The following is a 288358-nucleotide window of genomic DNA, read 5'->3' as shown; positions in this document are numbered from 1 at the left end:
TGAAGTGCTTGTAAGAAAAGTGAAAGCTGGAAATACAATCTGGTTCAATATAAGTGGAGCAAAAAACAAAACAAAATTGGAATAAATGAAACTGTCCAGGGAGAAGGCACAGACTGAAAGGAAAAGATGGCCAAATACCAAATCCTGGGCCATGTCAACACTTCAAGTTAGGTAAAGAAGTGGAGTTCACAAAAGCAATTATGAAGGAATAAACAGAAATACTGAGAACCAGAGGGAGTGGTATCACAGATTCCAAGGAAGAAAACAATTTTCATGAATTTTTAAATAACTTGCCAGAAGTGTCAAATATTGAACAAGTAGAAGGCAGGGTGATTTCAGGAAGAGAGATGGAATGGATTGAACCAAACTGAGATGAGGACATTTAACCAGGTTTTGATTACTCTTAAGAAACTTAGAAGAGATAGGAAATAAGAAAGGATGATAGCTGAAGGAGAATACAAGGTTAAGATGTTTCTTTCTGGACAGGCCACAGATATGCTTGAGTTTTTCCTATGGAGAAAGAGCCAAGAGAAGGAAAGCTTGAAGACAGAGGAGCTGTGGGGATGTAAGTGATACCATAAGGTCTTGGGGAGGATCAAGAATGTTTCTTAACCTTAGCTGCACACTGGAATCCCTTGAGGAATTTTAACAAAATAGACGCCTGGTCCACCTCCTAGAGATTCACACTTAATTGGTATTTTAAAAAACCTCCCCAATGTGTATAACTGAGTCACTTTGCTATACAGCAGAAATTAACACAACGTTGTAAATCAACTGTATTTCAATAAAAACAAAACAAAACAAAACACCTCCCTAGGTGACTAATGAGTCAGGGTTGAGAACCAGTGCCCTAGGAAGGATTCGTCTTAAACTGGAGAATGAAGAATGAGAAAGAAGGTGCAAATCTGAAGATAAGTTTGTAGGAGGGGAAATAGAAAAACACTTATAATTATTTTTAATTACTCACTAGAAGTTCTAACACCGATTTTTTTTTTTTTTTTTTTTTTGCGGTACGCGGGCCTCTCACTGCTGTGGCCTCTCCCGTTGCAGAGCACAGGCTCCGGACGCACAGGCTCAGCGGCCATGGCTCACGGGCCCAGCTGCTCCGCGGCATGTGGGATCTTCCCAGACCAGGGCACAAACCCGCATCCCCTGCATCGGCAGGCGGACTCGCAACCACCGCACCACCAGGGAAGCCCCTCTAACACCCATCTTATCACACAAAACACACATCTGTGAGTAACTGACAATTAGAGATGAAAATATTTTCCATGTTTTCAGGTGGTAGATATTTAGGGAAGGCAAATTCCACTAGTATAACTATGTCCTTTAGTATTATTTGTATCCTGTCCATGTAGGGCTGAAAGAACTAGATCATGATCTTTCCTACCACGTTACCTACAACCCCCCCCAAAAAACCAAACCCCCAAAAATACCAACCCACTAAGCATTTATATGCTCCTCAGTTTTGTGTTTGTTTGTTTTGGTGTGTGTGTGTGCATTCACATCTCATTTCATTTTTATGCTTACAATGTTTTTGTGAATTCGGAAGTGAAGGTCCTGGGAGATAAAAATGACTGCCCAAGAATTTAAAGGCAGAAAGCAGAACAAAACACAGGGCTTCTATGTATGGTTGTAAAAGTATGCCCTGCACAAGAACACTTGGCTGAGGGGGTAGGGGCTAAAATCTGTGTTTTAGCAACCAAACTATGAGGCCTTGGGGGCAGTGTCCAACCAGACTAATTCACACTAGGGCACCTGTGAACTACTGGGAGCCATGATAAAGGTTACCACTTTTTCTACTAGACCACACTGGCATAGATTCAATGCACAGTTTTAAAAATTAAGCAAAGGGACCGAAAGATATGGTGCTTCCCTTTTTCATTACCCTTTAAATAAACAAATTTACTTTAAGTATTTTATGACTTTAAATTATTTTTATAAACTTACAATGAACTCTGATACAGGAGTGTAAAACTAGAACACAAGCATACCTAACTTTATACAACAGATGTGTTAATGAAAAGTTATGCAGAGATAAAAACTATGTCATGTATTTCCTCTTCAAGGTTCCAGTCTCAACAGCAACCAACTGACCTTTTTTAAAGTCCAAACCAGCTCAACAACTCAGTTTAGTACTCCTGAGTGCTCAGGTAAATAAACAAAAACATTCCTTTTAAAAATAGAATATTTTTTAATGATAAAGGGAACTATACTGTTTATTTCTATTATTCCGCGATTAAAATCAGATTGATCAGCCACTTCTTTGAGATGAATGTTTGTTGTCTCACTCTTATTTAGTGAGAAACAAATGGAGGAAGGAGAAAACAAAAAAACAGAAATGAAGAGCTCATTCAGATACCCCTGCTAAGTTTTTCCCCAGCTACTATAGTACTGTTCTGTATTATAGCCCTCTTTAAATCTTCCTTCTCCATTATAATAGTTAAATAAATATAGAAAGATTAATTGTGAGTAAATAACTGTTGAAAACATACCAGGGAACTGGGCCATTTAAAGTAATTATGTGGTAAATTTTTTAGGTAAAGAATCATGTCCAGTTTATCAGGTTTCCCACCCAGCCTCATACTCCATTTAAATTTTACAAGTAGAGTTAAAGTAACTATTTTACAAATGGAGTTAATCAGTGTCCAGTACAGGCTCTGACCTCAAAGGCCACTCAAAGTTGAACAGAGGGATTGTGGCTCTTTGTGAATTTTTACCTTATCTGCAAGATTACAGAAAAAAATTATCTGAAGACACTTGACTTTCAGGGACAAGTTGGAGATAATATCCATTAGAACGGGACTAAAATCCAACTTAATTTCATTGAGGTTTCCAAGTCATATTAAGTATCTCAAACATCTATGTAGGTAAAGGAGCAACTTTGACAGGGGAAAGGGTGGAAACAATTACAGGTTATTATTACTTCACCATGAAAGAGGTTAAGGAGATGAAAGAGGGTAAGCATATACCTACCTTTCTCAAACTTAGAAAAGGCAACTGACTTGAGGCTGCACTGATGACCTTTGCATGTTCCAATCAGCTCACCAGCTTTTACATCCCAAAATTTGGCTGTTTGATCACCTGCTGCTGTAACCTTTCAAAAATAAGGTTTCACAGTTTTTTAAAGCAACCCTTTACCAGTGTTTACCCAGATCCCAATAAAATGAAAGTCACTTACAAGCTTAAGTTCACCAGGGACCCAGGCCAGGTCAAAGACAGCATTCCAATGAGCCATCCATTCTAAACAAAGAAAATGGTGAATGTAAACTGTCTAAACTATGTCTTGTGGTAGCCATACTACTAGCAGCTGAAGTGCCTTGAAAGCTGTAGTGAAAAGAGCAGTGGTCAGCACACTAAGGTCCATGGGCCAAAGAGAATTTGTGGACTTGCACACATAGCACATTCCCTTCATTACCCCATAAAACTACCGTTTGATATCAGATTGTTTTCCATTAGGGTATATATTCTCTAAAATGGAATCTTTATGAAATATTCTCAAAAATCTTCATCATGCTCTCTGAATGGAGTTTAAAGTACTTTGGTTTGACATTCAAAATTCTGCTCGCTTGGCCATATCTCTTACTGTTCTCTGTATATCCTATTCCAACCAAACTGGAGTGTTCCTTATATGCTCATTATATCCTATGGTTTCCTATCTCTAGGCCTTTACTAATGGTTTTCCCTCCACCTGGAGTGTCCTATTCCACCTCCACGGGTCTAAATACCACAGTTTGCCTCAAATGTCCCATCCTTCATGAAAAATTTTCCTCACCTTCTTTGATACCTAAGAGCTCTTTGTAACACCTGTGGCGTTTTCTTTGTATTTCCTCTACATCATCTACAGCCTTTGTTTTACCTTAGTTATCTCAACACTTGACTTACTAGTTCCAGATTATTACCTTCTTAAGGTCGGCAGAACTTTGCCTTATGTATGGAAGATGTTTGTTCAATATAAATATTTTAAAGCAACATTTCCCCACGTTAAGTATAATATAACAAATTTTAATTTTTTAAAAGAAAACCTGTTTTTAATCCTAAAATGTATTTTTCTTAACTTTCAATAAAGGCTTTGCTGCTGTTAACAGTTATTGACAGAAAGGCAGTCCACCATTTACTTTCAGCCTGGCCCCTAAACAGGCTTAATCAGAAGTGAGTATCACTGAGAATTTATTCAAATAGTAACTTCCTTGAGGCTTTATGAATTAAAAATGTTCAAACAAATATTTTAGACCCCGACTTACCTTTGATGCACTTCTTTCTACTGGTTTGTGATTCTGTGTTATATAACCTAACGAAGCCTTCTTCATTGGCAACTGCTAGTATATGCTCCATATTGGGAGCTAAATAAGAAATAAAGAATAAAATATATAAAGAGTAACAAAAAAATTTAAAGCTGAGTTTAAATCTATATAAACAACAAAATATAAATTAACTGAATAGCTACAATCTATTTGAAAAGAGGTAAGATGATGCTACCCAAATAGCACCTGCTATGGTAGAGAGGTTTTTCTGAATTAAACATGGCTGAGGGCTTCCCTGGTGGCGCAGTGGTTGAGAGTCCGCCTGCCAATGCAGGGGACACGGGTTTGTGCCCCAGTCTGGGAAGATCCCACATGCCACAGAGAGGCTGGGCCCGTGAGCCATGGCCACTGAGCCTGTGCGTCTGGAGCCTGTGATCCGCAATGGGAGAGGCCACAACAGTGAGAGGCCCACGTACCACAAAAACAAAAAAAAACAAAAAAAACACCAATCCTCAAATAATCTCTTATTTAAAGAAGGGCTGAATCAAGCATGGTAATTAAACAAGACAAAAGTGGTACTGGCCAATAGCAAATAAAAGCATATGATATAGGCATGGCAAATAAAAGCATACGATACAGGCCACCAGCAGGCTGAACCTATTAATTTTATATTCCCTTTTCACAATTTTTTACTTTTCCTTTCTTAAACTTTTAACAGCAGGGACAAGTACTCTACTTCTGTTAATATGTTCCCCAATGCATTGTAGAAAGAGATAGATTCAAACAGGTCAAAAGGGGCAAAAGTTTTCATGATGGCTGAACCTTTGCAACCCTTTCCCGATATCAGTTATAAAAACAAACAAACAAAAAATGGTGCTATAAGAATCTTATCCCTTAGCAGAAATATGTAATTATGCGTAGAGATTAAGAAAAGTCTATTTTATAAATCAGGGGAGAACAGTTATTAGAAAAACTCTATCATCTATCTAATTTTTCTTGAAAGGGAGACACCCCAAGATATTTTCCCTCTGAAGAGTGAAATAGATCATTTCTGACCAAACCTAGCTTATACAGTAGTTCCCTTACCGGAAGAGAAGGTGCATCCAAAAGGAGGAACTGGGGCTCCTGTTTCTCCATAAGAAGTGTGCTCATCATTATAGTTGCACTGATAACCAGTAAGAAGGGACTGTAGAGGGTATTGTGAAGACCATCCTAAGGTAAGACAAAATTGCTTATAGAGTTCCAATATATCACATTTCAGTACTTTTAACAAATGCAGAGGTTATAAAGTCACTTCTAAAAACTTTATATACTTAAGTATAGATCCACTCATTATCCATGGCCCTCTAGAACACAGTTTCAGGTGTTTTCCTAAGGGGTCCTAAGGAAAAAATGAAAGAGTGCTCTCAACTTCTGGTGAGATACAGCTTTGGGCTTATCATCTTAAATGGAGACTCTTGCTAATACATTTAAGACTGCAAGAAACAAGTGGCCTTTGACATTAGAAAAGATCTTACCCCTTCCCACACCCTTTGGTGACAATCACAAAACACAACCACAAAGACTACCACAACCATTAAAACTGCCATTCTCGGGCTTCCCTGGTGGCGCAGTGGTTGAGAGTCCGCTTGCCGATGCAGGGGACACGGGTTCGTGCCCCGGTCCGGGAGGATCCCACATGCCGCGGAGCGGCTGGGCCCGTGAGCCATGGCCGCTGAGCCTGCACGTCTGGAGCCTGTGCTCCACAGCGGGAGAGGCCACAACAGTGAGAGGCCCGCGTACCACAAAAAAAAAAAAAAAAAAAAAAAAAAAAAAAAAAAAACTGCCATTCTCATCAATTAAAATTTTATGTTTTCAGAGTTTCTAAATCATTACTGCAAATTCAAGTTACTAGCAACATCACACATAAGCCAATGGTCAGAGAGTTAAAGGAAATAAGGTATGTCAATGTGCCTACTGTAGCCCCTAGTATACGAGAGAGGAAGAAATTCAGGGTAGAGGGAAAGTTTATTCTGCTTGGGTCAGAAAGCTGATGTGTACTGTGGTCCTAAAATAGTAAACCATCTTGATTTGTTTTATCATTTTGATATGTGGGTCAACGTATTTTAAATATATAAAAGAAACATTCATTCAATATATAGTTACTGAGAACCAAATGTTTAGTAAGCATGGGAGGAAACAATGAAGTTACAATCTAGAGAGCTGTCTAAATAATTAACAAACACTCTCATACTTTAGGGTACTTTCAATTCTCACTTTTCATAAAAAAATACCATTTGGAGAAGACATCTTAGCCTGATATAACCTCAGACAAATCTGGTTTTGCATGTTCATAGAAATAACCTGAAGAAATGCAAACGAGGCAAATAAATTCAATCCAGATTTAGTCATCGTTCCTGGGGGTATTACCTTAAGGCTAGATACGATTGTAAACAAGCCATTAAAGACCACTAAAAGAAGAATATGAATACAATAATTAGTTATGTGGTCGAGTTCACAAATATCCATCTACAGAATGAATTTTAAAACAAAAGCCTCTGTTCTAAAGCAATATAAACATACACTGGTAGTTTGGGATTAAAAAAAACAAAACCAAAAACTAACGATCACAACTCATGAATTCAAAAGGAATCTTGAACAATTTAAGTGGAACTGAAGATGATAAGCTCTGTAGACCTAAATTCTTTACAATTAAACAGTGACCCCTCAACTCTGTCTCACTGCCTACAAACTATATCCAAACACCAACAAATGGCCTAATGTGGCTTAGTAACTGGTCCCTATTTACCCCTCCACCTCTGTGACTGTGACAACATACACTTCATGGACAATCCCTGTAAGCTACTTTTGGATCCTGATTGTTCTATTCTGTTTCCAACATGAGCTTGTAATGCTTTCCCTCACAACACTCATTTGGAAAAGCCTATTATTTCTTCAACGCACAACTTAAGCCCCTGGGTTACATGCAGATTTTTCAAGAATGAGAGCTGTTGGAGAACTAATTTCCAGATACTCAACTTCCATATATATGTGTATTTCTAAAACTGACCTGTCTACAACGTCGAGGTCGAAACTCTCCCCCTTCTTCATCACTACCTTTCTTCCACTTTTCAAAAGAAAGGCATTTCCATGACCCAATCTTACACCTTGCGTTGACTCAAGGTACAAAAACTCCTGGGACCCCATTAAGAGACAATTGGATAACTCCTTTAATAAAGGCATCATAAACACCCAAATCCATCTCTTTAAAACATAGACTTTCAATAAATTTTTATTTTGCTTAATTATTTATTGAAATTAGTAATCCATATTGTTTTGATCAACGACATACTACTAAAAATAGTAATAAGTCAACCCAGAAGAAACTTTTAACACTTAGAGCTTTATAATCACAGAAAACATCAATTTAAACATATTTTTTTACACAGAGAAATAAGATAGCGTGATCAATAAAATGACTTTTCAAGCTTAAAATCAAATCACCTTAGGATAAATTCTGTGGGAGAAATAAAGTGGTAATAAGCTCAAGGGGAAAAAACAACTATGTAGAATATCTAGCAGTTAGAATTAGTTCATACTTTTTAAAAATGATTGATGTGATTATTAAATCACTACAGTATTTACAGTCTATTAGATACATTTTAAAGACTGATGTAGCAGTAGCATTTTTGTTTAAAAAGGTCATCACTCACAGTATGGCCAGAGATGACATCCTTTGCATCTGTTTAAACTTATGATAAAAACTTTCAGATACCAATTTAAAAATACACAGAAGAGTAATCAGTTTCCATTTCAGAAAGATCATTGGCAGCAATGTGGAGGATGAACTGGAAAGAGGGAAACTAAGAGGCCGTTTGGGAGACTTGTTACAGTTCAGACAAGAACGTATTATGGCCCAACCTAGGGAAATAGAATGGTAAGCATAGGACAGATCCAAGATATGGTGAAGAGGCAAAATCAGTGGGGATACCGAGGAGGAAGGATTAGAGATTTTAAGGGGACTTCTCTGAATACGTATCTTGAGGAAAGTGGAGGAATTCTGATTGACTCTCAGGTTTCTGACTGTGAAGACCAGTTTAAAATAATGAGACCATTTCCTAAAATAGATAATATAGCAAGTTTGGGGAAAAAGTGAGTTCGGTTTTGGGTATTTGAGTTTGAGATGCTTACAGGACTGACCATCTGGATGATACAACTCTTATAGGAATGGATGTGAAGTATAGGGAATGGAAGGTTGCAGGTAGTAGAAGAAGAAACCCTGGTTACAGCTATGATCACCATGGGAGTAGGTAGAAATAGAAAAGGGGCCTAGGATGGAACACCCTCATGGAAGGGGAAAGAAGAAGATGGTCCTATAAAGTTCAGTGCATTAAATATAACAATGAATGAATTTCAGTGCCTAACACATATCAACGCATGAGTATTTGGGGGCTCAGGGTGGGCTGTCTCAAAACATGCCACAATGGCATATTGATTATTTTGCATTGAAGTTGCTTGAGAAGCAGCTGATGCAAGAAGGAAACTCTGACCTCCCTGTCTCCCTGAAAAGCAGGAAATAAATCTCTTATGAAAGGTGCACTCCTTGCAACTGGAGGTAGAAGGACACCCTAATACATCAGAGATAGGGAATTCAGAGCCAAGAAGCCTGTGTAAACAAACCTTGTTACTTCTTTTATTTTACTACCTGAAGCCCAAACTCTGTTTAGATTCTTCACTTAGTAAGCATCCCAAATCTAAGTTTCTTTGTCCTGTCAATTCCTCACAAACTTATTGTTGTTGTTTTTTTTGTCTGAAAAGTATAAAAGCTGCCTTGCTTTGGCCATTTCTTAGTCCCATTTCTATGAGAACTCCATGTACATGAATTAAAATTTGTTTTTCTCTTGCTAATCTGTCTTGTGTCAATTTTATTATTAGTCCAGCCATAAATACTCAAGAGGGGTACAGGGGAAAATTTACCCCTCCCTGATAAGTATTTGTGAATTAGAGAGAAAAGGGAAATAGACAGAATGTGGAATTAGGAGAAAATCTGTTACAAAATAAAGGCTACACAGCTTGCTCCAAGTCACACAGATTAAGTAAGGAGTGGAGGTGGAATTAAACCTCAGCAAGTTTAACTCCAAAGAGAGATCATAATTACCATGCTGTACTGACACTCATGACAGAGGATAGAGAAGTATCTTAAGTAAGGTCACAGGAGAGACAGAAAGAGAAGCATTTAGAGTATAATTTAAAGACTGTCTAAGAGGTAAGGATGGTAGGGTTTTAGATTGGAGGCAGGAAGTGGAGGAACTACTCCCCAGTCTCCTTCTCAATATCCTTCTCCTAGACCTATGCCTTAAATACAAAAAGTTCACTTCTCACATAATTTTCTTTCTGTTTTTCACATGGTTTCAAGCGGAAAGACCTAGTCCATCTTTAAATGAATGAGATTTCATTTGCAGCCAAGCTTAGTCTGGATAGTAATTCCCTTATCAGAAACTTACCAGAAAGTTTCAGGTTGATGACACCCAAACCTAAGCTCAAAATTCTTATTGCCAATGTTTTAACCTAAGGAACTTCAAGAACTGGAGAGAATAAATCAGATATCTATACACTAACACGGAAGTATTTCCAAGTTTTACCGTTAAAGAAACAAAACATTTTTATCCCATTTCTGTAAATAACAATACTTATTACCTCTGGCATTGAAGAACATTTGGAATAAAATGCTTCAGTCTATTAATAATGGTCATTTCTGGGAAATGTGCTTATGGACATTTTTCGCTCTATAACTACGAGTTTTTATGTTCATGTATTAATCAGGAGGAAAAAATTCTGACCATGCTAGAAGCAGATGTTCTGTCTTCTCTGCTTGACTGAGTTCCTTAACAGCGGGTCATAGTCACTGGTATATAAGCAAAGAGTAGGGCTCACTAAGGTCCCACAACAAATGAATGAATTAATCAATGAATACGAGTCTTGACGATCTCACATAGCTGTTGAGAAAACCACACATACTCCCATGAACGCGTTTTCCAGTTAATGTGCAAAACAGACATAGCCGTAATGGAGGCCAGTTAACTCAGCGTCCCTCCCTCCGTCAGCCTACACTACAATTGAAAAAATCCCGATTACGACTAAAAGTGTCTCGAGAGCACGAAAGTGCAGCTCTCTTCAGTACTCTTCGCTAACACGAACTCACTCTGCCTGTAGGAGAACTCGGCGGCTGGGAAACAGAACTGTAGTCGGCGTAGGTCCGAGGTGTTGTTCGGGGGGAGGTGAATCCCGCCGGCAACAGGCAGCGGTAAGGGCCGTTACTCACCATTTCTCGGGACGCCAAACTGGGGCTGGCGGAGTACTGAATTGAAGAGCATCTGGGCCGGAGGAAAACTTTCAACTGAGGGAAAAGCCGTGGAAATGCCCCCAGATTCAGCAGAAATCTTATGTGGCGTCCCTTAGAACACGACTAGTTATTGCCTCCAACTCCCGCCACCGTAAGCCCCGGCCACCAAACTCCCCGCCAAACTGACGTCACGCCCTCTGATTGGCTCCCGCCGCGGCGTCCGGGCGCGTCCGAGTCACTTCCCCCTTCGAATCCCCGCCTCCTTTTCTCCCAGCCGCGGGAACCTAGAGTTCCTGAGCTCCCTGAGCGCCTGCGCGGGGGGCCGCAGAGGCGCTGGCGAACGGCGGGGAGACCAGGGCGCATGCGTAACAGGGCTTGACAGAGCGCGGAGGAAAAATCCGCGAGGAGGTGGTGGAAGAAGATGGCGGTTCTGGGGCAGAGTTTGCAATCTTTCTGAATAGGCTTAGTCGAGTAACTATTCGGGTCATGGCGTCAAACTCAACTAAGTCTTTTCTGGCAGATGCCGGCTATGGCGAACAGGAGCTGGATGCTAACTCTGCCCTTATGGAATTAGACAAAGGTATTCGAAAGAGCGGGCTGAGCGGGTGAAACGCATGTGGGGGGAAGTGGCGCCCCCAGGCGGTGGTAGCCTCGGGAGAAGCCGGGAAGGCGCATGCGCCTATCTTCCCTGGGCGGGGGCGGGCGCTGGCGCTGGCGCTGGCGCCTGTGTTTTTGGTGGGTCCAGGGCTTTTGCCGCTTTGCGAGATTGCCGGGAAATTGCATCGTTGCTAGATTGGCCTCGTACAGGTGAAAAAGTAGCGAGTGGGGGCCGTTTTGACCACTTGAGGGCACAGTCTCCTGATTTTCCAAGCAGTTTCTAAAAATGATAAATTGAAATTGTGAAATTATTTTTCAGTATGTTCAGTTGAGCCCAGGTCTTCACCAAGAGTGCTGAATAATAATCTTGCACCAACTTATAACGATTCATTTGATTTCTGTAATTCTTACCTGCCGGTTATTAGTTAGGCAGGTTGAAAATAGGGCCAAGACCATCCGAAAATCAGAGCCCCTGCTTATTCTCTGCAGACGGATTCCACGAGTTCTATTTCCTTACGGGAGTTGGAGTGGTGGGAGCTTGGTGTAGTAGTAGGAGCTTTGGATAGACTGAGTTGAATTCTCATATCGTTCATTTTATGATCCTGGACAGGTCACCTAAGTTAACCTAAGTTAACCTAACCTTGGTTTTTTTTCTGTGCAAAGTGGGTAAAGTACCACTGAGCTAGCAAGATTGTTGTAAATATTGTGATATAATGGTATGCAAAAGAAGCCTTTATTAAATGCAAAAGAGATTTGCCTTCTTTCTTAGATATGGATATGGGAGGCAAGGGCAGATACTTGTTAGTAAAGAACTCAAGTATTAAAATGAAACCTTTGTTTTCAGTGTACTTAAATGATTTTCATTGAATGGGGGAACCATTTTGTCACCTGGTATACAGTTAATTTTTAATTAACTACAACCAGTGTGTAATATATTAAGAACTAGAGGTGAGAAGGATTTTTCTTAAAGTCCACTTTGAGCCACTTCCCAGCTCTCCGACTTGGACACTATCTTATACTTTTTGGGGACTCTTTATTTTGTATGTTTTTTAACCTGTAAACATTTACAGCGGGTTCGTCTAGATAAGAGTTTCTCAGACTTTTTAAAAAAGATTTTAACTCCTTTTGATCAACATAAAAATGCCACAGCACTCCAATGAGATATTCCTTTGGTTGAGTCACAGTATCTTTAGTGCAGGCCCATCAGCCAAGAAAATGATGTTGAGCTTTGATTTCTCAACAAATCTATGGGGACTTTTCCCTCTAAAATATAAGGTCATAACATTAAATGTGTGTTTTATACACTACATAATCTTTTCCTCCCCATTCTGATATTTCCTTCCTTATTACCCTCTTAAGAGTTGCAGGTCTGGGTATCTAATATTCCTACTAATTCTATAAAGACATTTTATACCACTGTGGTCCAGGTGGACTCATCCCATAATGACAGTAGAGCAGTGGTGTGGAACAGAATTGGGTTGGGACTTTGAAGAAATGAGAAATCTATAATTGTTTAATTCCGAAAAACTTGAAGTTGTAGTAAGAAAAAATATAACCCCATTTTTTCTTCTTAAAAATTGAAATAGGAATATTTCAGATCTGTAAGAAATATATAGGTGGCTATTGAATGTAAACCAGGTGTCTGTCCTAGATACTAAGTGATGGTGTTAAATCCTCCCAGCAGTCCCTTGGGTGAGTATTTTACAGGTAGAATTTGATGTGGGGTTACTTGAATGCATGGATGCTCCACAGATACTGAGGGACTACTGTAGTGAGGAGGCAATTGTATCAATAACAATCCAGGGAAAAGAGAATAGTGGCTTGGGCCAGGGTGGTTACAGTGAGGCTGTGTGAAGTGCTGAGATTCTGTATATATTTTGAAGGTAGAGCCAACAAGAGTAGCTAATGAATTGGATGAGAATGTGAGAGTTAAGTGGTCAGGAGAAACTCAGAGGTTTTTGGTCTGAGCTACTGGAAGTATGTATTGCCATTTACTGAGTGGATGAAAATCAGATCAGTTTGAGACTGTTAAATTTGACATGTCTCTTAGACATCCAGATGGAGATGTTGGGTAGGCAGTTAGATATACAGATGTGATACTTGAACTCCATTATAAAGAAATATCTGTAGCACTAGTGTCAAGAAATACACTTGGGAAATGGTGCCATTTATAACCTGTTATATGTTTATAACCATTGCACTTTGTTCTGAGCATTTTGAGCAAGCATGGCAGTAAGCAACTTGTTTCTGATCTCTCTAGGAATAAATGGATGCCCTTTTTTTTTTTTTTTTTTTTTTTTTGCGGTACGCGGGCCTCTCACTGTTGTGGCCTCTCTCGTTGCGGAGCACAGGCTCCGGACGCGCAGGCTCAGCGGCCATGGCTCACGGGCCCAGCCTCTCCGCGGCATGTGGGATCTTCCCGGATCGGGGCACGAACCCGTGTCCCCTGCATCGGCAGGCGGACTCTCAACCACTGCGCCACCAGGGAAGCCCATGAATGCTCTTTTTTTTTTTTTTTTTTTTTTTTTTTAAATTAGCCTGTTTTTTATTAGATGACAAATTTAACTAATGTTTTTTTTTTTTTTTTTTTTTTTTTTTTTAATGTGGTACGCGGGCCTCTCACTCTTGTGGCCTCTCCCATTGCAGAGCACAGGCTCCGGACGCACAGGCTCAGCGTCCATGGCTCACGGGGCCAGCCGCTCCGCGGCATGTGGGATCTTCCCGGACCGGGGCACGAACCCGCATCCCCTGCATCGGCAGGCGGACTCTCAACCACTGCGCCACCAGGGAAGCCCCATGAATGCTCTTTTAAAGCTGACTTAACTCCGTTCATTTAGGATGTAGTTAGTAACACAGGAAAATCATCATTCATATAATAGCCATTAAGTCATTCAACAAATATTTACTGATCATCTGCACTGTGTTAGGCACTCAGACTTGGGGCTATATTCGTGAACAAAACAGCTTTAAGAAGCTCACATGAGGCAGACAGGGCTAGATCAAATATGGCCTTGTTAGGACAAGAAGTTTGGATTTATGCAAAGTGCATTGGGAAGACATTGTAAGTTTTTAAGCAGAGGACTGACATGGATTGGTTTACATTTTTGAAGGTCACTTTAGCTCCTATGTAGAGGTCTTTTTGATTTCCCTTTTTTAAAGTTTTAAGCTGATAACCATGCTGCCCGAGCTGTGAAGACAGAGCAGAGTTAAGTGTCAAATCAAGTATAACTTATGTATATATGACACATTTCATAATCATTTCTATAATATAGGCATTACAAAGGACATATCTCCCATAATTTACTCAATGTAACTTTCACTCATGTAACTTCTACACTGTCAGTCTAAAGATTTTTAAGTCAGCTGATGGGAAGTTGTCCCAGTGATTTAGGAAAACTTACGCAAGATTTCCTTCACCCTGGGTGAAAAGGAGAGTCTACCTTAAATGACATCACTCAGCCTATCTGCTTTCTGTAAGGTTGGCCTTGTTGGGGGGTTGAGATCCAAGATCAATGGGGAAGAGAGTGGTTTCCCTTTCTTGCACCTGGGCAATGAGAAGGGAGGAAATGTAGGAGGTGGAGTTGCTGTCTGAGGTGTTGGTGAACTTAATGTTGCATGGAAAACTTGATGGTATGTTCAGTGAAAAAACTAATTATGACCTAGAAAATTGATGTAAATCAGGACAACTATCTGTTTTCCCTTAGATGCTGTCACTTCACCTATGTTCCAAAACATCTGAATTCTCAGACTGTGGAAGAGACCACAGGTTGCTTTTACTCTGTCCATATTGGCACAGATGTAGTTGGTATTATGATAAACAAATATGAGGCCCTGTGAGTATCCCCATATCCCCTTACTAAAGAGGGAGGTCTCTGCAGCCAAGTTTGTACCAAGTGACTAATTCCAGGCCATAAGTGATTCAGAAGTGGACATGTGACCCACACTGAGTCAATCAAATTATTTCTCTTGAGAATCTGTAGTACCAGACCAAACTTAGTGTGGCAATATTGAGAAGTGGACCTGTAAGATCATGTAGAATTAAGGTCAGACTCTTAACTCAAAGCCACATAAAAACCAGCATTATAAAGTACTGATTCTTAAAGCCTGGCTGGTGATCCCTTGATGGACTATGAACTGATCCAAAAATCCAAGGCCCTTCTTTAGTTCTTACTGAAATCCATAGACTCATTTATACATATGGCTAAAAGCTATTATCTTGTAACTTACAAAGTAAGTTATTAAATATTCCTAAAAGTTGGTATTCATAAAAATAATTTGTTTATGATTCTAAATCAGTATTTGTGCATATTGCACAATATGGCATACATTCTCACCATGTATATTTACAGATTCTAAAGTTTGGGGGAAGGATGCTTTATTATTAATGCATCATCAGCTGAAGTGACTATCCTATTAGTTGTTTTTATTCTTGCTTTTTAAATATAATTTACTGAGATGTTACTGTGATCAGTTTACTAAGCTGTTGTGAGATTGCCTTGGCATAATATGTGGTGCATACTTGTGTTTGTATTTCTCCCCTCCCCACCTCATTTTTAATGAAGACTTTAAGATGTTACGGTTTAAGATGTTAGGGTATTATGATTCCATTTTGAATCATTCTCACCCTTTAGCTAAAGCAAATGTATACAACAAATTCTCCTAAAATGTGCTTGCATAGTAGTGTGTATTAGCAGTCTTCTTTGTAGTGGATGTTAGTCATATTGGTGGTCACTTAGCATCTTGTGGACATTCTATGCTTGAGGAATGGCCCACACCACAAGCACTGTCTCATCAAGGTGGAAGCAAAAGCTCACTTTCCTAGTTTCCCTTTTTTTTTTTTTTTTTTTTTTGCGGTACGCGGGCCTCTCACTGTTGTGGCCTCTCCCGTTGCGGAGCACAGGCTCCGGACGCGCAGGCTCAGCGGCCATGGCTCACGGGCCCAGCCGCTCCGCGGCATATGGGATCCTCCCAGACCGGGGCACGAACCCGTATCCCCTGCATCGGCAGGCGGACTCTCAACCACTGCGCCACCAGGGAGGCCCCCTAGTTTCCCTTTTAAGAGCGCAGGAGAGAATTCCCTGGCTGTCCAGTGGTTAGGACTCCACGCCCTCACTGCCGAGGGCCCAGGTTCAATCCCTGGTTGGGAAACTAAGATCCCCACAAGCGGTGTGGCCAAAAAAAAAGCACAGGATGTGAACTAGGCTCTGCCAATCAGACAAATCTCCAGGCTCTGTGATTTAGTTTAGAGATGCAAGAAGGCAGAGTTGAAGAGTACTTGCAGTTTCCTTGGCAGCAGCAGTGGCTGCAGTGTCCATAGTGTACAGTAGTAGCAGCAATGGCTACTACATTCCTAGATGATAGGAGAGCTAATTCTAGCATCTGGTGCTTCCCAGCAACAATAGTTTACTTCATCTAATCAGTTTGGCAGTGTGGAGTTAGGTGTTCTTAGGAGTTTTGCCTTGAAGCTGCTTATTACTTTAATAAACACTCAATAAAAACTCATTTCCTGCCTTATCAGTCAGAGTTAGCTTCTGTTGCTTGCAGCTAAGAACTCCTGACTGATATCTGCTACCTAGAAATGTATGCTGTTTTGAAAACTTGATTGATGTATCACAAATCCCAAGTTTACCATAATTTATGTTATTTCTCTTCAATTCCTTGGAATTTGTCATCCCTCAGAATTATACCACTCTGAAATCCCATTCACATATCTCTTCTTTAATCTTAACCTCTGTCCTCTAGTTGCTTGCTAGAAATGCATTTTAGCATAATAATAGGACCAGATTGCCAGGATTTGAATTCCATTTCTGCCATTTATTAGCCATTGTTTCTTAGGCAAGTCGCTTAACTATTCTTTACCTGTGTCCTCATCTTTAAAATGGGAATTATTGAATAATACTTAACTTCTGTGAGTATAGTGAGAGCTTAATACATGTAAAATGCTTACTAGAGTATCTGGCACAGAAGAAGCACTTAATATGCATCACCATCATCGTCATGATTAACTGCTACTTTAACCATTCTTTATTTTCATTCAGACCTCAATATACTCACCTCTCTACTTCCCTTACCTCTCAATCCCTTTGTGTTTTTACTTCTTTATCCAGCTTAGATTTTATGGTCCCTCATTTCATTAATTTCATTAAGTTTCTTACCAGTACTTTAAATTCTCATCCAAGGTTCTATTTAGTCATGTGTGCCCAAAGGCAGCCAAAAATTGCTGGAGAAAGTCATACAACTTGGTATGTGGCTATTATCAGAAATGACACAAACCCAAACTGGCCTTCAACACATACCTGCAATACTACAATGCTTCTTTAGTCAGGATTCTCCCACCTTCTTTAGTGACATTTCAGATCTTTATATTTTCAAAGAAAACCCCAAACCCCAGAAATCCTGGGTTTTATGTGGAATCTCATTTCATTTTTAATATTTGACAATGAATTCAAAACCTTTGAAAACACTGTATCATAAAATTACTCTGAGGGCCAGCTTCAGCAGCCTACTAGTTTTCAGTCAAATAAGATTACATGGCAGAGGATAGCTTGAGGATCTACTTGCCTACCTTCTCAAAACAGCTAAATAGATGCCTCGGCCCCCACTGTAGAGATTTGGTAGGTTGGAGAGGAACCCTAGCATAGACATTTTTGAAAAATTTCACAAATGTTTCTGATGCAGAACCAGAACTGATAAACCACTAGCATAGCAAAATGTTCTGCACATTTTAAGTGAGAAATACGTTTAGAATAATGAATTTCATTGCTGCCAAATGGATTTTGACTGAATAAGCAATTTATGGACAACTTATTTTAGTTCTTCCTAGTCTACCTGCATGTTGCAACTAAGTTGAGCACTGTTTAACTCCAGGCACTGAAAAGGAAGAGATCTCTGTTTCTTTGGTGGGAGAATAAAAAGTAAAATGTAGAAACAGCAGTCACATCCTTCCACAGTGGGTCTTACGGTGGCATTCTTATGATCATTGGTCTTCTGATCAGGGTATTTTTCCTCAGATTTGCTAGCAACAGAAGTAAAGTGAATAACCTCTTAAACCCCTCTAAGAATAAGATCTCCTTGTGCTGAGCTGCTATTTTCAGGTGCTTGACTTATACTGGAGTTGGAATTGGCCTAGAGCAAGCAAGCTGGGTACCATACTGCCCCAGCCTAGGATTGTTGCTGCATCGCAGGCCTTAATGCACTTCTCTCTTCTCTTGTACCCTAGCTTCTGACCTTCTGAGCCAGCCTAGCTTCTCATTTCCTCTCTAAAAAACTCATATCAGAAAATAAGCGAGACATTTACTATTCTTTAGCTCATGTACCCTGATGGCTCTGTTATAGGAATGAGGGTCTACCTTATCTTAAAGAAATAAAATTTGACCACACTAGAGAAATCAAAACCTTTCTTTGACCAGATGCAAAATTATCTTTGGTACATTTTAAATCAGCATGTTTAAATAAATGATTTGGTCTGTGGTTCTGTTTTTTTTTTTTTTTTTTTTTTTTTTTGCAGTACGCGGGCCTCTCACTGTTGTGGCCTCTCCCATTGCAGAGCACAGGCTCCGGACGTGCAGGCTCAGCAGCCATGGCTCACGGGCCTAGCCGCTCTGCGGCATGTGGGATCTTCCCAGACCGGGGCACGAACCCGTGTCCCCTGCATCAGCAGGCGGACTCTGAACCACTGCGCCACCAGGGAAGCCCTGTGGTTCTGTTTTTAAAGGGAAGGTAAAGTGGATCATATTCTCTTGAGGAGACTCCCTGTACGTAGACCACTTCCTACCTTACCTTTTTCATTCCAACCAAGGTTAATTTATTACAAACAGAACTTTACTATCCTTTGTATCACTCAACTCTTGAGAGAGAGAAGAGAAGGAAACAAGTCCAATTACTGTGGGTTCTCCCAGCATTCCCTTCCCCCAGCACACGTACATAAGCACACATCTCTTCCTTCTCTGTTCTCACACCTCCATCCTCAGACTTGCCTTTCTTTTTCTCCCCTTCCCTTGTGTCCTTCACTGCCCTATCTGTGTGTCCCTTGACCCCTTTTTCAAGGATACAGGAGCCATTGCCAGTAACCTACAGTGTCTCTGTTGGTACTGTGCATTTAGTGGGAAGAAGACTCCTAGAGCTTCTAGTGGCAGTTCTTGTGTGTATGGAAGTTGGTGGGTGAGGGGTGTAGGGAGAAGGGAGCAGACAAAGAAGGGATATGTTCTAAATATCTCAATTAGAAATTAGAGTTAATTTTGAATTAATTTTCCCAGAGGAACTTTTATTGTAAGTGGTTGTTAGATTATGGAGTACTATGAGTACTGATAGGGCTATTTTTTTTCCTATGAGGAAATATTTTCCACGTACCAAATAACTAACATGAGTGTACCTATAGAACTTAACTCATTAGTAAGTTGTAGAAATTGCATGTGCAGATTTACTTTGTGGTTGTCTTATGTATTGGAACAAAGTGGCAACCAGTAAAGAGCCCTCTGTCAACTGGGGGAAAACCGCACAATATAAGAGCTGTGATTTGAGTTTTATTCAGTGTCTTACTGAGGACTATAGCCCTGGAGACAGCCTTCCAGATAGCTCTGAGGAGCTGCTCCAAAGAGGCAGAGGGAGAGGTCAGTATACATGTGATTTTGGCTAAGGAGTATGTGCAATCCAACACGTCTCGGTAGAAGGTTACTGCTAGTCTAAGGAACAGATATCTCGGTTAATGATTTTAGTGCTTTTCTAAGTGTGGGAAGGTGCAAGAATCTGGGTTCATAAAAAAATTTTTTTCCTGAAATATAACTATCTAAGGGCCTGTTTTCCCTAAAGCACAGAGTGCCTCATCTTGTTCTTTGTCCTAAATTCCTTTCAGGGTGTGCTGTAGGTCAGCGACTTAATCTTTGTAGAACTGAATGGCAAGCAACATTCCTTGTTTTACACCTCAGACAAACATTTCCTTTGTCATTTTTTAACAGTGAACAAACTTTACTGAACAGAGATGTTCTAGGGTACTTATTCTTGTGCAGATATAATCAGCATTTTGTAAATGGCAAAATACTAAAAGAAAAATATTTGAAGGTGATACTGTTAATTCCGTATCAAGATACTCATTCTTAATGAATTTTTTTAAGGATTGAATATTAACTCCTTTTATTTGTTGGATTTAAAAAAAAATCAGATTCATTGAGGGAATTCCTTGACGGTCCAGTGGTTAGGACCCGGCACTTTCACTGCTGAGGGCCCAGGTTCAGCCCCTGTTTGGGGAACTAAGATTGCACAAGCTGTGTGCGGTGTGGGGAAAAAAAAAATCAGATTTCATTGAGGTGTAATTTGTATATAATAAAATCCACCAAACGTATGCAGTCATGAAACCACTACCTAGAACAATTCTTTCACCCCCAGAACTTGCCCTGTGCCCCTTTGTGGTCAGTTCTCTTTCTTTAGCCTCTGGCAACCACTTTCTGCTTTCTATTCCCATAGTTTTGCCTTTTCCAGAATGTCATATACAGTAGTCTTTTGGGAATGACTTCTTTCACTTAGCATAATGATTTTGAGATCCACCCATGTTGTTGTATCAGTAATCGGTTTCTTTTTATTGCTGAGTATGAGTCCATTGTGTGGACCACAGTTTGTTTATTCATTCACCAGTTGATAGACTGTGTTGGGCTGTTGCCAGTGAATTAAGCTGCTGTGAATATTTGCATACAGATCTTTGTATGGACAGATGTTTTCAATTCACTTAGGTAAATATTTGGAAGTAAGATTGCTGAGTGTATAGTAAGTGTATATTTACCTTGATCAGAAATGACCAAACTGTATTCCAAAGAACTGTATAGTTTTGCATTTCCACCAGCAATGTATGAGAGTTTTAGTTGCTCCATATCCTCTTAGCACTTGGTATTGTCGGTCTTTTTTGCCATTCTAATGGATGTGTAGTGGTGTCGTACTGTGGTTTTTAATTTACATTTCACGGATGACTGACAGTGACGAGTATCTGTTCATATGCTTATGTTTGCCATCCTTATTTCCTCTTTAGTGAAATTTCTCTTCAAATCTTGCCCATTTAAAAAAATTAAGTTTTCTTTTTATTGATATATAAGAACTATGGATAAAGTCCTTTATCAGGTACATGTTCTATAAATATTTTCTTCCAGTATGTGGCTTGTTTTTTTAATTCTCTTAACAGTATATTTTGAAGAGAAGTTTTTTGTTTTAATAAATTTATTTATTTATTTATTTTTGGCTGCATTGGGTCTTCGTTGCTGCGCACGGGCTTTCTCTAGTTGCAGCAAGTGGGGGCTACTGTTCACTGCGGTGCGCGGGCTTCTCATTGCGGTGGCTTCTCTTGTCGTGGAGCATGGGCTCTAGGTGCGCAGGCTTTAGTAGTTGTGGCACGCGGGCCCAGTAGTTGTGGTTTGCGGGCTCTAGAGCTCAGGCTCAGTAGTTGCGGCACACGGGCTTAGTTGCTCCACAGCATGTAGGATCTTCCCGGACCAGGGCTCGAACCTGTGTCCCCTGCATTGGCAGGCGGATTCTTAACCACTGTGCCACTAGGGCCACCAGGGAAGCCGAAGAGCAGAAGGTTTTAATTTTGATAGAGTTTAACTTATCACTTTTTAATTTTATGATGTTTTTAATCTAAAAACTCCACTTTTTTTGTTTTATCTAAGAATTCTTTGCTTAACCTAAGCTTATAAAGATTTCCTCTGTATTTTCTTCTATATAATTTATAATTTTAGCTCTTACATTTAGGTCTATGGTTCACTTTGAGTTAATTTTTGTATATGGTGCAAATTAAGGATTGAGTTTCTTTTTTTCTTTTCTTTTTTTAAATTTCCCTTCTGATTTCTTCTTTCACCCTTTCACTTCTTTCAGTGATTCATCTTATTGATTATTTATCAGTGTGTTGCTTAATTTCCAAATATTTGGGAATTTTTAGATATTTTTCTCTTACTGATTTTTAATTTAATTCCATTATGGTCAGAGAACATACATAGTATGATTTCAGTCCTTTTAAATTTGTTGAGGTTTACTTATGGCCCCAAATATTTTATCAACTCAATCTTTTTTAAAAAATAGATTCTTTTTCATTATTCTATATCTAAAAGTGACACTTTACCAAATTACTATTTCCTATGCCATTTTTATTTTTGAAAAGGTAATGAGTTACAATTGTACTTTACTTAATTGTTAAGAATGATTATTACTTTACTGTGTAAATAATTTTACTCTGTAATACTGTGTTGATATTTGCCATTTTTGCCTTATTGTAGCCACAAATTTGTAATCTGTTCTTCCCTTTTTATGCTCTTCATAGGTCTAAGATCTGGCAAACTTGGTGAACAGTGTGAAGCAGTTGTCCGCTTTCCCAGGCTCTTTCAGAAGTATCCATTCCCCATTCTCATCAATTCTGCTTTCCTAAAGTTAGCTGATGTTTTCAGAGTTGGGTAAGTCTTTTTAAGGCCTTGGTGTCCTAAAGCACATGGTTCATATTTCTTTGTTTTATATTGTGGTCTGTATTCTTTTTGCCTTTTAGGACTTCCACATGGTTCATTACCATTTTAATGGATGCACATGGCAATTTGCAACAAATTTTGGTGTGAAATTTAATGGCATTTTAAGCAAAAGTGAAGGATATAAGTCAGAGAGTACTTATTTCTTTGGGGGACAGGGTAATTCAAAATTAAGACAACCTTAATACATTATTGTGTATTTCAGAAATATCTGTGGCTTCGTGCAGATAGTTTGGAGAAGTTTCTGATTTAACAGTTTATTTTATAACATGAAATTACATGTTACATGAGATTATGGGTCACTGTGAAGTGCCTGAAACATGTAAGCAAGCACTGAATATACACCTATTTTTTTCCCTCTGCCATTCCCTCTCCCACTTCTTTCCACCCTTCTCCATGCATTCATGTGCTTATACACACACCAAATCAGACTTGGAGAAATGATGTTGTAGAATTAGCTTGAGAGGAAGATGACCATCTTCTTGGTTATAATATGACTGAGGAGATTGAGTTTGGGTCCAGGGCTTCTCTTTATGTTACTACTGTTTTGGTGCCTTGCAGCAGGACTGCAGGCTTTGCTAACAACTGCTTATGCTTAGTATGCATCTCATGTACAGTTGGCCCTCTGCAACTAAGCATTCTGCATCCATGGGTTCTACCAACCATGGGTCAAAAATATTTGGAAAAAAAATTCCAGAAAGTTCCAAAAAGCAAAACTTGAGTTTGCCACACATTGGCAACTATTTACATTGTATTTACATTTATTTATATAGCATTTATATTGTATTAGGTATTGTAAATAGTCTAGAGATGATTTAAAAGTATGTGGGAGGATGTGCAAATACTATGCCATTTTGTATAAGGGATTCAAGCCTCCAAGGGTTTTGGTATGGCAGGGGCTAGTCTGGAACCAGTCCCCTTCCCCACCATGGATATCACAGGATGACTGTACAGACTTTAACTCTTTCAGTGGTAAGACAGAGAATATTAAGATTGAAAAACATGGGCCTATTGCTAAAATTTATTAATATCATTAGTGTTGCTTTGATTCCTAATTAAATATTACTTTATAAAGTGGTCTAATTTATTTTATCTGTGGTTTTTCATAGAAACAATTTCCTGAGGCTATGTGTTCTTAAAGTTACTCAACAAAGTGAGAAGCATTTGGAGAAGATTCTAAATGTGGATGAATTTGTGAAGAGGATTTTCTCTGTGATTCATAGTAATGATCCTGTAGCAAGAGCCATCACACTCCGGTATACTCTGTTATGCTAATGAGTCACCACAAGATTGTTTGAGTTGTGATTATATATCCCCAAAAGGCAATATATTTACTTTTATCATTTTGAATATTAAGAATTTATTTTTTCTACAGACAGTCAATGAGAAAATATGGTAACCATCCTAATCTGTAAATGCCTTGCAGCTAACCGTCTATGATACTGTTTTGGTAACTTACGTTTGAAATATTTCTCTTTGTGGGTGGATGTTCTGATCTGATAACTCTAAGGTGCATGTGGCTTAGCCTCAGCTTATTTTGAACTTTTACCTTCCTGACCTTGTTCTACTGTTTCATGTCAGTTTTCTGTATTCATCCTTGGTTATGTGCTTGTTTCTGTATATGATAATTTATATCTGGACTCCTTGGAGAATGCCAGATCTAACCATCTTAGTTTCTTCAGCCTTTCCTTTTCTTTCTTGGCATTAAAAAAATTTTCTTTTTGAGTTTTTTTAGAATTTCATTTTGTAAGCCTTATATCCAGCTTGAGCCAAAATCCTCATTTTAGGTCTATCATCTATGAAATTATGTGCATAATTTTTGGATTGTTTGAAACTCACTTTGCTAAACTCTTCCTTCCTCAATTCTGATATGAGCCCCAGGGAGCATTCTCCTCTCTTCTCTTGATATTGAGGAGAGATTTGAAAATCATGATACAAGTAATCACTGATGTTGAAGAAAAGACTGGGAAGTCTTACTTTTTACTTTGCGGATCTGCTTAATTAGAAAAGTATTGAACTCTTAATGCTTTGCTAAAAAGGACTTCTTTATACAACATTGGAAAATTGATATTTTGATGCTTTAATAATTTAAAAGTTTCTTTTTCTGGGCTCTCTTTGGTACTTGGCATGTACTTCAAGGTGATTTTTAAAAGTTTTGCTTGTGTTAAATAAGCCATGTTAGTTTTTCTGACATATTGAAGTATGGAAAAGTGTTTAGAATTTGAGTCACTGCTTGATTTCTAAAATTGATACTTTATTAACCTGAGATTTATGGAATGACCTGTAAACTTTAGCTTTGGTAATTTAGCTTTGCCTGTTTCTTCCTTTTCTGACCTTGAGCTTATTGTATTTCCATTCTTCCTGGGTTTCTCTGTTTGTGCAGGATGTTGGGAAGTCTGGCATCAATAATTCCTGAGAGGAAGAATGCTCATCATAGTATTCGTCAGAGTCTGGATTCACATGATAACGTAGAAGTTGAAGCTGCTGTTTTTGCTGCTGCTAACTTCTCTGCACAGTCAAAGTAAGCATAGGCCTTTTATAATTTGGCTTCCCAGGAAGAGGTTTTGAAGGAATAACTCATCTGTGTATGTAAAACACTAAAGGATACAGAAAAATGTAAATGGCAAGGTGTATTTTCCAAGAGGGTTTCCATCATGTTGGGAAAACAGGACTTAAATCCATAAAACAGAAAAGTTAAGTACAGATGTTGGCATTAACTGTAAATGAAATTAGAGTTTCCAGAAGGACAGGATCAGCATGTGATTAGAGTAGTTGGGGAAGGCTTCACTGGGGAGCAGAAGCTTTGTCTACTGAACAGCCTTCGCCAGACATACAGTCCTAATACTAAATTGCTGCTTTCTTACTGTCTTCTCAAGTTTAGCTTTTTGGGAGTAGAACTGTGCACAGTTTGACAGAGACAGTAACTTGAGTTGAAACCAATTTTAATTTCTTTGGGATGTCATAGTCTACTATCTTACAAAGCAGTGTGTGTGTGTGTGTGTGTGTGTGTGTGTGTGTGTGTGTGTGTGTGTGTGTGTGTGTGTGTGTGTGTGTGTGTGTGTGTGTGTGTGTGTGTGTGTGTGTGTGTGTGTGTGTGTGTGTGTGTGTGTGTGTAAATATATATATATATATTTTTTTTGATGAAATGTTGACCGTAGTTTTATTACTGTGTTTGACTTGCTTGATTATCCTCTACATTATTCCCTTTAGTGACTGATGGGGAAGTAGCATTGCTTTCTGGAGGATATTTTGGTAATATGTATTTTGCTTCAAACTTGTACATTCCTTTGACCTAGAAAATCCACTTATAAGAACTTATCCTAAGGAGTCAGCAATGTGTACTGATATTTACTTACAAGGATGCTAGTTATAGGGTTATAGTAACCCAAAAAATTAGCAACAACTTAAATTCCAACCAGTGTGCTAGTAAGATAGATAGGACCGTACAACGAAATACTGTATCAGCTTTTGTAACGCATATATTTTAGAAATATATTTGGAAATAGGTTACATAATAGGTTATATGATATTATAGATTTATTTTAAAAACAAATATTTATATTTATGGAATAGAAAAAAGACTAGAAGGATATATATTGAAATATTGTCTCTGGTTGGTAAGATGGTTATCTTATTTTTGTTTTCTTTTTTATAATTTTCTGTATATCCTGCTAGGAGCAAGTTTTGGTTTTATAATCAGATGACTAATGAATTTTTTTAAATTAAAAGTAGCATTTACATTAAGAGCCTCTGCTAAATTTGGATAAGACTTGAAAGAGTTAATCACCAACAGTCTTCCTTTATATTTTATTAATACATGCACATTCATCTCTTCAGCTGCTCTTATGAAGCCTTCAGAATTCCAGGATTACTCATTGGAAAAGGAGATTAGAGAATAGAAAGCATATAGTCTTTAATTCACTGATCGAAAGTAGTAGGTGTGGCAATAATTGAGGAAGAGAAATATCTGAGTAAAGACAGTTCCTATTTGTGCTTTTGAAAGTTGGCATTTTTTTCTTATTTAATTGATGACCAGTAAACATTTAATAGTTTACGTAGAAGCAGTTTTTCACATACCAGGCTTCAATATGGTATACTTGTGATTTGTGATGTTTAAAAATACCAAATTAGTGCAATAGGAAAGTCTGAAGGACCTATCTAGATGTATCAGAGTGTGAATAAGGAAATACGTCTTTTTCAGATTAGCATTTACCTCTTCCCCCAGAAGTGATGACCTGGCTTGAGATCAAATATCTCAACCAATACTGATGGATTTTTATGTTAGTATCTCCATCAATTTTGGATCTTAAACAAATTAGAGAAACTGGCCAAAAAAGACCTTAAGAATTTATTTAATCCTATTTCCACCTGTCTGCTACCACAACCACATGTGACTTGTTCTGAAAAAGGTTATAATTTTTAAGAGCTAGTCCTAGAGCAGGAGTTGCAAACCCAAATGCCTTCAGGGACCAGGGAGGCATTGTCAATGAGAGAGGTGACTTCACGTGGTGACTGTGGTGAACTGAAGGGTGTACTCACCATCTAAAAGGAGTAGCCCCTTGGTACCAGTAGATGGTAACAGTGCAGGAGTGTATGACCAATGGTGTGACATCGGAATTTGGGGGTGGGGGGTGGTGGGAAGAAGCTGGAGAATCGGATTATTCTGTTTATTTCACCATACAAGACTATATATTCTTAACATATTCTTAATGCTGACATTAAGAATTTAAAAAAATATTATTAGACCAAAAAAAAAGAAAAAAAGAAAAGAAAACTGCAGGCTTCTAACTTGCAGTTTATTGACCCTAGAGGAGTGTAACAGACTTTTAAACTTTGAGTTGTTATAAAAGTTATTATATAGTTAGTGGGACTTCCCTGGTGGTGCAGTGGTTGGGAGACCACCTGCCAACGCAAGGGATACGTGTTCGAGCCCTGGTCTGGGAAGATCCCACATGCCACAGAGCAACTGAGTCCATGCACCACAACTACTGAGCCTGCGCTCTAGAGCCCACGAGCCACAACTACTGAGTCCGCGCACCACGACTACTGAAGCCCGTGCGCCTAGAGCCTGTGCTCCACAGCAAGAGAAGCCACCGCAATGAGGAGCCCGCGCACTGCAACAAAGAGTGGACCCCGCTCGCCACAACTAGAGAAAGCCCGAGCACAGCAGCAAAGACCCAACACAGCCAAAAATTAAAAAAAAAAAAGATACTATTTTTTAAAAAGTTATTATATAGTTAGTGAAGAGTGAATATCCATCATGTCCAGATTCTATTCCAAGCACCAGGAATACAGAAGTGGAAAAGATGAATGACCTGTTGTGATGTAAACACAAAATAGTTTCAGCTGCTCATTAATGTTATGGAAAGATAGAACAGTTTTGTCATTGTGATGATGACCTGAGTGAGCTGCTTAGGTAGAGTGATCAGGGAAGGCCTCACTGAGTGGGTGACATTTCAGCTGAAACTGGTTGCTGAAGAAGAGGCAGCAATCTAGAGGAAGGATATTCCAAGCAGGAGGAATAACAAGTACAAGAGCACTCAGAAACGTGAACAGGTCATCTGTACATACCTAATACACCTTTTGCCTTATACCTGAAAGACATTTACAACTTACTTTTTCTTATCAAATGTGAGGCTGATATCAGAGCAGTAGTTTTGAAACTATTTGGTATCAGAATCCCTTTATACTCTTCAAACATTATTGAAGTCCTCAAAGAGCTTTTTTTGTTTATATGGATTATTATATCAACTGATAGTTACTGTATTAGAATAAAAACGCCTAAATTTTAAAAATATTTATTAGTTCATTTAAAAAGTAACAAATTCTTAATATGTTAACATAATACCTTTATGAAAATAATTATTTTCGAAAACAAAAATCAATTTTGTGGGAAGAGTGGCCTTATTTTACATTTTTACAAATCTCTTTAATGTCTGGCTGGATTCTCATATCTGATTCTGTGTTCACTGTTTCTGTTGCAATGTTATTTTGGTTAAAATATGTGAAAAAAATCCAGCCTCACACAGATATATAGTTGGAAAAGAGAGGAGTGTTTTTAAAGGCTTTATAGGTAATTATGGATGTTTTTCTTTGATACTATACCAAAACTAGAAAAGTGTTGGTTCTTAAACGTTAATTGCCCTGTGAACTCTAAAACCACCAGTGAATATGTACTGTTACATTGAGAGCCATTGGCCTCTCTTACCCGTGTATGGTTTTATAACTTAGATATTGGTCTTCTGGAAAATATTGGTTCACTGTGTTATGCAGGTCTTCCAAATGTTGACCTTTTTCATTGTAAAATATCAAAGGATCACATTTATTACTATCACCACTGATCTCATCGGAAGGTCTTTAAATATTAAGCTGTCAAGCTCATGGTGACAGATACAAGTTTTCTGAAATGCTAATTTTTGCTTAGAAGCTAAGATTGGCAAAAAATTTTCCCAGTTACTTTCCTTAAAGTTACAAGCTTACTTTATTCATCTTTTTAGAAAATATCTGCAAATAGCCAACTCTGAATAATTATGGAATTTCATGAAAAAAAATGGGTAGTTCATCTCGAAACTCAAATGACTGCATGGTACTTTTCCTGCAGACAACCACTCTGTACTTAATGTGTGCTTTCCATTTTGTCAGAGAATATTAAATAGTATCTTAATGGCAGAAAATGTTTTATATAGACATCTGAACTGCAGAGGGGAAGTATTCCATGCCCTGTGTATAATTTATCATGACTAAAAGAGCCAAGTTAGATCATATGATCTGTATCATATTTCCTTACATGTTATATAATGTTTTATCCCAAACATTCATGTTATTAATAACTTTTGCAGCATTCAGTGATACTTCAATTGCAACAGACTCAAAAGCAGCGCCTTGGAAAATACTTTACACATATATAATATTTTTTAAATGCCTACTTTGTTTTTAATTTTTATTTTATTTTTTAAATTGAAGTATAGTTTGTTTACAGTGTTGTGTTAGTTTTAGGTGTATAGCGAAGTGATTCAGTTATGCATATATATATCTATTTTTCAGATTCTTTTCCCATATAGGTTATTACAAAATATTGAGTATAGTTCCCTGTGCTATACAGTAGGTCCTATTTGTTATCTATTTTATATATAGTGGTGTGTATATGTTAACCCCAAACTCCTAATTTATCCCTCCTCCCCCTCTCCCTTGGTAAACACAAGTCTATTTTCCATGTCTGCGGGTCTATTTCTGTTTTGTATATAAGTTCATCTGTTTCATTTTTTTTGATTCCACATTTAAGCTATATCATATTTGTCTTTTTCAATCTGGCTTACTTCACTTAGTATGACAATCTAGGCCCATCCATGTTGCTGCAAATGGCATCTTTCATTCTTTTTTATGGCTGAGTAATGTTCCACTGTATATATATACCACGTCTTCTTTATCTGTTCATCTGTTGATGGACATTTAGGTTGTTTCCATGTCTTAGCTGTTGTAAATAGTGCTGCAGTGAACATTGGGGCGCATGTATCTTTTGAAATTATGGTTTTCTCTGGGTATATGCCCAGTAGTGGGATTGCAGGATCATATGGTAGCCCTATTTTTAGTTTTTTAAGGAGCCTCCATACTGTTCTCCCTAGTAGCTGCACCAATTTACCTTCCCACCAGCAATATAGGAGGGTTCCCTTTTCTCCACACCCTCTCCAGCATTTATTATTTGTAGACTTTTTGATGATGGCCATTCTGACTGGTGTAAGGTGATACCTCATTGTCGTTTTGATTTGTGCTTCTCTAGTAATTAGCGATGTTGAGCATTGTTTCATGTGCCTTTTGGCCATCTGTATGTCTTCTTTCTTCTTTGGAGAAATTTCTATTTAGATCTTCTGCCCATCTTTTGATTGGGTTGTTTGTTTCTTTGATATTGAGCTGTATGAGCTGTTTGTGTATTTTGGAGATTAATCCTTTGTTGCATCGTTTGCAAATATTTTCTCCCATTCTGTAGGTTGTCTTTTTGCTTTGCATATGGTTTCCTCTGCTGTGCAAAAGCTTTTAAGTTTAACTAGGTCCCATTTGTTTATTTTTGTTTTTATTTCCATTACTCTAAGAGATGGATCCAAAAAGATTTATGTCAAAGAGTATTCTGCCTGTTTTCCTCTGCGAGTTTTATAGTATCCAGTCTTACATTTAGGTCTTTAATCTAAAAAAACGGCCACTTTTAAATAATTTGGCTCTTAGTAAGATTCTATCCATATTTCCTACTGCGTTTCTACTACTTCATACTTACTCTGTTTTTCTAAAATTCAGAATATTTGGTATATATTTTATTGTTTACGTAAGTGATCGCTTGTGTGTTGAAAGCTTCTCTTAATTAAAAGTGTGTCCTAAAACATTGTAGACTGAGATAGTGACCTTGAGTCTTTCAGACAGTGTCATTTAGTAATGCAAATTGCAACAGTGCTCATAAATCAGAGCATCTTTCCTTGAAAATCATGTGGGAGCGGTGTTGGCATAAGCCCACTGCTGTTTGGAGTTTTGGTTTCAGTTGCATTTCTTACCCCACCCCTGGCACCTGACCTTAGGAATATTAGTTACGATTTGGAGTATTGCATTTCTCCTGTGCTTACTGTGTTCTGTTTCTTTTAAGTCCTCGGAAAACTGAAGCAAATTTAATTGTTTGGTTTTAAAGATTTTGCTGTTTTCTCTTTCCAAAGGGATTTTGCTGTAGGAATCTGTAACAAAATCAGTGAAATGATTCAAGGTATGTATGCTTCATTTGGTATTATGAAGTAACTTAATGGGATCTATATTAATAATAGCTGCTAACATTTATTAAGTACTTACTGTGTGCTAGTCACTATTCATTCATTTATTCATTCAAATAATGTTTATTAAGTGTCTTCTAAATGCCAGAACTATTCTAGGTTCTTAGGATACAGTAGTACACAAAACAAAGCCCTTGCCCTCATGTAACCTACATTCTAATGGTGGAAGGGTTGGTGGTGGCAACAGATAAGTAAATTTATGATGTATCAGGTGCTGTGGAGAACAAGTGCGGTAAGAAGTATAGAGAGTCCCCAGAGCAGATGGCAGGATAGAAGGGGGGAAGTTACTGTTTTATATATGTTGATCAAGGAAGACTTCTGATAAAGTGATATTTGAGTGAGAAATGCAGATATTTATGGGGAAAACATTCTGACCTGGGGGAGAGCTGTGCTGTTAGGAGCTCTGGGACTCTCTTCACTCTGCTAGTGTCCCTCCAGTATCTTCCAATTGCAACGAAACTCAAATCCAAATTCCTCACTGTAGCCTACAAAGCCTTAGTATTCTAATCTCATCTTCCATACTGTGCTTCACATGTACTACCCCATTTACCCTCATAATATTCATAAAAGGAAGATCTCAGGTTACAGCATTGCACAGCTCTAGAGAACATGACTTTCTTTGTGTATTTCTAGATGGCATATCTTTGAATTGTGCAATTTGGCAGACTTGGATAGGTAATACTACTACCTCTATTTTATGGAAAAGGAAATGGAGCCGCAATAAAATCACTTAATTGAAGACCAAGATACAGTGGTTGAGCTTTGTCCTGTTTCCGTTTATTCCTTTGTCTTTTTTCCCTGCTGCCAGAAAAGGGCTGTCCTGCAAAAAGCTATCATTAGAAGGAAGCATCACTCATTCATTGAGCAGGTTTTTATTGAATGCCTGCTGTATCAGACAAGATCTCAGCAGGAAACAGATGTCACACTTGAGCTGAGATAATTCAAGTAGGGTTTAATGAAGCAACCATTTACAAAGGTGTGGGCAGGGTAAACTATAGGGGATGATGTAGTCCTATACCCCTCTATGGTACAGGAGAGGGAGTGGTTACCAGAACCTGGAGTCACATCAAGAGGGCCACTTTGAAAAACTGACCTTCAGAATGATGTGACCTGATGTGACCCTGCCGAGAAGGAGCCAAGGAATAAATACTCGGTCCTGAGCATTCTTCTGTTCCCCTCTGCTGGGGCTCTCCACCCAGAGAGATGGTAAATAGCAAGGGAGTTGTTGTAAGCTATAGAGGTAAGCCTCCTAGGGTGCTGGAGGATTCTGTATAGCTTGAATGGTGGCTCTATGGATATATTCATATGTAGAAATCCATTAATATGCATACTTAAGATTCATTTTTGTTCCATAAGTTTTATCTGTGAAAAATTAAAGTAGGGACTTCCCTGGTGATGCAGTGGTTAAGAATCCGCCTGCCAGTGCAGGGGACACGGGTTCAAGCCCTGGTCTGGGAAGATCCCACATGCTGCGGAGCAACTAAGCCCATGCACCACAACGACTGAGACTGCACTCTAGAGCCCATGAGCCACAACTACTGAGCCCGCGTGCCACAATTACTGAAGCCTGCGTGCCTAGAGCCCATGCTCTGCAACAAGAGAAGCCACCACAGTGAGAAGCTTGCGCACCACAACGAGGAGTAACCTCTGCTCACTGCAACTAGAGAAAGCCCGCGCACAGCAACGAAGACCCAGTGCAGCCAAAAATAATTAAATAAAAACAAATAAATTTAAAATGAAAGTAAATGAACAGGAATTAGGAGGTAGAAAGAGAGACAGGGAGAAAAACACAGGGGTAGGAATGGGGGCAAGGTGGAGGAAGATTGGAGTTCAAGATACAGAAGTGGTGAGCAAGTTTTAGGAATAAAGTATCCTTAAATTAAATTTTAAGCTGCTTGTGTTTCTGCAAAGTAAAATCTTGAGTCTCCCTAAGCCTTCAGTAAAAATATCTGTAAACACAAAGAGTCCCTCTGACTGCTGGATTGAGAATAGACTTGCAGAGGAGAAGGGGGGGATATGTGACAGGAGTCTGCCATGGGCAAAGGCCTAAGTAGAGACAATACTTAGGACACTTTTGCAATGGTCTAGTCAAGAGATGGTGGTGGAAATGGACCAATGTGATAGCAATGAAGGTGGAAAGACAGTCAGATTTGGGTTATATTTTGAAGATTGTAACCAACAAGATTTGTTGATAAATTTGGATGTGGGTGTGAGAGAAATAAGGGAATCAAGAAAGACTCCAAGTTCTGAGGAGCTGTAATGATGGAGTTGTCATATCCTGAAATGGGAAAAGTTGGAGGGGCAATTTCGTAGCAAAGATCAGAAGTTCTCTTTGGGCTGTATTAAGTATAAAATACATCTGAGACATCCCATTGGAGATGACCAGAGGTAATGGGATATACATATCTGAAGTTCAGGGAGCAGGGAGGCGAGGGGGAGGCAGTCTTTAAAAGCATATAGCTGGTAATAGAAGCCATGGGTTTATATAAGCTCACTCAGGGAAAGTACATAGGGTAAGAAGATAATATATTACCAAGCCCAAGGAATACCAGAAATTAAAGTGTGGATAAAGAGGAGAATACAAAGAGATTGAGAAAGGACAAAACCCAGGAGGAGTGTGAAAAAGCAGAAGCTACTGAGAAAGAGTTTCAAAGATAGACTGGTCATTCAAATGCATTCAGTACCTTAAGGATCAAAACAATAATAACATAAGCCTGATACCATCCTGCAGAGAGAAAACCAGGGAGTAAATGCTCTGACCTCATTCTTCTCCCTCCCATCTCCTGGGACTCTCTGCTTTGGCTAAACTCAAAGAGAGGCCAAATAGTAAGGGACTTAGTTGATGTAAGCCATTGTTGGATGTTGAAATGATACTTACTTATTCCACTACCAGTTACTTCACAGTGGCAAAGCCAGTGATCAGCAGAGATAAATTAGCTTTTGACATATGTGTAGTACTTTATGATTGACAGTTTTTTGTTCACTGTCACCTCAAAGCCGTGCTGTAGAAGAAAAGACTTTTTTGTCTATGTAGCTCCAATGTTGACAGGAAAAGATGCTTTGGAATTAATCCTCATGGAGTTCCAGCTTTGTATGCTGTAAAGAAAGGCATTGCTACAAAAGTTCAGAGAGTTTCAAAACTGCTCCATACACAGTCTGTTCACATCCTGATCATGACTTAAAATTGAAGGAAATAATTAAAATTGTAAATATAATCAAATATTCACCACTGAGTTTGTATATATACATGTGTATATGTATACATGTATGTGTATATCTTTTAGTATCCTTTGGGAAGAAACAGGCAGCAAATATGACTGCTTTCTACTGTGCCTTTTAAGGGCATTTTCTACTATCAGCATGTAGTTTAATAAGCACCCACAACTTAATGTTAGGATACATACTTTTGAAAAAAACCTATTGAACTTGTTGATTAGCTCTAGTATATAATTAGCTTTAATGTTATAACCAGAATGCTAGTATACTACTTGTTTTATTTATTTATTTATTTATTTTGTGGTACGCGGGCCTCTCACTGTTGTGGCCTCTCCCGTTGCGGAGCACAGGCCTCCGGACGCGCAGCCTCAGTGACCATGGCTCACGGGGCCAGCCGCTCCGCGGCATGTGGGATCTTCCCAGACCGGGGCACGAACCCGTGTCCCCTGCATCGGCAGGGGGACTCTCAACCACTGCGCCACCAGGGAAGCCCACTATTTGTTTTTAAATGGTCATTTTGCTAATTGAATCAGACCTTTTAACTGTGAACTATTATCCAGGATGATGATCAGAGATTCTAAGCATTCTTTCTGTATCTAGGTCTAGCCACGCCAGTAGACTTGAAGCTGAAGTTGATCCCTATCCTGCAGCACATGCACCATGATGCAATATTGGCGTCCAGTGCTCGTGAGCTATTACAACAGCTAGTCACATCCTATCCTTCCAACAAAATGGTGATTGTTTCTTTGCACACCTTTACTCTGCTTGCAGCTTCATCTTTGGTTGATACGCCTAAGCAGGTAATGTCAATTTTCTTTAACTGCCTTTTCAATAAACTTGCGTATTAAGTATACACTAAAAAATAAGTAACCCATAAGTTTTGATAACATTAAGATCCCTTTCTCTGATAAAGATCAGAGAAGGTTTCATTTCCTTTTGCTTGCTTTTTTCCTCTGTTCATAGTGCTGATTCTTAGGAGCCTTGAGAGAAATGAAGGGGAGGTGGGGGTACATGGCAGAGCATGGAGTTGGCGGGGAAAAAAAAGGGAAGAATTGAGTGTTTGAGGCCAGGTCTTGTGCTGGAACCTTGCAAGTTAAATGATAGTATATTTCTATACAAGAGGAGAAAGAGGCCCAAACATGGGCACATAGCAAATAGATGACAGGGCTGTAATTCGAAATGAGCCCTGTCTCAAATGTAAGTTTCACTAACTTACACTGCATCCCTAATGATAATTTCAGTGACAGTATCATTCATGGAGTGACTTATTTCCTTTGTAGATTCAGCTTCTATTGCAGTATTTGAAGAATGACCCCAGGAAAGCAGTAAAGAGACTTGCTATTCAAGATCTGAAATTACTTGCCAGTAAAACACCACATACTTGGAGTAGGGAAAACATTCAGGTATGCAGAACTTTGAACATTAATATTTTATATAGAAAAATAATATAGCATTATAATAGAGCATATTGTTTTGCTTTACATTTTTATATTGTGTTGGCCAAAATGTTTGTTTGGTTTTTTCTGTAAGATCGCTCTAGTGGCACTTAGTTGTCTTTAACTTCATTTGAAACAATTTTGTTAGATTGTATGTGACAGCTGTCATATCAGCATACTTTTAATATAAGACTTATCAAAATTGGTGAATTTTTGTGTAGCCATTTTAATATTGAAGACGGAAGAAAAAAGCAACATTTTTGACCTATTATGCTTTATTATTTCAAGAAAGGTAAAAACGCAAAAAAAGATTTGTGCAGTGTATGGAGAAGGTGCTGTCACTAACTGAATGTGTCAAAAGTGGTTTGTGAGGTTTCGTGCTAGAGATTTCTCGCTGGATGTTGCTCCATGGTTGAATACCCCAGTTGAAGTTGATAGCCATCAAATCGAGACATTAATTGAGAACAATCAACATTATACCCCACAGAAGATAGCTGACATACTCAAAATATCCAATCAAGCATTGAAAATCATTTACACCAGCTTGGTTATGTTAATCGCTTTGATGTTTGGGTTCCACATAAGTTATATTTCCACATGCGATTCTCTACTTAAACGTAACAAAAACATTCCATTATTAAAACAAGTTGTGTATACGTATAACTGATTTCACTTTGTTATACAGCAGAAACTAACACAACATTGTAAAGCAATTACACTACAATAAAGAGGTTAAAAAAAAAACAAAACACAGGGCTTCCGTGGTGGCGCAGTGGTTGAGAGTCTGCCTGCCGATGCAGGGGACATGGGTTCGTGCCCCGGTCCGGGAAGATCCCACATGCCGCGGAGTGGCTGGGCCCGTGAGCCATGGCCGCTGAGCCTGCGTGTCCGGAGCCTGTGCTCCGTAATGGTAGAGGCCACAACAGTGAGAGGCCCGCGTACCGAAAAAAAATAAAATTGTGACAGGCGATGAAAAGTGGATACTGTACAATAATGTGGAACGGAAGAGATCATGGGGCAAGTGAAATGAACCACCGCCAACCACACCAAAGGCCGGTCTTCATCCAGAGAAGGTGATGTGTATATGGTGGGATTGGAAGGGAGTCCTCTATTATGAGCACCGTCCGGAAGACCAAAGGATTAATTGCAACAAGTACTATCCCAGTTAGACCAACTGAAAGTAGCACTTGACGAAAAGTGTCTAGAATTAGTCAGTGGACTAATCTTTCATCAGGATAATGCAAGACAGAATGTTTCTTTGATGACCAGGCAAAAACTATTACAGCTTGGCTGGGAAGTTCTGATTCATCCACTGTATTCACCAGACAGTGCACCTTCGGATTTCCATTTATTTTGGTCTTTACAAAATTCTCTTAATGGAAAAAATTTCAATTCCCTGGAAGACTGTAAAAGGCACCTGGAACAGTTCTTTGCTCAAAAAGATAAAAAGTTTTGGGAAGATGGAATTATGAAGTTGCCTAAAAAATGACAAAAGGTAGTGGCACAAAAGGGTGAATATGTTGTTCAGTAAAGTTTTTGGTGGAAATGAAAAAGGTGTCTTTTAGTTTTACTTACAAGCGGAAGACACTTTTTGGCCAACCCAATATTATCTTTGTCTTTTTCTAAGTGTTTCAATCTAAAAAATTTCTAAGAGCATTGTTGATATTGGTGGCAGAAGTTAGAAGTGGCAAAGTAAATATATAAAACTTCTTTCTTTTTTTCCCTTTCTTTTTTTTCCAGTTTTATTGAGATAAAATTGACGGAGCATTATATAAGTTTTAGGTATACAGTGTAATGATTTGACGTACATCATGAAATTATTACACAATAAGTTTAGTGAACATCCATCATCTCACAGATACAAAATTAAAGAATTTTAAAGATATTTTTTTGTGTGATAAGAACTCTTAGGATTTATTTTCTTAACAACTTTCATACATAACCTAACAACAGTGTTAATTATATTTATCATGCTATACATTACATTCCTGGTACTTATTTATCATATAACTGGAAGTTTGTGCCTTTTGCCTGCTTTCATCCAACTACCCCGTGCCTCTGGTAACCACAAATCTGATCTCTTTTTCTATGAGTTTGTTTGTATGTTTGTTTGTTTGTGTGCTTGCTTTTGAAGTATAACTGAGCTACAACACTGTTAGTTCCTGTTATACAACATAGTAATCTTTTTCTATACATTTCAAAATGATCACCATGATAGTCTAGTTATGCTTTGTCACCATTCAAAGATATTACTTAGTTATTGAAAAAGTTGCATCCTTTAATGTTTAGGTTTGTTTTAGTGAATTAGACTTGCCTCTCAGTTTCTTTTTAATTGTCCCATAGCAGCACCAAGGCTAATTGAGAAGCCCAGTTAAATTGTTTATTTTATTCTTGTTTCCTTTACTCAATTTAGGGAGAACAGTTTTGGTGCTGACTGTATTTATTAGAGAAAGGTACTGAATGGGTAACTTAGCGAACTGTATTTCTCCTTTTCACACAGAGGAAAAGGCATTCTTAAGTTTTCTTTTGTAAATACAAGAACAGATCTCAGTCTCTAGACTTTTAATGTGACATCTTTTATAGCATTTCCTAGGTTAAATTAATGTTTTATATTTATTTTTTCTCAAAGTGGAACCCTATTTGTTTACCCATTACTGATGACAGATGCACCGCTTTTAAAAAAATGCTGTTTAGGGGGCTTCCCTGGTGGCGCAGTGGTTGGGAGTCCGCCTGCCAGTGCAGGGGACGCGGGTTCGTGCCCCGGTCTGGGAGGATCCCACATGCCGTGGAGCGGCTGGGCCCGTGAGCCATGGCCGCTGAGCCTGTGCGTCCGGAGCCTGTGCTCCGCAACAGGAGAGGCCACAGCGGTGAGAGGCCTGCATACCGCAAAAAAAAAAAAAAAAAAAGTGCTGTTTAAAGTGAAATGGAAAATTGTCAGAAATAAATCTTACTTTCATAGATTTTATTATCTCTTGGTATGATCATAGCTACAGTGTAACAAAAACCTTTGAATTTCAGATTATGAAAACTGAGCTGCTGTGTTTGTTTGTTTGTTTGCAATTTTCTAAACATGTTTTGGTATATTATGATTGATAGTCACAAATATCCCAAGACATAAGGACAGTAATTAGTATTTGCACTTAATAGATGAGCAAATTAGGGTTCAGAGAGACTTAATATGCTTAAGAGAGCTTCTTAAGAGGACTTAATTAAGAATTAAGAGAGCTCTGTCCTCTGGTGTTTTTTTCTACTAAACATATTATCCAAGAAGAGAATGTGCTCAGTCACTTTAGGGAACCAAACCAAGTGAGAGCATTTTATTATTCTATCTCATTTCTTACCTTATTTTGAAATAAATCACACATACAAAAAAGTATGTACAACGTATATTTAATAGTTTAAATAATAATTGTAAATCAAAACTCATGTACCCACCATCCAGCTAGAAAGAGAACACTGCAAAATCACAGAACCCTGCTTCCTTCTCTCAGATGGTTCTCCCTGATCAAAGCCTTAATACCCACCCAATGGAAACCACTGTTTTGACCTTTGTGATAATCATTTCTTTGCTCTTTATAGTTTTACCACCTATATATATGCCTCCCTAAAAATATTGTTTAGTTTTGTTTGTTTTTACTTCTTTTGCTCAACATTATACTGATGAGACTCATTCATGTGGTTGCATGTTTTTTTCCTTTAATTGCTATACAGTTGTCCCTTGACATCTTTGGGGCGTTGGTTACAGTACCCCCTGCTGAGTACCAAAATCCTCAGATGCTCAAGTTCCTTGTATAAATTGGTATAGTTTTTGCATATAACGTATGTATATCCTCCTATATACTTTAAATCATCTTCAGATTACTTACAGTACCTAATACAATGTAAATATTATGTAAGTAGTTATAAATAAAATGTAAATGCAATGTAAATAGTTGCCCTTTCCATGCTCTGAAATGGTTAAGAGCTATGACATAAGAATTTTCTGTCTTCTGAGGGTATAGCTTTAAAAGTGCCATAAGTCCATCTGAACCTGGAACTTCTTCCAGGAATAGAGTTTTCAGAATATTTCCAATTACTTACATGGTTATTGTCCTATCAAAGTTTTCTACCTCTTGAATCAGTTTTGTTAATTTGTTTTCCATTTAATTTATTTTGCAGATTCATTAGTATCAGTATAAAGAACCTTTATAATTTTTAGTATCTCTGTGTTTAAAATTTTATCTTTATTTTATTCTTACTATTGTGTTTGTGTTTATATTCCCCTTTTCTTGCCAGAAGCATGGCTTTCTTGTGCCTTTCAAGTGGTTGGTACATTTATTTTTATTCTTCTGTTTAATAATGAAAGCAGGGCTTCCCTGGTGGCGCAGTGGTTGAGAATCTGCCTGCTAATGCAGGGGACACGGGTTCGAGCCCTGGTCTGGGAGGATCCCACATGGCGCGGAGCAACTAGGCCCGTGAGCCACAACTACTGAGTCTGCGCGTCTGGAGCCTGTGCTCCGCAACGAGAGGCCGCCATAGTGAGAGGCCCTCGCACCGCGATGAAGAGTGGCCCCCGCTTGCCACAGCTAGAGAAAGCCCTCGCACAGAAATGAAGATGCAACACAGCAAAAATAAATTAATTAATAAACTCCTACCCCCAACATCTTCTTAAAAAAAATAAAATAAAATAAAAAAATAATGAAAGCACTTAAGGCTATTAATTTTTCTCTTAGTGCAGGTTGGCCACATTCCATAAATTGCAACTTTCAGTGTTCCCATTGCCATTAACTTGAAATGCACTTTTTGAGTCAGATTTTGTGGTATAATTTATTTACAGAAACTTTTCTAGGTACACAGTTCTAGATATGCAGTTCAAATTTTGACAGATGTATACAGTTGTGTAACTACCACAACAATTATGATATAGAACATTTTCAAATCACTCCAGAGTTTCTTCAGGCCCCTCTAGTCAGTCTTTCCCCTAACCCCTGACTAGTACTGAACTGATTTCTATCCCTATAATTTTGCCTTTCCAAAATATAAATGGAATCATACAATATGTAGCCTTTTGAGTATGGGTTCTTTTGCTTAACATAATGCTTAGCATAATTCATCCATGTTGTTACATGAAGCAGTCGTTTGTTCCGTTTTACTGCTGAGTAATATCCCAGTATATGGACCATAGTTTATTTATCCGTTGACAGCTTCATGGACATTTGAATTGTTTCCAGTTTTTTGGGTTTTTTTTTTTTGCTATTATAAATAAAGCTTTTATTGTACGGATCTTTGTAGGACATTTCTTGGGTAAATACCTAGGAGTAGAATTGTTGGGTTGTGTGGTAAATGTATGTTTAACTTTGTAAGAAACTGCCAAACTGTTTTCTATAATGGCTGTACCATTTTACATACTCACCGGCAATGTATGAGTTGTTCTTTATCCTTGCTAGCACTTTTTATTGTATGGTTTTGTAATTTTAGCCTTTTGAATAGTTGTGTAGTGGTATCCCATTGTGGTTTTAATTTGCATTTCCCTAATGACAAATGATGTTGAGCATCTTATAGGCTTGTCATCCAGATCTCTTCTTTAGTGAAATGCCTGCTCTAATCTTTTATGCTGCCTTTTTTTTTTTTTAGGTTTTCTTCTTGTTACTGAGCTCCTTATATATTCCAGATACAAATACTTTTATCAGATGTGTATTTTGCAGATATTTTCTGCCAGTATGTGCCTTGAATACAGTATCTTTTGAAGAACAGAAGTTTTTTTGTTTTGATGAAATATAGTTTATCAATTTTTTTTTCCTTTTGGGGTTATATTTTTGTTTTTTATCTAGGAAGTCTTTACCTAACCCAAAGTCTCAAAGATTTTCTCATATATTTTCTTCTAGAAGTTTTATAGTTTTTATATTTAGCTCTATGTAATCCATTTTGAGTTGACTATTGTATATGGTGCAAGGTAAGAATGGAGGTGTGTTTGGATAGCCAGGTGTTCCAGCACCATTTGTTAAAAAGACTATCCTTTCTCTGTGAATTACCTTAGCATCTTTGTTGAAAATGAGTTGACCTTATCTGTATAGGTCTATTTCTGGATTCTGTTCTGTTCCTTTGGTCCGTGTATCTGTTCTTAAGCCAATAGCACACAATTTTGATTTCTGTAGCTTGGAATTCTGTAAATCTTGGCATCAGGTAGTGTGAGTCCCCTACCTTTGTATTTCTTTATTTTGGATGTTCTAGGTCCTTTGCCTTTCCATACAAAATTTCGAACCAATTTGTCAGTTTCTACAAAAAAGTCTGCTAGGATTTTGATTGGTATTTGCATCTATAGATCAATTTGGAAAGAATTGACATCTTAATAGTATTGAGTTTTCTAATCTATGAACATGGCATATCTCTCCATTTATTTAAATCTTCCTCAATTTCTCATCAGTGGTTTTTAGTTTCCAGCATACAAATTTTGCTCATATTCTGTGAGATATTCCTAGGTGTTTCATTGTTTTTGGTTGCAGAATCATCCCTTTGTATCACATCTGCTGATTCAACCAACCACCAATGACTCAAAAAAGTATTCCAAAAAAAATCCCAGGAGGTCCCCAAAAGCAAAACTTGAATTTGTCACCTGCCAGCAATTATTTACATAGCATTTACCTTGTGTTAGGTATTAGAAGTAATCTAGAGATGATTTAAAGTATGTGGGAGGATGTGCGTATGCAATTTATATGCAAATACTACATCTTGAGCATCTGTAGATTTTGGTATCCACAGCAGGGAGTGGGGGGTCCTGGAACCCCTGCGGATACTGAGGGGTGACTGTATTGTAAATGATTTTGTTCTTTTAGTTTCCATGAGAGCAGTTTTGATTTCCTCTTTGACCATGGAATTAGTTTAAATAATGTTTTTATCCCCTTTTTTCTTATTCTTCTTTTATCCCATTTATTAAGATGTAACTGACATACATCACATACATAAGTTTAAGCATAATGGTTTGACTTACAAATATTATGAAATGATTAACACACTAAGTTTAGTTAGCATCCATCATCTCATATAGATAAAAAGAAAAACAAGAAAAAATTTTTTTTGCTTATGATGAGAACTCTTAAGATTTACTGTAACAATTTTCCTATATATCATACAGCAGTGTTAACTACAGTCATCATGTTGTGCATTAGATCCCTAGTACTTATTTTTCTTATAACTGGAAGTTTCTGTTTTTGACGTGATAAGCTTTTTATATTTGTAGATGGAATTTTTGTTGTTGCTAACCTTTTGTTATTAATTCCTAATTTTAAGGTTTCTTTGTGGCGCAGTGTAGGATAATTTTTTGTAAACAGTTCGTAAAACTTGAAAAGACGGTATATTTTCTATATAATATAACATATATTAAGTAATACAGATAAATATATAATATATATATTATGTGTTAATATAGATTTCAGTATAAAACTATATGAAATCTTATTGATACTACTCAAGTATACTATATCTTAAATTAGTTTCTCTTTTTGATCTGTGAAGTTTTGATATTCATTAGCTTCTCATGCCAATTTATATGTAACCATTTTAATTTAAAAATCTTAATGCTATCTTGTTCCACAGATAGAACTTTTATTAATGTAAAAGAATCCTCTCTCTTATTTAAAGCTGTTTTGGCTGCAAGTTCTTTATGTAATATTAATATTGCCTCTTGTTTATTTTTCTTTCCACATATCTATCAGGTCTTTGCCAATTTTGTTATCCTCAACCTTTCTCTGTCATTTAGGTTTGATTCTTATAAATAGCATATAATTAGATTTACCTCTTTAGACTTAATCTGAGTCTTTTTTAGTAGTGTAACTTATTTACATTTATTGATGTAACTGAGTTCTTGTACTTCTTTTATAAACAGTCTTATTTTAGACTGTTTACAATGTGTCCTTTTTTGTTTCCTTTGTTTCATTACTTTGTTATTTTGATCAAGTTTTCACTGTTCCTTTATTCTCTAGTGAACTAAAAAGATTTTAGCATGGTAATTAAACATTATTCTTACTTTACCTACCTCTATATTTAACATATTAATATAAGAACTTGTGTATCTCTATTAAGAATGAAAAGTATGGTGGTTGGAATATTGCAAATTTTAGCAGGCTTAAATTCTCCTCTTTTCTACTCCCCTTCATTCCCTCCTCCCCCTGTATGTTGTTAAAATAATCTGAAATTTAATTACCAGGTTTTTTTTTATACTACGCAGTTATCGTATGAAATTTTTTTAATAATATTTGCACTGAACTTCACAAACACATTAATGGTTACTTAAGTGTTAACTGTTTTGTTGATTTCACAGCTTATGAGTATTTCTTCAATATACCACATCTTCCCTGAAGTTTTTTGTTCTGATTTATCTTTATCTTTCTTGTGGCTTTTTTCTTTAGTTCTTTTTAATTGAAAATACATGTTATTAAATATTTGTCTCTCCCACAAAGAATTTTTTCCCACTGTGCCTGAAATCTGAGCATATTGATTTTAATTAAATGGATGTGGTCAAATAATCATTTTTTCAAAGCCTGGGTGTATTTTTGAAAATATTGAAATAGAGCAGAAGAAAACAGTTCTAATGATTTAACCTTTACAAGGTAATAGCTTGTTGATTTCAAATTTAAATTTTACTCTCAGTCACCAAGAGTAATTATTTTTCTTCAAGGTTTTCCTCCCTCCTTCTTTTCTTTCTGCATTCTTTCCTTCCTTTCTTCCTCTCAGCCAGTCTTATCACTGCTGATTGATTTTTGAGTTTTGGTATTTCAGGTGCAAATTGTGTGCATTCTATTGCTATTTTTACGGGTGTGTTGGTAGGTATTATAATTCCCACCTGTAATCAGATATTCCAGGTTTAAAGCAAATACTTTCATTCCAAATGTCTTAAAAACCTGAAGGAAGGAAGGGCCTAAATCAAGGCCCAAGTATACGTATTATTGTTAAGGTAGTCAAAAATAATTTCATAGGAACAAAAATATTTTTTCATCTGTTTGTATTTCTCTTTGGATTTTTTTATATGTCTTGCTATAATATCCATTTGTGTTGATCAGTATTAATAGTTTACACTATTCTGGTGTTATTGTCTTATCTGAAGAGGTTGATTTATGCAACCTGTCTATTACACAGCAAAAGATTATTTGTTCTGGGTATTCTCAAAGGCATAATTTTATTTTTGACTCGATCTCTCCTAAGATTTCTGATTGTATCTTACCTGATCCTAGGAGGAATGACAAGTTAAACATGAGAATTAGCTCTTTTAATAATCTTTTTTCTTTTTGTAGTTAGTACAATGGAGACAAAATTTAGAGGTATTGTGTCTCTGGCAGAGTACTTTTGTTTATTTCTTTTAATTGAAATATGGTTGACATACAATATTATATTAGTTTCAGGTATATAACATAGTGATTCAATATTTAAATACATTATGAAATGATCACCACAATAAATCTAGTAACCATTTGTCCTCATACAGAGTTTCTACAGTATTATTGACCATGTTTCTTATGCTGTACATCACATGCCATGACTTATTATATGACTGAAAGTTTGTACCTCTTAATCCCCTTCACAGAGTACTTTTAACATGACATTTTTCTTTATTTTGAAGATTATCAACTTTTTGCCATGCTTTTCTGGAACACATCCCTAGTGGCCAGTCCCATTCTAGAGTAGAGGAGAAGCCCCCATTTAGGAGCTGACCCAGAAAACAGTAATTCAGGACAGAGCCTCGGTTGAGCAGTGAGTTAAACCAGCCTGGAGAGAGAAATTCAGACCAAATAGTCAGTGACAGTGACAGTGGTGGTGTGTGAGAAAGGGGGCTCCATTTGAAGAGTTAGATTTTTCCTTTTTGTTCATTTGAAAAATGGTCGTGGTAAGAACAATTTTGTAATAGGTAACATCCTTGAAACAGAAACTTGAACCATATTTCATCGTTGAAATATGACTGATGTGCTATTTCTGGGGAACTTTGATGTGCTCCGTTAAGCTTAGTACATTGAATTAATGGACCTTTAAACCAGTATGTAATTACAGGGAGCATTTTAGGTATCCAATACTGTGCAAAGTGACAGAAATGAGAAGATAACACTGTAGATAATTTTATAGATTTTCTAACTCTTTGTTCAATTATTTAAATGGTAAATCTTTTCTTCTTTAAAATTATTAATATCATCTTATGTAACATGTCTCAACCTTCTTGATTATTCCAAAAAGTTAAATGTCTGTTATACATAGAGCACTTTATAAGACATAATTTTGAATATGTGTAAATACAGGACATAACCTATGGGGCTATTTGGCTAATAATTTTATTCCCAAGTACAAACCAACAGTTACAAGGCAGAACAATGTAGGCAGTAAAAAGTGGATAAATGGAAGTAGCCTACGTATTTAAATAAATAAATTAAAACTGTAATATTACCTAATGGCAATGACTTTTTTTTTCTTTTGTAAAAAAGCTTTCTTTTGAACTTCAAAAATAACATCTATATCTGCTTTTATATCTTCATTCCCTACTCTTTCTTTAACACACTTGCTTATAGGTCTGTTTCCTTATTACTTTGCTTAGTTACTTAAAAGATCACCAGTGTTCTTCTTAATGCTAAATTCAGAGCCTTTTTCTGCCTTTAAATCTTTCCTTTTGATACATGGGACACTGTCAGCCTCCCCCTTCTTTGGTCCTTAACTGTCCTCACTTACTCTTCCCACTCTCTGAACTGCACCTTCTCTGGATTCTTCACTCCCCCTTTTCCTCAGAGTTGAATCTTTGAGTTGAATTCAGTCTAAGCTCTTTCTTCCATTTCTTCTCTGCCACTCTGAGGGCTTCCCTTAATATAAGCACATGCGTCCTCTAACAATCTAGTCCTCTTACCTGAGCTCAGTTGCTCTCCAGCATAGTAACTTGCAGAGGTTGTGAAGTGCTTTGACTCTCAGTAGCTGTTTAATCTTACAGACAATAGATGTCACCGCCCACCTTTTATTTTAAACTTCACTTCCTTTCTTTGCCAATATATTCATGTGTCAAAATTCAAATGCTTCAAAAGGCTATATATTAAAGTATTTCCCACTTTTCTGCCATCCACTCAGCTCCTTTGCCCAGTGGTAACCAGTGTCTAATTTTTTATATGTTTTTCCAGAGGTGTATAAATTCTGTATAAAACTTTACCCCCATTTTACAGACAAAGAAGTTGAGACTCAAAGATTTCAGATCACAGCGATGGTGAGCGTCAAAGCCAGAATTCTAATGAGAGTGTTCCAGTTAAAAATCTGCGACATCTCAGATTCCAAATGCCTGGTGGATATTTCCTCTTGGACTTCATATCTCTTCCTGTTTTCTGTTCTTACTCAAAAATTAGTTTATCCACATAAATTCTCAGTCTTTGTAAATGGAACCAACATTCTCTGGTCATCAGTTTTGAAATTTTATAATAATAATTGAATCCTTCTTGTTCATTCCCTCATATACAGTCTCCTTCAAAATGTCTCTCATATTTATCCTCTACCTCTCCATTCCTGCCACCAAGTTCTAGTTCAGGCCATCACCAATCACCACCTTCCCGGATTACTGCCATAAGCTACAGGATGGCTCCTTACCTCTCAACTTTCTTTGTTAACTTGTTCTGTTTACCATTGCCAGAATAATCTTCCCAACACGTTAGATGACGTTATTCCTCTCCAGTGGCTTCCTTTTTCCTTTCTCATCCTGTTTAAATTACTCTGCCTAACATTCAAGGCCCTCTTTAATCTGGCCTAATCTTCCCTACTCAATATTTCTCTCTCTTAACCTTCATCCCGTTTGGATATATCTCCTCTTACCGCAAATAAACACTTCATATTCTGGCCTTATTGCCCCAGTTCTTGTTTGTATCACATAGACTGTCTTCCCTTCCATTAATTACTAAAAACCTAATTTGTGTTTCAAGTCCATTTCCATGCCTTCCACAGTAATGTTTGCTGCTGCTGCTATTTTTGTTATTAACTAAGTTTTTCTTTCAATTGAAAAAGTATACATGTACGTGATAAAAATTAAAATGAGTTCATAGGTGTGCAGTGAGCAAAATATAAGTGTCTTCCATCTCTTCCCTCAGTTCTCTGTAGAGGTGATCACTATTACTAGTTTCTTAGGTATCCTTCCTGAATTTTTTCATCCACACGCAAGCATGTGTATGTCCCATCTTTTTTCTGTACAAATGCAAATATACTCTATTCATGTTAAGAACTTTTTGTCACTTAAGAGTGCATCTTGGGGGGGCTTCCCTGGTGGCACAGTGGTTAAGATCCCACCTGCCATTGCAGGGGACACAGGTTTGAGCCCTGGTCTCGGAGGATCCCACATGCCACAGAGCAACTAGGCCCCTGCGCCACAACTGCTGAGCCTGCGCTCTAGAGCCCGCGAGCCACAACTACTGAACCCGAGTGCCACAGCTGCTGAGGCTCATGCGCCTAGGGCCCATGCTCCACAGCAAGAGAAGCTGCCACAATGAGAAGCCCGCGCACTGCAATGAAGAGTGGCCCCCGCTCACCGCAACTAGAGAAGAGCCTGCACACAGCAGTGAAGACCCAACGCAGCCAAAAATACAATAAATTTTTTAAAAAAGAATGCATCTTGGGGAACATCTCATATTAGCACATAAATCTACTTCATTCTTTTACCAGCTGTGTGGTACTCTCTCTTTATTCCCAGTCCCCCACTGATGGACGTTAGAGTTGTTTCTAGTATTTTTGTTGTTGCCATTTACATTGCTCCATTGACGAGTTTGTTAAAAAAAGTTGCCTTTGTGAACATAAATTTCTAAAAGAAGAATTTGGGGGCTCAGTGATATATATATATAAAAATTTTTTATATTTATTGCCAATTACCCATCAATGAGATTTATACCCTTTTAGCTTTCTATCAGCAGTGTGTGAGTGCCTATTTCCCCCACTCTGTTTTCAGTGTTATGTATTATTAAACTTCTTCTTGGCCAATCAGATTGGTGAAAGCAACTCATTTTAATTTAAATTTTTCAAATTATGAGTGAGGTTTAACATCTTATATTTTAAAAGCGTTTATATAAATTCTGTGAACTACTGATTTTTCTTTTGGGCTGCTTGCCTATTTATTACTAAGAACTTTTTATATATTAAGATTATTGGGCCTTTGTTGATCTTACATGATATAAATTTTTTTCCCCAGTTTTGGCACTTATCTTCTCACTTTTTCTTTTCCCATGTTAAATCTTAGTACTTTTTACAGTTTTGTTTTTTATTTGCCATAAAAAGGAAACAAGAATCAAGTTTTATTTTATCCAGATGACTGGCCAGTTGCCCTTGAACTGTGTATTGAATAGTCTCTGATTTGAAATGCCATTATCATATATTAAATTCTGTGTGTATTTGAATCTATTTCTGGGACCAGTTCTCTTTTGATTTCTGTCCACAAGTAGGAAAAACTTATTTTATTCCTATAGATTACATTTTAATATTTGGTAAGGCTTGTCTTGTTTGTCCTTATACTTTGTCAAAATTTTCTGCATATTTTCTGATTTGTAAACAGGTTATCTAAGTTCTCCCCTCCCCCCAAGATTCTGTTGATATTTTTATTGGGGTCATATTAAATTTACTATTTAACCCTTTCCGAAATTTTATTTTATTTTATTGAAGACTGTTTTCTTTCTTTTTTTTTTAAATTTCTTATTTTTTTGGCCACACCGTACGGCCTGCGGATCTTAGTTCCCCAACCAGGGATCAGTCGCATGCCCCCTGCAGTGGAAGTGCAAAGTCTTAACCACTGGACCGCCAGGGAAGTCCCTGAAATTTTATTTTTAATTGTTCCCCATGTCTTTCAATTTTGCTCATTTTCTGAAACTTTGTCTTTGTGAGAGAATGGGAGTTGGTTTAATTTAACAGGACAGTTATTTGACCATTTACATTACATGCAATAATGTTATAGAGTCCTAAGAGTAACTATAGAGGATGAGCCAAGACTCACTCTACTAGGAACACATATTCAAGGTTAACTACAGTGAAAAAAAACTAGCATCTTGATTTTGGTAATACTTCAGATTACCTTAGTCAAGAGTAGAGTAAATGACCTGAAATGGAGGAGGATAGATAGATAGCTCACTCACTTATTAGCTAGATAGAATGCTACACTCTCTACTATAAAAAAAAATACATATATATATATATATGTGTATATATATATATATATATATATATACACACACACACACACACACACACACATACATATGAACTAATATCTGTCAGGTAAGCAAAATATATTGGAGGTTCTGCTTGTGAGGACTAAATAGGGCATAATTCATAGTGATCTTAATAAAACGTCATTCATGATGACTTTTTTTTTTAATAAACTTTATTTTTTAGAAGAGGTATAGATCTACAGAAAATTGGAGACTGTAGTACAGAGGACTCCCACATACCCACATCCAGTTTCCCCAACTATTGATATTTTACATGAGTATGGTATATTTGTTACACTCAGTGAACCTATATTGGTACATTATTATTATTAACCAAAGCTCATACTCTGTTCTGATTTCTTTAGTTTTTACCCAGTCTCTTTTTTTTGTTCCAGATCCCATGTAGGATACAACATTATATTTAGCTAATGTGTCTCCTAAGGTTCCTCTTGGCTGTGGCAGTTTGAAGTTTTTTATCATGGAAAAAAAGATATAATTTTTCTAAAAAGCTAGAAAATTTAAAACGAGTAGACAATTTTAAGGTATACTGATGTTTTAACTTCTGTATTCCTTTCTCTTCTGCATTTCAGGCACTCTGTGAATGTGCCCTCCAGACTCCTTATGACAGCTTGAAACTTGGGATGTTGTCTGTTCTTTCCACGCTGTCAGGGACCATCGCCGTCAAACATTACTTCAGCATAGCTTCAGGTAAAGAGAAGAAAGGAGATTTTATATATATATATATATTAATATGATAATATATATAATCATATTATATAATAGCACGCTAATACTTTATTCATGTTGATATTTCAAGTCGTTTCCTCTGTAAAGCTTTAAATCAGGAAAGGTTTCAATTTCATATGGTTATATGTTAGGAATTTCTTTGAAAATGATTTCTTAACTAATTCCTAAGGTAATAAAATCTTGCATCTTTGATCTTAACTCAAGGCTATAGTTTTTCTCGATTTTCCCTTTTTTGCATTATATGTGGATGAAACAATATTTTTGAGGGTGCTTAAAATAGCTGGTTTGCTTTTGTATGTCTCTGACTTAAAATGCCCTTTGGATGTAAGTGTATTTTAAAGGCCAAGCGGTGGTGAATTTTAAAAGCAAATGTCATGTGCTTCCTTTTAGGCATATGTTATCCTTCTGGAAAATGATTAAAATAAAACTTTACCCCAGTTCAGTAATGCTTTCCTAGTTACCTGTTTAATATGATTTAACTCCAAAATCCGTTTGTTAATGCCCTGTGAGGAACTTGCTTACATAACAGACTTAAGGCTAAAGTTTTTTGTTGTTTTATACTCTTGGAATGATGCACAAGAAATATAACATTAGGTGGATGAGGAAGACTTTTCTCTTACTAACTTTCTACCTTTTTCTGCTATTGGTTGAACCTTTTGAACCCTGTGAATTTATCTTAGTAAATTGTTTCTAAGTAAAAAAATTGAAAATAATAATTTTATTCCAAAAACAATTGACATAGAAAAATGCTCACAAATATTATATTTTAAAGGTAGAAATTAGAAGTATCTACTTATCCTGATTATATATGAATTTTTAAATTGTATTGGTGTGCATGGGGGAAAAAGATTTTTTAAAGTATTCCCGAAAGTTAGTAATAAGGTCATGCTGGTTTGTGGGTTTGGGGATGATTTTTGTTTTTTTCTTTGGGTTTTTCTGGTTTTTTCCCCAAGTTTTCTTTAATATCTTGATGAGGAAAAAAAGGAAAAAAGTAAGTTCCAAAACATGTTTGTAAATTTATAGATGAGTCTGCATTGTCCATATCACATGGGCAAGAAAAAGAATGGAGAAAATTACAATTTCCATGGTTTTGTAAAGAGAACTCATAGGTTCATCTTTCAAATGTTTTGCCTATTTAAAAAGCACTGAGGTTTTACCTAAGCTAGTACTTTTATGTCAAGCTGGAAATCAATAAGGTGACCATATGTCCCACACTGCCTGAGATAGTCTTGGTTTATGCCTGTTGTTATTTATAATAGTGTCCTTTTCAAACCTCACAAAATATGATCGCCCTTGGTGTAAAAGATTGCAGTTGATAGGAATCATGGAAAAATCAGCAGGGGAAAGGAAGACAGGAATGAGAGACTCCGCTGAGAAGTTGAATGAGCTTTAATCTCCTGATTCTTCCTGAAGCTCACTCATTTATAACTGAGAGCTTCTCTACTATAAATAAAAACATTCACAACATAAACCTTATGTTACAGAATTTCAGGTGTGACTTTTAAAAGTTACTGCAACTGTAGGATAGAACTTAACATGTAAAGCACAAGGCTAGTGCATAACTAACAGGTTTTATGACCTCCATGGCAAGATGTTTAAAATCTTTAGGCTTCAGTTTCTTCTGTAAAAATAGTTGTTGAATCAGATGATCCCCGTGTCCTTTCTAGCTCTAAAATAATAAATTCTTATAGAAACCTTTTGCAGTATAACTATGTGCCAGCAATTGAAGTGGGAACAGCAAACTTAAAACTTTTGTTTCTCTCATCTCTTGAGTGTAAGGTTTTATTTGACAAGAAGCCTTGTAATGACTCCATTTTAATGAGAGACTATTTGAATGCCCAAGATACAATCTATAGTTGTTTTGGCTTTTGCTGTATCCTTTAGTCAGTTTTTATTAATATTTTTGTGGGAAAGTATATTGATTTTAGATTTTAATCATTACAAAACTGTTAGCATATACTTATTCTAGGTACCTTGACAGGAGAAAAAGAAATGGTGATGTATATTGATCATGGGGTAGAGTTAGAAAATTTTGTTGAAATTTATTGTTAGAGATTTTCTCTTGAAAATGATAAAAATGAACCTATAAAATGAACTGCTTTTGAACTCTATAAATGAATTAAATCTGTACTACTTTTCTCTTCTTGTTTAGGAAATGTGGGTTCTTCCCCTAGATCCTCTGATTTAGTCAAATTAGCCCAAGAGTGCTGTTACCATAATAACAGGGGCATTGCAGCTCATGGAGTGAGAGTCCTAACTAATATTACCGTCTCTTGTCAAGAAAAAGGTAAGTTTGATCAAGACTGATATTACGTATAAACTTTTAGATTGGAGTTTGACCAGAATCCTGTGTGTATTTGTTTTTTTAATCCCTTATTATTTTTAGCCTGTGTGCTTTTATCTATTGGTTGCCTCCTCCTGAATGTTCTTAGGGCAGATTTTCTCAAGACTGCTTAATCCTTTGGGGGAAAAAAAAATGAGGGGGCTTCCCTGGTGGCGCAGTGGTTGAGAATCCGCCTGCCAATGCAGGGGACATGGGTTCAAGCCCTGGTCCGGGAAGATCCCACGTGCCGCGGAGCAACTAAGCCGTGCGCCACAACTACTGAGCCTGTGCTCTAGAGCCCGCAAGCCACAACTACTGAGCCCACGTGCCTAGAGCCCGTGCTCCTCAACGAGAGAAGCCACCGCAATGAGAAGCCTGCACACCGCAACAAAGAGTAGCCCCCGCTCGCCACAATTAGAGAGAGGCCGCGAGCAGCAGTGAAGACCCAACGTGGCCAAAAATAAATAAATAAAATAAATAAATTTATTTTTTAAAAAAATGACTTTAGAATTGGGATTGCGGAATTGAAAGGTTTTATGGAACATTGCCCATTTCCTCCCATTGCTTACCTGTGCTTATAACTATCCAGTGGTATCAGTTTGTTCACCTGTAAAAAAAAACACCTAGAAAATTTAGGGAAAAAAAAAAACATATGAAGTTATCGAGTGGCTTAAATAACAAACAGTTTCACCTAGGGGCAAATGAATTAACAGAGCAATGCAAATTAAATTTTCATGGAGTTTATCTCTAGGTATCTATAGCATTAAATGATTTGCACAATCAATAAGGACGTGCATAGAAAATAATGCATATATTTTATTGTATTCCTAACGTCTTTTGACCTAAACACTTAGAGAAGTTCATGCTGGTGTTCAGAAATAGGAAGTGCATTTTGGATGTTTCATCTGTTTCAGTGCTTATTTTGATCTTTGTTAAGGATCAGCAGTCCCTCTTATCCCCACCAGGCTTCAGCATTGCTTGTTACTAGTGCCTTTGTTTTCCTAGCAATCTGACCTTCACTAGACATTGTTTGCCAAGCCCCTACACTAACTCAGGAGACATTTCTTTAAGTTGTATGTTGATTCTGATTTGAATAACTAATCTTGTTTTATTTTTCCATAGTAATAAGTATTTTCGACCATTTAACACAGCAAATTGCTGTATGTCCTCAAAGCTGACATATTCATTTATTTATTCATTCATTCATTCATTTATTTTTGGCTGGGTTGGGTCTTCATTGCTGTGTGCAGGCCTTCTGTAGTTGCGGCGAGTGGGGGCTACTCGTCGTTGTGGTGCTCGAGCTTTTCATTGCAGTGGCTTCTCTTGTTGTGGAGCACGGGCTCTAGGCATGCAGGCTTCAGTAGTTGTGGCATGCGAGCTCAGTAGTTGTGGCTCATGGGCTCTGAGCACAGGCTCAGTAGTTGTGGCACACAGGCTTAGTTGTTCCGTGGCATGTGGGGTCTTCTCGGACCAGGGCTCAAACCTGTGTCCCTGCATTGGCAGGTGGATTCTTAACCACTGTGTCACCAGGGAAGTCCCAAAGCTGACATACATTAACCTAAATGTGGTTAAGTAATTTATTCAGAACTTTCTAGAAACCTTAGAGAAATTTTAGCCCAAAGGTAGTGAAAAGATGGTATAGTACTGCTATTACATGAGACATCTAAAGGGTTCATTTCTTTATGACCTGACTTAAAACATTTATAAGATTAAGTGGGATCTTGATTATTTCCTGAAAGTAGTTCCGCTTGCGTGAGAAAGTTGCATCCTAGGTGAAAATGGACCTGCATAATTTATGTCTTGTTTGGAAGATTGACACATGCTACATGGTTTGCTAGTTTTTTCCTTAGCTAAGCTGGTGACACTGTTTCAGTTAGGCTTTATTTATACCTTTGTGGCTTTAGATCTTGGTTTAATGTATGTGTGTGTATTTAAAAAAAAATATTAGTTTCAGGTGTACAACCTAATGATTCAATATTTGTATATATTGTGAAATGATCACCACAATAAATGTAGTTAACATTCATCACCATACATTGTCATTGTAAAGTTTTTTTTCTTGTGATGAGAACTTTTAGGATCTACTCTCCTGACAACTTTCAAATATGCAGTACAGTATTATTGACTATAGTCACCATGGTTTACATTACATTCCCATAACTTATTCATTTTATAACTGGAAGTTTGTACCTTTCCACCCCCTTCACCCATTTTGCCCACCCCCAACCTCCTACCCCCCACCTCTGGCAACCACCAGTCTGTTCTCTGTATCTGTGAGCTTGGTGTTTGTTTGTTTGTTCTAGATTCCACATTTAAGTGAGATCATGCAGTATTTGGTTTTCCGTGTCTAATTCATTTCACTTAGCACAATGCCCTCAAGGTCCATCCATGGTCACAAATGACAGGATTTCCTTCTTTTATAAAAAGTGGCTAAATAATATTCCATCATGTGTGTGTGTGTGTGTGTGTGTGTGTGTATGTATGTATATATATATATATATATATATATATATATATATATATATACATACATACATACATACCACGTTTTCTTTATTCATACATCAGTGGACATTTAGGTTGTTTCTATATCTTGGCTAGTGTAAATAATGCTGCAGTAAACATGGGAGTACACATATCTTTTTGAGTTAATGTTTTTGCCTTCTTCAGATGCATACTCAAAAGTGGAATTGCTGGATCATATAATAGTTCTATTTTTAATTTTTTGAGGAACCTTCATACTGTTTTCTGTTGCGGCTGCACCAATTTATATTCCCACCAACAGTGCACAAGGGTTTTCTTTTCTTTACATCCTTGCCAACACTTGTTATTTCCTATCTTTTTTATTTTAAAAGGTGTGAGGTGATCCCTCATTGTAATTTTGATTTGCATTTCCCTAATAATTAGTGATGTTGAGCATCTTTTCCTGTACCTGTTGCCTATCTGTATGTCATCTTTGGAAAGAAGTCTGTTCAGATTCTCTGCCCATTTTTTAGTCAGATTGAGTTATTGTGCTGTTGAGTTGTATGAGTTCTTAATATATTTTAAATATTAACAACCTCTTATCAGATATATGATTTGCAAATATTTTCTCCCATTCAGCAGCTTGCCTTTTCATTTTGTTAATGGTTTTCTTCCCTGTGCAGAAGCTTTTCGGCTTGATACATTGTATATATTTTTATAATCTTCAATAAAGTAGTGGAAATATACAAGTCTAAAGATAGCCTTTGCATTTTAGAAGTAATGCCACATGTACTTTTTCAGGAAGGTTAGCTTTATGCATTGAAGTATTTCCTATAGACTCCTTAATGTTTTCTTCTTCTAAGTGTGTGTGTGTGTGTGTGTGTGTGTGTGCATTTAATCTTCTCTACTTGACCGCTAAAAAAAATTAGTGTTTTTCCTATAGACCTTTTGGCACTGGAACAAGATGCTGTCTTTGGCCTGGAATCCCTTCTGGTACTTTGTAGTGAAGATGATAGCCCAGGTGCTCAAGCCACTTTAAAGGTGAAAACATCAGTTATTTTAATATAATGCCTGTCTTCATTGCCTAAAGTGTGGATTGGCAATCTCTTTGTAAAGGTTCAGATAGTAAATATTTTAAGTTTTGCAGACAGTGCACTCTTTGTCACAACTGCTCAGTTCTACTATTGTAGAAAAAAAGTAGCCATGGACAATGTGTTTTTTTTTTTTTAAAAAAAAAAAAAAAAAAAAAGGAAGGGTGATGGTGTGGCTGTGTTCCAGTAAAATTTTATTTACAAAAACAGGCAGGATTTGGCCCAAGTGCAAGAGTTTGTCAGCTCCTGGCTTAAACAAATATTGGCCCTTGATCTTCACTTTGAAAACTAGCATTTTGACTGTTGTTATTCCAAAATATAGGCGAGGTAAAAATTTGAGCTTTGGCCTATTTTGCCATCAGTTGAAAGTATTTATTAAATTGTAATAGATACATATGATGGTCCTAGATAATGTAGAGTTAAATAGACAGAGCTCCTGCACTTTTGGAAGTTTATAATCTAAGGTAACACTGATAAGTTCACAAAGAACTGATGAAATTACTGCAGTCAAACTCATAAATGCGTAAGTGTGTATTAATTTCTAGCATATAGAAGCCCTAGTTTTAAGGGCTTTTCACTTTCACTTAATTATAGAATCATCTTAGAGATAGTTAAAAAATTTTTTAATGAGACTATTATTGGATTGAAACATAAAATATAATTTTTGGTGGTACAAAATAATTAAGAAAAGTAGAATTAATAGAAGTAAAAGGCCATTAAGTAGACATTGGAGAATGTAAGAACTATAACTTGTCTAAGGTATGGCTTGAGGGAAGTCATGACTTATTTTAGCATGTTAAGAAAAGGTATGATGTCATAATGATGTACAGTAAAGATACTAGTACCATTAAATAAAAGCTGATAATCAAGGGGTGGTGAAGGAAGTAGGCAACATGTGATTGGCAAGTCCACAGAATCCCTTTGGAACCACAATACATTTATTTTAAAAGTTTAAAAAGAAAGAAAGAAAGCAACCCCAAACCTTTCCCACCAATCATAGGTGTCAATAAAACACTGGACTCAGAACAGTGGGACATACATGGATGGTCAAGAAAAGTTCCTTTGTTAGAGGAGCTCTCCATAAGAGGATACTGATATTTATATAAGGGGTTGTAATACCAAGCAGAATGTCGCAAGTTCTCTGGTAGTCTAAACAAAAGTGCAATTCTAATTGAGAGGACAGAGTGGGGAGTGATTAATTTCAACTAAGGATATTAGGGAAGACTTGAACAAGTAGATGTCATATGAATAAGCCTTGAAAGACAGGGTAGAATTTCAGTATTGAGGAAGGATCATTTGAACCTGAAGGACCACTGTGAAAGACAGGAAAGCAGAAATGTACCTGTTATGTTGGAAGAATGATAAGTAGCCCACTGTGGCTGGTTGATGTAAAGGGAGATTAGAAAGTAGTCTGTTGCTCGATCATAGGGGATATCAAATGTCAGGCTGAGGAACTTTGGCTTGATTCTGTAGGTAATGAGATCTTAAAATTTTGAAGTAGTGACCATGCTCTAACTTTTGTTGTAGCTATTATTGTTATTTAAATATGTCTGTTATATACCAAACTTTGTTGAAGGCTTGTATATACATCTTTCACTGTTTACAATAACCCTAACTAGTGAAATTTGTATTCCTCTTATAGTCATGAGGAAATTAAGCCTCAGAGAGATAAAATAACTTGTTCACACACACTTAGTCAGTCAAGGGCAAGCTGACCTTAAACTCTGGGTCTGTCAGACCCTAAAGACATGATTATTCTTCCTAACACACTGAAAGCTACATGGTTGTAGCTTGAAGGATGGATTAATGGGCCCATCTTTTCAAGAGATTGGAATTAGGGAGACATTTATGTTGTAGTAGAGAGAATGAAAGGGAGCTAAATAGATGGGTATTAGAGACTTGACAAAAGTAGAAATGACTAGGTTTAGCAACCTGTTGGCTATGTTAGTTAGAGGACTTCTGGGTTTCTAGTTTTGATGGCTGGGATATTAGGGATGTGATTAACTGGCCTGAATAGAAGCTCTGAGACCAACTGATATTTAGATTTCTGTTGAGAAATAAGAGAAAATTAGAAGCCTCCTCCCCACTTCAGTGTGCTGAAGTCACCTAGGGCACCTTTTTTAAACTGCAAACTTTCAGTAACCCAAACACCAGAAAAAAAAAAAGGTTAATTCATTAAGTTTGGGATGGATAGGGCCCAAGAATCTATATTTTAATTAGCATCCTAGGAGATGCCGTTATGGGTAAGTTTACAAACCACACTTTTGAAGCAGTTCTTGAAAAGTAATGAAAGTGCAGTAATATGACATTTCAGTTTGGCATTTATTTGGCCTTTTCAGCATTATTCCTTATGATGTTCATCTCAAGTCTTAGACTGAATAGTCTTAGATTAAAATGAGTGTTTAATGTACCATCCTGTCTTATTATTTTAGTTTTAAACATGGCACACTTGCAGATCTTAATATGGGATTCAATGTCATGTGTTTCTTATGAAGAAAAATGTCATGCCTACAAAAAACCCTTTTCTTTGATTTTTCCTAGTAACTTGTAGAGAGTTACTTTCTTTAAAGCTTCACTTCATATGAACCTTCAGAATGTAACTGGTCCGTTTTCTATTCAATATGCAGATCGCTCTGAATTGTATGGTGAAGTTGGCCAAGGGTAGGCCCCATCTCAGCCAGTCTGTAGTTGAGACCTTGTTGACTCAGTTGCACAGTGCTCAGGACGCTTCCCAGATCCTGATGTGCCACTGCCTGGCCGCCATTGCCATGCAGCTGCCTGTGCTGGGCGATGGAATGCTCGGTGACCTCATGGAGCTCTACAAGGTGATTGGACGATCAGCCACAGACAAGCAACAAGAACTTCTGGTAAGGAGCCACTTTTTGAACCTGCTGTGGACGAATAGGATCTGGTCTAGTGGGAATTACTTTCAGAATTCCACAGGTTAAAGTAATTAGCTAAGACCAAGAGCATGCTGAAGTCAAAATAGGGTTGGGACCTGGAGCTCTTTACCATTTCCTCTTTTGGTATACAAAGCCCTATTTAGTTCACGTGGAAAACTGCTTTCTTCCTAAGCCCTGTCAAATCAGCTTAGTGTAGCCAAAGCCTTCAATCTGATATTTTTGTTTTATTACAAAGGACAAAATGAAAATGAAGATTTTTCCTTTTTTATACAAAGCAAATAAATAATGAACCAAACCGTGTATTGTACTTCCAAAAATGTAAGTTAAAAACCTAGTGATATCAATGACCATAAATTAACCCAATTCCTCTTTGCCAATCCAGGACCTCTTTAGCTGTTTAGGATCCAGTTTAGGTTTCAGTACAGTCCTGGGGCTGGGAAAGGTACATGCTTAGAAAAAAACAGAAGGTGTGGAAGCTGTACAATAATGTTTAGTTGAAAGTTCTCCTGGGCTGAGAGTAGACTACATTCTAAGTATGCATAACTTATATGTAAGCTTTAAAGTAGCCACTCCATATTGTTTGTGGTCATCTGACTTTATGGCTTGGGAAAAAAACTTAGTGAAATTACTTACTCAAGCCCATTTTATGTTTAATCCTGCAGGGGGCATTGTGTAAAAGATTGCCCCCATTTCATCATTTGCTATCAGGAATGGTTACCCAGATGACTAAGTGGCAGTGGTCATGGGAATCAGGCAGTTATCACAGTATGTATGGATCCTTGTATGTATCAGCTTTGGAATACTGAGAAGCAGTTAGCCAAGTTTAGTTTTCATTGAAGCAGCATTTTCAATTAATGTTTTTTATTGCTTTTTTTCTTAGTACTACTTTAAAGCAGCTTTAAATTATGAAACATAATATTCAAAAACACATAAGGAATAATATGATGAAAGCTTTTGCATCCATCACCTAGGTTAAGAAAAAAAGTGTTACTAGTACACTTGACTTGTACCCCGCTGTGTATCTCTCTGATAGTGTCGTCTTCCTTCCTATCAGGATAGGTAACCACTCTCCCGAATTTGCTTCTTGTCATTCCCATGCATGTTGTTATGTATTTACTACCTTAGTATATATCCTAAGTGATATGCAATATTTTTGGCATATTTTTAACTTTGTGTTCTCATACTGCATGTAATCTTTTGCATTTTGCCTATTTTTGCCTGTTTTGTGTGAATCGTCTATACTGATAAGTGTATTTCTAGTTTATCCACTTCACTGCTCTATAGTATTTCATTGTGTGATTATATCATAGTTTATCCATATTTATGGGCATTGTTTCTAATTATTTGCTATTATACGCAATGCTCTGAGCAAAGGAATAAAGTGGAAATTTTATAAATGTCAAAGGAAGACAAATTTTGTTCTTTTTTGATAGGCTCTAATTAGTTTTTCACCCTTTTGGGTAAAGTTATCTTTGACATTGCATAGAGTTAATGATTTTCTTGACTTTCTTACTTCTTGCTTGATGTTAGGTGAGCTTGGCCACTGTGATTTTTGTAGCCAGTCAGAAAGCACTGTCTGCTGAAGTAAAGGCAGTAATTAAGCAGCAGCTTGAAAGCGTCTCCAATGGATGGACTGTATACCGAATTGCCAGACAGGCATCCCGAATGGTACGTATTATCCTTCTGTGTGAACTGGGTTGGTGAAAATGGCAGATTACGAACCTTAGGTTGTGTGATTGTTACTCCTAGTCAAAACTAAAGATGAAGGTAGAAGTACTTTTTAGTCATGGGATTAAAAGATGATGAAGGAAAGGACCTAATTTTTAACATATACACAGAGAATGGTATATATGTTGTTATGGGGAAGTTCCGTGGGAATTCCAAAAATATGAGCTCTTTCTGGCTGTAGGTTGTTAGCAGCACTTTCATTTTGTCCTGTGCTCCCTCCCACCCACGTTGATATTCTCCCCTTTCAGTACACCATGTCGTTCTTCCCTTTCCCTCTCCAACTTTATCATTCTTATGTGGAAATGGGAAAGTTTCAGTATTCTGTTCCCTCTCAACCATATGGAAATCCTAACGATTTTTATTAATTTTGTTTGAGAGGAAATATAGAGTTTGGATAGTATAGAAATTCTTTGGGGATAAGTCCAGAGAACAAAATTTGAGAAGCATTATTCTAGGTGATTGAAGCACATGTTCACATTTTACAGTGTTTCTCAAATGGGAGAAGAAGCACTATTGACAGGATATTTCTTTATTAAACCCAGCTGTCCCAAGCATCCAAGCACTGCAAGACAGTGAGCATCCCTCGCCCCCAGGCATTAAAAGACATTCACATCCTCCCACAACTACGCTTCCCTCAGTCATTTCCAGAGGGCGCAGTGCTCCTCTTGGTAATCACTTGATGGAACTTAACTGGAGTTCTCCCCACCCCACTAAATAGCTCATACAAAATGACATACAATAAGTATTTATACTTTCTATATTTTGAACTAAAATTCTAGACATGGGTTATAGTTACTTCCATTCATTTTCTCTTTGGAACTGTTTTGGTAAAGAACTTCAGTCATTATGTTACATAAAAGCAGCTCAGCATGTTTTCTCTGAAGAAATACTTAGACTGAGTCTCACAGAGTTATAATGTGAGGAGTGATTGTTAAAACTTATCCAAGGTTTGGGTTTCTCTTTTAGCTGCTACTTCAACTAATTCAAGTGTAAGAACCTCATTATCCTCCCCCCCTTTTTTTTTTCTTAGGGTAATCATGACATGGCCAGAGAGCTTTATCAGAGTTTGCTGACTCAGGTTGCCTCAGAACATTTCTACTTCTGGCTGAATAGTTTGAAAGAGTTCTCACATGCAGAACAGTGTCTCACTGGGTTGCAAGAGGAGAATTATAGTTCAGCACTTTCTTGCATTGCTGAGTCTTTAAAATTCTACCACAAAGGGATTGCTTCCTTAACGGTAAGTCCTCTTAATTCTCCTTTGGTGATGATGACTTGTGTGACAATGGTCTCCCTTTTCTTTTTGGGCTTATCCTCTTTTAACCTTGAAAAACCTGCTGATATATATGTATTTGGCAGTATTAAAGTAATAAATAGGACATGGAAGTAGATCATTATCCCCTGCCCCACTTTTTAACATTCATAGATTGGTGAACGTTTATCATTTTGTTTTTATCAAGTATCAGGTACATATGTGAAGAGGATTGCTGAATCCATGCAGGAAGGATAAAGTGGAGATAGGATCCTCCCTTTCCAGACTCCTGTTAGTAAGACCCCAGCCTGGGTCACTGCTACCGTCAAACATAAACCCTCCACCTCATCTCATACCTGGCAACTACTCACTAAGAAACTAGAGTTTCTTGCTTTGTAAATAAAGAAGAAATTATGAGGGATGCTATTGTCTCACCTTTTATCCCACTGTGATATCCTCCTATTCCAAATTAACAGTCAGCCAGCTATTTCCTTTTTTTTTTTTTTTGCCAAGAAAGAAAGGGTGTGGCAGAGAGAGCAGATCCTTAACATTTCCTTGAAACTAGTTATATTCCTAAGAATCTGTTCCCTAAAATGGGCATTTTCTGTATTAATGCAAGGACTTTTTCCCCTTAAGAGTAAAGAGTTTATGTAATCAGCACTAAACATGTTTAAAGTATTGTCACATAACTTTAAAAATTGTATATATTTAGATAGGGCCATAAAACTTTTGCTACCTGTTTTATATTTATCACATAATCTAAAATATTTTTAATGGTGGGCCATGCAAAGAGAAATGTTTCAAAGTAGAACAAAGAATAAACAGATGTCACAAAAGAGACAGACTATTCAGATTACTGTGGGTACATATCTTTTGAAGAATGATTTATTGATTAACTGCCGTTTTAAAACAGGAATATAGGAATGGCTGCCCTCCATTTTAAGGGGTAGCATTGACTGCTGTGATTCTCTCCTCTTGATTACCCTAGGAAAAGATTGTTGTTGCCTATATCAGGCTAATAAATACCTCAGGAAATGAAAAAGTACAGTTATGGCCTCCAGTCATTAGGGTAATTTCATTTTCTAGTTGATGTGGAACAGAAAACTGTTAATCATGCAGTACAGTAAATGGTAAGAACTGTGAAACAGGCTCACAAAACAGTGAGGCAGATAGAATTAATATTATGAAAAATCCCATTGAATATTTAATAGTCTTTTAATGATTTGTGTGGTATGTGTGTTTAACGAGGCTTGGCAGTAATTAAGGACTGAATTCTGATGTAGGAAGAAAGTACCCATTTGACAGAAGGCCCTTGTCTTAGTCTCTGTTTTGCCATTAACACGGGCAAGGGCAGGTTATTGGGCCTCAAATCATCTTTTGAAATGGAGTTCCTTTATTCAACACTGTAAGCACTTGCTATGTGCCAGACACTGCTTTGAGGATAAAAAGAAATCAGGAAATGATTCTCCACTTGAGAATAGTCTGAAGGGGAAGGCAGTATGATCCATACAATCATTTGGAACTTCTCACATTTCTGATTGTACTATACTATCAGGGTTTTGTTTTGTTTTAAGGTTTTTAGAAAATCTGTTCATTTGACAAGTATGGATTTGACGGTAGCTTTCTGTCTTTTTAACGAAGATGATTTGAGCATTGCCCTTTTACTCTCTGACACATGAATGTTCCAATTTGAGCTTGTCAGCTATGAGGATTATACTTTTTACCTTCTTCAACCAAACTAAAGAGAAGTTAAAAATTCTGTGCTTGTGGGGCCGCTATGATGATGTTGGGTGCCTAATTTCCCAGTGCAGTGATTAATGATAGTTATCTTGCTTCTTAGAAATAAAAATTGTAAGAAGTGTTTGTATTAGTTTTCCATGCTGTGTAACAAATTACCACAAATTTAGTGGCTTAAAACAACACCCATTTATTATTTTACAGTTTCTATGAGTCAGAAGTCCAGGCATGACTTAACTGGGTCCTCTGCTCATGTTGTCACAAAGTTGCAATCAAGGTGTCAGCCAGGGCCAGTCTTGTCTGAGGCCTGGGCTCAGGGTCCTCTTCTAAATTCGTGTAGTTTTTGGCAGGATTTATTTCCTCATAGCTGTAAGACTTGTGGAAGCTTCAGGGCCCACAGGAGAATCTCTTACCTTCAAGACCCTCTTTTAATGGACTCACCTGATGAGGCGAGATCTACCCAGGATAATCTCCCTTTTGATTAATATAAAGTCAGCTCATTAGGGACCTAAATTACATCCTCAAAATCTATTACCTTTGTCATATTCCATTAGACAGAAGCAAGTTACAGGTTCTACCCACACTTTAAGGGAGATTATATAAGGTGTGGAGACTGGGGTGGGGGTGGAAGTGGCGGCATGAGTTAGAGGAACGATTTTAGCAATCTGCCTACAATGGTGGGTTTTAGATTTATTTTTTATTTTATTAAATATTGAATAAGTATGATATCTACATATATATTATGTGAGGTATATAAAAATATCAAATATCCAAGTATACCTAACACTCAGTTTAGGAAATGGGACATTACCATTTCCTTTAAAATTCATGTGTGCCCCTCCATGTTTGTATACCAGTTCCTGCCTCACAAAGGGAACCACCATCCTGAATCTTCTTTTTTATAAGTTTGTTTGTTTATTTATTTATTTTTGGCTGTGTTGGTCTCCATTGCGGTGTGCGGCCTTCTCATTGCCGTGGCTTCTCTTGTTGTGGAGCACAGACTCTAGGCGCGTGGGCTCAGTAGTTGTGGCACGCGGGCTCAGTAGTTGTGGTGCACAGGCTTAGTTGCTCTGCAACATGTGGGATCTTCCCGGACCAGGGCTTGAACCCGTGTGCCCTGCATTGGCAGGCGGACTCTTAACCACTAACCATTGCGCCACCAGGGAAGTCCCCATCCTGAACCTTGTATGTACCATTCCCTTACCTTTCTTTACAATTTTAAGATGCTTTTCTTTAACTCTTAAGGTATTGTTTTATGTTGCTTGTTTTTGAATTTTATATAAAAAGGAATCATGTATTTTTCTTTGACTTGCTTTGGTTATCTAAATTATATTCCTAAGATTCATCCATCTTGTTGCATAAAGCTTTAGGTCAGTTTCACTGCTGTGTACCCATGTATTATATGATTATACGTCCATTTATTTTCCCGTTCTAATGTTGATGGAAATTTTGATTTTTCCAGTTTTTTGTTATTAAAACATTACTGCTGTGAACATTCTTGGACATATTTTGATGCACCTATGTAAAGGTTTCTCTGGGATACTGATTCTCAACTGGGGATGATTCTAGCTCCATTTGGCAATGTCTGGAGACATTTATGGTTATCACAACTCGCCAAGATGTTAGTGGCATTTAGTGGGTAAAGACCAAAGATGCTGCTGAACATCCAGCAATGCACAGGACAACTCCCCTCAACAAAGAATTATTTGGTCCAAAATGTCACTAGTATACTGAGATTGAAAACCCTTCTCTAAGGCAGTACTCAGTCAGAACTATGTATTTGCCCCCTGCTCCAATTTAGAAATGTGTGAGGATGTTTCTGTTTGTCCCAGTGATAGAGGGGTTGGAGGGACTGCTGTTGGCCTAATGGTCAGTGGCTGGAGATGCTTAATCTCCAGAAATGCTGAGGATACTCCTACCCTTATTAAGAGATACTGATCTAAAATACTACCTTGGAGTGGAATTGCATAAGGTATATACATCTTCAATTGACTAGCTAATACCAGGAGTTTTTCCATAGTGGTTTTACAAATTTACAATCCTTCCAGTAGTGTATAAGAGTTCCTGTTACTCTACATTTTCCCCCTCACTTGGTATGTTCTGGAAGTTATGATTGGAGTTTCCCAAATTACTAATACAATTAAACTTTATATATCTATATATTTGAGGTATGATTGATATATAACATATTAGTTTCAGATGTGCAACACGACTCGATATTTGTATATATTGTGAAATCACTACAGTAAGTATGGTGACAGTTAACATCTGTCACATACACACATAGTTAAAAAATTTTTTTTTCTTGTGAAGAGGACTTTTAAGATCTACTCTTTTAGCAACTTTCAAATATTCAATATAGTATTTTTAAAATTTATTTTTTCTTCCAGTTTTACTGAGATATAATTGACATACAGCACTGTATAAATTTAAGGTGTACAACATAATGTGTACATACGTCATGAAATGATTACCATAATGGGGTTAGTGAACATCCATCATCTCATATAAATACAACATTAAAGAGATAGAAAAAACAACTTTTTTTCTTGTGGTGAGAACTCAGGATTTTGCTCTCTTAACAACTTTCATATATATCATACAGCAGTGTTAGTTATCTTTATTGTGTTGTATTTATATCCTTATATTGTTATATCCTTAGGACTTACTTATAACTGGAATTCTGTACCGTTTGACTACCTTCATTCAGTTCTCCCTCCCAACCCCCACCCAGCCTTCCACCTCTGGTAGCCACAAATTTGATCTATTCTTCTATGAATTTGTTTGTTCATTTGTTTATTTACATTTAATGACCTATGAAATTCAGTTCCTAATGCACAGCATACTGATTCAGTATTTGTGTATATTTCAAAATGATACTATGTTAAGTCTAGTTGTCGTCTGTCACCATACAAAGATGTTACATAATTATTGGCTATATTCCCCATATGGTACATTACATACCTGTGGCTCATTTATTTTGTAACTGATAATTTGTACCTCTTAATCTCCCTTAGCAGTTTCCTCTCCCCACCCTCTTCCCCTCTGGCAACCACCTCTTCTATCTGTGACTCTCTGTTTAGTTATGTTTGTTCATTTGTTTTGTTTTTTAGATTCCACATATAAGTTAAATCATACATTATTTGTCTTCATCTGTCTGACTTATTTCACTTAGCCTAATATCCTCTAGGTCCATCAGTGTTGTCACAAATGGCAAGATTTCATTCTTTTTTATGGCTAATATTCCATTGTGTGTGTATATATATATATATGTATATGCGCCACATCTCCTTTATCCATTTGTCTCTTGATGGGGACTTAGGTGCCTTCTGTATCTTGGCTGTTGTAAATAATACTGCAGTGAACATAGGGATGCATATGTCTTTTTTAATTAGTTATTAGTTATTTTCTTTGGGTAAAAACCCAGAAGTGGAATTGTTGGATCCTGTGGTAGTTCTGTTTTTAATTTTTTGAGGAACTTTCATACTGTTTTCCATAGTGGCTGCACCAATTTATATTCCCACCGGAAGTGCACAAGTTTCCCTTTTCTCCACATCCTCTCCAACACTTGTTATTCGTGGTCTTTTTGATGGTAGCCATTCTGACAGGTGTGAGGTGATATCTCATTGTGGTTTTGATTTGCATTTCCCTGGATAAGCATCTTTTAACTGTCTGTATGTCTTCCTTGGAAAAATGTCTGTTTAGGTCCTCTGCCCATTTTTAATTGGATTTTTTGCTTTTTTTTAATGTTGAGTTGTTTGAGTTCTCTGTAAATTTTGTATATTAACCCCTTGTTAGGTATATTGGTTCCAAATATCCCATTCAGTAGGCAGCCTTTTTGTTTTGTTGATAGTTTCCTTTGCTGTGCAAAAGCTTTTTTAGTTTGATGTAGTCCCATTTGTTTATTTTTGCTTTTGTTTCCCTTGCCTGAGGAGGCATAGCCAAAAAAATATTGCTAGGTAAGACAGAGGATACTTAGCTCAATAAGACAGTATTCTGTCAAAGAGTGTACTTCCTATGTTTTCTTCTAGAAATTTTATGGTTTCAGGTCTTACATTTAAGTCTTTAACCCATTTCGAGTTTATTTTTGTATGTAATGTGGAAAAGGAGTCCAATTTGATTCTTTTGCATGTAGCAGTCCAGTTTTTCTAACACTATTTATTGAAGATGCTGTCTTTTCCTCATTGTGTATTATTGCCCCCTTTGTTGTAGATTAATTGACCATATACATGTGGGTTTATTTCAAGGCTCTCTATTCTGTTCCATTCATCTATGTGTCTGTTTTTGTGCCAAAACCATACTGTTTTGATTACTGTAGTTTTGTAGTAGAGTTTTAAATCAGGGAGTGTGTTACGTCCACCTTTGTTCTTCTTCCTCAAGATTGTTTTGGCTATTTGGGGTCCTGTAAGGTTTCCATATGAATTTTAGAATTATGTGTTCTAGTTCTGTGAAAACTGCCATTTGATATTTTGATAGGGATTGCATTGAATTTGTAGATTGCCTTGGGTAGTATAGGCATTTTAACAATATTAATTCTTCCAAGCTATGAGCATAGCATATCTTTGCAGTTTTTGGTGTCATCTTCAGTTTCCTTTATTAATGTCTTACAGTTTTCTGAGTACAGGTCTTTTCCCTCCTTAGATTTATTCCCAGGTATTTTAAATTCTTCTTGATGTGATTATAAATGGTATTGTTTTCTTAATTTCTTTTTCTGATAGTTTGTTTTCTAGTGTATAGAAACAGAACAGATTTCTGTGTATTAATCTTGTATTCTGCAACTTTATTGAATTCATTGATGAGTTCCTGTAGTTTTTTGGTAGTGTCTTTAGGATTTTCTATATATAATATTGTATCATCTGCAAACAGGGACATTTTTACTTCTTCCTCTCCAATTTGGATTCCTTTTATTTCTTTTTCTCGCCTGATTGCTGTGGCTAGGACTTCTAATACTATATTGGATAAAAGTGGTGAGAGTGGGCATCCTTGTCTTATTCCTCATCTTAGAGGAAATGCTTTCAGCTTTCCACCACTGAGTGGAGAACAAGCTGTGGGCTTGTCATATATGACTTTTATTATGCTTAGGTATATTCCCTCTGTACCCACTTTGTGGAGAGTTTTTATCATAAATGGATGTTGAATTATGTCAAAAAGCCTTTTCTGGATCTGTTGAGATGATCATATGGTTTTTATTCTTCAGTTTGTTAATATGGTGTATAACATTGATTTTTGAACCATTCTTGTGTCCCTGGCATAAACCTCACCTGATCATGGTGTATGATCCTCTTAATGTATTGTTGGATTCAGTTTGCTAATATTTTATTGAGGATTTTTGCATCTGTGTTCATCAGTGGTATTGGCCTGTAATTTTCTTTTTTTGTGGTATCTTTGTCTGGTTCTGGTATCAGGTGGTGCCAGCCTCATAGAATGAGTTCAGAAGCATTCCTTCCTCTGCCGTTTGGAATAATTTGAGAAGGATAGGTGTTAATTCTTTTCAAAATGTTTGGTAAAATTCACCTGTGAAGTTATCTGGTGCTGGACTTTTGTTTGTTGGCAGTTTTTTAAATTACTCATTCAGTTGCATTACTGGTAATAGGTCTGTTCTTATTTTCTATTTCTTCCTGATTCAGCCTTGGGCAATTGTACATTTCTAGGAATTTGTCAATTTCTTCTAGGTTGTCCCTTTTATTGTTGTATAATTGTTCATAGGAATCTCGTATGATCCTTTATATTTCTATGGTGTGGGTTGTAACTTCTTTTTCATTTCTTATTTTATTGATTTGGGCCTTTCTTTTTTTTCTTGATGAGTCTGGTGAAAGGTTTGTCAATTTTGTTTATATTTTCAGAGAACCAGCCATTAGTTTCATTGATCTTTTCCATTGTTTTTTTAGTCTCTATTTCATTTATTTCTGCTCTGATCTTTTCCTTCTATGATTTCTTTTGTGTGTGCCTTTTAAGAGTGGAGTCTCTATTTCCCACAGCCCTCTGACTCCCCCCAAAATAAACCCTGCTGGCCTTCAAAGCCAAGCATTCTAGGGGCTCCCGGCTGGGAAGCCCAGTCCCGGCTGGGACTCAAAGCCCTTGCTTTTTGAGGAGAACCTCTGCAGTTTGTAATTAGCCTCCCATTTGTTGGTCACCAACCGGGGATATGGATCTTAACTATACCATATTTCCACCCCTCCTACCCATCTCTCTGTGGTTCCTTCTTTACATCTCTAGCTGTAGAAGTTCTTTTCTGCTAGTCTTCGGGTCACTTTCATTGATATTTGCTCTGTAAATAGTTGTAATTTTGATGTGCCTGTGGGAGATGAGCTCAGGGTCCTTCTACTCTGCTATCTTTGTCTCTCCCTCACAATATAGTCATCATGCTGTGCATTACATCCCCATAACTCATTTATTTTATAACTGTACTTTTTGACCCCATTCACCCATTTCATGCACTTCCCTACCCCCACCTCTGGCAACCATCTGGCTGTTCTCTGTATCTATGAGCTTGGGTTTTGTTTTTGTGTTTAGATTCCACATAAAAGTGAGATCATTCAGTAATTGTCTTTCTCTGTCTGACTTATTTCACTTGCCATAATACCATCTGGATCCATTTGTGTTGTTACAGATGGCAAGATTTTATTCTTTTTTATGGCTGAATAATACTCCATTTTGTGTATATATACCACATTTTCTTTATTTATGTATCAGTGGACATTTAGATTGTTTCCATATCTTGGCTATTGTAAATAGTGCTGCAGTGAATATGGAGGTGCAGGTATCTTCTTGAGTTAGTATTATTGTTTTCTTCAGATAAATACCCAGAAGTGGAATTACAGAACCATATGGTAGTTCTGTTTTTAATTTTTGAGGGACTTGCATACTGTTTTCCATAGTGGCTGCACCAATTTACATTTCTACCAGCAGTGCACCAGGATTCCCTTTTTTCCACATCCTTGCCAACACTTGTTATTTCTTGTTTTTTTGATAATAGCCATTATAACAGGTGTGAGTTGAATTTTGTGCTTGTGGTTTTGATTTGCATTTCCCTGATGATTAGTGATGTTGAGCCTATAGGCCATCTGTATGTCTTTGGAAAAATTCCTATTCAGATCTCTGTCCATTTTTTAATTGGATTATTTGTTGTTGTTGTTTTATTATTGACTTGTATGAGGTTTTTTTTTTTTTTTTTTGCGGTACGTGGGCCTCTCACCGTTGTGGCCTCTCCCGTTGCAGAGCACAGGCTCCGGACGGGAAGGCTCAGCGGCCATGGCTCATGGGCCTAGCCGCTCCGCGGCATGTGGCATCTTCCCAGACCGGGACACGAACCCGTGTCCCCTGCATTGGCAGGTGGACTCTCAACCACTGCGCCACGAGGGAAGCCCCTTATATGAGTTTTTTAATGTATTTTAGATATTAACCCCTTACTAGATACATGATTTTCAAATATTTTCTCCCATTCATTAGGTTGCCTTTTTATTTTGGATGTTCTAGATACCAATCTTTTGTAGGTTATATGAGTTGCAAATATTATCTTCTGATTTGTGGCTTTTTATCACTTTAAGAAATGTTTTCCCTTCAAGTCACTACCTTTACCTTTCTCTGTAGAAGTCACTTTTGATTTCTAAAACTGTAGATTAGTCTTGCCTTGTTTTTCATTATTATTTAAGGAATCATGCAGTATTATGTTTTGATTTTAGCTTCTTTGCTCAGCTTTATATTCGTGTGATATATTCATGCTTTTTGTTGCATATTGCAGTAGTTTGTTCATTTTCATTTCATTGTGATATTCTTTTGGATAACTGTTATAACAATCTGTTTATCCATTTTATTTTTGAGAAACATTTGAGTTATTTCCAGGTTGGGGCTATTTAGAATAATTTGACTATGAACTTTCTTATGCACATCTTTTGATATAGGTGTGCATATCTTCTGGATGGTAGTGCTGTGTTATAGGATATACTAAGTTCGGCTCTAATAAATACTACCAAAAAGTTGCCTGTGGTGGTTTCCAGTTTATACTACTATCAGTATAAATGCCTTTTGGGGTTCATAATACTTCTGGGATATAAGGCTTGATGACTTTGATCAGTTATGGAACATTTGGCCTTTATCTCTTCAGCCAATGCTTCTGTCCCTTTCTTCCTCATTTGGGACATAGTGCACCCATGTTAATTCTTTTTACCATGACTCATATATCTTTTCTGTTCTCTTCTTCATTTTCCACCTTTTTATCTCTCCATACTTAACTCTAAATATTTTCTTCTGACCTATCTTCCATTTCCATAATTCTCACTTACGTTGTGTCTAATCAGCATGTCAAACTCATTCATTAAGTTCTTAATTTCATTTATTGTGTTTTTCCAGTTCCAGAATTTCCATTTTTTTTGTTTGTTTGTTTGTTTTTTTGCGGTACGCAGGCCTCTCACTGCTGTGGCCTCTTCCGCCGCAGAGCACAGGCTCTGGACACTCAGGCCCAGCGGCCATGGCCCATGGGCCCAGCCGCTCCATGGCATGTGGGATCCTCCCGGACCGGGGCACGAACCCGCGTCCCCTGCACCGGCAGGCGTACCCTCAACCACTGCACCACCAGGGAAGCCCCTCCATTTGGTTATTTTATATTCTGTAGTTCTTCTCCAGGACTCTCTATCTTGTCATTTAAGTTCTTTAACATATTGATTGTAGTTATCTTGAAATTCACATATGATAGTCTGTTATCTGGATCTGTTGTGGTTTGTGTCTTTGACCTTTTTTCCCCCTTTTGGTTTGAGGAATTTTGTCTTTGTTGTATACTCAGTTATTTTTTTAGTTAGTTTTGGACAGTGTGTGTGAAAAATTACAGTGATTATGTCATCCTTGCTTTTGGCAGACAGTTAGGCTAAGGGCAGGTTACCCTAATCCAGCCAAGGACTGAACTGATTCAGAGCTAAGCTTCAGTCCTTGGAAGAGCCAGTATATTTTTGGTTCTCCTCACTCCTAGGGTATAGCCCTTTGAAGTTACAGCCAAAAAAGCCTGAAGTGTTTTCCACAGCCCTCTTAGTCTTATGAGACTGCTGAAAGCTCTGCTCAGCTTCTCAGACTCCTAGGAGCAGCTTTCAAATTAGCAAATATCACCAGATGTCAGTCTTATCTTCTTGGATTGCCCATCTCTCCATGATTGTGGCTCCTTGTTGCCTTAGTAGCTCTTCAGTGCTTTTAGATAGATGTTCATAATATTTTACTCAGTTTTCCATTTGTTCTTAGCAGGAGATCTGGTTTTAAACAATTTAGTCTACTATTGCTTTAAGCTTGGCTTATTCTTTCAAAAACTGAGCTTGTATTAAGTGAAATAATCCAGTTACAAGAAGACAAATATTATATGATTCCACTTAAATGAAAGTGGTCAGATTCATAAAAACAGAAAGTAGGGTGGTGGTTACTAGGGGCTTAAAGTCCATTGTTTGCACTGTGGTTCACTCTTGGTTGTCACATGTTCTTTACCACAATATATATAAGTATTTTTAACTGAGTTTATTAAGTAGCTTTCCTTTCAGCCACATTGGTTTTTTTTAGCTGCTCCATATAGAAAATAGAATATGTACCACAAGTTAGAAATTCAGTGAAGTAGCATTATATGTGTGTTTAACACAGATTTACCTCTGTATGTTTAGACTTTTAAAAAAATCAAGAAAGAAAGAACAAGAATGAGGGAAAATAGCTATTTAAATAATGGGGACACAAAATAGCAGTTTAAATAGTGGGGACAGTTCTTCTCAATTAGCTTGTACCCTGGGGCTCTGAGTTTGCTGCTCCTTCACCTATGTTAAATTTACTGGAAGTAGTTCCTTCTTGAGGAATTTTCAGGGATAATTTTGACTATATACAATTTTTGCTTTACCTGCTGACCTTAGAACCCACTTCTGTTTTAAGCTTTAGCCCCCATGTAAAGAAGAGTAAATAATATCCCTTTTATTTCTCATTGGCATTGTTCATAGCACTATAGTCTAAATTTTATTTTTATATGTTTTCTGTCTCTCATGGACGATATTACCTTTTTAAAGTCTTTGATTGACCTTTATCACAAGTTTATCTTTTCTGTGTTCTTTTTGAACATGCATACTATATCTAACATTGTTTTCCTTCAGTATAACATGATTTAAGATGCACAGTCACTTTCAAAGTTACCATCTTATATCATCAAATATTTCTTGTTAGTCAGAAATAAATTCAGAGTAGCAGTAAATCTTTTTCATTATAACTACATCTTGCTTCGCTTTCAGTTTTATAATGCATGTTAGGACAATATTGCAAATGCTTTTTTGTCTGGTAAGATGGTCTACACTGTATATAACTGTATATATATCATATATACCCACTTGTATCCCTGACCCTTCTAAAGTTATTGACAAGCAGTAAATAAAAAATAGCAAGTAGCAGCTTAAGGGGCAGAGGAAGGAGGAATTTATCTTCCTATAAGAGCAAATCAAATCTCCAAGAAATTAAAAACAATTGAAATAGTCTCTTTAATATCCCTAATCTGTGCTGTTTCATGATTAGAACAAAACATCCCAAAAGTTTGAAAACCACAGAATTCAATATATTGATTACAGTTATTACCTCTAGCTTATATAATTTTATATCGGTGTAACTTAGCAATTTGAGAGGGATACTAGAGCGAGTGTATGTTCTTATAAAGGATACAGGAAGTGGCGAACTATTTCCTAGAGTAAAATATGAATTCCACCAAATAATAAAACTATCATTTGACACTTAAAACTAGAGAGAACTACACTAAGGTCAATACTTGGTCAGATGGGTAATATTGTAACTTAATTCTAGAACCTCAAGTCACACACCAGGCTCTCCTACTAAAAGGATAGTGTGAAATACTATCTAAGAACGGCATCAGCATGTTTTAAGCGAGTCATGTCAGGGAAGAAAGTTAATTTCATTACGCCTCCATTTATTGTTAAGTTAGCATATTTTTAGTACGCCTTTTGTTGAAAGCACCATGCTAGGTTCTCCACTAGGACAGTTGATAAATAGTTAAATGTTGTCTTAGTTCTCTGCCCACGCTGGCTTGACTTATATTCTTTGCTCCCTTTACCTAGCTAATGCTACTTTTTGCTATTCAAGACTTATCCCTGACACCGCTCCATTCTCACTGAAACTTACTTGTGTGTTATAACCTATTCCTTGGTGGCCTCTCTGTGCATTCTCAAGTGTCTAATGAGACATTCTTTTTAAAATTACTCTGGGCTAGTTATGGAAGAAAGCAGCCATGAGGCAAAATGCTTTTTTGTTTGTTTGTTCTTGTTATTGTTGTTGAAACTGCCTTTTTACTGCATTTAAAATATAATCCGGGGGGCTTCCCTGGTGGCACAGTGGTTGAGAGTCCGCCTGCCGATGCAGGGGACACGGGTTTGTGCCCTGGTCTGGGAAGATACCACATGCCACGGAGCGGCTAGGCCCGTGAGCCATGGCCGCTGAGCCTGCGCGTCAGGAGCCTGTGCTCCGCAACGGGAGAGGCCACAGCAGTGAGAGGCCCATGTACTGCAAAAATATATATATATATATATATATATATATATATATATATATATATATATATATATATATATATATATATATATATATATATATATAATCCGGAACCTTGCCTCTGGTCTGAAGGCCCCACGTGGTCTGGCTGGCTCTTGCCTCACCTCTGCCAGCACCATGCTTTTTTAACAGTGACGGTCTAACAGTATATTTCTCCTGCCCTCACCTTTCTTTTCTCCCCCTCCTAACTTTTAAAAATTCTGTTTAATGATTCCAGCATGCGAATTTCAGGTTAGGAAGGTAGGAAGGTGGTAAGGGAATTTGGGGGGAATAGTAATGTCTGTGAAGCATCCCTCATATGATATCTTACAAATGACGGTCTAGTTAACCCATGTCTTGTGGGGTCTTTGCAAATGTAGGAAGTAAGGAACCTGAGTGTTGATGGAACATAGTTTTTCAGAGTTGATGCTAATGACAATAAGTTTTTCTTTCTAATATTACATCCTCCCCTAATAATGTAGGTGTTTATCCATCATCATTAGAACTGCTGCTCTTTTGCAGACTCTGACAGATACTTTGTCCTTCAGCATCTTCCTTTTTTGCTTACCTTGTATTAAATATAGCTTGTTTTTATTCCCCAGGCTGCCAGTACACCACTGAATCCTTTAAGTTTTCAGTGTGAATTTGTAAAGCTCAGGATTGACCTTCTCCAAGCCTTCTCTCAACTTATCTGTACTTGTAGTAGCCTCAAGACAAGCCCGCCACCTGCAATTGCCACAACAATTGCCATGACCTTAGGGAATGACCTCCAGCGGTGCGGTCGCATCTCCAATCAGGTATGTCTTAACTTTATTTTCAGTGCAGTTTTTATCTACACTTTAGAGGTTTTTGAGGTTAGTTGTGAGATGAAAAAATCTGAAACTTAAAAATCAGCGGTTTGACTCAGAGGCAACATCAAATACTTCTAAACTCATCTGTCTTGCGGAAAACAGGCTGAAGTTCTTATTAAAATGACAGAGTGATTGATGATATCTCACTAGTTGCTACATATTTATATAAAGAAAAAGGACATACATTTTAAAGAAACTTTGAGATGTTTATAACTATATTATTTATTTTAGTGAAACTTTGAAGAAGCTAAAAATGCAGTGTTTTTTGTTTCTGTACATTATGTGTAAATTATAATCTTGTACACATTTGTAGTTTCATTTGCCATCTTTGTTAATTTTCTTTAATAGGGTTTATAAAAATGAATGAATTGAAAATGAAAAAGAGTTGAAATATTTTTTCATTTTTTTTTGTTTGAGGATTGTTTTCTTATGTTTTGACTTTTGTGTTGTTTATACGACACAAAAGCATATTTGTTTATTTAGCATAATTTATATTTTTCCTTCTTTATAGATGAAACTGTCCATGGAAGAATTCCGAAGCCTTGCTTCCCGATATGGGGATCTTTATCAGGCATCTTTTGATGCTGATTCCGCAACTTTGAGGAATGTAGAACTGTATCCTAAACTTGCCCGATATTTCTTATTCTTTGGAAGTATTCTTTTAAATGTAGAATAAATATTTCAGATACGCTTAACTAAAATATTCATATACATTAGATAAGCCTACAGATTTACCATAAATAATAATTTCTCTTTTGAAACCTAGTATGAGCAGTATAATTTAACTTTTTTACTTCAACCAGGCTTTTTAAAAAGTGGTGACTCAGTGGTGGTCTTTTTCTACCTCTGGGAAGAGCATCCAAAACCCAGGTCCAAGCAGTGTTGAATACTTTGTGCTCGCTTGAGCTACAATGGACAACACAAAATATTTTTCCACCAGAGAACCATTTTCTGTCTTGCTTCACCTATCTTTTATTCACAGCTAACAACCCTAGTTCCCATCACCTTTATTAATGATATATTCAGTCGTTTCAGTCATCACTTATGTTCCCTAAGCCCCCTTTAAGTTCTCCGTATTTTCTTATTAGCAGCTTCAGATCCTTTTTGAAAGGAGGAAAGAGATAAATTGCTTTTAAGTTGCAAGACCTATAAATCAGTAATTCCTGGCATTTTGGTTTAGCGATTGAAAACTTGATGAATGCTATGGACCCTCTCCCCTAAAAAAATGCATATATGCACATATCCCCCAAAATTTGCATACCATTTCAGGAGAGTTAACAGATCCCTTGAGCCCCAGCCTAGGAACCTCCAGGGTAATCACTCTACAGACCCTTCGTGTGGTGGTTGTTTTAAACTTTCATCAGTGAAACCCCTATATCCAACATAGATAAAAAAGTTTCTGTGATTGAATCACAGAGCCTGTTGCTTGGTTCCTTCTTCCAACATTAACCTCTGAAGTACTCTTCCTGGAACTATCACAGACAACATATATCCCTTAAAAAGAAAAAAATAGAGCCACAGACTATTTGAGTCAATAACATGTGGTTAACTTCACTAAGAATATGATTTTCATCTTGCCTTATTTAATATTCAAATAATATGAAGTCTATAGTACATTTCTCTATTATCATGTATAATGTATAACCTTAACATAATGCAGACAGCAGCAGAGCTGTTTACTGATATCTCACGCAATAGAAGCCCTGATTTTGGATCCAGAATCAGCAAGGTATTTAAATAGTTTATATTACAGAACACTTTCAAATATGTTATCTTACCTAATCATCACAACATTGTTTTGGAAGAGGTTTTATAGAGGAAGAAACAAAGAGGAAGAACTTCTCTAGCATTTGCCTAAGGTCATATAGCTAATGACAGTCCTAGATTTTCTGTCTCCATTGTTTACTTACCTCCTGTGTCCTGTTTTCTAAATAATTAGGAAGAAGTTCTTTGAATTTGAACACTTTCTTCTGGTATATTATAACTAAATTTTGGTGTAAAAAATTGAGTTAATAGTATAATTAAGCTTGAACTTGAAATTTTAATTCTTTGTTTTCCCAAACAAAAAGATATTCCTCTTTTTGCTTTATTAAAATTCTTCTCCATTCTCTCATTAACTGATTAATTGTTCAAAATATTTTTATTGAAGAATGGTCCATTATTTTTTCCCACTATAGTATTCTGTTTTAGAACATGCATTTTCAACTGTATAATGTATTTCCAATCTAGTAAGGCCTGTGATTCCAAGATCAGCTTCCTCAAAGAGAACATAATCAACAGAGCATTTTAAATTTCTCTATCCTAAAGCATTGACTCACCATTTTTTTCCACGGCGGTACCAAAATCCTTTCCTTCTGGTTTAAAGTGCTATCTACTCTCAGACTAGGCCACTTAGCTATTTTTTTTTTAACTCATGTGATTCATTTTAATATTTCGATGACATACTAATTTTTACTTATTTTTCCATTTATCCTTCTTTGAACTATGTTCATTTTCCCCTTAGACTTCCAATGTTTTTGTTTTGTTCTGATTTTTTAAGCATCTCCCTTTTAAATTTCAAAATGTTCTCTAACCTCCATATTTTTCACAGTCTTTACCAGTTAATTGATACTTCCAGGCTCACGCCATTTCTGATTATGCCATACTCATTTTACCTCATAGCACACAAATGTCATTGTACTGTTGGTTGACATAAGAGAAATTAGTACTTTTCTTGATTGATTTTTTTAACACATTGTCAGCAGAGATGGGGTGAAGGGAGTTATCTTGCCAGCTCTCAAATCCTACTCTCACTGTCACCCTCTCCACTTCCTACCACCTTTCTTCACTCTTCTCCATCCCGTTTTATCCCCTAAACCCACTCCCCTAGCCTTTGCCCTTCCTAGCAATGAAAAATTGGAAAAGAAAGATTGTACCTTGAAGGAGAGCTCTCTGAGTTTCAGTCATACTGGTGTACAACTGCAAAGAGTAGATTCCTTCTGAAACTTCTCTTCTTGATACTATATATTTTGTGCCTTTCATGTAAAGAAGGACCTGCTGCTAAAAAGAGCCTCAAGAGAGTGAAGCATGACATTGATAAAATTCACTATAGTTTTTACAAAAATCTGTGTATATCTTTCATAGCCTAGAAGGTTTTTGGGGAGAAGAGACCTTGTCTTATCCAACTTCGTATCTCTAGCAGCTAACATTGTGCTTGAGCCAGTATCAGTAAGTGTGGGATATGTTGGGATTTATGTTTATAATTATAAATGTTATTATCTAGCTCATACCAACTTTTTAGGATTATTAAGAAAAAATATTTTGAGATGCTTGTCCTTTACATTTTTCTATTCTAGCTTTGCACTTAACCTTTATTTTTACTGCCTAAAATATAATGGAATGGCTTCTGGTCATGAAGCCATTCAAGTATGGGACTTTTCCTTCTATTGTAAACAACTAGAAACCTGGATAAAATATGCAAGTTTAAATATACGTTTAGCTGTTTTCAGACATTGGACAACAGGGAGACCAGGAATGTAATCCCTCAGGGAAGGGACATAAATAAGGTAAACTTTACACTAGTCCTTGCTTTCCTCTGCCTGGAGGCACTTTTCAGACTGCCTTTCAGGGAGGAGTAACCAAAGTAAAACATGGTGGTCTTGCTTAGTTGAAGAGATAGATATCAGGGTTCAGAGAACAGAGGAAGCTACAATTTGCAGGCCAAGTACAGGGGTGGAGGAAGCTTTCCAGAGGAAGACTGCTATGAATCTTTAGCTGAATGCTAAGCTGTACATATATAAGGTGAAATCCCACAAGGCCAGGCAAAAAACAGCTACTAGGGAGGGAATAATTACCAGGAAGCTGTAAACTGAACAGTTCCCAGAGCTTATGCAGAGCTGAGAAATGTTTGAGTTCCAACCGGCCAAACTGTAGAAACCTAATTGAACACTCAAGGCATTCAGAAGAGACACAAGAAGGGTCACACCACCTTAGTAATCAAGCTAAACTAGCCCTAAAGTGAAGACTAGTCTAGACCTGTCCTAACGAAGCTTAAGTAATCCTTCAAAGAGTCAGGATTATGACAAGTAATGGCTGTCCACCAAAACAAAATCTTAACATTCTTTGAAGACAACAATATCCAAAAACTCAAATGTATAAGGTCCACAATTTTAGCATCCAATCAAAAATTACTGGTCATGAGAAGAAGCTGGAAGATGTGACAAATAACCAAGAGAAAATTCAGCCAATTAGACAAAAGACTCACAAATGACAGATGATGGAATTAACAGACTTGGACTTTAAAATAGTATTTTAGTACTATTAGTATTTTCAAAATTTTAAAGGTAGAAGATAATGAACAAATTTAAAGGTGTAAAAAGAAAATGGAACTTCTAGAGCATAAAAATGAAATATCTTGATTTTGCCTTTATTTTTGAAAGATAGTTTTGATGAACATAGAATTCAAGGTTGATTAGGTTGGGTTTAACAATAGGTTAAATACAGCGAAAGAAAAGATTAGTGAACTTAAAGACATAGCAATAGAAATTACCCGAATTGGACAGTGAAAGAAAAAAGACTGAAAAACTGAACAAAGTTAAAATTGCCAGTGAGACAGTGTCATTTCTACTACTATGCATGTAACTGGAAATCTTAGAAGGAGGGGAACAAGGGACAGAAAAATATTTTAAGTGGCTGAAAAATGTTCATGTTTAATTAAAAATATAAACCCACAAATCCAAGAAGCTTAACGAACCCAGAGTGGCATAAACATAAAGAAAATCACAAGGCACACATTATAATCAAATTGCTGAAAACCAGTAATAAAGAAAAATATAAAGCAGTCAAAGAAAAAAGACTATGTAGAAGGGAATAAAAATAAGAATTTTTTACTAATTCTTATCAGAAATAATGCAAACCAGAAGACAGGTGAAGCAACATCTTTAAAGTCCTGAAAGAAAAAACAAAGTTAACATAGTATTCTATATTCAGTAAAAATACCCTTGAATAATTAAGACTAAATAAAGACATTTTCAGACAAAATCTGAGAAAATTTGTTACCAGCAGACCTAGACCTGTACTATAAGAAATGTTAAAGGAAGTTCTTCAGGCTGAAGAAAAATTATTTGAGATGTAAATTCAGATCTACAAAGAAGAACACTAGGAATGGTAAATATGTGAGTAAATAAAAAAGACTTTCCTCATTTTTTACTTTTTTAAAAAAATATTGCCCATTTAGAAAAAAATAACAATGCATTTGGGAGTTTATTACACGTAGAAGTAAAATGTGTGACGTGAGACAAATGACGGGGGTGGGGGTTGGAATTAATACAGTAGTAAGATTCTTACATTTTACATCAAGTATATATTATTTGAAGATAAGTTGTGGTAATGGAGGGTGAATAAACTCTAGAGCAACCACTAGAAAATAAATAAGCCAATAGAGGAGGTAAAATGGAATACTTTAAAAAAAAAAAACCTCAGTTAATCCAAAAGAAGGCAGGGGAAGAGAAGGGAAAAAAAAAACAGTGAACAGATGAAAAAAGTAGAAAACAAATCACAAAATGGTAGATTTATACCCAGTCATAAGTTATTACAATAAATGTAGATAGTCTTACTCTAAGTAAAGAGATTATCATACAGCTAAAAAAGCAAAACCCAACTATAAGCTTACCACAAGTAACCCACTTTATTATTTATTTATTTATTTATATCTCATCTTAATTCATAGGTTTATTATGAGGTTTTGTGGGCTGCTTATTTTTTAAATTTTTTTTAACATATTTATTGGAGTATAATTGCTTTACAATGTTGTGTTAGTTTCTGCTGTTTAGAAAAATGAATCAGCCATATGTATACATATATCCCCATATCACCTTCCTCTTGTGTCTCCCTCCCACCCTCCCTATCCCACCCCTCCAGGTGGTCACAAAGCACTGAGCTGATCTCCCTACTATACTGCTGCTTCCCACTAGCTATCTGTTTTATATTTGGTAGTGTATATATGTCAATGCTACTCTCTTACCTCCTCCCAGCTTACCCTTCCCCCTCCCCGTGTCCTCAAGTCCATTCTCTTTGTCTGCGTCTTTATTTCTGTCCTGTCCCTAGGTTCATCAGAACCATTTTTTTTTAGACTCCATATATATGTGTTAGCATACGGTATTTGTTTTTCTCTTTCTGACTTATTTCACTCTGTATGACAGCCTCTAGGTCCATCCACCTCACTACAAATAACTCAATTTCGTTTCTTTTTATGGCTGAGTAATATTCCATTGTATATATGTGCCACATCTTCTTTGTCCATTCATCTGTCGATGGACATTTAGGTTGCTTCCAGGTCCTGGCTGTTGTAAATAGTGCTGCAATGAACATTGTAGTACATGTCTCTTTTTGAATTATGGTTTTCTCAGGGTATATGCCCAGTAGTGGGATTGCTGGGTCATATGGTAGTTCTATTTTTAGTTTTTTAGGAACCTCCATGTTGTTCTCCATAGTGGCTCTATCAATTTACATTCCCACCAACAGTGCAAGAGGGTTCCCTTTTCTCCCTACCCTCTCCAGCATTTATTGTTTGTAGATTTTTTGATGATGGCCATTCTGACTGGTGTGCAGTGATACCTCCTTGTGGTTTTTTTTTTTTTAAGTATTAATCATCTGCTTTTTTTATTATTATTTTTATTTATACAGCAGATTCTTATTAGTCATCAATTTTCTACACATCAATGTATACATGTCAACCCCAATCGCCCAATTCAACACATCACCATCCCCACCCCCCGGGGTTTTCCCCCCTTGGTGTCCATACGTTTGTTCTCTACATCTATGTCTCAACTTCTGCCCTTCAAACCGGTTCATCTGTACCATTTTTCTAGGTTCCACATACATGTGTTAATATACGATATTTGTTTTTCTCTTTCTGACTTACTTCACTTTGTATGACAGTCTCTAGATCCATCCATGTCTTAACAAATGACTCAATTTCGTTCCTTTTTATGGGTGAGTAATATTCCATTGTATATATGTACCACAACTTCATTATCCATTCATCTGTCGATGGGTGTTTAGGTTGCTTCCATGACCTGGCTATTGTAAATAGTGCTGCAGTGAACATTGGGGTGCATGTGTCTTTTTGAATTCTGGTTTTCTCTGGGTATATGCCCAGTAGTCCTCCTTGTGGTTTTGATTTGCCTTTCTCTAATGATTAGTGATGTTGAACATCCTTTCATGTGTTTATTGGCAATCTGTGTATCTTCTTTGGAGAATTGTCTATTTAGGTCTTCCGCCCATTTTTGGATTGGGTTGTTTGTTTTTTTGATATTGAGCTGCGGGAGCTGCTTGTATATTTTGGAGATAATCCTTTGTCAGTTGCTTCATTTGCAAATATTTTCTCCCATTCTGAGGGTTGTCTTTTTTGTCTTGTTTATGGTTTCCTTTGCTGTGCAAAAGCTTTTAAGTTTCATTAGGTCTCATTTGGTTTTTTTTTGTTTTTACTCTAGGGGGTGGGTCAAAAAGGATTACTCTAGGGGGTGGGTCAAAAAGGATCTTGCTGTGATTTGTGTCATAGAGTGTTCTGCCTATGTTTTCCTCTAAGAGTTTTATAGTGTCTGGCCTTACGTTTAGGTCTTTAATCCATTTTGAGTTTATTTTTGTGTATGGTGTTAGGAAGTGTTCTAATTTCAGTCTTTTATATGTAGCTGTCCAGTTTTCCCAGCACCACTTACTGAATAGGCTGTCTTTTCTCCATTGTATATTCCTGCCTTCTTTATCAAAGATACGGTGACCATTTGTGTGAACCTACTTTAAATACAAAGATACAAATATATTAAAAGTAAACAAAAGGATGGAAAAGGAACCCTAAAAACTGGCATGACAGTATCATACAAAGTGGACTTCCGGACAAAGACTTGATAAAGAGCTACATTTTACCATAATAGGGGATCAATTCATCAAGAAGACATAATTCTTTTTTTTTTTTTTTTTTTTTTTTGCGGTACACGGGCCTCTCACTGTTGTGGCCTCTCCCGTTGCGGAGCACAGGCTCCGGACGCACAGGCTCAGCAGCCATGGCTCATGGGCCTAGCCGCTCTGCAGCACGTGGGATCTTCCCAGACCGGGGCACGAACCCGTGTCCCCTGCAGCAGGCAGATTCTCAACCACTGCGCCACCAGGGGAGCCCAAGAAGACATAATTCTAAACATTTAAATACTTAGTGACAGATCTTCCAAATATACGAAGCAAAAACTGACAACTGAAAGGAGAAATAAATCCACAAATTATGGTTGGAGTTTCTAACACTCCCCTCTGAATAATTACTAGAACAACTTGCAGAAGATTTCTTAGGATATAGAGGACTTGAATAACACTACCAGCCAACTTGACCTAATTGACCTGTGTGCCCTACCAACAGCAGCATACACATTCTTTCCAAGTGCACTTGGAAAATTTACCAAAATAAACCATATGCTGGGCTACAAAACAATTCTTAGTAAATGTAAAAGCATTGAAACTACATAGAATATGTTATCTGATAGAATTAAATTAGAAAATCATCTCTGGAAAATCCCTAAATGTTTAGGAATTAAACAAGACTTCTAAACATTCCAATTGGTCAAAAAATCACAAGGGAAATTAGAAAGTAAGTTAGACTGAATGAAAATGAGAACACGACATATCAAAACTTGTGTGATGCAGTTAAAACAGAGCTCTTAGAGGGAAATTTATAACTTTAAATGCATACATACACACACAAAAGAAGGTTTAAAAGTAATAACATTAGTTTCTATCGTATTAAAGCAAGAAAAAGAGCAAATTAAACTCAAAGTAATTAGAAGGAAAGAAATAGTAAAGATGAGAATGCTAATCAGTGAATTATAAATAAACAGTAGAGAAAGTCAATGAAACCAAAAGCTGGCTCTTTGAAAAGATCAATAAAGTTGATAAAACTAGCTATTCTGAACAAGGAAATAAGAGAACATAAATTACCAATATTAGAAATGAAATAAGAGTACCATCATAAATCCCATAGATATTAAAAGCATATTAAAGGAATAAATAACTTTTTGCCAATAAATGTGATAGTTGAGGTGAACAGGAAAAATTCAAATATTCTACATAGACTTAAAAATCTTTAACAAGACATGTACAAATTGAACCTAACAAAACTCTAAACAATAATACATTAAAACCAAGTAGGGTTTATTCTGGAAATTCTAGGTTTGATATTAGAAAAACAATCAGTGTAATTCACCATATTGTAATATAAAGGAAAAACTAAAGTCGAGGACTTGCTAAGGATTTCAAGACTTAGTATAAAGCCCCAGTAATTAAGACAATGTGATATGGGCTTGAGGGTAGAATGGAGAGACCAAAATAGCTACATAGGAGTATTACTTGATTTTTTTTTTCCATCAGAGTTTTTTTTTTGGGGGGGGTGGGAGTTATGATTTTTATTTTATTTTATTTTATTTTTATTTTTTTTTAATTACAAATTTAATCAGTTATACATATACATATGTTTCCATATCCCCTCCCTTTTGCGTCTCCCTCCCACCCTCCCTATCCCACCCCTCCAGGCGGTCACAAAGCACCGAGCTGATCTCCCTGTGCTATGCGGCTGCTTCCCACTAGCTATCTACCTTACGTTTGGTAGTGTATATATGTCCATGCCGCTCTTTCACTTTGTCACAGCTTACCCTTCCCCCTCCCCATATCCTCAAGTCCATTCTCTAGTAGGTCTGTGTCTTTATTCCTGTCTTACCCCTACGTTCTTCATGACATTTTTTTTCTTAAATTCCATATATATGTGTTAGCATACAGTATTTGTCTTTCTCTTTCTGACTTACTTCACTCTGTATGACAGACTCTAGGTCTATCCACCTCATTACAAATAGCTCAATTTCATTTCTTTTTATGGCTGAGTAATATTCCATTGTATATATGTGCCACATCTTCTTTACCCATTCATCTGATGATGGACACTTAGGTTGTTTCCATCTCCGGGCTATTGTAAATAGGGCTGCTATGAACATTTTGGTACATGTCTCTTTTTGAATTATGGTTTTCTCAGGGTATATGCCCAGTAGTGGGATTGCTGGGTCATATGGTAGTTCTATTTGTAGTTTTTTAAGGAACCTCCATACCGTTCTCCATAGCGGCTGTACCAATTCACATTCCCACCAGCAGTGCAAGAGTGTTCCCTTTTTTCCACACCCTCTCCAGCATTTATTGTTTCTAGATTTTTTGATGATGGCCATTCTGACTGGTGTGAGATGATATCTCATTGTAGTTTTGATTTGCATTTCTCTAATGAGTAAAGATGTTGAGCATCCTTTCATGTGTTTGTTGGCAGTCTGTATATCTTCTGTGGAGAAATGTCTATTTAGGTCTTCTGCCCATTTTTGGATTGGGTTTTTTTTTTTGTTATTGAGCTGCATGAGCTGCTTATAAATTTTGGAGATTAATCCTTTGTCAGTTGCTTCATTTGCAAATATTTTCTCCCATTCTGAGGGTTGTCTTTTGGTCTTGTTTATGGTTTCCTTTGCTGTGCAAAAGCTTTTAAGTTTCATTAGGTCCCATGTGTTTATTTTTGTCTTTATTTCCATTTCTCTAGGAGGTGGGTCAAAAAGGATCTTGCTGTGATTTATGTCATAGAGTGTTCTGCCTATGTTTTCCTCTAAGAGTTTGATAGTGTCTGGCCTTACATTTAGGTCTATAATCCATTTTGAACTTATTTTTGTGTATGGTGTTAGGGAGTGATCTAATCTCATACTTTTACATGTCCCTATCCAGTTTTCCCAGCACCACTTATTGAAGAGACTGTCCTTTCTCCACTGTACATTCCTGCCTCCTTTATCAAAGATAAGGTGACCATATGTCTGTGGGTTTAACTCTGGGCTTTCTATCCTGTTCCATTGATCTATCTTTCTGTTTTTGTGCCAGTACCATACTGTCTTGATTACTGTAGCTTTGTAGTATAGTCTGAAGTCAGGGAGCCTGATTCCTCCAGCTCCGTTTTTCGTTCTCAAGATTGCTTTGGCTATTCGGGGTCTTTTGTGTTTCCATACAAATTGTGAAATTTTTTGTTCTAGTTCTGTGAAAAATGCCAGTGGTAGTTTGATAGGGATTGCATTGAATCTGTAGATTGCTTTGGGTAGTAGAGTCATTTTCACAATGTTGATTCTTCCAATCCAAGAACATGGTACATCTCTCCATCTATTTGTATCATCTTTAATTTCTTTCATCAGTGTCTTATAATTTTCTGCATACAGGTCTTTTGTCTCCTTAGGTAGGTTTATTCCTAGATATTTTATTCTTTTTGTTGCAATGGTAAATGGGAGTGTTTCCTTGATTTCACTTTCAGAGTTTTTATCATTAGTATATAGGAATGCCAGAGATTTCTGTGCATTAATTTTGTATCCTGCAACTTTACCAAATTCATTGATTAACTCTAGTAGTTTTCTGGTAGCATCTTTAGGATTCTCTATGTATAGTATCATGTCATCTGCAAACAGTGACAGCTTTACTTCTTCTTTTCCAATTTGGATTCCTTTTATTTCCTTTTCTTCTCTGATTGCTGTGGCTAAAACTTCCAAAACTAGGTTGAATAAGAGTGGTGAGAGTGGGCAACCTTGTCTTGTTCCTGATCTTAGTGGAAATGGTTTCAGTTTTTCACCATTGAGGACGATGCTGGCTGTGGGTTTGTCATATATGCCCTTTATTATGTTGAGGAAAGTTCCCTCTATGCCTACTTTCTGCAGGGTTTTTATCATAAATGGGTGTTGAATTTTGTCAAAAGCTTTCTCTGCGTCTATTGAGATGATCATATGGTTTTTCTCCTTCAATTTGTTAATATGGTGTATCACGTTGATTGATTTGCGTATATTGAAGAATCCTTGCATTCCTGGAATAAACCCCACTTGATCATGGTGTATGATCCTTTTAATGTGCTCTTGGATTCTGTTTGCTAGTATTTTGTTGAGGATTTTTGCATCTATGTTCATCAGTGATATTGGCCTGTAGTTTTCTTTCTTTGTGACATCCTTGCCTGGTTTTGGTATCAAGATGATGGTGGCCTCGTAGAATGAGTTTGGGAGTGTTCCTCCCTCTGCTATATTTTGAAAGAGTTTCAGAAGGATAGGTGTTAGCTCTTCTCTAAATGCGTGATAGAATTCGCCTGTGAAGCCATCTGGTCCTGGGCTTTTGTTTGTTGGAAGATTTTTAATCACAGTTTCAATTTCAGTGCTTGTGATTGGTCTGTTCATATTTTCTATTTCTTCCTGGTTCAGTCTCGGCAGGTTGTGCATTTCTAAGAATTTGTCCATTTCTTCCAGGTTGTCCATTTTATTGGCATAGAGTTGCTTATAGTAATCTCTCATGATCTTTTGTATTTCTGCAGTGTCAGTTGTTACTTCTCCTTTTTCATTTCTAATTCTATTGATTTGAGTCTTCTTCCTTTTTTTCTTGATGAGTCTGGCTAATGGTTTATCAATTTTGTTTATCTTCTCAAAGAACCAGCTTTTAGTTTTATTGATCTTTGCTATCGTTTCCTTCATTTCTTTTTCATTTATTTCTGATCTGATTTTTATGATTTCTTTCCTTCTGCTAACTTTGGGATGTTTTTGTTCTTCTTTCTCTAATTGCTTTAGGTGCAAGGTTAGGTTGTTTATTCGAGATGTTTCCTGTTTCATAAGGTGGGATTGTATTGCTATAAACTTCCCTCTTAGGACTGCTTTTGCTGCATCCCATAGGTTTTGGGTCGTCGTGTCTCCATTGTCATTTGTTTCTAGGTATTTTTTGATTTCCTCTTTGATTTCTTCAGTGATCACTTCGTTATTAAGTAGTGTATTGTTTAGCCTCCATGTGTTTGTATTTTTTACAGCTCTTTTCCTGTAATTGATATCTAGTCTCATAGCATTGTGGTCGGAAAAGATACTTGATACAATTTCAATTTTCTTAAATTTACCAAGGCTTGATTTGTGACCCAAGATATGATCTATCCTGGAGAATGTTCCATGAGCACTTGAGAAAAATGTGTATTCTGTTGTTTTGGGATGGAATGTCCTATAAATATCAATTAAGTCCATTTTGTTTAATGTATCATTTAAAGCTTGTGTTTCCTTATTTATTTTCATTTTGGATGATCTGTCCATTGGTGAAAGTGGGGTGTTAAAGTCCCCTACTATGATTGTGTTACTGTCGATTTCTCCTTTTATGGCTGTTAGTATTTGCCTTATGTATTGAGGTGCTCCTATGTTTGGTGCATAAATATTTATAATTGTTATATCTTCTTCTTGGATTGATCCCTTGATCATTATGTAGTGTCCTTCTTTGTCTCTTCTAGTAGTCTTTATTTTAAAGTCTATTTTGTCTGATATGAGAATTGCTACTCCAGCTTTCTTTTGGTTTCCATTTGCATGGAATATCTTTTTCCATCCCCTTACTTTCAGTCTGTATGTGTCTCTAGGTCTGAAGTGGGTCTCTTGTAGACAGCATATATATGGGTCTTGTTTTTGTATCCATTCAGCCAATCTGTGTCTTTTGGTGGGAGCATTTAGTCCATTTACATTTAAGGTAATTATCGATATGTATGTTCCTGTTCCCATTTTCTTAATTGTTTTGGGTTCGTTATTGGAGGTCTTTTACTTCTGTTGTGTTTCTTGCCTAAAGAAGTTCCTTTAGCGTTTGTTGTAAAGCTGGTTTGGTGGTGCTGAACTCTCTCAGCTTTTGCTTGTCTGTAAACGTTTTAATTTCTCCATCAAATCTGAATGAGATCCTTGCTGGGTAGAGTAATCTTGGTTGCAGGTTTTTCTCCTTCATCACTTTAATTATGTCCTGCCACTCCCTTCTGGCTTGTAGAGTTTCTGCTGAGAGATCAGCTGTTATCCTGATGGGGATTCCCTTGTGTGTTATTTGTTGTTTTTGCCTTGCTGCTTTTAATATCATTTCTTTGTGTTTAATTTTTGACAGTTTGATTAATATGTGTCTTGGCATATTTCTCCTTGGATTTATTCTGTATGGGACTCTCTGTGCCTCCTGGACTTGTTTAACTATTTCCTTTCCCATATTAGGGAAGTTTTCAACTATAATCTCTTCAAAAATTTTCTCAGTCCCTTTCTTTTTCTCTTCTTCTTCTGGAACCCCTATAATTCGAATGTTGGTGTGTTTAATGTTGTCCCAGAGGTCTCTGAGACTGTCCTCTGTTCTTTTCATTCTTTTTTCTTTATTTTGCTCTGCAGCAGTTATTTCCACTATTTTATCTTCTACCTCACTTATCCGTTCTTCTGCCTCAGTTATTCTGCTATTGATCCCATCTAGAGTATTTTTTATTTCATGTATTGTGTTTTTAATCGTGCTTGATTCATCTTTAGTTCTTCTAGGTCCTTGTTAACTGTTTCTTGCATTTTGTCTATTCTATTTCCAAGATTTTGGATCTGGGAAATAGAATCTTGGATCATCTTTACCATCATTATTCTGAATTCTTTTTCAGGTAGACTGCCTATTACCTCTTCATTTGTTAGATCTGGTGGGTTTTTATCTTGCTCCTTCTCCTGCTGTGTGTTTTTCTGTCTTCTCATTTTGCTTATGTTACTGTGTTTGGTGTCTCCTTTTTGCAGGCTGCAGGTTCGTAGTTCCCGTTGTTTTTGGTGTCTGTCCCCAGTGGCTAAGGTTGGTTTAGTGGGTTGTGTAAGCTTCCTGGTGGAGGGGACTAGTGCCTGTGTTCTGGTGGATGAGGCTGGATCTTGTCTTTCTGGTGGGCAGGTCCACGTCTGGTGGTGTGTTTTGGGGTGTCTGCAGACTTTTTATGATTTTAGGCCACCTCTCTGCTAATGGGTGGCGTTGTGTTCCTGTCTTGCTAGTTGTTTGGCTTAGGGTGTCCAGCACTGTAACTTGCTGGTCGTTGAGTGAAGCTGGGTGCTGGTGTTGAGCTGGAGATCTCTGGAAGATTTTTGCCGTTTGATATTATGTGGAGCTGGGAGGTCTCTTGTGGACGAGTGTCCTGAAGTTGGCTCTCCCACCTGAGATGCACAGCACTGACTCCGGGCTCCTCAATTTGGGATGATGTGTTGTCTATTCATGTATTCCACAGATGCAGGGTACATCAAGTTGATTGTGGAGCTTTAATCCGCTGCTTCTGAGGCTGCTGGGAGAGGTTTCCCTTTCTCTTCTTTGTTCTCACAGCTCCTGGGTCTCAGCTTTGGATTTGGCCCCGCCTCTGCGTGTAGGTCGCCGGAGGGCGTCTGTTCTTCGCTCAGACAGGACAGGGTTAAAGGAGCAGCCTCTTCGGGGACTCTGGCTCACTCAGGCCGGGCAGGAGGAAGGGGCACGGAGTGCGGGGCGAGCCTGCAGCGGCAGAGGTCGGCGTGACGTTGCACCAGCCCGAGGCGCGCCGTGCGTTCTCCCAGGGAAGCCACCCCTGGATCCCGGGACCCCGGCAGTGGCGGGCTGCACAGGCTCCCGGAAGGGCGGTGTGGGCAGTGACCTGCGCTCGCACACAGGCTTCTTGGCGGCGGCAGCAGCAGCCCCAGCGTCCCACGCCCGTCACTGGGCTCCGCGCTTTCAGTCGCGACTCGCGCCCGTCTGTGGAGCCCCTTTAAGCAGCGCTCTTAATCCCCTCTCCTCGCGCACCAGGAAACCAAGAGGGAAGAAAAAGTCTCTTGCCTCTTCGGCAGCTCCAGAGTTTTCCCGGACTCCCTCCCGGCTAGCTGTGGCACATTAGCCCCCTTCAGGCTGAGTTCTCGCCGCCAGCCCCAGTCCTCTCCCTGCGCTCTGACCGAAGCCCGAGCCTCAGCTTCCAGCGCTGCGCGCCCCGGCGGGCGAGCAGACAAGCCTCTCGGGCTGGTGAGTGCCGCTCGGCACCGATCCTCTGTGTGGGGATCTCTCCGCTTTGCCCTACCCAGGTATGTGGGGGGTTTCTTGCCTTTTGGGAGGTCTGGGGTCTTCTGCCAGCGTTCAGTAGGTGTTCTGTAGGGGTTGTTCCACGTGTAGCTGTATTTCTGGTGTATCCGTGGGGAGGAAGGTGATCTCCGCGTCTTACTCTTACGCCATCTTACCCGGAACTCCTACTTGATTTTTGACAAAGATAACAATCTGTTTTTTCAACAGATTGTGCTGGAACACGCTGTATGGGGGGAAAGAATCTTGACCTTACCTCACACCATACATAAAAATTAATTCCAAGTGTATCACAGATCAAACTGTAAAAGATAAAATTCTAAACTTTCTAGAATGCTACTTGGGAGAAAATCTTCATGACCTTGAGATCAGCAAGGATTTTTTCAGGACACAAACAGCAGTACTGTACAGAATAATTTGTTTAATTGGATTTAAAAATTTAAACTTCTGCTCTTTGAAAGATGCCATTAAGAAAATGAAAAGATTGGTTGCAGGGTGAAATATTCTCAAACATATTCTATCAGAATATTAAGAAAACCATTCAACTCAAGATAACCCAATTTTTAAGAATTGACAAGAGATTTGAACAGACACTTCAACAAAGAAGATATGTTAATTCCAATAAGCACATGAAAAGATGCTTAACATCATTAGGTATCAGAAAAATACAAATTAAAATCACAGTGAGATACAACTAACACCCACTAGAATAGCTAAAGTTAAAAAGCCCTTTAATACCAAATATTAGATGTGGAAAGGCTTGAATTCATACATTTTGGGGACTGCAAAATGATTCAGCCACTTTGGAACACTGTTTGGCAGTTACCATATGACCACCAGTTCTATTTCTACTTACTTAAGAGAAATGAAAACATATTTCCACAGAGACCTGTACACAGATTTTCTTAGCAGCTTTGTTTGTAACAACAAAAACTGGAAAGAGCCAAATGTGTCAACAGGTGAGTGGGTAGGTAAATTGTAGTATGTTCATACAGTGGAATATTACTCAGCAATATAAATGGATGACCTGTTGAAATATGCAAAACACATTAATGACTCAAAAATGTTGTGCTATAAAGGAAACCAGACACAAAATATTATATATAGTATGATTGCTTATATCCAGTATTAGGAAACATCTTATTTACAGTGATAGAAAGCTAATCTGGTTGCTGGGGGCCACAAGTAGGGATTGAGTAGGAAGGGTGCATTTTCACGATTTTGTAACTTATATCTCAATAAAGTTTATTAAAAATAAATAAAGGAATACTCCTTTTGTAGAGGATGGAACAGTATATTCTGATTTTATACCCTTTTATTAGCAGGTCACTTTGTCAGAGACTTTTAAATCTTTATGCTTTATTGTATGGTATAGTTTTCCTCAAAGTCTATCACTAAATGAGGTTCAGTTCTTGTTTTAGTAGAACTTAAAATATAGTACAGAGTAGGGAACAAAGCTTTGGAGCCAGGCAGATACACATGTACATACAGCTAGGAGTACGTATGAATATAGACATGTTCTTTCATCTCCCTGAACCACATATGCATAAACTATAGGTAAGTAATAATGCCTGTCTCTTAGAGTGGTTGTAATGGTTAAATGAAAACCTATGTAAAGTACCCAGCTGAAGTACCTTGCACATAGTAGGTGTTAAAAGGATAATAAGGGAATAATAAAAAGTGTTCACCCAACATAGTTAAGTTACCTATATTGCATTTTCAAATAGCCCTCTTGAAGTTTAGTTAGAATGCAGGAGTTTGCCACCTTTTCCCATTTAGAAATACTTTCAGAAATGTCTTTGGGTTTGAGGCAGTAGAAAAAAAAGAAATCTAGGTAAAACTTTTTCCAGCATGCTCTATATGCTACTTCTCTGCTGAACATTCTTGTGCATTTCACCTGCTTTCTTTAGATTCATGCCATTTCTCCAGTTATGAATGCCCTCCGGACTTTCCATCTCTTCAAATCTTATCCATGCTACTTGTGTAGTGATTTTTCCAAGACCAATCTCTTCTGTGGCATTCCTCAGCTCCCTCTATATTCTGATTACTTGCATATCTTTACTGGTTATTTGGCACTTGTCTGCTGACTTTATTGATAGTTTACCTTTTCAAATGCCTTATGTCTCTTTCACCTCATGGCAGGGACAAGGTTTAATTAAACATTTTTATACTAGCTAACAACCAAAGTGATTAAGACTTGTATAATTTGAAGTCCGGTCTGGATTTGAATTCTAGTTTGTCACTTACTAGTTGTGTGACTGAAGGCGAATTACTTAACATCTCTGAGCCTCAGTTTTCTCATCTGTGAAATGGAAGTAACAGTGCCTACTTCATTATTTCAAAGATTAAATGAGAGTGTGTGGAAAGTACCTGACACATTTTGACATTAAATTAGTTACTATTGGGCTCCCCTGGTGGCTCAGTGGTTGAGAGTCCGCCTGCTGATGCAGGGGACACGGGTTCGTGCCCCGGTCCGGGAAGATGCCACATGCCACGGAGCAGCTAGGCCCATGAGCCATGGCCGCCGAGCCTGCACGTCTGGAGCCTGTGCTCCGCAACGGGAGAGGCCACAACAGTGAGAGGCCCGCGTACCGCAAAAAAAAAAAAAAAAAAAATTAGTTACTATTTTGGTTGATTGATATTATTTTTTGACTTCAGTTTCCAGGAATATGGATCTACAGGAACAGCCCATGCTGATAGTGAATATGAGAGAAGAATGATGTCTGTATATAATCATGTCTTGGAGGAGGTGGAATCACTCAATCGGAAATATACCCCGGTTTCTTATATGGCAAGTCACATTTGTTTTATTGAGTTTTATTATGTGGAAGTGAGTTTTTATCTGTCTCTGGCACTTACTGTGTGTGACTTCAACACATTAACCTCTCTGTGACTGTTTCCTCTGTGCCTGTTTTTGTTTGTTTGTTTGTTTGTTTTCTTTTGCGGTACAGGGGCCTCTCACTGTTGTGGCCTCTCCCGTTGTGGAGCACAGGCTCAGCGACCATGGCCCACGGGCCCAGCCGCTCCACGGCATGTGGGATCCTCCCGCACCGGGGCACGAACCCACGTCCCCTGCATCAGCAGGCGGACTCTCAACCACTGTGCCACCAGGGAAGCCCCCCTCTGTGCCTGTTTTGTAACAGGGTTAGTACAGTACCTACATCATAGTATTGTTGTGAGGATGAAATAAGATAATCCATGAAAGCACTTAGCACATCTGTAGCTGCTACATAGTCACACTAACATGTCAAATCTGCTCTACCAGAACGCAGATAAAACTTTTATTTTTCCTTTTTTAACAATTTAACTAAAGTTGCAATTGTTCTCAACCTTGGCTACACATTAGAATCACTTCGGAAGCTATTTTAAAAAAAAATCAAGGGCTTCCCTGGTGGCGCAGTGGTTGAGAGTCCGCCTGTCGATGCAGGGGACATGGGTTCGTGCCCCGGTCTGGGAATATCCCACATGCCGCGGAGCGGCTGGGCCCGTGAGCCATGGCCGCTGAGCCTTCGCGCCTGGAGCCTGTGCTCCGCAATGGGAGAGGCCACAACAGTGAGACGCCCGCGTACTGCAAAATAAAAAAAATTTAAAAAAAAAATCAATATCCAGGCCCCACCCAGACCAGTTATCTTTGAATCTCTGCGAGGCCCAGACATTAGGTATTTTTAAAAGCTCCCAGGTGATTCTGTCATGCCACCAGGGTTGAAAACTATTGGCCAATTAAAATAGAAAGAACTGGGCTTATTTTCTGACTATCAGTAAATCAGTTCCTGCCAGGTGATGCTACTTCTGTCCTTTAATACTCATGTCCACTTAGCCTACTGAATCTGCTACCTTTGGCACTGTTGAACACCTGCTGTTTATCCCCTGACTTCCCAGTCACAGGACAGACTGACACTCTCACCCAGATTTCCTCCTCTCTGTCTGGCCATTCTCCAGTGTTGTATTGAGCTCAGATTCCTATAACAAAATAGACATAGTGGCTTAAACAACAGACATTTCTTACAATTCTAGAGGCTGGGAAGTCCAGACTCAGGGTGCCATGCCAACCAATTTGTTTTGTGATGTGGGGTCTCTCGCTGGCTTGCCACCTGCTGCTTTCTTCCTGTGTTCTCACATGTTGGAGAGAGAGGGGCTCTCTTCTCTCCTTCTCTTCTTATAAGGGCACTGATCCCATCACAGGGGCCGCACCCTCATGTCCTCATCTAAACTTAATGACCTCCCAAAGACCCTCCTCCAAATATCAACACATTGGGAGTTAGGGCTTCAACATGTGAATTTAGAGACAACAGCACATTCAGTCCATAGCACTGTCTTTGAACTTTATACCCTGGAGAGTTTCTCTTGCCCTGCCTACACATTGGATACTGGTATTTCCTGTAGCTCTCTTCTGCCTCCTGCTGTTCTCATTCTGAACTCACCATTTATCAGGTGTTCTAGAAGAAATTGACAGGATGTGTCATTAAAGAGTTAAATTAGATTTTAAGGTTAGATAATTTCCTTTGCACACTGCTTTCCACGTAAGATTGTCAATACATATTTGCTGAATTGAAATGACACAGGTAGCTATTTGATACTGAGATTGGTTGCTAAGGAAGATTGTAAAGATTATCTTTGTAGGAAGTAGACATATTTATGTGAGACATTGATTAAATTATTTACATGTATTTCCTCTAAGCTCCACCCTAGGAAATTAAATAGATGCCAGATAGTACCTTGAGTTTGATAGAGTTCAATCCACTGCATCTAATGGAAAGAATGAGAATTTTCTGCCCAGTAGGTACGCAATACAGAGGGTCAAATTCTACCTCTGCCACTCAGCAGGCATGATTTTAGACAAATTTCTAATACCCTTTTCTATGATATGGAAAAATATCTACCTCATAGGGTTTTTGTGAAGTTTAAATGGAATAATGCCTAATGCCTGGCACAGTGCCTGGCCTGGCATATAAGGAGTGGTTAATAAATGTTGATTCCCTTTTCCCCCTTTCCAAATTGTATTTTATAGATTTGATACTTTCTGAACCCAAAATTCAGTTTAACAAGTATTTATTGAATCCTGTGAATAGAAAAATGACAAAGAGGCTCTTCCCTCAAGTTGTCCATAGTCTGATAAGAAAGATTTTGTAAACAAATACCATACAATATATGTGCAGTAATAGAGGTCTGCACAAAGTAGAGTTGTAGCACAAAAGAGAAAGTAATTCATGTCAAAGGATAGGGGAAATGGGGTGAGGGTGCACATCAGAGAGAAAAGGTGTTTGCATATGAGTTTTTCAGGCAGATAAGGAGGTGTAGAGAACTTCAGGCAGAGAACATGTTCAAAAGCAGAGGCATGAGGACTTCCCTGGTGGCACAGTGGTTAAGAATCCACCTGCCAAAGCAGGGGACATGGGTTTGAGCCCTGGTCCAGGAAGATCCCACGTGCTGCAGAGCAACTAAGCCCCTGCGCCACAGCTACTGGGCCTGTGCTCTAGAGCCCGCGAGCTACAACTACTGAGCCTACATTCCACAACTACTGAAGCCTACAAACCTAGAGCCAGTGCTCTGCAACAAGAGAAGCCACTTCAATGAGAAGCCCGCGTACTGCAACGAAGAGTAGCCCCCGCTCGCCACAACTAGAGAAAGCCCACGTGCAGCAACGAAGATCCAAAGCAGCCATGAAGATCCAACGCAGCCATAAATAAATAAATAAATTTATTTAAAAAAAAAAAGCGGAGCATGAAATAGCATGATGTCTCCTGGGAACAGTGTGTTATTGCTGCAGCATAATGTGCAGGCTCGGGACTAGAGAGGTCGGTGGAGACCAGATGACAAACGTCTTTTAACACAGTCTTAAGGAGTTTGGACTTTACCCCATAGACAATAGGGGCACTCTTTAGGAATTTTAATTGGGTGTGGGAGAGAAGTGGTTAAGCTAAGACTGTACACTATTATGTAGAAACAGAACACATAATGGCCTGGAAGGCATGAAATTAAAGAAAAGAAGAGTGGTTACAAGACTTCTGCAGTAATCCAAGGTAGGGGCCAAATTGATAAAGTGGGAGCAAGAATGAGAAGAACAGATACATAAGAAAGATTATTCAGGTGAATATTTTCAAGGCTTGGTTTTGGTTTTTTGTTTTCTTTAAATTAGATGTGAGAGGATGGAGACATAACCTCTGGGTTTCCAGCTTAGGTGACCAGGTACACAAATGGTTGATCCTTGACTGAGACAGAATACAGAGGGATAGTGGAAGAAGGTGGTTTCATTTTTAAACATGTTAAACATTGGCAGTTAGATAACAGGTTTGGTGTCAGAAGGAGACAGGCTGGGATACATGTAAAGTTGAGGTGTCATGAGCATATAGATTCTTAAAGTCCTGGGAGTGAAGAAAACTGCCTGTGAAGAACAAATGGACTGAGAAGACAAAAGGACTAAGGAGAGCATCAACACTGAAGGAACATACAAAGGAAGAGAATCTTAGGAAAGAAGATGGAGAAGGGAAGAATCAGAAGTAAGGGCAGGGGCCGTTAAGTGGAATTTCATGGAAAAAGAGCATTATCAGGTGCCACAGAAGTGTCAAAAAATACAAAGGCTGAAAAGTGTTCGGTTTGGCAATGAAGGGAGTATTCATGATGGGATAGTCCTCTTACCGATTTACTAATCATGATATGTGATTTCACATCTCCAGACTGGTACTTTGATAGTAATCTGCAACTAACATATGTGTTGAAGTGTGCCCAAGGGGCTAGTGGTCTCAGAGGCAGTCCTGCTTTCCCAGTGGGGAACTGCAAAATCTGCATCTATTCTTTTAAAAGGGAAAATGGTACCTTTTTGCCTGGGAACAGCCTGAGGTCACTTGTGGTCCTCTAAGTCCATCCTTTAAAGATGTTTCTCTCCTTAAATACTGTTGTGGCATCAAAGGTTCCACCACAAGTAGGATGTCCGGGCAAACGCATCTCAGATCCCTTGTTGCAAGAAGATGAATAGTGCTGTTTTAGCAGTTAAACCTGAGTAGACCCAGTGTCTCTAAATCTGTGTTGTGGTTATCTCAAGTAATAGACCTGGCATTTATATTAGGAGTCTGTCAGGCACAGAATGTTCAGTAATCTGAAACCAATGAGGAATGGATTCTTCTGGCTTTTAGCCTTAATGCCCTACTTTTTAAAAATGTTTATAGCAGGGCTTCCCTGGTGGCGCAGTGGTTGCGAGTCCGCCTACCGATGCGGGGGACACGGGTTCGTGCCCCGGTCCGGGAGGATCCCACATGCCATGGCCGCTGAGCCTGCGCGTCCGGAGCCTGTGCTCCGCAACGGGAGAGGCCACAACAGTGAGAGGCCCACGTAATGCAAAAAAAAAAAAAAAAATGTTTATAGCAGAGGCACTAGGTGATACCCTGCTTGGAAGCAGGAACTTAAAAGGACAGACAGCATTGTATAGTAGAATAGTTTTCAGCCTATGGTATTTTGGGGGCCACTGAGAGAGGAATAGACTGAGGAGGGGATGGTAGACCAAGCAGGAATGGTTCTGGGTCACCCAAAGTTACAGGTGTTCCAGTACTGTAATTTTTTTTCTATTAAGTTTGCAAATCATTGGTGAAATAAAACAAAATCACTGAGTGACCTAGTCAGGTGACCTAGGTTCCAGTCCCAGCTTGTTCCATTAGCTGTCTGGGTGACCTGTGTCATCAGCAAAATTGAGGGTTAGACTGGGTGATCTTTAAAATATATTTGATGGTATCACAGGTGTATACTTGTCTCCAAACTGATTAAGTAGTATGCATTAAATATGTCCAGGTTTTTGCATGTCAGTGGTACCTCAAGAAAGTAGTTAAAATAAAATAAATAAATAAATAAAATCTTTGAATTCTTAAATTTTGGTTCTATGACCCCTTTCACTAAGACTCGAAAGATTCATTAGAGTAGTTCTATTCCTCTGCAGTTAACCTGGGATTTTCAAAACTCAGTTAAATTTGTGAAATAGATTTTAGAAAGAAGGTGTTTTATTTAAGTTTCAGTGATCTATAAAGTTGGACTATATGGTAATCTGTAATCTGAATTCCAGTAAGTTTCCACCGTTGCTCTCTCCCTGGAGACTCATGGCCACATGGACAGGGAGGCCACCTGGTAGAGATGGGATGAAGAATGAGGCAGTTCCAAGCCAAGGTTCCACGGGGATTTGGACTCGAGCCTCAGATGTCAATATTTTGCTCTGATTTTTTACCGTATACATGCTTTTTATCATATTTTGTCACGTGATAGTTACTTTATATTTTAGTATCTAAAATAACTGTATATGTCTAGTAGCTCTAAGCTCTATAGCAACGCAAACTTTGCACATTGCTTGGTCTTGAAGAGTGTGGGTTTTCTCTGTCATTTTTTATTGAATATATTTCAGAATAAAGTAAAAATCTGTAATTGTCCTCCTTGACATGAGTGATTTGATAAATGTATGCAGTTCCTGAGTGTTATGTCTCCTAACCTGATTGGTGTGTACTTTTGTAGTAATTTTATGAGCGTTTGTAGTTTTTACACTTCTTCCTGAAAGTAACTATTTTTGTTGATGAAATTTGGAAATTTATTTTCATTTGATTTTTCTTTTTTTTCCCCAGCATACAGCATGCCTCTGCAATGCCATCATTTCCTTGCTGAAAGTTCCTCTTTCATTTCAGAGATATTTTTTCCAGAAACTGCAGTCTACCAGCATCAAGGTAATACAGGAAGAACAATCAGGTTTAATATAGTTTAATACCTTCTTCTGAAGATTATAGGGGGTATAGCTCTGCTTCAGGATCTTACCTTTGGTTTAGACAGAACTTCTACTCTTCAGTTGTAAGCCTTTCCTCCCTTCAACAAGTGATTTGGGAGTTAAACCCTCTCCTCTCCTTTCTTTCCTCATAGTGCCAAATGCAGTGGGACAGGCATTTGGGTACCTCGAGCTCTGTCCCTGTCTTCAAGAATGAGTTGAGTGCTGTTCATCGTAGTAGCCCACAAGGATCTTGAGCTGAGTCCATGTCTGATCAAACTATTTAAACCCAACTTAGAAGGAATCAGGTCCAGTAAAACATCACCAGCCCTATCTCCAAAGCACTTTTGTCTACAAATAACAAATTTTGAGGAGCTGGGCAATGAGTAGAGTCACTATTTTAAAATATTTAAGCCACTCAAAATTCAAAAGCTATTTTGATTCAAAGAATGAAATTGTTGGGAAAGGGGGGAAATTGTCATTTGTAAGAGATTCCCTGGATTATCCCTATCAGTAAATGTCTTCAGTGCACTTTTGCATCTATTTGAATGTTTTTGATTACAAATAATAGAGCATTCCGTTTCAAAATGACCTGAATAACAAGGAAAATTGATTATATAGATGAGAAGTCCTAAGGTAAGATGTCTTCAGGGTTCAGTGGCTCAACAACATTATCAGAAAGACCCAATTTCTTCCGTAGTTTTATTTAAGCAAGATTTGAGCTTTCTTTAATTAAAGGGTATTTAGGATTCTTAATATGTTTTTAAAGAAAAGCTGAGAGGTTAAAAATGTCATTTGGTTTATTTGCGGAAATTGACTTTTATACCATGCTGACTTGATAGCGTATGTAATCCTAGAATTCTAGATTCATTTACATTTGAATTTAGTTTATTTAAAACTACCTAAGACCATAGAGACAGCAGCTGGACATGAAAATTTATATAGTGCATTTCCATACTAGAGTTGGTTCATTGTCAAAGAAATGCCCCACCTCAGAAACTGGGAGAACAGTGCCCTTGCTATTCTCTAATCCTCTGTTCCCCTCAAACAGAACTGGGGTTAGGGGTTAAAAAAAAAAACAAAAACAGTGGTATTGAAAAGGAGGCATTAGGGATAAGGAACCCTTGACTTTAAAGGTACATCTGTCTGGTTGTCCCAGCACAGTCAGGTCATTGTGGGTGTGTGTGTGTATCTGTGTGTATGTATGTGTGCCTGTGTGTGTACATCTATAGTCAATGATTAGCACAGACATGTTTGTTGGAAGGAAGTTTGCCTTTGGTTGTTAGCATTTATTTTAATGTTGGCTTTCCAGCTTGCCCTGTCACCATCCCCCCGGAACCCTGCTGAACCCATTGCTGTCCAGAATAACCAGCAACTGGCGCTGAAGGTAGAGGGGGTGGTCCAGCACGGATCTAAACCAGGACTCTTCCGCAAAATTCAGTCTGTCTGTCTGAATGTTTCTTCCACACTGCAGAGTAAATCCGGACAAGACTACAAGGTAATTTAGAAAAGAGGCAGAGTTGTGATGCAGGTTTCATCAACTCACTGATGGAAGTTTTCCAGTGTTTTTCATGGTTAAGCAGATTGTAGTTATACCTCCCAAGGGATCAGATGGACATAAGTTAAAAGTACGTGTTGGGGTGTAAGGGGGCTGATAAACAACACTTCTCTTTTCCCTGCCCGAACCAGTTGATAGACAAAGCATCCAGGCAGGCAGAGATCAAAATATGAGTGTCACTACTGTTAGAGCTGGGGAGAAACCTAGCTCAGGTGCCTGGCAGCAAGGACTGCCTAGCCTTGTGGCTCTGAATTGAATTTTCCCACCAGCCTCCTCCACCAGTACACACAAGAGCCTGCCCCTATAAAACTGGGAGGAGCAGTACCTTGAAGCCCAAAGAAGAAGGGAGAGAGAAGGTGCTTAGCTCCCCAGGCCCAGCCCCCACCCCACAACTTACCAATCAGTAGGATGCACCTTCTCCCCTAGAGACCAGTACTGTTCATCTAATGAAAGGTCCTTCCACATGGAGGGAAGCATCAGGAGTGGGGAATAACTTCTCCCTAACCCCCAAAGAACACATCTATTTATTTTTCCTTTGTTTTAAGTAAATGTTAGCATGTTCCAAAAAAGTATACTGTATTGACATACAGTGATCAGATGAAGTAAAATCTTTCATTAAGGGTTTAACCCTAGAAATTTGTTACTTTGAGAAATCATGAGGTAGGTTAACCAAAATCATGCTTGCTTTGTTAGCCAAAACTAAGATTCTGAATCTGTGCCCATGAAACACTAACGTTCCAAATGTAGAATGCTCCTTTCTTTAGACATCTCTTTCTAGTTCCTTGGTGGTTTATTCACAGTAAATGGAACAAGTGAACAAGTGCACAGTTGTATGAACAGAGTTGTTTAAATGTCCAAATTGGTTGTGTCTGGGTTTATTTGTGGGCATCCTTGAACTGAGGTCCAGAGCAAGGAAAGGGGTATCAGTAAAGATATAAAATGAGAGCATTTTATTCTCTTTGGTGGTTTTAGGCTAAAAGGCCAAGGGAAGGTCTGGTTTAAGCCATCACTACTTTCCTTACTTTGGTTACTTTCTCTCTCTCTCCGGGGCTCTGTACCCACTCTGAGAAGGCTCAGCCTTCATTCTCTCCCTCTCTTTTGACTTCGAGGGCACAAAGCATGGCACCTTATGTAGCCACTCAGTAGATATTTGGTGAATAATGAAAAAAATCATTTACTGTATTTAGTACAACTCTCTTATGTTTCAATGATCTCTGTTGTCACAGAAGATCATAAGGAGAACTTACATAGTCAACTTATCCCTGTCTGCAGCTCTGCTCATTTTGAGTTTGAAAGAACAGTAACCATGATTCTCTTTGTTCTAGAAATCACAGTAGTGATTTCTACTGTTTTAAAAAAAAACATTCAAGATGAGAAGTACTACTGGTCTTCTCATTGTTGACTTACCTCTCAAGAGGCACTGGTTAAAGTCAAGAAGCTGACGTAATAAGCCAGGTAGTACATGATTGCTTTGTAATGTTACTTGCAGTGAGTTTGCAACTTAAAATGCATCATGCGTTCAGAGTGATCAGGTTGCCTACTAGGCCTATTTCTGGTCCTTTTAAGGAAGTTCTTGTTTGGTGTGCATATTCTTTAGGGAAATAAAAATCCTACAAAAGTTGAATGTGCAAACAAAAAAGGACTTATAAATAATTTTAAGATCTTGAATTTGTGGTGACTTCATTTCATTAATGTTACAGATCAGTGTCTCTGGAAAACTGACCTCATGATAACTGCTTATTGAGACACGAAGCTTCAGGGCACATTTATATAGTTCATTACACAATAGAAATACACACATAAACATAGAGCAATCTAATCAAATATTCATTCTGATTACCTCTATATGCATTCTTAGAATAAGTGTCTCTCTTGACATACTTCATCTTGGGTACAAGAAGAGATACGCCTGCAGGTGTTACTCTGTTCTTTGAAGGACAGAGGTATGACTATCTAGCTAAATACATAAATGAATTCCTAAATCTGTGTTTCATAATAAGTTGTACTGCCCATCTGAACAAGACACTGATTTTAAAGTAAGCAACATGCAAGTTCTAAAGTTAATTTGTTAAAGGAGGGAAGAATCACTACATTACTTAAGTAATATAAAATCAGAGTAGGTAGGAGGGGAAAAACCATATATTTGCATAGCATTATGTTCTTTTTCAGTCTTTCAGATTTTAAACTCAACTGCAACAGGTGGTTGCATCCAGTTTCTTTAGAATATCTCTTCACAGGTTAAAGAAAGATGGGAATTGGAGTTGGGGTTGGGTGAACAAGGAGAGGGGAGGAGAAATTTCTCTTTTACCCTCTTAGGGTCTCCAGCTAGGCCTAAGATTGAACTGACCTTAAGGCAGATTAACAGGAGAAAAACATGCCAGTTTTATTAGAATTTTACATATATATGGGAGTCTTCACAGGAGGATGAAGACCCGAAGAAGTGACCAGAACAGAATGCTTAGATACCTTTTAGACACACGGATGATAAATTCCTGACAAAACAGCAAGACAGAGGGTTTGGAGCTAGGGACAGTAAGTAAAATGACTAGGAGATCTGTTGGGGCATTGGGGGAGACTAGTCAAAGATACGGGTTATTTTCTTAGGTTGGTTTGTACAGATCCATCTCAACATAGATTCCCAGTCTCTGGTGATAGTCTTCTCTTTTTTGGTGCAGAGAGGTTTACCTTTCTCATGGAAAATTTGATTTATGTTTTAGGTAAAAAGGGGCAGGTCAGAGAGCCCTTTCTGTATCTGTTGTTTTTCAAGTGCCCTTAGCTCAAAATAATTGCTATGCCACAGCAGCGTATTTGGGGTGGCATGTTCTGAACTGCTTCACCAGGCAGAAAGGCCAGCATCGGAAGGGGTTGAGAAAGCTCCTTCTACTCAAGCTCCTTCTAGTGAGGAGGCAGTGTCACCTGATATTAAGAGTGCAGGCTCTGGAGTTAGCCTGCCTGGTTCAGATGCCAACGTCACCACTCATTAGCTGTATGACCTTGGAGAAGTTACTTAACCTCCCCACCTCAGCTTCCTCATTCATGAAGCAAGGATAATATTAGTAAACAACCTTTTGGTTGTTTGCAAGGATTTAAATAGCACTTAAAACAGGTCCTGGCTCACAGCATGCACTCAGTAAACGTTAGCTATTGTTATATAACGATTTTTTTCATTCCAGATACCCATTGACAGTATAACCAATGAGATGGAGCAGAGGGTTGAGCCTCATAATGATTACTTCAGTACTCAATTCCTGTTGAACTTTGCTATCCTTGGCACACACAACATTACAGTGGAGTCTTCTGTGAAAGATGCCAACGGCATCGTATGGAAGACTGGTCCCAGAACCACCATATTTGTAAAATCCCTGGAAGACCCTTATTCGCAGCAGATTCGCCTGCAGCAGCAGCAAGTCCAGCAGCCGTTACAACAGCAGCAGCAGCGAAATGCCTACACACGGTTTTAGCCGTGCAACAGAGGCACTACAGACTTTCCAGGGACTGAGCAAATTAGCGAAAATAGTTTGCTTTTTCATATGGATAAAGGTACAAAAGTTAGAATATGGAGTCCGTTTATTCATTGGTTTCTGTGATAGAACATTCTGAAAAAAAATTTCTTTTCTTAAAAATTTACTTGGAGAAATCATTGGGTTCCTAACCAGAAAGATTTTTTCCCCTTATTTCTTCTTAAACCAAGTCCTTCATCTCCTATTTAGCACTTTTCATTGTTTTGCTATTATTACTTTTATTTTTGCTGAGCCTTCTCTTTTTCTTTCAGGAAAAGTCACATATTGGGATCATTGAATTAGTAAATTTGACTGCTTTCCTACCAAAATATATCACTTGCTGCCTGACATAGACCTCTAATTCTGAGCTGCACATTTGGAAGTTCTGACCAGTATGTGCCGGGTTTACCCAGGGTAGTAGAAACTGAGTGCTCCCGTAGTTGGACTTGAAAGTGTCCCCTGAAACATCCAGTGTTGTGGATTATGAGAGCATGCAGTGTAGCAGAATGGAAACATCCTGCCATATTATTTCAACTGTTCTCTGCTAAAGCAATCTTAATTTATTGTTTTAGTATTTAATTGACCCAAAGAGCAGCTAACAATTACATAGAAAGATTGGAAATTAATAATTTGTTTTTTCTAATATATGTGTGATTTTATGTAATACAGACTTTTTTATTGTTTCTAAGAATGAAACAAATCACATTTAATGTTAGGAGGGCAGATCTTTTCCTTTGATTGGTTTAGATTCTTCTTGGCAAGTTAGGTAATGCTAAACTTGATTGTCTAGAAACAGCAGTCTCTTTATAATAATACACCCTCAGTTAGTTGGGATGCTCAGGGAATAGAAGTTTTCTCATTAGCCAGAAAACCCCCTTTTTTTTCTGTGTCAATACTGGTTGAAAACCATTATAAAAAATAATAATAATACACTTTCTTTTCTTAACACAGTATACTACATGTAATTTAACTGTTCTTTCTTGATTTGGGATCGTTCAGTGCTTCAGGATCATGATTTCTAGACATCGGGGATCACAGGATTGCAGACACTGATGATGTGGGCACTTGGGCTGGAAGTAGCTCCCAAGGTGAAGCGCAGGGCACATTCCCTGGAAGTTTTCTTTTAAAATAAATCTCTCAGTTGCTTTGCTCGTTTTGCCTTTTTCTCTTTAAAGTCGACATTGGCTCAAAGGAGGGATAGAGTTTAAATGGAAAAAAATGAGTTTGGGGGATTTTTGTGTGTGTGTAATGTGGCCTCTAGGGGTGAAAGTGATTGGCAGGCAACTCGTGTCCCTCTAAGATCTCTTGGATTCATGAGCTATTGTCCCAGCACAGCACTTCTTCTCCCAGTGGCCAGGGCATTGTCATAAAACGTGTGTAAATCTACAGTGTCCACTGTGGTTGATGCCCAGATGTACGCAGTGCATGATGTGCACAGGCGTGACAGCATCTGGGAACATAAGCCTTAGGAAGAATTGCTAGAGAGTAGTGGGGGGGGCGTGTGCAGGACCTCTTGCCCTTCTACCACGTGTGGAAAGAGCTGACCGGAAAGCCTAGGTTCCACTGCAGGCTCCGAAGAGTTAGCCCTGTGACCTGGGCAAGTCTCATCATCTCTGTAGACGGAAGTTTCTTTGTCTGTAAAGTAACTGGATTAGATAGGACCTCTTGACTCCAGTCTAGACTTCTGTTATCTGAAAGACTAAAGACAAAAAAAAAAAAGTTCTTTCTTAAATTGAAAAAATCTTTTTTCTTTTAAAGTGGCTATTTTCAGAATGAAATTTTACAATGTTAATTTTAGGTCTCTGGTGCTATTTCAAGGCAGAATTGTCTGAAAAGAAGCAAATTTTGTAAACCACCAATTCCCGCAGTTCACTTTGAGACCCTCCCGTATTTTATGTTCTTAAAAGATAGACTTTTGATAGCTGTAGTTATAAACTGATTGATTTGGTATACTATAGAGCCCCTGGTACAAATTGGAAAGGAATTATTAAAATAAAAACAAATCCAAATAGTTTGGAGTGAAAAGTAACTCTGAAGCAAAAAAGGCTATTTTATTTCAGGATGTCCATTAGATCTGGAGTTAGGACACTGATTTTATTTTTGATATAATATCTACTGCATTTTTGGCATCAACTGTTAAACAGTTATTTGAGGTGGGGGGAAACTGTGTTTATAATTTCAACAGTACACTCAACATTTTTCCTTTCATGAATGAAAAGGAAAAGAATACTCAAGGAAAGATGCAGAAAAGAAAGATAAACATACTGATTATGAAGTGAACATGTTCCCTGATTTTAGAAATATGAGTAATAAGAGCACTGGCCGATTGATTTAAGAAGACAGCACTGATTTTTCCCAGTGTTTAGTGACTTTGCAGTATAACCTGGTGGCTAAAAGCCCGAGGTTTGGAGGTTTTGGAGCCATTCTGTCCAGTTCCAAACCCTAACTCTACCTAACTTTGTGGCCTTGGATGAGCTACTTAATCTCTCTATACCTCAGTTTCCTTATTCTCCAAATCAGGAAGCATAATAGTGCTTCATGGGTTAGGTGTGAGGATTAAGCAAGTTAATACAGAATTAATATATATAAAGCACTTAGAATGTGCCTCGCACATAGTAAGCAGATATACATGAGTGTTTGCTGTTATTATTACCGCTATTATTATCCTCCCTAGTATTATTTTTCACAGTGTTAGATCGATTCTTTTTTTTAATAAGTTTTTGTTTGTTTGTTTGTTTGTTTTGGCTGTGTTGGGTCTTTGTTGCTGTGCGCAGGCTTTCTCTAGTTGCGGCGAGTGGGGGCTACCCTTCGTTGTGGTGCGTGGGCTTCTCATTGTGGTGGCTTCTCTTGTTGCGGAGCATGGGCCCTAGAGCATGCAGGATTCAGTAGTGGCAGCATGTGGGCTCAGTAGTTGTAGCTCGCATGCTCTAGAGCACAGGCTCAGTAGTTGTGGCGCACGGGCTTAGTTGCTCCGCGGCATTTGGGATCTTCCCAGACCAGGGATCAAACCCATGTCCCCTGCATTGGCAGGTGGATTCTTAACCATTGCATGACCAGGGAAGTCCATAGATCAGTTCTTAACCTTAGCATTTCATTTATTCAAAATAAAAGTTACCTTTTCTCTGCTAGTCAACACACATTTAAGCTGTCTTCCCTCGTATTCATTTTGGGTACATTGATTAAGAACAAAATAGTTTAATGTTGACCTAAACAAAATGGAATTTCTGTCTACTGCCGTGCTGAAATCCTATTTAATTAAAATATTTAAAGAAAAATGTACAAAGAAAATTATGGAAATACTTCCCAAAAGTACTGATTGCCTTCAGTGGTGATGGCCATAGTATATTGACTATTTAGAAACTAAAGTACTATTGTAGTCCAACTTAAACTAAGAGATCTTGTGATGTGGCTTTCCGGCTCAGACCCACCAAGGTAGCAGGTAATTTGGAACTGAAGGCTGTCAGTCACTTTTCACATTGAAATATGGTTCAGAGAAGAGCAAACCAGCCAAACAAGATCTTCAGTCTAGGGTCCCAGAGATGTCAGTTTAAGTTCTATTTATAAGACTCACTTGCCATGGATCCTTGGATAGGTCACTTGATCTTTTTGTGCCTATATATGCCAGCAGTATACTGAGAATAAGATGACCCTGCCATCTGGTATACAGAGTATATGCAGAGCTGTCTACAGAACTTTCTGAGATGATGGAAATGTTCTAAGTCTGTACTATCCAATATAACCACTAGCCACATAGAGCTGTTGAGTATCTAAAGTAAGCCTAGAGTAACTGAATCGTTTATTACTTTTAATTCAGTTAAACTTAAATAGCCTCATGTGGCTACTGCCTATAGAACTGGACAGTGCAAGAGTAATAAGTGAAGAAATGAGATTCACTCCTACCTTAGGACCTAGATAGTCCTTAAGTAGGTTTCTAGATAAGGTGTCTACATTGGAATTATTTGATGCACCAAAGCTTTCACATGGAAGAGTGTGGATGACAAGGAAGGCATCGGGGGTTCGTGTGTTTGCTTTGCTTCAGATAATACAATAATGTGTTGCTCAGCCACCTAGCCCTGTTCTCTCTATAATGTGCCCTTGGATTTAGGTTTTATCAGTCACCAACATTAAAAGTATGATGGGGGCTTCCCTGGTGGCACAGTGGTTGAGAGTCCGCCTGCCGATGCAGGGGACGCGGGTTCATGCTCCAGTCCGGGAAGATCCCACATGCCAACGGAGCGGCTGGGCCCGTGAGCCATGGCCGCTGAGCCTGCGCGTCCGGAGCCTGTGCTCCGCAACGGGAGAGGCCACAACAGTGAGAGGCCCGTGTACTGCAAAAAAAAAAAAAAAAAAAAAAAAAAAGTATGATGGGAGTACTGAGAAGTCCAAAAGTCTGGTGAATTGGCTTAGATTTCCTGCCAACAGCACTCCAGGAGGTTGTGGTCTTCCTTTCCATTTCTTGCCCAAGAACACAAAGACCTTTCCATGGGCTGTGTATTTTATTGGCTTAACTGGCATTAGTCCACTATCCTGTGGTATCTCCCAGTCTACTCATTCTATGAGCAATTTGATGTTTAATTGTAACAGATTTAAACAGAGTGTAAGTCCTGTTTTTTTTCTTAAATGACATACCAAGATCTAGAGTCATTGATTTTCACAGTATAATGAAGAATGCTAAATGTAAATTTACTTATTTCAAATCTACTACAGTTACAAAACATTTTTTTCAGTCTATATCTTTTCCCTTATCCTCCTGCTTACTTGCCAATCTCTCCCAGAGCAGTCCTCTCCTGCACAGTCCAGTTTGTTGTGCAGTAATTGTGTTCTTTGCTTATTATTTAGGTCTAGTTAAAGATTGAGACTTGGTGAAATGAGTTTGGGGATTGTCTTCTTCATAGATCATGACTACGGGTCTAGCTTTTGTCTAGTGATACTTAGCTGGCAAGCTGAGACTAAAAATGTTTTTATTGCTGTTTCCAGATAATTTTCTCTTAATAAAATTATAAATGAGAGATAATACCAAATGAATCAGAACAATCAGGAAGATGAACATCTACCCAGTACCCTCAAAATTCAGATTGTAAGCAGAGAAGAAATACTCTCTACCTTTTGGTTTTCTCGGGAGATTTCATTTGTGGATTTTGATGAAGCTTATTTGTGGCTTATATGTATTTTAAAGAAAGATTTAAAATAGAAGACTGTGACAAGTAAAATAGAACTGAGTTAGACTGAGGAATTATGAGAAGATACCAATGTTTGCTTTTCCTGTTTCCTAAAATCATGGAAGATGAAAGTAGGCCGGGCTGCCTCAATTTCTACCACTCCCACCCCCAGCTCCCCCATTGGAAGCAGTGAGGCTAAAGATGCTTTCTGTTTATGTGTCATTTCACACTTAGGAGATGAGCAAAGTGATGGTGACTTGTTAACACTTGTGTCCCCCATCCTTGCTTTCCCCTCCCACCCCCACTGCCAGCAAAGGCAGCCGGTCCTGTGATTAGGCGGGTTAGTTCTGAAATCCCCCCAGCCCCTTCTCCCACTTGACAGCAGAAGCAGATGAAAAGCCTACTGTAGAAGTGCAAGTTGGAGAGAGGGGCTTTTCTGACAATGCCGGGCCCTGAACTGGGGTGAGAAATGCAAAAGGAAACTGACAGGGAGACCCCTCAAGCAACTTGCAGTCTCATTTGACAGAAAAGACCTATTTTTAGAGAATGTGGAGAGGGCTTTATAAAAGCTGTTGACAGAGCACAAAAGATGCCATTTCTGAAATTCTAGTAGCACCCCGCTTATATGTAACAGGACAGGCTCTTAGGTAATTAGAAAACTGGCCGTCATGTGGCATTTTCTCCTTTTCCAGCACTTCGAATGCAGTGTCCTTTCCTCCTCAGAGAGCCTCTTTTTGACATAAGCAGAGACAGTTGGGTACCTACTACTTGGAAGCCAGAGAGGAACAAAAGAGCATTTGGAAAAAAAGATACACTCCTAAAGTGTGAAGTCAGTATTTAGCCTTGAGGAGATAGGAGCTTACACTCAGAATTAAATATTGTCTCCTGTTGCAGAAACAACTGCTTCTGGCCAGGCCGTTGGAGGACACGAACCCTTCAATGTCACGTTTCAAGGTATCAGGGCATTAGGGAGAAATGACTGTAATCACAGAATCACTTAAGCAAAATCATATCTATCCTACTTAGTGGTTATAGTGTCCCCCGGGGTGCTCAGGAGAGTATTAGCCCGGCCTGGAGTTGTCTCTCTCAGGGAGTGAGCACGTCTGGAATCTCCTTGAGGGCCCTTGGTGCAGGAGGGGGCCCACGCGTCTGCCCCAAGCACTGCCTCTCTCCGCTGCATGCTGACCAGGTTAGCTGATGGAAAGCACTTTTCCTTCATCCTAAGCACCAAGGTAACTCAGCTGACATCACAGGGCACTGGAGCTCAGTCAGCATTTGTCCATTTGTCTGAGCAGGCGTTTGTGAGCTCAGATTTATCAGATCTGTGCAAAAGGCACAGCCAACTAGGACACAAACAATTTTGGAAACAGGTGATCTTTTATTCTTCACCAAATGTTGATTGAACACATACAGGGTACCAGGAACTGGGAATACAGTCATAGACAAGTTCCCTGGGTTCACGGCCATGCCACTGCTTGTTTTTGCACAGGCTGTGGGAAACCCACCCTGGCCTTGATTATGCCAGGGGGGCCTTAGCTTCCTTGGTAGTTGATCATTTTCTCCAGTGAAAATGGAGAGGAATGTGTTTAGACAGGACCATCCAGATCAGAGTCGCTGCTGGTTCCTGTGTGGGCTTTGGAAAAGCTCTCTCAGCCTGAGAGTCTGCTCCTTTGGTATCTAACCATCTTCCCAGTTCACTAAACCTTTCCTTACATCCCAGCTAAACCCCTCACGGCAGTCTTAACCTCCTGCTTCAATTCTGTGTTTGAGGGGATAGAAAGCTCCCCAAAGCCTTGGTCATAGGGAAATAGCTTTAAACAGAATGCAGTCTCCCCTGACCCCAGCTACACCACATTGAAAAACCCATCTGCCCCTCCAGACCCAGCAGAAACCCTGGCCCTGATTCCTTCAACCAGACATGGTGCTCCGTCTCCCTCTGTGACCAGTATCAAATCCAGTCTCGTGTATGTTCTGCTGCCTGACCCTTGGGGTTGGCATGAATGTGGACAAATGGTGGCTAAAATTACCATGTCCTGTTAATGGGAACAAACACCTCTGTCCACTGTCCCACACCCCACGTCAGCCCCCCGGCTGTTCTCTGAGTCTCTGTTTACTCTCATAACATCTCTGCGAGCCTTGGCTTCTTCGTCTGTGAAATGGGGCTAATACCTGCCTGTTGAAGAGTTGTGAAGATTAAAGGTAATAATACATGCACAAAGCCGACTACTGGCGGGCCCAGCAAACGTTTGTTGCCTTCCATGTCAGTGGTGGAGTGGCCAGCGTGGCCTGGTGGCCCAGAGAACACTGGGGAAAGAAACGTCAGCTTCATAAAACAGTGATGTTTCAGATCATCTCTGCCTTAAAGATGATGTCCCAGGTTTGAGGACTTAAAGGGACAAAAATTGACAGCTGAGAGGAGGGGGGTGGTGAAGAGGTTATGTTCTCTCTCGCCTCCTAAGTGTGTCTGTGTGTGTGTGAGAGAGATATGTGTCTAGGCAGGGAGAAGAGCTGGCCTACTTTGGAGGACGGGGGACTGTCCTTCACGGTGCTGCGTCCCTCCTGTTGGCACTACCATCACCCGAGTTCACAACCTCATTATATCTTCCTGGAATATCACTTTCACTTCCTGTTTTTCCTGCTGCTAGTGTCTGCCTCCTCTGAGTAATCCTTATTCCCACTGCTTCCCAGTTCACTCATCTGGTCCAAAATCTTTATTCCCATTGGGTTCCCTGTACAGCCTGAATTCTTCAGTATATCATTTAAAACCCTCCACAATGAGACTCCAGCGTGGCAGCCAGGCCTCACCTCTCACCCCATCTCTGTGTATATCCCAGCCTGTAATAAAACTAGCTTCTTGGGCATCCCACGAGCTTGGTTTGCACACACTCAACATTATGACTTTGTTCATATTTTCCCACCACCTGAAAGCTCTTTTCCATCACTGAAACCCTTGTCCATCCCTCCATGTTCTGATTCTCCAGCCAAGCCCAGGGTTCCTCCATGACCTGTATCATGTTCAGTCTTGTGTGGAGCAGTTAGCCTGCCTGGCCCTCGGAGTCAGCATTAAGGTGGACATGTAGTGGCTAATGTGACCATGTCCTGCTGATGAGAAAAATGGCTCCCTCCGCCGTCCCACCCCTCGTGACTGTTCTCCAGCCCCCAGCCCTGGTTCACATCCCTGCATGGAGCAGTCCCAACTGGTCTGCCTACTGACGCAGTGTTCACCTCGTAGGCAAGAGATACAGGGAAGGCTTTCTACTATTTCTGAGCTGCAAGCAGTGCCAAGGCAGGAGCACACACCACTGCCATTGTGGGGGGCCTGAAGTGCAGCTCACATTCTGATCTGAGGTCTGAGACAGTAGGGAGGGAACCAGAGCCTAGACTTGCAAGAAAGTAAAAAAAAAAAAAAAAAAAAAAAAAAAGGCCTGTTCATCTGGTTTTTGTTTTGTTATGTTTTTTCCAGCCACGCAGCTTATAGGATCTTAGTTCCCCAGGGATTGAACCCAGGACCCCGGCAGTGAAAGCCCAGAATCCTAACCACTGGACTGCCAGGGAATTCCCATCATCTGTCTTTTTCTTTAGAGTCACCTTCACTTTCCTCCAGCACCAGCCTTCTCTTGATTAGAATTTGGAATATGTTGTTGCTTTGGGTGATTTGGGTTTCACTGTTGCCAGCCAGCTTTTTTCTGGGGCACCTTCCTCCCTCCTTCCCTTTCTCTCTCCCTGCCTTTCTTTTTCAAGGACTGATTGAGCACCTGTTACATGCAAAGCAGTGCAGCAGGTAGAGTCCCTGCTCTCTGGAAGCTTTGGTTGGTGGTTGTCATGTGTGTCAGCTTGATCCATGTTTGTCCACAGTGCCAAGGTGCTGAGGTGTCAGTCACACTGAGGTGAGACTTGAGCAGTCCACTCCATTGTCCTTCTCATAAACTGAGCTCATGTATAAAGAGCTGCCTGAAAGACCCTGTGGGAGGTGGAGTGGGCAACGTTAAGATGACAAGGAAGACAAAGACAAGGAGAGGAAGGCAGAGGTGGCCTTGGATTCTCACCACTCCAATCCAGCCTGACTCCAGAGCCAGGCGCAAATCAGACTCGTAGAGCTCCACGCTGATGCTTTCACTCCTCTGTGGGTCACCTATTAGATTGCCGGCCAGCTCATGTTTTCCCCTCACCTCCCACACCCCATCTGCTTTCCTTTATACTTCTACCCCACGAGCTTTGGACCACAGACTCCCTTTGGATGGCTGGACCTGTGACAGGTAACCTTGGGAGTCATCCAAGACCATGTTTTTTGCTACACGTACAAACAATAAAAAAGGACAGCCCAGATGAGTTCCTGTCCAAGGTTCCCTGAGCTGCCTTTACGTCCTTATAATGCAGTGAAATATTCATCTTTCTGCTTTTCTTTTGGACATTCCCCAATACGTGATCTTTCCCTAGTCAGAGACATTCGCAATGCCCTAAGGAGAAGTGGAGGGTTAAAGCAGTATGCAAAGACAAAACTACCCAGTGTTCAGTCTTTTTAACATCCAAAATAAGATATTGAGAGTAAAAAGGGATAGCGTTTTGGCTATAAAAACGAGAGAACAGTGAGATAACCATGGCTGCCGCTTTAGACGTGTTGACATTCTCATTGTTTCCTGAACCCCAGTGTATCTCACACCTCTGGACCCTTGTGGCACTTGGCATTCAGTGTGCGATGCTTCTTCTCCCCCATGGTTCTGCTTAGCAAGCTCAGTCCATCTCTGTAGATTTACCCGGGTTGAAAGTCCTCCTCTCCAAGAAGCTTTCCCTGAAAGCCCCACAGAGTTGGATGCTACCCTAGCCTTCAGGTCTACTCTGCTTATGTGTATCTCCCTGCTTACATAGCTATTTTGCCTTCTATCTAAAACTGTGAACATCCAACGGGAGGATTGGGAGTTCATCTTTGTATGCCTGCTGTCCAGCATGGTGCCTGGCACATAGTAGGCAGTCATTTGAGTTGAATTACTTAATGCAGAATTCAGTTTCTAATGACCTAGCCTTAATAGAGTTACTGGTCCTAGGAGCCTAGCCACTGAGAACTAACTGTAAACTCAAGAGCTATTGCATAACTAATGCTGGATATTTCTGGTCCTCAACTCAGTAACTCAACTGCTTAGGTGACCCTACTACAAAGGACCCAGCACTCAGGCAGCCTAATAATTCTGCAGCCAATGTTGCAGAGGTGCCCTTCCTAAACTAGTGGCCTAGCCCTGACCCTACAGCCTCTGAGTAGGAGTCAGAACTGGGTTGGACTCCTTTGTGACCAAGGCGAAGCTTTGTCATCCCTGTCTCTGGTCTTCAGTTTCTCTGTCTGTCGTGTGGTTGTGGTCCTAATTAGAAAGCTCTTAGAGGATCCTGAAAGGACTGTTATTGTACAGCTGCACAAAGGGTATTATGTCACAGTGGTGTAAGAGCAAGGCAAATAGTGTGAACTAGGAATAATAAGGGCATTTATTCCCAGAAGCACATTGATCTAAACCACAAAAGCTGCTTGGCACAGGGCTTGAGGATTGTAAAACCTGAGTAATCAACAACCCCTGGGAGAGGGGAGCCCAAGCCAGCCTACGGCTGGAGAGTTTATTTGGTCGTGGTGGGTGGGCCGGTGTTGTCCCTCGGGTGTTCTCACTTTGGTGAAATTTCCCTGATGGAGTGAGCGCAGCCCATTTGCTGGGTTCTGGGGCGAAGTGGCCATTACTTCCGCATCCCTTCTGCATAAAAGAAGCAAAGAATTGGCCTTAGCAAATCTCAGTTAACTTTTCATTCTCTGTAGGATGAAGACAGGTCTCTAGATAATGGAATTTCATGGCCACTTTTGCTTCTAAAATCTGTATAGCTGAAAAGTCATCTGGGTCACACCTTGACCCACTGTTGCTACTACCTCTGGTCAGAAACTTGGGAAAACCAGCCAGGTGCACTGTGTCTATGAAAAACAAAGTCACCATAACAACCTGGTCATCCTGGAGTGGAAAACGATGTTTAAACATGGCTCTGATAGGAAGAAGGGCAGAATCTACAAAGCAAAAGAATGGTGGCTCCTGGAAGAGACAGGCACATGTGCTAGTGGCTCGAGTTTCTACCCAGGAACCTTGATTGATGAAAGTGGGCTTGAGAACCCGCTTGCCATGTTTGCATAGGACTTTATCTGAACTGGGAAAACATCAGCTATTCATAAGAAAGAAGGAGGTGAATGTGTGTGGGCATGGGGTGCTGGTGGAGGTGAAGAGGGGGTGGCTAAAGCCCTCAACCCTGCTCTGGAAATCAGCAGTAGGCATGGGTAAAGATTCATCCTATATATACATGAAAGAAGCATTTAAACATGCAACAAGAGTCGGGGAACTTGGCCTCTGGGATCAGCTTTGCCACAAACTGACTAGGGCAAGTCATTTTCTAATCTAGGCTGTAGTCAGGGCTCTGCTGGCTGCCCATGGCGCTCCAGGAGGCTCTGAGGACAGATGTAGGACAGGTGTGATGTGTAGGACAACCAAATAAACCTTGTCAAAACAACGTCAAGTAAAGGCCACTGCTCACCTGGTTTACCTCGTCAGGTCACCTGACCTTGATTTCATTGGCCTGGCAGAATCCACCCAGTCCAAATAACCAGAAGAGTTATACACCTGGGGAATGTATGTAGACGACAAAAGGAAGAGGTGAGAAACACTAAATCTCTGTGGCTGAAAGAAAACTGCATTGTTTAATCATAAATTTACCCAACCAACCATGGATGTGATATGATAGGACATGACATGACATATGATATGGGATGATAGATGATATAATGATATGATGTGTTGGTTTCCAATTTCCTTCTGACCAGAAACCTAGAAAAGCCCCTTAATCAAGCATGACTGAGAGATGGGTAGAGAGGTATAGGATTATACATGGAAAAAGAACAAAGGTCGGGGTCACCCCAAAGTGTCTGGCATCCCAAATCTGCCACTTACCAGTTGTGCAATTCAAGGCACATTGCTGGAGATCACTGGGTCTCAATTCCTTCATTTGTAAATTGGAGAAAACACAACTACCTCATAGAGTTGTTGTGAGGATTAAATGTCAACACAGATATAAAGTATGTAGGAAGTACTAGATGCCCAGTACCAGCAGCTACTTGCTTGATTCTTGTTTGTAATACATTCTTCTTCCTCTTGCATGTTCCCAGTTCTCTCAGTCCTCTCCTGCTGTCCATGTCTCATGTCAAACTGGGCAGGAGTGTTCTTTTAAAAATTTAAGGTGCCTAAATAAGTATGGAGAAAATTCCACTGTTAGACAGTTGTCCCAACTCTTGGACAGAGTCCCAACAGAGGCCTAAGTCACCATCCCCAGCCTTTGCCTGCAGTGATGAGAGTGGTGCATGGCCACAGGGCCCCAGTTGAGGGAGGGGTCAAGCAAAGGCAGAGGGGTTGGATGGAGATAAGCAAGGGTCAGCTGCCTGAATTAGGGATAACTCCTCATGTTGCTTCCAAGCCTGAGATACCATGATTTTTAAATCTTTCTCTGTCTGCTTCATTAATCCATATAGACCAGCTGACTCAACCAAGGTCGCATATTGAACAGTGGCCGGGCTGGGGTTAATAGCTCTGGACTTTGAGCCATTATCACAGAACTGGCAGAGACCTTGAACCCATCCCAGTGGAAATTTCAGGGCTGTTCATGGAGCGTTCGATGGACCAACAGCATACCATGTTGATTTTTTAAACATTCCCTGATAATTTTCACATCAAATAGTTTCTGCTATGTTAATTTTTTTTTTTTTTTTTTTTTTTTTTTTTTGCGGTACGCGGGCCTCTCACTGTTGTGGCCTCTCCTGTTGTGGAGCACAGGCTCCGGACACGCAGGCTCAGCGGCCATGGCTCACGGGCCCAGCCGCTCTGCGGCATGTGGGATCTTCCCGGACCGGGGCAAGAACTCGTGTCCCCTGCATCGGCAGGCAGACTCTCAACCACTCTGCCACCAGGGAAGCCCGTTAATTCATTTTTAAAAATATTTTTTTGGCATCTGTGGGCAACACGGAGTGCCCATTAAGTTCTCATTGAAGGTATTTATTTCCTTCTCTAATGACATTTCCTAACTGGAAATCAGGAGTGGGAGGCTCTGGGCAGGACGTCCTGGCTTTCGCCTTAGCTGGATGCCAGTCTGTGTTAAATCTCCAGGCCACCTGCCAGACAGTCTTGTGATTGGACTGGAGAGTAGGAAATAGTGTAAAAGTGAAGCAGGCAGAGGCCACAGGCAAGAGTAGCTTGAGACAGCAAATAACACAATGGTAAGATGAGCAGGAACAGGATCAGATCTTCCCATGAACACATGGAGGTGTGGAAAGATGAGCAACCAGAGGGGAGCAGCACCATGGAGACAGGAGGACTGGGTGTGAGCTTGAAGCAAAGAAAGGAAGCAGGGAGCTCCTTAGGGTCCACCCAATGACATTTGTCTTAGGGTTAAGTTATGGAAGCAGAACCACTATGAGTCTTACGGAATAAGGAATTTATTAATACTATAAGAATTAGATCATACACAATTGTGGGAGGAGCTGGGCAAGTAAAGAACTGAAAGATCTTGAAGGATCACTGAAAAGTCATTCACCAGCCATGGTGTGGGTGAACAAAGCAGAGCTTACAAGAAAGAGCAAGGCAGGTCTGGCTGCTGGACTGGGGCCACCAAGGGGCTGGGGGTGGAATCTTTGGAAGGACGTGGCTCTTTGTAGCTACTGCCTCTGTGAGTTTGCAGCAAAGCATCTCATGGTGTATGGGGGCGTCACTGTTGGTCAGCAGGGCCGGCAGTCACAGAGGAGCGGGGAAGAGCAGGGACACACACGATCCTGGCTGCCTCTCGGTGTGTCCCTCACCAGCTCCAGCCAACAGTGGCCTTCAGAGCGTGACAGCTGCTGTTTCACCGCCAGCACCCACATGCAACTTCACTTTTGGCCAACTTCTCTCAGAGAAGGGGGTGCTGGGAAATATTACACCAGAACCTTCCAACACTGATCTAGGAAAGACAAGAACACACTCAGCTCACTGATACACAGAGCCTCACATTTTTGAAGTTTCAAAAAGTGTATGGTAGAGAGGAAAGCTGTCAGAGTATTTCTGTTCATCAAGACTCTGGGTTGCAAGTGACAGAAATTCTAAAACTGGCTTAAGTGAAAAAGAGGCTTTGAGGCTTTGGGGGGTGGAAATCTTGGGGTAGCTCAAAGAATCCAAAGAATTCTTTGGATTAAGAATTAATCAGGGGGCTTCCCTGGTGGCGCAGTGGTTGAGAATCTGCCTGCCAATGCAGGGGACACGGGTTCGAGCCCTGGTCTGGGGAGATCCCACATGCCGCGGAGCGGCTGGGCCCGTGCGCCACAACTACTGAGCCTGCGCATCTGGAGCCTGTGCTCCGCAACAGGAGAGGCCGCGACAGTGAGAGGCCCGCGCACCGCGATGAAGAGTGGCCCCCACTCGCCGCAACTAGAGGAAGCCCTCGCACAGAGGCGAAGACCCAACACAGCCATAAATAAATAAATTAAAAAAAAAAGAATTAATCAGAGGGGGACTTCCCTGGTGGCGCAGTGGCTAAGAATCCCCCTGCCAATGCAGGGGACACGGGTTCGAGCCCTGGTCCAGGAAGATCCCACATGCCGTGCAGCAACTAAGCCCGTGCGCCACAGCTACCGAGCCTGCGCTCTAGAGTCCGTGAGCCACAACTACTGAGCCCGTGTGTCACAACTACTGAAGCCCGCACGCCTAGAACCCGTGCTCCACAACAAGAGAAGCCACTGCAATGAGAAGCCCACTCGCTGCAACTAGAGAAAGCCCGCATGCAGCAACGAAGACCCAACACAGCCAAAGATAAATAAATAAATAAATTTTTAAAAAAAGAGTTAATCGGAGGAAACTTAACACCATAAAACATACTCTCTTTCCTTGTTTCCATGTCTATCTCTCACAGCCTCACCTCTGGATGGTGGCCTCATCCTCCCATCCTTATGTGGCAGCTCTGGTGTCACAGTTATGTAGCAACTTGACCAGAAAGAAGAGTTTCCCCACCAGCTTCATTTAGAAAAATCCCTGATTTTTGGGGGGGAGGGAGGGAGTTGGTCCTTAGATGAATCCTCAGACCAATTGCTGTGGCCGGATGAGTGGGCTGTTGTTACAGTTAAGCTGGGGTCACATGTCCACCCCTGTGGCCCCAGAGGAACGGTCCAGGGCACTTGGATCAGCGGCCTAGAACCGTATGGAGGGAGAAAGAAGCGGTTCCCCCAAGGAAGGAGGCTCTGTCCCCAGAAGAGGGGAAGGAGGTGCTGGGCAGACAGAAGTAACAGTGTCTACCTTGGTGTCTTAGGGGCTGAATGAAATGCTCTTCAAATTTATGCTTCTCATTCCTACCCATTTTCTTTAATGTTAAGGCCACTGCAGCAAGTTTCTGATTACACTGCACTGGTACTCCGAAGAGAACTGCTATAAGGAGGGAAATGCTACCTTGTAAAGCGTGATGAGCAGGTAATAATAATCATCTCGGAGACCTAGAGATTGAGCAATTTGCTCAAGGCCACTCAATTATTTAAAAAGGAGAGCTAGGACTCTGACAGATAGTCCCAAGCAGTACATTAGCAGTCGGGTTTATAGAGCACCCTGTGGAGATTTGGGCTACTGTGAGTCCATTTTCCAGAGCCTAAATCAGATTGTTTTCCTGGACCTGAAAGAACAGACTGGGGCCAGAGTGATTACTCAGTGGTCAAAGCATAGAAGACATGACTTAGAATCTGACTTCAGCACAGAGACAGGTGGAGGTGATTCATGGTGTGTGTGTAGACTGCAAGGTAAGAGAAATGTCACTGAAGTAATATACATCTTTTCTAGAAGGAAAGGAACCTGAGATTAGCGTTTTGAGTGCCCTGAAAAAGGCAGTTAGTTACCAACTCTAAACAGAGTTTAAAATGTGCAGATAATTCTAAGACTTCTTTTTAGCTAACAGTGTAATTTATTTCTCCTCTCCTATTTGTCTTTTATACTTTGTCAGTGGTTTCCTCACTTGACTGTGCATCAAAATCACCTATGGAGCTTAAATAAAAAGAAGACATACAGATGGCCAAGGGGCACATGAAAAGATGCTCAACATCACTAATTATTAGAGAAATGCAAATCAAAATTATAATGAAGTATCACCTCACACTGGTCAGAGTGACCATCATCAAAAAATCTACAAACAGTAAATGCTGGAGAGGGTGTGGAGAAAAGGGAACCCTCTTGCACTGTTGGTGGGAATGCAAATTAATACAGCCACTATGGAGAACAGTATGGAGGTTCCTTAAAAAACTAAAAATAGAGCTACCATATGGCCCAGCAATCCCACTACTGGGCACATACCCTGAGAAAACCATAATTCAAAAGGACACATGTACTCCAGTGTTCACTGCAGCACTATTTACAATAGCCAGGACATGGGAACAACCTAAATGTCCAACGATAAGTGAATGGATAAAGAAGATGTTGTACATATATACAATGGAATATTAGTCATAAAAAGGAATGAAATTGGGTCATTTGTAGAGATGTGGATGGACCTAGAGTCTGTCATACAGAATGAAGTAAGCCAGAAAGAGAAAACCAAATATCGTATATTAATTCATATATGTGGAATCTAGAAAAATGGTACAGGTGAACCTACTTGTAGGGCAGGAATAGAGACATAGATGTAGAGAATGGACCTGTGGACACGGGGGGGAAGGGGAGGGTGGGACGGATTGGGAGATTACGTTTGACATAAATACACTACCATGTGTAAAACAGATGGTGGGAACCTGCTGTATAGCACAGGGAGCTCAGCTCCGTGCTCTGTGACGACCTAGATGGGTGGGATGGAGGGGGATGGGAGGGAGGTCCAAGACAGAGGGGATATAGGTAGACATAGAGCTGATTCACTTCACTGTACAGCAGAAACTAACACAACATTGTAAAGCAATTTTACTCCAAAAAAAACATAAAAGCTTCCCAGACATCAGGTCCCACCCTCCCCCCATCCCTGCTCCACCACCATACCCCCTCCTCCAATGTCAAGCTCCGTAGAGGATCCCAATGCACAGGAAGGAGGGAGAACAACTCATGGTACAAAGGGCTCTCTCTCCCTCAGAGATCCTGTGTGCTTTTCCTTGCCCCACAGCTGCGGGAGCAAGGCTAGGCTAGAGAACCACGGATACAGCAGTTAAATGGTGTTTTTAAGGTCAGACAACTTGTAAGTTCTGGAACCAGGTGGACTGGAACCTGGATTATTCTGCTCATGATCTAGTTAAAAAGGGCAACGAGGGCTTGATCTTGACCCCTGGTGGAGTAGTAGCAGGTAAAAGAGGCCTGACTAATAAGGATACGTCTACTTCTATAAACAATCAATCAGAGTAATACTGTTAGGTAGTATGCAGAAATTAGCACCTCTGACAGGCAGAGCCCTTCCTAAAGTGTACCGTTCATGGACTCCTTCCTCACTGAATGAAGGTGCCATTTTTCCTGTTCTGGCAATTACTGCTGTATGACCTTTGGAAAGCTGCTTGACTTCACTGTTTCTTGGTTTCCTCATCTATACAGTGAGAGTGTTGGGCTTGGGTCCTTTCTGCTCTTGTGCTAGATTATTATATCTCTTCAGTGAAGAGCCCTTGGGCATGATGTGATTGCAGAGCTGAAAAGAGCTCTCTGTTTCCTTAATGTCCATTGGACAACACTTTTTATGTTGCAATATGATACCAGAAAAAGCATGAAATATGGTGATCCCTGGAAAAGATGTCTTATGACTCAGTCGCAGGCAAGTAAAAAATGAAAATGTTTGACAGCAAAGAGAGTAGGAAGTATGCAGAACCAGAAGGCAGGGGGGCTGCAAATCCATGAAGAGGAGTGGGGATGGAGCTGAAGAGTGCCCTCAGGGGCTGGAGTTGACAAGAGAGGGGTGGCAGCCGCAAATGTAGCTGACTTATTCCAGTTCTGCCTGAGGAATGTCAGTCCTCGATGGATTTATTGGATGAACATTTGAAACCTAATCCCTTACTTCTGCCTCAGCCCTTCTGGAAGGGCTTAAGATTGTTTCCCCTACATTTTCCACTGCAAGCCCAGTAAACATAAAATAGACATTAGTATCCTGAATGAATGAAACATTTATGTTGGTCCTTGCCCAGCCTGGCTACTAGAGCTGGGAGGAGAAACTCAGAAGCTAAGAGGGGAATTCAAAGGGAGACACAAACTCATGAGAATGACGTCAGGAGGGTTAAATCCCCTACAAAGAAGGACCTTGCCAACCACGATCAGGGCCAGAAAAAAGGCCTATTGAGTCAGGTTCAGAGCAAGAAGATGGGCTAGTCCTATAGCATGGGAAATAGCACAGTATTGACAAAGAGACAGCGGAGCCATTCAGCTCCTAAGTGCTTTCTCTCCTTCCACTACTGGAGATCCAGGAAAGTCTCTGAACACCCAGGCTGAGCTCAGGGCCTGGCACGTAGTAGGGGTGCAGTAAAAGTTTGTTCCATGAATGAAGAATGAATGGGAGGCGGATGACAAGGAGAACGCTCTTCTTGAGCTGAACGGAGAGCCCAGGGGGGTTGACAAGGTCTTGAGAGTCTGTGCTGTCACTTCAGTCCAAATCAGGAGCGGAAGGTCACTGTGGTAATCAGTTCCTTGGGAAGCTGGCCGAGATGGAAATTGTGGGCAGGAGGTTTACTGAGCGCCATGCCTATGGGTGACTGAAGGGAGTAGAAATGGCAGAGGGATGAATTGAACTGTGATGCAGATGTAGCCAAGGTCTCAGGTCAACCCTAGGGGAGGGTTCTTCAGGACCGGCTCACCTTGAGGCTAGGGGGCTGCGTCTTCCTGCTTCCTCATAACTAGTCACTGCATACAGGCTATGCTTCTGGGGGAGATACGGTCTTGGGTCACCTGTGAACTATCAGCCATCCCAACAGTTGAGGGAATGAGTGACTCAGTCTTGAAGAAGGTATGTGTGGGCACACCACAGCATCCACTGTGAAAATTAATCCAATCTCCTCACTTTATAGATAAAAACAGCCCAGAGATGAAATCATATATCTGGTTAACAGCAGAGCCAGGACACCTCTCAAAGGACTACCAGAAAATTCCCACAGACTTAGTGTACATGAAATGTGGTATGGGATTTGACAGAGCTATCAATACGGATGAGGAGAAATGGAGATTAAATCAATGGTTCCCAAACCTAGCTGTCATCAGAATGATATAGAGGGCATTAGAATGCAGATTCCTGGGCCCCATTTTCAGAGATTCTATTACTGGAAGGTCTGGGGCAAAGCCTCAGAATCTGTATTTTAACAAGTGCCTATACAATTTCTGTGTGGCTGATCTCCCAGCCTGTGCTCGGGAACCAGTGGCTAAGATAATACAACCCTGGACAGATTCCAGTTTGTTGAACAATCTGTACTTAAAGAGTATTGCTAAATGATGGCCCTCTGGATGGACATCGCAGGTGGGTTCAAGGGGGTTCACTCCTGAACTCTGTTCTATTCAAATTTTATCAACAGCTTGACGACTTTAACACGCTATATATCCAATGAAGAGAATTTCAAAACTACAAGAGATTGCTAATACTTTGGATAATTGACTCAATGTTTCAACAGATTTCAACATGTGGCCCTTAATTATGACTTTGTAGATTGATATTTATTGACCTTGAAAGTTGTTCATGTATCTTAAATGAGAGGAAGCGGGATGTGGTGGTTTAGAGCACAGACTCTGGAACCTGATGGACTCTATGGATTCAAATCCCAGAACCATCACTCACTGTGTGGCCCTGAGCAAGTTTCTTATTGCCCTGTGTCTCAGTTTCCTCATCTGTGAAATGGGGACAATAATATATACTCATAGTACTTACTTCATAAGGTTATTGTGAGGATCTGTAAGTTAATATGTATGAAGAATTTATAACTATGCCCAGCACATAGAAAACACTGTATTACCATTTGCTGTGATTATGTGTCATTTTTTCAGCTATCTATTGCTGTTGTAACAAACTACCCCAAAACTTAGTGGTTTCAAATGACAATTTATGACTTTTTAGGATCCCGTGGATTATTTTCTACCACTTGGTCCTGACTGGGACTCTGGGATAACTGGGAGGTCCAAAAGAACCTCATTTGCACAGTTGATCATTGATACCAGCTGCCAGCTGGGAGGGAGCTCTGTGTGTTCTCAGACACCGGCTTCAGTTCTCCAGGGGGCTGTTATGCTTCCACATATGATGGTTGGCCTCCAAGAAGAGTCTTCCAAGAGATGAAGGCAGAAGCCAAGATCTCCTTAGGCCCAGCCTTGGAAGTTACCCTGTGTTACTTCCACTACATACTATTGGTTAAAACCAGTCACAGGCCCAGCCCAGAAGCAGGGGAGAGGAAATAGATGCCACCTTTCAATGAGAAGAGTAGCAAAGAACTAGCAGCCGACTTTAATCTGCCACAGAAGTTTAATCTCACTTTTGTAAAACTAAGTGTGTGTATGTGTTATACATAGAAAATGATGTCTAGAAGAGTATATACCAAAATGTAAACAATAGTTATCTTTAAAGGGAAGGGTTACATTATAGTGGTTATTCCCTTCATGTTTTGTTTTTTTGTTTCCCTGAATTTTCCATGATGATGTATATTACATTTATTTTTTAAAAAGTAATTCCCATTTTTTGAAAAAACGTATGATGATTTTAAAACTAATATGAACCAAAATTATGATGGTTCTCCAACCGAAAGAAAAGCTAGCTCAAAATTACACACTATTAAAAAAATCACAGTAGCTAGATAGAGAACAAAGGTCCCAATCCCACTCCCCTCAGCAATCAGACCACATTGAGTGTTATGAGCTGGGTTCTGAACCCTAAGAAAGGAAAACAAAGAGAAACACAATATATCAAGGTGCCAAAGGGTTGACAAAGTGTCTGTAAACCATTTCTTATGGAGAAGGACTTAAGGACACTTGGGTGGAAGAGATGAGGCTCAGAGGGGACACGAGAGGGTGAACCGGGCCCTCATTCTGTGTGCGAGGAAGTCTGCCATGGGGAAGAAGTGTTACTACCCAGGGTTCTTGGCCTCCTTAATAGAAATTTGATCAGAGGCCGAACAAGAAATTCAGGCAAGGTTTTACTGAGGTCCCTGCTGCAGCAGGGGTGAGTGAGGACAAGTAACAGGTTCCCTTGCTAGCTTGCTCCCCAAGGTGGGACAAGCTGGTTCCTTACATGGGGGTGAGGGTAGGGGTGTGTCCAGGGGTCGGGCCGGAGGGGCGGCTTAGGTTTGCCCACCCCTTTGAGGTGTTATATGCAGGGGGCATGAGCAGTACCCTGCTTTTGCTCCCGACCCCCTGTTTTTGCTCCTGGCTCTTCAGAAGTGGAAGTTGGTCTTTTTGGTTTTTTTGTATCTTTTGGCCAGAATTTAACCCCAGCTGTGCATGCACATCAGTTACTTTTAGTCCCTTATGGTTTCTTTGTATTTTGTAGCTCAAGGAGACTTTTGTCCAGGTGCAAGCACTGCAGCACTGTAGCAAAGAGTCCCAGGTCCCAGGTCCCAGTCCTGTCTCAGAGGCATTACTTCTGGTCTTTAAAGGGAAGGGTTACAATATAGTGGTTATTCCCTTCATGTTTTGTTTTTTTGTTTAGGAACAAATTAGGAACATTTAATGGAATTGACACAGAGGTAGATTTGAGATTCTTCATACAAAGAAGAACTCCCTAAACTGTAAAAGATAAAGCTGGAGTGAGATTTCTAGGATGGTAACAAGTGGAGACCAGATGCCCATGTCTCAGGGCAGGAATCCTGCCCTGCACAGGTGCCTGACCTAGACCTACCAGGCGCCTTCCAAATCCCAGGTTCTGTGCCTGTAGGCCTACAGGAAAGTGGAAATAAAACACACGACATTTAAACCTTACCCTGCCTAAAGACAGTGGCCTGAATTAAATGAGTTCTTGAGATTCATTTTATGGGTCTATAAATGGATAGATTGCCCTTGACGTGAAAACACGACGAATCAACAAATATTATCAAGTGAACACTAGATGCATGGCAATGTCCTGGGTACTCAGATGTGGTCTCTCAGCCCACAGGTCTAAAGTCTGATAGAGAAGAAAGACACATAATCACCATATAAACTTAACACTCCTAAGAACAGCCATTACCTCCGGGGGTGGCAAGGGCCCCAAGAGCAAATGATTGGTTCGTAATAGCAAAGAAAGCTTGGAGGCAAGTGGGAATGGGAGCTTTAGGTTGTAACTGTGAGCTGAGAGATGAGAGGGATGGGGCTGAGGCAAAGGAAGAGGGGCCTTGCCCTGCGTCTTTATGTTAATGTGAACGTCTTTGGTGGAGGAAAGAAGGCTGCATGCCAGCCACCTGGATTGGGTTTTCCTAAAAATAGATCACATTCTCTCTTTATTGACTCATAATAATTATAATCACCTCCATTTACTAAGGACATGCTGTGTGGTAATTGCTTTACATATATTAACTCATCAAATCTGTTTGATGACCAGGTAAGGCGTGACTATTACGTTCAGGGTCTAGAGTCCCTGAAGAACTATGGTTGACCTCCTTTGGGGTGCCTGCCCAACTCACAAGAACCCTTGCCCCTTGCCCACAGAGCTAGTTCCCGGCAGATATCTGTTCAGCATGAACCCTGCACTCCTGGCCTCAGCTGAGTCAGAGCCCTCCCCCAGGCATCTGGAACTGTGTCCAAAGAGAAACACGGGGTTTCCCTGGGGTAGGACCTGTAAGATGGAAGCAAGGACACTGTGGGTGGCCATATTCAGCTATGCTGAGACAGAGAGGGGGAGAGACAGACAGACAGAGAAACAGTTGCCTAGAGAGAAGCAGAGACAGGGAGAATGGTTCCTGGTGGGCAGCCACCCACCAGTTCTGGTCTTCCCTGAGACCTGGATGCCTTCCTTCCTCTGGTGTTAAGAGACAGACAGCCCTATATCTTTATGTTAAATTGACCTTTTTCACTTATCCTAGCTTGAGTGTCTATTACAGCTAATAAGTTCTTACTAATACAAGTGTTTTGTCCATCTGTTAAATAAGGAGCCAGGCTTCCAGGAATTCCCTGGTGGTCCAGTGGTTAGGGCTCCGTGCTTCCACTGCAGGGGGCATGGGTTCGATCCCTGGTCGGGGAACTAAGGTCCCACAAGCCGCGAGGTGGTGTGGCCAAAAAAAAAAAAAAAAAAAAAAAAGGAGCCTGGCTTCCAGCTTAGTTTTGTCTACCTCCAGAGTCTCAACCATGGGGACCTCCAGCTCCTTTGTGTTTGCCCCAGAGTGGCAATTTTAGGGTAACATTTCCTGAAAGGAGGCTTAGTGGGACAGCTGACTCTTTGCTTCATCAGGGTGGCTCCTGTGCCAGTTAGGTGTCAGCAGTATGATAACCAGCTGCCCTGATGAGGGCAGGGGGCTCCCAGCAGGAGTCCAACTCATTCATAAGGTTCAATAGTTCCCCAACATCACATTCTCCCCTGGAACATGCACCTTTCTGATATCGTTGTTGCATCCCAGGTGTCAATGGCCAAACAAAAAGTTGCTTTGGGAGCTTGGCTTTCTACGATTATAGCAACTGCCCTGGCACCACAACCCCTGAGCCTGCTCTCTACGTGCTGCTGCATCCTCACTTGTCACAGCTGTCACCCTGGCCACCCCTTCTCGAAAGCCTCCTCTTGACCTCTGCCCACAGACTCCACAGATGGTTAGAATCAACCTGACCCTTGTACCCGTGTCTACAAAAGCTCTGATGACATATCTGTGCTTTCATTTACTTGACTTCCTGCCTCCTGCTTCTAGCTGTGTGGGCAGGGTCTCTGTGTCCTATTTGTTTTTGTGTCTCTAGTCCCTATTGCAATGGATGGCACAGAGTTGGTATTGAGTAAATATTTGTGGAGTGAATGACTGAATAAGTGAATCATTAAACAAACGCATTTCTTTCACTGTCTCTTTATTCTGACATACTGACTATGCTATGTTTTACTTCACGAATAATGTTTCTTTTAGGACCATTCTGTCTTCCCCGTCTGTCTTCCTTGTCCACCTGAAGGACTGTAAAGCAAAGGCCTTCCTCACACTTTCCTTCTCATAACTAGCACAACGGTTTGCAAATAGCTGATGTGTCAATTCATGGTGTGTGTGTGTGTGTGTGTGTGTGTGTGTTGTATTTGTTTTACAGAGCTCAGAATAATAATCGTAGTGCTTATTCTCTCATGGGAATTTCTTAGATGGCGATGTCTTTTTTTAAAATTAATTAATTAATTTTTGGCTGTGTTGGGTCTTTGTTGCTGCTCGTGGGCTTTCTCTAGTTGCGGCGAGCGGGGACTATACTTTCATTGCGGTGCGCGGGCTTCTCACTGCGGTGGCTTCTCTCATTGTGGAGCACGGGCTCTAGGCACACGGGCTTCAGTAGTTGCAGCACGTGGGCTCAGTAGTTGTGGCTCATGGGCTCTAGAGCGCAGGCTCAGTAGTTGTGGCACATGGGCTTAGTTGCTCTGCGGCATGTGGAATCTTCCTGGACCAGCGCTCAAACCCATGTCCCCTGCACTGGCAGGCGGATTCTTAACCACTGCCATAGTGATGTCTTTCCTGTCCTGTCCTTTTCCCTCCTTTCTGTGTGGCCAGCCACCTCCTGACAGTGGACATAGTCCAACATAGAGCTTTAGAGTCAACATGAGTGAACTTTGGCCGAGGCAACCCAGGCAGGACCTTACTCAAATATCTAGATATAGAAGCATCTGTTTAATTATCCTGCTGAAACTTAGGAAAATCTATGACATCACATTCCTGCACTTTCCAACTTGCCTAAACGGAGCAAACAAGAACCCTAGTGGCCACTGGGAGATCACACTGTTCTCGCCAGTCAGGCAGCAGGTGCACACAGCCCAGTGGGTGAACTCCCCCTGGACAACGTACACCCTGCCTTTGCCCCCAGCTGCTGCAACCCTTACAGGCTGTGTTGCCTTTCCACTACAAGCAGAGAGAGTGGCTTAACAAAATGGGATTGGAGCAGATAGTCAATGAGGCTAGAGAGGAGAGAGGTGAGAAGAGGCTTGCCAGCCAGGAGAGGTCTTGATGAGTGAGAAGTGGCTGTTCGTGTGTTCTATCGGCCGCCACTGCCTCATGGTGTTCAGGGTACCACTCCCCAGGGGGCAACCCCAGGTGCTACTTTGGTGCTGCTGCCTTTGTTCTCTGAGTCTCTGGGCTCTCTGGGGTGCATCAACTCCCTCCACTATCCTGGATCGCATTGCCTTTTCTTAGGTAAGCCTGGACAGCCCCTGGAGACAAATTAATACTCTGAAAGGGAACTCACAAGGCATGGGAACTGACATTTAAGTGCCTACTTTATGCCAGGCATGGCGTAAAGGCATGGATTTTTCTTTCTTTTTTTTTCCAACAAAAATTAAAAGAATTTTAATATCCAAGTCCTTTTTTAGAAAGCAAGTTAATGCAATGCAAATAAGAACGTCTAACTAATAGAATTAACAACAAACCAAAGTAATTTTGCTACATAGATTAACCCATTTATTATAGGCTAGCAATGTATCAAATGGTGGTGCTTCTACTGGTCCTTCAATTCCTTCAGTCTTCTGATGGCAGACTTTACTGTGATGGCAGAAGTGGTGTTGTAGGTCCACACACCACCAGCTACCATTTTCGTGCAGGAACCACAGTGCCAAATGCCCACAGCTTGTCTGTTCATCTTGGTCTTGCCACAGAAGGAGCAAGGGTACTTGGCGAGCTGGCTGATTTCAATTTTCTTCACCATTTTCCTCAGGGAGACACCATAACATGTCCCGTATTTGCCCACGATTCCGACCTCCTTGGTGTGTTTCGCCATGACACCGCAACCTAGGTCCAAGCCCAGAGAGCTGGGTCTTTCTTTCTTTCTTTCTTCCTTCCTTCCTTTCTTTCTTTCTCTTCTTCTTCATCACCTTTTTTATTGAAGAACATAGCTGTGAATTTTTATAGATGTGAAATTAATACTGAGACCTGCACAATAAATTTCCTTTTACTATGTCTGGCCTGCTAGAAATTGTTAAGATCACAATGTTCCACTGTTTCAGCCAGATGCTTGTGAAATTATGTGGCTTTTTCATAGATAATATACATGAAAGGGGAACCTCTGGTATTTTTGGTCTTCTACGTAGCTCTGACTTTATGGCCAACAACCTGAGTCTCAATCTATTTCCAGAGCTGCCAAGTAAACTGAAGACTTGAGATTGAAGATTTGGGGGTAATATAACTCGAATGGCCCACCCAAATCTGTTCTTTCTTTTATCCTTGTCACATCTCCCAGCCTTCCTTGAAGTTAGATATGGCCAACAGGCTAAATAAATTTCCTCCAAAGGAATGTGAGTGGGTCCATTTCCAGGCCTACACTTAACACCTGGATGTGTCTCCTCCCCAGTCTCTTCCCCCTTCCCACACACTGAGACCCTGGCAAGGCACTGACTGAACCTTGATTATGCAGATAACATCAAGGCCTAGGGATTGGAGAAGTGGCTTAACAAGATGAGACTGGAATCCTGAGCGAAGGAAGTTGGATCCCTGAGTGATCAGGCAGAACAGAGCCACCCTGGACTGTTACCTGAGAAAGAAATAAACTTCTGTCTTCTTAAAGGTGTGGGATTATTGATAGGCCTCTTTTTTATCCATCTATAACCTTACCCTAACTAATATAGAAATTGTTTCCAAAAGTATGGTATTGCCGTTACAAAAACTCAAAATATGTGTCATTGTTTTTTACTGGAGAGATAAGAAATTGATGTTTTTTTTACTGGAAAGCCAGTGTCTTGTTATGCTGAGGCAAAAACATTTGACAAGATCATCATCTGTGATAATTTGAAGGACAGACCACTTGCCTACTAAGCCCCTAATTCTAAAGGAAGTAATTGCATAAAACTCCATTGTCAGTGTGTACTAGCTGCTCCTTCCCGCTTTTTAGTAAGATATTACAACAAGTTCAGGCAAGAAGTGACCAGGTTGCAGAGTATGTCCAGAATCGTGGATTTTTACAGAGTCAGACAAGTCAATTTCTTCTTTACCCCAAATAAGAAGAGCTAAAATTGTGGTTGTTCAAAGCATTTTTCAAAGGGTCATTAAAACCTCTCAGCCAAACCAAGAGCCAGGCCTGTTCCAAAGATGAGACTAAGGGACTAAGGATCTGGGACTTCCCTAGTGGCGCAGTGGTTAAGAATCTGCCAGCCAATGCAGGGGACACGGGTTCAAACCCTAGCCTGGGAAGATCCCACATGCCACAGAGCAACTAAGCCCATGCGCCACAACTACTGAGCCTGCACTCTAGGGTCCCCAAGCCACAACTACTGAGCCCGCGTGCCACAGCTACTGAAGCCCACATGCCTAGAGCCTGTGCTTCGCAGCAAGAGAAGCCACTGCAATGAAAAGCCCTCACACCGCAACGAAGAGTATCCCCTGCTCGCCGCACCTAGGGAAAGCCCGCGCACAGCAACGAAAACCCAACACAGCCAAAAATAATAAATTACTTAATTTTTTAAAAAAGGGACTAAGTGTCATTTCAGGTGGACTAAAGGTAGCCATCATTAAAATGAGAGAGAAAATCACTAGTTGATCAAGAAAGCAAAGAAGTAAAGCAACTTAAAGACCTATGTTCAGAGAAGAACTTGAGAGTGGTGACTGGCTCATGGAACTGACTGAAGCCTTCTCAAGTTTCAAGGCAATTACATTCTCAAAGAAACTACAAGCATTAAAAAAAAAAAAAAAAAGTCTCCAGGTGTTTAAGGCAAAAAACAACCCTTGGACCCCAACATTTGCACCAGCAGGAAGCTGGCTGGGAAATCTGCATAGCTCCAAAGAGGGCTTAATCCAAAGCTCACTTCAGATGCTGTGAGAGAGGAAACAGATAAAGAAGCTCCCAGAAGGCAAAGCCATCAGCCATGAAGGGCAACGGCCATATCGCTTCCATACTCTTTTACTGCCAGCTTGGCTCAAACATGTTGTTGCATATTGCTATTGCTTGTTCATTTTCATTGCCCAATAGTCTTTCATTGTAAGAATATGCCATAATTTATTTATCCATTCTATCATGTATAGCTATTTAGGTTGTTTCTGCTTTTTTTCCTATTATGTTCTGAACATTCTTTTACATGTTTCTTGGTGCACTACGGACAGATTTCTCTGGGGTACGTTCTTAGGCGTGCAGTTGATGAGTCATAAGGCACTCAGTAATGCCAAACTCTCTCAGAGTAGTTGTAGCAATTATACTCCCTCCTGCAGTGTATTTGTGTTCCCCTTGTTTCATACCCTTGTCTATGTTATTTTCAGATATTTTAATTTTGCCAATCTGGTGGTTGTATAATGGTGTCTTGTTGGGGCTTCACTCACATTTCCCAATGACTACTGAGGCTAAATACCTTTTCATATTGTTTATTGGCCATTTGGACTTTCCCTTTGGTGCCTATTCAAAATTTTTGGATAGAGCTATTGGGTTGTGTATCTCTTTCATGTTAATTTTTAGGAACTCTTTTATGTAACAGTCACTTACATAATGTTGCAAATATTTTCTCCCACTTTATGGCTTATCTTTTCACTGTCTATCTGGTCTTTTTTGCTGTATGCGGGCCTCTCACTGTTGTGGCCTCTCCTGTTGCGGAGCACAGGCTCCGGACACGCAGGCTCAGCAGCCATGGCTCACGGGCCCAGCCACTCCGCGGCATGTGGGATCTTCCCAGACCGGGGCACGAACCCGTGTCCCCTGCATCGGCAGGCGGACTCTCAACCACTGCGCCACCAGGAAAGCCCTATCTGGTCTTCTGATGAACAGAAGTACTTAATTTTAATGTGGTTGAGCTTAATTTTTTCATTCCTCTTTATGTGTCCCTCTCTATCTGTGGTTCACGTTCAGAATCTCTGAGAGATGATTTACCTAGTTAGCCAAGCACAGTATAAAGCAATGTGGTTGGATGATACTCTCATGTAAGACCATCTCCTAGGTCCTGGGCAGCTTATGGATGTCTGCTTTAGGATCACTGCCGATCTCTGGCCCATTTGCTGTCCCTAAGATAGGAGAGTACCATTTAAAACAATAAATGATGGGGGCAGGAGGAAATTAGACACAGGATAAGATATTCAAACCAAGAAATACTACTCACTGACAATACAGCTCTTAATAATCTACATCCAGAAATGAAGAAAATAAACAATAGAAAACTTTTTAGAAATTATATCATTCCATGGGACTTTGCATCTCAAATATTTGGTGATTGAATACTTAATAACAATAATACACCCTAAAATGTGACTTGTAGATCGCTTATTGATTAAATTATGTGATTCCAGTGTTATCCCCAGGAAGTAATAAGTTTAAAACTTCATGAAAGTATGTTGAAATGATAACCACAATTGCCATCTAAAGGTCGAAGTCCAAAGTCTAGAAAAAGGAGGGTCAGTGAGTTTAGATTTGCCTGTGTTCATCCAGGAATTTCCAAGAGAGAGCTGGACTGGGTAGACATGAACATTCCTGTCACTTTAGGATGCTTTGTTTCAGTTTTAGAAAACAACCTACTGGGCTTCCCTGGTGGCGCAGTGGTTGAGAGTCCGCCTGCCGACGCAGGGGACACGGGTTCGTGCCCCAGTCCGGGAAGATCCCACATGCCGCGGAGCAGCTAGGCCCGTGAGCCATGGCTGCTGAGCCTGTGCTCCGCAACGGGAGAGGCCACAACAGTGATAGGCCCACGTACCACAAAAAAAAAAAAAAAAGAAAACAACCTACTCCTACCAAAAGTTCAGATGAGGAGGGGAGCTGATGGGGATTTGTGTGGAGAAAATTGCTCTGCAGGCAAGATCCAGAGAGCCAGCGGGGAACCATATTAGAATCATGGGCTCATCCAACCCACAAGCATTTATTGAATGCCTGTCATGTGACAGATATACAGTGGATACAAAGTTGAAGATAGAGTCCCTGTATCCGTTAGGACTCTTCCTACTACAAGTTACTTCAATTTAATAAATAATATTTTTGGCTCATGTAAATGGAAGTTGAGAGATAGGGCAGGCTTCAGGGATGAATTAACTGGGTGGCTCCCAGGTCATTTCCCCTCTGTGCATGGGCCTCCTCTTCGGGTTGGCTTCCCACATTGTGATAAATGGCTCTTCTAGATACCAGGATTTACAAAAGAGAGGAAAGCTTTTATGAAGTTTCACTTTTAAAAGCATAGACCCTGCTTTCCCAGAATGACCTAGCAAAGTTCACCTGATTTTCCACTGGTCAGACTAGGGTCACATGCTCCTTTCAAAACCAATCCCCATGTGGAAAGAAATGTCAGGCATTGACTGGTTCAGAAACCCAGGCCTAAGCTAAGTGCCTTGACAGGCAGGATGGGATTACATCTAGGCAATAAAAACCTACCTCTTTAGCTGGAAGATAGGGGTTGTCTTTTCCCAAATCTAATAGACCAGAGAGTAAATACTTGAGTAAAAATCAGGGTACTGGCAGGGAATGGCAGAAAGGATGCTATGCCATCTCCCTATTATAGCCTCAGTCTGCAAGAAGCTTACAGTTGGGGAAGACAGGTTTATAATCTACTCATAATGAAAAACGACATGAGAGACACAAAGTGCTTTGGGAGACTAGAGAAGACCGTTTATAATGCCTGAGGGATCAAGGAGCTGGGTCCACACAGATACATTTTTTTAAGGATGCTGAAGTAGAAATGCATTCTAGGCTAAGAATGTTGGATCCAGAGCACAGGAGGGGAAGTGTGGTTTAGAGGAAGGAGGCAGGAAATTAGTTAGATTTATAGTAACATTGAGATATCCAAGTGAGAATATCTGGAGAAAATTTGGGACCAGACAGAGATGGAGAGGTTGTGTTGGAAGCCATCGGCGTAAAGGAAATGATAACAATAAGAGTTACCTTTTATTAAATATATATAGTACATGTAAATTTTATTACATATTATTTTATATTAAATATATATGCCAGACCTGTTCTAAACACTTCGTTGGTATTATTTCTTTTGATTCTCACAATCCAGTACAGGTATTCTTGTCTCAGTTTTACTAAAAAGGAAACTGACACTCAAATGAGTAATCTACCAAGCCCATCCATGTGATCAATGGATGAATAGGGTTCAAACCCAGATACTTCAGGGGTCTGGGTGCTGGAGCTATGAACGTGGATAAGGTTATTCAGGAATGCGTTTCCAATCTTGTCTCCAAATGCAATGATCCTCAATTTATGTGGATACCTTGACTTTTTAGTAATACATTTGTTCAAAATTATTTTGTTGTCATAACTCTTTTTTCCCCCCAACATCACCTGGGATCTTTTTGGCTACAAGTATCTGAAAACAGTGACTCAGCAAGCCAAAGCAAAAAGAAAAAGTATTATCTCATATAACAAGAAGTCTCAAGGTAGGGCAGCTCCAGGATTGATTACTTCAGCAACTCCATGTCATCAAAAACCTTGGTTATTTCCATTCATTCTGTATCTTCAGCATGTCAGTTGGGTTCTTAAGCTAATTCATCTGATGGACAAAACATAGCTAGCTGTCAGAGTTTAAGTAACTCATCTAAACCTGCCAACATCCAAGGGAAAAAGTTAGACCATCTCTTCTGGTGTGTCCATTTTTTGTCATGAAGAAACCTTTCCCCAAAGCCACCTGGCGGATTTGCCCTCACATCTCGTTGCCCAGAATTGTATCACACACCCATTCCTAACCAATCACTAGTGAAATCACTAGCAAAGAGGATGGGATTACCTAATTGGCTTAATGAAGTACATGACCACATGCATGACAGTGGATTAACATACATACAGACAGACATAAATAAATAAAATATTAGGGTTCCCTTGGAAAGGGGAAAGCAGTGGGTTGGGGATGGATGGATGGGGTAGTCATAGGAAGATGAAGATGACAATAAGGACATTGAATAGGCAATCAACATGTCTGTTACATTTTCATCTACATCATGCTATCATTCTCACTAGCAATGATATCCTCCCGAGAGGGTAAAATATTGGTTGGGGTAGGACTTTATTCCTTTTCTATGTAAAGCACAAATCTACATATAGTACATGAACACATGAATATACAGTGTAGCTATGCTATTAATATTTCATGAGGGTGTAGATTAGGGAAAAGATGTCTAAAAAGGCTCCCGTGGGGCAGGAGGGGGGTGGTAATAGTGAAAAAAAAAAAAGAAGTGGAGAAACACTGAGCTACATCACTGTGTCTTTATCCAGATTTGGAGGCTCCTTAAGAAAAAGTGTGCTGAAATACCTCCGTGTAGCAGAAGGCAGCATTTTAAGGAAGTATGAAAACAGGAATTGCTGTGAGGCATCTAATGGTAGACGATGATTATTATAACACATTGATACTCTGTGACCTTTCAGTGTCTTCTATCTCCCTCTGGTCCAGATCTGTAAATATAATAGCAGCCACTGTTCACTGAATCTTTTATTTATGTCACTCTGCTGAGTGCTTGACAGGCATTAACTTGTTAAATCTTCACAACAATTAGCAAAATGAATGCTACTGTTATCCCCATTTGACAGGTGAGGAAATTGAGACACGGGAAGATTAAATAATTTTCATAAGAAAGTGGTTGAATGGGGATTAGAAAAAAAAATATTCAGTATTGAAAATGTCAAAATGGAAACCTTCCACAGTAGCGCAGGATTGTGAAAATGGTTGTGTAAGCTGAAACCACGCAAAGCAATCTTAATAAACAACGAAAAAATTACAATTCGTTTGTGACCTTCAAACATTTGTGTCAGAACATTAAAATTTCCCTTACTGTCCGTTGTAAATACATAGGGAGATGAAAAAAAGAGTAAAGCTAGTATTTATTTAGTACACTGTAATTTAAAACATTAGACACTTTGAAAAGGAAAATGTTTATTTCTTTGTAAGAAATGTATCAAGAGTAGTTTGAACAGGGCTTGCCTTCACGTCACAGAATGAGTAAGCATATTTTCTATGCCTTGGTGAATTGTCATGCTCTTTCTAAGTGTAGATCAGCTTCTAACACTTCGTCCTTGGAGCTTTCCATGTTGTGAAGCACCTCCAAGAGTACCTTCAATGTGAAGGTGTTTCCAGGTGTCACTTCCTCTGGAATATCATCATCTTTTCGTCACAACCACTGTTTTCCCTGAGTTTGCCTTCACTGACTCCTCTGGCTGTGTCCACAGCCTTGAATGGCGGCAATGTCGACCTCCCCACAGTCGGCTATTTATCTACAAGTTCACCTGTAGATAAGCTCTAATTTCATTTTCAGTGTCATCACTGTTCATTTCTTTGGTCCATTTTCATTTCTGTTGGCCAAATCTCTCTTTTTGATTATCCATTTTTGTAAAATGTCACATAGGTTTATCACTAGGAGACAAGGAGGCAACTCAGCACATGCTTTGTGTCTGTGTGTTAACCTAACAGCAGATGGGCAGTGACCAATAACCAAAGACAGACTTTGAAAGAAGTGTTGTGACAGAAGGCTGATGATAATGGGCACCTGCTTTTTATGCAGTAGTTTGTGCACTAAAGTGTGTACTTTATGCAATTACTCACAGTTAATATCCTGTGGTCACTGAAATTTGAGCTGTGTTGCGGGGAGACTGGTACTATTTAACTAAACCATGGTAACTGCAATCCGTGCATATCAGAACCATGCAAAGTGAGGACTGCCCGTATATACAATGTACGCAGATTGGTATAATAAACCCCATATATCCATCACCCAGTTTCAGCCATTGTTAACTCATGGCCAGTCTCATTCCACAACATCCCCACTGACTCTCCCCTTCCTGCACTATTTTGAAGCAAATCCCAGACATCTCATCATTTCATACATAAATATCTATTTGTAATTTCAAACGGGGATTTGAACTCAGTTCTCTCAAATTCCAGAGTCTGAGCTCTTAACAATTACACCCTACAGCTTCCTGGGGAAGGTAATTGACACCCAAAAATGGAATGCCACGTTACAGTATTTGCTCTTTTCTTGCTGACAATGACCCTGTGAAGTATTATTGTCTTGACTCTTTCTGATGAGGAAACTGAGGCACAGAGGAGCAGAGGAACCTGTCCAAGACCACATAGTGAATGAGCAGTTGAGTCAGGCTTTAACTTCAGATCTGCTGACGCCACATCCCATTCTCTTTCCTGTGCATCACAACTGCCCTGCAGGTGGTTCTTAAACTCCCGTCACTGAATTTCTCCTGTACCCAAACTCTTGTGCCAATTGGCCTCCCAGCTATGGCCAAGAACTATGGAAACCACATATTACTTCCTTCTCTCTGCACCTCCAGTCTTACTGGAATATGATTTCAATGACGAAACCAAAAAACAAACAAGGACTCAGCGCAAATCCTTGTGCAGGTGCAGTCGTCCTTGTGCCCCTGATCCTGGTTCCCACTGGCACTGAATCCATTGCCAGGGCCACACTTGCTACGGGCTCAGGAGCCTGGTTTGTCAACCATCCTCCTCTGCAGATGTCTTCTGGGCCACTGACTCCAAGAAAAGCCTCATGGAGCAGGTTACTGGACTGAAACCAGTTATGCCTACACCCCCAGGTCCATCAGAGCCCAAGTTAAATCACTCTCTGCTTCCTGCTTCAACACCTCAGCTCTGGACTGCAGCATTCCCCCTGCTGAGCCTCTGTCAAGGGAAGGAACATTGCCTGGAGGTCTCTGATAACGCGGAAACAGCGAAGAGAAAAAGCAGGAGGGAAGAGAGGAGGGGAAAGAGAACAGTAACCCTGCGTGTCAGTTGAATGGCACCTCTCTGAACCCTGCCACTAATTCTAATGGGACTTGCTGTGACCCAGCTCCTAACTCCTCTCAGGCACTCGAGAGAATAGGCCTTATGGCCTCACAGTGCTAGCTTTCCTTTCTTTTCTACTACAGCTTTCTTATTTCCCTGTGAACCTTCCTTCTGTTCCAGATCAAAAGCATTTTCTCTCCTGCTCCTGGAGAGAGTCAAGCAGGGGAGGGTCCTTTCAGCTCCCTTCGGCTGCCGTTCCCCAACAGTCCCAGAAGTGACTTTAGGTGCGGCTGGGACAAGGATATTTAAGGAAGGAAGTAGGAGGCTCCAAGAACAGAGGGACTGGGAACTGCCCAAAGAAGGAGGAAATGGATGGCTCAGTTTAATGTCTATTTCAGTACAAGGCCCTGTCCCCTTACCTATGGCATCCCATCCATTGAAATGGACAGCTCCTATTTTGTGGGCCCAACTTCCGCTTCCTTCCCACCCGCACCCCCCAAATCCTTATTTTTGGTAACAGAATTTACAAATACCCTTTCCTCTGGGGAATTTTCTCTCTCCACTTTACCAGGAGATTCTGGTGGGACTGTCCATCACAAAACCCTTCTCCCCTCCCTGGGGTAAGCTTGCAACGCAGATCTGGCCAATCAGAGACTTCCTTGGACTTGTATATGCTGATCAGAGAAAGAGAAGTCCTTCCCCACTCTGGGTTGCTAAGCAGAAATGAGATAAACTATTTACAAGCACTTGTATGGAGGAAGCTCATTTGTAGGAGAAGATGAGGGCAATACAGAAAGAAGCAGAATTGAGTGTGTGTGTGAAAAAAGAGAGACATTGAGAGATATATCTCTATCTCTCCATGTCTAGCTCTCCATCCATCCTTCTATCTGTTTATGAGAGAGAGAGAGATCTGAAAGTCTTAGAGTCTCTGGATTAAGTCATAATGTAAACTATTAATACCTCTGTGTATCAATACTTTTCTTCGTTTGGGGTTTTGTTTGTTTGTTTGTTGTTTGTTTTTGGTGAAAGCTTGAGTTGGGTTTTCAGTACTTAGGATAGAGAAAATTCTAACAGAAGGCTGATCCCCCAACTCCACTGCTGGCATTCTGTCAAGCTGTCCCCTGAAGACAGGTGAAACCCGGTCCTACCCCCAAAGAAATGAAGTCTGCAAGGGAATTAGACCTTCATAAACCACTATAAAGCAAGACAGAACACAGTGTTACAAAAGAGACACAAATGAAATTCAGTGGGATCCACAGGAAAGGGAGCGTGTGAGACCATGGTTGTGCCTGCGGTCAGCCCAGGCCCAGCTTAGAGGGATTCCTGAATGTGTGAATGCCCAGTCTTCCAAAGTCTCTTTGGGCTTTCATGGTCACTGCCATTTACTAATGTACAACCAGCAGTTATCACAGCCCTGAACAGAAACCTCTGGCTGCGGGCTTCGGCCACTGTTTGCAGAGCTCAGTGTTGTTTGTGCCCCTGCCTCTCATATTTACAGTTGCCCTGAAAACCTTTGCTCGGAACAGCCCCACCCCCTCCCATTCATTACTGCTGCTCTGCCGCCTGATCCGTCAGACTCCATTGCTTCCTGCTACAAGCACAGCAAGCCTGCAGCTGAGTAGGGGGTGAAAGAAGGTAAGTGTGGACATTCATTTCCCAGGCATCTATCAAGGGGAACGAGTTTGCACATGCCACTTATAAGCTATTTGCAAGATGTGCTGTATATTCAGTTGTTTATTCCTCAAGTGTAAGACAGTGGTTTTCAACCTTTTCTTTTCCTCCTTGAGCCCACTTTAAGCTGGGCAAAATAGCCCACAGCCAATCAACCCCATCCTTTCTCACGTCCCAATGGAAAAATAACTCAGGGATACTATTGAGGGGCCATTGTAAAGTATATTTGGGGGGAGTTAAGTGTCAATGTGCTTTAGCAGCTAGGGCATACATGATTCATATTCAAATTGCAATGCATAATTGTCTTTAGGTATAATTACTGGAAAATTAGAGGCCAAAAAATACAGTTGAAGCAAATATGCGACACTAGTTGCTTTAAGGCTAACCAAATCGCAACTAACTTGATAATGATGAAGCTAAGTTAACAGTAAATTATAATTAAAGCAAGAATGGCAGCAATTGAAGACCTTGACCCAAATATGGCAATACTGACTGTAAACTAATGACAAAGCACTGGTCTAGAGACAGTCAGGTGTGGGCGAGGCTCCATCAGAGCTTCCCCTGGAAGCCAGACTTCTTGGTGGGATACTAAATTAGAAATTAGAAATCCTCGATAAGAACTAGTATCTCATTGATTTTGGTTTATGAATTCTAAATTAGATTATCTTTTAATAATTCACTTATCAAGCTACTAGAGACTAGCTCCTAGATGTACCTAAAAACTAGAGTGTATGGACTTGTCAGTAGTTTGGCCGAAAGGACTAAAGGAAAGAGTTGCTTTCTTGGGTCTGTTTGAGGCCCGTCAGGTTGGCCTTGGGTAGTTTTGAGAATCAGTGGTTGGAAGGCTCTGGAACACAGCTGAATTTCTATTCACAGGATCTTAGGCAAAACCAGGAGCAAAATATGAAAGCTGAGAGTCAGTGACATTTATTCCAACTCTCTTGCCTTCTACAATAAGAGTTTGCTGGGACCTCAGGAGGCAGGAAGTGTTTTAACTTGCCACTCCCAGTTAGGTTAGCACGGAGGAGGTTAATGTGCCTTGGAAGTTTTTCATATTTGCTGATTATAACACAAACCTCCTCAAAGCGATGAAGATGGATGCTGGTGACTTACAGAAGAGTTACAATGTTTTATTTGTGGCTAAAAAATTAAGTGAAGGATGGGCTTCCCTGGTGGTGCAGTGGTTGAGAGTCCGCCTGCCGATGCAGGGGACACGGGTTCGTGCCCCGGTCCGGGAGGATCCCACATGCAGCAGAGTGGCTGGGCCCATGAGCCATGGCTGCTGAGCCTGAGTGTCCGGAGCCTGTGCTCCACAGCGGGAGAGGCCACAACAGTGAGAGGCCCGGGTACAGCAAAAAAAAAATTAAGTGAAGAGAAGACGAGGTAGCAGTCTGTCAGAAAACCAGTTTCCAAAGGGTAAAATGTCGTGGTATTTCTGCCTTAGAAAATAACACTTTACAATTGCATAACACTTTTAATCTTTGAAAACATATTTACATATGTTACTTTGATCTCCAGCCAGGAGGTGCAATTTAAATCTCAGGTGACTGGAAGCAGTTTGCAGTTCTCTGACCTCCTTTTTCTTTCCTCTTTCCTCAACACTCCACTTCCTTCTCCTTGGTTTCACATCCCTCCTAATATATCCTTTCTCTCTTGTCCTTTCTGTTCCGTTTCTCAGTGGTTGCTTTAGTGGCTGGCCCAGGCCTTGTTTATTCTTGAAACGAACTTACAGGAATTTCTAGGGTCACTCAGAGTTAAAGAGGTGGCTGATCCTGGAATCAAAGTCTAATTCAATCTAGATCTTTTGGTACCTCTTCAAAAAATCAAAATATTTGACTTTTTGGTGTGTTAAAAAACAAATTCACTGAGTAAATTTAAGGACCCAATTGGTTTTATCCAGCGATTCATGAATGGGGCAGCATTACATCCAGGGATTAGAAAGGAGCTCCGAGGATCATACAAAATGGAAGGATTTTATAGACAGAGGGGGGCAGGCAGAAGAAAGAGTGATTACCACATCCTTCTTTGGGGGATGGAAGGGGTCTATTGAGGGGATTACCACACTACTGCTGACCAGGAAATTCCAGATTGACTGGTTTAAAATTACATTCCTGGGAGAGGCTGAAACTGCAATTAGGTAGGTACTAAGTTTTATTTTGGTGACGTGGGTTCAGCACAAGTGACTCCATTTGGGCCTTGTTGTTTTGTTTTTAGCAAGTGAATCAGGTAGAATGCTTCACTCCTGGAGAGTGACCCTAGTGAGTGGGTTTATGAACTGTGAGTGACTCATGCATAGCATAGGCTGTCTCCTGCCTCTACCTCACTGAGGTGGCCAGCACCAGCTTCCGTGTATCTTTGTTAGGAAACCTACAGTTCAGTAATTTGGGGATTGTTATGGGTTGAACTGTGTCCCTCCACGCCCCACCCCGCAATACTTGTGATGAAGCCATAACCCTCAGTACCTCAAAATGTGAACTTATTTGGAGATAGGGTCTTCAAAGAGGTAATCAAGTTAAAATGAGGTCAATAGGGTGGGCCCATATCCAGTATGACTGGAGTCATTATCAAAAGGGAAATTTGGACACAGAGGCAGATTCAAATAAAGGGAAGACAATGTGAAGAGACACAGGGAGAAGCCAAGGCAACGAGAGAGGCTTGGAACAGATGTTTTACTCACAGCCCTTAGAAGGAGCCAACCCTGACAATACTTTGATCTCAGACTTCCAGCCTCCAAAACCCCTAGCAAATGAATACAGGGAGCAACAGAGCCCAGGGGACTAATTTTACTACCTCCTCACAGAATTATTTTAAGAATGAAATGAGCTCACCTAAGGAGATAAAAAACCTGTACTCAGAAAACTATAAGACACTGATGAAAGAAATTGGAGGCAACACAAACAGATGCAAAAATATACTGTGTTCATGGACTGGAAGAATTAATATTGTTAAAATAACCATACTACTCAAGTCAATCTACAGATTCAATGCAATCCCTATCAAAATACCAGTGGCATTTATCACAGAACTAGAACAAATAGTTTAAAAAATTGCATGGAAACAAAAAAAAACCCCTGAGTAGCCAAAACAATCTTGAGAAAGAACAGAGCTGGCGGTAACAAGCTCCCTGACCTCAGACTATCCTACAAAGCTACAGTAATCAAAACTGTATGGTACTGGCACAAAAACAGACACATAGATAAATGAAAGAGAATAGAGCACTCAGAAATAAACCCACATATTTATGGTTAATTAATCTATGACAAAGGAAGCAAGAATATACAATGGAGAAAAGACAGTCTTTTCAATAAGTTGTGCTGGGAAACTGGACAGCTACATGTAAAAGAATAAATTAGAATATTTTCTCACACCATATACAAAAATAAACTCAAAATGGATTAAAGACCTAAATGTAAGACTGATACTATAAAACTCCTAGAGGAAAACATAGGCAGAATACTCTTTAACATAAATTGTAGTAACATTTTTTTTTTGGATCAGTACCCTAAGGCAAAGGAAACAAAAGCAAAAATAAACAAATGGAACCTAATTAAACTTAAAAGTTTTTGCACAACAAAGGAAACCACTGACAAAACAAAAAGAAAACCTACTTGAATGGGAGATAATATTTGCAAATGATATGACCAATAAGGGGTTAACATCCAAAATATGTAAACAGCTTATACAACTCAATATCAAAAAGCCAAACAACCCAATTAAAAAATGGGCAGAAGATATTTAGATGGCCAACAGGGACATGAAAAGATACTCATTGTCACCAATCGTCCGAGAAATACAAATTGAAACCACAGTGAGATAACATATCACACTTGTCAGAATGGCTATCATCAAAAAGACCACAAATAACAAACATTGGAGAGGGTGTGGAGAAAAGAGAACTTTTGTAGACAGTTGGTGGGAATGTAAATTGGTGCAGCCACTGAGGAAAACAGTATGGAGGTTCCTTAAAAAACTAAAAATAGAACTACCATATGATCTAACAATTCCACACCTGGGTATATATCAGAAGAAAATGAAAACGCTAATTAAAAAGATACATGCACCCCAATGTTCATAGCAGTATTATTTACAACAGGCAAGATATGGAAGCAACCTTATTGCCCATCAGCAGACAAACAGAAAAAGAAGATGTGGTACATTATATACAATGGAATACTACTCAGCCATAAGAAGAATGAAATAATGTCATTTGCAGCAACATGGGTGGACCTAGAGATGATCATACTAAATGAAGTAAATCAGACAGAAAAAGACAAATATCATATGATATCACCTATATGTGGAATCTAAAAAAATGATACAAATCATTTACAAAACAGAAACAGACTCACAGACATAGAAAACAAACTTATGGTTACCAAAGGGGAAAGGCGGTGGGGGAGGGATAAATTAGGAGTTTGGGATCAACATATACACACTACTGTATATAAAATAGTCAACAAGGACCTACTGTATAGCACAGGGGATGCTATTCGATATTCTGAAATAACCTTTTGGGAAAAGAATCTGAAAAATAATAGATATATGTATATGTATAATCGAATCACTTTGCTGTACACCTGAAATTAACACAACATTGTAAGTCAACTCTACTCCAATACAAAATTTTTTTAAAAACCAATTTTCCCATAAAAAGATGAAATTTTGAAATTTGCAACAACATGGATGCACTTAGAGGGTATTATGCTTAGTGACATAAGTCAGAGAGAGGCAAATACTGTGTGTTCTCACTTATATGTGGAATCTAAAAAGCTGAACTCATAGAAACAGAGTAGAATGGTAGTTGCCAGGGACTTGGGGGTGGAGATGTTGGTCAAAGTGTGCAAACGTCCAGTTAGAAGATGAATAAGTTCTGGGGATCTAATGTAGAGCAAGGTACTATAGTTAACAATACTGTATTATATACTCGAAAGGTGCTAGGAGACTACATCTTAACTGTTCTTACCACAAACACCACCACCACAAAATGGTAATTATGTGAGTTGATGGAGGTACTAATTAATCTTATTGTAGTAATCATTTCACAGTATGTACGTGTATTAAATCATCACACTGTACACTTTAAACTTACACAATGTTGTATGTCAATTACATCTCAATAAAGCTGGGGAAAAAATGCAATTTTTAAAAGAGAGGTGACTCACTAAGGGTGCTGACCTTGTAGCCTAGGCTGTGCCCATGAACAGTCAATAGTACTGAGCACTCAAAAGGAAGGTCACCCTCACATGCTGTTTTGGGGGCCCCATCAAGTAGACAGTGAGGCAAACCGTGAGGAGAAATAAAATTAAAACCAATAAATCAGAGCAGGGATATGCAAAGCCCCTTTAAAAATCAAAAAATGACCGTCTCCTGGATATACAAAACAGGAGTCTTATCTGATTAATATATTAGCATAACTCAGTACAGAATGATTTCCCCTGGGGCTGAGGTGAGGAGTGGGGATTGTCAACCAGAAACTTTGGTTAGGAAAGGGAGAACTGAGGTGCCTTTGTCAGCTAAGCCTGGCTAAGAGTGCCCAGACTGGGGATGAAGATATCAGACTTTCCTGGGAGGTCTTTGATGGGAACTAAACCCCAGGGCCCATCTGGGAATGGGAGAGTCCAGTGTGGCCAGGAAGTAGTGCCAAGGTAGGGCTCAAATATAATAGAGTGATTCAGAGTAAGAATCCTCTGCCTCTGTGAAACCCGGTGTCGCAGTTTGCATTTAAAAAGGATAAAGCACAGGAAAGAAAATCTGTAAAGGTCCTTGTGCTCTGAGTGAAGAATTAAGGATCTCTGGCTGGTGCTTCTCGTCTGCAAGGAACAGGAAAGGCATCAAGCTTGCCAGACTGACCCGCCTTTGGGATTTCACCATCCCAGGGAGTGGTAGTCATCCTTTTGTCCATTCATTTATTCATTCAAACATTTTTGAGTCAGACCCTGTGCTAAATCTTGGGGATACAAAAATAAATGTTAACTACCAGTCCGACTAAGAACCTTAACCTAAGGAATCTGTGTAATCTATAATCCAGTTCAAACAAGCATCTGCTGGCTTCCCCAGAGCGTTAGGAAGGGCAGCTGTAACACGGAGGAGCACAAAGTTAATCGAGCAGAGCAGAAGCCGTGTAAAACGCCAGTCCACCTGGGGACCTGGGTCCAAAACCTCACAACCTCTTGCTGTGCACATTAACTGGGACACGTTACAGCAAAAATACAGCCCCAGTTAGGCTACAAGCACTGCCGCTGATAAGCACTTAGCCAAAATTATCATGAGCTAAGCAAGGTTAGTTAAGCAGATAACTGAAAAAAAAATGCACAACCTAAAAGCTGAGAATTATATTTCACTCTGTGGACTTACTGAGGACCTAAGTCCAGGAGTCAGACACTCAGATGGCTCTGAGGGACTGTTCCAAAGAGGTAAGGGAGGAGCCAGGGTATATAGGAGTTTTTGTTGAAAAACAAAGAAACAAACAAAACATGTAGTCCAACATCAAAAGATTACTGCTAATCACAAAAACAGACATCTCAAGTTAATGATTTTAGTGTTTTTCTATGTATGGGAAGATGCAAGAGTTTGGGCTCATTGAAATCATTCCTTTGCTATGCACCTTAACTATTTTAGGGCCAGTATCCTGTTTTTCTCCATCTTGAATCCCCTCAGGGCACACTGTCAGGGGCGGCTACAGTGGCTGATGGCTTTATGGGCGCAACATCCTTTGTTTACTAAAATGGCAGGTGATATCCTTTGTCCACACAGATCTTTCTAGAATGCCTGCAGGGGCCTTTCAGATATGTTCACCGACTGCCCCATTGGCTGGCTTCCCTGACTGAGCAATCCCTGTTTGGTCCAGAAACAAACCAGCCCAAAGTCATCCCAGGATCCTTAGGCTAGATGACACTTTGCTAAGACAGTGCCCTATATTTTCAAAAATTTGTCGTTGTTCAAGGCAGGTTGCTCAAGCACGGATGTCAAGACTAGTGAACCTAAGAGCCACCTTTCTGGGATCAGAGCAGATGGAGAAAGTGTACTGTTTCCCTCCCAGTGCTTTGCATGAATTTGTATATTCCAGCATACAACTTTCTATGCTGAGGTTCAAAAGCATTTATTCAAGTAGGCAGAATTAAACAAAGCAAAGCACTTTAGCCCTATTCCAGATCAGGGCTCATTTCCCTACCTACAAAATACAGAGATTGGTCTTTTTTTTAAGGATTCTTTTTTAAAATTTTATTTATTTTTGGCTGCATTGGGTCTTCGTTGCTGTGCACGGGTTTCTCTCTAGTTGTGGTGAGCGGGGGCTACTCTTCACTGCGCACAGGATTCTCACTGCGGTGGCTTCTCTTGTTGTGGAGCACAGGCTCTAGGCGCGTGGACTCAGTAATTGTGGCTCGTGGGCTCTAGAGCACAGGCTCAGTAGTTGTGGCACATGGGCTCAGTAGTTGTGGCTCATGGGTTCTAGAGCACAGGCTCAGTATTTGTGGCGCATGAGCTTAGTTGCTCTGCAGCATGTGGGATCTTCCTGGACCAGGGCTCGAACCCGTGTCTCCTGCATTGGCAGGCGGATTCTTAACCACTACGCCACCAGGGAAGTCCCCAAGATTAGTTTTAATAATCTTCATTTGTTGGGTCCTTCCATGCTAAGAGCCACTGAATTATATTGACCTGAAACAGCTGATTGAGACCCATTGGAAGGTATAATAGTTACCTATTGCTGCATAACAAATGACTACACAATGTAGTGGCTTCAAACAACAAACATGTATCATTTCAGTTTCTTTAGGTCAGGAATTCGAGAGCAGCTTAACAGTGAATAGTTCTGCTCAGTGGCTCCCATGAGGTAGGAGTCAGGATGTTGATGGGGCGGCAGCCATCTTAAGGCTTGACTGGGGTTGGAGGATCCACTTCTAAGATGGCTGAACTCACACAGCTGTTGGCAGGATGTCTTGGTCCCGTGCCACAGGGACCTCTCCTCATGACATGGCAGCTGGCTTCCCCCAGAGCCAGTGATCCAAGAGAGAGTGGCCAAATGAAAGCCACATGACTTCATCTCAGAAGTAACACAGTTACTTCTGCCATATTCTTTCCATTAGCAGGAGTCACTAACTCTGGCTCATAATCAAAGGAAGGAAGGTCAAGCTCTCTTCACCTGTTGAGGGGTGGCAGATCAAAGGATTAGTGGACATAATTCAAACCACCACAGAAGGGAGTGGGAGTGAGTGCTCCATAAGGCTATAGGATGAACCTGCGGCAAAATTGTAAATCGGAGTCTCATCTTGTTGCCAGTGTCACCCCAGTGGCCAGACAATCCCCATCCCCACTTCTTTGGCTCAGTTTCTCAGGTGTGTTCTCACCTCTCCTCATCAGTCCACCTCAGCCCATTACGTATGTCACCTCTCCCTATGGATAACTGTGCCCCTGAGGAAATGGTCAGATAAGCTGATGTACTAAGCACCCCCCTTCTGCCACCCCCCAGGCAATGCCAGAATTTTATTAGAGGAGCCTGACTTTGCTGTGAAAGTAAAAGCTATCCTCCTGGAGAAAGAATGAATTTAGAGGCAGCTCCCTAGAGGACATTGTGGGATAACTGCCCAATGTGGTCACAAATATAGAGTCTCTTACAGGGAGCTTGCAATGCAGCAAAGACTCAAGAATAAATGTCCAACATGCTACATTCCCCCAAGCCTGCTCCATTCCCTTCCAACCTCTGACGTAGGATAAACTGCAGGGCTGGTGGTGGTACCCTCCAGAGAAGTCCTTCCCATCAGCCTCTGCTTCCGATCCTGCATTAGGACCACAAACCCAAGAGAGATGCTTCAAGCCCTTACTGAGAGAGCACAGTTCTGCTCCCCAAGCTCCCTTGTTCCTTTCGCCCCTATTTCATCAATTAAACTGAACTACCTCCCATCCCAGAGTGGACAGCAGACTCAAACCAGTTTCTTGGAGTCCTTCTGGGTTGGGCCTCTAGAGCCACCATTGGGCCTCTAGCCAACTGTGTCCACCAGTAACACAGGGAGCTGGACCTGCAGCTGGTCAATAGTTCTCAGATTTGCCTTCAGTGGTTGGTTCCAATCACCAGATGATGTTCTTCAGGTGTCCAAAGAGAGTGTAGAGCCATCTAACATCTAGACTGAGTGCTAAGGGGCTAGATCTCTTCTAGTTCTTGCTTCTTCTCCTCTCCCTTACCCTGCAAGGTTCAGGCTCTCCTGACCTCAAACCAGACAATTGCAAGGGCTTCCCTACTGTCCCTCAGGTTCTGCTTAGTGCATTTCAAACCACACACTGATTCTGGCTTGCTCATCTCAACAAATATCAGTGGATCTTTAATTATTCTCCTAAACTAAGGATGCATTCTACTCCCCAGTTTTCTAGCCCTTCCCCACCACTTGACTTCCCATATGTGGTTATCATCCAACCCTTTTCTGACACTTGCTCACTTTTACTATGTTGTTCTCTCATCTGTAATGTTTTCCTTTCTCATCTTACTTCCATGTCTTTCTCCTTCAAATTTCTTCTCACTTTCACTTAATTCTGACCAAAATTTTAGCAAATCAAATCTAACAGTATATAAAGGATAGTGTGTGGTGACCAAATAGGGTTTATCCCAGGAATGTAAACTTGGTTAAGCTTTTGAAAATCAACCAATGTAATTCATCCTATTCATTTTCTGTTGTGTAAAAATTATTACAAACAGCTCAAAACAACACAAATTTATTATCTCCCAGTTTCTGTAAGTCAGAAGTCCAAGCCATGGCACAACTGCTAGATTCTCTGCTCAGCATCTCCCCAGGCTGGTATCAAGGAATTGGCCACAGCTGTGCTTCTCACATGGGGCTTGGGGTTCTCTTCCAAGCTTGGAAGAGCCCTTTACTGTGCCTCTTCCATGGTCTATTTTATTGTAGAAGTTCTTGCGCCTTTGTCTTATCCCCACCACATCTGCTGTGCTAAAGGCAGAAACTGTCTTCTTCATCTTGGTTTTCTGAAATTGAACCAAGAAGTCCCAAAGTGCTGGTACTTTCCACTTCAGCATTTTCTAACAGTGAATAAAGAGAGAGTCATTTCAGGTTATATATTTCTCCCATTTTGCCACCGAACTTGTCTGCTTTCCTCCCATTTGGCAGTACTTTTCCCAGTCTGGTAGTCAGCACTTCTGACAGCTGTTTGGCATGGCTTTCAATTAAAGGCAGCCATCTGTAAAAGGGACATTTGCCACACAACCCATTACTGCTCCAGATATGGTGATAGTAGCAACAATTACTATTACCTATTTACCGTCTAATGGGCGAGGCACTTTTTAAAAAAGAATTTGTACCCCAACATGGGTCTGTCATTTCTGGATAAAACTTTCATTTTAAGAAATTACATCCAGCAAATTAAACTAGTCCTAGACATATCAGGAACTGGGACAAATACCCAGGCCCCTGTGGCACACAGTTCAGAATGGTTCTATACATCTTCCCCCACCTCAGCTATACCTACTCTGAGTCCTTTTTGCATTTTATTTTCATTTCCAAGTGATGGGAGCAGAGGATTGTGGCTATAGGAACCACCTGGGGCTCTCCTTCCCTTCTAGAGATCTCTATGGATGAAGTGAGTCAGTCAAGGATGTTCAGGTATATAATAGCAGTTAATAGCTCAGACTTTGGAGCCCAACTGTATGGGATTGAACCTTAGGGCACATTTCTTAATATAATGTACCTCAATTTCCTCATCTATAGAATGGGAACAATAATAGTACTTAAAAGCTATTCCAAAGACTAAACAAGTTAGTTAATTTAGAACAGTGACTGGCACATAGTACTCGGTAGTAAAGGTTAGCTATTATTACTATAATAATGATAAATTATTATTATAATATTCAAATAATTGGAAACATTTTGAAAAATGCTGATGCTCAGAGCCGCATCCTAGATCAAGCCTTCTCATCTGTGATACCATGGGTATTCTTGATTAGATAATTCTTTCTTGTGAGAGCTATCCTGTGCATTTTCAGATGTTTAGCAGGGACTTCCCTGGTGGTGCAGTGGTTAAGATAATGCCTGCCAATGCAGGGGACACGGGTTCAATCCCTGGTCTGGGAAGATCCCACATGTTGCAGAGCAAATAAGCCCCTGTGTCACAGTTACTGAGCCTGTGCTCTAGAGCCTATGAGCCACAACTACTGAGCCTGCACTCCACAGCCACTGAAGCCCAAGTGCCTAGAGCCTGTGCTCCGCTACAAGAGAAGCCACCACAATGAAAAGCCCTTGCACCGCAACAAAGAGTAGCCCCCGCTCACTGCAACTAGAGAAAGCCCGGGCACAGCAATGAAGACCCAGTGCAGCCAAAAACTAAATAAATAAAATTAAAATTAAAAAATAATAAAATACTGATCCTATAAAAAAAATAAAAAGATGTTTAGCAACATTCCTGGCCTTTAGCTATTTGATGCCAAAAGCAAATTTCCCCTCACTTTCAGTTGTGATAACCAAAAATGTGATAACCAAAACCAGACATTGCTAAAAATCCATTAGGGGGGAAAATTGACCTCAGCAGATATCTACAGCCCCAGATCAATGAAATCATAGTCTGGAGATGGGGCTTGGCCATGGGTCTTCCTAAGGGCAGATCCAGATTTTGTGGGGCTTGAAGCTTATACAATTTAGGGGTTCCTCTTTCAGAAAAATAATACAAATTACAGGTATGGAAGTGAATATTCATTTAGAATGAGTAAAGAAACCACAACAAAATACTGGTGACTTGGAGATTCATATCCCTTTCTTTTGGGATCAATGTAGGTAATTTACCAGCAAAAATTCTTATTGATAACAACCTGGCTTTCTCTCCCCACCTAGAATACAGGTGCCCTGATGTTTAAGCGTCCTGAGAAAGCTTTATGGGAAATTTACCTCTGGGTCTTCCTTTGCTGCATGCAGCACACTGCTTTGGACAGAGGTCCAGCTGGGTAGAGCAGGCACAAGGCCCACGAGACCTAGCTACCTTCATCACAGTTCAGAAAACTTGGCACTGGGAGGTAAGTCAGAGGTGGGCAGGGAGTACAACAAGAGGAAATCAAGATTGTAACCCCAACTGGAAGTCTGGAGAACCATGACCCTGGCAATGAAACAAGTAGTTCCAACAACTGTGTTGAGTTTTAATTTTCAACCTCAGTATTGAGATCCTGGGCAAGGTAAGTGGTCAAAATTCAGGACTAGGGGTGGTGGGACCAAGGCCATGAGGAGAGGTGTGCTTCACAGGTCAGCACAATCACCTTCCACCACTCCATAAGAATGCTGAGTCCCAGATCTGCCCAGAAAACAAAGAAACTGGGCAATGGATAAGTCACATGGGCACCTAGCAGCCATAACTAGGGAACCAGACTCTTAGAGAGTAAACTTCCTTCTTAGCCCCATGAAATGAGGTTGTAGGGAGAGACTAAGCCTATAAATACTGAACTCTGTTATAGACTGAAAAAATTCATATGCTGAAATTCTAACCCCTAATGTGATATATTAGGAGGTGGGGCATTTGAGAGGCAATTAAGTCATAAAAGAGGAGCCCTCATGAATAGGATTAGTGCCCATATGAAAGAGACCCCAGAGAGGTCCCTTGCCCCTTCCATTATGTGAGGACACAGTGAGAAGATGGCAGTCTGCGAACCAGGAAGTGGTCTTTTACCAGACACTGACTCTGCCGGCACCTTGATCTTGAACGTCCCAGCCTCCAGAACTGTGAGAAATAAATTTCTGCTCTTTAAAAGCTACCCAGTCTATGTCACTCTGTTAGAGTAGCCCAAATAAAGACAAACTCCCTGCCTCAGTTAGGAAGGACTCCAAAACTGGGTGTGAGGAGGAGCAGCTAGGACTGGGTATAGGAATAAGCCCTCAACCCTAGCTGTGATGTGCTGGGAATTACAGAGGAAGAGAGAAAGGCCAGGGGTGACACAGGGTAAAGGCCACTAAACAGAGGCTCTCTTGATCTTGTGGATGGAAAATGGGGCTAGGTGAACTTTCCAGCTCTTCATGACATCATCATGGTTGCCCATGGAAGCATCTTAGAATCTGCTAAGATAAAGGGATGAAATTAGGGGTTTTCTAAACTCATGAAATCAAGAGTTGAACCCTGAAGTTAGCCCACAATTTGAGTTGGCTAGATACTCCTTTTATCAGAACCGGAGATGAAGACCATTTGACTGTGAACTTTGCTCCTCAATGTTAAATGGGTAGACCAAAGATCACATAGGCTATTTCCATGAATTTCTGCTTTTAGCACACTTAATAGAGTGTCTATATTATCAACATTATTACTGCTATCATTTCAGTAACTGAGTCCAGACAAGTACTACGCTTTCTTTCTAAGAAGGACAGATTCCTTTTCATTCAGAATTCCCCTGGTGTAGAGTTTTGGGTGAAGTTTTGGGGGAGATTGATTACAGCCTGTGTGATGCATGAGGGTCAAACTAGAAGAGGGCGTTTCTCAGATGCACTCCCCTGATAACTGTTCTCATATCCTCATCCTGTGTTCCAGTTATCCATGAGTATGGCTGCATGAGCTCTAATCTTTATGTTATAAACCACCAGGGAAGAAACAATCTGTAAACTAAGGTGTGTTTAGCTGATACCCTAGTCAAACAATGAACCAACAGAATCCCCATCCTGGTTCCAAGTGTTCTTCTAACCATGGGTGTTTGAATTACTCAACTAGCCTAGAAAAGTAATTTTAACCAGTGACTTCCTCCCCTTCCCCATTCTTTTATCAAATATTTTATCAAAGTATCTAATGGGACATGAGTCCATCTTCCTCTTCTATTGCCCACTCATTGGGAATCCTGCAAATGGATATAAAGTGGTCCAAAGCAAGCAATGATAAGAGAAAAAGCAACAATTTTGGATAATTTTCAACCTACAACTTCAAACCATCCCTTAAGTGATGAGGACAAGTTGCCTAACATTAGAAGTATATCTTTTTTTTTTCCAAAATAATCAAAGTCTTTCCTGTCATATTCCCTAATTCTAGGAACTCATTCCCTATGGGAAGTTGCTGTCTTATTCTTCTGAGTTTTCAGGTTTGTTATTTGCAAAGAACAACATTCAGCTCTTTCTTAGAAAGAATTATATCAATTCTCTAATGCTACCTCTTTCCATGCTTTCCCTTTTAACCTCTATGCTACATGTTAGAAGGCTGAGATATCATCCGACTCCCCAAAAAACAAGTTGCTGTATCCACAGCACACTAAAAGGAAGGTGATGAAGGAGTTGGAGCATCAGCTGTGTCGCTCATAAGATCTTTGTAGTTGCTGTTTTCTCGTGTTGGGAGCTGAGTCCAAGTCTATCAGAGCCAGGCCTGTCTGGCTTCAACATCCATACCCTATCCACTCTCTTCCATTGCTCATTCTCACACGAGAAGGATGAGGAGAAGGAGGAGAAATTGGAGGAGGAGGAGGAGGGGAAACAGATGCTAAATGTGGTTTGCTTTTGAGGGAATTCAATATCAGTTTTTCATACTTTTGAATGTAACTCTCCTCAAGATATAATTAATAATTAATAAGGTAATATCCTATAAATATCTATAATAGCTACCTCAGAGAATTGTTGTAAGACTACTATTAATATTTAATAAGGTAATGATACCTTATTAATACCTAGGTATTATTTAAATCTACTTCACAGGGTTGTAGTGAGGAATAAAGCTAAGTATATAAAGTGCCTGACACATAAATGATATTTATTAAATAGTAATTATGACTAATAACATGAATTTGGTAGAAACACATGTTCCAACTCTGGAGTCAGACAGACCTGAGTTTGTATGACCTTGAACAACTTAGTTAAGGTCACAAAACCTCAGTTTCCTTATCTGTAAATGGTAGGAAATAGTTCCTACTTCATAGTGTTGCTGTGAAGATTAAATGTGATAATGCTATGATATTTAGCATTTTGCTTGTCATGTAGTAAATGCTAAATAAACATTAGTTATTATGTTAATATTGTTATGAGGAGCTTATCACTCTGTTTTTGTTTGTTTTGTTCCTGATATCATTACAGATGCTATGATTTCCTTGTCAATGACTCCACATGCCTTTTTCCCCTCTTTTGGAATATGAATGCTTTTGAAATTCTGAAATCAACTTGGAAGAATTCCACTGGATTCTTTCCTTCTGATTCTCACTGAGTCTACTTTGATTATTTCTTTTAAAATTTATTTATTTATTTATTTATTTATTTAATTTATGTTTAGCTGTGTCGGGTCTTAGTTGCAGCAGGCGGGATCTTCGTTGAGGCATGCGGGATCTTTCGTTGCAGCGTATGGGCTTCTCTCTAGTTGTGGTGCAGGTTTTCTCTCTCCAGTTGTGCCGCGCGGGCCCAGAGTGCATGGGCTCTGTAGTTTGCGGCTCAAGAGCCCTGTCATTGAGGTGTGTGAGCTCGGTAGTTGTGGCGCCTGGGCTTAGTTGCCCCGTGGCATATGGGATCTTAGTTCCCTGACCAGGGATCGAACCCGCATCCCCTGCATTGTAAGGTGGATTCTTTACCACTGTGCCACCAGGGAAGTCCCTGATTACTTTTTTTCTCTTAAATCTATGAGTCCTCTCTCTTGGCCATCACTATTTTAATTTAGGAACTCTTGGTGCACAACCCATTATTAAAACCCAGCACATCTTGTAACTTGGAAAACTGTTCAAAAACGGTCATGCCCTTGATTATAACCATGATATTAGATTCATGTCTGCAGCAATTGTTTTCTCCAATCTTCCATTTTAAGCCCTTCATTACCATGAGTGAGAACCCACCATTATTTTCCCAGCAGTACCTTTTCCCAGGTATTTGGATGGCTTTCTTTCACCTGTGACTGCCATCCTACTTTGTCTCTATTTGTTGCCCAATCATTCTTAAAACCTGTTTTTTGTTTTTTTTTTCCTGCCTGTCTTCCTTTCCTTTGCAGCTTCCACTTCTTTTTTCCTTTTTTTTAAATTGAAGTATAGTTGATTTACAATGTTGCAGGTGTACAGCTAAGTGATTCATATATATATGTATATATATATATTCTTTTTCAGAGTCTTTTCTATTATAGATATTACAAGGTATTGAATATAGTTCCCTGTGCTATACAGTAGGTCTTTATTGTTTATCTATTTTATATATAGTAGTTTGTATCTGTTAATCCCAAATCCCTAATTTATCCCTCCCCCCTTTCCCCTCTGGTAACCATAAGTTTGTTTTCTGTTTCTATGAGTCTCTTTCTGTTTTATAAATAAGTTCCTCTGTGTTATTTTTTTAGATTCCACATATAAGTGATATCATATGATATTTGTCTTTCTCTGTCTGACTTACTTCGCTTAGTATGATCCACTTCTTTTTGAGGCTATAATAATGTGATTTAAATGATTGTACCATTTATGAAACTCCAGCTTCCAAATTAAAGAATATGCTGAGTGACTTGGCTAGCAGAAAGACATAAGTATACTATAATATATATAATGATTATGTTCTAAGCTATAAATTGAGTTTTTATACATAAAATTTTGCTTTAAATATCCTAAGGGAATTTGTTTCCCATAGTAAATTCCTCTTTAAAGAAGATAACTACCCATTAATTTATGTTTGTATATAAAAATATGAGAATGTTGATATTGTGTCAGATCTAGAATTCATTTGGGATTCTGTCTCCAGGAAGAGTTTGTGAAGATCATAGCTATCAGACCTACTTAAAAGTTGAAAGAGACCCTACAACTTACAGTTTTTTGGGTCCCTTAGCCATAATTTTTTTAAGTAATCTTACATGAAAAATAAATAGGCTTCTGGATAACCTAATGAATTAGTCATATTTCTTTGTCTCTGTGTTCTTCCAAAATCTCAAAAGGTTAAAGTTGGGTGGGGGGACTTAAAAAAAGAGACAAATCTACAAGGACAAAGAGAACAAGTGAAAAGACCACAGCAAATGAGAGATGTCAACAACATTTTGGAAGATGGAAAGGGGATAGGTGATGATAAATGACTTAGTAAAGAGGAGAAAGCAAAAACACTAGTGCTTTCTGGGAGATAACAAGAGCCAAACCAACACCCATGCAGTACCCCAGAAGGAAATTGGAGGTACTGGATTGGGGTGGCCCTGAAAACCAAAGGATTGAATGAAGGTTTGTATAAAGAAGAGTTCCAAGATTGCCTGCTGTCCCTGCCTAGGTACAAGTGTACACCTCCCCCATCCCAGTGGAATACTAGATGGAGGTTTACTCTCTGGTGAGGCTGACTCAGAGAGGTTTTATGCTCTGGGATCCTTGATGTGGCTGAGGTCAGAGGGTGAAGCACCTTACTAAAAACAGAGAAATTACATGAGAAATGAAGAATGCCTTTGATGGGTTCATTAGTCAACTAGAGATGGCTGACATGGCTGTACCCTGTGAAGTTATCCTTCAAAAGTGAAGAAATAAAGACTTTCTCAGACAAACAAAAATTGAGCTAATTTGTTGCCAGTAAACCTGCCTTGCCAGAAATGTTTTAAAAAATTATTCAGAGAGAATGAAAATTATATAGATCAGAAATGGATCTAGATAAAGAAATGAAGAGTTTTAGAGAAAGAATATAGAAAAATAAAAACCAAAGCTAGTTCTTTGAAAAGATTAATAAACTTGATAAGCCTCTAGCCAGGCTAAGAAAAAGAAAGAAGATACAAATTACTAATATGAAAATGAAAGAGGAAACATCACTACAGATTCCATGGATTTTAATAGTATATTAAAGGAACACTATGAACAACTCTATGTCCACAAATTTGATAACCTAGATGAAATGGACCAATTCCTTTAAAAACAATCTGCCAAAACTCACACAAGAAGAAGCAGGACCATCTGAATAGTCCTACAAGTATTAAAGAAGTTGAATTAATCATTAATAACCTTTTAAAACAGGAAGCACCATGCCCAGGTGAGTTCACTGGGGAATTTTATCCAACATTTAAAGAACAAATTATACCAATTCTTTGCAATTTATTCCAAAAGATAGAAGCCAATAAAACACTTCTAAACTCATTCTATGAGGCCAGCATTACTCTAATATCAAAACCAGTCAAAGATAGTACAAGAAAAGGAAACTATAGACCAACAATGGACCATGAACATAGATGCAAAAATAGTCAACAAATTGAATCCAACAATGTACAAAAAGAATTATGTACCATGACTGAGAAGGATTTATCCTTGGTAGGCAAGGATGGATCAACATTTGAAAATCAATTAATGTAACACATCACATCAACCGTCCAGAAGAGAAGAATCATATGAACATGTGAATAGATGCAGGAAAAATATTTCACAAAATTCAGCACCAATTCATGATTAAAAACTCAGTGTGAGAGACTGGACATGTGTAAGGCAAGAATTATATGGGAACTCTCTGTATTTTCTGCTCAATTTTGCTGGAAATCTAAACCTGCTCTGAAAAATAAAGTTTGTTAATAATTAAATAAGTAAAAAAGATAATGTGTACATGTGAGAAAATATATAATATTAGTCTTTAACATACCATTCACTTTGACATTTGTCTCTTTTCCCTAATACATAGTTATTGTTGAAATAGTGTCTAATTGGAGACCCCTTTGAGATCGTAAGACTCAAGCCAAAGGGTCTTCCTAACACCAAATGCCAACTCCAGGCATCCTTTGTCCTCTAGCTTTGGGAGCTTTATTCATAATGCTAATCTCCATCATCAAGAAAGTAAAAAGAAAATCCACAAAGTGAAAGAAAATATTTACAAATCACCTATCTGATAAGGGACTTTTATTTATTTATTTTTAAAATTTGTATTGGAATATAGTTGATTTACAGTGTTGTGTTAGTTTCTGCTGTATAGCAAAGTGCATCAGTTATACATATACATATACATATACATATACATATACATATACATATACATATACATATACATATATCCTCTCTTTTTTAGATTCTTTTCCCATATAGGTCATTACAGAGTACTGAGTAGAGTTCCCTGTGCTCTACAGTAGGTCCTTATTAGTTATCTATTTCATATACAGTAGTGTGTATATGTCAATCCCAATCTCCCAATTTATCCCTCTCCCCCATCCCACTTTGACAACCATAACTTTGTTTTCTACATCTGTGACTCTATTTGTTTTGTAAATAAGTTTATTTGTACCATTTTTTTAGATTCCACATGTAAGAGATATCATATGATATTTGTCTTTCTCTGTCTGACTTACTTCACTCAGTATGACAATCTCTAGGTCCATCCATGTTGCTGCAAATGACGTTATTTCATTCTTTTTTATGGCTGAGTAATATTCCATTGTATATATGTACCACATCTTCTTTACCCATTGCTCTGTCGATGGATATTTAGGTTGCTTCCATGTCCTGGCTGTTGTAAATAGTGCTGAAATGAGCACTGGGGTGCATGTGTCTTTTGGATTATGGTTTTCTCTGTATATATGCCCAGGAGTGGGATTGCTGGATCATATGGTAGCTCTATTTTTAGTTTTTTAAGGAAACTCCATACTGTTCTCCATAGTGGCTGCAGCAATTTACATTTCCACCAACTGTGTAAGAGGGTTTCCTTTTCTCCACACCCTCTCCAGCATTTACTGTTTGTAGATTTTTGATGATGGCCATTCTGATCAGTGTGAGATGATACCTCATTGTAGTTTTGATTTGCATTTCTCTCATAATTAGTAATGTTGAGCATCTTTTCATGTGCTTTTTGGCCATCTGTATGTCTTCTTTGGAGAAATGGCTATTTAGATCTCCTGAAGGGACTTGTATTTAGAATACATAAAGTACTTTTACAACTTAAGAGTAAAAAGACAGTTAGCACAATTTAAAAAGGACAAAGCATCTGAATAGGTATTTCTCCAAAGAAAATTTACAAATGGCCAATAAGCACATGAGAATATACTCAACATCATCAACCAACAGGAAAATGCAAATCAAAACTACAATGAGGTACCACTTCACACCCATTAGGATGGCTATAATCAAAAAGAGGGAAAAAGCAAGTGTTGGCAAGAGTGTGGAAAAATCAGAGCCCTTATATATTGCTGGTGGGAATGTAAATTGGTGCAGCCATTTTGGAAAACAGTTTGGCAGGACCTCAAAAGTTTAAACATGGAGTTACCATAGGACCCAGCAATTCCACTCCAAGGTAAATATCCAAGAAAATTCAAAAAGTATGTCCATGTAAAACTTGTAATGAATGTTCATTAGCAGCATTACACATAATAGCCAAAATACAGAAGCAGACCGAATGTCCATCAACTAATGAACTGATAAATAAAATGTGGTATATCTAGACAATGAAATATTATTTGACAATAAAAAGAAATGAAGTTCTAATACATTCTACAACATGGATGAACCTTGAAAACATTATGCTAAGTGAAAAAAGCTGAACACAAAAGGCCATGTATTGTGTGGTTCCATTTATATGAAATGTCTAGAATAGGAAAATTCATAGAGGCAGAAAACAGGGGAACAGCTTCCTGGGATTGGGGAATTTGGGAGGAAACAGGGAATGACTGCTAATGAATACAGGGTTTCTTGTTGGGATGATAATAATGTTCTAAAATTGATTTTGGTGATAGCTGTACAACTCTGTGAATATACTAAAGACTGTTGAATTGTATAATTTAAATGGGTGAATTGTATAGTATGTGAATTAAATCTCAGTAAAGCTTATATATATTTACTATAAATCTATAAAGCTGTTTTATATATACAGGTATATATAATATCAATGTCTACTTATTGATATACATAGCAATTTGAATACATATAAAGAGAACCTTCAAGTCTGTGTCTTTTCCTCCTTTCCTCTTAGAAATAGCATTTATTCAACAGGTCCTGTTCACTACTTAGAAGTTTGATGGTTTTTAAATAGTAACAGAAAATGAGGAAACTCCTAGTAACTGTTTTATTTAATGTGTCTAAGAAACATGAATTAAAACTTCTCTAGATGATCAACAGCACATAAAGGTAGCTGCAGATAGGTTTCCAGTTGATGAGGCCTTCCAATGAGTCTGAGGGGAGAGAATGCAGATCAGAAATTTAAAGTAAAGAGGAGACTGTATTTGAAACAAGACCAATGGGATGGGAAGCTGATCAGGGATATATGAAAGGATATCCAAGTGGCTCAGGACACCTGGTTGAGTCTGGAATCCATAGCGTGTTAATACCACCATTCCATTCAGAGCTGTGTGATTTTTTTTCAGCTGAACCCAACAGCCCCCATAGGAGTATGACCAAAAAATGGACTCAGGAACCATCCCATGTTTTGCAGGGCAGGTGTAGTTTGAAGACTATGGGAAGGGCAAGTTGAGGGGAATGATGAGAGCAATTAAAGTGAAAAGTGAGGTAAGAGAAGCCCAGTGGAGAGAGATGGAGAGGGAGAAAATCAAAGATTGGGGAGTTTTAGGGGAGCAGGAGTGAGAGGGTCAAGCTGAAGAACAGGAGATTGTGGCCAGAGGCTGGAATACAGAGATTCAGGTTTCATAACTGAAGCAGTCTGGGTGGTGACAAGGTCCAAGGTGACCCTGAGAGTGGGTTGTGGCTGGGTGGGTGCTACTTTGTCCCCAAACTGGCTTCCTTAGAACTCCTAGATGTTGGGGCAGCCTTTTAGCTGTTTTGACTAAATTAGTTATCCTCAGGGATGGAGGCTGGATTTATTGCTACCTTTAAAAGGCAGACAGAAACATGCCTGTTCCTGCCACACACATATTTGACCCCCAAATCATCCAAACTCATCCTGGTCACCGCCATAAGATTTTCAGAATTATTTCATTAACATTGTTTTTAGTGTGGTTGTTTGTTTGTTTGTTTGTTTGTTTGTTTGCGGTAAGCGGGCCTCTCAGTGTTGTGGCCTCTCCCGTTGCGGAGCACAGGCTCCGGACACGCAGGCTCAGCAGCCGTGGCTCACGGGCCCTGCCGCTCCATGGCATGTAGGATCTTCCCGGACCGGGGCATGAACCCGTGTCCCCTGCATTGGCAGGCGGACTCTCAACCACTGTGCCACCAGGGAAGCCCCTATTTTTAGTGTTTTTATAATGAAATTAATTTAAGTTAAAAGTGCTAATTATTGCAAAGTAAAATAATTGAGCTCCTATAGAGTATAATTTAGTAATATTAAGATATGCTACTTATTACTTTGCTAAGAAAACATTTATACACTTTACAGGTGTAAAAAACACTAACAAAGAAGTTCCTACAGGTTTATTAGAAACTTTAGATTAAATATAAATGGGAAAAAAAGCATAATTGTGTTTAAGTGTAAATTTTGATTCTACAACATCAAGCTTTTTTCATCATTATTTGCTTGGTTCACAATCCTAACCTTTCATTTCCTAAGCTACCAATTAGTTTTATGGTGCAAAAAGAGGCAGCAATTAAGAAGTTATAGCCAACAAACACATGAAGTTATAGCCAACAAACACATGAAAGGATGCTCAACATCACTAATCATTAGAGAAATGCAAATCAAAACTACAATGAGGTATCACCTCACACAGGTCAGAGTGGCCATCATCAAAAAATCTACAAACAGTAAATGCTGGAGAGGGTGTGGAGAAAAGGGAACCCTCTTGCACTGTTGGTGGGAATGTAAATTGATACAGCCACTATGGAGAACAGTATGGAGGTTCCTTAAAAAACTAAAAATAGAGCTACCATATGATCCAGCAATCCCACTCCTGGGCATATATACAGAGAAAACCATAATCCAAAAAACTAAAAATAGAACTACCATATGACCCAGCAATCCCACTACTGGGCGTATACCCTGAGAACACCATAATTCAAAGAGTTATGAGCCACAATATTCATTGCAGCACTATTTTCAATAGCCAGGAAATGGAAGCAATCTAAATGTCCATCGACAGATGAATGGATAAAGAAGATGTGGCACATATATACAATGGAATATTACTCAGCCATAAAAAGAAACGAAATTGAGTTATTTGTAGTGAGGTAGATGGACCTAGAGTCTGTCATACAGACTGAAATAGGTCAGAAAGAGAAAAACAAATACTGTATGCTAACACATATATATGGAATCTAAAAAAAATTGTTCTGATGAACCTAGTGGCAGGACAGGAATAAAGATGCAGACATAGAGAATGGACTTGAGGACACAGGGAGGGGGAAGGGTAAGCTGGGATGAAGTGAGAGAGTAGCATGGACATATATACATTACCAAATGTAAAACAGATAGCTAGTGGGAAGCTGCTGCATAGCACACGGAGATCAGCTCAGTGCTTTGTGACCACTTAGAGGGGTGGGATAGGGAGGGTGGGAGGGAGACACAAGAGGGAGGGTATATGGGGATATACCTATGCATATAGCTGATTAAACTACAGTCTGGGGTTAGAATGGCCTGATCACGAGGGACCCAGACTCCTCCTACGTCACTGTTTGCTCATGTTAGCCTGTGACTTCCAGCTTCTGGTCCAAAATTGTTACTTGAGCTCTAGTTATCCTCATCCCTATTTAGTTAACAGGAAAGTGGAAGATGTAAAAAAGGATGTGCCCCCATCCTTTAAAAGTACTTTAGAGAAGTCACAGCTGATATAAACACTTCTGTTTATATCTCACTGGACAAAAGACAGTCATATGATCACACTGCCCTGTAAAGGAGGCTGGGAAATGTAGTCTACGTCTTGGTTGGCTATGAGCCCAACTTAAAAAAAAAATCCCCTGAGTCAACTATACTACAATTAAAAAAAAACTTCTTGTAAAGTAGAAAGAAAAAATGGATTGGGGAAAATAACCAGCATTGTCCAAACACATGCTATAGCACATTCTACTTCTGACTTTCAAACCATCTACAATTTAGTTTCCTCCTACATAACCTTCTTGTTTTCCATCCTTCACTCCCTTAAAACCTTTGCCATAATAGGGCAGTTCACTTCTCTGTCTCCCAGACAAATCAATCTCATTTTAAGTTTTACTCGCCTTGCTCTCTTTCCTTCTTGGGAAGGCCTTCTGTCTGCTTCCATAACACCTCCCATACTTTACCCACCCGCTCACCTTCTCCTCCATGGAGGTTCCACTGACTCTTCTAGTCAGCATACTTTCCCCTTGTTAGAACTCCAATTGCAAACATCAAATGCCCACATAGCATCGAGGCATTTCATTATCTTCTATAAGTCTTTTCTATATTATTTTTCTTTCCCCCAACTAGAATGGGAGAAGCAAAATTCTGGGCACATGGAAAACACCTAATAAGTAAATACTTGTTGATTAATACATTTTAAAAAGTCTTGTCTATATACTCAAACACTTATCTAGACCTGTGGTTCATTCATGATTTTGTCAATGCAAGTTAGTCTACACAATGGGACTTCCATGGTACCTATTCCATGAAAATATATTCATCTAATGAATATTTGTTGAGTACACATTAAAGGCTCCCATGGAAGAAGGCTTGCTCCAGGTTATTCATTGATAGCTCTCACTTAGTTTCAAGTTTTGAGGTGATGTGATGTTGTTCGTTGGATTGTAATGCACTGCTTATCAAATGTTATGTACACACAAACCACCTGGGAATCTTATTAAAATGCAGATCCTGATTCAGAAGATCAGGGCGGAGCCTGAGATTTTGCATTTCTAATCCATCCCAGGTGACACCGATGTTGGCAGCCCACACAGTAAATAGCAAGGTTTATAGGGACCTTCAGAGCGCCTGCCTCAGATCACGTGAAGATGCTTTTTAATGCTGAAGATCCCCAGACCCTAGCCCAGACAGACTGAATCAGAATCTTTGGGATGAGGCCCAGGAATCCACATTTTAACAAGCTCTCCAGGAGATGATTATATACACTAAAGTCTCAAATTAAAAAGAACTGCAGATGTTTCTCATGATTAGGCATATTTAAAAACATTGAAATAGAGTAGGTACCTTTTCAGAAGAATGTCATTCAATTCAACGTGACGTGGAGTTGCTGAAACTTTACCAAAACCTCATGTAAGAACTTAAACTATAGAATTACTGTAAGTTGAGTGGCTCCAAACTTTAAAAATCCCATCCTCTTGTTGCAGGAAGGGGGACCCCTTCCAGAGCCTGAGAATGGGCTCTTGTCTAACACTCGGAAATGAATTGTCCGAGGAGACACACTTACTGACAAAGCAAGAGACTTTATCGGGAAGGGGCGCCCAGGTGGAGGGTAAGGGAACCCAGGAGGACTGCTCTGCCACTGTGGCTCGTAGCGTCGGATTTTATGGTGATGGGATTAGTTTCCGGGTTGTCTCTGGCCAGCCATTCTGACTCAGGGTCCTTCCTGGCGGCGCGTGCAACCACTCAGCCAAGATGGATTCCAGCCAGGAGGATTCTGGGAGGTTGGTAGGACATGTGGACTGGCGTCTCCTCTCTCCTTTTGACCTTTCCCGTATTCTTCTGGTTGGTGGTGGCTTGTTAGTTCCGTGTTCCTTACCAGGATCTCCTGTCGTAAAATAATTCATGCAAATTGTTACTGTCTTTGCCTGGCCAGGGCGGGCGGTTTCGGTCAGTGTTTCCCCTAATACTTGAAGAGGCAGCATTTTAGCCTCACTCTTTTGCCGATAGCCTTGTTTAATTCACAGAACTTAAAACAGGAGCTGGTGCTGAGAAGACCTCATAATAGGAAACCCAGAGATGAGGGATTCTTTGTCGACGGTTCCCAATTTAGAGTTAGGTTCTCTTTTAAGAGCATGTAAGTTTGCATTTCCCCATAGAAATAATATTCTAGGTGAGAGGAAGTAGAGAGGTAGGGCCTGCCAGGTTTTGGGGTGATGGAGGGTGGGACCCTCCCTCCAGGGCCTGCGGCTGGCTATGCTGGGAGGGAGGAGCTGGGATCCCCCCAGCCCTACTCTGGGGTTTCTCCAGGCTGTGTGGTTGCCAGTAGCTGATTCTTAATAATTTAGATCTCCACTTCAGTTTATGCTTTGAAGACAGAAGTTAAGAGAAACAAAGGATTGGAAAGTATGTTTCATAAATTGTTTCTTAAAGACATTTCAAGAGAAAACCACTTGTAAAGAGATTCCTTCCTTACCCCACTTACTTCTTTCAACCAGTAAGTACCTGCCTACCTCAGGAGGTTATTGGTAACACCAAGGAAGGGGTGTCTGTCTGTCTGTGTGTGTGTGTGTGTGTGTGTGTGTGAGAGAGAGAGAGAGAGAGAGCACTTTGTTGACTGCAAGGCACTGGGGAAATGCAAGGTGGCATGATTTTCATTACGACAGTCTCAGCCAACAGGCTCAGTCCCCAAGATGACAAATCAATCTTAAACACACAGTGTGAAAAGGAGCAGGGTGAAAATTTCTGCTCAAACCCGTTATGATTTAAGCTGATGAGAACCTCGGAAAGACCCAAGCTGCGCTGCTGAAGACTTGGATAAGAGGGGAAATTTAACCCAGATAAGGACAAGTAATAACGCTTTAGAGGAAACATTAAACACACTACCAGACCTGAATGGCTTGTTAACTTCTGATGCATCAAATCGTCAGAGAGCAGGTGTAGCAGAGAAAAGGTAGGCTGGGCGGGGAAGCTGGACCTCTGTAACCTGGCTAAGGGACTGCATGGGGACCCAGGACACCATAGAGGGTCACCAACCCTTTGCCAGGACTGAGTAGTTTCCTGGGATGTGGGACTTTGAGTGCTAAAATGATGAAAGTCCTAGGTAAACCAGGAGTTGGTCACCTTAAGACCACAGCAGCTGTGTCTGGTTCTCTCTGGGATGAACAAGCCATGTAACTCCCCCATACCTTCTTTCCTCTGTTCATAAGTGAAATTATCCTGTGTTCCTTTTCCACAGGGGAATTCCTATTCCTTAACAAATATCACTAAATTTCACCACCCCAATGCCAGAACAAAGATGCTGCAGTGGGTTTTTTTTTTTTTAATTTGTGGGAAAACCCAGAAACATAGGATACTTATGAGTTAAAAGCTTCCAGACAAGTTAGGAGTCCGTTGTCAAGGGTAGGACTTGGAATTGTGAAAGAAAGCCTCAGACATGTGATTCCATGGGATCTCCTGAGGATAAATGTGAGGTCAGAGGAAAGGGAGAAGAAGCTAGTACAAAGCAGATAGGGTACTCTTTCCAGAAAGAAGTCAGTGCTGGGAAATTCTGTGGACACAGTCCAGGGAAATTGACAAACTGGAATTCAGGTTAACTGTAAGGAGAGCAGCTTTGTCTGGAAGCTAAGCAGAATCCAGGACCCTGAAAAGACCTAACTTTTCTGAGGGTCTAGAGAAGCTGAAGAAAGTAGATTTGGCTTTAAACTGGAGGATGGACTGTGGAAGGACAGAATGATTGAAAGGATCAAGCTACTGAAGGACCATCAGAGAAAGAAGTGAGAAGGAGGGGCTGGAACTTGTTTGCAGTCTGAGTGGGGTAATGTGAAATTAAGCACCTGGAATTTCTCGATCTGTACAGTTTATATGCCGAGACCTCCCTGTACTGCAGTCTCAGAATCAGGCAGGTAATTGTGCTATCCACTGCAACAAGCATGCAGAAGGGATGTGTGAGAGCAAAGAATTAAGTCAAAACTATGGGGTGCTCTCTATATAAATGCAGTAGTTATTCAGAGAGGGGACTCTGGAGTCCCGGACAAGAAGACAGACTTCCCGTGGTTGTTAAAAGATGGTCAGAGAGAAAGAAGGATGGCTTTCCAGGTAGGGGAATAGCCAAAGCAAAGCTACAGAATGTGTTTGTTTAAAAGTAGAGGAGGCTGGTTAGGAAGTAAATGAGAACTGAAGTAGAATTTGACAATGTTTCCCAGCCTTTTTATTTCACGACAGTCATTGACAATAGTGAAAATAGGTTGGGGTAAATGAAGGCCACCAGTTTGTACCCTAGAGTGCCAAGCTCTGCCTTGGGAACCTCACTGAGACACAGCAGCGTGCATGGCCCGTTGGTTGATAAACTCTAGGATAATGAGTGAGGAATCTGGTGTTGAGGTCCTGAAGTAAACCAGACAGAGAGAGTCACACTTGACTCTCAAGCAATGTCAAAACTTGAGCAGGAAACTAAAATGTTAAAAATGGTACTTTAAGCCAAATACTACAACCACATCATCTAGGACGGATTGGGAGTAGATGATAGCTTGAGAATGAGGAAGGAAGATATTTTAATAATAAAAGGGGTAATATTATTTTGTACACTTAGTGATTCAGCTGAGGTGCTTCTAGCCACTGAAACAATCTTTTTTTGTGTGTGTGTGGCTGCGTTGGGTCTTCGTTGCTGTGTCCTGGCTCTCTCTAGCTGCAGAGAGCAGGGGCTGCTCTTCGTTGTGGTGTGCGGGCTTCTCATTGCGGTGGCTTCTCTTGTAGCGGAGCACAGGCTCTAGGCGTGTGGGCTTCAGTAGCTGTGGTTCGCAGGCTCTAGAGCGCAGGCTCAGCAGTTGTGGTGCACGGGCTTGGTTGCTCCGCGGCATGTGGGATCTTCCCGGACCAGGGCTCGAACCCGTGTCCCCCACATTGGCAGACGGATTCTTAACCACTGCACTACCAGGGAAGCCCAAAACAATCATTTTTTAAAGGTTGAAATACATTTTAAGATGAAGTATGAGCAACATTTATTGCTTCTGGCTATGGTTTGGATAATGATGGTGATGATGACAAAGGTGATGATGTCACCATTCAAGGTATCCTACTGTCAACTTTAAAAAATGAAATGATTTAGTCTGAATAAATTAAGTAAACATTGAATTCAATTTTTTTTCCTACCAAATATAAGGCACTAAGCTAGACATTGGAAAAAAATGAGAAAGACAGGTGATATGGAACCTCTAATTTTAGCAGAGAACCTGAAATATAAAACATCCAAGCCTGTTACAGTATGGTAAACATTGGGATATGAGAATGCACACAGAGAAAGAATGAATTCTGGGGGTGGGGCTGGGGGTATGGATCCTTTGATATCTTAGCTGGACCACAAAGATGACTAGGATCAAAAAGACACAGAGAGGAGAAATTCCCTGTTGGTCCAGTGGTTAGGACTCCACGCTTCCACTGCCGGAAACCTTGGTTTGATCCCTGGTCGGGGAACTAAGGTCCCACAAACTGTGTAGTGCAGCACACGCCCCCCCCCCACAAAAAAAAACCACAGAGAAGGGAAAAGCATGAACAAAAAAATGCATGAGCTTGTATGTGTGAAGTTGCACAGTGCATCCTTTCAAGACGGTGTGAGAAGGGAGTGATAAGAGATGAGGCTGGAGAAGAGTAGCATCCTCTGAAACTTCCTCTCAATCTCTCTCTCTTTCTCTCACCCTCTTGGTGGAGAGTGGCTTTTCTACCAGCTTCTCCTAGAGAGGCACTGTAGTTTGTGGTCAGGAGAATGGGCTCTGGAGCCTGAGAACTGGGAATCGAGTCGCAGCCCTGCCACTTGCTGGCTAAGTGACCTGGGGCAGATCCCTTAATCTCTACACCAGTAAAATGTAGGTCCTTATAAGGTCTTTGTGAAGAATGAATCAGCTGATGCATGGAAAGCAAGCACTGAGAACAGGGCCTGCAGTGTTGAAAGTGATCAATAAATGTCTGCTATTATTACTATTTTAACATAATCATCAATAACATGTCATTATTTTAGTTATTATGTTAGGAAAAGACAATTTTAAATCTGAATTTGTCTTATTCTTAGGGGTACAACATGATTTCGTAGGTTCTGTCAGCCAAGGAACTTGCTGAAATAGCCTCTCCAAAATATCTTACAAGAATACTTCTCCACTACAGTACCTGGGAACCTACCGACAGAAACGCTTTTAAGGAAGTCCTTTATAAAATGTTAATACTTCAGGAAGAGGGAATGTGGGTTTTAGCCATTAGCAACTCAGCAGGGATTAGTTTACCACACTAGGCAGGAAAGACTGGGCTGAACTAAGGAAAGGCAATGTTGGATAGGTGAGAAAGAAGGTTCTAGCTTAAAGAGTGTTGTCTGTTGGGGGTGGAGGTCTTAGGTGGGGTCTTCAGTGCCCCTTGGAAACTAGTACCATTTCAGTATCAAGAGGGGAAAAGGGAAATTAGTCGAAGAAGAGAGGGACATAGAGAAGAAGAGAGAATTGTTTACTTCACAAAACTGTTTAAGGTCAACCTTGTTAATAACAAGAGTTGCTGAAATGGCTTAAATAAAGCTGTAGTCAAGTCTTGTCTAAAAAATTCTAAGCTTGTAAGTCCTAACATATTTTATGTAAAACGATTATGGATACTAATATAGAAGAAAACTATATATTATATATTTCATATATTTATATATATTTAGGTGTATATATATATATATATATATATATATATATATATATATATATATGATCCCCACTGTGCAAGGTATTGCCCAACCTCTGGCCCTTTTCTGGGCATGACTGATTGGTACTAATTACATCTAAGCAAGTGCTGGAGTATCTGAAGCCCTGGCAGATGCTCTGTGATCCAGGAACCCAGTACAGATCACATGGTAGGTTCTCTCTCTCCAGGTGTCAGCCAGTGTTTGCCAGTATGTGAGGAATGCTGAATGGGATGGACCTAATGGAATCTTAGGGGAGTTTATTCTTGATTCTTGGAAGAATATGTGCCTTACCTGTCTTACCCACTTAAGAGTATAATGATATTTTAAACAATAATCTACAGTACATATATTATTTCTCTCATGAGATTTATTTAAAGATGCTATTGCCTGGCACCTAAATTCTCAGAGGAAATACAAGGAATAGAAAGGTCATATTTAACTTTTCTATTGCTGTACATCATTTGATCTTATACAGAAAGACCTCTGACAAGGTCTGTGCCTTTTTATGCCCTGTATAGTTAGAATATAATATTGGTGAAATAGATAAGCAACATATATAAATAAAAACAAATGAATAATAAATGGAAGTAAATCTAATAAATTATTTCAGCCAGGCTCTGTGCTTTCATATTTCCTCATCACCCAAGGGAATAGAAATAGAATATATTCTTTCACATGTTCGTAAGGCAAGTTTTCTTTTCTTCATCTGTGAACCAAAGAGGAGCTGAAGTTAAGGGTTGAGAGAGAGAGAGAGAGAGAGAGAAGTCGTTGAGAGTCCAAAACAAACACAGTGATAAACATTTTGTAGGCGGAATAAGTGGCATTCTGATTTAAACATGGCAGCTCACTAGGAGCACAAAAAAATGCGCACCCCCCTACCCCCATTTAAGGGATATAACAAGATTTTATAAGTTTTTTTTTTAATACTGAAATTTAGGTAGGCCATATGAGAATATTCAGGTGGGCAGGCCATTGGGCTATTTCTCTATTTTTCTTCTGGTGGTCCAACCTTTGAAACAGAATGCAGCTACAGTACCTCGGGAATAACCAGGCCTGTCCGGGGTACTTATGGCCACAAATTTTTGAGCACTTACTCAATGACTGTCACTGCCTACGTGCTTTTCCCTCCCTGACTAACTAAATTTCAGTGTCTCTGTGTAGACCGCTCATTCCCCCTGGATTCTTTTTGGGGCGGAGGGGTCGAGAGGATGGATGGGGCATCAGAATTGTCATTAATGTTCTTCCAGGTGCTTTCCAGGAACAAGAGTTTTGGCACTTAACATGAATTGATTGTAAACTCTAGACCTTAATACTCTGGGGAGATTCAGAAGAAAAGCCATGAGAGCAACTGGGTTTCATTAGGAAAGAAAAGAGGACATTCAGTCTTCAAGGAGACAGCTTTCCAGTTTGGGCAGCGATCGCGTTTGTCAGGAGGGAGAGCCCTAACAATGAAAAACGGCTGTTTTGGCTAAAAAGCGGCTCTCAATTTGGACCAAATCACTCGTGTGGTGTAAGGATTGGTGCTCATTCCTAGATCTTTCCGAGCGGCCCTCTTCCTCGGCCCTGGGCTGAGCCAAGTCCCGGCCTAGGGGCCAGGCAGCCCCAAGGGCCTCGATCCGCGGACAGCGGGATCCCTGGCGCCGGCGCGGGTTGAGCAGGCGGACGACGGCGGCCGCGCCTTCATTAGAGGGCGCTCTGGGGGCGGCTCTGCAGCAGTCCTTACTCCCGCCGCTTCCTCCCGGCCGCCCCTCCCCGCCAGCCCCGGCGAACGCGGCTGGGCCCTGGGGACCGAGTCTCGGCACCGCCGTGGACGGGGCGCGGGGCGCGCCGCAGCCGGAGCGGGACCGGGCCCCGCCGCTCCTCCTTCCGCCTGCCATGCATTCTTCCGGCTCCTCTGGCTCCCGTAGCCCCAGCCGGGGCCGGGCCAGCCCGAGGTAACCCCAGGCTCGGTGGGCTCAGGCCCCGGGGCTGCGGCGGGCTGGGCCCGGGGAGGAGCTGGGGGGCCGGGGAAGGGGTGTCGTAGTCGCGTGGTCCGGGGAGGAGGCGGCGGTGGCGGCGGCGGCGGCGGCATGAGGGACGAGAGCGCGGTAGGCCCCAAGAAGGAGGCGGGGGTGCTGGGCATCCGCCCGCCTCCCCGGGACCCGCCCCGGTGACAGGTCTGGCCTCTGAGTCCCTGCCGTCCCTCTGTCCGCAGGCAGCCGCGAGGGGAGTAGGGCGTCCGCGCGCCCGCTCGCGCCGCGCCTCGGCCGCCGCTGCCGGGTCCATGACCGCGACTCCTCGGCCGGGGACACCCGCCGCCGCCGCCGCCGCGCAGCACCGCGTCCCGGGCCGCCGACCCCTGGCCCCAACGGCTCCCGCGCTCCACCGCCCGCCGCCCGCGCCCGCCGAGGTGAGCCCGGCGCGCGGGCCGAGACCGCCGCCCTAACCCTTCCATATCGCGGAAACCGCGGCGGGCCCCACCCGCCCCCTGAGCGCTGCCGTTGCCTCCTCTTCCCCGCTTCTTTCATCATCCCTGGTTTCCCTGCCCTCTGGTCGGGAACGGTGCTCCTCATCCCTGGCCCTTTGCCTCCACCTCCTTCTGCTATTGCTCCCCTCCCCCTACTCCTGTCCTTAATCCTTTTTTCCTTATTGCCCACTTTCTTCCTCTCACCCTTTTGCCTTCTTTTCTGCCGCCCCCCCTTTTTTCTGTAAAAAAAAATAAAATACGAAAAGGAACACAAGACCCGATTTGCCGCAAATGAACAATTTTAACTTAACTCTTTTTGCTAACGCGAGAGACCTTTTAAAGGAATGAATCAGTGCAGGAAGGGTCGTGGTGAGGGTACCGATGTCGCAGTGTCTGGGAGATCTGATCGAGAGGTCCCCGTTTTAGTCTTCTTTTCACTCGTATCGTCAGTTTGGAGATACTGAGGGTGTGTGAAGCAAGTGGGTCTATTTTTCTTCGTTAAAGTCCAACAGAAGACTGCAGTCAGACGCGGTGCTGGCCGGCCACAGATTACTTGGTGGGAATAGTGTTATCATTTGCTAAATATATTGTGACTTAGCTGTGCCTCCGTGAACAGCTCCCTTGACCTTGTGCAGCTCCTCCTCCCTTGCTCTCTGTCCCCATCTGGAATTTCCCGGACAGATCGCCGAGGTAATACACTAGGAAAGCTTAGATCCTCGATTTTTTCATTTATTTTTGTGCTGGAGGTGATTTCTCTGTTGGTGACTATCTAGATGTGTTTAATCCATTTTCCTTTTTAAATGAATTTTCTTTTCATCTCAGAAAGACAGGACAGTCTCCAATGTGAGAATGGCTGTGACTTTGGAAGAAGCTCCGTGGCTGGGCTGGATCTTGGTGAAAGCCCTGATGAGATTTGCCTTCATGGTCGCCAACAACCTGGTTGCTATTTCCTCGTACATCTGCTATGTAATTGTGCTTCAGCCCCTTCGACTGCTGGACAGTAAGCGCTTCTGGTATATTGAAGGAATCATGTACAAATGGCTTTTAGGAATGGTGGCTTCTTGGGGATGGTATGCTGGATATACAGGTAAGAGTGAGAGCACTTTTTTAATGCATATTAAAAATTTTGTAATGTTATGCTTAAGTCAGGAGCCATGATTTAAAAAATATATATATATATATATATATTACACTTTGGGCAGAAGATGCTTTGACTATTGAAAAAATAAATAGAAAACAATTCTATTGAGTTGTTTTTTTCCATAATTTTCAGAAGTATAATTTCGTAATTATATATTGATAAATTCCTTAAATAATGTTTTAAAATGATTGACGTCTATTAAAACCAGTCTGTGAAAGCTCTCCTAGAGGAATAGGAGTGAGTTTTATAGGGATTCAGGGCTTGGAAAATGAAAAGGTGAGATATTTAGCCCATAATCATTGGGCATTAAGAAAAAGTACTGAGCCCCATTTGTGCTAAGATAGATTAATAAGTTTTGTCACAGTCTGTCGTACTGTGTTCACATTTGAAGCCAAGCAAAAAATGGCTTTCTTTTCTGTTACGTGTTTCTTTTGTTTACTAGAATCTATGTTTTATCTCATAATTCTATATTAGAATATTAAGTATAAGAAATTAAGTTTTATCCCTGTTAAGCTAATTTATCTTCTGAGTGTCTTTTAGTAGATTTTTATTAATTCTATTCTGAAGCAAACTTTTAAAGAACTGAATAAGTAGTGTTTATTTTCTGTTTATAAGCCTTATGTGCTTTGAGAACTTATGCCCCTGCTGTGAAAATTCTGTATTGTTTATTATATTTATTTGACTTTTTTCCTCTAAGAATTAGGATAAAGAAAAAAGCACTGAGGTTTCTGGCATTTGTCTTAGACATTGAGGCTTTATCATAGAATTTTATAGCTGATAAGCTCCTTAGAGATAGTGCCGCAGATGCTGTAGGTCGTATCTTGGAAGAGTGAGGAGGGTACTCTTAGGGTGGAACTGCACTGCAGTTCCCCATTGAAAATTTTCTGTCTCCCTCTTTCCTGCCCAGGCTACATCTCCAGATTTTAATCACACATGTGAGGGCACTGACAGCACACAGCTTTTATGGAGTCTGACAGTCTCTTGCTAGATCAGAGTGCTCTTAGTTGCCCCAGATGAAGCCTTTTCTCCTTCTGTCAATGCCATTTATTATTCTGCAAGACCTGAAGCCTGGGGAATAGTGTAGGCATTGCTTCTTTGTTACGTGTCTTGTTGAGATCCCAGTGCTCTTTAGATACAGTAGGTGAACTTTGAGTCCTTTTTTTGGGACCTGGTGGTAGCAGTAGTAGTGGGAGAGAAAAAACAATGAAGTTTTCATCTATGGTGTCGAATTCTTACCTGAACTGCACTGCTGTCAGAGAATTGCTTTGCTCTATATAATCTGAGCTTTCCCCAGTATGCTATGCGGTATTAGTGGCTTTGTTCTTTGCACAGTATACCTAAGTTTGCTTGTTTTAAATGAGCTCATAGTATTTTTAGATACAAGTTCTAGAAGTTCACTCTACTTAAAAATAATGAAATTACTGAAACACTTGTGCCTGTGTGTGTGTTTGTGGAATATTTGCATGTAAGTATTAGCATGATGAGAAGCTTGAAAAAAATAATTTGGCATTTACCTTGAGATTGTAAGGAGTGCAGTGGTGCTGATTGAAGTTAAAGTTAGTTATCCTATGGCCACAGCAAGGCTGCAGTGTATTTTTAAGCATATTTTCTTGGGGAGTCTCTTCCTTGCTGCTATAGAACTATGCATTTTCTTTTGCCACCTGCTTGGAAGGTGGTCTTGGCATGATCTGCATATTTTAGTCTCTCTGAAGCATCTGCTCTTCTTCAAGCTACTGCTTTTTGATCATTTGATCAGTTGGTCTCATTTAAATATAGGATATTTTAGTATGTACATTTTAAATGGTCTTTCTATAAGTAGAATACTTCTAGAGGGTCTGGTCATAACAGAGCACAGTCAAGAGGTCAAGCAAATGTAGGAATGACTTTTGTTGAAAGCCACGACTGGGTCTAAAGAAGCAAACATAAGCAAGGGTTGGTGAGCAGATGTTCCCAGAAGAATCTAGGAGGTTGTATTAGGCTTTGTATAGATTATGTGTTTTATTTCTTACCTTTGTATCAAGAGGAGGGTGGGCCTAAGTTGTTTTTTTTCCCCTTTCCCTGTGCTTAAGTTTCACAGATGGAAAATTGAACGTTGCCAAAGGAATCCTGCTCTGCAGATCTAGTTATGTTCACGTTCTAGAATAAAAATTGCCAAACTTTGTTGAAAAGCCACTTCTGAGGAAACCTTAAATGTTAATTAACTAAATATTAATTAGGAAGCTGAAAATTGAATATTGGTATATAATATATTTTCAAATTGTGACATTCTGTCTAAGGTAAGTCAATTACTCAGCTTTGCTGCTGAGGACTTAAGTTGATTATCTAATCTACACTGCCCCGTATGGTAGCTGCCAGCCATATATGGCTATTTAAATTTAAATTAATTAAAATGAAATAAATTTAAAACTCAGTTTCTCAGTCACACCAGTCACATTCCAAGTGCTCGGTACTAGGTGGCTAGTGGCTACTGTATTGGACAGTGAGATAATAGAACACTTCCATCATCACAGAAAGTTCTACTGGATGGAGCTGATAAATAATAGGTATGACATTCTCCTTTTTCTTAGAAAAAAATGCATTTTATCTTTATAAAAGAATATTTTTCTCAACATAGTTCTAAACAGATTTCTTTTGGGGAAGACAGGAAGATTTATTAAAGTTTTATAAAATTGTCCTTTAATTTGAGGCAAATGTCACAAAAAATGAGTCCTTTAAACTCAGACATGCTTCTTGGAAGGGGAATGGTGAGGCTAGTAAGCCCAAGAACTTGACTGAACATTCTTGTACTTAATCTGCATTCTCAGAGCTGGAGTACTGTCTGTGGACACAGAGGAGGGAAAGGGATTTTCTGGTCTTTCTGCGTGTTTCTGACTTTACATCTGTTCAGGGGAATACATTTCTTGAAATAACTCAGAATATTGGGGTTTCTTCATCTCTCATATGCAGCTAGGTAGTGATGATTGTTGTTATCACATTTCCTTTAGTGGGAAGTGCTGTATAAGCATCTTACGTTGAGGAAAAGCTGTATACTGCCTTGCTCTCTTATTTCAAGAGCAAACCAAAAAACCTATTACCTTAATTAATGATTCAATTCTACATGCTTTATTCAGATCTGGGGTAAATCAGTACACTCCCCTGCCCTCAATTTAAGTGAAGATTGGCAAATATCAGTGAGAGATTTTTTTCTGTATTTTTTTTTTCTGTATTTTTGTGTGTGTGTGTGTGTGTGTGTGGTACGCGGGCCTCTCACTGTTGTGGCCTCTCCCGTTGTGGAGCACAGGCTCCGGACACGCAGGCCCAGCCAGCGGCCATGGCTCGCGGGCCCAGCCGCTCCGCGGCATGTGGGATCTTCCCGGACCGGGGCACGAACCCGTGTCCCCTGCATCGGCAGGGGGACTCTCAACCACTACGCCACCAGGGAAGCCCAGTGAGAGATTTTTTTTAAATAAGATGTTTATTTTGATTTTCATTCACTTATTCATTGTTCCCCATCCAAACACATTTAATTAAAGTCTCTTACACAAAATAATTTAAAAATATTCAGTGTAAGTGGAAGCTCCAGAATTTCTTGTGTAGAATGATGAGAGTCTTTTGGGCCACAGCCTGGCTGGAAGAGAGCTGAGGTGCCAGGGGACTTGCCACCAAGCCCCCTGTTTTTGCTTAGCAATAGCTGTTTCCCTTAGATCGGGTATTTACTTTAGAGAAAGCTGATGGAGATTAGGTTTAGCTTCCTCCCACTCCCCAAGTGACAGCTGTCATGGCTCTGTGTTAGTCTTTGGGGGTTATTTGATTATTTGATAGTGTTTTACTTTTTTTTTGCTGGGACATTCATTGTGTTAGAAAAATTAATTATTAGGAATTATATCTGACTTTGACATTTTAGGGAGAGTTTTAAAATATATCTTCTAGAGCAGTATTTTTCCACCTTTGAGTCATAAACCAATTTAATGTGTCAAGATGAACATTTTTAAAAAGTGAAATAGAGGGCTTCCCTGGTGGCGCAGTGGTTGAGAGTCTGCCTGCCGATGCAGGGGACACGGGTTCGTGCCCTGGTCCGGGAAGATCCCACATGCCGCGGAGCGGCTGGGCCCGTGAGCCATGGCCGTTGGGCCTGCGCGTCCGGAGCCTGTGCTCCGCAACGGGAGAGGCCACAGCAGTGAGAGGCCCGCATACAGCAAAAAAAAAAAAAAAAAAAGTGAAATAGAAAATAATTAAATAGAAAAGATCAGAAGTTTATGTGTCTGTACTGGGTAGTGCTACAGAATACATTTTTTACTATGAGCCCTGTCAACATTTGAAAGGCATTGTTCTCGTGGAAAGAGCACTGAAATTTAGGAGAATTCTGGGCATCAGCTGTCTTGATCTAGCTTTAACATCTCTACTTAACTAGTAGGAGGGAGATCCTTACCTGCTCCGTGCCCACCGGGCTGTGAGCTCTCTATAGACAGAGATGTGGTCTTTTTTACAACCCTAGAGCCCGGTTCATTGCCTGGTGCTCACAGGGTACTCTGTAAGTGTCTAAATATTTCTTGAAAGATCCCGTCTTTCATTCTTGGTCCCAGCTGAACTGCCTTAGCTGCCTGCCTTCCTGATCTTGATAACAGACCTTTCAGGAAGGTAGGCAGCTAAGGCAGCTCAGTCTGTAATCAAGATCATTGCAATCCACAGAATATAAACCCTGAACTGGATCATGTTTTTCACACACTTGCGCGCGCGCGCACACACACACACACACACAAAACCTACAATACCACATTTGTTAATTTAACACACCTTAATTGAGCTTATATTATGTGTGGGAACAGGTGCCCTGGAGGTGTAGAGATGCATAAAGACATAATCACTGACTTTAAGGAGTTCACAGTAGCCTTGGTGGGGAAGACAGTGCCAACAACAATGAACACATCCTGGTATAATGCTTTAATGGAGATGTACCATGGGATGAAAGAGGAAGGGTTCCTGATCTCGCTCCAGGGGTAGGTGGTAGCAGAGAGGGAGTGGGGCATTTAGGAAAGGCGCAGCTTTACTTTCTTTTTTTTTTCCATTAGGGAAATATTTCTCTGTGGGGCTAATTCTATCATCAGTAATTATAATAGATTTAAAAGATTTGAATAATACATCAGTTTGAAATTTATATCTTTGTGATGATAATATTAGCTAACATTTATTGCAGTATAAGCCAAGCAGTGTACTAAGTGTTTCAGTCATTTAATGCTCACAACAATCTTATCAGGTTGGTACTATTATTATTATTTTTTTTTTTTTGCGGTAGGCGGGCCTCTCACTGTTGTGGCCTCTCCCCTTGCAGAGCACAGGCTCCGGATGCGCAGGCTCAGCAGCCATGGCTCACGGGCCTAGCCGCTCTGCGGCATGTGGGATCTTCCCAGACCGGGGCACGAACCCGTGTCCCCTGCATCGGCAGGCGGACTCTCAACCACTGCGCCACCAGGGAAGCCCCAAGTTGGTACTATTATTATCCCCCCTTTTATTATTGATGTTGAAATTGAAGCACAGATTTCACAATTACTTCCTCTTATGCGTTAACTGAGTTCATGCTGCCACAAGTGTATTTTTGTATTTATAGAGCCATTATTGACCTTTATATAATATTCCTAGAATGTTTCTTAATTTTTACTACCCATATTTTTGTTTCTGAGGCGTGAAATCTCTTTCTGAAGCTACAGATCTTTAACACCTGAAAGCAATATTATAGCTGTGGATTTCTGCAAGAGGTTAAAAGAAAATTGTTGCTTCAACAGAATAATTTGTAGTATGCTATAAATTTCATAAAATGCCACTTCCTTAAGATTCAGAGAACAACTCAAATTTTAGTATTTGAGTGCTTGACAGTAGATTGTCATAGAATAAGGAGTTAACTGCATGCTTTTAGATTGACAGCTGATCTTGACATAAATCCAGGTGAGGAGTTTTCAGTAGTGTTTTGATTGTTATATGGAAAAATTTTTATATACCATTAAAGGTAAATATTACTAAATTCTTTAAACTCAGAAATTTGATATCTAGTCTCATTTCAAAAACTGTATATAATTGAGTAATTTGTTACAGTTTTTAAAAATATATAAGGTATATTCATTCATGTACACATACCCTATACATGCACTATTACAGAAGCACATGAAACGTTATTTGCAGTTTTTGTTTATAGGTAAGACCTCAGATTCTGGAGTCAGAAAGAGCTGGGTCAAATAATTCCTACTTTCTTTTTTTTACATTTGCCATGTATATCTTTGCCCATCCTTTTATTTTCAAACTATTTAAATTATTTTGATTTAGATGTTATCTGTAAATCAGCATGGAGATAGGTTTTGCTTTATGAGTCAATTTGAAAATCTCTTTCAATATGAGTTGAATCCGTTTACATTTATTGATATGTCAGACATGTTTTGTCTGGGCTCTGTCATTATATTTTGTGCTTTCTATTTTTAATTATATAAATGTTAAGTCTTTCACTGTGTAGTCTTTCTTTGCTTTTTTGTTCTTTTGATATTAGAAAGGTTTGTATTTTTGTCTTATTAGCTACTTTATAAGATATTTTTAGTTCTCTATTCATAGTAACTATTAGCTTTTTTCTATGAAGAAAGGTAAAATTCTTTTTAAATACTCTCTTCTCTCTTCCCCTTTCTCTTCTGCATCACCCAGTTTTAGTCAGTAGTGAATAGTATTTATTCACAATTGTATTTACATTTGCACTATTATGTATGCTTTTACTTCTACTGCTTGATTTGTGAGCTTTAAGTCTATCTATTGACTCCCAGCTGTTACATCAAGGTAGGCAGTAAGTTTATTATACTTCCTGCTCCATTTCTCCCTTCACCCAATTTTTGTTATTTGAATTTATACATTGTTATAGCCTATAATGTTTGTGTTCTATTTTATCACCTTTATCTCTTTCTGTTTTAGTCTTAATTTTTCAGTTAAATATATATAATGCTCACCCAAGCACTTTTGCAGAAGTTTTTCCCAGTTATCCTGCAGCTGGTTAAAGTTTATCCTGTGGTAGTTTCTCAATAACGAGTCATGAAAATAATATGGGAATATTATTCTTACAACATTTTCAGAACTTCTTTTTGTTGCTTTACACTTAGGATGGCTTAGCAGGTATAAAATCCTTGGCTCACTCTTTCGTTCTTTGAGTATCTTACAGGTGTCGTGCAGATGTATTCTGGCATTAAATGTTGCTGTAGAGATGTGTGAAGCCAACTTGAATTTTTTCCTATGATTACTGATTTGACCTCTTTGCCTATTGGCCCCAAAGGATTCTCTCTTTGTCTCTAATATTTAGTAATTTTACTAGGATATGGTGGTGTAGGATATACTGGCACATGTGTGCCTTTTAATATGTAGATTCAAATCTATTTTTATTTCAGGAAAGTTTTCTTTAATTATAACTTTAAATATTTATTCTGTTTGATCATTTTGGTTTTCTTTCTTGGTGACCCTAATTATATATCTGTTGGATCTCCCTTTGTATATCTTTTTTATTTATTATTTTCTCTTTAATCCTTTTAAACACTTTTTCACTTGTTTGTTTCTGTCTTTAATGTCTCTTACAGTGTCTTCTGCAATGTCTCTTTGTTCTGCTTTCAGTTTCTTCTTCATTTCTGTGATGCTTTTGCTTTTTCTTCTGTTTCTTCCTTGAGTTCTGCCAATTCATGCTTCCTTTGTTCCTGTTGTCTAGACAGTTCTTCCTTGAGTTCTTATTTTATTTATGCTTTGTGAGCTTCTTCGTAGTGGGGTGGCTTCATTGATTTTCTTAAATTCATGCAAGAATATTTATAGTTTTTATCTTCTCCATTGTAATGTTTTTCTAGCAGTATTGTTTGACAGCTGGTACGTTATGCTGCTCGTTTCTACCATTTTTCTTATAGTATCTCCAAGTCAGTGCTGTGCCAGTTACCTTTTTATTCCCTGTGATTTAGTGAATTGGATTTTCCTCAGTTATTTGTAGGAGGTGTGGATGGGGCCAAGGTATATTTCCAGATTTCTGCCTCAGAGATAGTTTTTTTTCACATATGACGCCTGTGTATGTTCTCTGTGTTGCCACAAGTCCTCTGCCTCTCCAAACCAGACTGAGTCTAGGAGGCTTTTTGCCATCAATTCTGGACTTGCCACTCCTTCCTTTGCAGCTGTGACTGGAGGGACACAGCCACAGCATGCCAGTGTAAATCCCTCTCCTTAAGAATGTGTGTTTTTGCTGTTGCTTTCTGAGATCTGCCATTATTGGGCCCTCCTCATCACATGCCACACGTTCTGTCTCTGTCTCTGCTCTCCACTCCCAATATAGATTCTGTCTGATATCAGCTTTGTTTGATCTCAGTCAGATCTCATGTATTTTGGAGTTTTTATATTTTTGTTTTTCTCCTAGGTTTGCTGGAAAAGTTTTGTGAGGTTTTCTTTTCCTCTTTCTCCTTGTTGCTATGTATATTTTCCAGGAAGATTCGCGTCTATAACTCTACTGTGTTCATGCCAGAAAGTGCAACATAAGACTTTTATTCAACTATGTAATTATAATTCAGTCAACTCTGTCTCCATTCTAATGCACTACTAGTTGATTATTATAAAATGGAGACCAACTTTGTTACATAATTAATTTTCTTTAAGGTCTGTCCAAAAGCAAGAAATAGCCTCCCCAAGTTTTTTTTCCTCCTAAACTGTTTTGGGTTTTGGTTCTCAAACTGTTTTTATTCTTGGAATACTTATCACTGGAGTATAGTTAAGATATCCACTTGGCTACAGTCAGAAAATGTCACCAAAATGTATGGAAGAAGTGAGTTACCTTTGATACTTGAGTAAGGAATATGAATGAAATGTAACATTACTACTGCTCTCTAATGTCTGGTCTATAGACCACCTTGAAAACTTTAAGGATGACTAGTGCCCCCAAACTTTGAAAATATATTTATAGTATATTATGATTAAATATATTAAGTGTATATAATATATATTAGTAAAATAAAAAGTGTATTATCTCTATTAAATATAGTATATTTATAGTTTATCTGTTACAAACTAGTTTCAAGAGTTTCTTTTCAGAGTTTGCAAACTAGTGGCCATATTCAGCAGCTGATGGGCTTTATTTGACCTTCGCAGTATTTCAACTTTTTTTAAAATTAGTTGCCAACATTTCAAAATTAGGGGGATTTCCCAAAACATGAAAGATAAAACCAAGATTTCCAGCTCTTGAGAAATTAGAAATCTGGCTGTGTGGGCCTCTCACATCTGGCAGCAGTTTGCTGGAGCTAAGTGATGACCGCCTCCTTCAGATGGGCCTGTGCTCTCCACTTCACCCAAGAGCCCACACCTTCCTTGTTTTACTCTGGACCTGCTTTGCTCGTTTACATTACCTGCCTGGACCCCAGAGGCTCAGATGATGTTCATTTAAAAATACTCAAGTAACAATTACTAGGCTATTTCTGCTGGGCACATGATAGTTTTGCATTTATATGCCTTAATAGTGCCTATATACTAATGAGTTCTACCATTAAAACTGAAAGCTCGTTAGTGACCTCAGCTGCTGATTTCATGTAGCAGAGGCATGTGATGAAAACTGAAGAATAAAGTTCCATTAGTAAGAACTGTGGTCACGGGTTTTTCAAGTTTCATGTACCATATTACTAGCCCAGTGAAATGTTTCCTGTTATTTGTGCACTCATTAATTAGTAGAATATCTCAATTCTTCTTTTGAATATAGTCATATAAAAATCTAGATTATTAAAAATTAGTTATTCCCTTTGCTTTTCATGTTTTGAATATGAAAAACAAAGCAAGTCTAGTTGATTTCTGTTTCTTTAAATTATAGTGCAGATAATTTTAAAATAGTATTGTAAAAAGCATGCATAAATTTTAGTTATGAGGTTATACTTTTTCTTAAGGTTTCGTAGATCTGATCAAGCTTTGCTAGTAAAACACTTTTCCCCAAACTTTTTTATTACTCATTAAACTTAAAGAAACCATTATGAATCAGGTATATAAACACATTTTGCATATGCTATTAACTTGGAGTTTACATTATTTGACACTTTAAGGGATAAAACACCTGTAAATTTAAACACATCAAGATGTTTTTGAATCATCAAAAGACTAAACTATGATCAATATAACTTTACTGTATATGTTAAAAATTTATATGTATATATAAATTGAGATAGAATTCACATACCATAAATTTCACTATATTTAACAAATAAGTGGTTTTTACTATAGTTACAATATTGTACAACCATCAGCGCTGACTAATTCTAGAACATTTCATTACCCCAAAAGAAACCCCAAACCCTTTAGCAGTCACTCCCCATTTCCTCCTCCGTTCAACCCCTGGCAACCTCTAATCTCTACTTTGTATGGATTTGCCTCTTCTGGACATTCATATAAATGGAATTGTACAGTATTTAGCCTTATATGTCTGGCTTCTTTCACATAGTATAGTGTTTTCAAGGTTCATCCATATCATAACATGTGTCAGTACTTTATTCCTCTGTATGTCTGAATAATATTCCACTGTATGGATGACCACATTTTGTTTATACATTCATCAGTTGATGAACATTTGGGTTGTTTCCACATTTTGGCTATTGTGAATAATGCTTCCATGAACATTCATATACAAATTTGGGGGTGAACATATGTTTTCAAATCTCTTGGACCTAGGAGTCCAATTGCTGGGTCATATGATAATTCTATGTTTAACTTTTTGAGGAACTGCCAAACTATTTTCCATACCAGCTGTCCCATTGTACATTCCTACCAGCAGAGTAGGAGAGTTCAAATTTCTCCATATCCTCACTAATACTTATTATTTTCTGGGTTTTTGTTGTCGTTGTTGTTTTAATTTGGCCATCATAGTGGATGTGAAGTGATCGCTAATTGTGGTTTAGATTTGCATATCCCTAATGACTAATGATGTTGAGCATCTTTTCATGTGCCTATTAACCATTTATCTGTCTTTTGGAAAATGTCTATTCAAATCCTTTGCCCATTTTTAAATTGGATTATTTGTCTTTTTACTACTGAGTTATAAGATTTTTTTCTGTATTTTATATACTATACCCTATCTATTTTTTCACTGGTTGCTTGTGCTTTTCGTGTCATCTAAGGAACCACTGCCTAATCCAAGGTCATGAAGATTTACACCTATGTTTTCTTTTAAGAGTTTAGGTTTTATGTTTAGATCTTTGATCCATTTTGAGTTAATTTTTCTATATGGTGTAAGGTAGGGGTCCAAACTTCATTCTTTTGCATGTGGAGGACATCCAGTTGTTCTAGCATTGTTTGTTGAAAACACTGTTCTTTCCATATTGAATGATCTCGGCACCCTTGTTGAATATCAGTTGGCCATATGGGTTTATTTCTGGCCTCTCAGTTCTGTTCCATTGATCTATATGTCTGTCCTTATGCCAGTACCACGCTTTTTATATTGCTGTAGTTTTGTACTAAGTTTTAATGTTAAGTATATTTTGCTGTATTTTAGTTCTTTAAAAATTCATGATCCTTTTTGATATGTATAATGACTTAAATAATGAGGCTAGTTCACTAATCAGAACTAGTTTAAAGCTGTTTGGGATTTAAAAGTGTTTACTGAAAACCGTGCTTTTCAAGACTTAACATTCATAATTGGGTTAAATCACCCCTTTTTACCTCTGTGTTGAAGAAATGCTTACTAGTTATGTATTTCACTAGGAGTTGTCTTAGAAATAGTGTGATTAGGAATAAGTATTTCTTTCCTGTTGCTCTGTCAAGAAAACAGGACCTTAGTTGTAGAAGTATCTTGTGTGATTGATCAATCAAATGCTTATTGACTGCCTACTGCCAGTTAGCAAAGTTATTGATTTGTATAATACTGTGTTAGAGAGTGTAATTTAGATTAATTTCTACCAAAAGGCTTTTTGACATAGTTTCTACTTTGATGGATGGCTTTGGGAATAGTTGAGTTTGCTATGAACTATGTGTTCAAAATGCTCCTGTGAAAAGTTTTCTGGAAAATGGAGCTCAATATACAGATTTCCCACTCATGTGATGTTAAAGTTAATTTAATTTTAAAGTTAATTGAGGTCTTTGCAGAGAAGAAAATTAACTAGGAGCTAAATTTATGTTGCAGAATAAAGTATGGATTACATGGATAAGGAAAAAGGGTGTCATTTTGAATGAGTCACAGGCTGTTTTTTATGGGTGGGATAGAATTAGTTTTTGTATATGAGAGGCTAAATTAGGCAGTCATTTTAAAGCTGAAATAATCATTTAAAGCTGTTTTAAGCCTCAAATACTTATATACAGGTGTTGTATTTTTAACAAATAATAGTTATTGCTAAATAAGTATGATATTGGAGACAGCATGACGTATTAGAAAAAAACATTGACCTAAAAAAATTTTTTTTTAATTTATTTATTTTTGGCTGCGTTGGGTCTTTGTTGCTGTGTGCAGGCTTTCTCCAGTAGCCTCGAGCGGGGGCCACTCTTCGTTGTGGTGCACGGGCTTCTGATTGCGGTGGCTTCTCTTGTTTCAGAGCATGGGCTCTAGAGCGTAGGCTCAGTAGTTGTGGCGCACGGGCTTAGTTGCTCCACGGCATGTGGGATCTTCCCAGACCAGGGCTCGAACCTGCATCCCCTGCACTGGCAGGAGGATTTTTAATCACTTCGCCACCTGGGAAGTCCCAAAACATTGACTTATGAGTTAGTATGAGTTTGAGTCCTGCTACCACCCATTGTTAGTTGTCTAACTTTGAACTAGTTACTTAACTTCTCTGAGCCTCAGTTTCACCATCTTTAAAAATGGAGGTTATAATATTTATCTCTTGTGAAGCTTAAATGTGAAGTGAATAGCATGATGTTTGGTACTCTATAAATAATAATATTATTATTATTACCATTATTATTATTATTATTATATTAATGCCTAGGAAAACAATTATATTAACCTTTGGGGGAAAGGTACGTCTAAATGAATAAAAGCTAACTTTATGGAATAGTTTTAGAAATACATTTGAAGATATTTACACTTAGCTAATAGTATATCTCAATATAGTTCTTGTGCTTTAATCAATAAATAAAAATAATTTATTAGTAGTAATTTAAGCCATAGTCTAACTAAAATATTAACTGAATTTTATGTTTGTAAATTATGAAATGCTTCAAAGCAATTTATGTTTAACTACCTTCTAATTCATTCAGTCACCTATTCTAATACCAAATATTTGAGTGCCTTCTCCATCAAGCACCATGCTGGTGGTGGAAATAAAACAGGGACAAATAAAACAGGACAGCTCCTGTTGACTTTTTCATGTGGGAGACAGAAGGAGTCACATGATAACCGTGTAATCACAAGTGTGAAAACAACAAGTATAGAGGCTATAAGAGTAAGTAACAGAGAGCTTGTTCTGGAGATGATGGTGTCAGGGAGGAATGGCCTCCTTGAGAAAGTGATACTGAGACTCAGACTTCAAGTATGAGTGGACCAGTGATGCTGGGGGAGGGACCACATATACAGAGGATGAAAAGAGTTTGTCGTGTTTGAGGAACAAAGGGAAGGCCAGGTTGGCTACAGCATGGAGTGAATGAAGAGCAGAGTAGTAGGGATGGTGATGTTGGTGGGGGTGAGCCGATGAGGCCAAGTCTACTGAGGCCTTGTAGTGCTTACTGAGGATTTTGAAATTTATCCTAAGAGGAAACAATGCAAGGATTTTAAGCAAGGGAATGATGAACCCAGGTTCGTATCTGACATTTGTAACTGTAACGATGAAATCAGATTTGTATCTGTAATTCTGCCTGTTTTGTGGAAATGGACTAGAGAGAAGTGAGAGTGTGCAGGCGATACCCTCTGGAAGAGTCTCAGCTTCCCCAGGTGAGGTGATAGTTGCTTGTTCCAGGGGTGACGGCAGTGGAGATGGAAAGGAGTGAACGAATTGGAGAGTTTTATAGGAGGAAATCTGTCAAGACTTGCTGAGGGATTGAACATAAAGGATGGAATACATGCACAGGTGACGGGGGCGACCATGAGGTTTCTGGTGTGAGATGCTGGGTGGATAGGGAAGCCCAGAGAAGGAGCGGTGTTGGGAGGAAGGATGAAAATTGAGCACAGGCTGAGTGAGAAGCATCTAAGTGTAGCTCCGAAGTAGACATGGTTATGCAGTCTAGAACTCAGAAGAGAAACCTGAGCTAGAAAGATAAATTGGGAAATTACCAATGGTATTTAAAGCCATGGAGATGGGTGGGTTCACCTAGGGAGATTGTAAGTACTGAGGGATGAGAGGCCCAGGGTCAGACTCTGAGGGCATGCCAACATTTGGAGGTTGGGGAGAAGAGGGTGGTAGAGCCTGGGAAGGAGCAGCTAGAGAAGTAGAACGAATGCCTGCCCTACAAGTGTGTGTCAGAGTCAGCAGTGTTCCAGGGCTGGGGCTCTCCATGAGAGCTGCTGAGAGTTTACCTTTTGTAAGATGAGAGCTGGTTTAGCCTTTCATTGATTTGGCAAGAGCAGCTTCGTTGAGGTGGTAGAAGTGGAAACCAGCTTGGAGTGGGTTGGAGATGAATGTGACAGGAGGAGCTAAAATGGAAACATGAATGTATGACTTTCCAGAAGCATGGCTCTGAAGGAATAGAGAGTGATAGTTGCAGGAGAGAAACTGGGTCAAGGGAAGGCTTTAAAAATTTTTTTTTAAGATTTAAAAGTTTAGCTTTCAATCCACTTAGAGTTGTACCTGATGAAACCAGGGTCATTTACTTACACGCCTCAAGTATTTAGGAATCTATTCTAAGACTGAATGAGAGAAAGCTTATCATGTTATCCATGATACGATGAAACATGGAAAGCACTTAGATCCTGGCTCTGGTGACAGAGGCAGGCAGCAGGGCAGGGCCTCCATAATTTGATCCTGTTCTCAACTCTTATTCAGTAAGGCTGCTCTCCCTTGGCCCCTCTGCATTTTCTCATTGATATTCTTCCTGTCCCTAAAATCTGTGCCTCAGTTTCTTTGAAAATTTATCTCCTATCTAAGCCTATGATGTCCTTGCCCCCTACTCCAGTTTCTACTGTTTCTGTCTTTCTGAACCTCTTTGGCATCTACTCTCTAACTGTGGTTATGAACCTTTGGGCTGAGAGTTTCGGCAGTGCTTCAGAGTTCTCTCAGGGGGTCGAGAATCCATACACATATTAAGTAACATCTGTGATTGTATAAATAATGGGTCTTATAAATACATGTTAATACTTTTCAAATATATGTAGCTGCTGTTTTGATTAACAAGAAATCCCTTAAAAGCATTATAGACTTTTCAGTTGCTTTTTGTTACAGATCTTTTCACTCATTGCTAAAAAAACTACTAGCATAGACCTCTGCCACATTTTTTTTTAATTTAAATTAATTTCAGATTGCTATACCACTCACTTTGAGAAACAGTCTATTAATGATGGAGGGGGTAAATGTTACAAGATATAAAGCCAAATATTTATTAGGCTACTAATCTAGGACAGTAAGACAAGTGTTGGTGAAATGCTCAGATTTCATGTATCATTTCTCTGTGCTCTGAGTGCCCGTATTGCCAGGCCCAGGGCTTGTCACATTTTATGACATTAAAAAAGACTCTTTATACTTGAAACAGTTAGGACTCACTGCTCTACAACATAAAACATTCAGAATTCTGCTTCATGTTTCTCACTGTTGATTTCACCTTTGCTGTTCCTGTCTCTTTAACTAACTTGTCAGTTGCTTCAGGGCAGGGGCTGTGGCTCGTTCTTCTTCCTTACACCTTCATGCAGAAGTTGACAAGCTACAGCCCTTAAGCCAAATCCAGCCCACTGCCTGTTTGTTTTGCAAGTCCTCTCCAGCTCAGGTTTTTTATAGATGACGGTTTGCAACTGATCTTGAGCTGATGATAGGAAACACTAACTTTGAACCCCAATTAAGTAAAATCTTACCCCTCGCAAGAAAGAATTTTATTCTTCTCATTAGTAGACCAATATTGCAAAAAGTTGTATTCAGTTATGTTTATACTTTGAATTTTGTCAATAAAAAATTTGTAGAAATGTGTTGGAAAACAAATTTGTTATGTAAATACCTATATAATATCCTCAATTTTGCCTCTTGGCCTGCATAGCCTAAAAGTTTTACCATCTGACCTTTTAGAGAAAAAGTTTACTGATCTTTGCCTTATAGTAGTAGTTCCCAAACTTGTCTGCACATCTGCATTACCAGAGGAGCTTTAACATGTACATATATGAACTTCTCTACCCTGGAGATTCTGATCAATATATTGAGATGGAGCCTGAGAACCTATATTTTTAACAGGCTATTTAATTGTTTGGGAATCACTGCCTTTTAATGCATTTGTAGGGTTGAACTCCAAGAGATAGTGAAATGAATATTGGATTAGATATCATAGGAAAGTTTGTTATTTTCTTACTTCAATATTTACTAACTATGGGACCTTATCCAAGTAACTACTTGTTCTGCAGGTTTTAAAAAAATTTCTAGTTCCTTTGTTTTTAGATGATTTTGCTTAATCTTCTACATAGTAGATCTTTTACCTTTTGGGTTTCATAAGAACCTCTTCTAGAGTCTGATGAAAGCTCTGCACCCTCTCAGAAAAGTACACCTATATTAATTTCCTATGACTGCCATTACAAGTGACTACAGAAGCACTTGAAACAACAGACATTAATTCTGTCACATTTCTGGAGGGCTGAAGTTCACATCAAGGTGTCAGCAGGGCTGCACTCCCTGCAGAGGCTCTAGGGGGAGATTCCTTGTCTCTTCTAGCTTCTGGTAGCTCTCAGCATTCCTGGGCTTGTGGCTGCATCACTCCAAGCTCTACCTCAGGGTCCTGTGGCCGCCTTCTCTTCTCTATGTCTATTCTCTGTGTGTCTCTTGTAAGGACACTTGTCACTGATTGAGGGTCCATCTGGGTAATCCAGAATTAGCTCCTCTTCTCAAGATCCTTAACTAAATCACATCTTTTACCATATAACGTAACATTCACAGGTTCCAGAGGTTTGACATGGGTATCTTGTGGAGTGGGGGTAGAGAAGCATTTTTTGGCTTACCACAGCACCTTTGCACGTGCTCACAGTTTTACAAACAGTTTCAAGGGGTTCACAACTCTTTGAAGTCCCATTTATGGACCCTGTGGACTCCAGGTTTGAGCTCCATGCTCAGTGAGAAGAGCTTTACACCTTAGTGTATTCTAGTCTATTTACTCTCTCCTCTATGTCATGTCTCCTATTAATACCAAACTAGAAATGATGTTTTCCTCTTGTGACTTAGATTCTTTAATTTATAGTATGTTTTTTGAGTTAGTTTCTCTGGTTCCCTTAGGAACTGTTTATCTTCTAATAAGACTTACTGTTAAAATAAAAGCCTTTTCCAATCCCTTTTACTTAATTCTGTTGCAAGGAGACTAACTTCTATGTAAACTATAGATAGCTGGTAATCCTGACAGTGAGAAGAAAAACTTACCTTGATCAAGTACCTGATGTGCCAGACCTTTTAGCAAGTGCTTACATGTGGCTTCCTATAACTATTGAAAGCAGTCCTGAGAGGGAAATAATATCAACCCCATTAAACAAATGAGAAAAGGAAGACTTCTGGAAGTTAAGTAACTTGCTTAATGTGGATGACAGAGCTAGCAAGGGATAGAGCTAGTCTTTGAATGAAAGTCTTCTACTCTAAAGCCCGTGCTGTTTTCATTATACCTTGAAAACAGCACACTTCCCTTTTAATTGAATGGTTAATAATTTCATTAGACAGGGGCTATCCATAGTTTGGTTTTAGGGTCCAACAGACTTAGATTTCAGTCAGGTTTATAGTGCTTACTTACAGTATTATCTTTTACAATATCTTCTCAGATTCTTATCTTTAAATAAAATTGATATAATGTAAAATAGATAGCTAGTGGGAAGCAGCCGCATAGCACAGGGAGATCAGCTCAGTGCTTTGTGACCACCTACAGGGGTGGGATAGCGAGGGTGGGAGGGAGGGAGACGCAAGAGGGAGGAGATGTGGGGACATATGTATATGTATGGCTGATTCACTTTGTTATACAGCAGAAACTAACACACCATTGTAAAGCAATTATACTTCAATAAAGATGTTAAAAAAAACATTATTCACCCACATAAAGAAAAAAATAAGATTGATATATGGCCTGTTATGCCTTATAGTGCTGCTGTGGCAACTGAGAGAATATGAGTGAAAGTCCTTTAAAATAAGAAAGTTTTCCTAATATGTGGTACAATTAATTCGTTTCTCCTTTGATTATATTCTTAGTACTTTCTTCTTTTAGTATCCTAGGTTTCAAAGCTTAGGAATATGGCCAAGCTTCAACCCAGAGGGTATATTAGCTCCAACCATGAACTCCTTTGCTTCAGGCTTCTTGGACAATTGGCTGGCATGAATGCTTGTATGTGCTTTCTGCTCTTTCATTTTAAGGGGTATCCCCAGTTTTGTCTAGCTCAGCGCCACGTAGGATATCTACGTTCGTGGTGATTTTCTGAGCAGTTCTCTTCCCCAGGTCAGTTTTTAACTCCTCTCATTGCCTCTTTGCCATGGGCTTGGTTAGTGCCCTGGAACTGTGCTGTGGAGAGTCTCCCCCTTTTCTCTGTCCTCCTCCCCCAACTTCTTCGCACCCTCATTCATCTGTAGATAAGTCTGTTACCCAAAGCTAACATCCCATCTCTCTTGCTTCACCTTACTGATTACTATCTCCTTCTATCTTTGCTCTTAGTCTTCCAGGATATAAAGATACTAAAGAGGGCTTCCCTGGTGGTGCAGTGGTTGAGAGTCCGCCTGCCGATGCAGGGGACACGGGTTCGTGCCCTGGTCCGGGAAGATCCCGCATGCCGTGGAGCGGCTGGGCCCGTGAGCCATGGCCGCTGAGCCTGCGCGTCCGGAGCCTGTGCTCCGCAACGGGAGAGGCCACAACAGTGAGAGGGCTGCGTACGGCAAAAAAAAAAAAAAAAAAGATACTAAAGACATTCTCACCTTAAAAAAAAAAAATCCCCCGGGCTTCCCTGGTGGCGCAGTGGTTGAGAGTCCACCTGCCGATGCAGATACACGGGTTCGTGCCCCAGTCTGGGAAGATTCCACATGCCGCAGAGCAGCTAGGCCCATGAGCCATGGCCGCTGAGCCTGCGTGTCCGGAGCCTGTGCTCCGCAATGGGGGAGGCCACAACAGTGAGAGGCCCGCGTACCGCAAAAAAAAAAAAAAAAAAAAATCCCCCACTTAACAACTAGCTACTCTCCCTCATCCCTTCATCCCTTCCCTCCATCCCACATATTGTCAGTTCCTTTCCTGCTGGGTTTCTGTGGTTTGTGAGATAATGTGCAGAATTCTGGTGCTCTACTAGCCTGGCCCAAGCCTACCTCTTAAGATGCATCTTTTGGTATTCCTTTCCTTTATTCTTCCTGTTACATTGCAGAATGTCCCTTCTATCAAGAGCCAGTCCCTTTGCTTAGATTCCATTCCTTCCTGCTTGCCCAGGAACCTTCCTCCATTGTTGATCTCCTCTTTATTTAACTTTCATAAGAACTCTCAAATTTCCAATTACTCTTAAAAAATTGGAGGGTCTGGTAACCGGGGTCCACATTCCCAGATAGCGGCAACAGCCTGGAGCTGGATAGGTAGCTGCCCTCTTTGGGGGTGGGGCATGCACTCTGTTTTTCACACAGTCCCACTGCTCTCTTCTGTCATATAGGAAGCCCACTTCCCTCACTTATGTCACCTGCTTGGTGACAAAAAAAGGGATTTTATATCTCCTGGCCTAAATTGTACTATCTGACTTCTAAAAGTACCTCTGTAATCTGACCTCTTATTTACAGATACAACCTCGTTTTCCATTTTTTCCAGTAGCAACTGTCTGTTCAAGGCCATTTCCCCCATGTCTTTGGTATCTCTTCCCTTCATGTTTTAGCTCCCAATGATTTCTTCTTTCCCTGCCTCCTGTGGTACATATCTTCATGTGTAATGCATTAATCCCCAATTTATCTTTTATTCTCAATAAGTGAGCAGACCTCTTGAGGGCAGGGATCATATTGCATCAATTAAAAAGTTTGCTTAAGTTTTTTATGGAAGAAAATGTATTTTTTAAAAAACTGAAATCATCCAGCTCAGTGAGCTGCTGCCTCAGTAAGATGCTGGCCTGATGACAGGCACATGCCAGCTGAATTGATGAGGAACAGCAGATTCACAATTCCAGTCTCAAGCTTCCTCCAGGGCATAGATCTGAGGACTGGAAAGGCTGGCAAAATTGCTTGTACTATTTAAAATGTTCTCTGTTTCAGTCTTTTATTTCTGCCCTTCCATGCTCTCTCTTCTCTCACCTTTTACTTTTTCTCTCTTTCTTTTTTGCTAAGTTCCTATAGTTGAATTTAATGAGTTAATTACCTTGTGATAGAATCCCTGTATACATTTATGTCCCCCACAGTGGTAGAATCCTATTTCTCTATGAAGAGAATAAAACTAGTTGAATGAATGAATGCATCAGTAAGTGCTTTGGGGGATAGTGAGCAGGAGGTGCTGTAAATTAATTATCCTTACCATCTGTATGTTTTTCTTTGCAACTAATTCGGTCAGTCAAGAAGCAGCCGTAGAGTTCTGTTTCCTGTATTTGATAAAGTATCTGTGAAGTGAGGAACTTGGATTCAGATATCTGTAAATTCCTTTCTAGCTGTAAACTTCATTAAAATCAAAACCCCTACCATATGTAATAGTCTGATTCTAAAACTATTTAGAGCTCTAGTAGCAAAGCAGAGAAGTACCTACATTGCCCACTTATTTCCTAGCAATTTGGTGCAATCCTTTACCTTTAGGAGAAGTTAGAATTTCCCTTCTTCCAATTACTCATTTTAGCAGCCTAAGGCAGATAGTAATTAATCCCACTGCTTACACTTTTCCCAATGGAAACAAATTAAAGTACCTTTGGTTTAAATCCCCATCTCTGAATTTAGTATAGTGTTCTGTTGGTCAACTTACAAGTGAATGTAAGAAGCTATTTAAAAGGTTGAGAAAACAAAACTGAGCAAGTTGAGCATTTTGCATAGAGTGAAGTACTTTTTTTGGAACATACTATAAAAAGAAACTTAAGATGTAAAGTCTTAGCTACTTCAACTCTCAGTGGTTTAATAAAATACAGTTGAACCAGACTACTCAGGGGGAGAGGTTTTTAGTTAGTGAAAGTGAGAAAATGAACATTTAAGAAACAAATAAAAAGAGTGCAGCCCAGTAGTAGTATCTTCATTAATACTTTGATCTGGGGAGAAAAACCTTCCTGAATTACAAAAGTAATAAGTCAAATGCTGAAAACAGAAAAATATAAAGAAAAGAAAGAAAAATAACAGAGCAAAAATTATCTGTACCTCTGCCATGCTTTAGTCATCATTATCCTTGGTAATCACATTCTCCCCCAACTTCTAACCCTGGCAATCCCTGATCTGTTCTCTTTCACTATAATTTTGTCTTTTTTGAGAATGTCATAAAATGGATTCATGCATTATGTAACCTTTTGAGACTGACTTCTTTCACTCAGCATGCCTTTGAAAGTCATCCAAGTTGTTGCATGTATCATTAGAATGTTCTTTTTTGTTGCTGAGTCGTATTCCATTGTATGAATGTACCACAGTTTATATCCATTCAGCTACTGAAGGACATTTGGTTTGTTTCTAGCTTTTAGCAATTATGAATAGAGCTGATATAACATTCATGTACAGGTTTCCGTATTAACTTAAGTTTTCATTTCTCTAGGGTAGGAGTCAACAAACTATGCCCAATGGGCCACATTTTCCTGTTGCCTGTTTTTATATGGCCCTATGAGCTAAGAATGGCTTTTACATTTGTAAAGGTTTGTAAAAAACAACAACAACAAAAGAAGAATTTGCAACAGAGACCATATGTGGCCTGCAAAGCTTAAAATATTTAATGGCTGACCCTTTGCAGAAAAAGTTTGCTAACCCCTGCTCTAGGGTAAATACCCAGGAGTGGGTTTCCTGGGTCAGATGGTAAGTGTATTTTTAACTTTATAAAAAACTGCCAAACTGTTTCCAGAGTGGCTATACATTTTGCATTTCTATCAGCAGTGTCTACAAGTTCCAATTTTTCTGCATCCTTATTAAAATTTGGTATTATAAGTATGTTTAATTTTAGTCATTCTAGTAAATGTATAGTAGTTGCCTGTCATGGTTTTAATTTGTATTTCCCTAGTGGCTGATGATGTTGAACATCTTTGCATATGGTTGTTTGCCATCCTTATATCATCTTTGGTGAGGTGTCCAAGTTTTCTGCCTGGTTTTTAATTGGGTGGTTTGTTATCTTATTGCTGAGTTTTAGAAGTTCTATAAGTATTCTGGATACAAAGACACAAATCCTTTGTTGGATATGTGATTGCATGTATTTTCTCCCAGTCTTTTCATTCTCTTAACAGTGTCTCTTGCTGAGCAAAAGGTTTAAATTTTGATGAAGTGCAATTTACTGATTTTTTTTTCTTTTATGAGTTATGCTTTTCCTGTCAAGTCTAAGAACACTGCCTAACCCCAGGTCATGGAGGTCTTCCCCTAAATTTTCTTTTGGAAGTTTTGGAGTTCTAAGTTTTACATTTAACTATATGATCCATTTCAAATTAATTGTTGTATAAGGTATAGGTTTAGGTTTCATATTTTTCTAACATTGTTTTTTGAAAAGACTATTCTTTCTCCATTGGATTGACTTTACACCTTTGTCAAAAGTTACTTAGCCATATTTGTGTGGTCTATTTCTGGACTCTCTTTTCTGCTCTTTTGATCTGTGTGTCTGATCCTTCACCAATACCATGCCATTTGATTATTGTAGCTTTATAGTAAGTTTTAAAATTGGGTAGTGTGATTCCTCCAACTTCATTTTTCCTTTTCAAAGTTATTTTGGTTTTTCTAGTTTGTTGGCCTTTCTTTATAAGTTTTAGAATCCAATTGCCTGTATCTGCAAAAATTCTTATTGGCATTTTGATTAGAATTGTGTTTTACTTGTAGATCAATTTGTGGGAGAATTGATATCTTTAATGTGTTGAATCTTTCAATTCATGAACATGGTATTCATTTCATTTTGGCCTTCTTTGATGTCTTTCATCAGCATTTTGCAGTTTTCAGCATACAGATCCTGTCCATGTGTTTTAGATTTATACCTAAGTATATTTTTTGAGCTATTGTAAGTGGGATTTAATTTTTTTTAAATTTCCTGTCATTCATTACTAGTATAAAAATATGATTGATACTTCCTGTTAGTAACTTTGCTAAACTCACTTATTAATAATAGGAGCTTTTTGCAAATTAATTGGGACATTCTACAGAGACAGTCATGCTATTTGTGAATATGGGCAGAATTATCTCTTCCTTTCCAACCTGTATGACTTTCATTTATTTTTCTTTTATATTTATTTATTTATTTTTGCATTATTGAACTGGCTAGGACTTCTGGAATAATGTTAAATAAGAGAGGTGAGATTGGACATCCTTGCCTTGTTCTCAATCTTAGGGAGAAAGCACTCATATATAATTAATACTAAATATTATGTTAACTATAGGTTTTGTGTAGAAACACTTTATTACATTGCGGAAATTCCTTTCTGTTCTTAGTTTACTGAGAGTTTTTTTCATAAATGTATATTGGAATTTGTTTAGTGCTTTTTGTGCATCAATTCATATGTGTCTTAGTCTGTTTGAGCTGCTATAAGAAAATGTCACAGGCTGGGTGACTTATAAACAACAGAAATTTATTGCTCATAGTTCTGGAGGCTTGGAAATCCAAGACAAGGTACCAGCATAGTCACCTTCTGATGAGGGCTCTCTTCATGGTTCATAGCCTTTTCACTGTGCCCTCATTTGGTAGAATGGGCTAGACAGCTCAGTAGGATCTCTTTTATAAGGGCACTAATCCCATTCATGAGGGCTCAACCCTTATGACCTAATCACTTTCCAAAGTCCTCATCTGCTAATGCCATCACCTTTGGGGGTTAGGACTTCAACATTTGACTTTTAGGGGGACAGAGACCTTCAGACCATAGCAATATAATCATGAGGTTTTTCTTCCTTAGATTGTTAATATGGTGGACTATTACACTGATTAATTTTTAATATTCAATCAACCTTGCATTCCTGTGATGATAAACCTTACTTGGTTGCAGTGTATATTGTTGGATTCCATTTCCTAACATTTTTTGAGGATTTTAATGGATATAAGTCTATAGTTTTGTTTGTTTGTTTCTGGTTTTGGTGTAAGGGTAATGCTGGCCTTATAAAGTAAACTTGAAAGTTTTCCCTTCTTTTCTATTTTCTGGAAGAGATTGTATAGAATTGGTGTTATTTCTTTTTAAAATGTTTGGCAGAATTTGCTAGTGAAATCATCTGGGCCAGAAGAATTATTTTTTGGAAGATTTCTGACTATAAAATCAATTTCTTTAATAGGCTGCTTTATTTTCTGTCTTTCACATTAAAGGCTTTTCCTGGGTATCTGGTAATACATGACGATCTGTTCTTATTTAAGAGTAGGGGACTATAAAGTTGATTGGTAGCCCTGTTAGTGGCTGCGTCTTGTCCACACTAAGCCTCATTGTAGGATAATCTGATTGGAATACTTCACTGGAGAATCCTAAATGTCAATATTTTTGGATCTTTTCTCTTGAGCTGATCAGATTTCCTAGAGAAGACTTCTCCAAACTCTTGCTGCCATATCCTGGGGCTGAGTGAGTAAAGATTAGGCATCAGAGGGCTTGATCTTTGTTTTTAATAAGCACATGTTCACTTAGTCCTCATGTTGTCTGTACTATTCTCATTTGTTATTTAACCTCACTCTGATTTTACCACAGGTTTATATTGACCTAAATCATTTTGAACTTTCTAACTTAGTGGTTTTAAATGGATAGAGGTGGGGGTGGGGTGTTTGGAAATGTGTAGGCTCTTTAGGGTTGTAACAGAGAATGTTGTCCAGGTGTGCTAAAAGTTTTACAGTGCTGATGACTGCAGGAAGAATTGTTTCTCCCGAGATACCAATATCTCCCCTGTTGGAAACTGTCTAGGTTTAAGTTAAAGCAAATCTCAATACCAGTTAGAGTTAATTATCACGTATTATCTTTGACTTTCTTGCTCTTTCTTTTTCCATTCTTGCCAGTGGTGATTTAGATTATACTGGTATTTGAAATTAGCAACTATTTTTTTTTTTTTTTTTTTTTTGCGGTACGTGGGCCTCTCACTGTTGTGGCCTCTCCCCTTGCGGAGCACAGGCTCTGGACGCACAGGCTCAGAGGCCATGGCTCACGGGCCTAGCCGCTCCGTGGCATGTGGGATCTTCCCGGACCGGGGCACGAACCCGTGTCCCCTGCATCGGCAGGCAGACTCTCAACCACTGCGCCACCAGGGAAGCCCTAGCAACTATTTTAAAGTTTTCTTTCAAGCAGGTGGCTAGAGTGGAAGTGAGAAGACTAGTTAGGAGGTCACTTCAGAAGTCCCAGAAAGAGGTATTGATGGCTTGGCCTAGAGTAGTAGTAGTAAAGAAGGAGAGACATAGAGGTTGCAGGATGTGTTTTGGAGATAAGAGTCCAAAGGACTTAGAGATGGATTAAATTTGGAGAATTGAGGAAAGGGGGGAATCAAAAGTGGTCTTAGGTTTGGTCTTGAATTGACTGGGTGAATGATGGTGTCCTTCGCTGAGATGGAGAAGACTAGGGTAAAGAGCTGGTTCTGTATTGAGCACATTAAATTTAAGATACCTGTATCCTGGGCCCAAAGACAATGTTGATTTTTTTTTTTTTTCTTAGATACTCTTTGCCTCTTTAGACTTGTTTATTATTCAACTGTCATGCAAAAAACTCTTGATCCTTGGCTTCTGCACCATTCCTTATTGTTGCCGCCCACTAACCTTATTTGTTGAGGACTTTGGGACTTGGCTTGTCCACCCCACTTCTTGGCATAGTCATGGGCAACGTCAGGGGCTGTGCGGGCAACTTACCCGTTACTGTTCTCAAGGTTCCTTGATGTCGCCTGCCAGCAGTGACAGCATGATACAGTGGTTTTGAATCCCAGTTCCCCTACTTCCTAACTGTGTAACTTTGAAGATACTGCTTAACCTTTTGTGTCTCATTTTCTTCAATTGTAAATTGGGGATAACAGTGTCTGTACATTTGGGATTTTGTGAAGATTACATAGGAAAATAATGTGAATTATTTTCTCTTACTAATTATTAATGCCTGACACATAGTAAGCATTCTATAAATGTTGGCTATTAAGATTATTAGTATTTAATTATATATCTATTTAATAATATATGCTACTATTATTCTTTTAATTAAGCAACCCCTCCAAAAGCTACACCTTGAGCCTTGCCTCCTCAAATTTAACCTCTTAAATTAAATTAAATTAATTAAAGTGCCAAAAAAAGGGCACTGACCACAACTTCCTAGTATGTTCAGTATACTTGTTTTAAGAAAATAAAACAAAACTCATCAGAGCTAAAATTCCAGTGGTTCTTATTTACAGACATACATTAGATTCACCCGGGGGCTTTCTCACAACATCTGGGCCCTATCTATGGGGGTCTGAGTAGGATGGGTAAAGGTGGAGATGGGGGATGGCTTCAAGTATCTCTACTATAATAGCCCTCCCTCAGTTTTCTTTAGTGAATTACCCCCTTGCTTGATTACTTTCCTCACCAGTCTCCTCTCCATTAATCAGTACTTTAATCTACTTTCTCACGGCTACCCTTCAGGTCCTCACTCCCTTTTTATCTTCCTCTGCTAACCCCTAACTTTGGATGAGTCCAACCCACTCTGCCTCCAATGTGTGTTACTGAAAGCCACAGTTCCTGAGCTACATGAGATTCTTTCATGTGTTTTTTTGCTCTCTAATCTTTAGTATTCATATTAGAATACCTGACCTTACGTGACACAGTAGTTGTATGACTCTTTTAGTTAATAGTGATTTCAAAAGTAACTTCAACTGTCATGTAATCTAACTGCCCAGGACATCTGTGATTCTGTCATTTATATCTCATTCATCTTCACAGTATGTTTGAGTAGCATAATGATATTATTAATGTTTCTTAAGTGAGTCACAGAATGGTAAAATAGTTTGTGGCATCAGCTTGCAGGCATTTTTTTTTGAACTTTGAGAAGTAAGCTATTATGGTCGTGTATAAAGCAACCTTTCTTCTCCACATTAATTCTGTTTTGTGGGTCAGTATAACAGCTTTAGCATCACTGTTTTTAAGGAAATTATGATGGTTTATTGTTTTTATTTTCTTTTTGAGATGTGAACTGTCATGATCAATTTTAGTCTAAAACTTTGGGGGGAGGTTTATTAATGTGTGTGTGTGTGTGTGTGTGTGTGTGTGTGTGTGTGTGTGTGTGTGTAGTAGGTGATAATCTTTGGCTTTGGTTTTTAACAAGAATTTTTAAAAATTCTATTACAACTAGGGAACTTTTCTTCCAGTTTTTACTCGGTTGTCTTTCATTCCCTTTGGAAATAGTGGACCTGACCCAGTTCTTCTTTGAGAATTCCTTTCACAGAACAGTGTGTTAAAATATTTTTGTCCTTCTAATCAAGTACAATGTAAGAACTGGCAGGCATCCATAGCTTCTGTTCTTTAACATGAGAATAATTTTATTCCTTGATTAAGATACTGGCTCCATTATTATACTTACTGGTTTGGATAGCAGGGTATGATTTGAGGAACATAGCTATTTCATACATAAAATAAATGCTTTTTCTCTACAAGCATTTTTTAATCTTGATTTTGTTAGTCATATAACTTTCTAACAGTGATCTTTGAAGTATATAATGGTTTGGTAAAAGAATACCATAGATACTGGAAATGAAATTTATTGTTGAATAAAATCCAACATGACTTTATTGCTACATTAGGATAATTTTAAAAAGTTGATCCTTCTACCTTCACTTGTTTGATTTAGTATGTGTGAGTCTTAGCAAATTAACATGTAGTTTGAAAATTAATTTTAGCTAAGTTGTGGCTGAGAGATAAAATATGTATTGGATTAACTCTTAATGATTATACCCTGAAAGTATTATAGAAATAAACATTGAGAACCATTTATAATACGTAATGGTAGATTTCTGTTATAATGTTCTGGATGTTTAAAATACAGTGCTGTTGTTCTTTTCCTATAGTTGGTTAGAAAAAAAAACTATAATTTGGGGGGAATAGAATGGAAAAGAGAAAGGATGGGGAAAATTGAGGAGGGTGGAGTATATTAGTTTCAGAGGGCTGCCATAACAAAGTACCACAAACAAAGTTCCTGTGGCTTGGGCTTCCCTGGCGGCACAGTGGTTGGGAGTCCGCCTGCCGATGCAGGGGACACAGGTTCGTGCCCCGGTCCAGGAGGATCCCGCATGCCGCGGAGCGGCTGGGCCCGTGAGCCATGGCCGCTGGGCCTGCGCGTCCGGAGCCTGTGCTCCACAACAGTGAGAGGCCACAGCAGTGAGAGGCCCGCGTACCACAAAAAAAAAAAAAAAAAAAAAAAGGTAAAACAACAGGAATTTATTCTCTCACAGTTCCAGAGGTTAGAGGTCTGAAATTGAGGTGCTGACAGGGTTGTGTTCTGTCTGAAGCCTCTGGTGGGAAGGATCCTTCCTTGCCTCTTGCTCGCTTTGGGTGGTTGTCTGCAGTCCTTGGCTTGTAGACACATCACTCCAGTCTTGGCCTCCATTGTCGCATGGCATTCTCTCTGTGTATCTCTGTCCAAATTTCCCTCTTTTTATAAGGATACCAGTCATATTGGATATAGGTTTAGGGCCCATCCTAATCCATTATGACCTCATCTTAACTTGATACATCTACAAAGCCCCTGTTTCCAAATAGGGTCACATTCACAGGTTTTGGATGGATGTAAATTTGGTGGGACACTATTTAAGCCAGAACAGAGAGTTCTAAATTCAATTTATATTTTGAGATTTAAACCAACACACTAGATTTATCTACTTTATATAAAGCAAGTAAGATACATTTTAAGTAGAAAACTTATTTTTATTTGCAGTTATATTCACACATATGCTTTCCTCTGCACAGGCCTAGGTATCTAGTATTTTCCATTCATGTAGCAGAAATTGCATTAAAGGGCTATTTGGTTATGAAACATCTATTTATATAGATGTGGAACTAGAAGACTTTCCACATTACCTCTTAATAGCCTAATATTTATAGAACCAAGTTAGACTTTGCTTGAGTGTTGTAACTGCATTAGAATAATACTTTTGTTCTTATTTGTTTTATATCCACAGTGCCTGATGCTGATTTATTGAGTGAAGAATGAATTAATGAAAGAATGGTGGTGTGTGTGTGTATGTGTGTGCGTGCGTGCGCGCACATTCATTGAAGGGTTGTCAACAGAGACGTGATATGAGGAGTTTTCATTTAGTAAATATATTCTCTCTTCACACACTGTTCTGCACTTTGCTTTTATTACTTATAGTATATCATTCCATATTAGTGTAAAAATGCTATGATTACATAATATGCCATTGCATGGATATATTATAATTTATTTAACTAGTCTCCCTTTTTATTTTTAATTGTGACAAAATACACATAATATAAAATTTACCATCTTAACCATTTTTAAGTGTCAGTATTGTTAAGTATATTCACATTATTGTGTAACCAATCTCCAAACCTTTTTCATTTTACAAAACCAAAACTCCATACTAATTAAACAACTCCCCAGTTTTCCCTCCTGTCAGCCACCATTTTAGAAATTTCTATGAATTTGAACTAGTCTCTCGTTTTAGTTGTTTTCATCTTTGCTCTTATAAACAATGCTGCAATAAAGAGCTTTGCATATGTGTCATTTTACACATGAATAAGTATATCTGTAAGATGAATTCCTAGAAGTAGAATTGCTGGGTAGAAGGATTTTCACATTTCTTAGTTCTGATATATATATCGCCAAATTGACTTCCAAAACTCTTGTACCAGTTTATACTCCCCCTGCTCCCACACACAGTGTATATCAGCTATTCAATATGTTTCAGTAAAGTTAGCTTGTCAGCTAAACTTCACTGGCAACTTGGGAAAGGAAAGGCCGCTCTGAAGGAAAGTTGGTGTTGCTGGGCTGTCCCCAGTGTTCTACATCTATTCCTTAAGGATTACTTGACATCTGTAATGTAGTTTCCATTCTGCATTCATTTTTAAAACTTTCACCATACAGTGTAAGCTATTTGTGTGTTAGTAATAACTTCTGAGAGAATGACTGGAATACCTCACTTTGCAAGTAGGTACCACAACTGAATATATGTTCAGCCCAGCTGAAATTCCCTTAATACAAATCTTTAAGATCCTTAAAATGAATGCATAGATGCCTTGCTTAAGTGGCTGGTTTGGGGTTTTTTTTGGCTGCATTGGGTCTTCCATGCTGCACACGGGCTCTCTAGTTGCGGCGAGCGGGGGCTTCTCTTGTTGCGGAGCACGGGCTCTAGGTGCGGGGGCTTCAGTAGTTGTAGCACACGGGCTCAGTAGTTGTGGTTTGCGGGCTCTAGAGCGCAGGCTCAGTAGTTGTGATGCACGGGCTTAGTGGCTCCGCGACATGTGGGATCTTCCCAGACCAAAGCTCAAACCCGTTTCCCCTGCATTGGCAGGCAGGTTGTTAACCACTGCGCCACCAGGGAAGCCCTTAAATGGCTTTTAATAAAAAGAAAAAATTAACAGAACTCTTTTCTCAAATGAGGAGCTCCGCTGTATTGGGCTGACAGTGAAAGGTGACTGTGAAGGAGGGAGGCTGGCAGAGGTAAAGCAGGTGAGCATCAGGTCTCCCATCCCTATTTCATCCAGAACTATTACACACAGGTGACTCAGCTTCTTTCCTTATAGCAGTGAGTGAGATGAGTGAATGCTAACATATATTCAGCCTCTGGTAATTCACGTCAGACATTTGAGGAACCTAGAACCTTCTTTGTAGAGTCCTGATGTTTGACACTGATGCTCAGTTTTATTTTTTTGCGTGTAGTAAATTTGGTATAAAATGAGGCGTAACTACTTGGAGATATCACTGTTTTCCTTAGAGTGTACATATAGGCTTTGGTGCATTGACTTTTCATCTGGGGATTTTTAATAAATGTAACATCCTTAATTAGTTTTCTTGTAAAATGAAAATGCCTACACACTTTATAATATTTACGTATTTTATTATAAAGTAGAATTTAAGGGGGCTTTGGGCACCACCTCCCAATGATGATCAGTATTAAGTTTTGAATTCATTTCCTCAGACTTTTTTCAATGTATTAAGTTACATGTAAATTTTATTCCTTCTTTGAAAAGATAGGATTTTATTATATATACTGTTTTGTGGTATGTTTTGTTTACTTTATAAGAAGTCCTTTTGGGTTAGTGTATAGAGATATCCTCCATTCTTTTAATGGGTTTATACTCTTCCATTATATAAAAATTATCCATTCCCCTGTTGGTGAACATTTAAGTTGCAATAAATATCCTTTGTACATATCTTTGCCTGTTTGGACAAATGTTTCTATAGGATAAACTCTTAAATAGAATTTCTAAATCAAAGGTATGGCCGTTTTACATTTTAACAGATATTTTGGGTCTCTATAAAAGATGAACATCCTGATTTTTATAGGAAATAAACTTAGTTCTAAACTTTTAGAAGTTTTAGCTAAGTGATGTATCATCATTAATGTGCACCAGTGTTTCTAATATAAGTCTTCTAGAAATGTATGAATTTTTTAAATGACAGCTTTGAAACTTTTTGTTCTTACAGTGATGGAATGGGGGGAAGATATTGAAGCAATTTCAAAAGATGAAGCAGTAATGTTGGTGAATCATCAGGCAACAGGAGATGTGTGTACTTTGATGATGTGTCTCCAGGACAAAGGACTGGTAAGCCATCCTGAAGGCAGAGATAGACTGCAGAACGGGGAGGTTAACAGAGAATCAATTTACGGATCTTACCACAGTTGGGAATGTAGACTTACACTTTAATATGTATACTTTTCATGAAAATTTAGAAAAATTTAAAAAGAGAAATATACTATGTATATAACTCTAAATTATTCTAAGAGAGGAATTTACAGACCTAAAGAAAAATAACTGGGATAATGTGGATTATATCTCCACAAAGCTGTTTTTTAAAAAAGATAACTGAAATGGAAGCAAAGTTAATATGGTTCAGCATGGGGCTGTCTTGAGGTGAGTGGTGGATTGCCAGTTTGAGGAATACAAACACAAAAAGCAGTTTGCTTAAGATAGAAGAGTAAAATTGGACAGGGAATTAGGTGATCTTGGGGATCTTTAGCCAGAAGAAAGTAAGGTAAATATTTTGGATTTCACTTAGAAAGCAAATTGAAAGGAAAGATATTAGGGCCATTTTATTCAGTGTTCTAGGGCTGTGTTTGAACTGTTGATTTCATATTGCTTATATTGCTACCTAAAACATACCTATAAACTGGGAGGGTTTAACATAAAGTCAGTCTTTAACATTAAAAGAATTGTTACCTTAAGAGAAGGTAAAGCGGTTATGTTCATAGAAAAGTAAATAAATAGAAAATATATAAAATTAATGGAATTAATATTTGGCCTAATAGTGAAGAAACAAATCAGTTGGTATTTTATAGGTGTTTCATATTCATGGTCACCGACTATAAATATAGAAGACCATCCTATAAGATACTATCCCCTTAAAGCAACTAATAATCTAGTGGTAGGTGGAGAGAGGGAATAGCAAACAATACTAAATTGCAAAGTGAGAACTATTCGGTGGAAAGTGAGCTCACCATGTACTTGGTGGATATAGAAAACTTTGTGGAGGAGAGAGGACGTAAACTTGACCTTGAAGGGTGAGTAGAATTTAGTTAGGCAGAGTAGTGGAGCAAGGGCCTCTTCTTTAGTGAAGTAATCTCGGCCAAAACACTAAGGCAAGAATACGCCTGGTGTGTTTAGGTCCCAGAGAGTTTGATTCAGCAGCTCAGCGGTCAGAAAATGAGGTGACAGTGAATGGAAAATATGTTTGCTTATTATGGAATCTGTTTTTGTTGTTTATCTGAAAAGCAGAGGCATAATTTTGCTGGAATGTAGAATAAACTCAGTCCTTTCTTATATTCAGAATCTTATATTCAGAATTGTTAAAATAAAAGGATATCACTATGTAGATATATTTGCATTATAATAATATTTACTGCCTGTCCCCTCAATTCTTGATGTTAAAATTGTGTAAAAACTAGTTTGTTTGGCTCTGTATCAAGGAGAACACTTTTATGCTTACCGATAAGATACTTACATTTATAGTGATTTTTCTGAGGGCCTACAGTGTCTTCTATTGGTTTTTGAATCTCAAAGAGTGCTTAAAACAGTGAGTATAAATATGCCTAACTTTGTTACTCTAACTCCCGTTTGGCAGAGGTGAGAGCTGTATTAACCAGAGTATCAGGTAATCTGAGATTCACCGATATTGTGGACAAAAAAAATTTTTAGTTTATTTGTTTGCTTTTGTAAAAAGATTTTAGTTAGTTGGTCTTTGGTTCATTTTTCTGTCCAGAGTTATTTTGTTTTTATTTTCAGATTAATTATACTGATATTACTATCTAATATTACAAAATAATTTGAAACCTTGAAGAATTTTTTATCTTGTTTCATAAAGGAGTAATTGAAAAATAAAAAGGTGGAAGCATTAAAATTTCTGCCTCCTGCGTAATAAGTATAGGGCAATATTAATTTACATTCACAAGTAGGAATGTTTACTTCATTAATTGCTCCATGGGCACTTTCAAAGAAAGAAAGCTAATGCTAAATTTTGGGCCAGTTTAAAAATACTAGTTTAATGGTGATATGAGTATAACATAGCTTTTTGAATTCAGGAATTCCTGTAGCACCTGTCATTGTTCCTCAGTGGGGGCACTGCTTGCATTTTGGTAGGACGGCACTGTTGTTCTGGACTGTCCTGCTGCACATTGTTTTCCTTACCTGGCTGCAACCTACTACATGCTAGTAGAACTCCCTAGTCATTGTGACAGCCAAAATTGTCCTTGCAGACTTCTAAACTAGAAAACCATCGACTCCACTAAAATCTCAGAAGGCTATGAAGAATGGAGCCATTCATGTAAGCCTCCCCAGATGTTTTGACATGTAGAAAATTCGTGCTTCCTGGTAAAGAATAATTGATGTAGAGCAATTTTGTCCCTTGGAAATACCTAACAACGTTCTGAGTGACAGCCTGTCACGTCGACAGAGTTGATTCAGGCAGCTTTTGTTTACTGACCTCATTTTTTCAGAAATATGAGACAAAGGATTAGTTATATTTTCTATACGTGCTGGTACCTTTTTAATAAGTATCTGTGAAGTGAGGAGTCTTGCCCTTTTGTGGCAACTGATGATAAAACTAAGAATTTTTATTTCTATCAATAGAACTTTTAGATATGTAGTAAATAGTTATTGACTTGTAACGTTTCCCCTAAAATAAGTTAGGACAGAATTATCCATACAAATCTCAGAAGATAGCTTGGCTGTCTTACTGAATTTGTTTTACGTTACCCTTCTTACTGAGGCGGTAAATCCACTATAAGTGTAAGATTAAACATAAAAGCTAGTTACTTTAGTGTTGGTATTAAACCCAGAGAGCAATAAATTGCAGCCACCCTTCATACTGTGTATAAAGCTCAAAGGTTTTACAGGTTGAATCCACTTGCTTTTTGTTTTGTTTCTTGGGGCACTTTTCAGCAAATTCCATTTAGTTCCCATCTCAATTTATCTAAACGAAGTGGTTATCATTACCAAGCAAAACAAGATTCAAAAGTGAGATGTTGGTGATTATTTCATTCTGTATTAATTGATTTGGAAATCAGTCTTTCATATATGTATCTTTATTTTTTTAAAGTTACTTTATATGGTAAAACTGTTGGAATAGGAGTCATGTAAATGAACTATTCAGTGATACTGAAAAATTACATCAGAAGCTTGAATATTATTTGTGGGCTTTTATAATGTTTTTGTAAAAGCAACACATGGATGTCAATGCTTAGTTTTTTCCTTACATGTTAGTTCATACAATTTGGTGCTCAGAGATGAAGTTTACATTTGTTATTCCTATAGGAACCAAAGTGGAGCTCTGTTGCTTTCTTGATGGAGGCTGTAGTTTTCACTTTATTTATTTAAGGCTTATAACAAGGGATGCTGTTATCTCAGCAGGGGAGAACAATTAACCAATTCATTTACTAGATCCTGTTTACACTTACTTTTAATTTTGAAATTTGCTTGAAATAAAGTCTTCTGCTCTTGATATGGCTATTAACTCTTATCAGCAGTGGATAATATTTTTGTGTTTAAGAAACTGAGTATTTTTATGCTGGCAAAGAGTATGGCCTTGTATAAACTAACAAATACTCTTCATGATATAATAGAATGTGTAAATCATTCTACTAAATGAATTTTTTAAAAATTTACAGTGTATTTATTGACTAAATTCTTTAATGTTCTTTTATTTTGGATATTTTTATATTTTTATAAATTTTTATATTCGTATCTTTATATTTTATGACTTTTAATATTTTAGCCATTAAGTTAAGGTCACATGTTATAAAGCCTTAGTGCTTATTAATTAAATGTGTAGCCCTCATTTGATAACTTAGGCATATTGTATTGTTTCAAAATAACTTTACAAGTTATATAAGAATTTCCAAAGGTTTTGTTTACATAGAACAAATTGGAAATCATTAAGTTCAAATTTAAGCAGTTAATTCAGTTTTATTTGTTACCCAGTGATATGTATATACCTGTGACTTAGGAATCCAAGACTTGGAATCAAGACCTGTAATTTTTTTTTTTAAGCACTAACATAGCAATAAATATATTATGTTTAAATAGTCTAAATACAGCAAGTTACAGAAAGATTGGTGGAGTAGATAAACATATTATTCAACAATATTCTGTCTATAAGAAACTTCAAATACACTGAACTAGTTAGTTTTAAGGTAAAGGATATAAATATAAATATATATAAATATATATATATATATATATATATATATATATATATATATATCATGAACACATTAATCAAAGAAAACAGTGAGATTGGCCATATTAATATCAGAAAAAGTAACCTTCAAAGGAAAGAAAATTAATAGAAACAAAGAGGACCGTTACATAAAAGGACCAATCTTCCAGGAAGGCATAACAATCTTAAATGCATAAACACAAAACAACAAAACCTCAAAATGCATGAAGCAAAAACTGATAGAGGTGAAAGGAGAAATAGATAAATACAAAATTATAGTCAGAGATTTTAGTACCCATCTATCAGCACCTGATAGAACTTACAGACAAAATCAACAATGATCTGGAAGTCAATGACACCATCAACCAATAAAATCTAATCAAAACATATAGAATACTACACCCCAAAACACAGAATACACGTTCTTTTTAATTATCTGTGGAACATATACCATGATATTCTATATCCTGGGCCATAAAACAAACTTCAATACATTTTAAACATTGACCTAATACAGAATAGGTTATCTTAATGTAATGAAGTCAAATTAGAACTCAATAGCAGAAAACAGCAGAGAAATCTCAAAATCCTTGGAAATTATACAACACATTTCTAAATAATGCATGAAGACCTGTAATTTTTCATATAGTGCTTTATTTGTAGAAGTAACATTAGATTTAAGATAGGTTAATTAAAAGTATGCTTGGATGATTATACTTAAAATTTAGAGACTGGCTAGACTATAGTCAGGTTTTTTTTTTTTTCTATTCAACATTTATTTCTTGCTTTTAAATATTTTAGGTTGTTGCTCAAATGATGTGGTTGATGGATCATATTTTTAAGTACACAAACTTTGGAATTGTTTCTCTCATTCACGGAGACTTCTTTATCAGACAGGTAAGTAATGAGCATTTTTCTCCACAGTGATAGCCTGATCAATCTGATTCTTTATTGTAAAAAGAGGCATCACAAAACCAGTTATAATAGGTAGAGCCAGTTCTAGTTATCTGAGGGAGCTGGGAATCTTTTTTCCTAAAACATTTATTTCAGTTATTTCAGTCTGAATTTGAGTACGCATAAACATTAAAATGCAAATATTTTCATCTCTACCCTCCTCGCTTCTAAACAGTTTACCAAGCGCCTGCCACATTCTCAGCTCTTCTGCTTCTTAGCTGTGTGAATTGGGCGAGTTATTTAACCTCTCAAAGTTTCCTCATTTTTCAAATGAGAATAATGGGTACTCCTCTCACAGAGTTGCTGTGTGGATTACATGAAGTAATACGTGTTATACGCTCAGAACAGTCCCTGCTACTTTCATCATCTTCATCATGACTACCACTATCATCATCTATATTATCACTTATTTTTATTTACAAGTCACCATTATATGATACAGAAGGTATCTATGTTAGCAGTTAGGAGATTGTTAAATAAATAAGATTACCAGTCGGGAGAATATTAAATAAATAAATAAGAGGAAATACTTTGTGAATTCATAGTATGAAAAGTGAGTACGTCAAATTTCTGTAAATCCAGAAAAACCTTAGAGAAGAAGATGATATGTGGCATACATTTAAAGAATGAGTATGGGTTTGATGGAGGAAGGTGGATTGGGAATGGGCCGCAAGCATTAGGAATAGTTTAGTATAGGAAAAAGAATAATACCCTCTTATCAAGTCAGCATACAGGGACTTCCCTGGCGGTCCAGTGGTTAGACTCCGCGCTTCCAGTGCAGGGGCTGCGGGTTCAGTCCCTGCTTGGGGAACTAAGATCCCACATGCCGCGCGGCATGGCAAAAAAAAAAAAAAAGAAGAAGTCAGCACTGCATTATAGTGTTTCCCTGATATGCTACATGCTTTATTTTCTCAAAAATGGATAACCAAAATATGATATCAAGAGTTTTTATGTATGGTAATGCCACACTTACCTGGTGTTTATATATTTAGCCACTTCATCCTGGATGGTGCAGTACCTTACACGTAGTAATTACGTAATGAATTGCTGGTGAATCTGATTAAGCCTCTTCTGAGCATCACAAATTCAGAAATAAGCTAGAAGTGTGTAGAAAAACTTCTAAGCTCTATGAAAATAGGTCTCCCCAAACACATATATTATACTTTGCTCCAGACAGTTTTTTAAAAATATTTATTTATTTATTTGGCTGCACCAGGTCTTAGTTACAGCACACGGGATCTTTGTTGTGGCATGAGTACTCTTAGTTGTGGCATGCATGTGGGATCTAGTTCCCTGACGTGGGATCTAGTTCCCTGACCAGAGATCGAACCCAGGGCCCCCTGCACTGGGAGCACAGAGTCTTAACCACTGGATCATCAGGGAAGTCCCCTCCAGACAGTTTTATATACAAAACATATTTTTGTTTTTCATATTCTGTGTAATTGTCCAGTTTTTTCTGGAAACACCCTTGGTTTTTCTGAGCAGAGAGATGGAAAAAAGCAGGCACTGGAACCCCAGGAAGAATTGGGAATGGGGATTGGCCACAACAAGGTTGAGACAAAATAAAAAGTGATCAGAATAACTTAAGGAAGAAACTAACCTAATATCTTAGAGTGTCACTGGAGGGGAAGACAGGAGAGATTTACAAATTCATTTCTGAAGAGCAAAAATTTTTTCCCTGTTAGATAGTAATAAAAATCTATAACATGGGGGAAGGGGAGAGAAAAAAAGTATTAATGTTAAAGAAAATCTCTTGGGACTTTGCTACTAAACATTTTTGACAAGATATTTCCAAGAATATTAAAAATATTTTACATGTACTCTAGGGAACTTAAAAGTAAAGCTTAGGGCTTCCCTGGTGGCGCAGTGGTTGAGAGTCTGCCTGCTGATGCAGGGGGACACGGGTTCGTGCCCCAGTCCGGGAAGATCCCACATGCCGCGGAGCGGCTGGGCCCGTGAGCCGTGGCCGCTGAGCCTGCGCGCCCGGATCCTGTGCTCCGCAACGGGAGAGGCCACAACAGTGAGAGGCCCGCGTACTGCAAAAAAAAAGTAAAGCTTAATTATAATCAATTCAATTCCGTAAATTAGCTAAGAAAATTGTTACTTAGTTTGCATTTAGAATAATTTAGTCTAAAGACTGAAAGTATACAAATTATTTTGGGGAGCTTCTGTAATTGTGTTGGCTGGAAAATTATTCGCGAATTGATCGTACTGAAAGGAAGAACCTTCTTATATTTAGTCATGGGTTTTGGGCTTTCCTAAAAATGCTTCTACGTTCCTTTTTTCGGTCTCCAAGTTATCCTCTTTCCTCTCTTTCCCTCACAACTAAGATCCAGCCTATCAGAATGTCCTGTTAGCTTTCAGATTTTTCCCTGAATGTGTGCACCTCTCATCGATATCCCACAGTTGAATCTCATCAAACTCCCTTGTCCAGACTCTACAGGAGTCTCCTAACTTATTTCCTATAGTCTTTTTGTCACTGGAGCCAGCAGATTTTTTTTTTTATGTAAATAAGATCATGACTCTCCCTTTTTGAAAACTGTCTAATGATGTTCCATCCCAAACTACTACTTAACCAAGCTCAAGGCCTTTCTTATATGTCCTCCACCTCTCTCTGCAATTTTCGGCCACACTGGCCTTGCCACAGTTCTCTGAACATGCCAAACATGTTCCCACCTCAGGGCCTTTGTCCTTTTTCTCCTCATCACCTGGAGTACTATGCCACTCATCTTCTCATAAACTCATCTGGTTTATTCCCTCACATTATCAGCTCTTTGCTCAAATTTCACCTCCTTGGAGCTGCTTTTCCTGACCCTGTTGAGCTTCTCTAGTCTCTTACTCTTCTTCCTAACCTTATCACCAGTTGCATTTATACATATGCACATATACATATGCATATGTATTATATATCTTCCCCATTCAAGTAAGCTTCATGAGGGTCTCTTACTTCTCTATCTCCAGGACAGTGCCTGGCAAGTAAGTAGTAGGTACTCAGTAAATACTCACTGATGATGAATGAACGAACTTTCGGGGGCAATTAGAGCAATTTTTTTCTTCAGAGGGAAGGGTTTATTTATGTAAGTGCTAATAACTTACTTTTTCCAGTATGGTCAAAAGGGGAAGTAAGTGGGGGGAAATCACTATTCTAGCCTATGATTGGGATTTACTCTAGAAGCAGTTATTTCTATTTAATTTTACAGCCTTTAAATTTCAAATGTGACTGTACTTACTCTATGTGTGTCTACCTTCTAGGGAAAATCTCATCGTGACCAACAGCTTCTTCTTCTCAGGAAGCACCTAGAAAATAATTACAGGAGCAGAGATCGAAAATGGATTGTTCTGTTTCCAGAAGGGGGCTTCCTCAGGAAGAGGCGAGAAACCAGTCAGGCATTTGCCAAGAAAAATAACTTGCCATTTCTTACACATGTCACTTTGCCAAGGATTGGGGCAACAAAAATTATTCTGAGTGCACTTGTAGCACGACAGGAAAATGGAAGTCCAGCAGGAGATGCTAAGGAATTAGGTATGATGGTTTTTAGCATTTTTTTCTTTTCTTGGAATTAAAGGATTTTCTGGAGTTCCAGAAGATAGCATTGTTCTTTTTTTTTTTTTTTTTTTTTTTTTTTTTTTTTGCGTTACATGGGCCTCTCACTGTTGTGGCCTCTCCCGTCGCGGAGCACAGGCTCCGGACGCACAGGCTCAACAGCCATGGCTCACGGGCCCAGCCGCTCCGCGGCACGTGGGATCCTCCCAGACCGGGGCACGAACCCGCGCCCCCCGCATCGGCAGGCGGACTCTCAACCACTGCGCCACCAGGGAAGCCCAGCATTGTTCTTTTTTATATTTATAATTTTTGTCAAATAGAAATAATACTTAGGGAGAAGATGAAAATATAACTTTTTAATGTTTCTGTTTACAAAAGTAGTCCATGCTTACAATAATTTATTCAAATAATATAGGAATGTATGAAGTTGAAGGTATCTCTCCCTTACTGTACACCTTACTCATGGCCATTCCCACTGCTGCAGTCAACATTCCTGTAAATATCCTTACAGATTTGTGGAACATGTCTGTAGTATAAATTCCTAGAAGTAGAATTGCTGGATGAAAAGATACAGGAATAGGGTCTTCCCTGGTGGCGCAGTGGTTGAGAATCTGCCTGCCAATGCAGGGGACACAGGTTCGAGCCCTGGTCTGGGAAGATCCCACATGTCACGGAGCAACTGGGCCCGTGAGCCACAATTACTGAGCCTGCGCGTCTGGAGCCTGTGCTCCGCAACAAGAGAGGCCGCGATAGTGAGAGGCCTGTGCACTGCGATGACAAGTGGCCCCTGCTTGCCGCAACTAGAGAAAGCCCTCACACAGAAATGAAGACCCAACAGAGCCATAAGTAAATAAATTAATTAACTTAAAAAAAATTTTTTTTAAAAAGATACAGGAATAGAAATGACAAATTTGAGAAACTAATCATAGATATGCAAATGGAATTATAATTTATATTTTTTGCATTTATCAAATTTAGAAAGTTTCTTTGTTTTTAATACAGAGAATGAGTTTAATGAAGTTTGGCAGTATTTACTAAGAGTCTTAAAATGTTGATAAATTACTCAGTTATTCTACTGCAAATAATACTTATCAAAAGGGAATGATCTGAAATACTGGCAAAGTAGTTTATCACAGCATTATTTCTAATGGCAAGAAATTGGAAATAGCCAGAAGAGAGAACAGATAAGTAATTATTAAATATCCATCTAACAGAATACAACACAGTCATTACAAATGATGTTTATTGGGTTGGAAAATTCTTATGCTCTATAATGTTAACGGGGTGGGAGAAACATACAACTCTTGTGTAAACAATACGAGCTCAAATATGTAAATAATAAGGCAGTAGAAAATCAGTGAAAGGAAAGATTTCAGAATATTAGCAGTGATTGCTTCTCTGAGTTGTAACATTATGGATAATTTTTCTCCATTTCTTAATACTTTCCTGAATTAAAAAAATCTATTGAGTATGTATTACTTTTATGGCCAGGAAAAAGTAAACCATACTCAAAGATGCAACTCTGGACTTCCCTGGTGGTGCAGTGGTTAAGAATTTGCCTGCCAGTGCAGGGGACACAGGTTTGATCCCTGGTCTGGAAAGATCCCACATGCCACAGAGCAACTAAACCTGTGTGCCACAACTACTGAGGCCTATGCTCTAGAGCCCGTGAGCCACAACTACTGAAGCCCGCGTGCCTAGAGCCCATGCTCTGCAACAAGGGAAGTCACCGCAATGAGAAGCCCGGGCACCGCAACGAAGCCACAACTAGAGAATGCCCGTGTGCAGCAACAAAGACCCAATGCAGCCAAAAATAAATAAATAAATGTATTTAAAAAAACAAAACTGAACAAAAAAAGATGCAACTGTCTTGGAGATAGCCTAGTGAATTGAATTGTGCATATTTGCAGAAGATATTTGTGCCAACATCATGAAGACTGTTTTGAACAAGTTTATCCAAGACACTATGAAAGTTTGGTGATAAATTATAAATTAAAAAGCTGAAAGAAACTTACTAGGCCTGTTTCTGTAGTAGCATTATGCTATTTCTTTTAATCTTCTTCAGATAAAATAAAATGGGAATGATTGGCCCTCAGAAATATGTGTTATTTTAGATGATGGTAAGGACCAAACATGGAAATAATGCCTGTGAGATTGTGCTGAGCTTTCCTTTCATTTGTTTTTTCCAAACAGCTGCCTGGCAGTCAGCTCTCTTAATGTTTCATCATCTATTAAAAAGACAAATTGAAAGAGTCTTTTAATAGAAAAGGAAGGTTCAGAATAGCTTCACTGCTGGAGAGACACTGTGCCAATGTCAGCCAAGCCAAAGCTTGAAGGCAAAGGTCTTCCAAATAGGATTAATTGCACTAATAAATACCGCTACTTTTAAATAGTTTTACCCAGTCAATATCCTGTGGTCTAGATCTCAGAGGAATGAATGGGCACTTGTCATACTGATTACACAAGAGGGATGAAAAATGGTTTTTTCTTTTGGAGAGAAGCAATCTCTGTTTATAACCAAAGTGAAATTGTTTATTACTTATCTTACCTTAGTTAAAATTTAGGCCTCTCGCCTTCTGAGATGGCCCACACTCTGTCTGTGGAATGTGATTCTCCCAGGGCCAGTTTTGCCTTTCGAGATGGACAGCATTCTGTCTATGGAATGTGTATCTCTCTAAATAAATCCACTTCTTACCTATCAAGAAAAAAATTTTTATTCTAGCAGTTTAGGAAAATCATAAGAAATTTTAGAAAACCGTATACCCCAAAACTAGTTTTACTTATATTTTACCATTTGCTTCTCTGCTTTGGTATCGATATTTTGTGTTTTATTTTCTTTAGTATTCATACTCACTATTTAGTATTTTATTCCATATAAACACAAACTATGCCTTCATGTCTGTTTTAATGTGCAGTCAGTCCATACACATATAAAAATTAAGTTGTATCTAATTAACTTTAAGTTTTTATATATTTATTTATTTTGGCTGCCCCGTGTGGCACGTGAGATCTTAGTTCACCGACCAGGGATTGAACCTGTGCCCCCTGAAATGGAAGTGCGGAGTCTTAACCACTGGACCGCCAGGGAAGTCCCTCTAATCAACTTTAAAAGGATTAGTATTTTTTTGTTTATTGTATGATTTAATAGATATTAAACTGAACTCTGGTGATTTTTCCCAACCATTTTATTATAAAAATTTTCAAACATACATAAAAGTTGAAATAATTTTGCAGTTAATATCCATGAGCTGACCAACTAGATTTTATAATTAACACTTTACTGTATATGCTTTATGACATCTCTCTCCATCCTTCTATCCATCTATTAGTCCATCTTGGTTGGTTTTTTTTAATGCATCTCAAAGTAAGTTGCAGACATCAGTGTACTTTACCCCTAAACATTATAGCATGTACATCACTGGTAGCTTGTTAAAATGTGTCTCTTTACATACATTCTGTTCCTTTAGCAATATGTTATTTAAAAATTAAATTTTTAAGCTTATTTCTTATATGATTATTTCTTCCCCTTCAGAATGTTGTCTAAATTTTTAAAAGAATTTAAGGCCAGTTTTTAATTATTTGATATTTTAAGTAAAATATTATTGATTCTTACTGTACGTTTGGCCTTACATTTAAAAATAAGTTTTATTTTTTTAGGGATCCTTTAAATACTTCAAACAAAGGATAGACCATTACACTTTAAAGTCTAGCTATCAGCGTTCCCTTTGAGAATTCCCGTCTCAATTCTTGATCAACTTTGTACTCTGTGCTGGGAATAAAAACAGTGCGCAGAGGACCAAAGTAAACAGAACTTCCCCAGCCCCTCTCACAACGGTAGTTACCTGTTGTACCTACCAAAGGGTAGACAGGTTTATTGCTTTATTTTTATATAACTCTTGCTAAAATGGGAGGAGTTTTTTGTTTGTTTTGAACAAGAGCAGCAACTGATGATCATGTGCATCAATAAAATGCTTAATTTTATTGCCTTATTTCAATATTTATTAATGCCTCCCAAGAGTATCACAAAACTTGGTGTTTGTATTATATTGTGTTATATTTAGTGAGTGGAGTTTTTTGTTTTAAGGTCTGCTTTTCGCTTTTGTGATGTGATACTTTAGCTACTGACTTTTTTTGTAGACCAGTTTTTATGAGTGATAAAATGTAAATTAGACCTTGATACTGCATAATTGTATTGAATGCTTAAATGATGCATGTCCAATAAATTATAGCACTCTGTTGTTTAATTTGTTTGAGATTCAGCCATTTTATAATGTAATAGGAAATGCTTAATTTCATCCTAAGTGCATCATATAGAACAGTAACGCCAAAGTTCATTCTCTTAAAGCAAATGATATATCAGTATGCTTTATAATTCTATACTATGTTATTTGCTGCAAATAATATAAAAATTGATCCAATTTTATATTGTTCTTAGACAGCAGATTGAAAGGCCTCCAGTGGATAATAGATACAACCATAGCTTACCCCAAAGCTGAGCCCATAGATATTCAAACCTGGATCCTTGGATACAGGAAACCAGTAGTCACACATGTACATTACAGGTAAGAATTCCACATTAGTACTCAGAGTAAAGCCAACATTAAGTACTATCTCAGGACATTGTGAATGTTTTAATATTAAATTATAATTGATAGTGAAAACAGTTGGCTCAAAATCATTCTTATGCTGAATTTTTAATATGAAAATATCATTTGAAGTAGTTATTTTCACTGAGTGATAAAAGTCTCTAAAAATGGCATCCTAGAGGCACTATGGTTATTTGATCGCCTGACACTCTTGAGTGAAAGTAATTAACTTAAAGGGCAAATATCAAGGATAAATATGTACTCAGTTGGGGTAAGTAGATTTGTATTAATAGAAATGGAATTTGTTTTAAATCATTAAGTCATGTAAGATTTTCTAAATGATTGAATTGATAATTTAGCAATGACTTACACTTTCAAATTTTTAATATTTTAATATGCCTATGTCTTTTGCATAAACAACAGCAAAACCATTTATTGAATATTCTGCAACAGCTCCTTAAGATTTTTTTAATATAGACCTTTCTTTTTTTTTTTTTTTTTTTTTTTTTTTTTTTTGCGGTATGCGGGCCTCTCACTGTTGTGGCCTCTCCCATTGCGGAGCACAGGCTCCAGACACGCAGGCCCAGCAGCCATGGCTCACAGGCCCAGCCACTCCGCAGCATGTGGGATCTTCCCAGACCGGGGCATGAACCCGTCTCCCCTGCATCGGCAGGCGGACTCTCAACCACTGCGCCACCAGGGAAGCCCTAGACCTTTCTTTTTTTAAAGTGTTTGAGGTAAATGTGTATAGGTATTCATATCAAAAAATCATGCCGATAAGACCTGGATAGAATTGATCGCTTTATAAGCCATTTATCTCCTCGTCAAAGATCTCAACACATGGCAGCTGAGTTACTAAGGGAGTAGTTGGTCCCAAGGAAGATCACAATTGCCACAAAAGCCTGCCTTTAAAGAGGAAAACTACCCAAATTACATATTCATTGGAAGTAAATAGGTAACATACTTTCATAGGTGTAAACCATTAGAGTTTTCAAATATAAAAACAAAGTTAGAATAATTTGAAACAAATTTTAAAACTCAAAATTATTAAGTATTACAGTTTGGGTTTTTTTTTCTTTTTTTTTTTAACATCTTTATTGGAGTATAATTGCTTCACAATGGTGTGTTAGTTTCTGCTGTATAACAAAGTGAGCCAGCTATATGTATACATATATCCCCATATCCCCTCCCTCTTTCATCTCCCTCCCACCCTCTCTATCCCACCCCTTTAGGTGGTCATAAAGCACTGAGCTGATTTCCCTGTGCTATGTGGCTGCTTTCCACTAGCTATCTGTTTTACATTTGGTAGTGTATATATGTCCATGCCAGTCTCTCACTTTGTCCCAGCTTACCCTTCCCCCTCCCTGTGTCCTCAAGTCCATTCTCTACGTCTGCGTCTTTATTTCTGTCCTGCCCCGAGGTTCTTCAGAATCTTTTTTTTTTTTTAGATTCCATTTATATGTGTTAGCATACGATATTTGTTTTTCTGTCTTACTTCACTCTGTATGACAGACTCTAGGTCCATCCGCCTCACTACAAATAACTCAGTTTTGTTTCTTTTTATGCCTGAGTAATATTCCATTGTACATATGTTCCACATCTTTATCCATTCATCTGTCGATGGACATTTAGGTTGCTTCCATGTCCTGGCTATTGTAAATAGTGCTGCAGTGAACATTGTGGTATGTGACTCTTTTTGATCTATGGTTTTCTCAGGGTATATGCCCAGTAGTGGGATTGCTGGGTCATATGGTAGTTCTATTTTTAGTTTTTTAAGGAACCTCCATACTGTTCTCCATAGTGGCTGTATCAATTTACATTCCCAGCAACAGTGCAAGAGGGTTCCCTTTTCTCCACACCCTCTCCAGCATGTATTGTTTGTAGATTTTTTGATGATGGCCATTCTAACTGGTGTGAGGTGATGCCTCACTGTAGTTTTGATTTACATTTCTCTAATGATTAGTGATGTTGAGCATCCTTTCATGTGTTTGTTGGCAATCTGTATATCTTCTTTGGAGAAATGTCTGTTTAGGTCTTCTGCCCATTTTTGGATTGGGTTGTTTGTTTTTTTGATATTGAGCTGCATGAGCTGCTTGTATATTTGGAAAATATTAAATTACGTAGGCATTCTTATTGTTGACCTTGCTTTTCTTTTTTAATCAATCCTTTGTCAGTTGCTTCGTTTGCAAATATTTTCTCCCATTCTGAGGGTTGTCTTTTCATCTTGTTTATAGTTTCCTTTGCTGTGCAAAAGCTTTTAAGTTTCATTAGGTCTCATTTATTTATTTTTGTTTTTATTTCCATTTCTCTAGGAGGTGAGTCATAAAGGGTCTTGCTGTGATTTATGTCATAGAGTGTTCTGCCTGTGTTTTCCTCTAAGAGTTTTATAGTGTTTGGCCTTACATTTAGGTCTTTAATCCATTTTGAGTTTATTTTTGTATATGGCGTTAGGGAGTGTTCTAATTTCATTCTTTTACATGTAGTTGTCCAGTTTTCCCAGCACCAGTTTTTGAAGAGGCTGTCTTTTCTCCACTGTATATTCTTGCCTCCTTTATCAAAGATAAGGTGACCATATGTGCATGGGTTTATCTCTGGGCTTTCTATCCTGTTCCACTGATCTATATTTCTGTTTTTGTGCCAGTACCATACTATCTTGATTACTGTAGCTTTGTAGTATATCTGAAGTCCGAGAGCCTGATTCCTCCAGCTCCATTTTTCTTTCTCAAGATTGCTTTGGCTATTTGGCATCTTTTGTGTTTCCATACAAATTGTGCAATTTTTGTTCTAGTTGTATGAAGAATGCCATTGGTAGTTTGATAGGGATTGCATTGAATCTGTAGATTGCTTTGGGTAGTATAGTCATTGTTACAGTGTTGATTTCTTCCAATCCAAGAACATGGTGTATCTCTCCATCTGTTTGTATCATCTTTAATTTCTTTCATAAGTGTCTTATAGTTTTCTGCATACAGGTCTTTTGTATCCTTAGGTAGTTTTATTCCTAGGTATTTTTTTCTTTTTGTTGCAGTGATAAATGGGAGTGTTTCCTTAATTTCTCTTTCAGATTTTTCATCATTAGTGTATAGGACAGTTTGGGGTTTTGATGTGTGAGGGATGACTATAAAATTACAGTTGATTCTGCTGTATAACTTACATTGCCAAACTATGCATTCATGTATAAAGTAAGAAGTAATTCTTGGTGATTGTTCTGACTCCATTCTACATGTATTGTCCATTTTACTTAACTTATTGAGCACTTAGTATATACAAGGCAATGTACTTGGCCCTGGAAGAATTTCTCCAGGAACAGTTTCATTTTCATCTATATGAAACATGTCTAGCCTTCAGTAAGTCTTTAAATTGTAATCTATAAATGAGGCTCAGTTCCAGTGCCCAAGTCCAGAATACATGGCTGTTGGATAATATGTTTCGGCCACATGTTCATTGTATCTGCATTGGATATATGCAGCTCTTCCTAGCATATCATACTCAAAAAGAATTGAGACAAGAAAGAAAATATTAAATTAAGTAGGCATTCTTATTGTTGACCTTGCTTTTCTTTTTTAACCAACAAATAGAAGAAATTATAGTTTATAGAGACAGAAAAAAAACTGAATGGAATCATAAGGGATCTTAGAAATTGAAGAAATGTCCATTTTTAGCAAAATTATTTTAATAAGAGCAAGTGCAACACTCAAATTCACTCAGAGAAGGAGTTTTTAACCCTGGGTCTCATGGATGGACTTTAGAGAATTTTTTAACTGAATTTCTATGCAGAATTTTGTGTATGTTTGTAATTTTCTGTGGAGAAGTTTCATAGCTTTCCTTCTATTCTCAAAATAGATTAAGGATTAAAAAAAGATTAAGGGGCTTCCCTGGTGGTGCAGTGGTTGGGAGTCCGCCTGCCGATGCAGGGGACGCGGCTTCGTGCCCCGGTCCGGGAGGATCCCACGTGCCGCGGAGCGGCTGGGCCCGTGGGCCGTGGCCACTGGGCCTGCGCGTCCGGAGCCTGTGCTCCGCAGCGGGAGAGGCCGCAGCGGTGAGAGGCCCGCGTACCGCAAAAAAAAAAAAAAAGATTAAGGACCCCTGATTTAGAGATTGAAACCAAATACTGTAGTAGACAGAAGATGAGGAGTGGTTAGTTTGATACAGAAAAATACTTCTATTAATAAAATAGAAGCTTCTCAGAAATAAATTTTTTATAAAAACTTTATTAGCAGGCATAGCAATAATAAAGAAAATTCTAACATGTTAAATTAGCTGAGATTAAATTATGACATAGAATCATATCCCAAAATATGCATTAAAGTACAAATTATGCCCGCTGTTTATTTATACATACACACACAATGCACACGAACACACAAAATCCTATGAGTCTTGGACAGACTCTTTTCTTTCCAGAAATTTAGTAAAGATCATTATTATCTAACCAATGTTAGGAAAAGAGAAGGACCTGTGTTCAGGTGGGAAGGGGAGGGCAGTTGAAAGATACAGGAGAAGACAGGTGTCTTGGTGTCAGGATAATTTTGAGGACTTGCAAGAAGCTTGTGAGAAGGGATGTGGGCCCTGTTCTTAGCAGCTCCCAGGAATAAGTCTCTATCAGCCATAGGTTGACTACGTTTCCTTATGTGTTATTCTAGGCCACCAAGATACCCTGGGGGATAGGGAAAAAAAGATTGTTTTTTTGTGTGTTTCGTTGTTGGGCTTTTTTTGGCTTTTTGGTTTTTTTTTACCCCTAGCTTTCTCAATTACAAAATAATCTGTTTATTGCATATCTTGGATTTGTCCTGTCAGGAATAACACCATTGAAATTGAAGTAAATTTAAACAAACATGGCGCTCCTTACCCATTTTTGGTTTTTCGTTTGTTTTGTTTGTTTGCTGTTCTCAGAAGGATTGGTTTCTGTTCAGACTTTCCAGTTGTGTGGTTATATTTTAAAATTTTTAAACAAGGATGAGGTGTTTCCAATTAGAATAAGAGATTTAAAATGCAGCATTGGAAATCATATATATGCAAATGTGAATAATACAAATAATGGGGTTGGATCTCTTTCTCTTTTAATATGAGGAGATTGGCAAGAAAAACTAAGTAGCACTGACTGATTAAAGTGGGGAATAGGTGCACAGAGAGATAGGAAAAAGTGGTCTGGAAACTAAAGTTCACTGAAAAATGGTGGTTTTGCTTAATGTTGGCTTACTTATCTTGACTTATAGGCAGATTTAAAAGTCTATTCATGAATGTATTCTTTTTCCTGCAGTTAAACATATTTTATCCAGAACATTACTATTAAACCAAATTGGTCCAAGCCAATTTTGCTTCACATGACAGAAAGTGTTTGTTTTCTTCTTAATCCCAACTGACTTTTTAAAAATAAAGCAGCACCCATTCTTAGAGAATTTAATTGAAATGATCACTTTGGTGATTTGGTGTAGCTGGACAAGTTAGTACTATTGCTAGTTTTTTTTTCCAGTATAATTTAGAAGACTATACATGTGAGAGTCAGAAATGAATTATTCCATTATGCTCAGCATTTATTAGATCCCACTTAGAATATTGCATGTATTTTAATTTCACCATTTCAAAAGAAATAATACAATTAGTAGAAGGTTTTGAAAAGAGCTAATATAGAGAAATCCTAGAGCACTAGTACCATTTAAAATGCAGTCATTTTAGATCAAATCAAAGCAAACCTGGAGATAGTAGTGACTAAATGAAACATAATTCTAGGAGAAACTCCAAGTTGAGAGCACCAAATCCTGGCCACTAGACCACCAGGGAAGAGAAACTCCAAGTTGAAAGTACAAACAGGTTAAAGAGAAGTTTAACAATTCATAAGTATTGAATTTGTAATAAGTTTCTGTATATATGAAGTACTTTTATCATATTTTAGGTAGATTTCATGCAAGGCAGTAACTGTCCTTGCCTGTGTGATTCCACTGAGAGCAGCACAGTGTTCCTCTGGATGGCTGGAGTACTCTGGTATTATGCTGTAATGTTCCTGACCATCAGAGTACACTTGGGAAATAATACAATTGCCATCATTTATTTAACATTGATCAGTGGTTGGGCCATTTAAAATTTCTTTAATACACTTCTTTTCTCTTCTTGGAAATTATTGTCAGGGCTACCAAGGATTCCACTACCTGTTCTATATCTCACTGGAACATACTGTGACAGGTGTATGGAGATCTCTGAGCAAGAAAGGCATTTTCCCTACCGAGTAACTTCAGTCATAATGCGTTAGTAAAATTAAGTGCTTAGAAAACATTAGGTCTTTATTTAAATAGGAAAAGATTATCTAGTTACCAGAATGTGCAGCAGAATGTTCTTCTAGATTTTACATTACTGTACTGATGCTTAGGAATAAAAGGATAAGAATGCAATAGCTAATTTTAAATGTTCTGAAATAAACTTTTTTCTTCCAATAGCAGTTTTCTACATTGTCAGTTCCCTTCTTACTTCTTAGGTCCATGTTGATTTTTAGGATTTCTGGAAGAGATAAATATACATGTTATTATATGCTGTGAAATACTTTCCTAAAATACCATGCAAATGAAAAAGTAAAAAATTTGTGACATGGTTATTTATTAGATCCTATCCTACAAACAGGTAGTAAATAACAGTGCCGTGAATACAAATGATACACTGATTTTATTTATTTATTTATTAATTATTGGAGTATAGTTGCTTTACAATATTGTGTTAGTTTATACTGTACAGCAAAGTGAATCAACTATATGTATACATATATCCCCTCTTTTTTTGGATTTCCTTCTTAACTTAGGTCACCACAGAGCATTGAGTAGAGTTCCCTGTGCTATACAGTAGGTTCTCATTAGTTATCTGTTTTATACATAGTATCAATAGTGTGTATATGTCAATCCCAATCTCTCAATTCATCCCACCCTCCCCCTTTCCCCCTTGATATTCATAAGTTTGTGCTCTACATCTGTGTTTCTATTTCTGCTTTGTAAATAAGATTGTCTATACCAGATACACTGATTTTAAAAGTGTTTTAAAAACTGCAAAGCACCTTACAAATACAAAGTACTATTATTAAGATATTTAAAGTATGTATGGGTTATTGATAAATCCAGTACTAACAAATTAGCATTCCCCATAGTTTGGATCTAAACTACTTATTACTTTAAAAGATGTCTTAGGGCTTCCCTGGTAGCGCAGTGGTTGAGAGTCCGCCTGCCGATGCAGGGCACACGGGTTCGTGCCCCGGTCCAGGAAGATCCCACATGCCGTGGAGCGGCTGGGCCTGTGAGCCATGGCCGCTGAGCCTGTGCGTCTGGAACCTGTGCTCTGCAACGGGAGAGGCCACAACACTGAGAGGCCCGCGTACAGCAAAAAAAAAAAAAAAAAAATGTCTTATTCTTTACTTCCCAATATTATATATTATTTAACTGGGGAAATATTTTTTGTTATTTTTGTTTTTTTAATAAATTTTAAAATATTTATTTATTTATTTATTTATTTATCTTTGGCTGCATTGGGTCTTCATTGCTGTGCGTGGACTTTCTCTAGTTGCAGCGAGCAGTGGCTTCTCTTGTTGTGGAGCACGGGCTCAGTAGTTGTGGCTCGCGGGCTCTAGAACGCAGGCTCAGTAGTTGTGGTGCACGGATTAGTAGCTCCGCGGCATGTGGGATCTTCCTGGACCAGAGCTCGAAGCCGTGTTCAGTGCATTGGCAGGCAGATTCTTAACCACTGCGCCACCAGGGAAGCCCCTTTTTGTTATTTTTGGATACAACTACGTTATGGATCTCTTTCAAAAGTGAAGCTTGTTTTAAAAGAGGAATTAAGGCTTAACTATGAGAACCATTTGAGGGGAACAATTTTTTCCTCCTCTTCACATTACTGTCGCATTGGAAGACAGCTTATTTCTATTAAAGTAGTAATGGGCACAGTGTGCTGTTGTTAAGGAGTTAATAGCAAAATTAAACATGAATTAGATTTTAATTACAGGGATAGAATGTTTATAGAGATAAAAGCAAAAGTAACCCCTGTCCTTAATACAAATGTCTGCATCACTCCAAATTAGGAAATTGAGTTGGAGAAGATGATTCTCTTGTGCAGAAATAGCTTATACTTTTATTTTTAAAAATCTTAAAGTAAGTTATAACCATGAATGTAGTGGCATAGATAAGTTACTGAAAGCAGAGGTGTTACTTTCATGTCTAATTTGACTGGAACATTGGTAACTTTGGAGAAGGCGTTCAATTAGGGACTTTGGGTAAGAAATTATTTACAGTTTGCAGGGGGAATTAATTCAGAAAAGGAGTATTCAATGAATATATTTATATATATATATATATATATATATTTTTTTTTTTTTTTTTTTTGCGGTATGCGGGCCTCTCACTGTTGTGGCCTCTCCCGCTGCGGAGCACAGGCTCCGGACGCACAGGCCTAGCGGCCATGGCTCAGGGGCCTAGCCGCTCCGCGGCATGTGGGATCTTCCCGGACCGGGGCACAAACCCATGTCCCCTGCATCGGCAGGCGGACTCTCAACCACTGCGCCACCAAGGAAGCCCTCAATGAATATTTTTAAAGAAAACATGCTCACTAGCAAGAATGGACAGATGTTAACATTCTGACCTATTTGCCTCAGGATATTTTTATCAATAAAGGAAATAAAACATTTCTAGAATGCAATACTTACTGAATGTGTGACTGCTAAAGTTCATGCTCTCTAGACATGCACTGTCCAGTTACAGCAGCCACTAGCCACATATGCTGTTGAGCACTGAAAATGTGGCTAGTCTGATTTGAGATGTTCTGTAAATGTAAAATACACAGTGAATTTTAAAAACTAGTAGGAAAAAGGAATATAAAGTATCTCACTAATAATTTTTGTTGATAATATGCCAAAATGATAATATTTTAGATTTGGGGGATTAAAGGATTAAATTTCTTTAATGTTATTAGGTGTTCTCTATTGTGTTCTTTGTAAAGTATTAAATTTATTTTTAAAAATAAAAGCATGTAACTGAAAAATATGTCATAGAGGGGAAAAAAATCTTTCCCAGCATGTTCACATAAAATTCCTTTTTCATATTTCCTTTTAATATTTGTTTTATGTATGTTTTTAGTGTAGCTATAGTTGTAATATGCATAAAAGTTATTTGTATTCTACTTTATCCCACATAGCATTTTAATGAACATTAAACCTGTAGTACACATGGACTAGGTGTTAAGATTACAAATTTTGTAAGCATTTTTAAGTACTGTTATGAAGTCTTTACATTTTTAGTGGCTTTCCAAAATCCTGGTTAGTAGATACATTGAGTTACCTATTTCCCTATTGATCATAGGCTTTGCAGGTTTTATTCTTGATTTTAATAACACTATGCTGAATGTCTTAGTACATACATATAGCTTACCCTACCCCATGTTTTAGTTGTTTTTATAATAGATATATTTAACCTGTTCTAATGTTAGGTTGGAGAGTGTTATTAAAATTACAGAAAAACTTATTTATAAGAAAAATTACCAACATTTTAAAAGAATTATAATATTTTGGTAATTTTGGTAATTTGGTAATTTTATGCATAAACCTATAAATATTTGTGATAATATGATAATATTATCATATTATATCATATATTGTGATAATATATGTGATTAATATATTAATATATCACTTTTGTTTTTCTTTGTTTTGTCCCCTTCTTAAAACAACAAAACAAAAAAATTTATCAGTTTTAGGGGCTATAATTTCAGAAATAGTTTCTTCCTCCAAAACTTTTTATTATGGAAAATTTCAAACCTAGAAATTAAACCCCATGTACCCCATTGTACACTTATGGTGTACACTTATGTACTTATGGTGTACACTTATGGTTGTCTCCTCTGTGTTATCTCCCAGGTCTCAGTGGATTATTTTGAAGGAAGGTTCAGATATTGTATCATTTCATTTGTAAATGTTTTATTATATACTCTATAAAATATAATAATTCTTTTTGTAAAATCATTATCTATTATCATACCTGAAATATTAATAACAATTCATTAATATCATTAAATATCTAATCAGTCATCAAATTTCCTGGATTGTCTCATAAATTATTTTTTTAAAACAGTTTGGATTCAGTTAGATTGCAGTTGGTTGATATATCTCTTAAATTTCTTTTGTGTACAGATTCCCCCCTCTACCTTTTATTTTCCTTGTAGCTTATTTTTTGAGGATACCATATTATTTGCCCTGTAGAGTTTGTACAAATTTGGTTTTGCTGATTGTATCCTGTGTATTCCTCTGCCCCCTATATTTCCTATAAATTAGTAGATAGATACTAAAACTTCACCAGATTGAGGTTTGAATTTGCTTGACAAGAAATACTTCATAAGTAGTGATGCTTATTACTTCTGTGAAGGAGGTAAATAATATCTGATATCTGTCAGAAATAGTTTTTGAACACTGTTGCTAGTTTATATTTTTAAAACAAGTATATCCAGTGTGTTGAGGAAAAAGTGATACTTTCTTATTCCATCCCTTTAACCCCAAACAATGATGTTAGAAATTTCAACTTAGAATTGAGGCCTCTTCAGGCAAGTAACACATAAAGAGAATCAATTTGCCTAAGATACCCTCATAGTAATGGTATAAGAGGGTCCATAGTCTTATTTTGTTTGATGAGCCATTAAAAAGGGGTTTTCCCCAGTGTGTCCCTAACTATAAAGATGTTGAAAATGTTCTAAACCTAATTGGAAAATGAGCTACAAATCATCAATTGGAGTGACAGATATGACAGATAGTTGTATTAGTCAGGGTTCTTCAGAGAAATAGAACTAATAGGATATATAGAGAGACCAAGAATAGATTTACTCTAGGAGTTCGCTCTCCTGGTATGGAGGCTGAGAAATCCCATGATCTACTGTCTGCAAGCTGGAGAACCAGGAAAGCCGGTGGTATAATTCAGTCTGAGTCCCAAGGTCTGAGAATGATGAGGAAGGGAGTCTGAAAGCCTAAGAAATAGGAGGGCTGATGTCCTAGAGCAGAAGGATGTCTTAGCTCAAGCAGAGAGAGAGAGGACTCACCCTTCTTACACCTTTCTGTGCTATTCAGGCCCTCAGTGGATTGGATGCTGCCCACCTGCATTGGTGAGGCCGATCTTAACTTAATCTACTGATTCGAATACTAATCTCTTTCAGTGACATCCTCACAGCACACCCTGAAATAATGTTGTACCAGCTATCTGGGCATCCTTTAGCCCAGTCAAGTTGACATATAAAGTTAACCATCATGAGCTTCCCTGGTGGCGCAGTGGTTGAGAGTCCACCTGCCGATGCAGGGGACACGGGTTCGTGCCCCGGTCCGGGAAGATCCCACATGCCACGGAGCGGCTGGGCCCGTGAGCCATGGCCTCTTAGCCTGCGCGTCCGGAGCCTGTGCTCCGCAACGGGAGAGGCCACAACAGTGAGAGGCCCGCGTACTGCAAAAAAAAAAAAAAGTTAACCATCACAATGGTCTACATAGAAAACCCAAGAAACTGAGTTCACCTTCTATTTATAGAGTTTAGCAATCTTGATATAAAATCATCACAGAAAAAAATCAATATTATCCCTTTTTACTGACATAAATAGAAAATGTAATTTTTTTAAAGATACTTATCTGAGAAGCAAGAAGACTATAAAGTATCTACCAATAAAACTTAAGAAAAAATGTAGAAGACTTTTATGAAGGAAAATATAAAACTGCATTGAAGAACATAAAAGGCCTGAAAAAGTGGAAGGAGATACTGTGTTCATAGAGGGGAAGACTGAAAATTATAGAGATGTCAGTTCTCCCAAATTAATCTATAAATTTAACATAATTGCAATTACATTATATCCAGGAGGATTTTGATCAGAATCCAGGAGGGTTTTTCTGGAAACTTGACAAATGGTTCTAAAATTCATTTGAGAGAGTAAAGATAAATGAATAGCTAAGATAGTGTTGAAGATGAACAAGACAGAGGAATTCTTCCTACCAGATGTCAAGGCTTAGTGTAATTAAAGCAGTGTGGTATGAGGGCAGGATCAGATCAATGGAAAGATTAAAAAAGCCACATTTACTTGGGAACATGTGTATGACTGATGATTTTCTAATTATATTTCTTATAGTTGATAGTTATAAAGGTGATATTTGAAGCCCATCCCATAGAGATAAAGTAGTGTTACTTCTTAGATACTACATTTAAGTTCTGAAAAACACAATCAGCGAGACATCATATACCATATTTCACCCATTAAGATACATATTTTTTCACATGTTAACATCTCTGAAACTGAGAGGCCTCTTAAAAACCAGTATAATAAAGGCTTAGTTATAATTTAATTGTATATTTGGCATGCAGCACTTAAAAGTCCAAAAAGTAATTGCTGCCTCTCCCCTGTCCCCCCCATCCCCCCAAAAAAGGCAGTGCAGTGACTGCTGAATGGTTGGTATTTGACTGTTGACAGTGAATGCCTCTGGGGAGGGAATCTTACTTCTCTTTGTACTATTTAAGGCCTTTTTTTTTTTTTAACAGTGTGGATGTATTAATTGAAAAAATTAATTGAAAAAAGAAATTGCCCACAATTTAGAATTTTGGTTTAATAATCATTTGAGTAATTGCAACAAAAGCATTTTCGTCAGGTAGTTATAAGAATTTAATAAGTTCACATTTAAAATGCTTACTATTTAATAGATACCAAATAGATTTTACCCCTTTAAATCAAGGTATTGAAATGCTCAAATTATATAGATAGTCTAGATTTTCATATTCTAGTGTTTCATCCATAATTTTTGTGAGGCTTAAATTTCTATAATAACTTTTTAGTATAAAATCTAGAATAAAGTAGAATATAATTAATATAGTAAAAATCAGTTATTCAACATAATGAGGTTTCACGTCACCTTTTCCCAGTAACTGTGAGTAACACTAAAGTGGTTCGCACCTAAGTGGTACACACAGGTACTAATGATGCAGGTTTAGAGGTTTACCACCCTCAGCCCTGGCCCCCAAATTACTTATCTGGGAATGAGGTCATTAGATTGCCTCTTGAACTAAAAGTGGCTTTTTTCCCCAGCAGAAGGAAACATTGTCCTGTCTTCAGTTTTTCTTATGGGCCTTTTCTCTATCAGCACTTATAATTATTGCTCATCTCACCTCTACTTCTGATTCTCTTCTTCCTGTCTGCTTTTCCTGTCATCTCTTGTTTTCTATTGCTTTGCCTCTGGGCCCTAGCTTTTCCCTGGAAAAGGCTGGATGTTTTAGTCATAAGTCACTATTCAAAGCTTCCGGTTGGAAAATGGAAAGTTACACATTAAATTTAATCTTCAAGTTTTTAGGTCTGCTTGGCTGATTTTATTAATGTTCACGACCCCCAAGTTCTTTTTTCTTTTCTGCCCCAGCAGTTTTTTTTCCCTTTTCTTTAAGAAAACAAAGCATTTTAGTTTGGCACCATTCAGGATGCTGACGGTATTAAATAAGTGGTAATTGAGGTTTGACTGTATTATGGATTGAATTCTGTGTTTCTATAATGAAGTTGAAGATTTGAAAGAGGTGAATCATCATTCAAATAAGATAAAATCTCTATCCTCTAGTTAGAAGATATGCTTAATTTCTTCTTAAATGTTTATAAGAAGTTATAGATATACATGAAAGAAATTTTTTACTGTTAACATAGAACCAAGACATAACCTAAAATCTGATTTGCTAAGTTATTTTTCAGTATATGAATCTGGACATAATAAGCTTTGGAAATGAAGTGCTGTATCCCACCTTGTTGGCCCTCTAGGGGCTCACCATGTCTTTTTTCACTTTCAGATTTCTCTAGAGTCAAGGACAATGCCTGCCATTAGTATTCAAAAAATGCTTTTCGTTTTCTAATTAAGTTTTGTTGGAAATATTATGTCCCCCAAATTTTCAAAAAAATTCTTAGAGTTTAAATTTTAAGTGAATAATGGTTAAGCATAACTCTCACTGATCATTATTTATATTTTAGTTACTTAAAGTCATTGGATTGGATCTGAGAAGTAGAAAGGGCTAGCTAGGTCTTTTTGTCTAACCTTCCATTTAATACAAGAATACACACACAAACACACAGAGATTACTTAAGTATAGACCTTCTCTAGGAGCTTGTTTTTAGTCCTCTTTTTTTCTTTCCTGTGGAGATTGAGTCCATAATAGGAGACTATGTAGCAGTGGATCCTCTGTAGGTGTACCTCTAGCTCTCAGTCTTTCTGCCAAGTTCCAAATCCTCACATAACTTCCTTGCCTTCGCCTGGATACCCTGTTGCTTCTTCAAACCTAATATGTCTAGAACTGAACTCATAGTCCTTCACACCAACTTGTTTCTCCTGGCTTTCCAATTGGGGTTTATGGTGACATCATTCTGCCCTCACCCAGAATAAAAATTTTGGAGTTCTTTGACTCTTCCACTTTAAAATTTTATCCTCTCTCTCAAATCCAACCGCCAGTTCCTATGAAAGGTACCTCTGCAATGTTTGTTTCTATTCCCTCTTCTTATTTCAATGCCATAGCCTAGCTCAGATTTCATTACTTCTTACCTGGAGTATATTTGCCTATTAAATATTCCCTTTATTGACAACCTTCAGAATGGGAGAAAATATTTGCAAACGAAGCAGCTGACAAAGGATTAATCTCCAAAATATACAAGCAGCTCATGCAGCTCAATATCAAAAAAACAAATAGCCAATCCAAAAATGGGCAGAAGGCCTAAATAGACATTTCTCCAAAGAAGATATACAGATTTCCAACAAACACATGAAAGAATGCTCAACATCATTAATCATTAGAGAAATGCACATCAAAACTACAATGAGATATCATCTCACACCGGTCAGAATGGCTATCATCAAAAAATCTACAAACAGGGCTTCCCTGGTGGCGCAGTGGTTGAGAGTCCGCCTGCCGATGCAGGGGACGCGGGTTCTTGGCCCAGTCCAGGAAGATCCCACATGCCGCGGAGCGGCTGGGCCCGTGAGCCATGGCCGCTGAGCCTGCACGTCCGGAGCCTGTGCTCCGCAACAGGAGAGGCCACAACAGTGAGAGGCCCGCGTACCGCAAAAAAAAAAAAAATCTACAAACAATAAATGCTGGAGAGGGTGTGGAGAAAAGGGAACCCTCTTGCACTGTTGGTGGGAATGTAAATTGATACAGCCACTATGGAGAACAGTATGGAGGTTCCCTAAAAAACTAAAAATAGAGCCACCATATGACCCAGCAATCCCACTAGTGGGCATATACCCTGAGAAAACCATCTGCCATACAGAGTGAAGTAAGTCAGAAAGAGAAAAATAAATACTGCATGCTAACACATATATATGGAATATTAAAAAAATGGTTCTGATGAACCTAGGGGCAGGACAGAAATAAAGACGCAGACGTAGAGATTGAACTTGAGGACACAGGGAGGGGGAAGGGTAAGCTGGGACGAAGTGAGAGAGTAGCATTGACATATATACATTACCAAATGTAAAATAGCTAGCACAGGGAGATCAGCTCAGTGCTTTGTGACCACCTAGAGGAGTGGGATAGGGAGGGTGGGAGGGAGGGGTATGGGGATATATGTACACATATAACTGACTCACTTTGTTATACAGCAGAAACTAACACACCATTGTAAAGCAATTAGACTCCAATAAAGATGTTAAAAATATATTCCTTTTATTGATATTGATACCTCACCCTATGTTATTTATTTTTTTAATTTTTGGCTGTGTTGGGTCTTTGTTTCTGTGCAAGGGCTTTCTCTAGTTGTGGCAAGCGGGGGCCACTCTTCATCGTGGTGTGCGGGCCTCTCACTGTCGTGGCCTCTCTTGTTGCGGAGCACAAGCTCCAGACGCGCAGGCTCAGTAGTTGTGGCTCACAGGCCTAGTTGCTCCACGGCATGTGGGATCTTCCCAGACCAGGGCTCGAACCCGTGTCCCCTGCATTGGCAGGCAGATTCTCAACCACTGTGCCACCAGGGAAGCCCCCACCCTAGGTTATTTATTTCACTGCTATTCTCCTCTTCCTAAAGCATGGTACCTTTTTTTTTGTTTCTTGTTTCTTTATTCCTTTGTTTCTGTCTTTTTTCTTTTCTTTTTTTTGTTATAGACATTAGTGGGACACTTGGCAAAATTTGAATGAAATCTGTAGATTGTAGATTAGATAATAGTATCAGTGCTGATTTTGATCATTGCAGCATGGTTATATAAGAGACTGTTCTTGTATTTAGAAAGTGCTCATGGGAGTGTTTAGGGGGCACACCATCTGTAACTTACTCTCAAAAATTGAGGAAAGATCATATATATATATATATATATATATATATATATATATATATGCACACACATATATCAGAAAATATATATATGGAGAAAAAGAATGATAAAGTAAATATGGGAAATAATGATATTTGGGGAATCTGGGTGAAGCGTATATATGAATTCTTTGCACTATTTTTGTAACTTTTCTTTGAGTCTGAAATTATTTCAAAATAAAAAATTATTTTAAAAAGTCATTAGGGAGATATGGAAAAATCTCTGTACCTTCCCCTCAATTTTGCTGTGAACCTTAAGCTACTCTAAAAAAAAAAAGCCTTAAGAAAAAATTTTAAATGTCATTAGACTCATGGAAAACATAATAGTGATTCTCTTAAGCAAATATACCAATCTTATATTTTGCTTACTGGATAGTTCAGTTCATTCAGCAAGCATCTGTGTCTCAAAGGACGTAATACGAATAAAGATATAATAAATAAATTTGAGGTATAAACAATGCCATCTCATTGTTCATGCCCTCAGTGGCATGTTAGTTTGCTATGGCTTGGACGCTTTCAAGGAGCAGGACTCAAGGGGAAGGCGTAACAGGCTCAGTTGTCCCTGACTGTGAAGGGAAGCGGTAGTCTAGGTGCTGAGCATTTGCCATCTCCCTTTCTACACAAACCTTAAAAAGTCACTCAAAATTCTCTCCTATATGACCCTAGGTTTGCTACCTTAGAGCCTTGGTTTATTCCTCTATTAAAGTGGATAAAAGTTTATATCTGAGTTGCTGACATTTTTTTTCACATAGCTGAGTGGGGTTTTTTTAAACCTTTCTAGTAGATGCAGGAGGAAGCTACAAATATTACGTTTTAGAATGTTGAGGATGAGGCCTGAGCAGCTTACCTAAGGACGATGGCTCAAAACAAAACTTCTGGGAACTGAGTGCTGGGAGATCTTCTGATATGTTAAATTTGACAGGATCTGTTCTTGTCCATAAATCTATTTTTGGTGACAAGTAGTTTCCGCATTTCTGAGTTATTCTTGTCATACCAGCCCTGGTGGTGTCAGTTAACTGTACCTGTGGTATTGTGGCTGATTCCAGATGGCACCTCATCATGTTTTATGCTGGTGGATTACTTTGCATTTAATTCAGTTCAGCAAACTTGAGCTCGCACAAAGGAGCAGGCACTGATGTGCACATGGGTATGCAAAGATGAGTATAGCACAGTCTGATAGAGGAAACAGACACATAAGAAAATAAATAAAACATAAACTAATAAGCATAGTTATAAAGGACAGAGTTGGCACTGAGGAGGAATTATTAACTGTAGGAGAGAAGGAGGAGGAGGAAGCCAAAGGAGCAGAGGACAAAGGTAGAAGAAAGCCAAATCCTTATCTTCCTTAGTAGGAAGTCAATGAATACACTTTAAATTGGACAGTCTAGCATGTTTGTAATCAATGTGGAAGTGAACAGCAAAGAAAGTTGAAAAGGGTTGTATCTGGGGAACAGGGATCTGAGGAGGGAAAAAATAGGTCTATTATTTTTCATTGTGAACCTTGTACTACTCTGATTCTTGAAAGCTATATGCATATTGTTACTCTGTTAAAAATTTGTTTTAAGTTTTTTAATCCTACTGACTCTTTTAGGACAACTCAAGTGATGCCTTTTCCATGTAGCCTATGTCATAAGTAGACATGCACACCCCTTCATTTAAACTTACACAGAAATTGTTTAAACTCCTTACATAACATTTACCACATTCTGATTTTAGATTTTTGCTTTTCTGATCCCTCTGCTAGGTTATTAGGTTTTAGAAAGCACAGTTTATCTTCTTCAGTGCTTATTAGCTCCTAATATGTAGTTGGCATAATTGAATTGAGGATTTAGCCATGGTGTTTGTTAGCTCACGTTTGGGAATCTTTGTCATGAAAATTCTAGTGAGAATGTATAGGTGCCAGCTAAGCATTATTTTATATCTTTTTTTGGAAAGTATAATTTATCTAGTTCTCTTAAATCTAATCCTGTGGATTTTGGTGGACTACTCTGTGTTTAAGAGCACATTCTGGATTACTGATAATAATTTTTATTTCTTGAAAATTAAGAGCTAATTTTTCATTGGATAGCTATTGGTATTGGAAAGATTTGTTTCTGTTATTTATTTATATCCCACAAGAACTCCTTTTATTTGATTCCAAGAGGACTGGTATTCAGTGCATTTGACACTCTGCCATATTAGAAGATTAGTTGTTTTAATATTTTAATCCCATGGTGACCAAACAATCAGAGTAATAGAGGTAGATTGCTCTTGAGGGAGCATTTGGTCTGCCCTCCTGGCTGCCTCCTAAGGCAAGAGAATGTCCCAGCTGCTCTAGGCGAATGGAAGGGTAGGTTTTTGGTTAAAACACAGCCCCACTCCCACACTCACCCCATTTAAAGCAATAGGTACTTCACCAACCTCACCACATTCTTTCAAGAGTTTAATTGGTAAACCCAAACTTCCTCTATTAACTCAGCCTTATATTCAATGTCACTTTTCTCCTTATAAAGATGCTTTAAATACTATTTCAGGAAATCAGGAAGTTCTTTCTTCCTTCCTTCCTTCCTTCCTTCCTTCCTTCCTTCCTTCCTTCCTTCCTTCCTTCCTTTCTTTCTTTCATTTACTATTGGCTGGGTTGGGTCTTTGTTGCTGTGCGCGGGCTTTCTCTAGTTGTGGCAAGCAGGGGCTACTCTTCGTTGTGGTGCACAGGCTTCTCATTGCCATGGCTTCTCTAGTTGTGGAGCACGGGCTCTAGGCACATGGGCTTCAGTAGTTGTGGCATGCAGGCTCAGTAGTTGTGGCACGCAGGCTCAGTAGTTGTGGCTCGCAGGCTCAGTAGTTGTGGCTTACGGGCTTAGCTGCTCCGCAGCATGTGGATCTTCCCAGACCGGGGCTCGAACCCGTGTCCCCTCCATTGGTAGGCAGATTCTTAACCACTGCGCCACTAGGGAAGCCCAAGGATATTCTTTATCTCTATGGTTCTTGCTTAGTTATCCTTAGGTTGATTAGACCTGCTTTTATATTTACAGAAATAGTATATTTTTAGAGGTTAAAAAGTAATACAGGGCTTCCCTGGTGGCGCAGTGGTTGAGAGTCTGCCTGTTGATGCAGGGGACACAGGTTTGTGCCCTGGTCCGGGAAGATCCCACATGCTGCGGAGGGGCTGGGCCCGTGAGCCATGGCCGCTGAGCCTGCGCGTCCGGAGCCTGTGCTCCGCAACGGGAGAGGCCACAACAATGAGAGGCCCGCGTACCGCAAAAACGAAACAAAACAAAACAAAAAATTTGATTTTTAAGTTTAAATTGTTAATTTTTAATTTTAAAGCATTCCCTAAATCAACTATACTACAATTAAAAAAACAAACAAACACTTCCATGGAAGAAACAAACAAAACATTCCACTAGTATCAGGATGATGTTAACTGACTTTCCTAAAAATCCAAATATTAAGGACATTTAATTTGGCAAAAAGAAAAAGAAACAAATGATTAAATTTCCTGAATAGTTATATATCCTGCATAGCTCTGGGCATCTCCCTTGTGCCCGCTGGCTTTATTCTGCTGGAGTCTGCCTCATACATACATAGTTCAGGGGTTACCCAGAGATCTGAGTGGGGATTATACTCAGAAGTCGTGGCTCCCACTCAGTGCTTACTTCTTTCTGGGATTCCTCACTTTACAACTGCTATGGTCACCCTAATCTCTGTCCTCAGATTCTTCAACCAGTAAGACTTACATAGGGGAACTATTCTCAGGTTAGGAGCTATAAAAACTGGAAAACCAGTGCCATTCCTGTCTGCCAAGTGTTGACTCTCCTCCAATAACTGTCTGCCTTTAGTCACTCTCCAGTGCCTTCCACTAATTACTTTTTGCGTTTTGTCCAGAATTTATAACTGTTACCTATGAATTACTCTACAATTACAAGAAGCAGAACTCCTCTCTTTTTTTTTTTTTTTTTTTTTTTTGTGGCAGGCCTCTCACTGTTGTGGCCTCTCCCGTTGCAGAGCACAGGCTCCGGACGCGCAGGCTCAGCGGCCATGGCTCACGGGCCCAGCCGCTCCGCGGCACATGGGATCTTCCCAGACCGGGGCACGAACCCGTGTCCCCCTGCATCGGCAGGCGGACTCTCAACCACTGCGCCACCAGGGAAGCCCCTGTCTCATTTTATTTTAATAGTTGTTAAAGATCACAGGGAGAGGTGACTTTTAAGAGGTGAAAGAATAGATTTCGCTCTTAAGTATGCCCCCCGTTAACTTCTCTGGCCTTTTAAAGTAGTACTGCATTGCGCCCAAATGACTATAAACATAGGCACCAAAGTCACATGGCAGTACTTACATGTTTATATGATTCAGAATATTTTTATTAAGGTTAATATTAAAATGATAACATAACATATCTATTTTCTCAAAGAGAGCTCATAGATGGATTCCCAAGAATGTGTCCCCAGATTGGCATATCCCAGCTGTGAAACACTGCTAGCCATCTTCTATACCTAAATCAGAGCTTTCTGATTTTATTATTCTCCAGCTTAAAAATCTTTCTGTGAGAGGCATTCTCATAAATTGCTAGTATAAAGTGGTATAATCTTTATGAAGACAATGTAGCAACATCTTTCAAAATTACTAATACGTTTAGCCTTTGACTTAGCAGTTTCACTTCTGGAATTTTATCCTATAGATATACACATATGAATGGACATTTGCACAGTGTTATTCATTGTAACATTGTTTATAATAACAAAATATGAGAAACTGCCCATCAATAGTGAGTAGAGGAATTTAATGTTTACCATGTATCAAGAGATTGCAATGAAATTAGAAAATATTTTTAACAGAATGATAATGAAAATATGATCTATAAAAATGTATGGGATACACCTTAATCTGTGTTTAGAGGAAAATTTATAGCCTTAAAAGCTTCCATTAGAAAAGAAGAAAATTGAAAATCAGCGATCTAAATATCTATCTCAAGAAGTTAGAAAAAGAAAAGTAAATGCAATCCAAAGATAGTAGAAGATAGGGCATAATAAAGGAGAATTTACTGAAATAGAAAACATACAATAGAAGGAATAATGACACCAAAAATAATTGGTTTTTTGAAAACACTGTAAACTTGATCAACTCCTGGCAAGGCTGATCAAGGGGAAAAAAAAGGTCCATGTTACTGATATCAGGAACGAAAAAGGGGACATTAATTACCTCAGATCCTATAGTCATTAAAAAGAAAAATTAAAGGACATTAAGTGCAGTTATTTCAGAGCATCAAAAAGAGGGAATACTTCCTAGCTTGTTTTATGAGACCAGCATAACTTGGATACCAAAACCTGAACCAAAGATATTAAAATAAAGGAAAATTTATAGGCAAATCTCTTACATGATTATAGATGTAAGACTAACCCAGCAAAGTATTTAAAATGCATCATATTACTGAGAGCATATATTCCAGGAATGAAAGTTTGGTTTAACATTCAAAATCAGTCCCTTTAATTAATCACATTAACAGAATAAAGGGAGAAATAATATAAGCATTTTAGTAGATGGAAAAAATTGATAAAATGTAACTCTTATTCATGATAAAAAAGAAAACTCTTGGGCTTCCCTGGTGGCGCAGTGGTTGAGAGTCCGCCTGCCGATGCAGGGGACACGGGTTCGTGCCCTGGTCCAGGAAGATCCCACATGCTGCGGAGCAGCTGAGCCCGTGAGCCATGGCCCCTGAGCCTGCGCGTCCGGAGCCTGTGCTCCGCAATGGGAGAGGCCACAACAGTGAGAGGCCCGCGTACCGCAAAAAAAAAAAAAAAAAGGAACATTCAGAGAGCTCTTAGAAACTAAAAGTATGGTTAAAAAAAAAAACTCAATAAAAAGTTTGAAATTAAATAAGAAATCTCTGAGAAAGGAGCACAAAAAAACAGAGACAGAAGAAAATGAATTCCAACCCTAAATCCTATATCTAGTCACATTATCAACCCAGGTATGAGGACAGAAAAAAAGACATCGGCAGAAATGCAAGATTTCAAGTACCTTTTCTCAAGAAACTGCTGGAGGATGTACTCCATCAAAATGTGGAAGAAATACAGAAAAAGGAAGTCATGAGATGTAGGAAACATTAAATCCACTTCAGGAGTACAGAAAATCACCAGGATGATGGTGAAGGGGCTTTGCAGGATGAAAACTACAGGCAGCAAATCCAGAATCTGGGTGAAGTTTCCTCAGGAGGGTGAAATTGAAAGGATTTCTGATGTATGTGAATACCCTGGGAGGAGATCTAGACCACAGGTCAATCTGGCCCACTGCCTGGTTTTTAAATAAAATTTTATTTGAACATAGCTACGCTAATTTATTTATACCTTGTTTATGGCTCCCTTCACACTGCAAAGCAGAGTAGAGTAGTTGCAACAGAGATCTTAATAGCCTGCAAAGTCTAAATATTTTCTATCTGGCCCTTCAAAGGATAGATCTAGAGAATTGATTTTAGACAATTGGTCCAGAGTTTGTGGTTGAATTGGTTATGTATACATAGAAAACAATGCAATTGCTCAGTCTAAGGAGAACAAAAATTGGGGAGGAAAGGAAAAGTAGCCATGATTTACTACATGGCTTACCTTTGAATACATTTACATGATTATAATAGTGTAAACATCAAATATTGTGATCATTAAAATGACCATACAAGTGTATTGGGAAGATAGGAAAGATGTACATGTGTGGTGGGAACAGGAAGAGGAAGGAGCTTAGTCCTCATCTTTGATAGTCAGTAGATAAGCCCTAAAACTGAAGAAGAAATATGGCGATAAATACCAAGAGGTAAAAATCGATTCCTCTGTGGGGGTAGAAACAAAGGGCAGAGGAGGTGGGTTGCATTTTTTCATACAAACAAATCTTTTGCAGATTTTTTAAACTGTACCTTTATACCTTTGATGAAGAAAAAAAATAACACCTCCCCCTCAAAATTGGAAAACAAAAAAGAAAAGAAACGCCTTTTCAAGGTCAATTCTAGTATCATACTCACTCATGCTGCCACTGCTCTGTTCTCACTCGTAATGGATATATATCACTGATCATCCCAGTCCATTTCCTGTTGAGTAAGGACACAGACACAGATTCTTCAGAATCATTTTCCAGCAACCACGCCCAGTCAGTAAGAGTTGGCCCTGCTCATGAAACCAGTATCTCTGATAATGATTAACAAAGAGACACCAATTTAGGGAGATTCTGTCTGGTTCATAGGCATTCCCACCAAAGGAACATTGCCAAGATGCATTATTTGGCCTAGCGTCTGAGTACTCTAAATGTGTTTTAAAGAAACTGCATTTTAAAACTTCACCTGTTCCAAAAACCATTCCTACTTAAACCTACAAACGTGGGGAGACAGGTATTTCTCAATAATTATTTGTAGATATAGGATAATCTAAAGCTAAGTTGTGGTTCTGAATGATTTTGACTTCTGAATTAAAGTAGTTTTTGCTTTTTTTCTGACTCTTGATAGGATCTTTCCAATTAAAGATATACCCCTGGAGACTGATAACCTTTCTGACTGGCTCTATCAGCGTTTTATTGAAAAAGAGGAACTCTTATCGCATTTTTATGAAACAGGTACACAGAATCCTATTATACATGTTCCTGGTGTTACTGGTAGTTTCAAAGATGTACTTTAGGGGAGATAACCATTTTTTGATTCTTCAGATACCCTAAAGGAATCACAGTATTTCTGTATTTAAGAATTTCAGCTTAGAATTTTTATAAAGACAAATTTTTGTGAAATTTATTCAGGTTCTTCATCAACCAGTGTGGAAAGATCAAATGGTGAGTATCCATTGTATAAATGGATCTAGTTTAAGAGAGTACACAGTATGGAAGACGGCCAGCATACATTTACGATTATATGGTCTGTTATATGAAATAGCAAATAGCATTCATGTGTTGGCATTGTACTTGATTGTTTGACTGATACCATCACCATACAGTTGTTTCAGATCACTTTTTTTTTTTTTTTTTGCGGTATGCGGGCCTCTCACTGCTGTGGCCTCTCACTGCTGTAGCCTCTCCTGCTGCGGAGCACAGGCTCCGGACGTGCAGGCTCAGCATCCATGGCTCATGAGCCTAGCCGCTCCATGGCATGTGGGATCCTCCCGGGCCGGGGCACGAACCCGTATCCCCTGCATCGGCAGGCGGACTCCCAACCACTGCGCCACCAGGAAAGCCCTCAGATCACTTTTGACTGCATTTTCAGGGACTTCCCTGGTGGTCCAGGAGTTAAGACTCCATACTTCTACTGCAGGGGGCATGAGTTCAATCCCTGGTTGGGGAACTAAGATACCGTATGTTGTGTGGCCAAATAAATAAATAACTGCATTTTCACATGCTTTATTCTTTTCTTTACATGGAGGGATAAAGTTTACATGTTAAGTTTTCATGGATATAACCTTATTAAATTTTCTCCTAGGGAGACATTTATCCTAAGATCCCTTTTCTATACTCAATATTCTCTACGTTCTGTGACAACTACAATGAGCGAAAAAGACCTAGGAGGCAGGGAAGGGAGAGGGAGGAAAAAAAGGAAGTTAGGAAAGAAGGAAATAATATTGGTAGAACACCAGGCATACCAAAGTGCTTTCCCAGTTAGCTGTGCCATAGGTCTATTTTATAGACCCTGCAATAGGGATAAAAAGATGAAGAGAAAGTTGTCCCGGGCCTGAGAATAGCCATAGGGTTTTAGATTAGTAGAGGCCCAATTTTCTTCCCACCTAGACTTTTTTGGTACAGAATTAAAGTAGATATTGAATCAGACTATAGAAGGTCTACTACTAATAAGCAAAGGCTGATACTGTTAATTACCTTTGAGGCTTTTTTCTTTATGTTTAGGGTTGTTTCACTTTGTCCTCAATAGGATTCCTTCCTCAACTTTCCGACCCTGGGGCTTTTGAGTAGTGCATATTAATATGACAGGAGTAGGACATTGTGTATACCATTAGAATTCCTAGTAAGACTAGTTGAACAAGATGCCTCTGTCTGCTGTGTGCATTCCTTGGTTTTACTCTAGAAATTTCTTTCAAGATGAGATAGGATGGATATCTAAGAAGGCATCAAATGATTAAAAGGCCAGCAAGATCTGTCTTCTTTTTCAATCTCAATCTCTTTATGATATTTGGCCTAAATAGTAGCAACAATAATAGAAACTCTTTTTAAGAAAGCTATTTGTATAACAGACCTTGAAACTTAAAAGCATTCTCTGTAAATTGTTTGTGAGAAGCAAATCCTCTCTTGAATCAGCTTATCCTAGGGGATTATCAGCAAGGACAAAGACTATTTGAAATGCTGAAGAGTGTTTTCAGGATGACCTTAGGTAATATTGCTCCAAAGTGGTCTAGCCTTCCTTTCCAGAAGAGAATTTAAAGACATCTGTTTATTTTGTGTTTCTCCTTTTTATTAAGACATATTCCATGAACCAGATTGCCTTTTGAAAATAATATCAGTAATTTACAACCCCTTTTGTGGCAAAAACATTTAATTTGTAAATAGAAGAATTAGTATAAATTATGCTATTCTGGAAATATTCTCTTTTTTATTGGCCTCGCCACATGGCTTACAGGATCTTAGCTCCCCGACCAGGGATTGAACCCAGGCCCTTGGCACTGAGGGCACAGAGTCCTAACCACTGAACCGCTAGGGAATTCCCTGGAAATTATTTAATTGAGTCACACATCCTGTGTCCTGGCCATTGTGGAAATCTATAGGGATGCAGTGGAAAACAATGCAGCCGTAGTGCCTTCTGTCACGCAGCTTATATTCCAGCAGGAGACAGAGAGTAAACCAGTCTGTAGAAAAAAGAAAAGGTAGATTGGAATCAATACGGATTGAGGAAAGTGCCAAGAAGGAAATAAACATGGAGATAAGAGTGACTGGCGGGGAAGGGGAGACTAGATGGGTGGTATTTTTCTGATATTGGAAGAATGCAAGGAGCCTGCCATTCACTGAGGTGGAGAAGGAGCGTACCAGCCAGAGAATAAAGGCAAAGACTCAGGGAGGCAGGAAGAGGCTTAGGGGTTTGAAAATTGTATTTCAAATGATATCTCTCTTTAAGAGCAACAAGAAGTCACAGAAGATGCTTTAAAAAAAAGACAAGAGCAAAAAACTCTAGTTAAACTAATGTTCAACTTTTATTCTAGGACACCTACCACCACAGTAAAACAAATTAATATTTCTATCTTGTCTTTTAGGGGCTTTTCCACCTTCCAAGGGCCATGAGGAAGCTGTTTCCAGGGAAATGACGCTCAGCAATACGTGGATATTTCTCATACAGTCTTTTGCATTTTTGTCAGGCTATATGTGGTACAGCGTCTTTCAGTATTTTTACCATTGCCTGTTTTAGGAATTGACTTGGACTTGTCAAGGTCACCACAGGAGCTTGGACTTTCATAAGCGTGCATTGTTTTACATGTACAAATCAGAATATAAAAAAAAAGGAAAAGGAAATTCAATGGATGGATTAATATTTATCCCCCTTTGGGATATTTTAAAACTCTACTAAAATGAGGATCAATAATATAATGACCTGCAGATGTGTTTTAAGGACTTTTCATGTTTTAAAAAGATACACTCCACCACACATTTAAGCAAACATCACTTTGGGAGAAGAGGAAATCATAAAATCATCCTAGAAGACTCTCTGAGACAAATTCTGTTGCCACCAGATATACCTGTTAATCTAGTTCAAGTTCAGAAAGTTGTACGCATCCGTTCCTTTTAGCTAGTAGTCTCTGTTAGGCAGTGCTGTAGAGCGCCCTCATCTCCACCAACTCTTGCTGTGTTACTGGTAACCTCGAGGGGAGCTGGTTGGCACCTTCTGAAGAACTCTTGCCCTGTTGTTCGCAGTGACACTCCAGTCCTCCACAGCTACATGAAGTTCAGTGTCAAGCATACTCTGGGGGGCAAAGCAGTGTCCACTGGACATATTCTGGTACTAGAATATGTTCTTCAGAAAGACCAGCTCAGTCCAATGCTGTGTTTACATGCACTAGTGCTTCCCCTTGTATGAAGGGTGGGTCACTTGATTTATCTTCTTGTATAGAAGGCATATCATAGGTTGATGATTGTCTTTTACAAAATGCACTTTTATCAGATGCATATATAGTAAAGGATTAGTACTATAACCTAAAAACAAACATGAGCATAATCAGTGAGTGGGATTTTTGAGAGGCTGCCTGTCTGCACGTGGATCTGTGTGCTGGCGCTCTCCAGCGCTGCCTGCATTGGGCACCAACCACACTGAGGCTTCCGTCCCGCTCAGAGCCTTTTTTTTTTTTTCCTTCATTTTGCATATTAGCATTAAATGCATATGGGGATGGTTGAAACAAATTAAGGTAAGACATTTGAATGATAAATTTAAGGTGAAATAGACTAGTTTATTAGAAAAATAAGAGATAAGCCAGGCACTGGCTTCAAATGGTGACAAGTTCTCACGTGGCACCCCCGGAACCTGTGTTCCCTTAGCACATCAAGGAGCTGCCCATGTCAGAGTGGTGTAACCAGGAGAGAGACCAGCAAAAAGGCTTCTCAGTCTCTTCCAATTGCTTTTGGAAAGGATAAAGTCAAGTTTCTATTTCTAGAAAACTTCTTTTTCTTAAATTTGTCACTATGTTCATGTGATTGACCTCATAGTAGAACCAAACACTTCTCAAAAAGTGCTGCCATGCCATCAGCTCATCACCTGCACTCCCAGTGTTGAGAGAGAGGCTATTTTTTTGGCTTGGGACTATAAAACTATTTAGATCCTAGTGAGTCAGTGGTAGTTATCTGTGATGTGAGCATTGTAGGTTCCCCTATCGCCACTAATCGTACAAATGACAATTTTGAGAAGTAGCCAGAAAAGAAAAGTAAAGGCTAGTGTTATCTATTTTTCAATAAACCAAAAAAACTGAAAAGATGTGAATTTTCTCCCAGTTATGTGGGAAAGGCAAAGCAACACCAAATCAAAGCCCACAGCATCTTCATCTTTAGGGTTAATTCAATGCCTGTGTGAAATAGAATGATGCGTTACCTGAAATACCTCATTGAATATTAGACTACTACTGGTGAAATGCAGAAGACAGTGTTAATGTGTTTGGTTTGGTAATGGTTGTTATAAGATGCAGTTTTTTGGAAATCTAAGCACTTCCTTATGTGTTTTACAGTGACAGTGAATAGGTGAAGCCAATCTCAATATAGAAGTATGGATAATAATAGGAAGACGGATAGAAGCTTAAAGATGCTTTTGTTTGAGGCCCAGCAAATACTACTTGACAAGATGAATTGAAATTGCTCATTTGAGAGATTAGTCAGCCATCTGGAGGATAAGTTGCTCACTGTCGAGTATGGCATGCACAGTCCTAGCCAATAGACCTTTTCCTCGTTGCTAAGCAAGCCACAGATAGCGTGGCCAGTTCTCCCATCCAAAAAAAAAAAAAGGAATGCATACATGCATATATAAATGTGGTTTAGGGCCACTTTTGCCATCACTGTGCTCCAAAGGAACATGGTATTGTTTAATATACTGTATATGTTAAACAGACTATTATGTAAGATGCTTTACTTTTCAAGCGCAGTCATTTCAACAGTCTGTAGAGTGACAAATACCAATAGATGTGTGAGTTAACTTTTGAAAATAGATCTGTGAGTTGTAAATAGATGTGTATTTGATCTGCCCTATCCCTCTTTGATTCTTCATCAACATGTTCTCTCTCTTCTGTTGGCAAAATGTTTGAGAGCATTGATAGTGCTTTCCTTATCAGTAACTGGAGTTCTCCTGCTTGTACTAGGGAATGTAAAGAGAGAATCCATGTTTTTATATGGCAATCAGGGAAGCAGCAATATGCCACTGTACAGAACTGAATTAAAAGTCCTAATTTGTATTTTCTTTGCAAAGTGAGATCAAAGGATGTTTAGAAAATACACATTTTGTCAAGGGGAAAGAAAATAAAACTGTGCCAGTTTTATGCCTGTAGCTTGTAGAATCTCAGCACTTCTTGATCTCAGCTGATCTGCCTAGATTCACACAGCAGAGAGGGTTGAGAACTCCCTGCTGGACCCTGGTCTCAACGAGTCGCAGTGAGGGGAGCATCTGCTTGGCCACAGGCAGGCGCAGTGACTACAGAAGTGACCACCCCAGCAGTTCATGCTTAACTTCAGAAACTATCATTTGTGTTGAAATATACAGATATTGTGGAGAAACCTATATGCCAGTAGAAGGTAAAGAAAAATTACAGAATGAAAAATGATATTTTGGGTGGGCAAATGAGTTGAGAATCTAAATAGTAGATTTTTTTAAAGCTAGCTATGAGTTCAGATCTGTCATGTTATTAAGTAGTTGTTAATATTACAACCAACCCTTAATTTTCCACAGTAAAAGAACTAGAGATTACTGGATAGTTAATCCAGTAATAAGTCATAGTAAGCCAAAAATCTAATTGTATTTAGGTGTTTGAGTTTTTATTATCATCAAACTTTTTTTCTTCTAGGGAATGCATATTAATTTAAAAAAATGATTGGAGTTTATTAGTTTCTATTGCCTATATATTTATGACTGTTAATGAGTAGTGAAAAGATTTGGAAAGACAGCTTCAGGAAGAGGAAACACAAAAGCCTAAATAATCCATGGGCTAGAAAAGGAATCCATGAATAATCAAGAGTTGGCAGTATTGTAATTTTTCTCGAGCCTTTTTGTGAAAATGAAATGTTAAATCACCAAACATAAACCTCAGAACATCCCTGTAGCGTTAATAGTGTTTGGATCGGTGTTAAGAATGCCTCTCATTCTTTGCTCACGTTACTCACTTCTGGTGGATTTGTCTTAGTAACGTTTCTTGACAATCACTTCCCTACAGACTGTCCTGAACTATTGGGACCTGGTTATAATCATAGAAAATTAAATTTTATTTGCATTGCTGAATAGGAAGTGTCAGTTATTTCTTTCATTACATAGGAGTTCCTTCCAGAGTTACCATTATGAGTATGTCAGTCCACAAAGGATAGATAAAAATGGTTCTTCTTTTTTTTTTTGCAATGTAGTGCTGTGAATTTTACATCTGTTAACATGAAAGGCAAAGTCAAAGCCACCCTGGGCAGCAAGTATACTTTATGAGACAGTAGAGACTAATACTTTTGGGACCAAAACCACCTAAATTGGACATTTCTCAGTCACAGAGGGGCCAGGTGTTCTCTGGAATAGTCGCTGGTTGGTGCTTTATTGTAATCATTTTGCATTGATACCCAACAATTAGGAACTGGACCCTGGGGATCAGCTAAGGGTGCTGAACTGTTGGGGGAGGGTGACTGTAGCTATATGGAAAATAAAATAGGGGTTTTTCTGCAAATTTCCATTTGAGGATTTTTACATTTAATATTTTTTTAAAACAGTTAAAAGAGCAAAAAAAAGTTTTAAGTGTAATCTAGTTGCGAGGTATGCACACATATTTTGAATGGCTTTATTTTTATTGTGTAAAACTGTTGAACACATGACTGTGATGCACAAATTCTTTACATGTAAGGAGTCTATGCATTTTACAGTAACTCATTTCATGATTGGGTAATGAAACAGTTGTACATTGAATTGCCATTGTTGTATTAAGTGCTTTCATTTTCTTTACAGTTATTACAAAGTTGTATTTATTTTATACAGGTGGATTTTCATTTTCCGGATGCCATAATGTTTATTTTAGCTTGTTGACCTGTCTTTCTTTGTGTATCTGCATGTTGTAATATATGATAAGAATGAATGTAAAGGCTGTGGCAACTGTAATTAAATTTTGCAAAGGGCTGGTCACATGTGGATCTGGTTTATGAATGCATTTGGGATTATTTTCGTAACCAGATCACCTTTTCAGAAATTTAGATGTGAACACCAAAAGAAGCATTTTCTCAACAAAAATTAATAGCTGGTTCTATTTTTTTTAACCTAGAAAAAATAAAGTTGATTTTTTTCAAGTAAAGTGCTTTTAATTCTTAGTAGTGGGGATGGGTGGTTGTATTTTACTGGAGATATTTAGGCATTAACATCTGTGGACGTGTATCATGGCAGTTGGATGCTGAGGGCAAACTGAAAATCCAAATGAAAAAATATTGTACTTCCTCCTTTGGTTTTAAACTATTCCCCCCACTCCTTCCCACTTTCCCCATCCAATGGTATACTGGTAAATGTTGAATAGACTGCTCTCCTAGAAAAAAATTCTGTATTCAGGTGTGCATACGTTTGTTAAAATTTTGCTGATAGCAAGGACATATAAACACAGTTAACAAATAATAATAAAATATACTTTATTGTAAATCCCATATAGCCAGTTGATTCTCCCAAGATACTTTAATTGATTTTTGCTGAACTCTTGTAGCCAATCTATGATTGCAATTCAACCATGATTTAAAAAATGGAATTACATCATAATCCACTTATTTCTCAAATTTATTGTCATTCTGTTAAACTATTTCTTACCCTTGTACAAATTATACTCATTAAAATGAACCACTTTTAGCTTCAGCACTCATTGTAAGCTTATATAATTTAATTTTAATAACAACTGTTTAGCAACTGCTGGCAAAACTCTAAAATTTAACAATCAGCTGTAGGGAGCCAGTAGGGGCTGTCTCCAGCACACCACTGCCCTGTGCTTTTTTTTTTTAATGTAACTGTTAGTGTTAAGTAAACTCACTGCTCTCAGGAAATTCCTATCACTGACCCTTTAAAGGGTGGGAAAGCATTAATATCTGTCCTACAGAGCGTGCTTTTGATTTGAAGAATTTGACAACAGCAAATCTTTCCTAAAGTGCATGGGAAGCTTGCATATTTCTAAATTTGGTTATTTGCTTTCATTTCACAAAACGAAGTAAACTGGTAACAGGCATCTCTAAGATTTTGTTTTGAGCACTGAAAACATTTATTGTGTAGGTATTTTTTTGGACAGTATGTTTGATCCCACTGAAAATTTTAAATGCATTTAAATATCTTACACAATTTACCAAATAAGTTAAATAGTTACAGTTCAGCCTACCTCTTCTTTTTCTATCTGGATTTAGGCTGCTGTTTTGGTGAGGCTGTAATTTTTTCCCCAGTGTGGTTTCTGTGGAAGACAAAGAACATACTGAGGGCAAAGGCCTGAAAGCAAATTTGAAGCACTCTGAGATCTGTTGCTGACCAGCCCTATTCTTCATGAGTTGGGAAAAAAAGAAAAGCCATTGCTTTTAACTTCCACTTAATAGGAAAATGTTTGTTTTTAGAAAATGTTTCTTCCTGCTGAAAAAATGTATTTTTAAAATTTTATTGATTTATTTATTTTTTGCGGTACGCAGGCCTCTCACTGTTGTGGCCTCTCCCATTGCGGAGCACAGGCTCCAGATGCGCAGGCCCAGCGGCCATGGCTCACGGGCCCAGCCGCTCCGTGGCATGTGGGATCTTCCCGGACCGGGGCACGAACCCGTGTCCCCTGCATCAGCAGGCGGACTCTCAACCACTGCGCCACCAGGGAAGCCCAAAAATGTATTTTTTTTTTTTTTTTTTTTTTTTGCTGTACGCGGGCCTCTCACTACTGTGGCCTCTCCCGTTGCGGAGCACAGGCTCCGGACACACAGGCTCCGTGGCCATGGCTCGCGGGCCCAGCCGCTGCGCGGCATGTGGGATCTTCCGGGATAGGGGCACGAACCCGTGTCCCCTGCATCGGCAGGCGGACTCTCAACCACTGCGCCACCAGGGAAGCCCCCAAAAATGTATTTTTAAAAGGAAAAAATTTCCTCTTTTGGCTATAAGAAAAAATCAGCCATGTGAGCAGGTGTGACCATATCATAACATGCTGATACAATATAAATCATTAAATTTTTACCTCTCAGGACTTTGATAACCTTGTTCTTAACTCTTAGAGGCTTGAGAAATGTTAAACTAAGTATCAGTTACCCAGATCACATATAAACACAGGCACAAATGTATTGTGGGAGCAGGGTTGGCTAACCACTGGAAATGAGACAGGCTCCTTTCCTAGTCAGAAAAATACTCTTAATTAGGTGAGTAAACCCATTTTACAAAGGAAGAAATTGGAACTATTTTTTTTTCTTTCTAGAAATCATGAACATATCACAAAGCTCCTTCCTGAGTTTTCCCCTGGAAAGTTTCTGTTGCCTCTTCTTGGAATACTTTCTGCCTTTTAGGTGTGAGATTCACTCTAGAGATGGTGGTAAAGTTCTCACTGTTGAAGAGGGAACACTGGGCCATCCTTGCTATCATAGTAGCTGTCTTAGTGGTGTCATTGAGAAATCACGTGGCTAGGATACCTCCTCTAAAATATCAATTGCTGCATCTTCATTCCTTTGTTTCGTTTTTGGTGCAAAACTCCCTGAAAAGGTCTTCAGTTTTTATTCGTTAACCAACACCTAACACTCTATCAGGATCAGCTGCTGGACAGCTAAGGGAAAAGAAAATAGATACCTAGAAGTGGGGGGAGTTGGGAGGGGATTAGAAGAGCTTGGAGTACTAGGAAGAGGAACACAGGAGTGTTAAAAGACAAAGAAAATGCCTAAGTCTGCTGTCTACAAACAGGTACACACACCCCTGATACGTGAGGACCCCAGGGAGTATTCAAACATGGTGGTCTTAAGGAAGTCGACTTCCATGTGAACTGTCCTCAGACTGCCATTCCTGAGGGCTCACCTCTAGAGGATCCCAGCTGCCATTTTAGATACTCTTGCCCTCTTAGCAGAAGAAATATGCCTCTGAGCCATTAGGCATCTCCAGGACGCCAGACAAAGGGACAATTCAATATTGGTGACAAGGAGCCTCTTTTAATCAAGGAATCTAGAGCCCACAATAGGGCTTTTTCTCTTTCCCCGATATGTACACTTTTTAATAGGGATGAAGGATGGCATTGGAAATGAGGCATCTGGGCCCGTATTGGGTCTGTTGAACTCTGATATGTTTAGTGTGGAACAGTGAGAAGAATGGCAGTTCAGGGCTACCTCAAAGCACAAAAGTAGCAGCAACCAAGACTTCTTTTGGCTTAGAGCTAGGACTGGCACAATGTCACTTTGGCTAAAGTGAGTCACAGGGCAATATGGGAGGGTCTACAAAAGGGTATGAACACCGGGAGGCATGGCTCATTGGGAGCCATCTTTGAAGACCAGTTATCACAGTAAAAAAAAAATTCCTCAGCTATTTGAATAATTAAAGGAGGCTACATAGGTCTAGAAGAACTCTCTCACTTCGACAAATTTGCGCATAATTTCAATAGCTGGAAATTTTTTGAGTTTCCAAATACTTTAAGAGGATTAGATCTGTTGATCCATCACTCATTCATATAAGTCACATTAATCAAAGGGACACCCATCTAAAACAATGGAGGTTTTGTTTGGGAGTAACCTTTATATTATCTTTGGCACTGATTGATGTGTAACTCATTAGCCCTTAGAATTTCAGAGCTACTGGAACTTTAGAAATCACCTTGTTTTGAGATGGTAGATTTCATTCTGGTGCAATTTTGGTCCATTGCTGTTAGCCTCAAATGGCTACTTAATAGTATTGTGGGAACTACAACCAGGTCTTTTGATTTCCATTCAAATGTTTTCCTCAAAACAGCAGAATGCCTTGGTTGAATTTCTGTTTTTAGTGAATAAGAGTTAAATCTAAAGGATTAGGTATGCTTGTTAAAGGGGTAATGGACCTAAAAGCTTCTATAATTTCCTTTTGCCCGATTTTAAAATAAACATAATAATTCCCAAACCCTAGAAGATTACTTTTTAATATGTGTTCCCCTCAGCTGTTGCAGAGATACAATTAGCCACTAAAAAGTCGGAAATCCATGCTTTTTATCTTTTTGGATATGGACATGAAATGTATTTTGTTTTTATTTTTGCCCTGTAGAGTACAACATAAAGAGAATGCCTTTGTTTCAGACTGAAGGGGATAGAGATTTCAATCTCATAATGATTCCTTTCATTTCTGAATTCCAGGTATGAAACTGGCAGCAGGTAGTAAATTCATGACTACCTCTAGTGCCCAGATGTCCCTCCATCATGGTGGCCTCTGGGTTCCAGGGCTTGTCCAAGTAGGAGCCCGCAGAGAGGCAGCAGAACCCAGGACTTGTCCCATGAGCTTGAATCTCAACCCCTTTGGCAAGTTTCTTATCCTCTCAACCTCATGCTCATGTGTTAAATGGGAAACTTTCAAAGAGGTATTTTCACTGTTAAATGAGATCGTGTATGTGAAGCACATTTTGCTGAATGCTCAGTAATGGAGGCTGTTTTATCCCACCCAACTAGGTTTAACAAAGGGTATAAATTATTCCCACACCTAGCTGTGCCTAAGGTCCAAATAACCTGTTCAGTTCATTAGAATTGTATCACTGTGGCATAGGCTATAATGCCCACCATCTCATTTTCCAGAGCCCTAGGTCCTTTGGCCCAGGTAAACTGAAATGCAATCAGCATAGCCAAGCTCCTAACTTCACCTAGTCAGACTATAGCTAATTATCTAAGGCTCCAGACAGTAGCAAGAAAAGGCTTTGTGGTCAGAGAGCCAATTACAAAGGTGAGGAGACTAGGGCCTAAAGAGGAAATAGGACCTGTTAGACAGAAGACATTACATAGTCTTAATAGGGACCTATTTTTGCTTCTGAGACATGATGTCACTTGTGGTGAAGACCTTGAACTAGTTATCAAAAGGGAGGGAAATATAATTTCTAGTAGTTAGAAGCTATCCACCAGCCCAACAGTTCTCTATGAATAATTTATATGATCCTAAATATAAAAGACTGCATTGACAGCATCCTAAAGATTTAGGAAGCTGCACTAATTTTGAAAACCTTTTCCTTTCTAGGTGCCGAAGATTCTGAGATTTATATCTTGAGAACTGACATTTTATCTTCCAGTCCTAAGTGCGGTATACTCAATTCTTGGAAATCTGGGTACCAGAAGGAAGTAGGCAGATTAGAATCAAATGTTGCCTGTGGTTATGGAGGTGTCATGGTAAACTACAGAGGAACTTTAGGCAGAACTGGGACAGCAGGCATGGGTTTGAAGCCTGGCTCTGCTGAGGGTTGGAGTGGAGAAGTGATATAAAGGTGATGTTTCAAAGTCCAATCTGGCCCTAAGGGCCTTTGATTTCCCAGCCTGATAGCTAGCAGGCTGTTCAGTCCACCACTCACAGAACTTCTTCCGAGTATTGACACCAGAAGGTGGAACTCCACAAGAAAGAGGATGAAGGGCAAAGATAAGAGTGCAGAACAGGTCTCCTAGAAGAGATTTGGAAATACCTAGAAGCCATCGGCCGGTGATGACACATGGAGATACATCTGTGCCTGCCCCGGCATGATACTATTCAGAGAAGTCCTGGGCTGGCTTCTAATGAGGAGAACCTGGCTTTGTTTTCCTAAAGAACTACTGAAAAAGGCAAGGGACTGAGTGAGTTAATGAATGTGGAATTTATAAAGCAGTTTCTCCTTGGAGGCAAAGACATGATCTAGTTGACTACTCAACCTGCAGAATCCGCTGCCTTTTAGATCAGGAATAGTCATTGGAATACATCGGAATCCTGTCTGAATAGTGAGGAAACGTGGTGTGTCAGGTGAAGCACTGACTCAGACTGACTTAGTCTTTACTGAAAGAGGAAGAGGAGGAGTGACAGGAGGCCTACCTGCCCATCCCCGCTGGAGCTACCTGTCTTACCCAGGGGTAGATTCTAACACAGACCAGCCCAAGTGGAGGCCCCATGGGTTTTTCATTTGAAAGGTATTTATGGTTGGGGTCGGGTAGGGAGGAGAGGTGGTGGGCACAGAACAGAGCAACAGAGAATCTGAAAACCACGGACAAGAAGGAAATGAAAGTAAAGGCTTTTGCTTTACTATAAGTAAGGGAAGCGGGAGAGCACTAGTTCTACTGAGCAGGTGAGAAGCAGCAAGCGTGGCCACATGCTCAGCCACAGACATCTGGGCGGTGCAGGGTGTGCTCACTGGCAGGGCAGCATGTGAGGCTTATTCTACCTGTGCAGCCCCTCCAGGGGCTCCAGCTCTTCATGTCAACCCTGCACCCACCGGGCAGACAGCAAGCCAAGGACAGCCCTTCCTGCCCACTCAGGCCCCCGGGTCCTGGGGACCTCCGCCCTCAGGTAGTTCCTTGCCCTTTCCTCTCCCTCTGGTGGCTGCCCTTTGAATCCGAGGACACGGGTGAAGGGCTCAGGATTTTCTCAATGGACCTATTTCCCCAGTCTGGGGTGGGATGAAACCACATGGTTCTAGAAGCTTCTGCTTCTTTCCTTGACTGGCCCTTTTAAAAGGGCCATGTGTTCTACCCTCTTTCCTTGTATGATGGACTCTTCAGCTGTTTGAGGTTGTTGGGTTTTTGTTTTGTTTTAAAATTTCTGTGTTATTTCTTTGGGCAAAAATGGAATGAGGTTCTGTGATCCTGCTTTATTCCACCATCGTTAAACAGAAGTCTAATACCTCAGCTCAGTTTTCTGAGTTTCAGTTCATTGAAAGTCTGCTTAGCTCATGCCATTTTCATGACTGTTATTCAAAGAAAGCACATCTGAAAAAAAGGCATTATGTTCCCCACAGCCCAGGGGGGAAAATAATTTAGTACTAGAAAGAATTAAGGAGTTTTTTCTTCTCCCTTGATAGGGGAAGTGAGATTTCAATTGCTGATAGAAGGAAGGGAAAGGATGAGTGGGGCAACAAAGGCTGTTAATCTGGAACTTACAATTTCCTCAACTTCTACGCCTAAGAAAACGCCTATCGTGTCAGAGGGTTGGTGAGAATCCAGTGAGATAATCCTTGTGAAAAGGTTTGGAGAACCTCAAAACACCCCACAAGGGTGAGGGGCAGTTACAATTAAAATCGACAATGAAAGGAGTCCTTTTTGGCACTAGAAGAATTCACAAAGAGGCTTGGGTAAGCCTGTGCCAGGGGTGCCGGGCAGGAGATCATGACTCCGGGAGCGGCTGGACCAGCTGGCCCCTAAGGCCTGTCCCCACCCCAGGAGCCATTGTCAGTCACACTGGCTGTGATAAAAGCTCCCACTGTGCCTGCATTTTCTGCTCTGCTCAGGGGTGGGAAGAAGCTGAGCCCAGCTTGGCCAGAGGACAGGGCTCCTTTCACCCTCATCATTTGCAGAGGCCTCTCCCTGAGATTCAAGCCACCAGCTACACAGTTCGTGGGACTTAGTGCAAAATGAAGTGTGGAGCCTATGGTTCAAAAATTTAAAGTTTTTCAAGATGGGAAACAACAGAGCATTTAACCAAGTGCAGGTCACTGGTTTATGAAGTCAGCCTTGCCACCAGGACCACCAGGGAGGAAACGAGGAATGGAAAGGAGCCAGGCCCCTGGGAGTCCTCAGGGTCCCCGCTCTGTCCCTCTCCCCAAGGCACTGCACAAGGAGCCCTTATGGAGGAGATAAGAGTCCCAAACACAAAAAGCATTGCCGTGAGCCAGGCAGTGTTCTAGGCACGTCCCACACAACTCCTCTAACCTTCACAACCCTGCAGGCAGGTACTATTATTATCACTGTTTTACAGATGTAGGAAATGACACAGAGTTTAAGTGACTTACCCAAGACCGCCCAACCAGCAGTGGCGGAGCCGGAATTCAGATGCAGGCAGTCTGGCCTCAGAGTCTGACCTCTTAGCTGCTATGATTTCCTCTTTTTCCATGGGGGTCCCGTGCAATGGCTCAGGCGGGCGAACAGTTGCAGGCGAAACTGCTGCAGCAGGAATGGAAATGGATCACCGGGCTGTAGCCTCTTCTCCTTTATTGCCCTTAGTAAAACCACACCAGACCCACCGAGGAGGCAGGCAAGGCTGCCGGGAGCTCTGGCTGCCCAGACAGGCAGGGATAACCATGCATCTGAGGGGTGTCTTAGTTTGGGGTCCCTCTTAAGCAAAGCCTGAGATAAGGTTTTGGGTGCAGGTAGTTATTTGGGAGATGATTCCTGGAATGAGACAGGGAGCAGAGGGCATGGAAAGGAAAAGGAAGGAGGAAAAGTAATATTGGGGACATTATTGAGGCCACCATCACAGGCAGTGGGAGCTCAGCTCTGCCGGAGGCGGGCCGTCACTCACCACCTCCTGCCCCGCCCTGTTGGTGAGGGGTTGGCCCTGTGGCTGGTAACATCCCCAAACTTGAGGGTTGCCCCTGCAATGAGTGTCCTCCAGCCACTCCCCCCACACACAGTAAAGAAGCCCCCAGGTCAAAAGCAGAAAGACTCAGGGTGCGTGCTTGAGGTGAGTGTGAGTCCCCAGGAAACCGGAGCCGTCCACTGCAATGACAGCTGAAGACACTGGGCCAGGGGACTATGGTGAGGGACACCCAAGAGGTCTGTCTAGGGGCCACCAGATTTCCCTAGGAACTGGCTCCCCATGGGGACAGGGGGTGGCAAGAAGCTCTGTGGACTAAACGTCATTTGCATTCTTCTCCTGTGCATCTCTTTGTTTCCTCTCCCTTCCTCACTGACTGCAGCTGTTTGTTATTTGAGACGTCTTCTCAGCCCGCCCCCTACCCAGTCGCACCACGGAACCAGCACCGGAACGTGGGAAAGTGGGACAGTGGGGTGGGGCCCGTCAGCTGTTATTTGCTGGGTGTGTTTACTGGGTGGACTGGAAAGGGGGTGAGGAGAGGAGAGAGGACACAGTTCTGTCACCCTTCCAGCGGCGTGTTAACACACCCCAGGTGGCATCACTGAGATTAGCTGTGGCCCTGCTGAAGGGCTTCAGAGGAGGGGTTAATCCCAGGAGGCTTCCTGGAGAAGGAGCCTCGAAGCCGAGGCAAGGATTCAGAGTGAACCTTTGCCGTTGTCCAGAGAACCCTGGAGACCCCCCCAACCCCAGGCCCCTCAGCCCCGTCCTGCTCCCGGGGAGCTCCCCGGCTGCTGGCCTGAGGTGTCCGGGCTGAGTCAGGGTTGCTGGCTCAGAGGGCCTGCCCCTAGCCTCTCGCCAATTCCTTTCTTCTCTTGGCCCCATTTCCTCGAAACCGCTTTCTAGGCTCTGGTTGCCTCCCTTACTGTTCTGAGAAACTGGTTGACAAGCTGTCTGTCTAGCCCAGAAGCCCTGAGCCTGGGCAAGTTTATGATTGTTTATGATCGTTTTTTGGTTGTTTGACTGTTTCAGATTGATTTATGATTGTTATGCATCTGTGAGGGGAAGAATTCAGGCCTGGGAAATAGGAACCTTAGGGTGAGGTCCCAGCTCATCTTCTTTGTAGCCAGTGAGGTCACATTACCTCTGTTTCCACATCTGCAACAGTAACCAGCCCTGCTACGTCCACCTCACAGAGCTGTTGTGAGACCAAAAGGAACAAGATCTGGGAGTGGGATTTTTAAATCCCTGGAGTTTTATGTGAGTGGAACATAATAACCATTGTTTCTGCCCTTGCGCCTGGCATCGCTTTAGACCTTCCTGGCACACGCAGTAGACTTTGTTATTTGGAACTTGTTCACTTGGCAAACTCCTGCTTGTCTGGAATCTAAAATGGACACTCACACAGGCCAGCTGTGAGTTGTCTGGGGTCGTGGTGCGATGGAAGGGGCACGCAATCCTGGGCCAGAGCCAAGAATTCTCCCTCCAGATCCAGCTCCTAGGAGCTCCGCGGCCTTGGGCAACCTCCTTGATTTCCTAGAGCCTTGTGATGCATCTGACAAAAGGGCTTATTATGCCTGCCCTGTCTGCCTCCTGAGTGCTCATGAGGGTCAAGCTAGATGAAAAGGGCCAACTAAATGCTCAAGTTTTGTGTAAATGTTGGGGGTCACTATAGAGGAAAGGCTTTCTGACTTGATTCCACAGCACGCATCTACCCACCAGGCCTGATGAGATCCTGAAATGCTTCCTGAATCTCCTGAGAAAGTCAGTGCACAAGAGAAAGACTTTTCCTTTTATCAACCAAGGGTACTGGTAGTTGTCACCTTTTCAGTGGTGGTTGTTGTGTGAAGGTATTGGGGGTCAGAAAGAAGAAAGGGAAGGGAGTGGACTTTGAGCCCCAGAAAAGGAAGAAGAAAGTGGTAAGTCTTGGGAGGGATGGCAGGAGCCAGAAAGAAGGATCAAGGCAGGCCCACAGTGCAGAGCCTGGAAGGAGGCAGCGAGAGAGGCTGGGGGCTGGGGGAGGAGATGCAGGAGGGGATGAAACAGGGGCTGCAGGAGGGGATACAGTAGGGGATGCAGGAGATGGTGCAGGAGGGGATGCAGGAGGGGATGCAGGAGGGCCAGGAGAAGACAAGGCAGCACATATGGCAGGTGATCTTGACTCCTATGCCCGCAAGGGCCCTCCCCCCACCCATGAACCATGGATGAAACATGATTGGTTTAGAATCCCATTCTGTACCAGTAATCAGCTTATTAGTGTGACCCAGTCCCGGGCAATAGAATCTGAGAGTTAGTCTTTTGGGGGCTTCCGAGAAAGATTTTTTCATCCTTGATTAAAATTAAATAGATGAGGGAGCCTCCTCCCTCCTCCCTATCAGCAACTCCCCCGGTGCCTGTGTCCTCCCACCTGACATTAAGCACCTGAGCTTGACAACAGCTGGTTCACGTTTCTAACCGGCTCCCGCACTGCCCGCACCTTCCTGTGGTGACTGGCGGTGTGAGAGGCTAAAGCCTGGAGCGGCTACATCCTTCTAGTGACGAAGTCAAGAGCATGGTAGAGATGCTAACCCAGAGCCTGGACAGTGTCAAGCTGCTGAATCTTAGAATTCCTTCCAAGCTTCTCAGTGTGTGAGACAAGGATCGGTTTAAGCCACTTGTAATCTAATATTCCATTGACAAGAGGACCAGGGGTAAAATAACACTGATAATACATGCCATTGGAGGGAACGTTACAGTTTGCACTGCATTTTTATATACACTTATGCTATTTGATTGTCACAAAAGACAAGAGGATAAGTGACCTTATCCTTTTTTTAAAAACACATGAGGAAACTGAGGCCAGGGAGGGGAAATGACCCCCAAAGTCACAGAGCTAATTGGTGGTAGGTCTGATATCATAAATCAGGGTTTCTGACTCTTGGCCCAGGAGACTTTGCACTCTGCCTGCGAGAGACCGAAATCAGAGTTAAACAGAAGCAGGTGCAAATGCCCGCAGACACTAAACTGGAAGGTCAGGCAGCTTCTTGCTCTCACCTCCCAGAAGAGTCCAGGGGAGAATAAAAGAGAATCTAATCATCAACTCTTGGTCAGACATTGGGTTGGGGAACTGAGACCAGGGTGTTACCTGACAGCATGGGGTGGGGAGGTGGCCAGACGAAGAACGTGGTAAGTTCCTCCACCACCCCCAGAGGAGCTCCCCCGCATCCTCCCGCCTTCCTTCCTGCCTTCTATTTTTTTTTCAATCAACAAACATGTACTGAGTACTTCCCATGTGCTAAGCATTGTACCAAGAGCTGGGAACGTGGCAGTGAACAAAGCAGACAAGGTCTCCTGGAGCTTATCTTCTAGTCAGGAGAAATATAACACAACTAAATACAGTTGATCCTCCTTAATTTCAGATTCCATTATTTGCAAGCTCACCTATTTGCTAGAACTTATTTGCAACCCCAAGATCAATACATCCAGTACTTTCCGAGTCATTCAGAGACAAGTAAAGGGCAGTGAAAATTCTGAGTGGCTGATGTGCACATTCAGATGAGGTGGAAGCTTCTCGTTTCAGCTCTCATACTATAAACAAGCGTCTTTTTGTGGTCTATTTAGTGCCACTTTTTTAAAAAAAAACATTTATGTGCTTTCTGTTGGTGATTTTGCTGTTTAAAATGGCCCCCCTGCGCGTCCGGAGCCTGTGCTTCGCAACGAGAGAGGCCGCAGAGGTGAGAGGCCCGCATACCGCAAAAAAAAAAAAAATTAAAATAAAATAAAATGGCCCCAAGCATAGCACTGAAGTTGTCCGTCTAGAGTTTGTAAATTCAAGAAGGCTGGGAAGTGCCCCACGGAGAAGGCGAGTGTTACGTAAGCTTCCCTCAGGCATGCGTGCTGTTGGCTGGGAGTTCAATGTTAATGAATCAACAGAATATTTTAAAGAAGGTGTGTTTAAACAGAAACACACAAAGAACACGGTTAATAGGCTCATAGGTGCCTAAACCTGTGTTTCCCCGATGGCTCAATATTTGCTAATTCATTGTTCAGGGCGACCTTACAGAACATAACTACCTCCAGCAACGAGAAAGACTGTCATTTTATTTATGATGAGTGCCATCAGAAGATCAAACAGGGAGATGATCAGCGTGTGATTGGAAGGGGGTGTTGATCAAGGGAGATGTCTCCAGGAGGTCACTGGAGCTGAAATCTGCATGATGGGAAGCAGGCAGCCAGCCAGCAGACCTGAGCAGCGCGTTCCAAGGGCAGGAATGGGGGCTTGCGCTCTGGTGGGGAAGCTGTGGGCAGAGCTGGGCGGACAAAGCCTGTGCAGCTGAGGGTCTGTGAGAGGAGGCTAGAGGTCGGGCCCCCGAGGACACACAAGGACTTCAGCCTTTACTCTGAGTCCTGTGGAAGCCATTGGAGGGTTTTCAGCAGAGCAATGAAACTGATTTCTGGGTTTTCAAAGATGCCTGGCTGCTGTGTAGAGAATGGGTCAAAGAGACCACAACGGAAACAGGGTCCAGCTGGACGGTGACAACGAGGTCCAGGCTTGAGGTGGGTGTGGCCTCAGGGGTTGAGGCACCGGAGACAGATTTGTGGTGTATTCTTTTTTTTTTTTTTTTTTTGCGCGGTATGCGGGCCTCTCACTGTTGTGGCCTCTCCCATTGAGGAGCACAGGCTCCGGACACGCAGGCTCAGTGGCCATGGCTCACGGGCCTAGTCACTCTGCGGCATGTGGGATCTTCCCGGACCGGGGCACGAACCCGTGTCCCTTGCATCGGCAGGTGGACTCTCAACCACTGCGCCACCAGGGAAGCCCTGTGGTGTATTCTGAAGAAGAGTGGAAGCTGACTGGCTGATGAATTGACTGTGGAAAGTGAAAGAGAGAGAGAGGAATTGAGATGACCCCTGGGTTGGGGGGCTGAAGCGACCACATGAATCAGGGCATCATTTGCCCAGGTGGGGATGACTGGGACCAGAAGAAGACAACATGTGAAGTTTCAGACAACATAGCCAGTCGACTATGAAACAGGACACATCACATAAGTGATTAAAAACACAGATCTGAAGCTCAGGGGGTGCTGGAGTAGGAGAGGTCACTTCGGACGTAAGGGGGCTGGATGACCTCACCCCGGGCTGGTGTGGGTCGGTGACTCCTGCAGGATTCAGACGGAAGCGGGCAAGGCTGGGCCTGAGGACAGGGCCTATGGAGGTGAGGGTAAAGGCTGAGGTGGCTGAGGGCTTATGGCTGTGGGAGCGATAAAAAGGGGACCTGAAAACTTCTGAAGCTCAAGACTTAGAGACGGGAGGCATCCCCCGCAGCCCTGCTCTGCTGAAGCTGGCAGGACCAAGCATCCTGGTGAGAGGCAGGACCTAAGGCCAGCCGGGCGCCCACAACAGCTCCTCTAAGGCCTTGTGCCGTGCCACTTGCCAGGAAGCACCTGAGCGTGGTGATAGCTGGTTCCCATTTCTAACCAGCTCATTTCCCTTGCTACTGGGGGCTGGGCATCCAGTGATGGGACCAAAGGCCGGACTGGTGGAGCGGGATTAGAGAACACGGGGATTTTCAGAGTCTGCCATCGCTTTGGATGAGGGGGCAGAAATGGGAGGAGGAAGGCTGGCAGCCCAAGGCTCTGGTAATAGCTGTGTTGTCCCCAATAAATCAGGAAGGGGTGATCCTCACTGCCCGAGGGAGCACAGTGAGGCAGTTCACGCACACAGGCTCTGAAGCCTGACCCTTGGATTCTGCTCGTAGCGCCGCCACTTTCTCACTGCGGCGCTCAATCTCTCCATCTGCAAAAAAACCACCGAGAGCACGGTGCCCTCATGGAGTGCTTAGAACAGTGGCAGCAAGTGGGCGAGCACTCGGTGGTCAGTGTCCAGAGCTGTCCGCTTAACTTCCTCCTCGGAGCTCAGTGATGATTTCCAAGCTGCAGGTCACACCTGCACAGATGACAGAGAGGTGGCTACGGGCTGGATTAAGGCTATGGATGTGGCGACAACAAAACGAACAGATCTGGGCAGCCCTCAGAACCAGGCAAAAGACCTCTGAATTCAATAGGTTTCTGTGTAATCACTGTGCTGATTGTAATAACATTCTTGATCCCATAATGCTATGTGTTTCTCACGCTTTTCATCTTAACCTTACGTATCGTTTCCTATGGCTGCCATAACAAATTACCACCAACTCAGTGGCTTAGAACAACAGACATTTATTCTCTCACAGTTCAGGAGGACAGAAATCTGAAGTCCAGGTGCCTGCTGGATTGGTTCCTTCTGAGGGCTGTGAGGGAGAGACCTCCCTGTTCCTCTCTCCTGGCTTCTGGTGGCTTCCCTCAGCGCTCACCATCCTTTGGCTTGTAGGCATGCCTCTCCAATCTCTGCCTCCGTCTTCACGGGGCCTTTTTCCTCTGTCTCTCTGTGCCCTCTCTCTTTTTATAGGGACAGCAGTCACTGGATTTAGAGCCCCCCTAAATCCAGGATCATTTCATCTCAAGATCCTTAATTAATTATATCTCCAGATACTCTTGAAACAAAGTCTCATTCCGAGGTCCTATGTAAACATGAATTTTGGGGAGACACCATTCAGTCCTCTACAACTTGCACTCACAGCCTCCCTCTGGAGCAAGAATGACAGGTACTATAATTCCCTCCTCATGCATTGTGAAGCCAGGGTCTAGAGAGAAGTGAACCAGCCTGTGGTCATATAACTAGTGGGTGGGGATAGATCCCAGATTTCAATTCCTGCCCCACCACCCAAGTTTTATTCCCTTGTGAGAGAGACACACAGGGAGGGCAAGACGGAGCTTTCGTCTTATCCATCCAGCTCTCCTCCCTCTTCCAGCAAATTGGCTTGGCCTTTTCCAATCATGTGGTGCCATGGAGACAACCATGCTCTGACCGAACCACCACTCCCCAGCACAGGGGTTGCCCTGGGACCCAACACCCGCCCCAAGCTGAGCGCCATGGCACCACCACTGACTGCCCTTGACTGGTCCAGAGATGGGCATGTGACTCGAACTGAGGAAAACAGAGCCTCTTCTTAGCAATTTAGACCTCAAGGCCTGAGAGCATGAGTCTCACTTTTATTCTACTGGCCAGGCTGGGAGAGGGAGCCTGGAGCTCTGGGTGGCTATGAGGACAATGCAGACACAAGGTGTGCAGAGAGAGGCCTGGTGACACTGCAGGTCTTGTTGTGGCTGTCCCTAGGCCCTTCCCATAGCTCGGTTACTGGAGCCAACTTATTACCCCTCTTGCTTGCAATCACAACACTCTGATTTATCATCTTAGCCCCAAAACATATGTCAGCTCACTTTGGCAATAAGGAGGTCAGTAAACAAAGTTAGAAACCATTTGGTTTTCAATTTAATGTTAGACAGCAAAGTATCTATTTAAATAAATAAATTTATTTAATCAGGGGCTTAACACAAAAGTGTTGATGGAGCTCTGTTTTTATTCAGTATGAAAGAGCAAAGATGACATTCAAACAGTTTCATGATTTTAATGGCTACACCCTGTGACAGGCAGACTCCTGAGACGGTCCGCAATGACTCCATCCCCTGGTACTCACAACCTTCCCTTGAGTATGAGCTGAACCTAGTAACTTGCTTCTGACAAATAGAACACAGCAAAGGTGATGGAATGTCACACCTGTGATTAGGTTACAAAAGATTATGTAGCTGACTCTGTCTTTTGCTGACTTTGATGAAACCAGCTGCCATGGTGGAGAGGCTGACCTGGCAAGGAACTGAGGGTGGCCCCCAGCCAATAGCCAGCAAGGGACTGAACCCTGCCACCACCCATGTAAGGGAGCTCGGAAGTGGATCAGGCCCCAGAAACCTAGTTACAGCTGGGTGACACTCCCTGAAACAGAGGGCCCAGCTCAGCTGTGCCCAGATTCCTGACACACAGATACTCTGAGATAATGCGTGTGTAATATTTTAAGCCACTAATGGTTGGGGGGATTTGTTACAAAGCATTTCCTGTACACACACACACACGCACGCACTGCAGACTTCAGTGTGCAGTGATAGACAAGGTAGAAAGTTCTGTCAACTGAAGAAAAACGCACAACCTAAAAGTTGTGAGTTAAGTTTTATCTGGGAACCCGCTGAGGACTATAGCCCAGGAGACTACAGCCTCTCAGGTAGCTCTGAGGAACTGCTCTGAAGTGGTAAGGGAGGAGCCAGGATATAGAGGAGTTTTTTTGCTGGAAAACAAACAAACAAACATGTAGTTGAACACCTAAAGATTATTGCTCATTACAAAGAAAAGACATCTCGAATTAATGATTTTAGTACTTTTCTATGCATGGGAAGAGGCACGAATCTGGGATCATGTGAAATTATTCCTTAGATATGCATCTTAACTATCTAGGGCCAGTATCCAAAGCACAGAATGCATCCTGCTTTTCTATATCCTGAATTCCCTTAAGGGCATGTGGTCAGCGGGTGGCTGCAGTGGCTAAAGGCTTGATCCTTGTAGAACTGAGATGAGGGGCAACCTTCTTTGTTTATGGAATGGCAGGCAACATTCCCTGTCCACGGTTCCATAGAGAGAGGGAAAGTGAAAAGAGGAGCTGGAAGGATAGAGAAAAAGAGCATGAGCACTGGAAGTTGATGAGGAAAACACCATTGTTTCAGAGGGCCTCACTAAGGCCTTAGAATGTTTTTTGTTTTGTTTTGCTTTCAGTTATGGGTGCGTTTAAATTTGCCTTAGTGGCAGGAGGTGGGATTCATTTATTCATTTGTCTTTTCATTGATCAACAAATATTTACTCAGTGTCTATAGTGTATTGGACACCATCAGCGCAGCTGGGGTAAGAAATGAACAACAGGGTCATGCTCCTGAGGCATCCACAGAGCCTATGTACACAGAGCATATGGTCAGAGCCAGATGGTGCACAGTTACAATGCAGAGATGACTGCTATGAGCAGGGTGTGTACTATGGATGGAAGCAGAGAGAACTAGGTCTAACCCAGCCTGGGCTGGATCACAGAAACCTCCCTGGAAGAGTGGATGCCTTGGTCTAAGTTAGCAGGGCCCACCATAGTAGTCCTTGCAAGAACAGACCTGGGCCTGAACTAAGACAGTGCCATAGAATGGAAAGGAATGGCTAATGTGGAGGGGATCCAGGGAGAACTTGGCTGAGGGAGACAGCCCCAAGTTCCCCAGATTTCAGCTCATGGAACTGGCAAGATGGGGATGGCATTAACTGAAATAAGGAAGAAAAGAACAGTTTTATGGCCAAGAGGATTTTTTCCCAAATATAAGAATCTGATCATATAAATACATGATAAAATATTTTCCCAAGATTCTCCATAGCTTGTAGGATAATATTTAAACTCTGTTGTTCAGCACATATGGCCCCCCAAATTCTTTCTTCTTCTCTAGGTTTATTTCTTGCCACTCATCCAAGTTCATCCTTAGATCCAGCTACAGGAAACTACTAGTAATTCTCAGGCACATTCCATGGCTGTTGTATAGGTTTGTACATGGGATTCTCTCTGTTTAGAAAGTTCTCTATTACGAATATTGTTGTTTTTGTGTTTTCAGTATCCCCTCCTTTGGCTTGCCTCCCCTGTCTCTTTCCGTGTAGCCCTGATGGAGCTACCAATCACAGTATCCTGCTCCCCAGCCCCAGGATTGGGCAGGAGATCCAGGCCTCATCAATCATAGTATCCCAGACCTCAGTGATTGGTCCAGGATTGGCACATGACCCAATCTGGACCAATCAGAGCCCTTCTCTGGGATTTTATATATGGGTGCTGGGATAGTTTTCTCTTTCTTGTGGGGCCAACAAACTGAAGTGATGTAAGCCTGGAACTTCCTGTGGCCATGCTCCTTCTGCCCCCTGAAACACAGAGGATGCTTAACTGGTTAGGAGAGAATGAGTCCAACATAGAGGGAGAGACAAGAAGAGCAGCACATCTGAAGGCTTTTTTTTTTTTTTAATACATCTTTATGGGAGTAAAACTGCTTCACAGTACTGTGTTAGTCTCTGTTGCACAACAAAGCGAATCAACCATATGCATACACATGTCCCCATATCCCTTCCCTCTTGAGCCTCCCTCCCATCTTCCCTATCCCACCCCTCTAGGTCATTGCAAAGCACCGAACTGACACTTAGGTTGATTCCATGTCCTGGCTATTGTAAATAGTGCTGCCATGAACATTGTAGTACATGACTCTTTTTTTTTTTTAATAGATCTTTTTTGGAGTATAATTGCTTCACAGTACTGTGTTAGTTGATGTTGCGCAACAAAGCGAATCAGCCATATGCCTACACATGTCCCCATATCCCCTCCCTCTTGAGCCTCCCTCCCATCTTCCCTATCCCACCCCTCTAGGTCATCACAAAGCACCCAGCTGATCTCCCTGTGCTCTGCTGCTGCTTCCCACCAGCCAACTATTGTACATTCGGTCGCGTATACATGTCGATGCTACTCTCATTTCGCCCCAGCTTGGCCCTCCCACCCCATGTCCTCAAGTCCATTTTCAATGTCTACCTCTTTATTCCTGCCCTGCAACTAGGTTCATCAGTATCATTTTTTTTTCTTTTTTCTTTTTTAGATTCCATATATATGTGTTAGCATATGGTATTTGTTTCTCTTTTTCTGACTTACTTCACTCTGTATGACAGACCCTAGGTCCATCCACCTCACTACAAATAACTCAACTTTGTTTCTTTTTATGGCTAATATTCCATTGTATATATGTGCCACATCTTCTTTATCCATTCATCTGTCGGTGGACATTTAGGTTGTTTCCATGTCCTGGCTATTGTAAATAGTGTTGCAATGAACATTGTGGTACATGACTCTTTTTGAATTATGGTTTTCTCAGGGTATATGCCCAGTAGTGGGATTGCTGGGTCATATGGTAGTTCTATTTTTGAGGCTCTGAGGCCACTTCACCCGGTCGGCCAAGTTATATAGTCCTGGTTTGCTTAAGTTAGTCCTGTCACTTAAAATTGAAAGAGTCCTGCAGCCAGAATCCCAATTTCTTCTACCCACTTCTTATACATCCTTTAAAACTCAGTTCCAACCCAATTCCTCCAGAAAGCCTACTATGACCAGTTGCTCCTCCCTTCCCAGTTTGTTGCACTTCCCTGGGTTCTCATAACATTCTGGGCAGATTTCAGTTGCATTCCTTAATAATCAGATCAGTAAGCGTTGCTTTACATATCTGTTTACCATCAAATAAGCTCTTTAACCCTCATTGTACTCGCCTTATGGCTCAATGTCTGTCACAAAGAAAGTATTTTACAAACGGCTGATGAATGAATAACAAGTTCAGAGTCTGCCTGTGGAACAGTCAGGTGCCCAGGAGAGTTTGTGGGTATGTAAATCATTGGGGTGTCTCTGTGTCAGTGGAGCAGGTGGAGACAAGTGGAATGTGGGCAGGGTGCAGCGTGGAGGGCGTGTTGCCCTCAGTCTCTTTCCAGTGGCTGATCCAAGAAGGGAAGGAGAGAAGGGGGCTGGTGACTGGAGGGACAAAGGGGAATTTATTTTAAGATACCCAAGTCCCAAGTGTGTTTATACATTGAGGGAATGGAGCCAGTGGAGAGAGAAGGGTGCGGATTCAGGAGAACCAAGGCATGGGACACAGGGAGGGGATGAGCCTGGAGGACAGGTAGAGAACAAGGAACAGGCACGATCAGCAGACACTCCAGTTTGGTCAACAGCAGAGACAGGGTGGGGAGTGAGGCACCCACACCAGAGTAACCTCATTCAGCAGCCCCACAGGCTAGTGAGGTTGGGCAAAACAGAGCCTCCTTCTTTTTCCTAAGGCTCCCAGAGCATTCAGCCTCCTCTTTCCCAATTACCCTCCACCCCCAGCAAGTGAAAGGTCACTGCTGAGCTTAAGCGGCCCTATCAGGTCACTGGCCTCCTGCCGGCTCCGGCTCGGCTCCGGATCTCCCTGAGCTCTGGCCAGAGTTCAGGGTAATCCTTGCATTGTTCGCCTTGTTGTTGTTACCCGACCTAGGAGATCAGGTTCCCCCCGCATAGTGTTCACCCACTTTGTCCGGGGCCATGTGATCCCGTCCAGGGAGGAGCATGGATGTAAATTATGGAGGAAACCTCAGGTTCTCAACAACTCCCTAGCGATTCCGATCTGCCAGGAAACCTGAGCGCACCGGTCCTGGGGGCCCTGCAACTGGGATTGAACAGAATCACTGCCCAGGCCTCCAGTGATTGAATCCCAAAGGTTGGTGGCTCGCTGGGGCCTCAGCAGCCAGGATTTCCCAAGATCTGTAGGGGAGAGTGTGCAACAAGTCACTGAGAAACCCAGCTCAGAACCACTGCTCCGGGGCCTTCCGGATGTGGGAAGGTGAGGAGGAAGCAATGCCTGTTCCCTTGGGAGGAGCCCAAGGGAGGCAGGGTGCTCCCTCAAGACAGGCTCAGCCTCACTGTAGAAGACACGCTCCCTGCCCTTGGGGAGCTCCTGGGCAGAGGACACACACACACACACCCTTGCTGTTTCCAGCTGCTGAGCATCAGATGCTGTGTTTCCTTACGGGGGCAAAGCTGCAAGGGTCTAGCTAAAGTCCCAGACCACTTTCTGGAAAAGAGGAAAAGAAGGCGTTCAGTGTTCAGCCCCTCCAAGCATCCTTTGGCTTTGGTTATCAGGAGACAGCCCATGCATCTGCTCTGGGCTCTCACTTCCTTGCCCTTTAACAACTGTGATCACACTCGCTGTGTTTCGTGGGCTCTCAAAGACTGCTGAGCATGTGTGTGTGTGTGTGTGTGTGTGTGTGTTCACGTAAGCCTCACGTGCATCTCTACACGCCTGGCCATCCAAGTGCACATCTGCACATTTACATGTAGGTGTGACCTTGTGTGATAATTCCTGTGTTTGCCTAAGTGGTCCCTGTACACACACAAACGTGTGCAGGTGTACGTGGTGGGTGTCCTCTTTCACAAACACACTGAGCATTCCTCTACAAGGTTTTAATGTCCAGCAACATGATGACGTCAACACGGCAGGCTGGACGTTGAACTGAGTCTTGCCACTCCCCTGGCTTTGCCCGGAGCTGACCCATGTACCCTAATGGCCCAAACTGCCCCCCTCCTCAGCCTGCCTTGAGCCCCTGAAGAACTCTGATTTGCTACACCCGAGACTTTCCTGGAAGGGCCGAGGATGTCTGCTCTTTGCAGCTTCCACTTGACCTCAGTTCATCTGGTCATTTACTCCTCAATCACTGAGCTCCTGCCAGGCCAGGCCCTGTATTAAGAGCCAGGAATACAGAAATGAGTATTTCATGGCCCCTGTCTTCATGAAAGGCACACTCTAGTCAGGGAGAAAGGCCCGGATACAACCAGCCGTGTTCAAAGGCAGACTCTGATGAGATCATGGGAGGGCAGAGAAAGAAGTCACTACATTGTGGAACCCGGGATTGTTTCACTGAGGCCCCATTTAACTAGGCCCCATCTAACTTGAGTAGAATTTCAACAGGAGAATGTGAAGAAGAGCATTCCAAGGAGAGCAATGGTGTGATTGGAGATTAGAAGTGAGGAAGCCCATGGAGTGTCTACTTTCAAACCCTTCCTTAGGGCTGAGTGTTGCACGACTCCAGGGGAATGCAAGTGCAAGGCACCCTTTGAAGGTGTGCAGATTGGGGATGGGAGTTCTGAGGAGCTGCTGTGACAATGGTAAACAAGGGAAAAAGGATTCATAAACTCATGGGCAGATGGTGTGGCAAGGAGATGCATCATCTATCTCACTCCATCCAGGAAGACATCCTGGAGATGTGTGGCCTCAGGAACAATCAAGGCAAGAAAGGGCAATCTGAAGGGATTGAAGCGTAATTTGTGTCACAGGAAAGCAAACAGGTATTTGGGGGAGAATAACCAGGCAGTAAAATGTGATGGACTTAAATATGCTTTGAAGAAAGGATAAAGAGGAAGGAGGAGGCCCAGGTCTTATCTGTGCTTGAGCAGCACCCAGTCTGATAAGAGCAAGCAAAACACCTGCTGGGAGTTCCTAGCCTGATGGAGGGACATAGGAAATGAGGCTTCTAAGACACCAGACATCAGACAACAAAGGTCAGTGATACCCAAGAGATGCCCCAGTTTACAGCCTTGAGAGAATGTCTAAGCCACAGTGCAGAGAAGGGGAACCGAGGTGGAACCCAGCAGTATTTATGAATGGGGAGAAGGAGCTGGGGGTCTGGGGAGACCCAGGCAGCAATAGTACATACAAGAGAGTATCTAAGAGGAGAGAGTTACACAGAGAAAACCCTGGAAATCTTCAAATTTTCAGCAGAGCGCAGATCAGCATATGTGTGTAAGGCAACTACCCGTGGCTGGGGAAATAACCACCTAAAAAATGAAGGAAAGAGTGCCCAGAGCTCACACAGGGCTGGGAATACTTCCTACTCCCACCAGATTGGAAAAATTCATAATTTTTTTTGGCTTTATATTTTTTATTTTATTTTCCCAGTTTCCATCCCCATTACTACAAAGTACAGAATAATATTCCCACATTTATACTTCTGTCTCAGGTATTGTAGTATTAAGGATGTGTCCTTCTTTTCAAGGTTTTGATAGAATAAACTTTGAGGTAACAGATCTTGATAAGGACCTCCTGAAGCTGATTTCAGGAAAGGTAATGCAGAAATCTATAAGTAAGCCAAAATATTCAGAATAATGTCACCTAAATCCTCAGAGTTTTATTTCAATGTTATTTCTAAAGGTATATCTTAGTCTCCAAATTCTATCTCCCATTTCTCTGAGATGGTGTTATTTAATACATAGTCTCCAAATAGGGTACAGTAGAGGTCAACTTCAGTCAAGTCTGAAACTATCAAATTACCCAAGGAAAAAATTCATAATTTATGGGGAGATTACTCAAAAGGGTCTTGCTTCAGTGGTGAAAAACAATTAGCGTTAGACTAAATACTGCTTTCATCTCTAACACATCTTAAAGACCTGAAAGGATAAAACTGCTGCATCCTGGAACAAGTTCAAGGACATTTATATGAATACAAAAATATCTAGCGCCCATCAAAGTAAAACTGCCAATGTCTGGCATCCAAAACAAAATTACCACACGTGTAAAGAAACAGGAAAATACAACCTATGATAAGGAGAAAAAATCGTTGAAACTGACCCTACCATTAGGTGATCAATTGTCCTAGTTTGCCTGGGACTATCCCAGTTTTAGCACCGAACGTGGTACACCCCAGGAGATCCCTCAGTCCTGGGAAATCTGGGACAATTGGTCACTGTACCTATAACTAACATCATTTTTTTTTGTGTGTGAATTACACGGCCCTCTCACTGCTGTGGCCTCTCCCGTTGCGGAGCACAGGCTCCGGACGCGCAGGCTCAGCGGCCATGGCCCACGGGCCCAGCCGCTCCGCGGCATGTAGGATCCTCCTGGACTTGGGCGCGAACCCATGTCCCCCGCATCGGCAGGCGGCCTCTCAACCACTGAGCCACTGGGGAAGCCCCTAACATCATACTTAGTAGTGAAAGACTGAATGCTTTCCCCCTAAGATCAGGTACACAGCAGAATGTCCACGCTCACTACTTTTACCAACATTGCATTGGAGATTCCAACCAATGCATAAGGCAAAGAAAAGAAATCCAAACTGGAAAGGAAGAAGTAAAACTGTTTTTATGCTCAGATGATATGATCATCTATGAAGAAAATCTGATTGACTCTACAAAAAAGTCACTAAAACTAATAAGTGAGTCTAGTAAGGTTGTAAGATACAGGTAAATATCCACAGGTCAATTGGATTTCTACACACTATAAGTGAACAAACAGAATTGAAATTAAAATAACAATATCCTTTTCAATAGTATCAAAAAATATGAAATAGGGATAAACATGGCAATAGATGAGAAAGGCCTGTATGTTGAAAACTATAAAACATTGCTGGGGAAAATTAAAGAAGATCTAAATAAATGGAGAGATATACTTTGGTTATATTTTGGAAGACTCAATGTTGTTAAGCTGTTAATTCTCCCCAGATAGATTCAACACAATCTCCCCAAAATCCCACTAGTCCTTTTTTGTAGAAATTGACAGGCTGATTCCAAAATTCACATGAAAATACAAAGGACCTAGAATAGCCAAAACGACTCTGTAAAAGAACAAAGTTGGAGGACTAATACTACTTGATTTCAAGACTTATTATAGGACTTCCCTGGTGGTGCAGTGGTTAAGAATCTTCTTGCCAATGCAGGGGACACAGGTTTGATCCCTGGTCTGGGAAGATCCCACATGCCATGGAGCAACTAAGTCCGTGCACCACAACCACTGAGCCAACGCACTGCAATTACTGAAGCCCGAGTGCCTAGAGCCCATGCTCTGCGACAAGAGAAGCCACTGCAATGAGAAGCCAGCGCACCGCAATGAAGAGTAGCCCCCGCTCACAGTAACTAGAGAAAGCCTACGTGCAGCAATGAAGACCCAATGCAGCCCCCCAAAAAAGACTTCTTATAAAGCTATAGTAACCAAATAGAGTCACGCCAGTAGTGCGTGACTCCTGTCCCCCTCCATGAAAATCATATGTCTACCTGGAACTTGTGACTGTGAGCTTATTTGGGAAAAGGGTCTGTGCAGACGTAATTAAGTTATGGATCTTAAGATGAGATCATCCTGGATTAAGGATAGGCCCTAAACCCAATGACAGTTATCTTTATAAGAAGAAGGGAAGACACAGAGATACTTGGGGAGAAGGCCAGGTAAAGGCAGAAGCAGAGATTGGAGTTACACTGCCACAAACCAAGGAATGTCTGGAGCCACCAGAAGCCGGAAGAGGCAAGAGAGGATTCTCCCCTAGAGCCCCCAGAGGGAGTGCTGCCTGCCAATACTTTGGTTTGGGACTTCTGGCCTCCAGAACTGGGAGAGAGTTAAATTTCTGTTGTATTAAGCCATCAAGTTTGTGGTACTTTGTTAGGTAGTCCTAGAATCCAAAGAATACAATGCATAAGTAATATTCTGCAAAGGTGCAAAGGCAATTCAGTTGAGCAAAAATAGCCTTTGAACAAGTGGTGCTGGGAAAATTGGATATACATATGCAAATAAGTAAATTTGGTTTCATACCTTTTAGCATATATAAAAATTACCTCAAAATGGATCATAAACCTAAATGTAAAACCATATCTATAAAATATCTGGAAGAACTCATAAGAAAAAGCCTTTGTAACCCTCTGTTAAGCAAGGATTTCTTAGACATGACACCAGAGCATGATCCATAAAATTAAAAATTGATAAACTAGATTTCTTAAAATCAAAATTTTGTACTTTTCATAAGACCCCATTAAGAGAATTAAAAGACGAGTCACAGACTGCAGTGCATATATTTGATAAAAGACTCATGTTTAAATTATATTTTTAAAAATTCTCCAAACTCAATAATAAAGACACAAACAACCCAATGTTAAAAATAGACACTCCACCAAAGAAGATATACAGATGGCAAATAAGCATATGAAAAGATGCTCAAAATCTTTAGTTAGGGAAATGGAAATCAAAACCACAAAGTACACTTATTAGAATGTCTATGATTAAAGACCTTCAGTGCCAGGACTTCCTTGGCTGTCCGGTGGTTAAGACTCTGCACTTCCACTGCAGGGAGCACAGATTCGATCCCTGGTTGGGGAAATAAGATCCTGCATGCTGCACAGTGTGGCCAAAAAATTTTTTTAATTAAAAAATAAGTGGCGCGGTGGATAAGAATCTGCCTGCCAATGTAGGGGACATGAGTTCGATCCCTAGTCCGGAAAGATCCCACATGCCACAGAGCAGCTAAGCCTGTGCACCACAACTACTGAGTCTGCGCTCTAGAGCCCGCGAGTCACAACTACTGGAGCCCGTGCGCCACAACCACTGAAGCCCGTGCACCTAGAGCCTGAGCTGTGCAACAAAAGAAGCCACCGCAATGAGAAGCCCGTGCACTTCAATGAAGAGTAGGCCCTGCTCGCTGCAAGTAGAGAAAGCCCGTGCGCAGCAACAAAGACCAAACGCAGCCAATAAATAAATAAATAAATAGGAAAAAAAAAAGAAAAAAGACCTTCAGTGCCAAATGCTGGCAAGAATGCGGAGCAACTGGAATTCACATGCACTGCTGATGGGGATGTAAAATGGTACAACCAATTTGGAAAACAGTGAGACAGTTTCTTAAATAAACATGTACCTTTTATGTGATACAGCTATTCCACTCCTAGCCATTTACCCAAAAGAAATGAAAGCATATGTCCACACAAAGACCTGTACACAAATGCCCATCATCAGTTAGATGGACAAATGATGGTGTTTATACAATGGACTACTACTCGGCTACAAAAAGGAATGAGCCAGTGATATATGCAACAATGAATGAATCAAAAAATAATTAAGCTGAGTGAAAAGAATCTGAACCAAAAAAGAGTATATAATGTACCATTCCATTCATGTAAAATTTTATAAACTGAAATGAATTTATAGTGACAAAAAGCAGATCAATGGCTGCCTGGGGGAGGGGGGATTAGGGAGGTATGGAGGGGGAGGGGGGAAATTGGAGGGGAAGGTGGATATGTTCATTATCTCGTGGTTTCATGGGGTTTACATATATCACACTTATCAAAGTGCATACTTTAAATAGGTGCAGTTCATTGTATGTCAATTAAGCCTCAAAAAGCTATAAAACAAGAAAGAAGAAAAACCAATGTCTCCAGCGCTCCCAGCATTACTGCTGCAGCCACTGCCTAAGGATGGAGGGCAGCGGGAAGGGGTGAGGTGCTGAGGGGTCCCGCAGCTCTTACTCTTAGGCAGCCATGCAAGCCCACCGCATCCACGCTCACACCCTGGACACTGGGTGCAAGAGCAGCAGGCTGTGGTCCCCACTCCCCAGTCCCTCCCTCAGGAGACCACTGTGCTTGCCTGGGGCCTGCCAGAGGGGAAAGTTAGGGGAAATGAGGTCATTAGAGGCCTTGGAGCGAGAGCCCAAGAGAGTTAATACAAATGTCAGAAAACATTTGGTCCAGCAGATGCTGTAAAACCCCTCATTAGTCTTTGCTGCCCATCTGCAGCTGGATCTTTCCACAGCACTGGGGGACTCTGCTCAGTTGCCATTCTGCAGCCACAGAGGGGGGACAGCGTGGGGGGCAGAGTCCAGGACCAAGGATTCACTGGGGTAGGACCCCAATATAATTGGGGGCTATACTTCCTGGATTCACAAGGGTGTGATTTTTTTCCTGTCAGTACAGTTGTTTATTAAATGTCATTACATTTTATATTGTCATAAGGCTTTTAAAATGAATACATTTTTAAAAATTGTTATGAGGATCTATCTACTCAACTCGAAGGTGAGACAATTTGCCACCATATTCCCAGAAAGCCCTGCCGAAGGACTTGGAGGTCGTTTATTCTGTTAAGAAGTTCAGAAAACTCTCCTGCACTCAGCTTATCTGGTTTGTACCAAAACTGAGTGCAGCTCACCCTTTTGCTAGGTAAAAGCCTCAGAAATTCCAGCCTGCTGTGCATAAGTTTAAAATGATTAGAGTCTACATAACTGGGAGACGTTGGTGGTTCTGCTGGGACCCAGATGTTCAGGTCAACAAGCCTTGAGGAATTCCTCCTTCTTTTTTTTTTTCTTTTGCGGTACGCAGGCCTCTCACTGTTGGGGCCCCTCCCGTTGCGGAGCACAGGCTCCGGACTCACAGGCTCAGCGGCCATGGCTCACGGGCCCAGCCGCTCCGCGGCATGTGGGATCCTCCCGGACCGGGGCACGAACCCGTGTCCCCTGCATCAGCAGGCAGACTCTCAACCACTGCGCCACCAGGGAAGCCCGAATTCCTCCTTCTTGTGGGGCATATTCCCAAAGTCCCAGAATAGACTCCCCTCCCCCAAAACACACCTCCACCATGTCATCCTGCCATCTCTGTCCCCTTTCTCTGAAAAATATATCTTCGGATTCGCCCCCCTCCTGCCCTGCTCAACCTGAAACATTAATAATGATAATAGCTGACACGAGCACACTCAGACGGCCAGGCACGATGTGAAACCTTTATATATATTACCCAGAAGTCCTTATGACAACCCTATTAGCTGGGTAGCATGATGATTCCTATTTTACAAATGAGTAAGCTCAGGCAAAAAGAGGGGAGGGGTGTACAGAGTTTCCAGCTTTGGGTTTTTTTTTTTTTTTTAAGTTTAAGATTTTTTCATTGTGGTAAATTACACACAACATAAAATTTACCATCTTGGCCATTCTTTAAAATGTACAGCTTGATAGTGTTTAAGTACATTCACATTGCTGTTCATCCATCTCTAAAACTCTTTTCATTTTGCAAAACTGAAATTTTGTACCCATGAAACAACAGCCCCCCACTTCCCCCTCTGCCCAGCCCCTGGCACGCACCGTTCCACTTTCTGTCTGTATGGATTTGACTACTCTAGTGACCCCCATATAAGTGGAATCATACAGCATTTGTCCTTTTGTAACTGGCTTACTTCACCTAGCACAATGTCCTCAAGGTGCATTCATGTTGTACATGTGACAGAATTTCCCAGAGTTTCAGTTTGGCAGGACAAAAAGAATTCTGGAGATGAGTGGTGGTGATTTGCACAACAATATGAATACACTTAATGCTGCTGAACTGTACGCTTAAAAATGGTTTAAATGGGGCTACCCTGGTGGCGCAGTGGTTGAGAGTCTGCCTGCCGATGCAGGGGACACGGGTTCGTGCCCTGCTCCGGGAAGATCCCACATGCCGCGGAGCGGCTGGGCCCGTGAACCATGGCCGCTGAGCCTGCGCGTCCGGAGCCTGTGCTCCGCAACGGGAGAGGCCACAACAGTGAGAGGCCCGTGTACCGCAAAAAAAAAAAAAAAAAAGGTTTAAATGGTCAATTTTAAGTTATGTGTGTTTTACCACAATTAAAATAACAACCACAAAAATAGGCGAGAAGATGTGCCCAAGGGCACACAGTAAGTGTCAGACCCACACCCAAGTGGGCAGGCGCTGGCGTCCGGCACTGTGCTTAACTGCCACTCAGAACAGAAGTGACACACAGAAAGCCTGAAGCCCCGAGGCTTTCCAGGCCATCACACAGATGTGGGCATGGCTGCAGATTCAGGCTTGGGGGTAATTACCAGCAGGAGTGGGCAGTCCACGCAGGGCTCTCAGTGGAAGAGGGCATCAGATGCAACAGCATGCTGGGGCCTTCGGGTCAGACAGAGAGGAAGACAGAGAGGAAAGAACCCTGTGTGGGGGGGGAGAGAGCCAGAAGGTCTGGGAGCCACAGGATGGCAGAGCCTGGGACGAGCTGGGCAGGGAGGGCCGCAGGAGGCTGCGGGAGGACAGTTGTGACAAGAAGCCTTGTTTAATGGGGGCAGGGGTAGGGTTAACAGGAGGTGGGACACCTTCTTCCCTTGCCTCTGTGGGGCTCCCGGAGGAGCAAAAGAGCATTGGACCCTCTTCTGTGGGCAGGGACTAGGGGAAGAGGGTGGCAGGGAGAGAGGGACCGAAGCTGAAGGGGCACAGTGGCCAACTCACCAAGACCCCAGCACTTTCCATGTATCTTAGACATGACTGTGCCCTGCCTTGGCGATCATTTTCTTCCCATAATTATATTTCACCCCCTTTGAGATAAGGAGTGGACTACCACTAAAAAATATGTCTTTCATCAACAATTTTAGGTGGTTTTTCAAGAATCCAGATAACAAAAAGACATATAAATCATGTCATAAAAATCAGGATCATTGGCAAAAATACATACCTGAATGTAAGGTCAACAGGAATAGATGACAGTTTTTCTCTCTCTCTGATTTGTCCCTGGCCTGGCATATCTTTTGCTGGGGTGTTAGCCTTTTCGCCCCATTTTGTGAGCCTCATTGGGTGGGGTGGGGTGGCAGGAGAGCACACCATGGAATATGCCAGAGCCTTGTTGGTTATCTCTGCAGGGCTTGGGATGGGATTAGGGTCGGGAAGCCCACTGCAGAGGGAAACCCAAGTCAGGAACAGACCAGGAAGGTGCCACCTGTGCATGCAGGTGAGGCCACCACATCCCAGCCACTCCAGGGCTGTGTCCTAGCAGGCAAGGACTTCAAACTGGGCTGTGGCTCCCCCTCTGGGACGGAGTGACCTTGGCATGGTGGCCCAGCGACCGGATTACCTCTCAGGGAATCCTTGGAAGGAGCTGAGGAAGAGACTTGTTTGGCCTCCGTCCTCTGAAGAGGGGTGTGCGCCCCACCTCCCGCCCTGTGCCAGAGGAGGCTGGCCGGTCTCTGCCCAGTTGCACCATGCGGCCAGCCCTGGGAGTCTTAATGCCATGGGGGGCCCTTCCAGCATCACCCAGTTAAAACTTCCCGGCAGAAGAGTGGGGCGGGGCAGGAAATGCACATTCTAGGAATTAGCTCAGTGTGTGAATACATGTCCCGTGGTTTTCTTCTTAACTGCTCAGGGCAGCTGTCTCTAGCAGTGGCAGAGCTGGTTCAAGCACAGAGCTTTATTACAGCTTTAAGCAACCTTCTACTCCCTGGGTAGCTGAACAGAGGTGCTTAAAGGGCCCTAATCAAGAAGTCAAAGAGGCAACATGAACACCAAAACTGTGCTCCCACACTGCCTGGTGCCTGGCTCCTCCTGGGAAATCCATGACTCCCTGCCCTTTCACACACACCTATTTATCACCTCTCCCTCCTGCACCCAGACCTCCCCCAGCGCCCACAGCCTTCCTTCTTCAGATCCTGCACCAGGCACTGATTTTGCACTGTCTGGTCTCGTGATGACAGCATGCGTGTGTAGCCTTATCTGAGGCCATACTTCCTAGAGCAAGTCAAGGCCAGATTCCTGACAACTCTTGCCTATAAGCCCTCAGGGTCACAAGACAGTGAGCTAAGCAGCCTCACCAGTCCTGCTGGGTGGCAAAAAGCACCTAGCCAGCCAGGCAGCCTGTTCAAGAGAGGCCTTCTCAGGTCACGCTGAGGTTTTTGACCACCTCTCAATGCTCCAAAGCTAGGGTAGGTAGGCCTGCTCTCCATATGCAGACAAGAGAAAAAGATCATAATGAAAGAAAAACTAGCTGATGTTTACTGTACTTGTGCCAGGTCCCAGGCACGTACATGCATTACTTAATACCCTCTGCATAACTTTAGAAGTCGGTACCGGAAGTTAGGTGCTATTTTTATGCCCTTATAAGATAGGAGAACTAAACCTCAGAAAGCAGAACGCCAGTTCTCACACTGGACTCCATTTGTCCGGACTGCCATGCTTGTACCTGATACCAGTGTTTCTAATCTTTGGGGAGCAGTGGCAACTCCTGAGGTCCCCATGCCAGAGGTCCTGATTCAGTAGATCTGGGGCCGGTGGCACTAGTGGTCCCGGGAGTGACCCTTCGAGTCGCACTGCCCTGAACTACACTTAGGGTCCCCAACCTCCAGCAGAGACCATCCAAGTCTCTCACAACCCTGTGGTGTTTTCACCTCATGGTCTTTATGTAGGAGATCCAGCCAATGCAGGAGTTATGCGTCCCTGCCACCTTGGCTAGAAAACACCTCTCCCAAAATACCCAGCTGCAGGGATGGGGCAGACACAAACTAACATCCTTGTCTGTACCCAAGATACACAGTCTTTCATGATCGGCAAGACCCTTCAGAGCACTACGAGGCTGCTTATCTATAACTGAGCCATCCTTGTCCTCAATTGGTGGAAGCAGGTGGGGGCCAGGGTCATGGTTAGCTGGGACATCAAGACCCCCAGCTAATCGCTGTTTCTGTCATTGCAGCTCTTACCACTGTCAGAACTAACCCTGATTTCAGCACTGTTTGACTAATGCCTTGTCCTCTGACCATAAGGAAGTGCCGTGAGGACAGGCCTTTTGTCTGTCTCATTCCCCACTGTTGCCAAACATCTAGAACAGCAGTTTGCACACAGGATGTGGGCAAGAAAGACATGCTGAATGAATAAACAGATGCACAATGGACAAATGAAGACGTGAACGACCAAATGCAGAGAGTCATGTACAGGCCCTGGAGAGGGCCGAGCGTGACTTGTTGAGAATCTGGAATAGAAACTTGAATAGAGAAGCCAGAAGACTGTTCTGGGACACTCAGCTCCGTCCTTCCCTTCTCAAAAGAAGCCACTTTTTCACAGGTGTGAGAGGTGGGTCCTGGTGGCCTGACCACGCAGTAATCTGGGCAGAGGTGTGCTTGCCTGCTAGGGCTGCTGTTACAAGTATCACAAACTGGATGGCTTAAGCAACGGAACTTTACTGTCCCACAGCTCCGGAGGCCAGAAGTCTGAGATCCAGGTGTGGGCAGGGCCAGTTCCTTCTACGGCCTGAGAGGAGAATCTGTTCCATTCCCTCTCCTGGCTGCTGGTGGTTTGCAGGCATCTTTGATGTGACTTGGCTTGTAAAAGCATCACATTTCTCCGTCTTCATCCTCACTTGGCATTCTCCCTGTGTGCCTGTCTCCAAATTTCCCCTTTTAATAAGGACACCAGTCATATTGGATCAGGGACCACTGAAATGACCTTGTCTTAACTAATTACATCCACAATGACTCTATTTCCAAGGAAGGTCACATTCCAAAGTACCAGGAGTTAGGACTTCAACGTATCTTTTCTGGGGGGGACATATTTCAACTTATAACAGAGGTATATTTAGCAGTTGGGCTTCCAGGCACAATTTCCAAAAGTAGGTCCTTTTCTTTAGTTTCTAGAGGTGGTTTGTTGACACGACTTTTAAGTCTGTAAGGAAAATATGCTGCAGGCAGTGTGAAAGTAAGACCATGAGAAGACCCGCTGAGGAGGTGGGCCAAGGTGCTTGTCCCCAGGGCAATGGGCTTCAGACCACACCAGCAGAGCAGCTGCACCTGCTCCCTGGGATTGGCAGACAAGGTGGAGGGCCTTATGGGGGCCAGGGTGCAAGCCCCATCCCCCATGTGCTGCCAGGACCCAGCTCTCCCCTGGGAGGCTGCCTACCCAAGCCCAGCCCACTACACTGCCGGCAAGAGCAAGAGTGGCCAGAGGAACAAAAAGGCTGATGCTCACCTTGCAGACTTCCCTTTCTGCTGCTTCCTGTGCAGCGTGCAAATTTCAACACTGCGCCCTCTCTGCCACCTCTTTTGTGTGGTGCAGGAAGGAAAGAAGGTCACTTCCGGGCATGGACACACTTGGGCCAGGCTGAGCTGCTGCAGTGTCGCCCCACACCGCTCGCTGCTGCTTCTGGGCCTTTCCTCCTGCCTTGCTGCCAGCACTCCTACCGCCCCCCTCACTTCCTCCCAAGGCCCATCACTGCGCTGTGTGTGGTGCTTGTACTGGGAGGAAGGAAGGCATCTCTAACTCTCTTCTATGTTCTAATTTTCTTTCTTTCAATCAGGCTCAATAAACTCAGTTTTAATGCTTTGATCAGTAGATCTTAATGAAGGCAGCAGCCAATAATTACATAAAACAATGTATTGGAGAACTACTTTCACTTCCAGACACCATGCCTAATTTAGTGACTGTAGGCAGAATTTGGCTGGTTTCGGATTCGTCAGAACAGGAGCTTGCAAAGTCATGAAGATGGAGAGTTCTGTCCCCACACGCGCTGCGTGGCTGGTGTCTGCGCCCCTGTGCCCCTCTGCTCACCTCACTCTGCCCTGCACTCTACCCCACCCTCCCGGCCACCTCATCTACACCCACATCTGTGGCTGCCACTACCATTTACCTGTTGATGACCCCATATCTCTATGTATCTCCTTCCCGGATCATCTATCTGCCTTGTGTCAGAATCCCCAGTGGGAGGGCCACAGGCACTTCAGAGGCTCCACGTCTGGGTCGGCATGAGCTCCTCACCAGAGCTGCCTCTCCCTCCTCCTTATCTCCGAGGATGGTGCCATCATTTGCCCGGCCTGCACACCCAGGAGCCTGGGTATCTGCCTCAACTCCTCCATCCCATGGGCGTTGATTTTTCGTGATGCCATTTCATCTCGGTGGTCAGAAGATACAAGACCATTAAAAATCATGTCCAAGCATGTGCTGGTCTATTTGTATTAAATGCCTATATCTGAATCTTACAGGCCACTTTCTTCCCCTCATGCCCACGGCAGGTGACCTGGCCCTGCACAGAAGTTGCCCTGGCGTCCCTGCCCAGGCGGCTTCTGGACAATGTCACACAGTGCAGCAGTCTGATGACTGCAGCCCTGGTCTAGATTTGGTCCTGTCTCCACCCTGCCATGTGCCCTGTAATTTGTGTAGGAAGGGGGACAGTGTCCCCCACAAGCATGACAGTGTCATGCTGGTCCTCTTCCCCTCACAGGGCTGATGGCGGCATGAGGGCCCTTAGGGGCTCCTGGACACACAGGACTTCACCAATATTTGATAGAGCCTGGGAAAGCCTGGACGCTGCTCCAGGAAGGCTCTCACACATAGTCTACACACAGTGTTTTGGGGAATGCAGCCATACTCTGGCCCATGGGTTTAGATTGCTTGAACTCAGAGTGTGTGGGTTTGGAATACAGTATACTCTGGGCTGGGGTAGGGAGAGGCTTCTTAATTATAAAATATATTAAAATAAGCGCAGCTTTATTTCTTTAGCAGTGGTTAGGATATGAACTTTGGAGTCGGGCAGAAGCAAAGGCAAGGTCAGTTCTGGCATTTTCTGGTGGTCTGAACTTGGCAAATTACTTAACCCCTGGACCCTTGGTTTCCTCATCTGTAAACAGAGATTATTATAGTATCTGGTCTTCAGGTTGTGGTGCCTTGTGCCTCGGCTGGCACACAGTCAATGCCCCAGAAGAGTAGCTACATTATTGTCACTGTTAGTGTCACAGTTTCACAGGCCGCTGGAGAAGGCGCCTGGCAGGACCCCTGATGGGCCTCCTTTAAGGAGCCACTTGTCATTGGCACACAGTTAGTAACTGAAAGCTCCAAGATGCTGCCAAGCAACTTGAAAAGATGTGTTAAAAATCCACATTTGGTAAAGGAGAACAAAATTCTCAGTTCGCAGAGCTTAGAGATCAGGCTGACTTTTTTTTTTTTTTTTAATAAATCTTTTCTTTCTGAAGAGTTTTCAGTTTGTAGAAAAGTTGTAACGCTAGCACAGAGAGTTCTCACA

General features: G+C 40.1%; 4 protein-coding genes across 8 annotated transcripts in view; 2 read left to right on the top strand and 2 right to left on the bottom strand.

Annotated features, from left to right (window-relative positions):
• DTL (denticleless E3 ubiquitin protein ligase homolog) overlaps positions 1-10710 on the bottom strand; it is a 39763-nt gene extending 29053 nt beyond the window's left edge. Inside the window, exons 1-5 of the mRNA XM_081216373.1 lie at positions 10546-10710; positions 5331-5456; positions 4245-4343; positions 3182-3243; positions 2977-3097 (exon numbers count right to left, since the gene is read on the bottom strand). Of these exons, the coding sequence (XP_081072499.1) occupies positions 2977-3097; positions 3182-3243; positions 4245-4343; positions 5331-5456; positions 10546-10597 (460 nt within the window). The 5' untranslated portion in view covers positions 10598-10710. The remainder of the gene's footprint in view (positions 1-2976; positions 3098-3181; positions 3244-4244; positions 4344-5330; positions 5457-10545) is intronic.
• Positions 10711-10922: 212 nt separating this feature from the next.
• Positions 10923-107714, top strand: INTS7 (integrator complex subunit 7). Of its 2 annotated transcripts, XM_081254837.1 has the most exons (20): positions 10923-11146; positions 22460-22589; positions 23765-23911; positions 25039-25176; positions 31349-31395; positions 35276-35475; positions 35956-36078; positions 50870-50987; positions 53179-53313; positions 56756-56853; positions 59531-59770; positions 61337-61474; positions 62565-62771; positions 76664-76858; positions 77424-77527; positions 78573-78641; positions 95438-95570; positions 101374-101472; positions 102820-103005; positions 106239-107714. In XM_081254837.1, exons 1-20 carry the CDS (start codon positions 11053-11055, stop codon positions 106524-106526), a joined length of 2889 nt encoding a protein of 962 aa, XP_081110963.1. In that variant the 5' UTR covers positions 10923-11052; the 3' UTR covers positions 106527-107714. The 2 variants fall into 2 exon arrangements, with proteins under 2 accessions (XP_081110963.1, XP_081110964.1); XM_081254838.1 differs by lacking the exons at positions 10923-11146; positions 22460-22589 and having other exon boundaries at positions 23901-23977.
• A 24508-nt stretch (positions 107715-132222) lies between these two features.
• LOC308612730 (large ribosomal subunit protein eL43-like) lies at positions 132223-132609 on the bottom strand. The gene has a single exon (XM_081225384.1). The coding sequence runs from the start codon at positions 132562-132564 to the stop codon at positions 132286-132288; it is 279 nt and encodes a 92-aa protein (XP_081081510.1). The 5' UTR covers positions 132565-132609; the 3' UTR covers positions 132223-132285.
• A 10403-nt stretch (positions 132610-143012) lies between these two features.
• On the top strand, positions 143013-253236 carry LPGAT1 (lysophosphatidylglycerol acyltransferase 1). 4 transcript variants are annotated; one of them, XM_081225512.1, is made up of 9 exons: positions 175124-175296; positions 175557-175751; positions 176635-176895; positions 208691-208809; positions 213719-213814; positions 217124-217394; positions 221851-221977; positions 245760-245866; positions 248491-253236. In XM_081225512.1, the coding sequence occupies exons 3-9, from the start codon at positions 176658-176660 to the stop codon at positions 248640-248642; spliced, it is 1110 nt and encodes a 369-aa protein (XP_081081638.1). In that variant the 5' UTR covers positions 175124-175296; positions 175557-175751; positions 176635-176657; the 3' UTR covers positions 248643-253236. The 4 variants fall into 4 exon arrangements, with proteins under 4 accessions (XP_081081636.1, XP_081081638.1, XP_081081637.1 ...); XM_081225510.1 differs by lacking the exons at positions 175124-175296; positions 175557-175751 and adding an exon at positions 143013-143101 and having other exon boundaries at positions 176631-176895; XM_081225511.1 differs by lacking the exon at positions 175557-175751 and having other exon boundaries at positions 175207-175296; positions 176631-176895.
• Positions 253237-288358: the final 35122 nt, after the last annotated feature.

Source organism: Mesoplodon bidens, assembly GCF_964165515.1.
Source record: "Mesoplodon bidens genome assembly, chromosome: 2".
NCBI lineage: Eukaryota > Metazoa > Chordata > Mammalia > Artiodactyla > Ziphiidae > Mesoplodon > Mesoplodon bidens.
The sequence above is the reverse complement of the archived record's forward strand: the minus strand, read 5'-3'. Positions and strand labels throughout refer to the sequence as shown.

Coding starts and splice junctions, on each gene's coding strand:
- INTS7 (XM_081254837.1), top strand. CDS start 11,053: ATGGCGTCAAACTCAACTAAGTCTTTTCTGGCAGATGCCGGCTATGGC. Junction 25,177..31,348: donor AACTTCTCTGCACAGTCAAA/GTAAGCATAGGC, acceptor CTCTTTCCAAAG/GGATTTTGCTGTAGGAATCT. Junction 101,473..102,819: donor TGCAGTCTACCAGCATCAAG/GTAATACAGGAA, acceptor TTGGCTTTCCAG/CTTGCCCTGTCACCATCCCC.
- LOC308612730 (XM_081225384.1), bottom strand. CDS start 132,564: ATGGCGAAACACACCAAGGAGGTCGGAATCGTGGGCAAATACGGGACA.
- LPGAT1 (XM_081225509.1), top strand. CDS start 175,626: ATGACCGCGACTCCTCGGCCGGGGACACCCGCCGCCGCCGCCGCCGCG. Junction 213,815..217,123: donor GAGACTTCTTTATCAGACAG/GTAAGTAATGAG, acceptor TCTACCTTCTAG/GGAAAATCTCATCGTGACCA. Junction 245,867..248,490: donor ATCGCATTTTTATGAAACAG/GTACACAGAATC, acceptor CTTGTCTTTTAG/GGGCTTTTCCACCTTCCAAG.